At 41.5% G+C, this 227,373-nt stretch overlaps 6 protein-coding genes and 4 non-coding genes across 13 annotated transcripts; 7 read left to right on the forward strand and 3 right to left on the reverse strand.

Moving 5' to 3' along the window:
- The first annotated feature begins 45,767 nt into the window (after window positions 1-45,767).
- Window positions 45,768-75,400, forward strand: KCNK12 (potassium two pore domain channel subfamily K member 12). 3 transcript variants are annotated; one of them, XR_006165063.1, is made up of 4 exons: window positions 45,768-46,126; window positions 63,868-64,759; window positions 68,294-68,411; window positions 74,794-75,400. XR_006165063.1 is itself a non-coding variant. In XM_042789833.1 (3 exons), the coding sequence occupies exons 1-3, from the start codon at window positions 45,775-45,777 to the stop codon at window positions 68,328-68,330; spliced, it is 1,281 nt and encodes a 426-aa protein (XP_042645767.1). In that variant the 5' UTR covers window positions 45,768-45,774; the 3' UTR covers window positions 68,331-73,997. The 3 variants fall into 3 exon arrangements, 2 of the variants coding, with proteins under 2 accessions (XP_042645767.1, XP_042645768.1); XM_042789833.1 differs by lacking the exon at window positions 74,794-75,400 and having other exon boundaries at window positions 68,294-73,997; XM_042789834.1 differs by lacking the exon at window positions 74,794-75,400 and having other exon boundaries at window positions 63,868-73,997.
- Window positions 75,401-94,622: 19,222 nt separating this feature from the next.
- On the reverse strand, window positions 94,623-149,696 carry MSH2 (mutS homolog 2). Of its 2 annotated transcripts, none has more exons than XM_032989318.2 (16): window positions 149,416-149,695; window positions 146,707-146,861; window positions 146,027-146,305; window positions 145,545-145,691; window positions 144,273-144,422; window positions 141,700-141,833; window positions 122,100-122,299; window positions 116,823-116,932; window positions 111,119-111,242; window positions 109,910-110,060; window positions 106,858-106,955; window positions 105,613-105,858; window positions 103,885-104,089; window positions 103,272-103,519; window positions 99,047-99,219; window positions 94,623-95,024 (listed from the first exon to the last, which is right to left on the reverse strand). In XM_032989318.2, exons 1-16 carry the CDS (start codon window positions 149,633-149,635, stop codon window positions 94,845-94,847), a joined length of 2,820 nt encoding a protein of 939 aa, XP_032845209.2. In that variant the 5' UTR covers window positions 149,636-149,695; the 3' UTR covers window positions 94,623-94,844. The 2 variants fall into 2 exon arrangements, 1 of the variants encoding a protein (XP_032845209.2); XR_006165023.1 differs by lacking the exon at window positions 94,623-95,024 and adding an exon at window positions 103,018-103,130 and having other exon boundaries at window positions 99,146-99,219; window positions 149,416-149,696.
- Window positions 149,697-156,285: 6,589 nt separating this feature from the next.
- Window positions 156,286-162,240, reverse strand: EPCAM (epithelial cell adhesion molecule). The gene is made up of 9 exons (XM_042789915.1): window positions 161,920-162,240; window positions 161,340-161,444; window positions 160,469-160,709; window positions 160,113-160,178; window positions 158,799-158,862; window positions 158,312-158,413; window positions 157,949-158,143; window positions 157,486-157,527; window positions 156,286-156,802 (listed from the first exon to the last, which is right to left on the reverse strand). The coding sequence occupies exons 1-9, from the start codon at window positions 161,987-161,989 to the stop codon at window positions 156,761-156,763; spliced, it is 927 nt and encodes a 308-aa protein (XP_042645849.1). The 5' UTR covers window positions 161,990-162,240; the 3' UTR covers window positions 156,286-156,760.
- Window positions 162,241-173,157: 10,917 nt separating this feature from the next.
- Window positions 173,158-180,971, forward strand: SPDYA (speedy/RINGO cell cycle regulator family member A). Its single transcript, XM_032989452.2, has 8 exons — window positions 173,158-173,327; window positions 174,027-174,273; window positions 175,448-175,525; window positions 175,859-175,917; window positions 176,164-176,249; window positions 177,790-177,961; window positions 179,096-179,393; window positions 180,816-180,971. Exons 2-8 carry the CDS (start codon window positions 174,045-174,047, stop codon window positions 180,902-180,904), a joined length of 1,011 nt encoding a protein of 336 aa, XP_032845343.1. The 5' UTR covers window positions 173,158-173,327; window positions 174,027-174,044; the 3' UTR covers window positions 180,905-180,971.
- Window positions 180,972-181,092: 121 nt separating this feature from the next.
- Window positions 181,093-188,581, reverse strand: TRMT61B (tRNA methyltransferase 61B). Its single transcript, XM_032989196.2, has 7 exons — window positions 188,025-188,581; window positions 187,827-187,929; window positions 184,009-184,199; window positions 182,706-182,797; window positions 182,061-182,296; window positions 181,363-181,443; window positions 181,093-181,201 (listed from the first exon to the last, which is right to left on the reverse strand). Exons 1-7 carry the CDS (start codon window positions 188,547-188,549, stop codon window positions 181,158-181,160), a joined length of 1,272 nt encoding a protein of 423 aa, XP_032845087.2. The 5' UTR covers window positions 188,550-188,581; the 3' UTR covers window positions 181,093-181,157.
- A 28-nt stretch (window positions 188,582-188,609) lies between these two features.
- On the forward strand, window positions 188,610-215,269 carry WDR43 (WD repeat domain 43). The gene is made up of 18 exons (XM_042789256.1): window positions 188,610-188,908; window positions 193,519-193,653; window positions 196,064-196,185; window positions 201,720-201,840; window positions 202,985-203,124; window positions 203,633-203,735; window positions 204,835-204,899; window positions 205,284-205,455; window positions 205,944-206,030; window positions 207,784-207,915; window positions 208,376-208,513; window positions 209,354-209,440; window positions 210,860-210,891; window positions 211,702-211,765; window positions 212,658-212,771; window positions 213,237-213,306; window positions 213,947-214,002; window positions 214,098-215,269. Exons 1-18 carry the CDS (start codon window positions 188,645-188,647, stop codon window positions 214,215-214,217), a joined length of 2,022 nt encoding a protein of 673 aa, XP_042645190.1. The 5' UTR covers window positions 188,610-188,644; the 3' UTR covers window positions 214,218-215,269.
- On the forward strand, window positions 196,618-196,695 carry LOC116960842. Its single transcript, XR_004406625.2, has one exon. It is a non-coding gene; the product is annotated as a small nucleolar RNA SNORD53/SNORD92 (small nucleolar RNA).
- On the forward strand, window positions 201,982-202,065 carry LOC116960843. Its single transcript, XR_004406626.1, has one exon. It is a non-coding gene; the product is annotated as a small nucleolar RNA SNORD53/SNORD92 (small nucleolar RNA).
- Window positions 203,246-203,327, forward strand: LOC116960844. Its single transcript, XR_004406627.2, has one exon. It is a non-coding gene; the product is annotated as a small nucleolar RNA SNORD53/SNORD92 (small nucleolar RNA).
- On the forward strand, window positions 206,799-206,877 carry LOC116960841. Its single transcript, XR_004406624.1, has one exon. It is a non-coding gene; the product is annotated as a small nucleolar RNA SNORD53/SNORD92 (small nucleolar RNA).
- Window positions 215,270-227,373: the final 12,104 nt, after the last annotated feature.

Here is a 227,373-nt window from a genome sequence, read left to right on the forward strand (position 1 = left end):
GCACTGGCTTGAAATGCATCCCTTGTAAAGTTATATAAGAAGAGAGATCATGTAGGAGGAATAAAAATAATAAGCTGTTAGGATGATTTGCTGAAACTAGTCTTCACCTCAGCTCCCACAGAAACACAGAAATAAAAGTCCAATTTCCTTCATAGATAGAGATCATTGAGCGCAGAAAAATTACAGAATAAAGAGAAACATTTCCATTGGGTGTCTGTTGTCAGCAAAAGTGATGCTAAAAAAAGATACGGAGTTATAGCCAAAAGGGTGTAAGGTCAAAATTGGGTGAAAACTTCAGTCATCAAAGAGACAATGTAGCAAAAAAGGAATGATCTGTTTGCAGACTGTGACGGTGGGAAGAGCATGCCTGGCTTGTATGAATAGGTGAAAAGGAAAAAGCTGAAGAGCTTCCTTCTCTTTAGACAGCAGTTAAGTCCAAGAGCTATAAATTCAATAGCTTAGAAATAATTTTAAAAGGTTATGTAAAGCTAATATTTCCAGAATATCCATATCTGTTCAGAACTTCTAAACAGTCAATACCCACCAACTGTCATCATCTTAGGACAAGCTTAATATTCACATTCACATGCTCATGTGAGCTAATTTTTTTTAGAAAGACGCATTGATCAATACAATTTCTATATAAAGAATAAAGGGCAACAGATAATGTCACACCACGTTTGCTGACACATTTCATTCTTGGGGTCATATAGCAGAGATAGTTACATCCTAAATTTTATTAACTGTATAAGGTGATTTATTCATTAGCATACTACAATTGTCAGTGATAACAACGTCCTAGAGAAACAACCACATTGTATTTCCTGCTGCCATTTGCTTGGTGCAGACAAGTATACGTGTGTAAGACCTCACAGAACTGGAATTTCTTCTGCCCTTACTCTGAATTAAGAGTTAATTTGGGTAATACTCCAGAATGCATTTATTGCTGTATACCTTGGGGAGAGAAAACAAAGTGGATTGAATAGGTGTGCTGTGGCTATTGAAAAGTTAGTGGGCTAAGTCTGCCCAGGAACTGAGCTAGGAAATGTCCACCTTCTAGACTTGACTCTTGCCTGAAACACAGCTACAGTACCTCAGCAATCTTCCTGTTTCTTATCGAGTTGTGTTTTAACTTCCCATATTTTACCCTTACATACTTCATCCCTTAGACTGTTTGAGAAGAATGACACCCTAAAAAGTTGCCAAACTTGATTTTGCAGCAATTTAGTTCAAAATCAGCTTGAACCATCTTAACACGAGGTCAGTATTCTTCCCACACCCCCAGCTACGTGCAAGGTTTCCTCCATGCCATGTGACCTAGCAGGTCCAGCACTGTATCTCATACAACTACAGACTCACTCCAAGAACCACTTCTAGGTGTAGCACTACCATTTTATAGTAGATTAGCTGCTGAATGGCAGGGCAGCAGTGCTGCTCACCTCAGCAGCTTCAGAAAATGAAGCACGGGACCAAAATGCTTCATCATCTTCCTGGCAAACAACACAAGTCCCAGAGCGAATTTGAAACCTACAAACCTTCCAGCCAAACAGCATTGCCACCAGACCATTTTATCAGGACTAGGAATCACACATTAATTTCTCCTCCAGAACTTGGTTAATTTGTCTTGAGACATAAGTTTTTGCCAGTCATCCTTAGCTGATTAACAGTTGGGCAAAACGTCCCTATCAACCTGACACAAAATAGCCTGCATTAATACCGCATTGTTATTATTATTGTGATACTACTGTCAGAGATCATTTAATATTTATATTATGACATCAGCTGCTTTTGGCTGGGAGGTGGCTCCAGGAGAAAAGAGGGGGTGATTTTAAAGATTCCTATACTGAATGAGCCAGAATATGGTTACAACACTACTGTACTTAATTCAAGAATATCCCTGATACCTTGTATGTGCTAGGCAGCACTATCTTATTCAACAGACCTGCTTTGGTTCATACATTCAGTTCAGAAATCACTTCAGATGTCTCTCACGGGCACCTTTATTGCCATAGAAGCAATTTTAAAACACACAAATATATCATTTAAAATCCTTCTGAGCAAAGCTTATCTGTGGAATTCTTATGAAAAGGCTTTATTTCAGTGAATATTTCAGGTTTTTGAATGGTAGTGAAAGCTAAAGTATTCAATTCTTCTTCCATCATATTTCACACTTATTGTCACCTGGAAATCACCTCATGTTTCTGCAGTAGGAATTCAGTAGTCTGCATGTGGCACATGGCATTGCAGGGTTCATCCTTACTGAGCTGGCGGAAAAAGCCCTTGGATACATCTGTCAGTGTAGGGTGCTGCACCCTGTCAGGCTACAAACACAGTAGTTTTAGTGGGGAATGTTATTTTCCCTTCATAGAAACATTTCAAAATAAGCAACACAGCATATCACTAGTTGCAGTTTCAACAGACATTTCAGTAGTGCCAGATCGTGGTCCATTCCCTATTCCACCCACAGAGCAGTTTTCCCGGTAATAACCCTTCCCACACCTGCCTAACTTTACCTAATTGCACATATTTAAGACAAGCACACAAGAATCAAGAAGTTCCTGGTCTCTCTCATGGGCATCTAGAAGCTGCTGTCTGCTTCGGAAAGATCCAGAGTAGTGCAGTGCCTGCGGTTCCAACTTCCCTCCCAGAAGGGTTTGAGACTTGGCTTTGCACCAGAGGTGGTGGGACTCAGTGTGACAAATGCTTCCCAGCAGAAACGTGTCAGGAATGCAGAAAAACCAACTGCAGTCCTGAGGACTGAAAGAGCTCCAGGACTTGTCCCTGTAAAAGGAAATGGTGTGTGTTGAGTTAGCTGCTGCATTTAAAGTCTTAGTGGCATCAAACCTCTAGTGATAAAATGCACCAAGAGATAAAATCTGCAGCCAAGAGCAATGAAGTTCTGGGGCTTGTCCAACCAATTGGCAAACCTTTTGTCCCCCATCTGCTCTTCAGTGAGTGGAAAAAAAAAATACACTTACTGGAAGGGGTTTGTGCCCTCTCAACTTTCTCCATCTCTACTGGCTGATGATGTCTCTGCAACACACTCGTGGAATTACTTTCTTCTGAATGATGATGTGATTTAAAAATAACACCCTTTCATTTCACAGAGATGCAAATATGTTTGAGGTGAAGAATGACTGCATATAATACAAATATCCAGAAAAATATCACAGAGCTTTGTTTCGATTCTGCATTAAACTTGCACTTCACGTTTTCTGTAAGCAACCTGCTATTGTCTTGGCTTAGCTGGAAAAACAGTGACTGGAGATTGTGTGCCAGGGAAGGGTGGGTTGTGTGACACATGAGGGCTGAAACACAGCTGGAGACACAAGTTCTGCTCTCAACTCTGACTGGACTTGCTTTAAACTGAAGAGCTCTGCCCTCTCTGATGTTTGTTTACCTGGTTGGTTTATAGACAGCAATCACATCTTCCGCTCATCCCTGTTCTGCTAGACTAAGCAAACCACACTTTTTATCTTTTCTTGTGTGATACATTTTCACTTCCCTTCATCATCTTAGCAGCTGACCCTGCTCTCATGTATGTCATTAGTCTTGCAAGCAGATAAAGAGGATGCCCAAAGTAGTCCAAGGGAGGACATTGCAAATAGGTTTGCAAAAGTGCTAAAACGGGCATGAGACTATCCATCCTATTATGCAGAGGGATCAAGGGAGGGCTGACCTGCCCAGCTGTGTGCACCCAAGGGTGAGTGCATTTTTCCTGCTCTCTGAATGGATCAGAAACCATGCAGCTGTATTAAGTGCAACGCCAAGCCTACACTGGTATCCCGTACTTCTCAGCACAGATTCCGGGAAGACACTGAGTTTTAGCTGAATCTCCTGTGGGTGAGGAGCACTCACTTCTGTCCACCTGCAGAAGGCTATATAGACTCACAGTCTCAATGGAGAAACTCTCTATAAATATAGAAGCATATCAGCACTTCACAAAAGCTCTAGCTCTTTGGCATATAAATATCACAAGACAGATTTGAATATCACAGAAGTGTCACTTTTGCAAACAGGTCTTGGCTAATCCATCAGCAGTAGCTAGCACACCGAGAATACGAATGGCTAAACCCTCTCAGGTTACCATTATCCATTAAGATTGCACTGGAATGGGAGAATAAGTAATTGCACTGACTAGGTTCTAAAAATACTTGTCCATCACACATCCAGACTCTTAGTTGCTGGGTTTCCTTAGCACAGAAAAACTTCATGGAAGTTGGATCTGCTTCCCAACAGTGCTGCTTTACTCTTTACTCAAGTAATTAATGTATCAGCTATGGTTGAGCCCCCCTTTTATTTTCCAGGATCTTATATATCCATGATCCAGAAGTAGCAGTGTAACTGAATAATAGCCCTAAGCTGTTGGACATTAGATTTTTCACATCAGTTTACTACTAAACATTATTAGAGGCAGCCAAATAAATGATGGAAAAGAACAGATTTTGTTGGGATATTTTTTCCATGTTTTTGTTAGCGTCATGCCACTGTTCAGATGTCAGCCTTCCTGAACTGCTCTGTTGGATACATTGGTTTGTGCATGTTTTCTGTTAGTGACAGAGCTACTCTGTGAACTTAATCAGTGTTCAAAATTTGAGCTGTGTTGCCTCATTTCGCTTTATCACAAAAGTCACACCGTATTTTTTCAGATGAGTGTAACCTTCACAAACAAAGGACATGAACCAAATTCGAGCTGTTAGAAATTCTCATGAATAGATAGAGAACAAAATAAATAAAAAGATGAAAATATTTTTTGAAGTATGAGACTACTCCTTTCAGAGCACCATTTTTTACACAATATACGGAAAGTCTGTTGCAACCTCAAACCGACAGACTTAAAATTTGTGAAAGGAAAATCTCCTAGGCCCTCCATGGGAGCGGACGGGAGAGTCAACAGGGTGTGCTCCTACCTGCTACTGTATTAACATCCATGTGCTGTTTTGTCATGGTTTCCTCCCAAAACTTCAGAGGCTGGATTCGTGTGCAACAGGGCTTCAGACCCAAGTCATACTTTTTTAGAAACTACTTGCTTATCCCTGTTTTCTTTCCTCAGTTGACACGGAAAGATACCAGCAGACACCTGCACAAGACGGACACTGTTAAATACTAAATTTTGTCAGGCATCAAGGTGATAGAACTTAAGCCAAATTTTTAATTCTGAAGGAATCCTGAGCCATTCCAACTTTGGCTTCTGGCACTACTTTCAACACCCGGTTGAGAGACCCGGTTACAGTTTACTGCCTGGGTGAGGACGAGTTGCCTCACGCCTTCAGGCCGCAAAGGCCTTGCGTGTGCCTGCCGAGCCGCCGGCGCACGGCGAGCCGCCCCGGCTCTGAGGGAAAGCGAATCCCGGGCCGACACCCTGCCCCGCCGGCAGCGCCCAAGCTGGACACGGGGCTCTGCACCCAGCAGTGCAGCTGTGCGGCACAACCGCAGCCAAAACCAGACACAGGTGTGGTAATATTTGGTGTCATTGAGCGTTACTGCGGTGTCAGAACTGGAAATAGGCGCGAAGTGGCCCTCCAAGCTGTTTCACTGTTCTTTTTACTAGGACAGATATCCTGCTCTTCTTTGAATTGCAGCTGAGGTGCTTGTCAGCATTTTTGCACTCATGACATATTAGTAAATAACATACAAAATGTTCTTCTCTCCTTATACAAGCTATGTAGCATACATCATGTTTAATTATACATATGAAAGATCTTTTCATTAAGAACACATTTAGAACACCCTTGTCTCCTTCTTCCAGTAAGGGACCATCTCTCTCCCCTCTATAAAAAACCCATGGGCTCTTTTCTTTAAGCACGCATCATTGGTGTAACTGAAAAGACAATTCAACCCAACAGGCTGATGCTGAAGTTACTGCAAGGTAAGCTGGCTCCCTGGTCACCAATGTCGCTTCTACGTCAGCACTGCTGCAGGTCCCACGGCGCAGGGTCTGCTGAAGCCTGACAGATGCGGGTGAGAACAAAGTGACCGCCACCCTGCAGAGTTCCAAATCCCAGGCAAGGGATGGGGTCAGCAGAGGAGGTGGCTTGAGGAAACGCTCACACAAGATGGGTCACCACCACAAGCAAGCTGCAGTCCTGGCTCCCTCCAACTCCCACCCCAGCAACCCGAGAAGAGTGAATACCTTCCTCTGGGATAATCTTATTAACTTTGCACTGATATGGAAATGGAATTACTGCCATTTCAGAAGCCAGTAAACACAACCTTTTCACAGCAGCAATATTTGGGTTTTTTTCCCAGCGGTTTCCCAAGGGGAGATTCGTGAATCTCCTGTTTTCATCTCTGACACAAACAGAGGAGAGGATAATCAAATACCAATTTAAACCTGATTTTTTCAAAGCTAGCTGCTAAAAAGTTAACTGACTAGGTGGCAAACCACCAACAGAAGTAATGTGAAGAAAGAAATGGGAAAAAGGAAGTCATGACTTACTGTCTGAGTTCTGAAAATAATTAAGGTAATTATGCTTCATCAAAAATACATGCAATTTCTTCATGAGCTATCAGACATTATGGAAAACTGTGCTGTCCTATAGGTGTCAACATGCATCTTATCCTGACAATGAATTCACTAAATTGATAGCATCATATTGACCCAGGAAATAAAATTCTGTCTTTTCTGTGCTGCTGGCCCCAGTTTTGCCAGAGCCATTTGGACTCTGCTCTCAGTAACACTGTACAAGGCCTGGTGGAGAGCAGCCAGACTTGGTCTGAATTTCTGTTAGGTACAGAAACTGGCATCCCAATGATTGCCAGCTGCAACTAGAAGGAATAAAAAAAAAAAAAAATAGGCACAGTTTTACACTGGAGGGCAAATGATCCTGTAGAATGAAAAGAGATCATGTTCAAGGTTTTTCAGAGATCTTCCTCCCTTCCATCAAGCAATGCATAAGAAAACCTGTATGTAGTGTTAGTAAGAAGAGCTGGCTAACACAGGCACACACACACACACACAAAAAATGGAGTAAGAAATCACTTTTCAGCAGAAGAAAACAATTAATATACAATAACCACAAAAAAAAAAAAAAAAAAACAAACCTACAACACAAAAAAAATCAAAAAACCCCTATATACAATGTCAAAGTCAATCACTTCATTACTGCTGCTTGCTTCACCATCCCAAACTCAGTAGTTCACACAACCACACTCTGAACTTAGCACTTAAAAAGGATAAAATAAAGAGATATATCACAGGGTCTTTTTAAGAAACAATGTCAATCCATGGCAGATTGGCTGACAGGACAGATGAAGGTGTAATTTCTCAGGGGATATTTGCCATTGCCAGAATGATGCTACTACCTTACACCTAGCCCTTGTGAAACGTATGAAGCGATCCGAGTTCATTCCCTCTGGTAAAACCCTGGCACGGCTGACACCGACTGCAGAAGCACAGCTGGGAGCATGAGAAGCAGCACAGCAGGGACAGCTGAGTTTTCTGCCACCACATCTGTCCACATGCCAGGGCAGAGCTCAGTCTGTTGCCCTTCTCGGGCTATGCCTGCTCCAGACATCAGCATAAGAGCAGACCTTCTCAGCCCACGAGCCTGCTGTGGCACTCAAGCGCTGAAAATTAAACGTATTAAAATTTAGAAGCGAAAAGAAATCCTACACGTGTGCCTTGGGTATATTCGGGAGTATTAATATTTTATCTACCGAACTGATTACAATATGCAAAGAACATGTTTGTGTGAACTGATCGTTTGTGCTTGCAGCACTGGGAAATATAGCCAAACGCGCAAAGTCAGATTAATCATTTACCAACTTTGGCCATCTTCAGTCAGCTGAGGAACTAGGAAATAAAAGGAGCAGAGACATAAACACACTCAATCTTCTTGTAGAAACTCAAGCTCATTTCCTCTGGATTTCACAGCATATTTCCTCTCTCTTGATGCCAAACAGACATCCTTCATCAAACTCACTCATTTAAGGTACACTGTACATATTATTGCCTGCTCTATAACCCTGCCACCACACTGAACCTGGTGCTGGAGTGGCAAACAGGAATTTAGATACAGGTATATGAAAATAAGAACAAATAGCAAATATTAAAGCCATTAAGCTGTCGGTGTATCCTGTTGGTTTTATAGGATAGCACATTTCTCTGAGCTTCCTTTTAGGTTCCTGTGATTCACCACAAACAATGTTGATAAATGTGTCCTTGTTACCTGTATGCATTATACATTGCTAAAATTTATGGCCTCTTGCTATCTGTTTTAATTAAGAAACTCATACATAGATTTGGCCATCTTGCCCAGTAAAATACTTCTGGAAAGAGAATTTTACAGTCTGCTAATGGGCCAGATCTCCAGCTGGCATTAATTCATATAATTCCAGTAGTGTCACTGGTGGTGTGTTCATTTACAGCAGCCAAGGAGTCAGGCAGGTAATATCACAATGGTAAATTCAAAATGTTATTCATGTAAGCAAACCTTTTTTAATTTCAGTACTACTGACTGATGCTCACAGCAGTTTACAAAATAATCTTCAACTCTTGTTCATGTTGAAACTCATGATTTTAGTGAGGCTTTTGTGCGGCTCAAGCAAGTAGTTTGGCTCTACTCGACACTAAATGTGCAGATGACATCTCACATACATCAAATATGCATTTTGCATGGATGTAATAGACGTGTCAATCACATCTTCCTGGTATCTTAGGAAAGGGATTTTTGAGGGCATTCTCATAGCAGTAGACTATTAATTAAGTTAAAACAAATAAAACTAGAACAACTTAATAATTGACAGCCCTACAGATAATTGCACACTCTCCTACCTCAATCAAAAAGCTATGGCTTCAGCCAAGAGGGGATAAATGCAGCTGAATTCAATGTCAGCCACATCACTAGTGCCACCTACAGCAGCCACTTCAGGGAAACCACCCAGATTATCAACTGGCTCAGGTGAGCATACATTCCTAGACCACTTTTACTTAGCATCCAACCAGTCAACAAGACATTTTAACAGAGAAAATGTGTATATGTGCAACACAAGGACTAAACTATCCTTTTGGAGCATGCAATTTAGGCACATGGCTCAAAAAAAATAGATGCTTCTGGCAATTGCTAATGGCACAGTAGGAAATCAGACAACATGTATGTTCAGTCCTGACAGATGAATAGCTTTTGTTTGTTGTACCTATTTTGTTTTGGAGAACTTAACGCTGAGAGCTGGAGTTCACCACTGGACAAGTGTTTTAAATGGTGCAGTTTTTCCTTCTCCTGCTTCTTGAGTGCTTCAGGCGAAGTGGAAGGGCTGAGCTGGCTCACAGGTATGATCCACAGCTAACCATCATGGATCAGCTCCTCCATCAGACATCTACAGCTGTTGGCTCCTTCAGCTTTAGCACGGCTCCGGTCACCGTACACCTTCAATTCAGAAGTGCCACACTGATGGTCTAGCCTTTGGCATGTGAGCACATGGAAAACACATCTATTACAGACTGGCTAATAATGTACCACTGGGACTGGTTCCCACATCTCTGTAAGCATTAACCTTCAATGAAGGTTTGTCATTTCCAGTATTATTTATTGTTTTGGCTGCTACATTTTCTGCAGTGTTCCCAAATACAATCTGCAAACGTTTCTGTCTTTTCTGTGTCATTTTCAGAAGGATCCCAGGGGAAACATCATGTCACCTCTTCTCTGTGGATTTGGTGTAGTATCATTTCCTGGTCACTGCACACCTGCTGAAGGCTTTGATGGCTATTCCCCTGAAAGACTGACTGCAGCTATTAATCCTGGTGAGGTGAAGAGAAATGCATTTGTCTGCAGCTCTAAATCTTGGCAAATAAAGATTATATAAAATAGGGACTTTTCTCGTCTTAAAACACACAATGAACAAGAGCTTGTAGACAGGTTCATGTTGATTACTAGGTGATCAAGGACTAACTTATTTCTTTTAATAAAAAATACTCTGTTCCTCACATTTAGCCACTTTCTTAAAAAAGGACCTTGTCTTATTTATCTTGCCCTGAGTGTTTCTCTCTTTTTTGGCAAATCAAAGGAACCGCCTCAAATTATGTTAGAAAAATGCTCCCTTCCACCATTACTTTTTTTAAATACATAATACTGCTGAATTAGCTCAGGCTCTTGCAGTGAAACCAATGGTTTAGTCCTCATATGATTTGAAGCAGAGAAGCAATGGGAATCCTTGCTAGGACTGTGTCCCCAGGACCTGTGTCCATGGTTTTCCACCCTTGCTGGAGCAGCAGCCCAGCCCTAAAAGGGTCTGACTGTGGCAAGGGCCAACCTCCCAGACTGGCTCCTCCTGAGTAAGGATTATTAATGCTGATAAAGACTGCAGGACTGGGTCTCCTGCACCAAAGTAACAGAGGTGATTGGCAATTCATTTGAAGAATAGTCTGCTGGAGGGTGTTGTCACAGTACAGGTGGCCGAGCATAAAATGTTCATCACCCTGACAAATATTTTCTCTTGCCTGGCTTGGGATCTGACTGCAGCATCACAGGGAAAGTGAATTCACTGTGGATTACAAGCAAAGGGCTTTTCTACCTCTTTCTACATAACCCCGATGTTACTGGAAAGCGGCTCTGTGCCACGCCACCACCCGAGCGAGCCCTCCGAGGAGCAGCAGGCTTTCCACTGCCACTGAGCTCAGCATGTTCTGCAACCTGACTTCAGCAGCAAGGTACTTCAGCAGCTCTAGTCAACTTTGTTCGCTCTCTGCATGAGCTAGTTCCAGTACCAACACAACACCCTGCTCTCTCTTTTTAAACAGGGTGTGGAACCAATGACCTTCTATGTTGTTACTTTCTATGCTCATTCACTTTTTTGCCTTCCCTTTGTGGTTTCCCCATTTCAGGCAGATACGCTTTCTGAGTTAGTATCATGGCTGGTCAACTTCAAATCAGGAACTGCTTCAGCTGAAAGAAACAGATTACTAATTTTCTCCTTGGGCTCCCACAAGCCACAGTGATACACAAGCACATGGCTCAGCCCCACTCCTGGGAAAGCCCATTACTAGTGATACATGAGGATGGCTTTGAGGTCCTTCTCTGGATTACTTTAAAATTAGGGAAAATTTCACACCATCTCTCTTTTTTTCTCCCTCCACTTTCTTCCTAAGTGGTAGAGACAGAACTTCCCCCTGCCTTTGTAAGAAGAATCACTTGTTATTAATGATTCTTGTCAGCCTACTTGCCTATTTCTTGGTGCTCTGCTGTCAGCTCAAGGCTGTCTGCTCCTCCCTCCACAGACAGCTCTCAGAACACTGCCTCCCTGGGTTTTCATCTGAATTTTATCACCCAAAGTGGAATTTGAGCCTGACACTCATTTGCCCTAGTTCAAGCAAGCTGTCCTTACCCCTTGTCAGCCACTACCGACCCATGGGACAGTTGCCCCAGCTGTGCCCCAGGTTTCAGAACAGCATCGCGTAGACGTGGTGCCAAAGAGGTAGGAAGCAGCTGGATCACTCCAAGGCATGCCATCCCTGCTGGGACACTGTGAGGCTGAAGCTAGGAAGCAGCAAAACACAGATGACTTCCAAACAGCTGGAGACACCAGCAGTCTCCACTGCGGGGAGGATGAGAAGTTTCCAGCATGCAAAGGTCAGAGGTCCCCTCAAAGCTATCTCTGTCAGTAGAGACATGGGATAAGGTTTCATAGTCCATCCTTTTCCCATTCTCCTAGCATTCACAGCACTGTTTACTGGCTGGAACCTGCATGGGTAATGCAGATCCATCACGTACCTGTATGGTTTTGTCCCAGCTTAGTGTGGGACTTTATGACATTCATTTATTATCAGTTCTCTGACTGATCTACATAGAAGGAGAAATGTTTTCCAAAAGGCTCTTAAAAGATACTCTCTTCAGTGTGTTTATGTTTTCCATGCACAGCCATACATTTTATAGGGTCCTTAGGAGAAGTGGCATGAAAGCTGGCAAGATCTACATATTGAGAGAGCATGCTAGGTGATTTTTCCTTGGTGAGGCTATCCTCAACACCATGCTGAAATCCAAACTCAGTTTTAAGCGGACCAGTGGTGGGCAAGACTTTGACCTCCTGGACTCTTTACTATCTGTCTGATTCCCTTTTGTACAGCAACCCATATATGTCCAAGCCTCACCTTGAAGCGTGTCAAAACCTTTCAAACCATCTTGAGTAAAAACACTAAAAATGCCTGTGATGGTGAACTCTGTTGGATAGTGGTATCCAGTAAACAGCAATGGAGTTATTACGTTGTCAAGCTGAAAAACAATGTCAAAATCACCAGTATATCTAACTGTAAAACTGGTTCGTGTGATTAGCACTGAGCATTTGGTTAGCTGAGCCCATTACGCGCCATAATGAGACTATTTTCTTTCCAATAAATACTGCATCACTACCCTAAGAACATGTCTAGGAACATCTGTGCCTCATAGGTAGCTGTCCAAGCTATAATTCCTTGAAAGAACTCAGTTTTGCTCTGGGGTGAAGAACAAATGACAGAAAGCTACTTGTAATTTCTAATTTTAGCACAAAGACTTCTACTGTAGCCAATTGTACCAGCTTCCAAGACAAGTAAGCGCTTCACTACTTCCAAGCATGTACTGCTCAGCAAAACACAACCTCGTGACCCACTTATTCTCACTGGGTTTACATTCTCCACACTTCTCTTCAACATAGCTTTGGTGGTTTCCTGCATAAGTGTTCTAAATAAGAAAAAAATTGCAAAATACTGTATGTAGGCTGCACTCATTATTTTGTATTTTTTTCTCATTTCAGCAGGTCCCCAAAACAAGTATCAAGTGGCACTGCAATCTGTTCCCAATACAAGATCAGACTGGCTTAACCCAAAACTCAGGGATATAGTTCCCAGTTCTTCACATAGAATCCTAGAAATAGGATTAAAAAAAAAAAAAAAAAAAAAAAAAGGCAAAATTCAGACTTGGCCACAATTGGATACTGGTTTGGGATTCAAAATCCAATGAATGCAAACTTGAGAGAGCTGGATAACTGGTGTGTTCTTGAGACCTGGGCTTGGGATTTGGCAAGGGATCTGCTTGCAGTTGCACCAGCTCCAGAAGCTCCTCCAACAGCCCTGAGCTCGGGCAGGCTGGCTGCCTGAGAAGCTCTGCCATAGCCTCCTGCCTCAAGGGTTGACTCTCCAACCTGAAAGAGTATGAACAGAATAATATGAGGCACATGGACAGCTGAAACAGGGCTCCTGGCTGTTGATAAAATACCAGATAAACATAACATTGCAGAGTGCAGTTGATCCAGGGTCACTCTAAATCATCAGTGGACCCTCTAAATCATGTGGGTGTTCAAAGCATAACTAACTCAGTGTGAGGCAGCACTTGGAGAGGGGAATGGAAAGGGGTAAATCTGACATGCTCTGACTTTGCACCAGGGAGCAGCCTTCCCCATTATTCTAGGCCCTTAGCAATTAAAGCAATTCTGGGTGCTGGGCTGATGCTTGGCTAACTGTCTTCCCTTACACCTTCATCTGCCTCTCCTGTTTGTTGAGAAGGTACAAAGCACCTCAGGCTGCTCCTTCGTTAATCACAAACCAAAATATTCCTTTCTTACTGATCAGGGTGTGAGCTAGACTGGTTGCCCCTCTTGCAAACTGCCTTCCTTCCCCACCGCCAGCAAGTTTGCTAGAAAAACTCTTGTTGTCCCCTGAGTATGCAATCACCACTTAGCTGCTCCTAAAAGTTTTTGTGCTCAGAATGATACTGTAAATTGTAACAATTAGTTCAAATCCCATCATGGGTCTGTTAATGGTGAGTCTAATGGCTGTTGGCAGATTCAGTGAGAAAAACAAATATATTCAAATTTAGAGCAGAAGGCTCTCAGGCTTGATGAGAAATGTTTGTTCCCTTGCAGTTTCATGAGATTTGTGTGGTGAAGAGGAGCGAGTTCATGGCAGAGCAGAGGTAATGCAGTCCATAACTGACAGTTCACAACATTGATTTTAATATGATAATCACTGTGACTATTTGCAATAACAAGAAAAGTTTTGTTCAGCTGCCTTGGGTCTTATTTAAATCTGTAAAAGCTTGCAGAACATTCTGACTTGCTGCTGCTGAGCATTTACCACGAGTTAACTACACCTGGGGACACAAGACTCCAGAGGATCAGACAGGGTGTATGTCTCTGTTCAGTTGGGCTCTCAAGACACTGTGCAGTCATTGTAGCTCAGGGTGGAAATCCATAAAAAACAAGAGAGCCCATATACATCAGTGCAGAAAACAAGTAGTGCAAAAGCAAATATTTGGAGCTGACGGGAGGATCAGCAGAGGAGTGGGTATGCCCTCTGCTTGGGGGTTAATCAGCCTGAGGGGTACACAGCGGGCCAGTGGCAATGGTTAGGACCACGGAGCCACATCTGGCAGACTTCTCCCTTTCACTGTTAGCCCCAGCTCTGGCCATTTGACTTATACCGCTCTTCATTTTAGTGACCTTATATTAATGTGAAAAGATGTTTAAGGAAATTAACAGAGATAATGAAAATGGCAAGAGTAACCATTTAAAGATGAGCAATGATACCCGATTTAAAATACTTTTGCATTTCAGTTGGCTAGAATGAAGAATATTTATTTCCACTGGAACTGCATGTAATAGAAATACCGAGAATAGGTGTACTATATGAACAAATAGATTTAGAAATTCTGACCAGAAGAGAACTTTCACATCCCCCACAAAGCCATCAAAACAACTACATCAATAAACCATATACGAAGCACCTACCCAGGTATGTTAAACTAAAAAAAAAATGTAAAAAGCTATTGAAAAGTGTATTCTGATAATTATTTTTTAACACTCTAAAACTACACATGACCGTGAGATACTGTACTTTATCAACCGCAGATTGAAAGAACCCTTAAACAAACACACAAAAAATTATAGCCCTTCTCCCTCTTTCCTCATCTCAGATGTCTAGTTAAAAGGTGTGGTAACACAACCAATTATCATGTCCCCCAAAGAGCTAGTATACATTGCAAATTTTCATGGCAATGATTCTTAGGTGTTGGTCTCTTCGTAGAATGTGCAGGAGCATAAAGCCAAGAAATTAAGTTATTTTCACAGAGCATTTATTGCACACTGTTCTGTTAAGGACTGACTCCATGGGGCCATGCTATCTCTAAATCAAGATAAGACTGTTCCAGTCTAAAAAACTTAAAATAGATAAATCTTAACTGAAATGGCATAATCACGCAGTGTGAATCCTATGCTGTTCCTATGAACTTAGACTCTTTTTTATATTGCTAGAACTTTTTTCCTGCTGAAGTGAGGAATATTTATGATTCTTCCTTCAAGTGCAAATCAAAAGCTATAAATAGCTGCTTGTTAGTCCTGAATTTCAGCTGTCCTCAAATGCATGGAAGGAGAGTTCCACATGATTTTTAAACTCACAAACTTGGAAAGCAGTAAATCTACATTAAAAATATTAATATGGAAAAATAAAAGTGTTTTCCTGACACAAGCAGAAATCTTTCGCCAGCTTCTGTTTCAGATTCATAGATTTTCAAGGCCAGGAAGGAGGATGAGGCCAACTGTTTGCAAAAATGATGTCATTTAGTCTGAAAAAAATGTGTAAAATTCAGGTGCTGAGTCATCAAGACTTGGACATCATTAGAAAACTTCTTCTGCAGAGGTAAAGCAAGAGCAGCTGCAGGTTCCCCTGGCTGTGTCTAGTGCTGGCCTAGTTACCAGCTATATCCAGGACATGGAGAAGATTCACAGTAGCTCAGTCTATGTCTGCCCCTATCCCAGGATTTGCAGATCATATGTAAATCACATAGTCCAGGGGTCTGCCACCTCAAAAAATGCAGTGAGGCCACCAATTACTTTTTAAGCCCAAAGACTGCAGTATTCTCAGGGTGACCCGAACACAAACCTCAAAACCACAAGGCTACAGAGACTCTCCAGATGGTATTTTCCAAACTACAGCATAATAAATGGGGATTGCTTTCCCTGCATGCAAAAGAGGCTTCAAGAAAAGGAGATAACTGTACCTCAGAGACAAGCTGAGGAGCCAGCTGAACCCTGTTCTCCCAGCTCTTGGGCTGGAGCCCTCACGATTACTCTGATACCCTGGGGCAGACACTGATGCCACCAAACATACACCTGGGTAAGACTGAAGAGATATTGCCTTCTGATGTGATTGCTACCACTTAAAATACTGTTGAAAACCTAAATAGTTTGGAAACAAATGGACTGTGCAAAACTGAAAAAAGGGGCAGAATTCACTGTCCTGAATTATGGATGGATAATCAGCCACAAAATAACATTGTCTGCAGCTGCACTGGATGCATGTCAGATCACTCCCTCTCTTCCAAAATATAAAACTCAGGTCCTGTTCAGATTAGGGGAATTATTATAAACACCGAATATATTTCTATCATTCTGCATTAAAATGATTTTTTTTCTCCCTGTGATTTGTAATTATTATAAAATTGATTTTCCTGTTCTAGCATCATACAGGTACTTTGCACCAACTCTCTGAGTGACAACACCGTATAATGTGTAAAACTAGAAAAATCAGGATCCTAATCTGCTACCTTGCAATCCACACATATACTCAGCAGAAGAAAATCCACATTTCTTCCTTTTATATGGAGAAGTCCTTTTATATGGAGAAGTGTTCTTTCAGTGGTGCTCAGGAGAACCATAATAATATTATTTGCATAATAGTGATGCAATTTCTCTTGCAGGGAGGAAAGGTGCTACAGGCTTTACTCAGGAAATTCCCACCAAGCTGTCACACCTTTCTGAAATTCGGATGTTGGACTTGAAAACACAGGGGAGTTGCTAAGGGTCTGGAAACTCTCTAGCAACCTTGTTCTTCTGCATTTACTTTCAACAGCTGTGGTTGTGTTGTGTCCTAAAAAACTGTTGTTCATTACAAAAGAAAGAGCCTCATGTCACCTCTAAAAGTCATCTGCCTTCTCATCTGGAATCAGCTGGTCATCCATCACCAGGGGTGGTGATACATGCTGTTTAAAGGATATGGTTGGAAAGTCAGAGGGAAGGACAGCATTGTCCCCAAGATGCTTACCTAAGGCATCTACATCTTATCTTGAAAATACCAGACTTCTGGTCTATTTAGTTTACCTCTCTGACTAAAGGCTACAGCCTCCATCGTTATTGTAAAAGTTGTTTGCCATCATCTGAACCACAAAGACTGAGACCAGGGAAGCCCTCTTTTGCTGATAGGTGGTTTTGGACAAGTTCCTTAAGTGCTTTATCTCGATTTCCATATTCCTGCAACACCCAGCCTTATTTTGCACATGTAACATAGACTGATTATTTTTACAGGGACATGTAGTGCTTAATGTCACCTTCCTGACTTCAGCTGAGGACTTCTTACATCGTAATAGCTGCACTGGATGGGACCAAAGATCCCTCTGGTAGCGGTTAGTGGCAAGTGCTTTAGGGGATGGAATAAGAACCAGGAGCACGTACAGCAATACTTCCACCAAAACACCAGCTCTGTGGCTCCTGAACATGTCTGTGTGTGAACACCTCTGGGCCTTAACAGGCCCTGGAAAACTTCTCTGCTCTGAATGAGCCAATTTCCTCTTGAAGCCATTTGAATGATGGGTCTCCAGTGGCCAGCGGCAATGAGTTCTGCAACTGAATTACAAACCGCATGAAGTAATACTTCATTATTTTCATTTTAAACCTGCCACCCTGCAATTTCATGGGGTCCCTCATAACACTGATGTACAAAGATCAGCAAATAAACTTTCCCCGTCTTACTGACCTTACTGATGCTGAGGAGCCATAGCCTGTTTAATCGCTCCTGGCTGGGACACCATTACATATCTTTAATCATTCAGCTGCCCTTCTCTGGACCTTTTCTAGCTTTATTATTATGTTACTGACAATATTTTAAGTTGTAGTGGAACCGGGAAAACCATGCATCGGGAAACAGCCTTTTCCTTTGAAAGGACATTTAAAACTGAGTAACACCATCTGGACTTAATCACCTTCTGCTTCTAATAAACTATGCTAAAGAAAAAAATGCTTGAAAATGAATGGGTTGTGACAACCAAGGCACAGCATCAGCTGCACCTGATGTTTTGTGCTTGAATTCCCACATTGCCTTCACACCAGCAGAGGACGGAGCTCTGAGCTACCATTCCTACAGGCTCCCTTTCCACCCAAAATCACGCTTAAGCATGTGGTTCACCAAATCACTCTCAGTTTAGTGGCAGGGCAGCTGGGAGTCCGGCAGTGACTTCAGTTCCTCTCTGCATACAGATGAGGTTTATTAGAGTCTGGAAAACAAATGCACTAACTGGGACTGCAACTAGCAGTTGGGCAGACTTCTACCCAAAGTGGGATCGGTTTCTTCTCCCTTCCCCTTCCTTCAGTGACACTGGTCCACCCAGCTTGGTTGCACAAATCTCCAGAGGTCCCACACCTCACTCTTGCTTTTTTTTGCTTTGCAGGGATGATGTGGGGCTGTCAAACTAGACTCAGCTGCAGATGCTGAAACATGACTCTTGTCTGATCCCCCTGAAGATGTAGTAAACAGGATTTAGTTGCAATAGCCATGGGGAAGACTGGCATCGGATAAAACTCTTGCCTTCACTCTTCTTCTCGTAGTCTTCATTAAAAACGCAACACTTTTGAGTCTTTCAGGATGTTCAGTGCTTGAAGAACAAAGAGGCTGTGGTTCCCACAATGGCACTAGGGCAGTGCCAGCGCCGAGGCTGCTCCTGGCATGATAGCAGGACAAGACCACGATGCGCAGGGGCTTCCAGCACGCCCCAGTGCTGACCCACTGGAAAAGAGGCAGCAGGAACTGCCAAACCCCATCAGGTTCTGGAGATCGTCCTTCTCTCAGCTCTTTGAGACACAGTGTTGTCCTAAATCTGGGTTCTTCTCCCAGTGTGCAAGATGCCAATCAACACATTGAGTCGAGATATTTGTCTTTTATTGCTATTCTGCAGAAGAGGGTGCCAGGCATCTAACGCAGCCAGCAGATCTTCTGGGGTGCAAATGACATCTTTTATATAAAATGGCAACCATGGAAAAATTACAGGGAAACACATGATTGGTTATTGGTGCTTATTTCTTCAACGCATGCTCAAACTTTCATTCATCTCTTTATACTAAGGTGGTCTTATATTTACATGTAAGGTCCCTTCCTAGAGGTGTGTTTTTTAGTATAATTATCTAAGGTAACTAGAGATTATACCTTTATCCTATCAGCTACCACTAAGTTACTGTTTAATCTTGCATCCTGTTGCAGTCCCTGCTTGAACAATAGCTATCTTTAAGGACTCTACTTGCAGAAATTAATTTTAAGAACTATCTATTCTCATTGTCACGATCTCAGAAAAACTAGCTACTCTTGTTGTCATGATCTTAGAACAGACCCATCATGCAAATTTTTAACTTCTTGACATCAACATAAATTGCACCTCGCAACACTGAACTCTGTGGAGAAACTGATATGAAGCCTGCAGGGTGAAGAGGGATGGGTCATGATCTGTCCCACCATGTTTCATAGTCAGTTTGCACAGATGTAAATGGCTAATCAGCACCAAATCATTTTTCTCTCTAATGCTAGGGCTGTTTTTATTTCTGTCATGACATGCTGTTTATGAAATGTACTGCACTACAACTGTAAGTGTAGCAGATTGCCAGAGCTTTGAATAGCATGACATTTATAAAAGACAGGCCAATAACATAAAAATGACAGAGCAATTTTCTTCTTGCTAGAAAGAAGGGTCGATTTTACTTTTCAGTGCAAAGAAAACTGATGTTGTCACTTACAAATATGTCCCTCTGTTCATTTCAAATCTCTGGAAACACCAAAGAGAGAAAAACTGGAGGTGCAACATAGACCCCAGTGATCAAAGTAGAAAAATACAGTCCTTCTTGATGAATAAAAGCATGATGAGAATAGTCTGGGTGCTACAAAGTATTTTGAAGGCTTGGTGCTTTATCCATTATAAAGAAGGACTGGCCACTGTTTTTCATGTTAAACAGCTGCTGTGCTGTACACTGAGTGTAAGAGATGGAGACAGAAACTAAAACTGAGACTCCCTCTGCTTTTAGCTATGCATGCCAGGTTCCACTGTAGGCAAAGATAATGTGGTTTTTTTTTTAATTATTAGTATTCACTATTAGTAACTGGAACTGTATATAACTCTTCTGTAGGAAAATCTCATGGTCACCGCTGCAGAGACTCACTTAACAAACTAGTGAAGTCTGCGCTACTCTAGTCCTCTAGACTCCACTATGGATACGCAGTATGGGAAGCCCCCAAGGAGATTTTATAAAAAAACAAAAAACAAAAAAACAAAAAAACAAAAAACAAAAAACAAAAAAAAAAACAAAAACAAAAACAAAAACAAAAACAAAAACAAAAAAAAAAAAAAAAAAAAACATAAGCAAAACACGGAATATTATCACCTTCAACCTACAACCTACGCAGCTTCACCAGCCGGGAAGGTGTGAACTGCCCTGGTCTGGCAGCTTACTGCCAGCTCGGCTCCTGCCTTCTCCTCCCCAACCCTTCCACCCAAGGACTATGAGTGAATACAACGTTTTATTCATACTTATGCCCAGTTAGACAATAATAAATGCATCTTCCTTAAGAAGTGTTGACGGCTGTTTGATAAATCGGCATACTTTAGCATACACTAAGACAAGTCACTAGACTAACCCAGGCTGTTTCTCCACCAGAACAAGCTTTATTACTTCGCTTCTAAACACAGAGCCTTAAGGATGGTTAGTCTTTGGCTGGCTGTCACAGAAGCAGCAAATCTTAAAAATGGGGTGTGAAATACACTGTATTTTGGTTAATTAGTTAATGTTTGTAAAACATTTTCTGGAGGAAAAAAATGCCAAGTAGGATCATTATTATCACCAGTCTTTTCTTTCTTCAAGTCCTTGCCAATAATGTTTTTCATTTTGTTTTCAGGGATAAATTAAGCACTTTTGTAGTTCTACACAGCCAAACAACCTTTCTTTTCAGCTCAATCCTTACAGGTTTGGTTTGATTCTTTTCTTTTTTACAGCTGCCTCCATTCATTTTAAAAGAGCAGTTGAAGCCCTCTAACAGAGGAAAGAAGTGACCAATTAAGACATTTAATTAATTGGACTTTAACAATATGCAAGTGTGAGAACAAAGCTGGAATGCAAGAATAAGCACAATCCTAGACACAAAGGAAAGAGGGATGAAGTACAGAATAAAATTATTAAAGATAAACGTGGTCTCTTTCCTAGAGAAGAGATTAGGGTTTTTTCTGAACCATGATGCGCAACACCTCATCTTTCTGCGTTTGATGAAAAAATATTAGCTAAGGTAGAGAAGAGGAGGCTCAACACAAGACTCCTATTAGGGAGGGGACCTACTTAAAGAGTAAATGTTAAAAGACTGGGCTAAAGAGGAACTTTCAGGATGGAGGAAGGATCTGCTAGATTTTCTTATGGCTCAGTCTTAGAAATATTTATTTTATTTTTTGTTTTCATGCAATACTGTGGCTCAAAAAAAAAAAAAAAAAGAATACTGGTGAGGAAGAACTTGTTTCAGCGCCTAAAAAAAGTCAGATTACGCTACAGGAAGAAACAGATAATTTTGAGAAATACAGTTTAAGAAATTAGTTTAATTGTACAGTGACAACCCAAAGAGAAAGGTAATATGCTTAGGAACTGCTAACAAAATTTTCTGCCTTAATTAAGGTGATCATCTGCTGGAACTCATGAGAAAATAAAGCCATGAACATTACAAAAGCATCAGTGAGCAAACATAAGCTACCTTTGTGAAGTTTCTTTTAAGTACATTTCTAGCCTTCAAATTGCTTAGAATGTATGAAAATGTGACTCTCCAAGTCTTATAAATCAGAATAACTTTTTTTTTATGTATATAACTCATTATCTTTTTGGTGCTTCATTCATGTCACAACATTTATACATTGGTTGGGCACTTAATACATCCTTCTCTTTGTGAACTTCAATTTGGAAATTGAGATAAATATACTGTTAAGCAACTGAAGGGAGAGAATTAAGAAAAATGGGAAAAAGCAGAAGAGAAAAAAAAAAGAAAGTAGTTAGTAAATCACGTCTGCATTTTCACTCAGCCTATGTGAATTACATAGGAGTGATTCAAAAGAGTGAATGTCTCAAAAAAGTGAAGGCCACCACATTCAGAGCTTTCTGTAAGTTTCTTCTAGTTGCTGAGAGCTCAGAGGGTTCAGAGCACTCCTCTGAGTTTTGAATTTTGCTTACAGAAGGGATTTGAGTGTATTACATTCCTCACCAGCTACCTTGTTCTAAGTGTTGTAAAAAAGCAGTACTTGCTCTTCTAGTAAATAAAATGCACTGAAATTTTTTTTTTCCATTGCTTCCACCGCCAGTCAAGGGGCTGTTCAAGTCATAATAAATATGAAGTAATCGAAATGAAGTGCCTGGTATTCCTCGGTCAGATCGATTCTCCAGTTCGATATGGGTCCTATCTGTTTTTACTGGGCTTGGCAGTTTGTGTGAAAGGCAAGCTGGAAGTTTTTGGCTGGATGGGGCCAGTGATGCCAGACTAGCAGCAGCCACAGGAGGTGGCAGCAGCACGTTCCCCCAGAGCGGTGATTTTGTACACGTGTGACTCAGAGAGTAGGGGTGAGAGGCAGATGAGACTCTTTTCGGAGTGGCATTTCATGACTCCGGGCTGAAGGATGCAGACCCAGTTGAGACACAGCAAATGTAGCCCTCCTCCCATAAGAAGCTATGGTCAGACTGCTATTTCTTGCAAGTCACTGGGTATTCATCCTACGCTAACGGAGGATGCTGTGATAACAAATAAAAACAGCCAGAAAGCTTATCAATAAGAAGAAATTTTATCTGCACTTATTTTGAGGATTGTTTGGGCTCCCATAAAGCACAGGGTTTCTCTACATTGCTGGCAGATAGTTATCAAACTGTCTTATGCACAGTCAACACCATTACAGAAGCAAACACACACGATTTGAGCCCTTTATATTTGGCTCATAACTTTATTTTTGGAACAAAATTAGAACTTTGTCAGCCTGAAGACAGCACAATAAAAACAAGATCATTACTCTTTCCCTGTTTGGTGAAGGCTTTATGGCTCAAACAGCATTTCTAATCCTTTATGTCCTGTCTCTATGATGCATCTAATGAATAATCTCCCTTTCTCCTCTATAATTCACTTGACAACAAAATAATGTCTTTTTAAAATCACCCAATTTTTTAAGCAGTATCTTATCTCCCTCATTCCCATCCTAACTTTGCAGTTAATGCCTCTTCTCCGTTTCCTTACCTTCTTTCCCCACCAAATACCCTCCTGCCCCCCAGCACTGCCAATCAGCCATCCGTCTGCCTCCACAAAGCACTTCTGCTGGCAGCCTTGCTCCTTGCTCCAGCTTTTGCTCCTGAAGCAGGACACACCTTCTCCAGAAACGCTGTCTGTGGACAGAGACCTGCAGTAGTTGCACTGAGAAAAAATCATATTAATACTTGGTCTTCTTCTTCAGCCCAGGTGTTCAGCAGAACTGAATACCCACAAAGTATAGTGGCCCAGGGTGAAAAGTAGTGCTAGAAGTTTGAAAACAGGATATTCAAGTCTTCTCAGAGAACTGGCAGTTTTCTTCTACTAAGGGTACCAGAGTAACTAAGAAAAGGGGAATGTGCTGGTGTTATTATGGGCCAGTTGAAAAGGAATGATTTCCACGAAGGTCACTTTTAATCACTGACTTAGCAAAGTGTCCCAAGGACAAACAAGGTTTATTATGATCGCCTTGAGACTGACACATAGCTAGTATTAGTTACCTGCAGCATGCAGATCTGTAACAGTGGCATTAAAAGCTTTATATGACCCACTTCCTATCATCTCCACTAATGAGCTAAAGATCAGCAAGAAATTTAAAAAAAAATCTTAAAGTAAAAATAGTAATAGTAAAAATATACTGGGGATGTGAGGGTGTCCTAAATGAATTGAAATATAGAGAGAAATTATAGAAACCTGTATCAAAAGCAGTTTCAAGTATAAGGGAGAAGCAATCCTCACCACAAATTATCCACACAAGACTGTACACACATCAGCTTAGCAAGTTAATAGCAGTATAAGAGGGAATATTATAGCTATTTACAAATAACTCTAAATTGCCTAAGATGTAAATTTTTAAAATGCAGAATTATTCAGGGTAGTTTTGGGTGAGAAAGGAGAGAAGGTAAAAAATAGAGGCAAATGCATCAAATTTAGGAAGGAAATCTTTGGCTATTGGGAAGTTTTTCTGACATTGAAATACCCAGGTCTGAGGCCTTAATCAGTTTTGAATATCTTGAAATGAGCAGATGAGCAGCAATTTCAAGCCCTAGTATCCAGTACCATTTGCAGATGGAGTAAGGTATCCACTGAGAGCAGAGCACAGGGTCACAGCCCTGGGGTTGCAGATGGAGGGTTACAGCTGACCCCTACTCTCTGTGCAAGCATAGCTTTAGTTGCACTAAACAGTACATTTTTAATGTCATAAATTAATTTTTTTTTTTTTTTCCTCTCCAACTGAAGAGGCAGACTCTCACTACTACAAATGCAGATAATAGCACCAACACAGACTCCTGAAGCACTGAGCCTTTTCTCAAGTGCGTGCGACTTACAGGATGAGCGTGGGTTCAGCTCTCCGCAGGTCCTTGGCCAGAGCTCGGTGGCCCATCATACCCATCATGGCTGCAGGAGACAGCACTGCCCTGAAGGGAAACATACCTGAGGGACCAAACAGTCCTTCATCCCCTCTAGACGTGATTCAGCAGCACCACCTCAAAAATATATTATCCTGGAGCTGAGGGGAAAGAAGAGAATGAAGGGAAAATGTATTAGAAATTTACTGTAACACATCAACATTAATATTATTTGTAATATACAAATATATAGCATCCACTTTCACAATCAAGTCCATTTAACAAAGCTGTAGAAATTGTTTTTTCAGCTGATGCTCAGAGGGAGGAAGAAATTCATACCCAGCCATCTACAATCCTGGCATGGCAATATGAGCCTGGGAAGCTTTTCCCCTGTCAGCACAACTGCTGACATGCAATTCCCATGTCTTGGGCTCCAAAACACACTTGACTCTCCCAGCACGTTTTAATACTAGCTCTCCATATTTTAACCCTAGGCTTGTTGAGCAGAAACAAGATTTTTCATCCTTATTTGTGCTGGAGTAAGTTTTCACCGTCAACTAATGGCAGCCAAGATGCTTTTTCCTATGTTTTCCCGCTTTCTGTCCATCTGTCATTCATCAAGTGAGGTTGGGAGAGATGTGCAGTCAGTAACTTGGAGTGAAGTGTAAAGACTACTTCAAGAAATCCTGGAGTTACACGAGTGCCACTGCAATGCTATGAGACCCTATGTCCTGCTATGTCAATTAGACGCAGGTGTGTGCTGGCAGGCCAAGAAAGCAACTTTTGTGAGCATGTTCATCGTAAGTGATACCAACAGCTCCTTGTTCCTGAAGGACACATCCATTAAATGAAGATACATCTGCTTCCTTTTTCTTACACTATACCTGGAAGCTAGATCATACGTTTTTATCACAAGTGTAATGAAAGCTGATATTCCTCTTAAGGCCCTATTTTGCTTTCTAACTGTTTCAATTTGTTTATGTCACAGAGAAACATCGATAAAATGCAATCTCACAATGCTCAGAAAAAGAAGGCAGAGAAAGGAAACCTTTTTATTCCCCTTAATGAATCGGGGGTGGGGTGGAGGGTGGGGGGGAGCTGAATTACATTTCTTGAATGTCTGAAGACAGCAAACATTAATAAGGAAGGGAAGAAATATCAATCATAAATCTAGTATTTTATAAATAAATGGCAAAGTTTTGAAGAACTTTTCCATTCTTCATTTCGGCAACAAGATTAATTCCCAGCCTCTTCTGCAGGACTGTCCCCCTTGAGTCATGTGGTGATTTTTTTTCTGCAATAAAGATGGGAGAGAAGGAAGAAGGGGAGGAGAGGAGAAAGGAGGAGGGGTTGAAATAAATTGATTCCAAGTTTCATTTCTAAACGATTTTTTAACCTTGACAAAAAAGCTGCAGGACTGAGAAGGCACTAGCAGCGAACTTCTGTGCTGTCCCACTGCTTGAGATGTTTCCCTGAAGCACAAAAAGCCAGTCCCTGCTCTGTGAACACATCATGTCCAACAAGGAGGTGGAAGCAGCTCCTACTGATAGCTCCTCAGAGTTGTGGATAAGGGTCTTGCCTCCCCACCATGGATCGCACTGCAGAGGTGCCACCCAAGCCCCAACCCAACCTACTACATCTGTACCTCCAGGTGGTACGGGCCGAGGCCTGGGGGACACGTAGACACCTTGAACGAAAACAGTGTCCCCAGGAGGGAGCAGCTACATGGAGCAGAGTGCCAGGACACCTGAGAGCTGCCTCCGCGCTGCTGCACCGAGCACACCACCACCTCGGGTCTGCATTGTAAGCAGAGAGCCGGGTCTGAGGGGGGGTCCACAGAGTCTGTCACACCGAGCACCTAAGGAAACCAGCACAAACAGCCTTACGACCCCTCCATTTCACATCGCTTCAGGTATTTCCAAGAATGAGAGACTGGGAAAACTGCTTTGTTTCCATTTTTATATTTCAGAGGCTTTTCCTGTGAACAGCTCTCCTTTCCCCTACCCCAATGCTCTGCAAGAGAAATATGGAACAGGGCACAGGAGGGTGAGAAAAGGCACCTGCTGAGAATCTTGTGAAAATCAGACATGTTCAGTTAGGTAATTAGCATCCAAAATCCCACAGGCAACATGCATTCAGTCTGAAGGCCTCTTCAAGGTTCACGCAACCCCCCTAGGAGATGCAGTCAAGCACACCGCTGAAACAGAGCCACACAGATCTACCCCTCTCAGCAAAACTTGACAGAGAGACAGAGTTTCCAAGCATACAAAGTTCCTGCAGGTGTGTGGCCATCATCGCATGTGCAGCAGGAAGGCCACCCACCATCCCCTCTGGGAAACCCCTGCAAGGGGAGCTCCGCAACCACCTTTGCTGCTGCACCTCCTGACAGAAGCGTCAACCACAATTTCCCTTTTCACTTCTGAATGCCTACAGGTCACCATTAAGCTGAGACCATTTTGCTACTCTGTGTCCTTAGGTTGTCTCTTGGCTCTCTCCCTCATTTTTCAGCATCTTTTATTCCTTCTTGCTGTTTAAGTATCTTACAGGTAGCAACTTATATATACTGAACAGCGAGGCACAGAACAGTTTCCTTTCTCTACTGTTCCCTTATTTATAAAACAGGCTTTTCTGTGTTTGCAATGTGATGTATATCTCTTTTTTTGTACTTCCAGTATTTGACAGAGCCAGAACGTATTATTGTACCTGCTGCCGGTTTTTAACCAGGATGCAAATCACTGACAAAACAGATGCTGTAATTCTGAAATTCATCTTACGCTCCCTGTCTTGAAGAGGAGGCAGGGGAAAAAACACAGGAATGATTTAACACTTGTAAAACAGGATCGCCCAGAGGGTTTTCTAAAGATTTTCCATGCCTCCCTCGTAATCCCTGGTGGTCCCTCTGCTTCCTTCTAAAAACTCTGCTCCGTTTTGAGGTGTGAAGCCATGTCTGTGCTCCAGCCCTACTGTGGGCAGCCTGGCAAGTGCTCAGCACAGGGCATAAGCCAGCGCCAAGGACTTTGTTCCTCTGACATCTCTCCCTCTGCATCCCATTTCCTCTCTTTATTTCTTATACACAGGTCTAGACTGAACTTGGGAAGAACTCCACTCTACAAATCTAAAGTCACAGTATGGAGGACTCCAGCATGAGATTTAGCTCAAGCAGGCTGAGGACTACTCTAAATACCAGGGTAGATATGCTGACACATTTAAAAGGAAAAAACAATAAGCGTTTGGATGATAAACACTTTCACAAAGAGCAAACAGTAAATATTAAACAAGAGGTCCAATAGTAAGTATGGAACAAGAACTAATGTCTGGGAACTAGAGCCAGACAAATCCAAATTAGAAACTAAAAGCACATTTTTAAACTTCAACCATGATCAACCACTGCCACTTATTGAAGTATTGAAACCAAGACTAGATGTCTTTCCAAAAGATGTGCTTCAGTTAGACACAATGTTTTGGGCTCCCCAGAAAAATAATGGGATGAAATTCGACTTTGACCTGATGGTCAGACTGTCCACTCTGGTCCTAAGAGACAATGTCTCCATTAATTAAAAGGGTCAGATAGAGCAGAGTTTTCATCAAGACAACTTTAACATTTCACTGTTATATTAAACTGTCAGGAGTTTTGCTTGCCTTTTCTGCCAGCTTCATGTTGACATTTATAGGACCAGGGTTCCTATAGCAGGCAGTATATCTTCTTTCACAAAGTTGTCCAAATTGTGTTTGAATATCAGTCTTCCTCAGGGCCATGAGTACTGCTCTAAATCAAAAAAAAAAAAAAAAAAAAAAATTAGACTGAGACTTTGAACTTCCAGTCCTTTGGGGTAAAAGAAAATTATGTGAATTTTATGTTGTGTATTGGTCATTAGGAAAAGTGTTTCCAGTTCATTCTGCAAGCATTCTGTAGCAAAATTCTGTAGTTGCTCAAAACATTTTTGCAGAATCACTGACACGGGCTTTTTCTATGTATTTCATGACATTTTAATTGTCTTGTTACACTGGGGCTTACAACTCTTTACAGTGGACAAAAAGGCAGTTTTCACTCAGTAATGGCTATTTTCTTGGTCCCCTCTACAACTAAGTTGAATGAAATTCCCATAGTTTTGTTTCCCATGTTCTGCACAAGCAGGTCAGTTTTCAACTCAACTGAAGCCAATCTAGTTGCTTAGTTCCATTATCAATGTTCATCAAAAAATTCTTTCCTCTAAAGCAGGCATTATTGATTAGGAACATGTTTATTCTGCATCTGAAAGGTCAACACAGGTCTTTTGTCCTTAAAATATTCCCCAAACTAGGGGGAATTCTTAGATGACCAGATATCTTCCAAGCAGATAAGAACTTCTGTTCTCATTTCCAAAAAAGTAATAGCAATAGAAGACACCATGTTGTGTTCTCAGGTACTGAGAAACCTTGGGTTTTCCTGTTAAGCATAAAAACCTGACCGTATTTTAAGACTTGGCGTAACAGGTAGACACTCAGGAGCCATTAGTCTTCTGTTAACTACGAGATTGTCCAGGAAGTCAGATGTGCTCAGTAAAGGTGGAGGAGAAACCTCTGACCTTGCGTACAGTCACATCATTTCACTGATTTTGGTGGAGTTGCTTTTAGTTAATTAAGTGGCAGTAGGCCCTTTAAGGTTCCCACCATAAAACCTCACTTGATTTCTCATGAATAGTGGCTCTAGACCTCATTCACAGTAATAAAAATATATAGTGCTAAGTATTTATTAAATATATAGTGCAAAATATATATTAAAACTGCTGTAATTTATATGCATTAAAACCTCAATTTAAAGATGTATTTAACCATGATACTCTAGTTTACATCTCATTACAAACTAAAAATTCAGGAACTGGGATTGCCATGTAGTGGCAAAGAAAGCTAGAATTCAATGAAAAGATTTCCCTATTTTTCTCTGTTGGGAGCAATCTTTTCCCTGAACAAATGGCAGTAATAATATTTTCCAAAGATTTGGAAAGAAGTTGTCACGGTAAGGTTCAGGAGAGCAAATAATCAGCCCCAGTGTCCCTGACGATGATTCAGATGGTCACCACAGTTATTTTTAAAATAAAGGGTCACTTTTCTGGTTCACGTCAGAATGTGGCAGGGGAAGGAAATTGTACATTCCACAACCGGTCCCATGCCCAATCATACATCCCATCAAGCTCCTCCTGTCCTATTAAAGATAATGAGCACACAAGGATGCTCAACACCTTATGAGAGGCTACCCGATGTCTTAGAAGAAGAAGTCTTTTGCAGTGTATCTTTCAAAATGATCACTATGAATTCATTTGAAAGAGCATTTCACAGGTTTTTTGCCTGGTCTGACAGTTCACAAGTACCTCACTGCATGCAGAAGCAAAAATCCTGCATTAAAAATATGTGAGCCAAAGGTGGTATTTCAGATGTCAAGGGCTGAAGTGGACAACTTTCTGAACTGCAAAAGCAGCACAAAATTCTGGGTAAGTCTTTGTGGCTAATAGTCCCCTAGCATTATTTAGTATATTATCCTAATTTATTTAACTGACAGACCTTGACCTGTGGCTTTCATGATTTTCTTGCACACAGGTTAAGGATAGCTTTTCAATCTGAATAACTCTTGGTTGGATCAAGCAATGCTGAGAAAGAACAGAAATAAGATTTCAAGGCCAGAGTTTGGACAAATATAGGACTCCTGCGTTACTGCCTGTAGCTTGGAGCAAAATGACTGTTGTTTCTGTATACAAGAAGAATCATTGAAGGCATAAAGGTGCTGTATACAGAATCCAGTTCTAATGTGTTCAGTAGCTGTAAACAGCATTATCTGCTAGGTTTAATCATTAACTATTTCCTTCCCATTTGCTTAAACCAAGACAAATGCAGAAACTGGAACTGCAGAAAGTTTGTTTCATCAGAGAACACTTCATACTGCCAGCACTTGTAAATGCACTCCACGTTAGCTGAAAGTTCACCTCTGGAAGGCCACTAAAAGCAGCAGTCAGCTCTCATAAAACAAAACAAAGCAAAATACCCCACCATATTTTAGGTTATTACAGACCATTCCTGGTGAGCCACATTCTGACCTCCTGAACATTAAGGCTTTCAGCTGCACAAGCTGATTTCCACCCTACAGCACCTTATTGTATTCCCACAACCAAGGGACATCCTGTGCATGCCACTAAATTCACTGGCCTGAAATAAGCTATCCACCTACTTATGCACTGTCAGTCACCACTTTGTGTGCTGTGAACATGATGCTTTCAGCTTGACCTGCCTTCAGTTCATCTGAGTCAGAGTCCTCTTCGTATTAATAAGGATCAGATGAGTGTGTTTGGTATGTATTTCACTATCCACAAAGCTATTGGTTTCATGTTTTATAGTGATATTGAAATGAAACTTTTTCCATGCCGGTAACAGTTCCTGCCAACATAAGGACATACTATCCATTTATCTCCTGTGTACCTGCTTTCATAAACTCTCCCTTTCTACAGAAGAATCGATGCCTATGGGCGATGATCTACCAGTCTTTCTTCCCAAACAGGCAGAGAAATTAAAGAAAACATTGCATGGCAAAAGCAGTAGAGAGAGGAAGTTACTAAAATACAGATTAAAAGCATTCAGTGCAACAGAGTGATGTCTGGGCCAGGTTTTATTCTGTAGCAGAGGATCCTTCTTCACCAGCACCCATTTACACCTCTGAGGGATGAGCAATGCTGTGCCATTCCATTGCCCTCAGCATTTCACTCACCAGGCGGAGGTCTGTAGTGGACCCACCTCTCCCCCAAAGCCAAGGAGAAACCACCAAAGCCTGTGGGAGCCTGATGTGTTTGATTGGAATCCACTCCCAGACCCAGGTAAACTTCCTGCTAAGGAAACCAAATCTTTAGGATGAAGCAGAATAGAAATTTTAAGGCATGAAGACGAGCCTGTTGTCTCTCAAATGTCATTGCCTGCTAGGGGTGGCCCCTCCTCTCTGCCCTGCTCACCTCCATGGACCATCACAGTCAACAACTCCTCAGATACCCTCTGTTGATGAACATTCTTCTAAAGCATTGTGCTCTGAACAACATACAAACAAATCAGTCTGGTCCAGGAGGACATGTGTGCTTACCCAAAGCTGTTGAAGATGACTTACTCTGCAGATGTCACTAGGAACTGTTCATGTGTTTCAAAATTAAGCCCGTGATAAAGGGCTTTGCTGGATAAGGGACTGAGTTTTCTGTATTTTCAGGACAAAGCCTGGAATTTGTCAGAATTTATTGTTGCAAATAAACAATGCTGATTGCAAGAGTAGATTTTCAAAGTCTTTTACTGGGAATTAACTTAAAATAGATCTATTCCTACATTCAGGAGGACTGAGAAAGCACTGCATCTTTAGCCATTTGGAGCAATATTGCTTCATAAACACACATAGGATGATATTGAAGTTCTAATTACTCAACCCTGAAATTCTAGTCCAAAAATTCAGTAGCATTTTTGGTTGTTAGAATTTTTTACTTTTTTTTTTTTTTTAATTCAAAAACTGTCATAAACTGTCATAAAACAGAAACAAGAATTTGCTTTAGAATTCCCTCAGGATCCTTTCCTTTAACCAGCTGTGCTCAAAAAAGGAGAAGAGGGTGAAGGAGTTTTCATTGCCTGTGTGGAAACAGGCAGAAATGCATTAGGAAGCAGAAATACAACTCACAGCTGGAGAATCCTTAGCCTCCGGTCCCCCAAAAGCTGCATCAAAAAGTGCTGTGAAAGCAAACCACTTGCCTTTGAGAAACAGCTGAGCTGCTAGTGTGTTATGCAGATGCAAGCAGACAGAATTTCTTATGAAGGACCTATGGCACCATATATATCCCTTTTTCTTCCACCAGTCTTTATTTTCTTTTCTAATTATCTGATTTCCTTTGAGGGTGAATGGAAAACAATCATTACTTGGTGTCTTTTATGTCTGAGATGTTTTCATGGACCCAGGAAATTTTTTTTCCTTTTGGGCTGCCAAGGGAAAAACCCTTTAACAATTAATGTAATAGGTGAGGGTTGATTGAGTTTTCTATGTAACAGTATATAATATTGATGATGCTGAACGCCATAATCCATTAGTACCAGGGAATTTAATATCAGAGACAAGCAGATAGCTTATAGTTATCACACCCTCTGTTGGGAAATGATTGTGAAAGGTGCTTTATTGCAGAGGATTTGAGACTTACAGAAGTGATGGAACAGACTGAATGCAGCATGGTACTGCAAGTGCTGGAGGAAGGACTGAGACACCACAGGGTTGTTCAGTCTCTTTGCTTTTCTAGTAAAGCTTTGGTGCTACATAGAAGACAGGTTTGTGCATAGGTACTACCTAGGAACCCAGGAGGTGTGAACGTAGTTGCATGTTACCAGATAGGAAGCATAGCAGTAAACTTTATATCTGTTTTCTGTGTCTGTATCTCCTCGCAGCAGTAATTCAAAGGATAACTGATAAAGACTCAAACTTCTTCCCAGCAGAAATTAATCTTTTATTTACTAGTCATCTTCTCATCAAGCAGATACTGATTGAAGAGGCTGGGAAAAGAGCACAAAAGAGATTAATCTGCAGCAATGAGAAACAAAAGGTCAATATGTAGAAGTGCATCTCCTAAAAATGGAAAAATGGTTGTACAGCAAACAGCTATAGCATTTGACCATCATTCCCCCATTTCTGGACTTTCCCACTGCGTGTCACTGAACTAGGTGCAGCCCCATGGACTGAATTCGACAGCTTCCCTACTCAAGAATGTTTGCACTTACCTTCCAGACCTCCAAGCGCAGAGGTGACAGATGTGGCCAATTTTTTTTTTTTTGCCTTTCTTGTTCAGGAAGGAACTGGAGTGTTGCATTTAATAAAAACCTATCTGATACCAGTTTTTTCTCCTTTGTGTTATTTCTTATGCTTCTTAATCAGGCAGAAAAAAAAAAAAAAACAAACAAAACAAACAAACAAAAAAACCCAAAACAAACAAACAAACAAACAAACAAAAAAAAAACTAAAAAAACCCACAACAAACAAAAACATAAAAAAAAAAACAAAAACAAACAAACAAACAAACAAACAAAAAAACACAAAAACAAAAAACAAAGCCCAGTGGGTCTGAAAGACAAATCATTGCTTTAAATGTACAGAGCAGTGTCTGCCTTGGAATGAACATTCAAGATAATTGCTGTGTTTTAAAAGATCCCCAGGTTGCAGGCTTAATATGAAGCAGTTCTCAGCAGAATGTATTTTAGCGGCTTTCCAAATAACAGTTTAACCGTGAGTATAGATCTCCTGAATATTCCCAGTGTAAAAGATCAATTAAAGAAGAGGCAGCTTGATGTTTGCAATCTGTCTTTTAGTAAACATTTCTCTTTCTCCTGCTCAGTTGGAAAATTCCTGCTGGGTTCTGAATGGCAGACCTTGAGGAGCCTTCATGTTGGTAAAATATAACAGATGTATTTCTTTTTTCTTTTTTTTCCACTGATAAGGATCTTCTAGCAAATTCGTGCTAAGCCTTTCTTCCTAAATGTATTCCCCAGCCAGCCTACAATAGTTATTTGACTTCCAATAGTCAGCATTTATTGCAGTGAAAAAAGCCTAGAAATGAGACACCATTTTAGCAATGATCAGGAAGAAAGACAATATATGACTGAGGTCTGTATGCTACCCACCTTAAAATATCTGACCGTGTTTATGAGCATGTTAGCCATTAAATTCAGTCTTCTGTTATTGCAGACATCACTTTATATAACACACTTCAGGATCCACCCTACAGGCAGCCCAGCTTTTTGCTCTAATTCTTCCTCCTGGAAGACTGTATAGAAACTTGATTACTTTAATAGCTGGGAAAATATTCATTCTCAGTGTATTCATAGGCAATATACACTCATGTGCTCTTGAGCCAATGATATTCTTTAGTTTAAACACACCTTTTCTTTCCCTGATCTTCAACCCTCTGATTCACGTATAGACACCTGTCCTAAGGGATCCAGTCTCACCTACTTAAATATGATGTAGCCTAGAAGTAGCATTCTAAGGTCAGGCAGTCCCTGGGATTCACAACTCCCACAGCTGTCAGATAATGAACATCTCTATCAGCTATACACATCCAGTGTGTGTGTGTGAGACCTGGGCATCCACACCAACAGCTCGGAGTTATTTAATACTCAACTGATAAAACCCAGACAATCATCTCCTTGGTCATTTCCAGCTGATTACCTCTCTACCTACAGATTTGTTTTGTTGTCAGGCTGAAGCACATTACACAAGTTTCCACCTACTGCAGTTAGGGTGACGATTTCTGTTGTATTGCGCTGGCCCCTTTAAACTTCAGCACCAGATCACAGATGGGAAAATCTGCCTCACAGGATTAATACACACAATATCAATGACTGCTGTAGTGCACCATCTTCTTCATGACCAAAAAAGCACAGGTCCGGGGAGACACTCAATACTGGCCAAATGGGAAGTACTCACTCATTTCAATTCATAGCAAAAGGAATGTTTTGTAATCCCAAACCAGTGAAAACTGTGACTAGGCCACCACGAGTCCAACCCTTGTGAAATGCCATCAGAATAACCCCAATTTTGTTTATCTGAATCATGCAGTGAATCAGGAAAGCCAAAATTTTAGGAAGACTAATCTTTGACAAAAGTAATGTTTCCTCACTTGAGGGTAAGCACAATACAGGTGTGATCCCACAGATACGTCCCCCCAAAATGCAGAGCATGCTGCCACTGGTTCACCCTGCGGCACAGATGCTGTTTGGGCGGGAGTTGTCACCAGGGTGAGCTTGAATAGCACATCTCCTCATGTCTAAGACCCACCAGCAGTCCTCAGGTGATATTGTTAGGTCTTTCCTTCTGCTGGAAAATACTCAATATCACCCAGGACCATCCCCAGATTGTTCCATTCTCCTGGCTAGTGATAAAATAAATGAGTACTTAAGACATGAATCTTGTCTTTTAGTAGCAGGAGGCACAGAGAGACAAATTTAATGGTTGAGATGGAAGTTGAGATACATGGTTTGTAAGGACAATGAAAGAATAAAATCACATCTTTTGACTGGAAAACATGTCTTTTTTCCCCCTATTCTCATTGACAACAGTAGCTGGATCACTTTTATTCATATGTGAGAAAGGAAGCAAACCCATAAAATTTCATTTTTAAAAGTGAACATTCCTTTTCTAATAATATTTCACGTAGGAGAAGTATCTCCTTAACAGTGCACACCAATTCTCTAAAGCAAAAAACTCTAAAGGCAGTATACTGAAATCACATAAAATAAAAAATAATCTGTGATTTCTTGCCTGTGATTGTTTTGCTACTTTCCCCAACCCAGCCCACAAAAAAAGCAGCTATTTGATTTCTATATAATACACTGCCTGTTGTTTGTCAGCAGGAAAAATTCAGTGTACTAAAAATGCTTATTGCTTTGAGAGCAATAATAAAAAGTGCGCTTGCCTTCAGATTAGCTATCACTGCTTTTTTCCTGCAGAGACTGAGAGAAAGAGGTGAAATTCCATGTTGTTATGTATAAAATAGTCTTTAAAGAAGTGCATGAGGACTTAGCTGTATTGATATTAATGGTTCTCATGCAGCTAAATCCCTGCTCACTACTTATAAAACATATGAAATTTAGACTCTTGATCACAAAACACAAATTAAATCAACACTGTCTACTTCAGAGGGCACGAATATATTTAATTTCATTAGAAAATAATAAGCCATGCTGGCATTTGGACAGACATGAAGCCTGCTTGCTAGAACACACATCTTTTTCATAGCAGAGTTTTTTACACTTATTATCAGCATGACAAGGTCTCCCCAGTACAATGGTTCTCACACCAGCAGGATGCTCTTTATTTCTTTCATGGATGGTGGGAAGCTTGCCATAATCCCAGCCATGATTTCATTGCATCTCCAATGGAGCTGTCATAATGCATTAAAATAAAAGGAACTCTATTCTGGAATATTTCTCAACTTAAGGAGAGAAACAGGACCAACATCAGAAGGCTAAGTAAGGCAAATGGAATAGAAATTATTGGGTCAAGGTGATGTAATATATCAGCACAGAACTGGTGAGACAACTCATGTTTTCTCAGCCTGAATCAGATGACCTGGCTGTTAGACCAGCAGTCAGTAGCTGACAGCAGGGTGGCAGCGGATGGCGCACGGGCTGAGCCTGACACGGAGGCACTGTAAAACAGGAACGGTTGTTCCTGAGATGCAGGTGAGATTCCAAGGGAAGCCCTCCCTGCCGGGGGGGCACGATGCTCAGCTGCCCAGCAGCAGCTCGCTTTCACGAGGGACAAGTCTTGTATCTCCAAAATGTTGTCTATTAGCCCACTGAATCTCTGATTTAGGAAAAAAAAAACACCACAGTTCAGCAAGCGATGTGTGAAAACTTTCCAACCTCTACTCTAGACCAGGCGGACTATCCCGTTTAACTGGAAGTTCACCAACCCGAAGGGCTAGCATGGAGACTGCGCAGCTGGGAGGAAATCTTTTGAAGGTACTGCAAGACTGATGGAGCTTTCAGAAACCTTTTAAAGAGAGTCTGTGCTCCTTTCTATTCTCCATCCCTGCCCCCTGTGCTTCTCACAGACCCAGAGCTGGAGAGGTGATCTCTCAGGCGCAGCGTGCCCTGAGTTACCATTATTTCCTCCACTTCTGAACTGCCCACTTCTAGGCATCTTTTGTCCCACTATTCTTTTACATTTACCTCATTCCTTACCTAAGGTCTTTCTTACCTGAAGCACACCATGTAGCTAGGTTTCAATATTCTATGTTCTTCATTGTGCGTTTTTATTTTTTATGTTGCCACTGATGCATTTTCACCAGATAAGTGCTTGTTAAAGGCTAAATCATACCCCAGTGCTCTAAAACCAAAGTGACAGCATTGGTCACAGTACACCTACAATGGATTAAATCCGCTGTAAGAAGTTTAATCGCTTCCCCTTTCCACCACTTTGACTGCTCATTTGTAAAATGACTGCAAAATGCTGCCAAACAGCTTCATTCAATTTTTCCCTAGTGCCCAGGTGAATATGGGCAGTGGCTGACTCTAAAAATAGGAAAACTGGGGAGGCTGAAGTTCATGTCCGGGCTAAGACCAGAGATGAAAATGAATCTGGGCCTGACTGCAGCTTTTTCTATTTTCCCCAACACATTTTTGCATGCTCAGTGGTGCAGCAGTTGTCATTCTTTCATTATGTGTACGAAGAATGTCTTGGTATTACACACAAAACATCTTTTATGTGGCTATAAATAATGGAAAATCTTAATCTGGAAAGAAAGGTCCTTTAAAATCCTCTGCATAGCAAACAAATTTTTTTTTTTTTGAAAGCTTGATACATTCCCCCATTTGCTCACCATGTTTGAAGCACTAATGGACACCTGTAGAAAGGAGACCTCCTCACCATCACATTCTTTCTTCACTTTCTGCTTCCTAGCAGAAGCTTAGCATTTGTTCAAAAGATGATATGTTGCTTTCCTTGTATGTTCCTCATCCCCCCAGATACAGAATATACTATAATGTCTCTTCACACACGAATATTCCCCCAAAAAGAAATAACTAAACAGCACAATGATATGCCCCCTTTTACCATCACTTCTTCCCCTCTAACCCAGTGGAACAGTTGACACTCTTCTAGATGCCAGTGAGGGGCTGGCCCCTGTTTGCTGTCTCAGGGGGCTGTCTGCTAGATCTCAGAGCCTTCCCCCACAGCCTGACACTGGGCTACTCATCTGCTGCATGTCAGGTGAACAGGAGCAGGGAAGCAACTCGGAAAACGTTTCACACTTCCTCTTCTTAGCAATGTTTGACAAAAACGAGCGGCAGGGATGAAAATGAGCCCTTGTGTAAAGCTGGTCACTTAACACTGCCGTACGTTGGATGGATACATTGACGATCAACCAACCATAGGCTCAGCTTTTTTCTTTCATTCAAGGGAAATTATTACTTTGTTTTGTACCTAAGTGCACAAACACACGTCTCAGCTGGGCTTGGTCCTCTGCCTGAGAAACCCACCAGCCAGTCACTCCCAGCAGCCTTGGGTCAAACACTGTTGTGATAAACGCTAATGCTTCCAAAAACCATCACCAGCGAGCAGTCCTGATACCTGCATGGGAACCGGGGTGTAGTCTTCGGCCATACGCTTCAACCGCACATGTCCTCGAGAACAAACCAAATTGTATGAAGTTGCTTAGTCAGAAATGGAACCTGTTTGTGAAAAGCTTAGCAGGGTAAATGGACTCGCAGGACCATCACCCAGCACCTACCTGAATGAAACAAGAGGGACAAATCCAGAGTGGAAGGGATGTTTTAACCTGTTTGTTGATAACTGACAGGTGTAATCGGCACAGGATCGCTCTCTGCAGCTTCTCAACCTAGAAAGCAAATCTGGCAGGCCAAAGGGCTTGCCAACATTTCCTTCAGTGCTGTGACCAAATGCTGTCTGTCCTGCACTTCTGTAAAGGCTCAGCCTGATGGAGTGAGTGTCAGCTTAGCAGGTTTCATTTCAATGCCACCGGCTGGAGAGATTTGTGAGAGATGCAGCCCCAGGGTCTGTAAAATACATACAGTACATCTTCAGATGGCATGAAAAAGGTGTTTGTTTGCCATTTCATAACTTTGATAAATTCCTCAAGCTGTCCTTGGCTTTTATGTCAACAGGATAAAGTAGACTTTCCTGTTTCGGAACTCTGTCTGCCCAGCAGCCCCATTTCCAGACACACGTGCCCGCTCCTTCCCTTGAGGACAGTGAACCCCTAGGGAGGGTGGGCAGAGTTACCTTTGCTGTGTCCATCAAGCTAGCTAGGTTAAAGAACTCACCTGCCAAACACAGGATGGAACAAAAAATGGGAGAAGGACCCACTCCCAATAATTGTTGCATGGTGGCAGTGCGAGGTTCAGGGCTCCTGGCTCCCAGAGAGAGATTTCTCCTCTCCCCCTCCACCACGCTCTGCTGCAGCAAGGCGAGTGCTTCTGGGAACATGCTGGGGACTGGATCCCAGCTGAAAGTAGCCCTTCAAAAATAGCAATTTTTAAACTGAATAATTTTCCAAATCGCACTCTAAAATTACTTCCCTTCCTGGCAAGCTCCCTTCAGCTCTTCAGTACTCAGGCAAGCATGGATTTGGAGGATGCAGGCTTCTCAGGAGATGCATCAATCCTATTCTGCAGGTTCCTGCATCCATCCATACATGCATCTGCCAATCCATCCCTCCCCTCTGCAGCACAGTGAACCTCAACTCCTCTTTTAATACAGGGGCCACCTCTCTCACTTTAAAAGAGAGATTTACAAAGAGCTTTTCCTCTTTCCTCCAAATTATTGTCAAGAGAAATGGCAGGCTACGGAACACTTTTGCTGCCTCACTGGCCATTCAGGTCTTTCAAAAATTCAGCTGTTCACTTGGAGAGCTGAAGGATGCTGATCACTTCTGAACGGCCTAGCCCTGGTTGTGCTGAAAAAGGTGAGATCAAAAAAAAAACCAAGAAGGCAACTGGTTTGTTGCCTAGTAGTCTACATGAACTCAACAGTGGGTCGTGTATTCAGAAATTATCCTTTGTAGGGTCTCAGAAATATTACAGAGCTGCTTCTCCCTTATTTGAAGAATACTGTCTTTCCATTATTAAAACATTAAAAATCCTTTGCATGCCAAGACACTGACTGAGATTTCCCTGTGCAAAGCAATAATAGAAAACAAATTAGCAAAACTAGCCCAGGAAGAACATAACCCACCAGAATGGAAGGTTTGCCCATAAAATGTGAAGTTTCCTACTGCCAAAGACCGAGATGAAAACAAGTCATCAGAATATAGAACAAACTGCACAAGATGCTGGGTGCCTTCAGCTTCCATTGAAGTTACCGGCAAGTGAGAACACATTACAGTGCTCAGGATGCTCAGAGCGCTACACAGGATCAGACCTTTTGAAACGGGCTATTCATCACATTTAAATGGCATGTAATTGTCAGGGCTGAATAGCTAATTAGATTATTCTCTCTCTCAGTGAGAACAGTGAAAGTGAGAAAGCGTAGTTAGATTATCATCGGGCCTCACAAAAAATAAAGAAAAAAAAAGACTGTTGCATAACTATTCATAAATTAGCAGGAAGAATGCAGGAATCTCTTGATTTAAACAGCAATTGTTTTCTGTTTCTCTTAAACCTAGGGAAATACTATCCTAATAAGACCACCTCTTCAGTTAACAGTGCTCCTGTTTCAGTACAGTTTAGCATCCCCTTGCCATTAGACCTAACAAGTCAAAACTTGCACATGGCTGACTCCAACCTCTCACCCTGACTTGATTTTGAGTTTGGGAGTACAGGAAAGGGTTCCCAAAGGACTCCCAAGTTTATCTCCTCAGCTTTTTGGCTCTGCTCTCATGAAAGCCAGAGTGCTACTGGCAGAGTAACTAGGCCTTACACAGCCCAGCTGCCTGATAACAGTTTCAGCCCAAGACAGAATACGGATCACCTGCTAGCCAACCCATAAAACAACCTGGTTTTCAACCCAGCTGGCTGCAGTAGGCAACTCGTGGCTTCAAGACCAGATACAAGCCTGCCTATTTTCTCTCTCCCATCCCCAGGAGGTCACCCTGATACAGACAGGAGGCAAGAGAGTACAAACGGCCATTTCAGTCACCGGGCTGGTCTTTTGCTTCAAAATTCACAAAAGTACTCTGAGATGATGAGACGACATTAGTAACAACTAAGGCTCCATTGCAACACTTACTTTTCTCTCAATACTTTATAGTTAGTATACTTTTCACTGTATCAGTCTGTCATCGTGCTAATTTAGGTACCAGGAGGAACTCGCCCTCTATCCCACAGTATGGAGACTCAGAAAATTGCCATATTCACTTACGTTATGCGTTATGACTGAAGCCCTTGCTTACAACGCTACCAAGGCTCTGGTTGCATAGACTACCAATTACCTCATCCATTTCTTTTAATTATAAAGTAATACCAAAGCAGAGACTGTCCCCTTAAATCCAGCAGGAGGTACAAGTGAAGAAGAGGACCATCTCATTGCCTGAGCAGCTTGCTGAGCATCCAGACTAACCATAAGGCCACCCACTGAAAAGTAATTTCTTTGGCACGCATTACAGACCAAAAACTAAACCGTATTGGGCTGTATAAAGAGCACCACAGAAACATCTGCACATTAATCACAGCTGCAGCAACAGTTACAAATCTGTTTGTCTTTGGTCACTGTCTAGATAGAAAATATGTCCAGCTACTCCAAAACAGCTGTACATTTCAGGTCAGGGACTGTATGGCATGTTTACATTCAAATTGCATAAGACACTTCCAGGTAATTACTTGAGATATTGCCAGGTCAATATAGTGGTAAAAATCTCCAAAATTAGGTACTTAGTATTTTTTTTTCAGCAGATATTCACTGCAAAGTCAGTGGGGACATGTATGAGTGCATACCTTATTTTGAAACCAAGAATCCAGCTGTGGAGGTCTTACTATCCCTGAAGTCAAAAGAAGTGGTCTTCCTAAGTTGCTTGTAAGTCCCACGGTCAAATCATGGTTGAGAATTTAAGGATTTTACCCACAAAAAAAAAAAAAAAAAGAACTGTTCCCTTGAAAGGAATAACAGTAACTGGGCTGTTTAAGTTTTAAAATACCATATTAAGCTTTATTCTTTAATAATGAGACGTGATGTGCAGTGTTATGACCTATTTTCAGACAATGGTTTAATTAAACATTTAATGAATGCATCTCATTTCTTTGCACGAGCTTCACTCTAAACAACCAAGCTAATAATGTAAACATCACTGTTTGATTATTAAAATAATTGCTTTCACAAACACCAGCCTCCTGGTAAATAAAATGCTTGGCACCATGCATACAATGTGCCCACAGCACAGGGACCAGTTTTAGCATAAACCCTGATTTACAGTTGACCATCAGCTTTTAGAAAAAAAATCCTAGGCAAATGGCTTTAAAGATGTGATATTTTCACCAAATGCTTGGACATTTGATTCAATTAATCAAGCTAATTTATAAAAACATCATTCATTTAACTAAACGACTGCCTTTAGTTTTTCCCAAGCAGAGACGCAGCAGCAGCAGCAGCTTCAGGACATTTCTTCAAACTCGGGTATCTGGATCAGACTAACCAAAACTGTGACCTTCCTTTAAGCTAAAGTCCTGTAGCTGTGGAGGATTTGTATCCAGCTAATGGAGTTTTTCCAGGAGTTAGTTACTTTAGAAATGACCATACATTTTCAGCAAGACTTTAATGAAGGAGAAAAAAAAAAAAAAAAAAAAAAAACAGATGGACATTTCTTTTTTTCCCCTCTTAGCTTTATAACCAAAAAAATTGAGCATTTTTGCAAAATGGTGACAAATCTTCAAGATTCTAAGTAAAAAAAAACTTAGTGAAATGAGTTGTCAAAACATTTTGAAAATCTGTCAACAGCTCTAATTCTTAGAAACCATGATTCGGTGATGCTTGAAATATTATCTTGTCCATGCTGAAGCAGCTAAACCACGTTCCTTGCTGCTTCAGCTTAGCTTTTTTTCTTTGTGGAAAGTTACCAGTATGCTTGTATATCTATTATGTGATTTTTCAAGCTGATCAGCATCCCACCAGTGTCATCCTTTCATAGGCAGGACATCTCCTGAAAGGTCACCACAGTCTCCAGAGTCAGTCAGCTTCTACTGCTTGGAAAAGATTCAGTCCTGTCACCCAAGGAAATAGCCAATTTTTCAGTCTCCATCTACGGCCCAACCATCATCCAAAGGGGGACAATGCATGGCGTGGTGAGAATATGAATTACACAAACTTTTCCAACTGTCTTCCCACTAAAAACATCATTGGCCTTTCACAGTAGGTGAAATTGCTGAGCACTCCATAGAATTGGACCCTTGTTTTTTAATGTTTTCAATAGAAAAAAAAAAAAAAGTATATATATAAAAAAATAAAGTCTTATTTCTCCTGCAAATGCAAAGATACCAGGAATCCAAACCCTAATATCCAGCTGCAGTAACTTAAGTCCTGTGTGTTCAGGTAAATTGGCTTAGATTTACAGCATCTGACAGAGTGGCTTGCATGTAATCATTCCTGTGTTATCGGAATGGAAATTATTTCTAACTATAGCCATTGTCACTAAATGGTCCATATCTGACCCATTACATTAAGCCCCTGACTATCCATGAGAGACTTCCCACCCGTTTTGATAGGCTTTTGATTAGGTCTGATATACATTCCTTTTTTTTTTTTTCCCTCTTCTTCCTTTGTCCTTGAGATCTGCGCCTACTTCCCACAGCTCTCTGGTTTGTGATTTACTGGTTTAATTATTTTATTTTTATTTAGTTTTAGTATTTATAATGGGGCACAATTGTCACTTTGAAATAGAAGCCACTTTCGTTCTTAAGGGTTGCATGTGGTATCGGTCGCCTTGAGCACAACAGGAGATTGGAAATCTTTGATATTTCTGGGCAATTTTCTTCCACCTCTACTGAACAATGCTTTAGCACAAAAGCAATAATGGCAAAAAGCAAAGTTTAAATGTGTTGGTGGCTATCAAAACATGATATTTGAGTACTTTGTAAACTAAGTTGTTGCATTTTATCTGTGGTCTTTTCCTAGGAAGCATAGATGCAAACCCAAGACATTTTCTTCCACTGGCGAAGATGAACAGTCCATTAGGAAGGGAGGAAATTCTCCTGTTACTGATGTGGCCAGAAGATAACGGCCAGTAACATGATATCTCAGGGCAGAGCAAAATCTCTAAGATCCAAAATAAGAAATGAATGTGTGAAGAACAGCCATGGAGAAGTCCTAGAGATGATCCATTTGCTAAAAGGCTGCAAGTAGCTACCTAGAGGTAGCAAGGATTTTACTGTACAAATAATATAAAACCTAGGTTAAAAAAACCCCAAAACATAAACCAGGGAACAAACTCCCATCCAGATGAGACTGACATTGGCAGTTGGAAATTGTGGGGGCTATTTGCTCTTCCAAGCCCAGATCTTTCCCACATGTATTATTGTCCCCTGCACACGTTTGCATGACTGTCATCACTCCCATCCTATTTGCTATACTTTATCAGTGTGAATTTTATTTAAAAAACAAAAACAAACAAACAAAAAAAAAACCCAGAAGAATGTTATTATTTACTACAAGACTCTCGGGAAAGGACTGCAGTTCTTATTGCAGCCTAATGAATAAGAACGGCCATAGCGTTTGTCCCAAGCCAAACAGCAAAGAAAAAATCCACCAGCTTTGGGGAAAACAAAAAAAAAAAAAATCACCTTTCAGACGCTAGCTCAGATTGAATGGGCATTTGGCACGGAACCCAAAATTTATCGTTTTCTTGGATGTAACTTTGTGTAGCCCGGACACTGGAGTCAGATCAAACCCCTAGAAACGGCTGAAATGAATTAGTGCTCCACTGACCACCACCAGCTCCCTCAAAGCCACCTCTCTTGGCACCGGGCATAAAGATACGGCTTCAAAGCTTAAAAAAAAAAAAAAAAACCAAACCAAACCAAACCAAACCCCTCCGCCACGGCACGGCGCGTCGCACACATGACGGCGGGGCAGCCGCCTTTGCCGGGTCCCCCCTCCCCGGGCGAGCCCGGGGGGCCGGCGGCCGGCCAGTGCCGCGGTGGGGGGCGGCGAGCCGGGCAGGACCGGGCTGGGCCGGGCCGGGCCGGGCAGGGCAGGGCAGGACCGCCCCGCCCCGTCCCTCCCCCGGGCCGGGCGCGGCGGCACCCCCGGGGGCGCGGCACCGGCGGCGGCGGCCCGGCCCGGGCGGGCGGCGGGGCCGGGGGAGCCTTCCCGCCGGGGATGCGGCTCCCCGGGGGCCGCGCCGCACGCTCCCGCCTTCCGCCCGCCGTCGACCGGGCGCCGAGCGGAGCCTCCGCCTCCGCCTCCCCGCGGCTGTCTTCCCCCGCGGCGGGGCCGCCGCCGTCGCCGCCCCGCATGGCCAGAGCGAGCCGGCCGGGCCGCGCCGCAGCAGCCCCCGGGGCCGCGGGGCGTGGGGCTGAGGGCGGGCGGGCGAGGCCGGCGGCCCCGGGGCGCTGCCGCCTTCGCCAGCCGGGCGGGCAGCCCCGCCGGGGGATGACTCAGAGCCGCGGCCCCTGCAGCGAAGCCGCCGCCGCCGCCGCGCCGGGCTCCGCACCCCGCGCCGGGGGCCGCCCGCCGCCCGCCGCGCCCCGCACCGGATGATGCCCCCGCGGGGGGCGGCGGGCTCCTGCCGCCGGCGGCGCCTGGCGCCCCTCAACGAGGACAACGGGCGGTTCCTGCTGCTGGCCGCCCTCATCGCGGCGTACCTCAGCGCCGGCGCCACCGTCTTCTCGGCCCTCGAGAGCCCGTCGGAGGCGGCGGCGCAGCTCCGCTGGAACCGGACCCTCCACAACTTCAGCCGCATCTTCAACATCAGCCTGCCGGAGCTGCGCGCCTTCCTGCGGAGCTACGAGGCGGCCATGGCCGCGGGCATCCGCGTCGACGCCCTGCGGCCCCGCTGGGACTTCCCCGGCGCCTTCTACTTCGTGGGCACCGTCGTCTCCACCATAGGTGAGCGCCGCCCCGACGGCCCCGCGGCGGAGGCGCCGGCCCGGGGGATGCCGCGGCCGCGGCCCCGGGCCGGTCGTTATAGCGACCAAACTTTGGGGGAGAGGCGCCGCCGCGTTGCTGTGGCAACCGGGCGCTTTGCAGCCGCGGGGAGTGGGGGGGACACACACCACACAGCCCGGGTTCGTGTCCGTGTCTGTGTGTGTGTGTGTGTCCCCTCCCCTCCCGCCCCGGGGGGTCGCGGTCCCGGCGCCCGGAGCCGGGCACCATCGCGGCAGCCGCTGCGCCGGGGCCGGTGACGGGACCCCCTCCCCCCGTCCCTCCCCAGCGAACTCCCGGTGCCGGCGGTGCGGCTGCCCGGCGGGGCTCCCGAGGGAGCGACCCGAGCAGCCCTGCCCGGTCCCGGGACGCGCCGGGTGGTCATTCGGCTCGTTAGCGGCGGCGGGGCTACTGCAGGTGCTGGGCGGTAGCCAGGCTTTCGCGGCGCCTCACCGCGGAACTTGGTACCGGTATTAACTGGTGGCAAAGTTGAGATGCGTTTGTGAATCAAGACGTAAGCTCACGCGAAGCCGTGTGTCTGCCGGCTGTACCGGGACGTACGCGCTGGGTACAGCGCTGGCTGCAGCTACTCCCACCGGGTCGGTGTTTCGGAAGAGCAGCACTTGATGAGCAAATGCTGAGTTTAGGGGGGAGGAATTTGTTTTACTCTGAAACTACCGGCTTTTACTTTTTTTTTTTTTTTTTTTTTTTTTTGTACTCTGAAAGCACCATTGAGAACTGTCGTGTGGGAGATTTACTTGAAGTAAAGCTGTGCCTGTTTGCTGCTCTGGGAGTATTGCTCGAGAAATCCTGTCCCTGCGGACACAAGATCTTACCGATTTTCTCTCCTTGCCAGTTCTTAAGTTTTGTAACAAGCCAGTTCTCTTGGGGCTTCTGAGCACAGATGTCGTGCTTTCCCTTTATTAGAGAGGAGGTAAGGCACAGCTCATTGTTGCATTTAGATTCATTAGGTTCGAAAAATGTTTTATCAATAGTGACTAATTGTGTAATGGAGTCGAGATGGTGACTACAGCGATGTTGTCAAGTATTGTTACTTTGTGCGTTGAATAACTCGGTTAACTTCTCCTGTTCAAGTACATTCAATACTCCAGTCATTAAAGCACCATTTTAATTAAGCGTTAGGCCTTCTTCATCACAAGAGCATATATTTTTAAGGAATCATTATGACTCACCTGAATGAATGGACAAAAAAAAAGTCAGTATCTTAACAAATGCACTCTTTCCTTACACCTGCTGTAGCAAACAGAGAAATTTTCAGGTGATGTGTAAACTCAGATCCATTCACTTCTCCACCCAACCCTGGCTTCTCCACTCTGTGGTTATTGAAATGTAAAATGTTTCCTCTTCATTTGCAAGCATTTCTTTACATCTCCACTGCATTGGTTCCTGGGCAGAGGGAATGAGTTTTTTGGCAATCTTGACAGGTGTAAATGGCTGAACCAAGAACTGTTTCTCATATTCCTGTAGTGCAACCCAGGGCACCAGTCTATAGCCAATAATGTCTACATCTCTCATATGCGAGATGGAGGCTGAAGATTGTTTTTCCTGAGCTACAACAGAGGCTTCTACTAAGCATTCCCCCGAGTAGTACCTTCTCTCGGCATACTACCTGCTAGCTCACACTCCTGGCTTACTCACAGTACTTTGCGTGCGTGCAGCGAGCCTGCTGTAGGGCAAGGTTTTGCTCTGAGTGAGGAGAGGCAGCAGAAGGTGGCTCGAAGTGAAGCAGAGTTGTGTGTTTGGGCACAGCTGAGCTGCACAGCCCTGACAGGAGTAGCAGCGTCTCCTGGAGCACCCCAAGGCTGTTGCACCCCATCCTGGCATAGCTACGTGCACGGCTCCTGGAGGTGAAGAGGAACTGCTGCCCCCACCTCAGTGCTTCTCCTCACTCCCCTCTTCAGGCTGCTGCAGCTCGTAGGGAGGCAAAGCCCATGGTGAGCTCAGCTGCTTCTCCATGGGCAAGGCTTCTTCCACCACACGGTTCTATTCGGTTATTACTGGCAGCTGTGTTTGCCCAGTAAAAGGAAAAAAAAAAAAAAAAAATTCAGTGAATTAACTAGTTGTCCCCCTAGAACCCAAAAGCTCTACTCTTAATGAAGCATGCAGAAGTCGGTCTTCCTCAGTCCCAGCATGGGAGAAACCAAATGGTAGACATCAAAAATGTCACCTGGGGGAGCAGTTCCAGAGCCATTCTTTCATGGTCCCTTTGTTCCCTCCCAGCCAGCTCATTTATGTACCTACCTACCTGGAGTACCTTCGATTCCACCGTCAGCTCACATACCACATTATCCTGGTTCAGAGCAATTTCACTTGCCTTCGTGTCACACTTAATTGGCAAGGGGAATGTGTCTTTACTCAACCTTGCCAAGAGCTACCAGACATCTAGAGTCAAAACAGCTTGCCTTCCTCAACAACTTCTGCAGTTACATGTGTCAAAGCAGCTTTATTACCCCAGCTAAACACACTCCTATCCTAGCGACGCATCGGAAAGCTTTCTTACTCACTGCTTGACAAATAGAGAATAGACATCGTGTCTGTTAAGGGTAAATCACCCATAGGTTATTCAGCCTCTTATCTGTAGAGGATTTCAACTTAGAGAAAACTCTCTGGGTCTTTTCAAGGTCTCACTGGTTTTAATAAAACAACTAAATCCATCATATGTAGGCATCAAAATACAGTCACCCAGGGACAGGGCTGCAAGTTTTTCTGGGGTTTGCGTAAGCCAAGGGGAGGGAGGGCGACTCCAGTTCTTCATCCTTCTTGTGAACACAAGAGTTGGGCTTGGAGAAAACTGTTCTGTCCACCCTCCTTGAGCAGGGCCTTTGCAGAGCCGAGCAGCTCCTCTTTGTTAGGTGCTTTATCTCCTGTACTTTCCCAGCTGCAGTTCTGCATCTTCCCTAGTTGCACAGGGACTCAATCAAACCCTCTGGGTGAGAAATGTTGGTGGGGTCTTTAAGAAATGGGAGAGAGTTAAAATGACATGTTAAGTCTAATCTCAAGTGTTTTCCTGAACAACCCACAGAGACAGTGGCTTAGAGTCCACAAAACTCTCTTCATAGCACCCTGGGCATTAATTTTTTTATTATTGCACTGTTTGTGGTTGAATAATGAAATGTTGAGATTTTTTCATCACATCCTTATTTTCAGAGCTGTGTAAGGAAATTCTTCAGCCTAATTTCTGATTGCTTTCTGTCAGTCTACACCATTTATTTAGTCACTATTTTGTACCCCAAAAGGTACCTTTTTTGTAGGCAATTATTGTTCAGATTTCTTTAAGGATCAGCTAGGTGAATTTGATTCTGGATTCATTGGTTTAACTGGCAGTAGACTTTGTTTTTCAGTTGAGTTCCTTCCATCCTTCCATCCTTCCCCAAATGCAAATCACAAATAGTTTCCAGCACTTTGTTAAAGACTGAAAGCAAAGCATAACTCAGACCAATTTTCTTCCTGGTAAAATGTTGCCGAGTACAGCATAATCAATCATAGCTTTCCCCATATTCTAGTAGCACAGATAATTTCTGCCTAGCACATAAGGCAACTTCGGGATGCCTGAAACTGGATTTCTGAGTTGGACCATGAGTCTAGACTCTGTACCCAGATGTTTTTCCTCTCTTAAATGTTAGAGTAAACATTAGGTGCCTATCTAGTAAAACATATTGAGACATCGACATACTACATTTGGATTTTAAGCTTCTTACATATAAGTACAAATGTTTCAAATATCAAGTGATACAATTGCTTTATAGAAATCCATACCAGGCATTTAAAAGTGAGGTCAAAATAAGTATTCTGATACGCAAACATGATTTTTCAGCATAAAAATTTTAAAAAGCATCCTTACTGCAGCTTGATTGCTTTTGGATGGAACATGCCTGAGTTACAGGTGCTTGAGAAGGGCCCCTGGGAAGAAAAGGTGCAAAGATCTTCCCTTTGTGCGAGGGTTCCAAGTGGTTAGGGCACAGTGTATTGGTGTGGGCAGGACTGTTCATCCTTTTGTCATCCCTGACTATCCTGTTAAATAACTCCATATTCGTGTGGACTGACAGCTCTACCCAAAAGGATGGGTCATGCTCTGCTCTTATCTCCGAGAGATAAGGCACAGCCCTGCAGTGAGATGAGAGATGGGGCTTTGAAACCACATGGAGAAAGGCGACATAATGAGAGACGTAATGTTAGGTTTGGTATTTTCTACCAGCTAACCAGTTCCCAGCAGCTGCTGTCTCCTTGCATAGGATGTTGGCTGAGTTAGACACCCTCTCTGGGTCCTCTGTGGCGTCCCTGCATACCTAGTACATTGTTTTTGCTCTTGCTCCACAACCTAGGCACCATAACCACTCGTTTCTAAAATATCATCTGGCTCGGTGTTGTAGTCTTTTGAGAAAATCTGGAGGTCCAGATGTGCTGAAGGCGATAATTCAATGGAAGTCACGTGCAAAAGACCGTTGGACAGCTCAGCAAGTGCATGGACAGATGTCAGACTGCACTGCTAGAAGCCAGGGAGAGACGCTGCCGAGAGCAGGCACTTCACATGGTAATTTGGCAAAAAATTCCACAGATAACCAAGATGGTCTGAAGGCTCTAAGGGGAAAATATATTTGTTCTGTCTTCCTCATTGTTGTATTTCAGGATATGAATTTGAGCTGCAGCTGGAGGGGGTTCTGGCTCTCTGTTCTCTGTGAATGCAATTTCACTGTCTATATGGCCAACGCAAACCAAAAGGCAACAGTCAAACCCGAGTGTGCACCTGATCAGCATCAGTGTTATGCTTTCTCAGGGCTCTGCAATTCTCTGAGGCTTGTACAGGCAGCTTTTGCAGAGGATTCAAATTAGGGGGCAGTTGCCTCCAGAGTTGTCTTTCTTGAAGTTAAAAAATAACCAAACAAAAACCAAATGAGGAAGCAGTTGGAAGAGCAAGCAGTATTACTAAGCTGCTGTGTCAGGTTATTTGCCTTTGCTGTCCTATATGCAGTCTGCAGCCAGCATGAGAGTGTGTTTCAGCTTGGTCTGCTGCAGCCAGATCTGATTCCTTAGGTGCATGGTGTTTTGATCGATGTGCCAGAGGATTCCCAAAAGGTATTTTCTCACTTGAGTAGTCTTGATAAAGAATGGAGAGGAAAAGTCTCAGAGGTCAGGAGGTCAATGGTCAGCATATTTCTGTGGAGAGAAGGGATCATACAGTGATTTTCCTGAGATGAAGACCTGGCACCATAGCAGTGTTTTCTACTTGCCATGGCTACATGGGAGTATTAACTTCTTTGGGTACCACTGGTAGGAACTTCCTAAATGTGTGGGCATAGGTTGGGTGCTGTGAGCGGAAAAGTAACCTAAATCACAGCTTGCCTCCTTGTAGTTGAGAGCAACAACGGGAAGCTTTACTTGGAGTACATCCATGTGATTACGCAGGTGACTTGAGGTGTCCCTGCTGAAGAGTTGCAATGAAATAATTTTGATCTTAAATTTGTTGGGTTTTTATTTTAGAAGGCAGGAGGGAGGAACCCCCATAATTTAAATAAAGCCCATTTGAAAAGAAAACAATTTATCTGAAAATATTACTTCCATCAGTCTCAGTACTGTTTAGAGTTTGCCTGCCCCTATAGGGGTTATGCCAGACCCAGAAAATGAAGCTATTACTGTGCTTTGGTCATCTAAACTGAGTGATTTCTACAGAGCACATCAGTTCAAATTACTTAATCTAAGAGTTTCAGAAGTTTCTTAAATATTAAACCCTAGCTATGAAGCCAAGTATTTAAAAACACTAACATCAGTACAATGGAGATCTAATTGTTTTACGGCTGGAGAATTTAAGTCAAGGACAATGAAATTGCACTTGTTTTTGCTGTGGCTGTGGAGTTTGGAGTACTCAGCTGGAGCATTGAAACCTGGCTCTCCAGACTGAATGTCAAGCACCACAGCACCTCAGAGCAGTCACCCAAAGAACAAAGCCCATATATAACATCAGGAAATAAAGAATTTGCCCAGCATCACATGAGATATGGTCCCACATCTCAGAAGTCAGGGGAAATTTTATATTGACTTACTGTGTGCTGGTCCAGGTTCAAAACAAAGACAAACTGGAGTTGGTAATTAAGGATTCTCCATTTTTGCAGCCTTCAGGGTCCCTCTAGCTCAGGTAATTGAAGGAGCAGTGTCTACTTAGTGGGTACGTACCTCTCATTTTGCATGACATTCAGTTTGGTCTTCAGTGATAGTTCTGCTGGGCAGCAAACACCCATCTTTCAGTTCCCTATGCATTTACAAGAGTTTGGAGATGTGTTTGCAAATCAAACATTGGTGGGCCAAAATACCACTGAGACAGCTCTGCATCCATGGAGGTGACACGTGTGGCTCCAGCCAGTGAGTCTGTATTAATAAGCAACCTCCCTGTAAACCAGTTATCGCGCCTGTAGTAGCAGTGAGGGATCATAATTACTGGCCTTATCAGCTGCCCTGTTTGCTGTGGGCTCATAAATCCAAATCCTGCCTGAAACCCTGGGGACTGTGTTTGCATGGAGCCTGGCCAGTCCTAGCCTCTGCCCTCCCCCTTTGCTCTCCTGGGGATATTCCCCCTTTCCTGCTCTTATCTAACATTTGCCTGTCACCTGCCTTTCCCAGACAATCTTAATTTCCCCAGCTTCTGCTGCCTACCTCCCAATTAGCATGCCCTCCTCTACTGATGATTTGTTTGCTTGATTAAATTTTTAATATTAGTTTGATGTCTTCACAGTCTTTCAAGTTAATAACTACCAAAGAAGTCAAATGTAAAGCTTTACAGTTTCTGTTCATCATCACACTTGTCCCTCTTCTCTAGTGTTAATCTTGCTATTGACCCTCATTTCTTTTTTTCCATCTATTTCTTCCTTCTCCAGTTGTCTTCAATTTGACACAGATCATACGCTTCATCATTTTTTCTCACTTTTACTGACGAGTCATCTTTGGAAGCACAGCATCTTGCTTCTGTGTGAACTTTAATTGCTCTTCATGGTGGAGAGAAGAGGAAAACAATTATAGGATAGGTCTGTTGGCAATTAACTTCATGTAACAATATCCACTCCTGGTGCTGTGCTGGAAAATACAATGTAATTTCTTTTATTTTAATGAATGCGGTATTACCTTACCTTCAACTTTGTTGATGGCAATGAGAATTCTACTTGTTGCCGTAGTAGCATCAGGGTTAGAGCAACAGAAAACCAAGTTGGAACATTTCATCAGCAGTCTTTTGTATGAAGACAGTTTGCTATTACTGGAATCATAGCTTGTACCTGTGATCCATATGAGCCTTGCTTACCTTTATGAAAAGAGACAGGTTTCATGATGTGTCAGCACCAAGTGCATATCTGAGTGCATTTTGGGAGAAGATGGGTAAGGACAAAAATTAGGGTACATACTGGTGAACATTTGAAATGTCAAAGTCCTCCTGAGCACAATAAATCCCAGAACTGATAATAAAACCTTTTGTGAATAGAAACACTTAAGTAATAAACAGAATTATAATGTAAAGGGCAACTGCATAGCAATCCAGAGGAATCAAATATGTTTAATTTTATATCTCTTCAATAGCCTACTTCTACTGAAGTCAATAGTAGACCAGTCTACAGAGCTTTAGGAAATCCCATGTTACTCATTTTATTGGCACACCAGGTTTATAAAACAAATGTAGGTCTGATGTTGCCAGCACTTGTCATTACTTAAGTAATACATCTCCCTGAGCTTAGTGGGGCTGTTGATTGCAGTGGGCGGTACACCTAGCTATAGACATCAGAAGGTTGCAGTGCAATCTCTCTTGAATCAAATGAGAAGTAGAATGAAACTTAAATCTAATTGCATTAGATGAGGCAAAGCATTAGCAGCCTTTTCAAGTAATTAAAACTCTGGAGTGGAATAAGATAAGCAATTGAATAGTTTGATGTTAATGTATGGGTTTACTTATATGGGTGAAGCACTGCTGTTGCTTGTGTTTACAAATCCATAGTATGTGCTCCTTACTAATTGATGAAAAAAGCAGTAATACCTTGATAACAACTGTAGCTCCGCAGTGATTCCTCAATGAATTTTAACCTTTCTGAGCTTGCAGCTTCTTCCCCTTTAGAAATGGTGGGCCAAATGTTCACACTCATTCTCGAGTCTTATGTGAACAAGTCTAATCACAGCGGAAACAGCAACTAGGGGAAATGTGCCCACGTGAGAACTGGGTGAGAAACTAACTCAGTAAATTTCAATTAAAAAGAAAACCAGATAAAATCCTTTTGGTTATTCATTATTGAATATTCCGTCAGCTCTTTGCTCAGAATGAGTATTGTGCAAGCAGTATATTTATCTCCTGAGGATAAACAAAAAATACAGTCTCATTCGTGCTCAATGTGTTTGGAGTCAAGTCTACTTTAAACCCTTTGGGGGTGGAAATTACTGTGGTGTAGAGATTGTAAATCCAAATCATGATTTTACTGAGGGGGCAGAAAAAGCTGTTTGTTAAAATTGTTTGTCCATTTACAAAAACTGCTACTGGCACAACTGTGAGGACCAGGAAAATCTCAGATAAAATCAAAAGCTCAAAATGACCTTGATAAAGTGGTGAAGTTTTTCAGTATCATTAAATTTAAAAGTAGTCAAGGGAAATGCATACCAAGGAAGGGTTAATTGCAGAAGTAGAAAATGAGAAATAACTGGTTAGTCAGCAGTCCTGTCATCCTCTATTTCTATTACAGTTACTTAAAATTAGGTCTTTGTGCCTTTGTGAATGAATTAGAAGAGCTGCCCAAGCAAAAAGATACTTGAGAATTTGCTGCTTTGCTTTCAGCTGAAACTTTTTGACGTAAGGGACTCATGAAGGCATATTTAAACCATTAAGAAGTCGAGGCAGATTTACCAGAGTCTTTTCATTAAATTGTAACTGTAGACATTTGTACAGAGATTTAGAAAAAAACCTGGCCAAACAGTGTAAAAGATATTTGTTTATTTAGGGTCTTTTTATGCTACAGGTCCATCTTTGTAGGTTAACTCATTGTAAAACAGAAGAACTGAGACAGCTATCAAGAAATAGATGTTCTCTGAATACCTACTTACACAAACACCAGGGGCAGTAGAAAAATATGCTGCAAGTCAGTTGTTTCATACAACGAAAAGATAAGCCAGTGATTTAACTATTTGACAGCCTTTTCCATCTGTAAGGCTTAGAAAGCCCAGGAGTGACATCCTGTTTTATCAGACGTCTCATGTGGGGAAATATGACACACACCCAAGATCACTTGCGAAATTCAGATAACACTATTTCTTAGCCTGAAAGAAGAAGTACTGTGAGATGCACTGGCACTGGAGTGGCAGTCTATGTGCAAGTATTCTTTCAAAGCCCATAATGTCTCAAGAATATAAAAATTCGGATGCCATTACTCTTCTTTTTCTCGCAGTTCAGAAAAAAAATTTTGCACAACCTTCGGTCTACTGAGGCATCTGAAATGCAACTGCAAGTTTCAGTACACAGCGAAATCAGGTGTGAATGCTAATATTTGAAACACTTCATTTGAAATTACAGGGCATAAGCTTTTCCTGTTAGGGTGTTGCTTAGATACACAGTTGTCCACACCAAAAATACCATAGGAAAATAAGAATGGAAGCAGCTTTAAATGATGAAAAATTAAGATTGCAAGAGAAATCAACTTTTGAAACAATGTTCACCTGGAACTGTATCATCAGCTACATGAAGACTGTAGGAAGGGCAGCAGGGGGTGGCAGTGTATGTCTTCAGATAGTGGACATATCTCAAGAGAGAGAAGGAATTGGCCACTCATGGGGTCCATGAGCTATACCTTCATATATATCTGTGGTTACTGAGACAGACTTGGTGTATTTCTTGGTTATCATGCTTGTGTTTTCTGCAGATTTTTGAAAATAGTTACTCTAAATTCAGGGATGTTTCCTCTGTGTGATAGTGTCTCAGAAGCCTCTGTGTTTTAGCTGAGGTTTGGTACTACGGTAAGCCAAGGGAGATGTTTCTGCACACAACCTGGAATGTGAGTGGGGGTTTGATATGGCCCCAGCAGCTGTTAATGCAAGATTTTTAAGGCCCTTAGCCTCTAGTGTAAGGAGGAGTTTTTCCACAGTAATATAACTTACTCAAACAACTGAGGAGCGTATGGGCTCTATTATTCCGTTATTAACACCACTACCATTTCAGAAAAGATTATAGCAAAATGTTTTTTCACAGCTGTTAGGATAAGGAAAGAAAACAAACCAGAGGTAGGACCCTGCAATCGTCAGGTGTGGAGGCAGCTCCAAGAAGCAGCTCTGGAATAGCTTAGGTCAATTCATACAGGGACATGCTGCAGCCAAAAGAAGGAGCATCCTGTGTTCATCCCCTTTTTCTGGAAGTCTTCCTTTGTGAGATAGTTTAGCACTAAATTAACCAACACTAACCCGTATTATTTCTGTTTTAACAAGAGGTTAGAGCACCCCAGCTGTGCTAAGGGGCAGAGTAACTGACAAAGCAAGAGAGTGTTTAGTCATCTTGCTTAAGATTTGCCCAAGAAAGGTAGCATAAAATGAAGAAAATAGTTTCAGTCTTAATTTTTATGACTGTAAACCAGAGCCTGGCCCCAAGAGTTTAGCAGAGAATAAAATTATATTATTTATAAGAGCAATAAAACCTGAAGCATTGGAAGGAAGTTTATTTATGAACAATATGTTAATAGGGAAGGAAGGCTGTTGCGCCACAGGACACGTTCATCCCTTTACAGTCAAGAGTCAGGAAGAATAATACCAGCTTGTAGGTCCTGTTTTTCTTTTTCTCTATACAGTTTGCATTCTTACTCTTCTGATTTTCATCCTTCTCTGAGATTCATTCTCCATCATGTCCTTTTAGGAGAGGGCCCCTGCCCCTCATTAGAAGCTGTGTCCTGTGTTCTAGATTAACCAGAAAACCCAAACATAAGCTTGCCAAAGATAGCAAGTGTCAAGCCCGTGACCCTCCCCACATGTTCCATCTTCAAGGAGGCTGCTTTGCAAGACCTCAGACCAGAGCTGCTGATCAGCTGGTGATGGTGCTTGACACAACTCCATCCCCATTTGCTTGTACAGGGTGCATAGGGGAACAGCCAACCCCAGCCAGGGAACCATAAAACTGATTTAGAGACACTTTTGCTTCTTCCTTGGCTTGATTCTGTGCCAAAGCAACTTGGCCAGACCAGATGATCGCCCTGCTTTATTTATTGGGTTATGTCTATGTGAAAATGGCATTTAATAGTGAGCAAAGGTGGGCTTGTTTGGTTAGTCTTTGGTGTGCACTTTCTTTTCACGCTGTACACAGAAAGGGCAATATCCAGTATAACTCAGAAAAAAAGCTTGCCTACTTCTGGTAAACGAATAGAGCAAGAGTACTGCTGCTGCTGGTGAAGCCCCAGCACTTTTTAAGAGTCATTTATTAAAAAGTTAGGCTACTTGAGCTGATAAATGTCACTGCTAAGAACTCACTAGAAATTGAAGATCTAGGAAATATCAAGTAGAAGGTGTCAGCATAAAAGAACACACTTGGCAAACCTGCTGCAAGGAGGTAAACATACATGAGCGGCAAGGTTTTGAGGAAGTTATTCCTCTCCCTTTTCCTGGGGGACCTTAGGGGGCACCCCCAATGCCTTAAATCCTTGTCAAGGCGATAACTCTTGAGGTTTCTGGGAAGAAACCCCGCCCTTAATCCTTTCAGTTTCAGCATATCCTTCACCCCAAATACGTTGTTTCATCTCTGTGATGGGGGACGCCTTCTCCGTAGGGCATGGGGTCCCCTCCTCACCTGCTTGCTGACATGGCCAGGTATCAGCTGCACCCGGCAGCGCCTGCAAGTGCAAATACTCTGCATCTGGGGTCAGGCTTCATACTCCCATCTTTAGGGGATTTCACAAGACAGAGGTTTCCTTGCAGCTTCTAAGCCCTAGACCATCTGACCTGTCCCCTTCCTAGCAGAGGAGATCCTTCACCACCTTCTGCTCTCCAAAATTTCCTCTTCAGAGCACCCAAGTCCCCTCCTCAATCACAGCCACCGGTGGTCTGGTTACCTCCACAGCCCTCTCCATCACACCACTCCCTGCTGCAGGTGCCTCTTGCCCCATTCCCATGGGGCAGCCCCTCACATCATCCTACTGGTCTCCGAGGATGACCGTGGGACTGCACACCCGTTGCCCATGAACAGAAATCACAGGCCGCCAGAGGAGCTGGGGAGTCCCAGTGTCCCTGCCCTGCTGCCTCCCAGCCCTGGGCACAAGGCACCACTGCCCACCCCATCCTCACCCAAGTCACTCTTGGCATAATTTTAGGTTCGTCTTTGTCCTTCAGCTCTACAGAAAAATATTGTTACCTCTCAGTCTCTTTTTATACCTTTCACATAGACCTGGTAACTAACAACTATTTATTAGCTTTACCTTTTAGTTATTTAATGTAATGGTTGCCAATTTAATCACTTTTTTTTTTTTTTTTCCCCCCCAAGGAAACTTACATTATTTTAGGCTGACAATTCTGTTAACTCTTTTAAAAAGCAATGTACTTTAAAGAGGAATTAAAATGTGGCCATGACCTTTTGGGCTGTGGTTTAAATCACAGCCAGCAGAGAAATGCTGGGGGTGATTGATTCTGGTGTTCACTGATGTTATGCGTAGCAGCACTTTGGATAACCAATAACCCGATCTCAGTAGTGTGTAAACAGGATAAAATTGGTACTGTGGAAAGCCTTTAATAATTGCCTGCAGCTCCTTGAAACTCCTTAATGGGCAATTAATTGTCTCCTGGCTCTGTTCTGCCAGTGTGTCTCCTTCTGAGTAGCAGTTGACTAACATTTTAAGGTAGATATGTAACAAGGAGCAACAGTGGTGACCTGGATGATTTTTAACTACATTTGTTGAACTTATCATGGTGCTCTTTCAGGTCACAGAATAGACTGGGCATCTGTTCCCACAGTCTCTGGTGGATTGGGTACACATGTGCACATTTTTATGTATTGAACAGTTATAGGAGGTAGGGGAAAAAAAAGACCTGGTTCAGCCCACCCTGGTTCACAAAACAAATTTACAGAACCTCTGGCATCTATTTACTGTAGGCTTTGGGGAGAAGAAGCCCATGTTAAAAGAATGTTATTAAAATAACAAAAAAGTTAGGAAATGGCAGAAACAGCCTGCTTATTCAACTTAAAGTGGTATATATATTACCAAGAAGGGAGAGAGAGGGAGAGAAGACAGATAGATAAGATAGGTTGTGGGAGTCAGTCCTTAGTTGCGTAGTGCCTCATTTGCTTGATGGGCTATCTGCTCCAGTGCACAGCTCGCCAAGGACTGCAAGCTTGTCTGTGATACAGGTTAGGCCAGCCCTAAAAACTGCAGTGGTATCTCATGTCTTCAGATGTAGCATAGGTCTAACTTAAAGTGTCTTAATGCACACGGTGCTGGACAGACCGCTGCTGCTCAGGAGCTCTGTTTCCAGACAGTAATCTAAATAAGATCAAATGTGATTGTACAGCAACTTTGTTATTAAAGGCTCTGGCAATGGAAAAGCTCTAAAAAAATTTACTGTTTGAGCCCAAAGGGAGGTATTTTTATAAAGCGAGCTGACAAAGGTGTTAAAGGGAAAGTAAGTTTATCATTTGTAGTCTGAAAATTCAAAGCCAGGTGGAAGAACTGCCTCATAGTGTTCTCACTCCTTGGGTGAAAACACTGGATGCAGCAGAAGGTTTCAATCCGTGGCAGTTCTGTCGGCTCTGAGCTGTGACCCTGTATCCAAGGCAACTGTATCTGATGGTGAGGTGGTAAGGAACTATAGAATAAATGAGAGGTAGTTGTGAAATATACAGGTATGACTCTATCAGGGGCAATAATGATGAAATTCTCACAGGTGGAAAAGGGGTTGAAGGGAGCGCCAGAACCCAAATATGAGATTCAGAATATGATACTTTTTTCCTTTATATGGTATATGTGTTAGTCGGTAAAGACCAGCCAAGGCTGTTGGAAAGCCATGAAGTAAAGCAAGTGTGGAACAGACACGAAAGAAAATTGGTTGCTCTTAGTTTATCTGTCTGTGTTCTGTAACCCCCTGTCTCTTGGGGACCAGCCCTATAAGATCTTAGTCTTTATGTTGCACTAACTTCTTTCCCTCTGGAAGGACCATTTTGGTTATAGGTTGGGTTTTTTGTTTATTTCTGAGAAATCATTTGTTTAAAAAGTTATATTCGACAATTTTAGTTTCTTTTGATCCCTTTAAATATAACTGCATTATAGTTATATAATGGTGCAGCGATGATGCTGCTCTCATGATCTAAGTGGTGTTACACTCTGGGATTTAAAATGATTCCTCAGTTATGCTGATTTGCTATTTGAGCCAAGTCCCATGGCAGGACACCTGCATAAGAAGAGCTGAGGGGCTGAATGAGAGAGGCAGGGACACACGATGCCATGGTAAGGACTGGAAGACTGACTTGTGTTCAGTTTTCAAGGTGACTGAAACTTTCCTCCATCTCTGGATAAATATATCTTTAGTGGAAAACTGTCACCCCCTTTAATCTCACAATATAGTAAGACAAGGTAATTGCCAAATCAATTGGCCTGAGAGAAGAGCTCACAGGTATTAATGCTGCTATTCCTTTTCGTCTTCTGGCATCAACCATCTCTTTTACACGTAAGAAAATGGATAAAAGAAAAGAAAGCAAGAGCAACAGGAAGCGTATCACAAGTCTGTCCAGTTCCACTACCTCTTGAATCCATCACCAGCTTAAGTAAATTAAAAATCCAGGTGAGCAGAATAGTAACCACAAAACCTATTATGCAAGTCAGAATGAGGGACTCATTAATTGCCAGCATTTACCCATGAGAGGCTGCTGAAGGGTAAGTGTTATCTGGGAGTTTTTATTAACTCATCTCTACTAATTCTATTTGTTTGGGGAGAAGACGTATCAAACAGCTGAAATTAAAGCTGCCATAGAGCTTCTATCTGAAGTAATGGGTCAAAATGGAGCAGAATTAGCATGAAGGAGGTTGGCATATTGTGTCTGAACCACACAGAATCAACCCCAAGGTACCTGTACAATATGTGTCGTGGCCATGAAAAATGCAAAGCACTGTTGTGCTTCTTGTACTGTCTTAGAAGAGCACAGGCAGTCCCAGATGAATTTGTTTCATCCAGGCATCATGATGTACTTAGCCTTGAGCAGAGGCTGAGCTCAGAGGTACAGAACATACCAGGACTGACTCCTCATGGTTCAGGTGGTGCCGAAGGGACAAACACGACTAACAAAGGAAGACCCTATATGAAGGGTACATTAGTGCACTTCTATCTGCTAGCTGTTCGCTTGAAGTTACTGTGTTTGCCTGGCCTTTTTGCCTGTTTTATGTGTTTCTTAGTGCTCTTGTTGCTGTGGTGGGTCCTTTCACCTTGCATAGCTACATACTGAATTTTGGTAACATTATGCTTCAGAAAATCTTGCTTAAACAAACCACATCAAAAATGTAAAACTTCACCACCTCTCATGAATGATCACCAGAAAATAGTAAAAAGCTTCAGCACATTTACAAGTTGATCCAAACTGTCACTGCCTCTTCCCTTTTTTTTTTTTTTTTTTTTTTTTTTTAAATTAATAAATGTGTCTAGCCATATGTGTGACAATAAACCCATTTATTTTGATGGTGATGCTCACATGCTTGCTGTGAAGCACATGTTTAAATGCTTTGCTGACAAGGCATGGGCGAACAGATGCCTTCTCTGTAATGAGCTGGCCATGTAGCCCTAACTGGCAACCACAACAGGCTCCCCAGCTTCTTCTGGGGACCAGGCACTAGTTGATATTCATCATCAAATGGGAAGGCTCCCACAAGCAGCCAGCCCAAGCCAGGTAACAGCTTCACCCCTCAGAGGAAGAGGAACTGAGTAGAGCTTCCCAGTCCCCTGTGTTAAGCCCAGGGCAGTTCTTGTGAGATCCGCTCAAGGGTGGCCTTTTAGAATTACAAAATGGAGAGACTGTGGGTCCAGGAAATAAAATCTAATGACCCCTTTGGTAGTTTTTTATTTTCTGATAACACTCTGCAAGTTCTTCACTGTCTTTTACAGAAAAGACTGTTTCTACTGTGAAGATACTGATGATGCAGTATAGTCCGAATGGCTGGCAAACAGATGTTTCCAAGCATGCCAAATCTGTTGTGAAAATAGTCCACTTCTTTCCTCAGGCACCTTCATGTCATTGAAAAAATAATTCCAAGTTTGCTTGTCAGAACCATTTACATTCTTTTATCAACAGATGCAAAATTCTGTATCATTGAAGTATGAAGGTAGCACAAATAAGTTACTGAGAAAAATATAGCCATTACAGAAATAAATCGATAGATTTCAAGCATCAATCTCAACTCATTATACATAGGAAATATTTTCCTGTTGCTGTTTAAAGGTTTGTCATGATAATAAAGTGGTTTTAATGATTTTATTATGCTCTGTGATAAAAGTAGCTCCTTTTTCTTCACAACCTTTCATTGATGTGGTCTGATGTTGATATTTACCTCCCAGAATATGGTACTTGTTCAGCATTTTCGTGGAACAATAAGGTAAAGAAATTTTAGCATGTGGATTTTTGACAAACCGTTCGTTTAAATTGTTTGTGGTGGTTTATTCATGGGACAAGAGCAGTCACCTCAATCCCATCGGTATGCTTTTTGACTGAACCACCAAGCATTTTTACAGGGAAGAATGGCAGAACAAGGGCAATACCTACAGAACTGAGCTTCAGAAGAATCTTCCTGAGATTATATGTGAAATATATGTAGTTCTTTTTCATAAAACAACTGGTATCAGCAAATAACATGGAGCAAACGTACTGTATTTATTTACATGAAAATTTAAGATTGCTTTTGCTGTTATTTAAGCATATATAGCTACAAGGCATTACTGCTTCCATATAAAATTATGTGTATGAATAATGTCAAAAGACAATTCTTGAAAAGAAGAGGTGGATTAATATTGCTGCTGGATCCTTCCAGAGTTTGTATACTCCAGTTTTTCTATTTAACTGCATGCCAGTGTTTTTCCCTACTGTAATTATTAGTCTGCCAGGTGGCTTAAACGGGGCCATGGCTTTTCCTTCCTTCTGTGATTGTATCAGGTGGGCTAGCTGCATCTGAGATTTGGTTAAGACTTTAAAGTGCTGTTATTTTTAAAACAATATTCAATCTTTGGGAGGTGGGTTTTTTTTTACCCCCTGTTATACAACCTGAAACCTTCTACCTTCTCAGCGGGAGTGGTATTACCAGCCCTCGATAACAATAGTATTATGCTGGGTTACAGCTTGTCAATAGAGAGCTTAAACTTTCCATCAGGCCACGCTGGCTCAGACGCGTGGGAGCAGGGAAATGGCCTCTTCATCTCGTCTCATCTCAAGGTGGTTTGGGCTCAGAAATGCTTCCACCTGTGTCTACAGAGTGTCATTTCTCTGTTAATATAATCTTTTGTCTCTGCAAGGATATTTTGCTCTCTCTTGAGTTGTGCTCATCTCGTTGAACTTTCTGGCACCTTCTTCCTTCATTCTTTCCAAAACTCAGTTTCATGTTGGCCTAAGCTGACTTAGAGGTAACTCCTTCTTTTGTTCAGTGAGATGGGACCTTTGTTAAGTTACATATGCCCTGAGCTTACACATGAAAAAGACATGTCATTAACGTTACTCATTTGTTTCCACACCTTAGGTTTCGGGATGACCACACCAGCAACCGTGGCTGGAAAAGTATTCCTCATCATTTATGGCCTTTTTGGGTGTGCCGGGACTATCCTTTTTTTCAACCTCTTCTTGGAGCGCATTATCTCTCTCCTGGCATTTATCATGAAGGCATGCCATGAGAGACAGCTGCGAAGAAGTGGTCTCCTACCTCCCAACTTCCGAAGGGGGCCAGCTGTGCCAGGGGTGGGCAGCCTCGTGGGGTGGAAGCCATCTGTTTACCATGTGATGCTGATTCTGGGAATTTTTGCTATTACCCTTTCCTGCTGCGCCTCCGCAATGTACACAGCAGTGGAAGGATGGAACTACGTTGACTCCTTGTACTATTGCTTTGTCACCTTCAGCACCATCGGCTTTGGAGATTTGGTAAGCAGCCAAAACGCTGCATACCAAAACCAGGGATTATACAGATTCGGCAACTTCATATTTATATTAATGGGGGTATGTTGCATATACTCTCTTTTTAATGTCATCTCAATCGTAATCAAGCAAGTTTTGAACTGGGTGTTGAAAAAATTTGAATGCAGATGTTGCCCAAAGTGCCATAAATCAAGTGCCCGCCTTGGACGTCGCAATGCCATCACCCCAGGAGCCCGCTTACGTCGACATAATATCTCAATGGACGCTGATGGACAGTACGACAGTGACACCGAGGGGAGGAGGCTCTCTGGAGAGATGATCTCCATGAGGGAACTCACAGCATCAAATAAAGTCTCCCTGGCCATTTTGCAAAAGCAGTTGTCTGAGACAGCCAATGGCTACCCGAGGAACGTTTGTATCAATACAAGACAAAACGGTTTCTCTGCAGGGGTGGGTGCTTTAGCCATCATGAACAACCGCTTGGCAGAAACAAGTGATTCTAGGTAGAGTTTTTGAAATTCCTATTGTTTCTTTAATAAAAATAAAATGGTGATTGAGGTGGAATTGTTACTGTAAACGACTGGAAAATTTTCAATTCAGAGACAGCCTTGGTATTCATTGGGCATTCAGCATTTTAGTTTCTGGGGATTTTATAAGTCTTGTCTAATATGCAGTAACATCTTTACCATAATGTTATAATTTTTCCAAGAGGAGATTTTTTGGAGGAGGCTTGAATGTCTTTGATGCAGAATCTGCTGCAATTGTAGAAGAGTGGTGTGCATGGTTACAATGGTGTCAAAACCAACATGTTCTTCTTCAGAACATATCCTGAACCCAAACTCTGGGTTAAAATGCATAAAATGGGCAAGTTCGGCTCCAGGTTCAAACTTGGGGTTGATATGGTTTGGCTAAACCAGTATCTCACCGTTTGTTGAAGTCTGGATCTGGCCCTGAACTTTGTACTCTGTGCTCTTCGGCAATTCCTCATAGCAGGCCTGTATATAACATACACGTAGGAGACTGCAGTTACACCAGCTTTAGGGTGACTGTACTTCACTTGAGTAAACCTACTGACTTCAGTGGTAGAGGATCAAATGGACTGAATTCCCCTGACTATAAATGTTTTTTAGTCAGTCTTGTCTGAAACACTACCTGCTAGCTAATTCTTAAAAGTCAGAGGATTACCAAGAACCATGTTAAAATGTGCAAAACTATTCCTACCTGCTGAATTACTGAAAACAGGCAATTGTCAACTTCAGTACTAACTTCTTTCAGTGCAAGAGAAGTCAGTATGCACTTCTGGTGTCAAACGTTTGCATCACCACTGAAATGCTTATTGCATTACCTTTACAGGAAAATAAGTAGCTAAAATGAATGTAGGCACTCTGTTGTCCTAAATTTGCATGTTTACTTCTGCAATATTGTTGCAGAGATTCATGCAAACTAATTCCTTGCAGTTTTCTGGGGGCCCCAATCCTGTACTTGTTTCCCACAAATCTGATAGTGACGGTTATACAGAATAGCATTACTTTGGAGCTCTCCCAGAATCTGACTTCCCTCAAAACATTGCTCCTAAGTCATAAATTGAACTAAGGCTGTTGCTACTGACTTAAGGCATATTTAACCTGTGCTAGCCCAAGCCACTGAAGAACCAGAAGCATCTTCAAGCAAATGTAACCTAAGTGTCTAGTTTAGCATGACAAATGGGTGCATAGGATTTACTGCAGATCTCTTTCAGAAATATCTGCAAAGCTCTGGATCGTTTCTCCAAATTCTCTATACTATGCCACTCCTTTGAGGCTGTGAAACTTAATGAAAAAGGCTTCTGCTGATTCCAGCAAGAAATACAACTTAAGCTTGAAATCTGAGAAGCCACGATGGTCAGCTGTTGAAAACAACTTGGGTAATTATAGGCAAGATCATGGATACTAGGTTGATTGCTGAAGAAATTGAAAAAGCTGATAAAAAACAAACTAGGAATATTAGAAGTTTTTGAAAATATTTACATGAAGTTTCATATAGATATTTTACTCTGTTATCTACTTTGTTTTGTATGGGTTTGGGGTATCCGTCAGTTTGCTTTCCTTTAAATTTGTAGTAGTGCAAAACGTTTTGGAAGTTAACCTCAGAAAACTAACTTTTAATTTGTGATTTTTCACACTTGAGCCTGCCAGCTGGAGTATGGCAATGATTGTATCTTTTGCCTGAAGGAGAAGGAACCAGAGCAGCAGAAAAACCATCACTCATGGATCTGTATCGTACTATAAATGTAGTCACAGCTTTTGTCAAGATACGTTTGGCCAGAAACACTCAATGATATTTGTGTTCTGTATCTACCCGATACAGACTCATACTTAGAGAGTACGTGGTATGGCAGAGATTGCATTCAAGAGACATTCATCTGGCAGGACCTTCCCTGGTGGCAGAGAGACCCCCTAAGGTCCATGTCTGAGTGCCTGTCTGTCCGTGTACTCCATCTCAGATGCTATGTTTCAATGGCCCTTTGAAGAAGCAGGCAGAGGTCAGAGTGTAATCCGAATCTAAAGTCCGCTGAAGGATAAATTTAAGCAGGATGTGCAGGGGCAGGTCATGGTCTGGGAAAGGCTCAAAGATTGACTGCAAAGACCCAGTTCAGGGAGGCACCTTTCAGAGACGCAGGGGACCTCTTTGGAAACATCAGAGGCAGGGAACAGAAAGAATTAAAATTTGTTCTTTTCCCTTGGGATTACCCCCAGGGGTAGATCCCTTTAACTATGATGATTTATGTGTTTGTTAATCAAGAGTGTGAATAGAGTGCTCATCTCTCTCTGCAGCTAGACCTCTCTTAGGGTTGTATCTTGGTTGGTACATTTGCCATCACGGGGACTATTACTCATTAGAACAGACCCCGCTGTGTCAAGTGCTGCATAAATTGAGGCATATGGGCTCTGTCCCAAAGGACTTAGGAGTTTGAATAGATAGAACCCCAAACCACAATAGAATTACTTACGTTTGTTATCTTACTCATAAAAACATGTTCAAATGCATTAACATTCTGTAAGTGCAAGAACTATAATTTTATGACAACAGATTTGCAAATTAAGGGGGTTTATTTTTTCAGTAAGTTGTTTTTAAAGGATAAATATTGCAACTGTGATTAGGGACCTGTTTAAATGTTTGTAAATTGTTTTCAAACTACCTGTTCCTGCCTGGGAAATACAATGAAGTAATATGAAATTACGCATACCTCCTCTGCTATTTCCGAACTTGCCCTGAGTCCAGTCAAAGGCAGACACACAGTCTGTTGTAATATGATTTAAACGTTTCCAAGTCTTTTTGGTACCATTGGTCACAGTGGTGCCATTGCAGGACCCTTGGCAGTTCATCTTGACTCCAGGGGGAGTTGGATTAGTTCCTAGAGCTGGGTTACCTAAGGTATTTGGGCCTCTGCTACCCTATGCACTTAGGTCTAGTGTTTCTTTACTCCCAAGATCCTTGATAAACTCCATTCTTCTCCTTAGCTTAAGTGGCCCTTTTCCTTGCAGCGCACATATCTGCAGAAGCTGACACAACTCAGCCTGGGACCTCCAAGTCATATCTAAGCCCCATAAAAATCCCCAAACCCATCTGGCTCAGCAAGGCCAGTTTGTGAGAGGGTTCAAGGCATGGTTACTGAGCTGGGTCTCACTGGAGAGCACCTGACAGGGGGTGGCCTTATGGTTCCCCCACATTCAGTAGCCGAAGTATCTTTCAAGGATGCATGAAAACGATGCTCCAAATCTCTACTCTTCTGCTTTCTAGAACTACATGAGCCAAGAGGACATAGGAGATTTGAGATCAGCCTTTCCTAGTCCTTCCTGCTCTTTCTTTAGCTTTTTTTTTTTTAAAAATGACAGCTTATCTTTAAACTTGCCAGACTTGGGCACCTACCTCCTCTCTTCTGTTGTGCATGGTCTGACTCAAGATTCTGCAGGTCAGCCTGCTCCTTTTGTGAATGAAACCCTAAACATGCACCAGTTGCACCAAGTGCAATTCCTCCTGGTATTTCATTTTCACAGACAAAGCAGATACCTGCAATACCCGGACACAGACTGAAGCACAAGAAATCAGAAGGAAACTGAAGGAACAGAGTGGGATATTGAAAGCACACTGCACTAGATTGCACTTTCTTTTCAGGTAACTTGGGAGTTGTATTACATTCTTGAAATGGTTTGGGGTTTTGGTTTGGTTTGGTTTTGTTTTGTTTTTTTTTTTCCCCTGGGTGTTATTTTTGAACAGCCTTGAAAGAATGCAGTTAACTGAGGATTTAAAAGTTGATCTTCCCTGATACAACCCAGTCTGCACCACCCTGCAAACCAGTAGCAGTGACTCCTAGCTGACCCAGGCCCAGACATCCCAGTAGCCTGTGGAGCAGCTGTACAGCCAGCACAGACAGGAGCTCAGACCCGCTGCCCTGAATTGGTCTTTTTTGATGTGTGAGCCTGAGAGGAGCTTTCAGGAGCAGCAGCAGGACTTAGAACTTCCCTGTGAGCCAGCCCCTAGTGAGAGCAATGATTGCACAGGCATGAGCTGTTTGGACCACCAGCGAGAAGGGAGGAAATACCGTCTTCTCCTGGCCCATGCGCTAATATCTTGCAGATGAGAATTAAAATTTAAGTGAAAATTAATAAGGCGCCATGGTCAAATTCAAGCGATGTCTTCTCTTTCCCCTGGAGCTCAGGGCAGAATGGTTACAAGGAACAGTTTCTTTTGAAACCTCTAGTGTTTGGCAAGTTGCTGCATTTACTTCTTGGGGTTTGTCTTCCCTGTGTGTGTCTTGGACAAAGTTTGGAGTCACATTGAGATGTCATCCAATTCTCTTTGGTTTCTTCCTATCTGAAAACACACTTCTCATCTTGTGCAAAAAATTCAGGTTGCTTTTTATTTCCTTGCAATGTGAAGGATGTCCTTCAGACAATATAGATGTTCAGAGAAGTAATCTCATTGACCTCAGTTGCAGATGGAAGTTTCTTGAAGGACAAGGCTGTAGTTTACCTGTCTCCCTATGGAAGAAGTGTTGCACAAGTAACTCCCATTACTGCTAGCAAGGCACACAGAGGTACTTTAGGCAGTGGCTGGGGCCATGCAGCAGTAGGCACAACCAAAATCAGAAAGAAGAAGGTCTGTTAAAAAGGATAGATGGGCCTCTTTGACATCTACATGCTAATTGCTAACCCAATTGCCAGCTCGAATTGCAGCAAAAATTATTGGTGGAAGAGAGGAGAGGTGTAAGGATCACACTAAAGCTCCTGGTGACCGCCCCGCGCCACGCTCGGGTTACCTGGGGACGTGCCGCGATGCTGCCGGTCGGTGTAGTGCCGGTGTCCCAGCACGGCTCCAGCCCTGCCCCTTAGTCTCTTCTCCTCCCCAGCTTTCTGCAGGTGAAAATCTGGGTATACTATGACCATTCACCTGTATTTCAGTCATGTCTTGGCTTGCTACTGAAAGGAGGACTTTAGCAGCAGCAGAGGCCATATAGCCAGGCATGCGGGCTTGGTATAAACCTGATTGCCTATGTGAGATTAATTTATAATTATATGGAAATTAGCTGTAGCAATGAGACCAATCTCACTTTCTTGTGTTTTTCTAACCTTTACCTTGAAAAATATTCAATGACTAATTATTACTATGAATGTTCAGAGCTTATCTAAATAAAATCATACTTTGCTGATTGCTAGCAAATCTATGGATATGGCTTCTGCTCTAATTGGATTACTAATGTGCCTTTCCAAACCAACACACATTTTCAATGTTACATTTAAATAAAACAATAAATGTTATGTTACGTAATAAATTTGATTAGGGCATATTAGTACTTGACTTGCACAAAATAACTAATGAAGTGTGCATTGCACATTGTACAACCAATATGCAATTTCTTTTTTGTGAGTATGTCCATGTTTGAGCTCATATTCTGCTTTTATTAATGCTCGTGCTAGGAAAGCAGGAGCATGACATCACGGAAAATTCAGGAAGGTATCGCCAATTCCACTGAGATTTGATGCATATTATATGCATATTAGTGTATGCCAGTAAGTGGTTCATTATGCACTGTAAATATATTGTGTAGCAATGGCACAGAGGAAGGACTACTTCAGCTTACATGGCCACAGACCAAATGCAGCTACCAATAAAGACACATGCCTTTTTTCTTACTCTTTGTTTATTAAATGGGTAACGTCCACGCTTTAATTAGAATATACATTTACACCACCAAAAAAAAAAAAAAAAAAAAGCAATTGCCCTAAATATTGCATAGCCAAAAAGAGATCTAGGATCGTATCCAGACTTTCAACTCTCAGGAACAAAAATGGTGCAGTTCTGCTTTGAGGTGGGGCTGCAAATCTGCAGCCTTCCTATCTGTTGTGTTCAGTCCTTCCTTGGGAAAGTGAAGAGACAGTAAATATTGATACAATTTATAGCAGAATGCCCAATAGTCTGACAATTTAGCATGGGGGGAAGAAAAAAGCTTTGATCAAGGTACAGCCAGCGTACTGTTACCAAGGAATGAAAAGTGTGGGGAAAGGGAGAGGCTCAGGAGTGTTTTCCAGCAAATCCAGCAGAAAACCAAAGACCTGCTTTGCTCTCCATGCACACGTGGTTATGCCCCGTCACAAAATGTCAAGACACCGTCCCAGGCCCAAGTAGCTCTTGTTGCATCACAGGCTCAGCTACCTCATCTGGACCATGGAGACAAGTATTTTGTGAGACACAGAGGGGAGAGAGAGGGACCCCACGCTTGCACTCACCGTCGGCACTTCATTCAGGAGGTGAACACTGCCAAGGGCTGATTTTGGGGAAGATGATCCCCCAGCCTACTACTGGAAAAGCAGATCCCTTGAAGTGACGACCCATGTTTTGGGTATATGACAGGTGCAGATTCCCATGCCTCCAGTCCCCCCAGTGCCAGTGCCGTGTCATGCCTGGGTGTGTCCCAGCCAGCTCCCAAGCCTGGACACATGTAGGTGGATTTGAAATTGTGTAACATCATTGTCCGAAGTGTTTTCAGGATTAGGTCCCCGGCAGGTGGTGCTTTACCAGACCATCTCAGAAATACAGAGATGTTCCCCCAATCCCTTTGTATTTTGCAGACTGTAAGAGTACTTTTTAAAGCCAGTGAATCAGTGCAAAATTAATGCTTTTATAATAATATACAATAAACATAGTGAAAAAGATTACTGATATTTCTGACAATGTGCAATTCAAACACCGAGTATTTTCTCAATAGCTATAATTTCTGAATTATTGTATTAGTGAATTGGTTTTATTTCCTGCAAGTAAAATTATGTCAAGAAAATTTTTGCTTATAGTAACAGCTATGGGTTGTACAGGCAATGCAAGAATTCAGTTCCACTTTTATTGTAAAGCTTAAGTATCCGAAAGCACAACGTGTGAAAAATGGGTTTGGGTTTCGTGTGTGTGTGTGTGTATGTGTGCGTGTGTAGACATTGTTTATTTACAAAAATTTAAAAAGCTGTCATTCTCCATATACAGACACCCATTCTTAGCTCACTAGAATACTACCTTGTTATATACTTTCTGCAAAAATATTAGTTCCAAATTTCAAGCCAATTTAAAATACTTGAATTACAATATATCTGCTCAGAAGTGTTCCTGTTTATTTTATTTCATTTTAAAAGGGCACAGCTTTGTAGATATCTTTAACTGAGCTGGCATTATTATCTCCTATTAAAAACATCAAGAATTTTACTTCTGTGGTTAATTCCACTGATTTTGGTATTTGCTTACTTCTGTGTTTCACTAAGTGTGAATTATAAAAGGAATGACCAGTTTTATGCTGGTTTCTGGTTGGTATTACTTTCCCATTTGCATTGATAGCAAACAGCTGAAATATTAACACCAGCAAATTATCCAGCAAATGTTCCCAGACACACCAAAATTAGACACTTTTCTGAATATATTTATTTTAAAAATTGTTTTGTAAAATTAAATTATGAGTATAAATTATGTGTTAGAATTACCAGACTGAATATTTTTCCTACCAACAGAAATCCCTGACATGAACTCAATGAAAGATGCTAAAGACCCAGTTTTCTGTAAGACCTTCCTATTTTATTTGTCCTTTTTATCTAATTCGTTTAAAATTTTTAAAAGAATGTCAGAAGGATGTATATCCCATTTGGAAAATGCCCTACGCTGTACATTCGCTCCTACGAATTGAGCTTCTAAAGAGATTAAAACCAAGACTACCCAATCACTGCAAACATACTTGTACATAAAGCTTCAAAACTTTAATATTTTTACCTGTTTGGGAATTGCAGACTAAGAGCATGCTAATGTAATTCTAATTCAGGCAAAGCTCAGGCAGGCTCCACTCGCTACTTACCACTTTTATCAAAAAGACCACCAGTACGCACCTACAGCATCAAGGATAATTTACCAACTCATGATGCACGAAGATGTTATTTTGTAGGTTGGTTTGGCAGCCAGGATTTACACCGGGTGGTTAAAGCAGCTCGGCTGGGTGATGCTGGGCAAGTCCCTTTGCTGTGCGTCAGGACACGGTTTGCCACCGCCCCAGCCCGCCTCAGCTCCTAAGGACAGTCCTTGTCTTTAGGCATTGTACACACCTGCCCCTGCCCCTGAATCAGGGTGAGCAACTGTGCTATTCGAATTATCAACATATTAAAAAAAAAAAAAAAAAAAAAAAAAGAGAGGAAAAAGCCAAAAAAGATGACTGATATTATATTGAGCCACTCTTGAGAAGCAAAGTGAAGTGCTGTAGCCTGCACTAGACCGTTTCTGGCCACCTCTGAACTCCAGGTTGTTCCCAAAAGTGGAGTGTTTGGGACCCAGGTGCAGTTATCAGCTCATTTTACATTCAGGCCCTGCACCAGCAGAGCAGTAACGCTGTGATCCTACTTTCCTGATCAAATGGATAGAGAGATTTGTTTAGGCTTTATGATGACAGCATATATAAATATTAGAAGATGAATCAATTACCAGGTCTGGTTATATTTACCAGGAGATCTTTATCAGTAAAAAAGGGAGAGATTGTTTTACCATCTTACAAGTACAGTGAAGCAACAAAAGAAGTGGTGCTCTGAACAGAAGGTGCCAAAATATACAGTTGGGTCCCAAAGCTCAGGCATGCAACACGAAATTACCGTAGCGTTCATTTCTAGTGCTCAATGCACCTGCACCTTGAGGGAAAGCCTCGGTTTCTGAAAGCACTGGGGTAGGCAAGACTTATATTTTCTTCATCTGTATGAAAAGAAAATGTATTTGAGGACATGCCTTGGTCTGAATAGCACTCAGGGATGGAGCTGCCTCCATCCCCCAAATTTAAGCATGCCCATGGTCTAGAGACCATGAATAATGGTCCAGACCCCAGCAGCAAATGGACCTGGCTTGGGATGGCTGGTTCATGGAGAGGAGCTGTATGTCATGGCAGCCTGCAGCTGCCTTCTCCCGCCAAGCTGCCTACCCCAGCGTGGGATCCATCCCACCACCAGCCCCCTGGTCTGCAGCCAGCGAATGTACTGCCAGGAAAGCAATGCAAACCAACGTGGTCATATCCCTGCAATCTTAATAGGCTAAAAACATCAGAAAATATAGAGCTCATTTTCTACTTTAATGATCAAAAGGGTGTTGCCCATTATTCACAGCCTACACACAAGACATCATGATATTCAATTTTCCTGCACTGATTGTTCAACGCATTTGACACCTGACCTTCAAGTGGTCATGGGTTTTCAAAAAGAAAAAAAGAGAGAAAAATAATCCCCCCTAACAAAAAAACCCAAACACTGAACATCAGCATATCAGAAACAAAATAGTCCTAAATGAGACAGTAATGACCTCACATGCCAAAGCTGTGAGCGGAGCTGCCTCTGGCCATTACAGCCAGCTGCTTCCCCAGCAGTGGGTAAAGTCTGGGTTCAGGAGAGTATCAGCTGGAGGTTTGGGGTGCTGGACATTGCCCTGCAAACAGCTGCAGCAACAGCAGTGGCACTTTCCGAACAAGTTTCTGCAGCTGTTTCTACACTACTAGGGACATTTCTCATCACCAGTACTGAAATCAGAGCACAGCAGCAAGTCTTACACAAGCTTTTTATTGTCACCAGTGAATATGGGTATTAGCCAGGGACTATTATTACAACTTGAGAGGACTTTCAGCTGGGAGTTGGTCAGAAAAAAATTACCTTTCTCTGACCAGAAACAGCTGTGGCAGGTCTTAGTGCCTGGCATCACTCAACATACTCCCAAACCGTTGAACAATGCAGAAATTACCTAAATAAGCCAAAAGAGCCGGTAGGTTATACAAAGCAAATGCTGCTCTTGCCTAAATCTGGAGTAACTTAGTTGAATTGCAGGTAGTAAAGAACCTAATTAAATAGGCGTAATGACTTTTGAATGCCTGCTAGAAGTCAAAAGGAGCTGTATGTACTTTTCCAGCACAATTTTCGTTGTGTTTACTGAGTCAAGAGGTGAAATGATGAAGCATAAATTCCTGTAAAATGTTGATTAGAAAACATAGATTTTTATTCTCTTTCAGATGATGCTTCCTAGAAAAACATTACAGTGGAATAAATTTCAAGATTGAAATCTACTTAAGTGGCATTTTTTAAAATGCTTTAATTCTGGGTTGACAGGAACTTTGCCTCCAACACATACCATAATGGTGAGCGCTTGTAACGAACCAGTCCTGGTTTTCATGTCAGCTCAGGATTTTTCCACTATAAGATCTTTGAATGAAGAGGACGAAAAGCCATATACAAAGCCAATTAAATACAGGTCATATTTCTACTGGTACGTTATATACAGTTTGCAAACAAAAATGAGTATTTTGGGCTTGGCACCCCTTCATTCACAGAAGCATGGTTATGGACCTAGGAGGCAGAGATGGCTGATGCGCAGCCACGTTGCAAAGTGGAGCAGAGACGTTGGCGGAGGATGTGTAGAGCTGGGAGCTAATGAGGCCATGGAAGAACTCGCTGATGGTGTTTGGGGAACATTCCTGTGTGTTTTTAATGCTGTGGTACATGACTGAGTATGAACTCTGTACATCTCGGAGGATGTCAAATTCCAGGTGATGTTTGGATTGTTGCAATTAAGCTATTACAAAGACTTTTGAAATAAACAGGAGAAAAAAAGTTGCCTGGGATGTGTATGCAAGTACTCTTCTTTTCTGAGCATGGGGTGCAGGTGGAAGGCAGAAGCACCTCCTGGCTGAGAGATCCTCTCTGAAACTTATGGCTTGGAGACCACAGAGCCATAAGGGGAGACCCCTCAGTCCCCTAGATGCTGACTAAACTGTGTATAGTCAATCAGAGCCAGGGAGGATAGTAACTAGTGTGACGTGTTTCTAATGTACATGACGGTCATCTATTAAAGTTTGCAGCTGACTGGTCCTTTGCTGTACAATAAAGTAGAGAGCAGATGGAAACTGTTTGCTCTGTAACCATTTATGAGGAGCTCCCTATATAGCCCATCTCCTCAACTTCCATTCAAATAAATAGAATCCATCTGTCTAAGGTATTAAGATAAATCCTGGAAATTTTGGTATTGACTAGAAAGGCACTTTAAAAATCAATCACACTGCAAACAGAGAAATGTCACTGCACCAAAAGTGAGGGCTTGCTAATCTTGCTAGATAACATGGACCCAAAGTGCAAACCTTTTATGGTTTATAAACCCAGCCAAAACCCTTCTTGTTGTCCCCATCTCCTTAGCTAATTAAAACAAGCCCTAGTGAGAGCTGGTGCTGGGCGCAAGCTCTGGATGGCACCCGCTGCTGTGGTGTTCCAGCCAGACACACACCCTGCAAGGGCTGGTTTGGCAACCCCTGCTTGCCAAAAATGCATGCAAATTATTTTCCCGACAGAAAGGATAAGGGCTGCAGCGTTACAGCCACCAAAATTTATGCTGGGTCACGCAGCGAAGGGGAGAGGGAAGCTGTTGGCTGCTTAGCACTGGTTCCACTGATGCTAGGTGTCCTCAGAGATGCTGACATTGGGCATACCAATTCCCCTGGGATTTATTTGGGGTCTCCCATGCTTCAAGGAAGTTCAGATTTTCAGAATATTTCAATTTCTTCAGAATTCCAACCATTAAGTTTTCCATCACAGAGTATGACAGGAAAATCCTACTAATCTGTTAGATATTCATATTTACAGAAAACTCCTTTTAATTTTTAAATATCAATTACACTTTCCACACCACTCTCTTTTGATGTTATTGTTCTGGTTCCTTCCTGGTTTGCAAATATATCCCTTCCTGGGTAACCAGCAGCTACCTCAGTTCTCTTAATGGGAAAAAAAAAAAAAAAAAGGTACTGAGCTCTGGTCTCCAAGAAGGCAGCAAAACAAATGAGAGGAAGAGAAAACTCACCCAGATGAGCATCACCAGCAACTCCCACAACCGCTTCCAAGGTCTCTGAAGTGGCTCATCCTGGCGTAGGCAAAAGGCCACTGTGAGAGCATCCATCCTTGGTGCCAGAGAGGAGGTGGGAAAAGACAATGGCTCACTGGGAGCTGACTTCCCTTGTTTCTGCTGCTGGTGGAAAGCTCATCCCTGCTGCCCTCTGGTAAGCCCAGGCCCGGCTTGCTCTGACCCTTGCTGATGCCTCTAGGAGCAGACACGGGGCTGCCGGTACCCAGCCAGGGGATGCATCAGCCACCAGCCCCCTAAAGTTCCTTCCCAGAGGCAGGAGTGTAAAAATAGCCTTTAATGCATTTTCTTGCAGCAGGATCCAGCCCTCACATAAAGGCTGCATTTATATTTACATCTCCATTATGCTACACTACAAGGCATTTATGTTACAGAGATGATGGAGCTGCCTCAAGCTCCCAAATGTGTCGCTGGAATCTTATTGCATACGCGTACCGGTACCAGCTCGGTGTTCAGGCTGTCTGCTGGCACATCAACGCCGTGCCACGCTGACTCCCCTCCTTTCAGCATCCTCCGCAGTGGGCACACATGCATTTTTGACACCCTCATCCTCCTCCCAGCTCACTGAGATATGGAAGAAGATGTGGCCTTAATTTTGAGAGAAACAAGCACACTGGATAAAACCCTGCACAAGGGCTGATATGTACATGATGAGGCAGTTACAGATGATTTATTAGACCCTGTGCAGTGTGATTTGAGGTTTAACGAAGTATTGGGTTTTTCAGCAGTCCCAGCCACTGAGCTGCAAACTTCATTGGAATGACTGCTCCCGCATTTTTCTGGGTCTGAGTTTCATTCTCCTTCCACGTCCCGTAGGCATCTGATCACACACTGAGAAACACACCGTCACCTCCTTCGCAAGTCTATATCCTATCCGGAAAGTGCATTTGTGCAACTATTACATTTACATGGGAAGATTACATAAAGGTTAAAATCCGGCTCACCCTAGTCATGTAACCAGTTATTTTGGTAGAAATGAGGCTATTTAAATGAGTAAGCCAAAAAAGGTTTCACCCGAAACACCCTTGAAATGTGCTGTAGAAGTCATTAAAGCCCTCACCATGGCCCCTGTTTGTCTCTTTGCTTTTATTCGGTTTAATTGGTCTCTTACCCTGTTTATTCCTCTGCCTGCTTCCAGGTCCCCTGTTTCCTTCCCAAAGCTTTATTCTCCCAAACTAATTCAAAAGCCGTGTGTGAACTTGTGACCTGCCGAAATCGGTGACAAAACCTCCGCGGCTGAGCTGATCACCACAGTGCCTCTAAGAATAAATCACGCCCTTGAGTTTGCACTAAGCCTCCCTGTTCCCCTCTGCTCTCCGAGCAATTCCTTCAGAGGATGAAATACCATCGCCAGGTGTAATTAAAAACAGTTCGTATCCTGTTAGGATTACAGGTTTAAAAATCTGAGTGCCAGGGAAACAAGGCGTTTACAGTTTTTGTAGGAAACGAACTCCCACAGGAAACATATAACTTAATTTTGCTGTCAGATGTTCCCACAGACTCCTCTTGAAAGTCAGCCGAAGCTGTACATATGTGCCTGAAATCAGTTTTTTAAAAAAAGTTAGATTTATATTTAGATTGTCACCCTCCAGTCATTCAAAACAGTTCATGTGGGAAGTTTTTAATGCTGTGATGAAACCCTTTATTTTGGAATTTATTGACATTTCAATGTCTATAATCAGAGCTATACCGCTGCATTGACTCGGAGACTGCTGGTCCTCCTGCAACCCATGAGCTCCTGCACAGACATAAGGTCCCTTTCCAGAAGAGCCATCATCTGCTGCATCCCCAAGTGACCAGTGAACTTGTGAGAGAGACCCTATAAAAAAGATGCTAGGTGCCATCAAAATTGAGAAGGGTTGGCCACAAGTCTCACCTCACCAGAGTTACAAGCTTCCTTCATAGTGCTACTCTGTTTTAATTGTAGACTAAGTGAGCAGAACCTGAACCAACACATTTGCGTGCCTTGGGAGAGATGTCCTCACAGGGGAATCTTATTTCCTATGCAAACTTCCGCGTGAAAACTTCTGGTTGCCTCTAACACAAGACACCATGTTGACACCAAGAGAGATGGCTTTCTGAGTGATTCAGCCCTGGAGCAATGGCAAAAGATTTGGGATACTTTCTCTTCAGGCACATTTGCAGAAATAGGAGAGGCAGCCCCCTTCACTCACCCTGATAGCTGCAGGTACTGCAGGTAGATGCATGTTGTGCAAAGTTTTATGTCCATAAGTCCATCACCACCTAAATGCCAATCGGGTGGCAAAATCCCGCATGTATGGCCAAGGAAATTACTCTGACCTTCATATGTTCCCAGTAAACTAGAGAAAGGAATAACAAAATACCTGGTGAAGTGGATCTAATGCATCTGTAACTGATGTGCCTGGGTTTGCTTTGATAAGAGTAGCCATCTAATTGCATCTCTTTGCTTTCAGTATGGTTTGATCTTCCATCACGTATTACACTGAAAGCAAGCACTAGGATACTGATAGACCAGTAAAAGCATGCCAGTCCCTCTGGCACATGATTTCTGTGCTGTTCCTCAGACCTTCTGTCTGCTACCAGACATAAACCCTCTACCTTGCTGAGCCCTGGCCCAGTGGCCACCCCTACCCCTTCCTGGAGAAACTGTATGGGACAAGTGACCCCAAGTCTTGTCTCTGCTCTTTCAGTAGGAAATATGTAGGAATTTGATGGTGTCTTTCAAATGAGGGATTTCTGCTAAACTGTGATGTCCAGGAGAGGAAGACTGTTTAGCCTAACACACTAGAGCAGCTTAATGACATAAGAAAATAAGTGATGACACTAATGGGGACACCAAACCCAGGAGGACTTCTCTGGGTTAAGGTGGAGGGCTCACTTTGCTCTATCCACATGCTTTGGGCTCTCCCCAGCTCAGTCCCACCCTGGCCAGGCAGGGTTTGAAGTCTTCTTCTGCACTCCCAGCCACGGACATGGCTGTGACAGGAGCCGCAGCAATTCATGTCTCATTATATCAACTGGATTGGCAGTGTAAAATCAAACCAATTCATCTGAACTATACAGGGAGAGAAACACTCACTCCTGAAATCTCTGGAAATCAGGTAAAACCTATCTGCAATTAGAAAGAAGCAAGCCAGTATTGGAAAGATTGTTCATACCCATATAATGATGATGAATCTTTCTTTGTGCTCAGCTCTTCATGACTGCAAGTAAAATCTTGATTTGTACCAATATTTATTTTTATCGTCCATCTTCCAAAATGTAGGTATAATTAAGCAACCTCTCATGAGCATCAGCTGTTCTATTACAGAAGAAATTAAATTTTCCTATGTAGATCTAATAGATGATGGTAAATGTTAGCATATCCTTGAGATCTGCAAGATCATTTAAGCAGAAATTGCCTTATATTAAAAATGGGTTATAGACAGTTACAGGCTCTATCCACAGCCCTTTAGAGAAAAAAAATGAACCATCAAGAATAATCCTTTAGTCACTGTTTCCTTCTGAAGTGCAATCACCTTTTTTCTAACTCATCAGAGGATTATCAATAACAAGGTGTGCCTGGATGAATTAGATACTCCCTCTTTGCTCCCTTCTGTTGCTGGTACTTCTACTACCCGTGATTTCCAAGTGTCTCATGACCAGCTGTAAGCCTATCCTCAAGCCTCTGAACGAGAAGCTTTTGACATCCTCATTTCATATACATTATGATCTTAAGGGTCTTTTCCAACCTAAATGACTCTGTGATTCTACATGCAGGAACTCAGACACTAGAGAGTCAAGGACTTGTCTATCATAACAGAGGGTATCTGCACAGGAATTAACAGCAGACCTTTGAGCCCCAGACCAATGTTGTAGGCAGCACATTTTTCTGTGTGGTTTCTCCTGAAGATGATGAGGATGAGAGTCCCAACCCTACAAATCTTGAGCACCTTGGCTCCAACAGAAACAGAGAAAATTTGGTGTTTTCTGAATTTTTCACCAAAGTGGCTCCCCTGCGCATGCAAAGCTGGTAAAAGTGGACATCAGGCCACAGCGCTGAAAACTTGGGAGTATTATTAAAGGCAAATTAAAATGCTGAAAGCAGATATTGCCATGTATAAAGCTGATGCAGACGAATATTCCCATCATGAAGGTATCAGAATTAGGAAGTGGGAGTCAGAAAGCAGCTCACCTCAGTGGAATTTTAACAAAACATTGGTTTATCAAAGTAGCCTAAAAAAAGCATAGCTCTAGGTTTTGAAACTGCCAGTGAAAAGGTAGCTGCACCTCTCAGAAATTTTAAAAGCTATCCTAAGAATAACTTTATTTTTGCTTTGTGCCTAAGTATTGAAAAGTTGATGAGCTAACGTTTTAAAAGATTTTTTTTTATGGCATCACCTCCCAACCTAAATGCATTTTGTTCTACACTGTTTTGCTGTAAAAAATATTACTTCAAAAGGGCACATGAAAACAACTGCGAGGGATTGTTCACTCCTTTTTGGCTGGTTTCACCTACCAAAGAGCAGAGACAACAGAGAAATCTGGGGCCACGGACAGACACTGCTGGTAGTCCCCAGAAATATCATAACCACATTCCTGCTAGAGCACATCAGTTTATTTTACGAAGCAAGTGGTAAAAAACAGTGCAAAATTCTGCCTCATGTCATGGGTGCTTTTGCTTGCTTTTCCGCGGAGATGCAGAAGACTGATGCAGCCAGCAAATACAGCCAGAGGGCTCATACACACTCTGTGCACCTCCACAGCAGAAAATACAGTTGAACCCAGGCAGAGGCAACAGGTAACGCAGCGGTGGGCTGAGACCCTCTCCCTGTGCATTGCAACGCGCGGGGGGCCAGGTGCCCAGAGCATCCCTGGGCATCACACACACGCCGGTGCAGCTCCTGATATTCAGGCACCCTTAAACCAAATGTGGGGAGACCCAGGTGCCTCTGGGTGGGATTTGGGTTGGATCTGGGGACTCTCTGGGGTCCCTTTGGGCAGCCCCTCCTCCCAGTGCTGCTCCCACACTGAGTCAGCAGAGAGGGACAGACAGGAGTGCCGCGGGGGTCTCAGCGCATTGGCCGGGGTGTTTTAGCCATTTCTCCCCTTCCTGCCCCTCATTTTGATGAGAGCTGAGCAGGAGAACAAGTGCCACCACGGTGCTCAGGTCTCCCCTGCAAGCCAGCTCCTGAGCACTTGCATCACCTGCATCATCACCTGCAGCATCCTGAGCGTGGCCTTTGGGGCTGAGAAGCCCGAGCACTTTGCAGACCAGCCGCAGCACTGCTCAGCTCCATCGCCAGCCCTGGGGCAGCATCCAGAGCACCACCAGCATCCAGCCCATTTGCAAGCAGAAGATGGTTTGGCACTGGTGCCCGAAGAAGTGCTCCTGGATGCCCTTCAAGCAAACAAATACGTAACAACTCCAGCAGAGGAGACTCGGGAGCCATTTTTTAAAGAACATAATTTGATTAAAGGGTTTTAAAGAAATTGTCTTTGCCCGACAAGAGGCAAGGAGGGCTGATGCGTTGGCAGGAGCCTGGTGTTCAGGGTGACACTGCTGCTCGCAGCGGCTCTTTGCCCGTCAGCTCAGCAGCAGGCACCATCCCCACACCTCTCGCTGTGGATGAAAATCTGGTGCCATGACACAGAGGGTCTTCACGACCCACCAGGAGGGAAACAACCTCCACAAAGCAAATCATTCCAAGCTACTGCTGGTACCCACAGATGCCCAGGGTCGGGGGGAAGGTTGCCCAGAGCCAGAGCCGATTTTGATACGCCCAAGGCAGCACCAGTAGCACCCCACATAGTCAGGAGAGGATGTGTCCACTGCATCATTCAGCGTTGTCAGTCATCTTTGCTCTAAAGTCTTTTAAAACTCCAGAAACTGCAGCTGGACATTACTAACATCAGCCCTGTACCCTCCGGTATCTTTCTAGTACCCTATTAATGTTTAATATGCCACGTCTGCAGCTCTGGGAGTCTGGGAGCTACCAGTCAGCATCATCCTTCAGTCTGGTTCAAGTGCTTTCTCGTGTGGGCAGGAAATTTGTTGTGAACGTTATTAAAGTGCCTGCAAGGCAGATGCTGAGGATGTGAGGAGAGACTCCGAGTACACAATATTCACCTTTTGAGTGGTGAGGTGTTTAATTTGAACCCCAAAGGTTTCCTTCGCTGCAGTTAAACAGCACGGTCTGTGGAGTTGCCCCAGGGAGACTGAAATGACAGGTCTCCATGTGGATTTTCTTCCCCTGCTGCTCAACAAATTCAGACATTCACATCCCATTCACATGGGAACTTTTATCTGGAGAGCGCATAGAGCTGCAAGCTATTGAAAATACAGGGTAGAATAACTGCTGCTCTCCCCAGAGAAAGGGCTGGGTATGGGGGTGAGTGTGACACCCACGTGGTTTTATTTAAAGGTGCTGTCACCCACAGCAGTGACTGGCTCTGCTTTGAGGGGAAGCAAAGAACCCGTCTCTTTTTGGGACATCAACAAGGATGCCTGTTCACATTCATACACTTTTCCGCTGTGAACTGGATAAAGACCATCATCCTCCTAAGCAGTTTTTCCAGTAACCATTTTTGGCCACTCAGTCCATTTTAAAATGGGAACTGCTGACTTTTGGGGTATATCAAAGCTGAGAACTGGTATTTCTGTTAGTCTGGTTTCTGGCTGGTCTCTCTGAAACTGCTAGAAGCAGAGCTGGGTTTACCCCAGCCAAGCTCATGCTCTGCCACAGAGGCTCACCCTTATTCATCACAGCTCATCCACTCTCGTGTGTGTTTTTAACATGATCTGACAGGAGGGTGCAGAACAGTGGGAAAAAAAAATATTTTCAGAAAGCTGTCCCTAGAAACTTTCATTTAATATTTTTTTATCTAGATATTAATTTTTATGTATGTAACATACATATTAATTTTCCTAAGTGTTTCCTAACTCTTGGTTAAGATTGTCAATATAAGCTAAATATGAGGAGGCATTTATATTAAGCTTACGTAAGCACCCAACATACTGCCACGGTCATATTACTATTACATCTTAACAAGTGATTATAAGTGATTTTAACAAGCCACACAAGAGTCCTAAAATACCAAAGGTTTCCTGCTGGCTTTCCTTTGTAATCCACCCACCAAGGGAATGTGAAGGCATCCGAGGAACAGGCTGACCTCTGTGTATAAATACAGCCTTCAGGTCATCTATTCCAAATTCTATCTCAAGCCTAAATTTTCCCTGACTGCATTTCCAGAAAGGTGAATTTTTCAGCGGGCACAGCACAACCTGATTATATCAAGCTTTCTGCCACCCAAGCCCTGAAGGTGTTCTGCCTGCACACTTTCAAGAGCATCAATCTTTGCAGCCAGCTTTCCTCGTTAGCTGGAATTGAAAGACTTTGCTAGCGTAGACATTTTTTTAAAAGCAGAAATTGGACTATTTCTGTGTGAAAACAGACTCTTTTCTTTTTTTTTTTTTTTTTTTGCTGGTTGGCCTTTTTAGAGCATGTGAAGGGCATCCAAAAGTCACAGCCTGTCCCTCTCCCACCTCCCCACAGAGGATTTGCCCCCTGCTCAGCCGCAGCATGCGCTTCCCTCATCACCAGCCTCCATTCCCAACCAACATCGACGCTACCGCCGTGCAGGGGAAGGGACGATAACGAGGGACAGGTAACGATGAGATGGAGAAGAAAGGCTGCAGCCACAAAGTCAGGGGGAAACAGGGAGGTGACAGCACAGTGGATATAAAGGGGTCTGGTATACGGCAGCTCTCCTGGTGCCTAATTAAAGACTGACGTGTAATTGAGATTCTTTCAGTGGTGGTCTCTGTGCCAACCCCCTGCCAGTCCCCTGCAGTAAGATCCTGGGTAACGGTGCTGCAGTCTTCCCTCAGTCTTCAGGTTTAGGACTCCAATCAGCCTCAAAGGCTTCAGGGCTTGTGTTTTCAGTACACAGAGAAGTGAGAATTAAAACATCACACAAGCAGGCAGTGACCTCATCCTGCTCTAGTCAAATCGATGCAAGTTTTGTCACTAACTCCCAGAGCAGCTAAATCAAGCAGGCTGTAGCATATGAAGTGAAAACCCTGTGGTTCTCCATTTGTACCATCACAGTTTAAGCACATGGTCCTCTTGGATGAGCTCATCCTCTCCTCCCTCTTTCTCTATTTGATTCCATGGTGCTAAAACCAGAGGAATTTTGGTTGTCCATTTGCACACATACTTGATACAGTGGAAAGCAGCACACTGCATTTGGGAATACACTTAACTGCAGAAGAAGCAGAGAAGAACATCCCTTCCTTCAGCAACCAAACGTATCAGGTACCATCTCAAAGCTAAGCAAGGCACTCAACCCCTACAGCCATGGGAAGGTTTCCCAAACCACCCTGACTGATGGTTATGGAGGTTTCTTTTATCTCCCTGTCAAATGCATTAATGGTCACCTGTTCCCTGTAGACCAGATGTGTTGCAATCCATTTTCCAGACTAAATTTCCCCATTTGGATCAAGATCATACTTAGGCAGACTTCATAATGGGAGATTGCTGTCTTTTAGGGGAGGTGGGGGATAATGAACCGCAGATAGAGACAATCCAACTGACAAACTGAACATCAAGCAGAAACACACAAGCCCTAATGACCAGTAAATTTTTACAACTTTTTTTAAAGATTAGCAGCCATCTCCTGCACTAGCAAGTGTGTTTCACTCTGCAATTAAAGCCACAAGCAGCTGATTTCTATTTATACTGTCTCAGCAGGGTGAGCCCCAGTTGTTTGCTGTTGGCCTCCCAAAGTCATTTAGGTTAACAGCTGTGCTAGAGCTGAGCTCCCCTTTTCAGAGGACAAAAGTTATTTTTAGCATTATTTCTCTCTATTTTTGCACTGCTCGTTGCTCTAGGACCTGATCAGCAGCTGAGCGATTGGAAACGGGGATCACTGTTAGCTCTGGTTTTGTGGCAGGGAAATAGATGTTCAGAGGTAAGAAAATACACCTTTCTGAGAGCATCCAGGGCTGGTTTGAAGGGGTGTGAGGAGGTGCTTTCCCCAGCTTAGGCCCCGGCTGCACAGACCCTCAGGACCCAAGCTGGTCTGGCAGCTAAAACCTCACTTTCCTCCAGGCAGCTGAGCCCCAGCACAGCAACTCTACGCCAGCAGATGAATCCAAGCTGGAAAACAGTGGCCCTGGTCAGCAGAAAACACGGCCAGCGTTGGCGAACCCCTTGGCTGGTGAGCTGTGCTGCAGCGGGGTCTCCTGGGCGCGGAGGGAGGAGCAGAGCCCAGGCAGGAGAAAACCATGCCCATCGTCCCCCGCCAGCAGCACAGCCCATCACAGGCGGTAGATGGGTGAAAACCAGCCCCCACAGGCCTGGCAAAATAAATGTAAAAGAGGGGCTTTCTTTGCATCATGCAGCGTGCGTAGCTCGTCTGTTCCGCTTGCATTACACATCTAGATGAAGCACTACAGCCCTAGGACACAAGGGGTTATTAATTTCCACATAACCAGGTATTTGGTTATGTGACTGCTACAACATGCCACCTCCTCTAACTCTGGGAAGAGCAGCAAGGGATAGGCAACGAATTACCCATACGTTTGTCAGAGCCACTGATGTGGTTCGCTTCTGGCTTACAGCTCTGAAGCAGTGGAATTTGTTACATTCCAACAGGAGATCAATATGTAATTTAATTAAGATAGATGGTTTCAGGTTCTCTGTGCCGGTATTGCCTCTGTCGGGAGCTGCTGAGAGACCTGCTCTCCACGCACATCTGCTTTTGGGTGCCATACCAGGAGGTCCCTCCTGCTCTCCACCCCATTTGGGCAAATTGCTGCATTTACAGTATATTACAATGAGGATTTTTTCAAGAAGTCAAGAGGCCCGTGGCTGTGCATGCTTGATATGTTCATTTAATTACCACTTTCCTTCTTTCTTCTTCTCAATTAACCAAGAAGATCTTGTCTAGTGGACTGAGCCAGAACGAGTCAAGAACAAATAGCAGTTCCCATTAAGGGTTCTCCAAACCACAGCCTGGAGCTAGGAGTAACCCCTGTGTGTTCACAGCAGTTTAATGTTGTGGGGTGATGAATATGGAGGCTGAAATTAGCCTACTTCCACACACCCCCCAGAGCACCCCACTTTGTTTGCACACGTGGTACAGGCTGAAACTTCAGAGCCACCCTGATGCAGACACATTGTGTTCTCCCGTACCTACAGCCCCCCCCATCACACCTGAACCAAAAGACGTGCCCAAATCTCTCTTGGGTTGAAGATCAGCTCTGTACCAAGTCGATAGCAGGCTGGCTCCCAGGACAGTACTACACACTGCTTTTAAGCTCTGAATTGAAAAGAACAGAAGCAAGAGACCCTACCGTTCCCTAGAGCAGCAGTTGTACCAGGTTCCCTTCGGTTTAGAGGGTGGCTGGGTCACGGCCAGCTGCGGGCAGCCCAGTGGCCACTACACCATGTATTGGTGGCCAAAATTCTCCCTGGAGGGAAACTGGCCGGGTGCCGTGCCCACAGCTCCTGGGGCAGGCGCGGCAGCTCTGGGGCTCGTACCAGGCATTCCTCACATGCCACCTTGTCCCCCTGGAAGTGCCAAAGAGGAAGTTTTTAGGCATTATCTGCAAATGTCAGATCACTGCACTGGTTAACGTACCCCCCAAAAGCCCCTCATGTTCACATGAAACATCTTCAAGCAGCCTGATGCCTTACCTGATTTCCTTTGGCAGGGGAAACAGGAAAAGGGAGATCCTAAGAAGTGCATTCTTCAGGATGTGCAGGACGTGCAGCGAAGACTTGGATGGTTTTATTTTCTCCCATGTGCACAGAATAAATGTGAACATCTAGTCATGATGGGGGGCCAGTTCTCACTGCATGGCTGGAATCCCTTAAAAAAAATCAGTGAAGCTGAACTTTGCAATACTAATGAGCAAGATGTTCATCAGCTTCCCAAGTTTTCCTGCAAGAAAATCACACTTTTATCTACAGAAAAAATACACGAGAGAGAGAGAGAGAGAGAGAGATTAAACCATTGAGAACTACTAAGAGCACAACAGCATTAGCATGGATCCATGGGCCAAATCAACAGCCAGTCTAATCTCAGGAGAAAACCTATTTACTTCATGCAGTGCCCCCGATTCACACCAGATGAACACATCTCTTTCACAATAGAGATTATGGAGAGCTAATCCTGCGCCTCTCTACAGCAGAAAGATAAACATCTCTGCAGTTTTCTCATAACCAGTGTTGCACCATAACATATTGTGCTTGAAATCCAGCCCCTGCAGCACAGAAAGAGGGGCTTCTGCAAGATTTCCCTTTTGCAAATTGATTTCCTCCCTGGAAAAAAAAAAAAAAAAAGGCCATTAAAATGCTACTATAAGTGAAAATGTGTATCAGATGACTAGGAGCAAGACATGGATGGTCTAGAAGCAGTTTAGCTCTGCTCTAGCTGCTGTTTTGCTGAACTGTGAGTCAGCTTTGCTGTTCCAGGGTGGGCAGGTCCAAGCTGGAGTCCTATGGGAGCCGCAGAGCACGTCTGCCCAGTGCCTCCTGCATCAGCAGCATTTTGGAGAGGCCACACTTCCCCCTGAGAGGACCAAATATTTTAAGGAAGCTACCCAGTCTTTTAAGTGTTTTATAGTGCTGGCAGTCCACCACCTGCTTAATAAGAGCTACTCATTTTCTGGGGAAATCTCAAACAGGTGTTTTTGGTCTCTTTGTTTAAACTAATGTAATAACTAGAACAAAATATCAGTGGGCCACTGAAATAGCATCTTCAAGAGCCCTTGCAGAGAAAGAACACGTGCTGGGGACCAGGGCTCCTACCCTGACTAGGGTGCCCCAAATTGGACCGAAGGAGTCGACGCCACGGAGTCAGCGCTACCGGAGCTGCCCCGGGTAGCTGGTCCCAGCTTCTGCAGCCACTACTGCAGGCTCGGGCTTTTGTGCCAGCCCGGAGAAGCGCAGAGCTGCCTGACAGCCAAGCCCTGCTGTGAGGTTTGTTCCAGTTGTTTGGCTTTGCAGTGCTCAGGATACTGTCACAGCAACCAACATAAAATTAAGTAACCACGCTGGCAGCTCCTGTGCTTTCTGCATGGAAGGAGGTGGATCCAGGTGCTCTGTTTCCTGGTTGGAGGTGGAGTAACAAGATACCTACTGCAACCCCCCTCCCCAAACCCTCTCTCACCCTTGCTGATGCGTGCAACATCTGGCACCCTGGGAGACCAGCATCCCTCATGGCAAAGCTGCCAAGACACCAAGGTTGGGACTTGTGTGAAGATGGTACCTTCAGCAGGCTCGTGCACAGCTGGTGGGCTAGGAAGCTTGTTTGGTTTTGTTTTTAAACTCAGGGTGCTTCTTGAGTTTCAGTGTGGACGGATATCCACAGAAAGAGGGAGCATCTCACAGAGCTCATGTGCCCCTCCCACACCCAGATCACTGGGCTTTTGCACTTCAATACACATCCTTTTATAAAGAACAGAGGCACAAAGCAAGCAGGCTTTTTTTTTTTTTTTCCCTTTTAATGTCATTGATCTCTATTAATACGCGAATGAATTGTTACACTGCATCCCAGTGTCTCTGAATCGAATGATAAATGCTACAGCAGAATGAAGATAGGAGAGATGACCTACTGCAAGCTGAAAGAGAGCATGAGCTTGAAAATGTTTTACTGCCCAAGGTGAAAAGAGGAACAATTGGTGCGTATAGAAACCAAAATTCCTATGCTGGCTTCCCAGGTCACAGCAAAAAAGAAAAGACTTTGTACAGCCACAGCATCCACACTAAAATCAGCATCAGAAAAATCTGGCTGGTAATTTGGAGGTTGAACGTTGTTATGAAGCTTGATTTTTACTTTTACCTTCTTCACTAGCACATCAAAGCGTAACAAAACTACTCACCACTACATTGGGACCCTGAAAACCAAGGAAGGAACATTTAAGTCATCAACAACCTACAGCAGAAAGACATGAGGAAGAGTTACTGAAAATAGTCAGGGAGAAAAGAATTGCTTCTAAAGGGCATTTCCAATGATCACCTAAAACCTGCAAGGCTTGCACTATGGTGACACACCTCGTCATTCCTTGCAAGGCTTGTGACGACAGCTACGTGTTTGATCCTTTGGAGAGTGTTTTGTTGTCGGAACCACAGACCCTGGGGAGGAGGTACAGCACACAGCCAGGTTTGCTGGGCTCTCTCTAGCTCCCTACCAGCGCCAGCCCTGCTGCCCCTGTGGAGCAACAGCAGGTCCCTGGGCAGCTCTGGATGGGGTCGGGTGGGTGCACAGAGGTTTACAAGCTTGGACTCTGCTGTCAGAGGCAGCACAGTGGTGTGGAATCAGCCACACAAGGGGAACCAGAGGGCATGCTGAAAAGACACTCAAGCTCTGGTCTAAAGCCCATGGTTGGGAATATTTCCCCGAAGTTCTATACTATTTCTATGCACAAATAGAAAGATACAGGACAGGAGAAGACAAGATACTATTTCAGAATTTCAATATGAAAAAAATCTGCATCCCTCAGGGTATAAACCAGCAAATTCAGGCAGGCGCAGACACTCTTTAGGCATCCTGCCTCCCCCACTGCATGGTCCAGCAGCAGACTGGAGATGGGACCAGTTTGCCAGAGTGATCTGCAAGAGCCCTCCCTGCTCAGGCTAAAGGTCTCATGTTTGCCATGGCAGTTGGGCCCATTGCCAGAGCACAGAGTGACCCACACAGGAACAGTTGTCTCCTTTTTGTAAAAAAAAAAAAAATATATATATATAGAGAGAGAGAGAGAGACAGCAAATGGAAGCTGCCCCTAGTATGAGCGCCTTGCCCTGACAAGAAATGACTTTGCAGAATGCAGCAGGACCAGGTGGATCAGCAGGAGAAATGTTCTCATAAGCACAGGCTATCTACTCACATTGTTTAGCACAGCTGTTTTCAGCTTTCCAACTGTCCCTACAAGGACAGAACAATTACATCCTTACGGAAACTGCCACAAGCATCCAGCAGCTCAACCCAGGTGCCAAAGCACCTTTTTCCATGATAGCGAAAAAGCAAATACATTTTCTCACCTCTAGAAAAGTGCTACTCACTCCAGCTGCTGGAGCAAACACAGTCTGCCATCTGCTTTATGGTATTCTTTCCTTTAAGCTACAGCCACCACTGCTGGCCCAGGCAGCAGGGGATCCCGTGTCAGGAGGGTAAGTCCTGGCTGCCGCTGAGATCGATTAGAAGTTGTCACTTCCCTTTCCAACAGCCAAGGTTGCCCCCTTTCAACTTGTCTGGCAAAGCAGCACATGCAGGGATGTATGGACCCCTGTCCCAGCCCACGCAAAGGATAACAAGCATTGCTGGTAGCTGAGAGACACACCTACATAAAACGCAGCAACACAAGGTGCTCCCCTGGGTATAGGAACAGCGCAGACACCTGGCAGGAGTGAGGGAAGGCAACAGGCTGGGAGAGGTGGCTGCAAGGCTGGGAGAGGAACAAGAATGTCTGAGACACAACTGTGAACAAGGCTTTTTCAGCAAACAGCATCAAGAGGCAGGTTCTACCTGCGAGGGTCGCAGCCATCTCACAGGGGTGACAGCACCTTTCCAACTGTCTTTTAAGGCTTCGGGCTCCTATGGCCACCTGTTTTCCTTGTTCTCAGGTCAGGGAGATGCAAAGCATTCAATGCATGGCCTCACACTACTTCAAATGCAGAGAAACCACTGTTCTCCCTTGATTTTTCAAATAAATCTGTCACACTGCAGAGTAGTAACGTTAATTGTCACTGTTTTGTAGCCATAGAAATCTCTCGGCCTATGTACTGGCCATATATTTTAAAACTCATTAAATGCCACAAAAATCAGTTTAAACTGTCATCCTAATCTTGTTCCGAATCAGATCAAACTGCTCACACAACCTCAGACCTCAGCTGAGCTGCAAAGGCAGCATCTCCTCCAGCAGAGCCATGAGCTCTTGCACAGCCTTCCCTAAATCTGGAAAAATTAGGTCACAAGCACTCCCAGCAGCTTAACAGAGTGTTTATCAAGCTAGAACAGCTACATTCACTAAGAGCTAGCACAGAGTCGTTATGTTCAATAAAGCCCAGGCCAGTAACAGGCCTCATTCTCAGGAGCTGGTATCTGAAGTTCTCTCAGAGGCTTCAGTCTCCTCAAGCCAGCTTTGGTGCACCTGCCAGTGGGCAAAGACTCATCTCAGTCATGTTCCTGCAATTTCTCATTCCAAAACTACCTCTTCTCCAGCGGAGGAGACACAGAGCCACCTACCAACTGCGTTATTATTTGAGATGAACTTGCACAGCTACAAGTAGGAACCGGCAGAGCCGAGTCCCAGCGCTGGAAGGCTGCCTTCCCTGGATTTGTGAGCTTGACCCCCGAGTCCTCCAACCCTATCAGGAGCCTGCTGACCACCAAGCTCTTCACTTGTTTTTGACCACAACCCAAGAGGTAAACGCAGCGTTTCCTCATCAGGCTGGCTACCAGGCGTTCCTGCATACAAATAGGTTGAACTCCTGATCACTAAGAGGTGAACAGTAAAGTGATCAAAGGAAAAGAATTTCTTCAGTGTTTGGTCATGTCCGCTCTTTCCTTTTACCCTATCTAATACAGTTATGTTTATGAAGAGCCTTCTAGATGAACAGTAACAGCATAGACTAAAAAGACCACACCTGCAGTAAGCGTTCAGTGCCAAGCTTTCTCAAGCAAGTGAATGAGCAAAAAGAAACTTGTGTCTTTATTCAAGGCTGACAGTAAGTGGCCTCACCGCTCCTCAATAGCTACATTATTTTGTTCTGAAGCTTTGATAATCTCTGCATCCTTGGCACAGCTCTGTAATAATAATAAAAGTTCTGGAATTGCTCCTGTCTCATAGGTACGTTTCTGAACAAAAACCTAAATTGGAACTAGCAAAAATAGCCATCCTCCTGCTCACATGAAATCACACTACCTGTAACCCAGTTTACAGGCAGCATTGACATATGGAGACTAAACTCTGCCTGATCCCCTCTTGCCTATATCCGGCAGCAGCGGTACACTTGGAGGGGAGGGAAGCGTAGTGTAGAAGAGAGTTGAAAAGATGAGTCTTCAAATCCCATTAACTCGCACCTTTCTTCCTTTTGAGTGTTGAAAGGCATGAGAAAAACTGAATCCTTTTTGGTGCAGATAACTCCCTTTTTGAAACCCAGAGGAGAAGGTGCTGCCTGGAGCTGGTCCAGTCAGGGTGCCCATCGCTCCCGAGTAACACATACAAAGTACGGCTTTCACCCTCAGAGATGGGCAAATCTGGTAACACGGGAGCAGCTCTATCAGCCTCCAACTGCAACACAAAAATAAAAGCAGCTGTTCCTTAGCATACTGCAGACATGCTGTACTGATGCACCATACCCAGAGTGGAAAGAGTGGACACTTAATAAAAACAAGAGGCACCGGATGAAACTAGGACTCGGGTTCAAAGTAAAGTAGTCCCTCTTGCAGGTGACAGCTTAGTGAGGAACTCCTTGGCTAAGAGTGCTATGGACACTGAAAGCCCACACAGGGTCCTGGGGAAAATGGACAAGTTCCCGTAAAAGAAAACCACTGATGATTTTATGCCTGTTCCCATGGTTTGGGACAGGAGAGCGAGCAAAGGGCATCTTTGATCAGAGCACAGATATCTCAGCGTATGTAGGAAGAGGCTGTAAGTACCAGCCATTACAGTGCCTTACAAGAACTGCCTGTTTCTAGCACCAGTTAAAGCAATTTGATCCAGTACAAATTGTGTGTCATTGCAGTATTTGATCCTCTAAATTGATGCTCGTTGTCTATTTTATGTATAATTCTGTATTTTTGGATAGCTTGTACTTGAACCAACTGAATTTGCAAAAACAGCTATATTTTTCATTACTTTATGTAACAGATTTTTCCATTCACACACTTCTCCAAACACAGCTACTGAATACATGTATCAACTGTGCTGTTTGCAAATGCAAGTCTATTTTTGTCTTTAAAAGTAGAATGCATTCTAATTTAAAGACCAAAAAGGTGTTATGCAGAACCCAAACCTCCCAGACAAGCCTTTATCTTCCTCTGTTGAGAAGCAGATCTAGTAGGTCCAAGTTCTAGTCTAACTACAAACGAACATTACCCAACAGCAAGCTGAGCAACACACGTTTTATGACTATTGTTGGAACTCTTAAATGCAGACCACTGCAACACAATAATCCCTGACGCAGAGCTATAGCACAACATTAACAGCAGCACTGCTGTCCCCGGCACACACCCACTGATGCAATCTCTGAACACAGCAAGAGTTTGCACGGCATCTTCAGCATGATTTTATTCCTATAATCTCATGCAAAAAACACCTCTTCCCATTAATCTTTCAACACTGACAGTTTTAAATATAGGTAAAGGATTCTTGAGCTACAATTTAAAATGCCAAATTTCAAAGAGAATATAAACTTTTATCTGGATGCTTTCAAACTGTCTCAGTGCTAGAGTACATTAGATAAAAATCAATGCGTTCTTTCTTTGTAGACAGACCTCACAAATCATGACCATATCAGAAGTTCCAGTCAAACTGTAACCTCACCCCTGCGTCTGCTTACATTACAAAACCAGCCAAACATGCAGGAGTTATCACCACTCAGGCACAAAGAGCAGGCATGTAGTGTATTTGACTTGAGCATTACCATCCACACACCAAACAAAAAAAATCCTGCTGTCCCGGCCCACTGGTACGCATGCAAAAATTTTATGACAAATTGCTTGGATTAGATGTTTTTTTTTCTAATGGAGCACTAATACAGTGTTACTAAAACTTTGCTGAATTAATTAATGTAATTGCATCATACAAAAAAAATCATGGTATAGGTCAAAGATTTTGTGTATGTGCTGCTGCTTTTCAAGGCTGTGGTAGTCGCATGCCATCACAATTGTTATACTTTCTAGCATACTTTTCTGGTAAAATATTATGCATTTTGTTTGTACAGTCAATAATTCTCTCAATACTGAAAAAGCATTTTATTGAAAACTTCTAGAAGGACACAATAATCGCAACTAAGTCAGGAATGTGGCACAGAATGTGCTCAGAATTTTTTACAAAATAATTACAAACCAATAAAAAAATGCCTACATAAATCAGTACAAGTATCAAAGTATAAAAGCTACAAGACAGGAAAGCGATAGTTTCTGCAATGTAAAACATGCTCCAGGAGCTGTATCCTGATCTCACACCTTTCGTGACATAACTTGCGTTCGGGAAATTATTTCATTCACAAAACTGTTGTTCTTTGCCAACACATCATTTCTCAGCTGTTTCAGCTTCATTTTGATGTCATCTTCTGACATATCTGTCAGGGGCAACGCTTTCACTTGACAAAGAAAATCCTGAATTATCTTTTCACCTTCCTGAAATAGAGAGAGAAGAAAAATAAAACATGAAGGATATTTAGATTGCAAGCAGGATTTTTCCAAATTCTCCAAAGATACCAAGTATTATTCATCACCCAAAACTTTCTGCAGGCAAAAACCATGGTTATTTTTGCACTTGCTATCATGTTCCCAACACCAGAACATTCCAGTAATACTGGTATCAGGAGTTCTTTCCTCTTTCAATCCATGAGCAAAAAGCATCAGCTGATCAGCTAATTTAACATTGAGAGCTCCTATATGTGCTCCACATCTAATTTCAGTGCACAACCACATTAGGTGAAGATTGCTAGCAGTAATAGCATTAAAGTGGTCACATTACCCGAACTAGTTACTTTTTGGAGGAATTGTAAATCAAAACCAGTGCTTCAATATGCAAAAAGAAAGAAGAAATTGTAACCAAGCAACTGGAGAGTGGCCGTCACCAAGGAGAACAGATGATAATTAAGCTTTACGCATATGCTTTTACACAAACAGGCAAAGTGGAACTTCTAAACAATCTGAATTGAATAGCAAGAACAAACATTTCAATGAACAGTATTCAGGATCCCTGTATTATAAACAATTTGCCCAGAATACAGAATTTTTTCTCATCCTCTGCATTGTGCATTTTAGAACTCTACTACGAAGTTTTCTTAGTTTTATCATTTAAGACTAATGCAGTATGCTTTTTGTGCAGAAGTCTCCAAAGGACTTGAAAACGCAATACCACAGTTTTCCCTCTAAACACGTTAACAAAGGCAGACAAATTGCCTGGGCAGGACAGCTAAAGCTATGCCATCCTATTGCCCTGAGAGTTTATGAAATACGTATTACTGAAATATCCAAGAATAAAGCATGATGCTGTATTTGTCAGAAGTGTTTGCTACATCATTTTAATTTATACTAAAACAAGACAACACAGCCAGATCCAACTAGTCTGAAAAATACTTCACCATGATACCTAGCAAGCTGGCAAAGGAAAGGTAACAGTGGAGCAACTGAGGTAGCTGAAGCGGGAACTTCCCAGCACTAAAAGGTAGGACAAACCAGAGATTGTTCATTCACAACATCGGATCCACTTACTGAGCCAGGAACAAATGCAGTAGACCTCTGAAACTGAAAATAAAGTAACAGGTAGTAGTCTCTGTCTAGAGCAAAGACTTTTTAAATGTAGAAAGTGCTTTGGATATGGAGTAACATTTCAAGGCTTCCATATACTCCAAATATATATATACACACATATCATCTAAGGAACTTGAAAGAGCACAAGCCCATGGGACCTGGTGAGATGCATCCACGGGTCCTGAGAGAACTGGCAGATGAAGTGGCTAAGCCACAATCCATCGTATTTGGGAAGTCATGGCAGTTCAGTGAAGCTCCCACTGAGTGGAAAAGGGGAAACATAACCCCCATTTTTAAGAAGGGAAAAAAGATAGACCTGGAGAACTACAGGCCAGTTAGTCTCACCTCTGTGCCCAGCAAGATCATGAAGCGGATCCTCCTGGAAAGTATTCTGGGGCACATGGCAAATAAGGAGGTGACTGGTGACAGCCAACATGGTTTCACTAAGAGCAAATTGTGCCTGATGAATTTGGTGGCCTTTTATGATGGGGTTACAGCGCTGGTGGATAAGGGAAGAGCAACTGACATCATCTACTTGGACTCCTGCAAAGCTTTTGACAGTGCTGCACAACATCCTTGTCTCTAAGTTGGAGAGACATGGATTTGATGGAGGGACCACTCATTGGATAAGGAATTGGCTAGATGGTCGCACTCAAAGAGTTGCGGTCAACAGCTCGATGTCCAAGTGGAGAGCAGTGACAAGTGGCATTCCTCAGGAGTCAGTGTTGGGAGCAGTGCTGTTTAACATCTTTGCTGGCAACATGGACAGCAGGACTGAGCACACCCTCAGCAAGTTTGCCAATGACACCCAGCTGTGTGGTGGGTGACACGCTGGAGGGCAGGGATGCATCCAGAGGGACCTGGACAGGCTGGAGAGGTGGGGCCTGTGCAAACCTCATGAAGTTCAACAAGGCCAAGTGCAAGGTCCTGCACGTGGGTTGGGGCAATCCCAAGCACAAATCCAGGCTGGGGGATGAAGGGATTGAGAGCAGCCCTGTGGAGGAGGACTTGGGGATTCTGGTGGATGCAAAACTGACTATGAGCCAGCAATGTGCACTCAAAGCCCAGGAAAGCCAACCGTGTCCTGGGCTCCATCAAGAGAAGAGTGGCCAGCAGGTCGAGGGAGGGGATTCTCCCCCTCTGCTCTTGTGAGATCCCCACCTGCAGTGCTGTGCCCAGCTCTGGGGCCCTCCATATATAAACAACCTGCTCGAGCAGGTTCAGAGGAGGCCATGAAGATGGTCGGGGGGCTACAGCACCTCCAGTATGAGGGCGAGCTGAGAGAGTTGGGGTTGATCAACCTGGAGACGAGAAGGCTCTGGGGAGACCTCACTGCAGCCTTTCAGTACTTAAATGGGGTCTACAGGAAAGATGGGGAAAGGCTCTTTATCAGGGGGTGTAGTGACAGGACGACGGGTAACGGTTTTAAACTGAAAGAGGGTAGATTTAGATTAGACCTAAGGAAGAAATTCTTTACTGTGAGGGTGGTGAGACACTGGCACAGGGTGCCCAGAGCAGCTGTGGCTGCCCCCTCCCTGGAAGGGTTCAAGGCCAGGTTGGACGGGGCTTTGAGCAGCCTGGTCTGGTGGAAGGTGTCCCTGCCCGTGGCAGGGGGGCTGGAACTAGATGGTCTTTAAGGTCCCTTCCAACCCAAACCATTCTATGATTCCATGATACACTAGAGTATTGCCAAGATTGCAACTGATGTATAGGAGAAGATAAATGAGTTACAAGGCTGTGACAATTCAGGCCATCTGCTGGAACACAGAAGTAAGATCTGTAAGCAGATTTACATGCATGCAGCAAGGACGATCTGACTATTGGCAGAAAACAGTGCAAGTCATAAGGCAGCACATGAATTACCTAGGAGGCTGCAACAGATGTCACCGTAAGGAGTCTTAATCCAGCAACAAGACAACACTGGCTATTCTGAAAAAGCTTCCTTCAAGCTATTGTTTTCCTTTATACTACCTGCTAATGAAGCTTCTTTTCAGAGAAAGTGAAGGGAGAGGAGAAAAAACAGTTTACTCAAATGGCTTCACACAACTGTATTATGCAAAGTAGACATGATCAGATCTATGCTGAGATGTGGGTTTCCTCAACTTATGCCTGAAGTCTGTGCAAAGCCAAGAGCATTTTACTTCTCAGTGGAGTAGAGAACCAAGCTAAAATTTTCACATGTGAAATGGGAAGAACTTTGGCATCTGTAAATCGCGCATTCCAGGTCCAAACTGCCACGTTCTTTGATATGATCAGCTTGTGACACTGTTAGTACTGATGGGACATGAAAGGGCACAAAGGAGAAAGCTGTGTACTCAGCTTTTCTCTGATGTGAACGGATCTGAACATGTTCATGTTGAGCTTCAAGAAATCAGCACTAATGAGCCCTCCAATAAAGTAGAGCAAAACCAGGTGCAACCCACCTGAAGAGCCAAGAATAAACTAAACAATTAAAACAAAAGTTATAAATTAAGTCCCAAGAAACACTGCATACAAGCTAAGTAGCCAACAAAAGGGGTGAACACAAAATTCTAGCTCTGTTTACAGCATAAAGAAAACCTCACAGGACTGGTAGAGATATGGTCTTTTTTTATGACTCCAGTTGTATGCCAACCATATCAACTGTTGATCATTATTCTTTAAGAAAAAAATTAGTTTCATTCTCATTACTATGTTTTCAGATAAAATTCTTGCCTATGTTAACTTAAACGGAAACCACCCCCACTATCCTTGAACATCTCCAACTCCTAATGAACTCCATAGCTAAATCATTTAGTTATGGAAAATTGAGATTATAGTTAATATTCCTCAAGCTTTGGGTGAATCTAAATCCTTGAACTATTTTGCTTAAGCTATTCCAGCTAAACAAATTTTAAAAAGCATTTCTGATAGCAAACCTCTCTTTCTCTGTAGAATTTCTTGGCTGGTGGTTCTCCTTCAGATTCCTTGGACTTGCCAATGTTTTGAAACTCCTCCAGCTCCAATGCTTTCTCTCTTGCACTTTCTATCACATGTTTTGGGAAAGCTGCCAACTCTGCTACGTGTATGCCAAAACTCTGGTCGCAAACACCTGAATGCAGGGGAAAAAAAACAGTAAAGAATTCTCAAGAGATAATATGGCTACACAGAAATTATACAAACCAACTTGTAATAGTTCTCTGTTCTGAAGAATTAAGTGCATGACACCTTTTGGTTCTCCCAACATTTTCTGATTTACCTTTTGAACTATACATGGTAACACAGACTGAAGAACCATGCTCTTATTTAATTAAAGCGCTCTGAGCAGTAATTGCAGAGCTCCAAAAGTGTTTCACGAAGAAAGGGAAAACTCTTCAGGCAGAAAGAATTTGCGTCTAGTACTTGAATGAAATAGAATAATAGTTTTATTAAAGTACTTCAGTAGAGTAGAATATAGGAATTCACGTAATTTATTTTTTAAATATATATGTTTCACATTTGTATATTTACATGAATACATATATATGTGTATGTGTATATATATAAAATATAGATAAAAATATTGCATTCTCAATCATCCTCCTCCTCCTTTGCCATGTAACTCCTCAGTCTCCAGGAGTCTTCTTTAATTATATCAAACCTTTCAACTTTAACTTTACACTTGCTTCAATTAATACACTGTTCATAACATTTGGTTGAGAAAGAGAAGTTCTCATAATCGCTCAAAATATGTCAATTATACACAGTTACATAAAATAATTTCCACTTAAATATCAAAAGCCGTCTGATACAATCTGTCAACTCCATTCGTTTACATTACCATAATTCCGACTGGCCACCCACAAGTATTACTACATCCTTTTAATTCTGGTCTCCAGCAGTGAGTTATGAATAAATGAAATACACACACAAAATGATACTTAACTAATCATCTATTAAATACTGGATAACTGAAGAATAGGTAAAGGAAAACTTAGCATTTAGATTGTTTTTCTGGTTTATTAACCTTGTAATCTCGGGTTTCTTAAAGGAAACTAACATTTTAAAGCAGAAATTAGCCTTCTTGATTTTATATTAAAAACACACACCTCCCCAGACACAAAGTTAACTCAGGTCTCTGCTCAGAGAATCATGAGCCAAGGCCTGTAGAACAGTACTTTCTGTGCCTCCTCTTCCAGCAATTCTGTCACACTTTTGAAGCATGAAGACAGGGATGAGAATACTGTATAAAAGTTCCTTGTCATGCATTTCAGATTTAGTTATATATTTCAAATGACATGAAACCCATTACTTGTTTCAAAAACACAGCTATATCTAAGCTGCCTAGACTCACATCCTTGCCTGAACAACATAGCTCTTCCAAAAAGGAAAAAGCAAAACACCAAATGCAAACACTTACATGAAAGATATCCTATTTGAGACCAGGTATTTTAAGATGAAGATTTCATAATGTTGTATCTCAACTGACAGAGGTTTAAGTAGATAGATACAAGCTATTGTGCCTCTAAACTCAATAGCACTTCCTAGAAAATGGATTGAATGAAAAGACACTGCATGTACATATAAAATATGTGTATGACTAAAAATAGAAAAACTGATTAAAAACAATATGAAACTGGGCTTCTAGTGTTTTCAGCAGGACCTGAACAGGTGAGCTCATACATGTGAAAAAAAAAAAAAAAAGAAAAAAAAAAGGTGGAGCGGAAGGGGAGGAGGGTGTTGAAGATAGAGAATTCACCCAACTATGTGGGAAATATTAGGGGTTTTTATCATAAGAGTTGCTATTCCAAAGGATTTAGAAAGTAGGTTTAGTGCATATTACTTCCCTCCCCAACCTAAGTACTCAAAATTAAGGCATCTAAAAAAAGATGGCTTGTTTGAAGATACCGTACACCGCCAGCTCTTGCTGCATTGAAAACACTCAGTTTTAATGTACGCTTACAGCAATTTATGACTGTACTTGTCTTTAGTTCCCATGCCACACTAAGTCATATTTTAAGCGTTGAATTGAGCAAGGCATTCAGAGGGCTCTGAACCTCCAAGTTGGTGGAAGGAGCTCAACACAGGCTGGAGAAGATAGGAAACAGCAAACTATGAAAGAGCCATAGACACTGCCTCTGCACTGGAACTGGCTGGGTCCCAGGGCTGCACCACTTCAGACTAATGCTCAAAAGCAAAGCCTGGCCATTGCCTAGGAAAAGTGCATGAACAGAGAGAACAGAGGCCAATTCTAAGGAATAAAGATCTCAAAAGACAAGGATGCAGAGTTAAAAGAAACAAGACTGTGGCAGCTGGAGATATTCTAACCAGCTTTAAACTCAGTAGAGCCAGAGAGCAGTACTTGTGGTCATGCTTTGATTCCCTTCATTCGGAGAAGTCTCCTACCTTTACAGAAAAGTACTTGCCAGACTATAGCCATAAGGGACTACAAAATTTGAAGTGCTTATACAAGTAATCAAAGAGCAAGAAATTAAGTAATTTCATGGATTTAAAACCAGAAGAAATGAGCAAAAAATAGTGAATTAGAAATGTCATAGGAGTAAAACTAGCATGGTACCACTTGAGTGAGGCTCAGAGCAGTATATAATAAAAACACATTTACCAATTATCTAAAGATGCTTAATAGTGCAGTGGCAGTCTATGAAGATCATAAAAATAATCTTTAAAAGCATAACAGTAAAATTTAATAATTGGACAGCATATTAGATTCATTTCAGAAGAATATATGCCAGAAGGAATTAACTGAAAAGTCCTAAATTGGCTGAAGAAATAAGGAAATATTGTAGAGAGTTCCATGACAACACATACTGACTATGCACTGATCATGAAAAGCATAGTTATTAGGATGAACTAGGCAAGCAAAAGCAAGTATTTGGTATTGTGTCAACATGACAAAACAGCTTTTAAAATGAGGAATGAAGTTCAGCAGTTGTACCTGTAAGATTAAATCCTAAACTAAAAAGATGTAAGTAAACATCAGTCTCCAGGACTTCAGATATGAGGCAAGGACTAGCTCCTTAGCCTTAACAAGCATGGATGATACTTAGTAAATGTTTCAGTAAAGATAATAGCCTAACTCCTCATAGTTATTATTCCTGGAGACAAAAAAAATCACTCCACAGGTAAGCTGCTGATCTGATCTAGTATAGCCAGTGTCCTACAGTAACCATGTTCTAGCCATCTGAGTGTCATCTAACTTATTCCTTCACTGTGGAACTCAGAAAATGGAAAATTGAGAGGTATTTTTAAGTGAAAACATGGAGTAACAGTACTCTGCCTATATTTTAAACCAAAATCTCAGCCCAGAGGTTGGCAACTTGACCAAAATGTTCTTATGTGAACAACAAAATAACTGTAGAGTTTATAACTAAATTAGAATTACATAAACGACCATACTTTGCAAGCCACAGTTAGAGCCCTGCTTTATACAGACTCCTGCTGAATGGAGCAAGAACAAATGATTGGAGATATAGAGAGGCAGGAGGAACTGCTTATTGTGGTTAACAGATGAAATTTATGCCCAATTAAAATTTAACTAATTTAATATCAAAAAGAATAACTGGATCCACTAAAAGATTTTCATTAAATATATATGACTTACCTTAAAAAACAGGCTACTTATTGATTTACTATGATACCATTTGCTAAAAACTAAACATATGATTTTTCCTATATCAAACTACTGCATAAATTGGGCAACAACTTCCCTCAATTACTAAGTCTTACTACATTGAAATAGACATTATTAAAAACTGTGAGTACATACAAGTTGCACTCATTTATTTTAAAAGAACAGTTTAAGGAACATAAGTCTTTTCAATGAGCAGGTTAGAAGGGCTGATTTAGGAAAACAGAAAATAACCTTTTGGAACCCTTCTCTCTGCTCTTTAAAAAATAAAAATGGACCAACCTCAAAAGCATCAACTTGAGTAGCAGAAATAACCCAGAAGTCTTAACAAATAATCATCAACAACATCACCAATTCTGTTCACATATGGACATTGCTCCTGCCATACACACTCTCTATGGACAGAGAAGAACATGTCTATTATAAACCCTAAGCCTGGAATACAACATGATTTTTTTTTTTTTAATTTTTTTTCAATTAAGATTTCTTCCTCTCTCATGGCAAAATAAAGTTTACCCTGTTCACCAGTGTCTTACCTTCCTTGACACGATAAAGCATTGTCAGTGTGTCATCACTGGTCAGAGCAGTAACATGTAGGTTATTTACTGTTGGCACTTGGTCAGCAAGAGCTGTCAGTTCATGAAAATGTGTAGCAAACATACAGAAAGCACGGATTTTGGTAGCAACGTATTCTGAAATAGCCCATGCTAAGCCAAAGCCATCATAGGTAGAAGTTCCTCTTCCCAGCTCATCAATGATTATCAGGGAGTTTTCAGATGCTGTCCTAAAAACACAAGAGCATTTTACAACATTTGAGAACAGCATGAACTCTGGATATTGGAGTACCACAAGTTATCTTGTAGAGGCATAAGACCTTCCCTATCTACATAAAAACATACAAACAATGTGCACACCGTGTCACACATCATTCCAGATTAGTTTCTTTGTCCCATTTAGACTTTGGCCTCCTGGTACCAGCTCTATATCACCATTGAAATAAACAGAAGTTCAAGAACTTCGGAGCCTGCTAAAAAGGACTTGAGATCCTCCACTGAAATCCTACATAAAAGGAAATCTTAAATGCACCTCTCAGAGCACCTGCTTTCCCATCAACCCCAACCTACAAAACTGAGTAAACACAGCCCTTACCTAAGGATTGACGCAGTTTCTAACATTTCAGCCATGAAAGTAGACACGCCTTTCAGCTGACTGTCTCCAGCTCCCACCCGAGCCAGGATACAATCCACAATGGTTATTTCTGCAGAGTCACACGGTACAAAACACCCAATTTGGGCCATAAGAACAATCACCCCTGTCTGTCGAATGTAGGTTGATTTTCCCCCCATGTTGGGGCCTAAAGAAGAAATTTTGCAAATGAATTAAAAATCCACAATCTTACAGTTCAACAAATCTTTTAAGAGAGAACAGGCTCTAAATTAAAAGAAAGAACATTTAAACTTATTACTCTCTTGCCAGGAAAGAGTAGCAGACTTGTCTAACAGGTGCAACAAGTAGCTCCACTACTAATAAGGCTTGATTACATGTCTTACTGAATGCTACTTTTTCAAAAGAAAGGTGATTGGAGAGCATTAGGGGCCTTCCTAAGTTTTGGGACTTTTCAGAAGTATAAGCAGTCATCTAAAACATGTCATCCATACCTAAAACTAATAAGCTTGAAAGTAAAAGTCATCAGTATTGCTGCTTCAGATTGAAAATAATTGGCTCTCACCTCAACCAACAATTATAATTTGTCTATAAAAATTCAATAGCTTAGTTACAGACTGGGCACAAGCTAAAAGGTGATTTAAATTACCATCTAAAGGGATTTTGAATCGGCAAAATCAGATAATAAAAACTTAACTTTAACTGAAGTACAAATGAAATAAAAAATATTTTCCAGAAAACTGATCATTAAAACCAATTTTATGCTTTTGCTAACCAGAAAAAACAAGCATGTTGCCATGCATTTATTCAGATTATTAGTTTTTCTTTTTGATTGTGTTAAAAGTGTTCGCTAAAAATTCTCTAATTTCAGATCTCTGCTACTCAGAATGTATGTCAAGAACATCTGAATGGAAATTAAAATTCAATTAAATCTATAAACACTAAAAATGTTTTCCTGTGTAGTAAAATTATCTTAATTACACCAGAGAATAGGGGGGAAAAAAGGGTACAGTCACTGAAACATGTTTTGCATTTAAAATTGACTTTAATACTAAACAAAGAAAGCATTATAGAGTCTGCTTAAAATCTTGCCTACATGGCTACAGTATAATTGATGCCTAGTGGAATTTTCCAAATCACCTAAGCAGGTTCAGGTTCTCCAGCTCCTGAAGTTGCCTGGCTCATGAAGTTATACTGACTAAGGCAAAGAGTAAATATACAAAGGAAGAACTAATTTCTTATTTCCTACTGACCTAGCAGCCTCTCTCTTCTTCACAAATGATTATTTCTAAACTAGTGATCACCTTCTCCAAACACTACACTAACTACAATCATAACAAACAATTTCATGGCTATTAAGTTTGGAAGATGATAAATATGCCTGTATGTGCACAAACATGGAGAATATCCAAAATCAAAAGAAATATTTCACAAGAACATTGTTGACACTTTCTATTTTTAATATAATAGGCAAAAATAGCTTACAAATACCCTCTCTTCTTTTCCAGAGCTAAATCTTATCCCCCTTACAGAAAGATGAATAACTTGCTAGCTGCTCACCCTTTGCTGATTAGAGAAATTGTTTAGACAGAGTTTTAATGGGTTATTGGTTTATTTTCCTGTTGCTGGTTTGTTTTTTTAAAGACATCATTATTGGAAACACTCAAAACATCTTAAATGTAAATAAATGAAAAAGAGAACAGAAACATTTACCAGTAATAATGTGGAACATCTCCTTGCCCTTCTCAAATGTAATGTCATTGGGAATGAAGGCCACCTCATCTTGCACTTCAATGCAAGGATGCCTGGCACCTTTCAGCACAATCCTTCCTTGTCCCTTTTCCAGAATGACAGGACGGACATACGGCACTGGTGCCCCGTTTGACACATGAGCAAAACTGACAATTCCATCTAATTGAGCTATCACATCATTCATTGTCTGTATTGGTTCTGCATAACCTGTTTTTGATTAGAGAGATACACAAATTCAAGTGTTAGAAATTTTTTTGTTCTTGCTGAAAAGGAATCTTAAAGACTATAGTGAGTCCCTAAAATCAATTAATCTGCATTAAAAGCTAATTTTATTCAAGATAACAGTCAGCTTCTGTGAGAGTCTAAAGATGTAATCCTAAAGTTTTCATGCTTTGACTACAAAGGGGACTTCTTCAGACTACGGAAGAGGTGAGGCCACATTGATTGTTTCACCTTAACACTAGATGAGAAATAGCTTACCCTCATACAGGAAGGCAAATGTTCACAATGGCAAGATGCCTGGAAATCTAGCAAGTTTTCTTCCTCAATAATTCACTGCATTTTGATGCTCATACAAGCAAAGACAACAGAGACACAGCACTGACAATTCAGACACAGCAACCATTTATGTGAATGATGGTATGGAGAGGTCTGTAAGATACACTGCCTGTGATACCAGACAACTAGACTAGATGGCCCAGCATCCCCAGTACCAGTTTAAGTTTCAGTGTTTGGGTTTTTTTTTCAGTGAAAGGGATGAGGAACACAAGTCTACAGAGGTAAACCATCTAACACTTGCAAATGGGATGCACGTGTCAGGAGAGATGAGCAGCGACCTGTAGAAAGAGTCCTACCTGTACAAAGTACATTTACTGTTCTAACGTCGTCTCTTGAACTGGCTAGGTATAGATCATTAAGAGGACTTTAAATCAGGATTACACACATAATCCAGTCTTCTTCCTTAAACTGCCACCACTCACGGAAGAAAAGTTATTTTTAAATACCCATAATACACAGGTAAGTCTATGACTTGCAGCAGCAAGACTTTATTAAACATACCAGGTATTTATAGATCACATATTGAAACTAATCCTGCTATATAAACACCCAATTAGCTTTCCACATAAACATACAAACCTTAGTATGCTACACACAAGTCCTCCCAGTGTTCCAGACTGTGATACACAACAACATTGATATATTCACCTGAAGCAATGTTAATGATTTCCTTAACAATTGCATCCTGAGCCTCTTCATACTCTTCTCTGTTCTTTATATATTCATCATTGACGGAGCTGAGTTTGCTGTGAACAAAACCACAATATTTAGAAACTGTGATGCTCTGTCCTCACTGCTACAGTGCCAAACTTCTGGCCTCCTTATCTGTGAGTCAGTACAAGCTGTCCCCATCCCTTTTAACATTAAGGTTCAGCACAAGGACCACAAAGCAACTAACCTATGATTCATCCACACCAGGATATTAGTAAGATTGATTCCAAGTTGAAGATCACCCACAGGGGCCAAACCAGCAATTCTAGCATCTCTGAACACATCATTCTTAAAAATTTTACAGTAGTTGCTTGTTATAGATATGCTATGTGACAAGGACTTGCTCTTAAAGCTATTTTTCTGGCCATTTTACAACTAGATGTGGCACATTATAGAACTGACAAAGGAGAATTGCTGCTAAGCAACCATGTAATTAGCCCAGAGTCCTAAAACAGGCTTATCAGAGCTGAAGGCATGACTTCTTTAATTTAGTAAAAACCTCAGTGAACTACTGTCACTAAGAACAGGTTCTAGTCTTCAAAATAAGGTAAGCTGAAATCAAGAGAGAGTTTAAACATGGGTTTATTCTTCTCAAGCTTGTCTCCGAACACAGAGCAGACTCTGCAGGACTGAATATGAAATACACTCAAGTAGTGCACCCACACTATAAGCAGAAGTCAGCCTTGTGCTTCTAGTACCATCTACAGAAGCAACTATTACTTCACTAAGTACAGAGAAGTCTGTTTTACTAGTGATCCAAAGGCTTCTTCCCTAAGGGAAAATAACAAATTACACTTCCAGTAGGGATTCTAAATACCATCCTCTCAGTTACAGAAAAGTCTAACTTCATCATTATGTTTAGATACATAACATATCTAGAATGAAAAAAAGCTGTTTTAAATTTCAGGGATGTTTTGAAAAAAATATCCTCTGAGTAAATGTTAGAACAAAATGCAATTAAGGTTTACAATTTGTTCATTTAAGTAAATTGGTGTGAAATACACCAACATATTGGTTGGCATGAATCAATATGTTTGCCCTCCTTTTCAAAGCAAAGGATTTATTACTATGAGTGAGTGATTATTAGAAACAGTCACTATTAGTAATAGCACTGGCTTGAAACCAACCTTGCCCTGTAGGCAGTGCTCACCATACATGTCTGTCAATCAGGATCTCTCAATAAACTCACTTCTCTGATGCTAACTTCAGCAGGAACTGTTACATGTACAGTGATAGCAGTGTGGTTTGTCTGAACAGACTGTATGATTTATTAGTCTCTGCTATTCTCTCCCTTCCGTATATACTACACGCAGTAGACTTAAACACTAGTTTTCTTCTGGACCTGCCACCGATAGACAAGGATGAACTTGTCAAGAGACTGAAGTCCAATTACTGACTGTTAATTAGCAGCATTTCTCAGGGAGGATATGGGGGCTGATACTACTTATGCCTTTATTAACAACCTGAATGATAAGATGGAATGCAATCTCAGCAAGGTTGTGAACAATACTACATTAAGAGGAGCTGTTAGTACACTAGAGGACAGGGTTGCCATCCATTGGGATACCTACAGACTAGAGAAATAAAATAGGTGGACAAGAATTTCAACACAGGCAAATGCAAAATCCTGCACCTGGAATGAAATAACTCCATGCAATAGTGCAGACTGGTGTCCAAGTGGCTATAAAACAGCTATTCGTAAAAAGAGTTGAGGTATCCAGTGTGCCCCTGAGGCAGAGAAGGCCAAGACCACACTAGCAAGAGCGTAGCCAGCACGTCAAAGTGATTTTTCCCCTCTATTCAGCCCTCATGAGACCACATCTGCAGTGCTGTCTCCAGTTTTATCTTCCTAGTCTGACAGAGACATCAAACCTGGAGCAGATGGCCACCACAAAGATCTGGAGCTGGAGCATGTGGCGTCCAAAGACAGGTTGAGAGAGATGCCTACCCAGGCTGAGAGAGTTTGAAGTCAGCCCGGTGAGGAGAGGCACCAGACTCTCCTCGGAGGTGCACAGCAAAAGAACGAGATACTAAAAACCCAAGCTTCTTCAAGGAAAATTCTCATTAGATCTGATTAGGAAAGTTTTCACGAAGAATGGTTCAGCACTGGAACTTGTGCCCCACCAAGTTGTGAAGGATGCTTGAAGGACAGGCACCTGAATAAGGCCTTGAGCTACCTCATCTAACTCTGAGATAGGATCTAATTTCCAAGCTGGCTCTGCTTTGATTGAGGGGTTAGACCAGCTAACCTCAAGAGATTACCTTCAATCTAAGTTATTGCCTGATTCTGCATACATTACTTTCTGTTTTGTTTGCTCTGTATAAAAATAATGAATTACAGAAAGACAGACATCTGATGACCAAGGTAGCCCTTGCTCCCTCTATAATGTTCTAGAAGAGCTGAAAATTCAACAAAAAGTATAGATTTTTTGCTTGGCTGACCTGTGCCAGAACTGCTATACAGACAAGGAAACACTGAAACAGCATCAATGCAATTAGCCTGAAGACCGAAATTTTTAAAAACCTCAATCTGTAGAGCCACAGAATCAAAGTCCAATACATAAGACCAAAAGAAATTACAATGTGATTTGGAACAAACAAAAAGGTAATAACCAAACTGCTACATGTCATATTTGGTGATAAACATAAATAGCTCTTTTCCTACTGTAGCTTGTGAAAGTGTCTGTATAAATACTCACAGTGAATGCAATTACGCTACTAACTGCAGCTAAACCAGAGACATTAGTCCAAGGACCAAAAATAGCTAACAATTGGCAAAGTAAATGAGGAATGCAGTTTTTAACAGAAACTGTATGACTACTCCTCCCTCATACCAGTCTTGCTCAATGTCTCAATCTGTGAGCCAATTAATAAGGTGAAAATTCAGCCATTCAAGAGGTTGGGAAACCAGTTTATCAGCATAATTATAAAGAAAGGAACAATTTTGTTTGTTTCACAATAGGCTTAAACTACCAAGATGATCTCATACCTGTTAGTAAATTTCACACCATTCTTCTGCGTATCAACTATTCCATATTTTGAATTGTTACGGAGAACTTTTTCCTCCTTGCAAGTTATTCGAAAGTGATATCCAAACTGTGAATTTGTCTCCAGTTTGATACTTTTGCCAGCTTCCAAACCTTTTAGATGAAAAAACAACTGTATTATCAAAAATCCTGCAGCCTGCGCTACTTCTGCTCACTAATCTGCAGTTGGTAGGATGTAGCCTCTCTTATATATGCAGTTCCGTATACTTGCTTTGGTTCTGTACAGCTGTGAGAAATACCCAGACCTAACAGAAGTTTACCGATTCATTCTCTGCTCTTACTTTGATATGCTCTCAAACTGACTATTCAAATCAGGTTCATGATTATTTTTTTGCTACATATTCTCCAGAAATATGAAAAATGTTCATAACACACTGCAGGGACATTCTATATTGCTGCTGTAAGCACAGGACGTATCGTCTTGTGATCCTTTTGCTAACACATTCTTCTGCTGGTGAGATTTCTCATTCTATCCCTATACAATACTGTATTTTCTTCTTTTCATGCAGGTATCTTGTTTACACTAAAAAAAAACAAATCAACACTAAAAGAATATGCAAGCCCTTAAGGGTGTAACCTAAAATAACTATGATGTTGCCAGTTTTCCTTGCCATATTTGCATTATAACTTTTTTTTAAAGTTGCTCTTTGAATGCTTGATTCATCAGCTGCACATGGAATTTTTTGCATAGGACAATCAATTCTTTAAATGTCTCATTTGCTTACACATTACATTTTGCAAAGAACTTCAAAAGAAAACTAGCATGCCCTGAATGGAGATTCAGGAGAATGCACAGGGGAGAAAAGAAAGTTTAGAAAGTTTCAATGCATGTTGTCAAAGGATGTAAAATAGAATTAGGCTTAGCCAAAAGTTAGATGGGTTGTAGTTCTATAAAATTAATTTTCCAGTATCTTGCAACATACATGATAATTTCTGAAATATTCTGGAATGCCATCCTTTAAAGAAAAAAAAGGCCAAGTTATAAACCAAAAATCACCAAGTTTTCAACAGACTGTACTGTGACAACTAAAGTCACCCCAAACTAATAATAAAATATTACAAATATCCCTTAACTCTATACCAGTTTTCATCACGTGATCTCAAAACATTTCAGAAAGGAGGCAAGAATCAAAGGCAGTTTCATACCCTACCTAGTTCTTTGGCTGCACTCTTTAAAAAGGACTGCATTTTTTCTTCCAGTTCATTCATCTTCTCTCTTAATTCTGTCAAATTAGGATCAAAAGAAGCCTTGACAAGAAATTCATGATTCTCCACCTAGGGAAAAACAAGAAAAAATTTGTATGAACATAGGCAACAAAAAAAACAAATCACCTCCCTGATCATAGGTGGTAAAATGAATTTACTTAACCATTTATTCAATTTATTTTTTATCTATATAATTTTGTAATGCAATGCTGTTTGTGATAATTGATCCGATTCAACTACAAAACAAATACATCTCAAACACTTATTTTCTCAAATTATGTACTTTATACAAGCGAAATACGCCAATTTAACAGACTCTTTTACTTTGAAATGGAGTCTGCACATTTATTTGCATACAAATAACTGTGCAGTAGGCAGGAAAAAAAGGGAAGTCAGAGGAAATGAAATTGTTATATACATAATCTGTATGCTAGCCTGGATTTATGCAGCTAATCAAGACAGAGTGTAAACGGATGGGGTGTTTTAAAACAAAACGTCTTTGAAAATGTAAATTTCTGAAACAGTAATTCCTGCACAAAACACACTCAAGAGGCTATGGAAGGAGCCTACATAATATCACCAAAAATCCTACCCAAATTCAACCCAGTTATTTTTGAGTTGAAAAGCACACACGTTTCCTTCCAAGCTAAACTTTTTCAGGGGCACAGATGAAGCAAGTTATATTGCATCTTTTTCCTCTCTCTTCCCCATGCTTCCACTGCCAGGTGTGCATTTCTGATAACCTTACAAGCTGGAATTTTAATCCACAAGCACAACTTGTGGCTGCTAAAATTAAAGAAACTTAATTTTTAATATACAAACTTTCACAATCAACAAAATATTAACACTGTTGTCCAACATGGAAACTAAGCACTGGCTTTTATATTAGTAATAGCAAGTTTTTTTTTTTTAAAAAAAAAACTACAACAAAACAACTTTCATGAATCTTCCCCTAGCTGGGAATTATCTGCAAAGTTGTACACAAAGCAGCTGCGAATACTTTGCAGAACACACTGAAACAAGATGGTGGTTTACATACAATTTCTCTTTTACCCACAAGTATATGTCAGCAAGAGGAGAAAGACGAAATGGAGGTTCACAGTTCCTTTACTCCTTCCCAGACAACAGAAGTGTCACTCCAGAAAGCACTAAGCAACAGGAACTATAACTTCAAGAACCACCACATACATATTGTTGTACTAAGTGCAAGAAGCACTTCGCATCTGCAGTGCATCAAAACAATTGTAAAAGCATTAGACTGAAGACCCCCAGGTTTTGCAGCAACTTGGAACAAAGATGTGGGAGTGCAATTTGGAGATGAAAGCCACAGGGTTTATATGTTTTGAATTTGGAATGGAGTGACAAGTGAATTATCATATGAAAGCTGCACAGCATACTATATATTCAAAGGATTGCTATTTTATTCTGAGAATGATCTTCTCCCAACAGAAAATTTGATCTTCCACATAAGTTGCATTATAGAAAACGGAACCATTGGTGCTTATTTTCTCTGTATGATTACCAGCACTGCAAGGCATTACACTCAGCCTGCCATTTTGGTTCCAAGCTGTGCTGTGTGCAAACACACCGCAGTGGCAAAGTTTTCCAGTTGCTTAACCGGAGATGTGGACTCGACAAAATAATGGATTACAAGATTTTAAAGGACTGTCTTGAAACTTGGAGGCGGTAAGAAAGGGGTATGAACAAATTCCTTCCCTGTTACATCCCTGTTGATAGGCCTGCTCCTCCCATTCCCTTAATTCTGCTAAAAGAACAGCAATGAACATTTATGACAGAGCATAACGCAAAAAAGACGATTCCTGGTTTTGTAGGGCAGATCCTGCATCTGGAACAAACTGGAAAGGCTGGGAAGCAAACACCACTCCTGTCAGCCCTCGGCATGACTGGCTTCCTGAGACAACCAAGGTTGACATTGAAGTGAAAAGTAACTTTGTTTCACAGCTTCAAAGAACTATTTGAAGCCTGGAATAAACTGCAGAAATTCCATAACCACAGAAGGAAGGTAACATTCCCAAAGACCCCTAACACTCCAGCAGCCCTAGCAGGACACCCAGTCTGGCTGTCTGTTCCAGCCTTCACCCAGGCTGCCACATCAAAGAGACTGACCAGAACCTAAGCCGCATCCTGCACTCCCACCCCTCAGGCCCCCCTCACTGCAGGCAAGCTTCCATTTCACTGCAAGCAAAAATCCCTATGTGGCTAGAGTGTGTAATATGCAAAAAAAGCTATGTTACTGCCTCACCCACCACTCAGTCCATCAGTCGTGGGGATGTAGTTCTTCTGCTCTTATTGCGAACTCCATTACAACTCCAACAGATCTGCGGTAACAAATGAATCCAGAGGCTGCTAGTGGGCAAGAAATAAATCCTCAACTGCTGTGAAGTTTTGGAACAGGAGCATTAAAGTAAAATTACTTCAGCTTCCATTTACATTAATATTCTGAGTTAGGGACTGTAGCAGTTCAAGAACCAGTTTGCCACAGACCAGGCATTCCAGCCCCAGGATAAGTGCCTGGTGGCTTTTTCAGATGTAGATACCGAGTCTTTAGGACATCCAGCAGCCTATATCCCATTACATCAGCCTGAAAATCTGAATTTAAAAATATGTAAGATCCAGGTTTGAAGACAGCTTCTAATATACTGCATTACCCACCCCAACTATTATAGGGCAACTCCTTCCTCCAGGCCTCATGAAGTAACCCTTAGCAGGTGACAACAGAACTGCTCCATCTAACCACACTCTCCAAGTGAAAGCCAAGTATGATCAAGTGAATAGAAAACATTTTAAAATTAAATTAAAAGTTCGGCTAAACTGCTAAGGAAGTAAAATGATTATGGTTTACTAAAAATATTAAAAACTTGTGCTACTAATTAATATATAAAAACCATCAGGCACCCACAATGATATTACCCTCAAATGTTCTTCTCAAGCTGTGCTCCTCCTACAGCAGTATCTCAGATATAATTAGGTAAATCACTAAGTAAACTTTTGCTTTTCTCTTTCACAGCCCTCAGTGTGAACATGGCCAAAAATCTGGCAGGACGAGCATTAACAGCAATATAGTATTATTTGAGTTCTTGGTGCTTTGTACCTAATGAATCTATCATCAGTTATGGTCCAGTAAGGCTACACATCACCAGAAAAATTGAAGGAAATACCAGCGAACCCAGCTCACTCCCCTCTCATCTCCACAAAAGAAGAATAAAACCACTCATCATCAGTGTGATATTTCACTGATATATTAATCACTGAAACGCATTTATGTCTAAATTACACAGTACTACACTAAATACAAATGTTAAATTTGCTTCAGAAATTAAGGAATGCAACAGACGTGCAACAGATTGGTCTGAACACTCTTGCTACCACCTTCACTCTATCTGTAACCTTTTACTGGCAAGAGTCATGTAGAGGCTTATAACAAAAGCAAATCCCTCAACTCAATATGGATTAGAAGCAGATAGACATTCCCTTTCCTTCTACTAAACACACAGTATTTTTTTTTAGTGTGAGCTTTTACTCAGAGCTACTCTGAAGTGAATGTTTAAAGTATAAAATATTTAATGTGGTAAGTAGCAGACTAACATCACATCACTGACAACAGTTGCATACCTGCATGTGTTTACTTACATGAAACAAGACCCAAGTGAGTCACATTTCCAAGGAGTGATCAAATGAATGAGGTGACAGCAAATAATTTGCAGGCTCTGGGACTATGTTGAGCTAGCTAGCTAATCTGAAAAACAAGTCCTTCTGTAAAGGGCTGCGCTCTTAATACTCAAACCAAAATACTATGTACCAAAAGCGCTAACAAACTTTGAAGCTGCCCTGACTCGAGGAGGAGGTTGGAGTAGACTGTTTTTCGAAGGCCCTTATGATTCCATGAAAGACAGAAATGGAAGTGACAGTTTCTCAACTTTGATTACAGCTAGGTAAATGAATAACCACATCCCACACTTTCTGAACCTAGACATTTCTTTTTATATTAGAATGGATTATTGACATAATTTAGTTGCTATGACAACCTGTCCTTCAACCACACTCAGAACAGAGCTGGATATTTTCTTTGAATGCCCTAAAAATTTAAGAGGAATTTCAAGTCAAAGATCAAGTTTTAACATTCATACAGACAAGCTTATTCTTCTGGTAAAACCAGTGTTGGCTTATCTAGAGCCGTTTTCCAATATCTTGAAGATGAAAAAACAAACCAAATCCAACACACTGGATTCTATGGGACTTGATCAAAAATAACTTGTTATTGTGTTTAGCAGGACAACAAAACATTTTTAAGTAGAAGCTGAAAAGAAATTTGGAGTTGGACTATGAAGGGTGAAGGCTTAGAACAGCTGTTAGTTTTAAAGAAAACAGAGTCCCCAGGGCATACAAACTGCATCAACAGATGGTCTATAACCAGTATAAAGCTATAAATTTCTTCATTAGCATATATCACAAATCACAGCAATATGTCAATCAAACAGTCTTTCCTTAAACAGTAAAACACAGTTGATGAATGTATACACAATACAAAGAGATAAAACGTGGTGCTCCTGCTTTGGAGAAAAATACACGCATTCAAAATTTTAAAGCCACTGCAGTTTTCAAAAGTTCCTTTTCCCCTTGCTACCATGCCTGGCATATGGTTAGGTAGGTCTCATATTCCTACAGTTAGCTGAAATTGACACAACAATCCTAAAAGCCTCCCAAGTTTTCCAAAAGGACTAAAACATTTTATTGAGAAAGAAACATTAAACATGTTCCTAAGCAAGCATGTACATTTCAAAATGCATCTCAAATTCTCTAACAAATATAATGGAAAAAATGATGTACAAAGCTCACTAACAACCTTGGCATTGTTTCACCCAGTTAAGCAACTGTTCATGTTTTTGCCTGTGTCCTAAGTGTTCAATGTTAAAAACCAAATCGCTCATAATCATCCCTTCTCCCTTCTGCTACAGATTTAAGGAATAGGAATATGCCTTCCAGCTTTCTTTGGTCAGTTTTTTCCCCTGGAAAAAAATGCCAGTTTTCCTTTGCAAGCATAGTCCTACCGTCAGTAATATTTTATAAGTGTAGATGCAAGGCTAAGATCATTGTAGCAGCTGTCTCTCTAGTGAGAAATGTCTTTACACTGCAAAGTAAAGTCAGTCTTTACATCTAGGTCAATCATTTTTCAAAGAGGCAAACTGCCAGTTATGAAGATTTAAACCCACCAAATAGAACCAAGCCTAATGAACTTTATAAAAGCACAGAAATATGTAATAAACATATTCTAGTTACATTCTAGATTTGAGACATATCACAGTAACTTTGAAAATATGAAGAAGCAGAAAAGTGACAAACCTCCCCGCTTTTAATACTGATGAGGTTTTTTTTAAATATTTTCAGGTTCACAGTATCACTGCGTCCAAAGCATTTTTTCATTGGCTAGACAATTTCAGGCAGTGGGTAAATATCCTCTTGATATTCAGCTGCTATACTAATAACAGTCTTCATATACTCCACAGCTAAACTATCGTTAACTACTTAATATAGATGATCAATTAAATTTAGTGAGTGTGGAACAGATTGCAAAGTTCAATAAGAAACTTTAATTGCTAAGTAAACCCCCACCCACACACCAGCTCATACCTTATCCATGTCCAATGTTGTTTCTATCATCTCCAGAAACTTTGAGAAGTCAGAGTAGATATCATTAAGAGGTGTTATAAACACTGCCAACAACAACATCTGGTGAGCTCCTGTTAAGAACAAACAAGAAGAATTATAATTTGCAAAACCCCATAACTTTACTTATCCAAGATAAACAGCACAGCTATATCGCTGGTTAATTTTTATTAAGATTGGTTATGATTATGTCAGACACATGCATATCTTTTTTCTAAAACTGGCATCAATTTCTATTCTGAATAAGCTTGTACCTATTCTGTCATCTTTATTCTTATCTGGTGGTATTAATTCCCTTCTACTATGAGTAAAACTACAGACAAACAACAGTTTGAAAGCAAACCTGCTGTTTGAACATCACCTATTCTTGCACATAACATGTTGAAATGGCTTTAGTAAAAAGTGTATTCTACAGCAACCAGATACAAAGATACAAAGTAGAAGTCTCATCATCCACACTCAATTTTTAATTTTTCTTAATTCAAAAATACAAAAAATTGAGAATATTTGGTAGGCTACAATATGGACATAAATAGAAACTGAGGTGTATGGGGTTTGGGTTTCCTTAAAAAAAAAAAAAAAAAAAAAAAACCAACAAAAAACAAACATTACTCTAACCAGATCTTCATAGTCACTGATCTTTCCACTAAGCAGGAAGACATCAAAACTAGTCTTTTCCAACATAATTTGTTAGCACAGATACTCTGTAGCACCAAGTATAACTGCATAGCATGCATATTGGTTGGAAGTCCACGGAATACTGTAAGCATCAAATGTGAAATGTAGTTCACAGCTAACTTAGCATGCACAGATATTGCCAATTTTATAAAAGTAGTGTTTTTTCAGGCATACAAAGAAGCACCTACCCGGCAGCATGCTGTGAAAATGCTCTGACAGTAAATGAACGTTTACATCTTTGCAGCCACTTTAAATTATTATTTAATCACAGAAAGATTAGTGTTATTGACTACATGATTTACACAAAATGCCTCAAAAAGAATCCAAAGGTATGATCTTATTGTTGGATTATGTACAGAATTATGATATTTGCCTCCCATGTTTACAGGCAAGGCTTTGCACATTAACAGAGAAACACAAAATTAAACTCTGGCTATTCCAGAGCCTCATAATTTCTCACCAGACTAGGGAAAAAGTCCTAATCTTTCGTTAAGAAAAACTTCTGTACAGATTTATAAGTCACTCAGTGAGGACATGATTATCCCAGGGAATCTCCTTTCTCAGCACTGTAACTCAAGTAGAAAGAAAAAGCTTGGTTTGTTTCCTTTTCCTCCTGTGCCCTTGTGCTTTCCCACTCTCCCAAGCTTTTAAAGTTAACTGATACTAATCTTAACTGATTAGTATCTATTAACAGAAAAACTTTACATGTTGTTGAGAGATTACTGAACTTGTAAAAATGGAGTCTTCTGCTGACTAAAAATCTTCAAAATTAAGATAGATCCGTAACACAATACAGCTTGCTTTTTATTCCAAATCTCTTCCTTGCTCTGTCACATATTTTTTTTTCCCCTCCTTTAAGAAGATACATCTAAAACAATCTAGAAAATAAAAGGAGATAGTAAAGAAGGAAGAGACTGAAGAGCAGAAAAGAAGTTTCATGTCCATTCTTCAGGGTGGACTTAGTGATTCCCAGTGCACCAGCTGAGAGAGTGCATGGCAGACAATGAAAAAATCTTCAGTACTCTTGAATTAATGAAAAATGATTGTGCTTGAACTTAAAGAAGTGATTACAATTTCTTTTCTTGAAGGAGCAAGTAGCAAAGTTTCATGATACTATTTCATTATTTAAGTTCAAACAGTACATCTTCAGACACCATAGGAAGAAGTCACATTCAAAAATTATAAAATATTTATTTATTAAGTAAATACTAATGTATTTGCATATACTTGTGATAGGGTACGAACTGATACGTTACAAAATTGATTTATCACTTCAAGCCAACTTCATACTCAGTATCTAACACTTGAAAGAGGTAAAATAGTCATAATAAAAGTCATTAAATAGTCATTAAAATAGTCGTAATAAAAGAGTCATTAAATACTGAGGATTTATAAAAGTTGTATGTGTATGCTTTTCTTAAAAGCATAAGACTTGGGATTAAGACAACTTGAGCAAGAAACGCTATTGGAAAACTCTAAACTCCAACTTGTCTTGCATCCACATTCATAAACTCATAGAAGATGCATGGTAAAAAAACCCCACACTTTTGCACCTACTCAACATGTAACCCAATCATCGAGAGAAAGAATAATAGACCTCTGTAGCATCAAAAGCACAGATGCATATTCATCACAAAGTCTATCTGCTCCCAGGTACAGTTTTTAATTTAAATCATCCTAAAGCACAGGTGTTTATTGCATGCATTAAAGACTTTACTATTAATATGGTTTAAAGCATATAATAATTAAAATCAAGCACCAATCTTCAGTCTTTAAACATTTATACAGTTTGGCAGCAAACAGAAGTATGAGAACTGACACTATTCTATCAAGGGAAAACAGACAAAGCTCAACAACTAAATGCACTTTAACCAGCCACTTTAATGGTACAAAAGCTCTTGGAAAAAATGATGAGGAAAGAACAAGGAGCAAAATGGAAATTGGGATAAAATATAGTACAGGTTTACTAGAGGCGGATCGTGCCTGTATAGCGCAACATCTGTCTGAGATAACTGACTGCCTAAAACAAAGAGAAATCTGTAGACCTAAGCGGGGCTCTTGTAAAGCATTCAATACATTGTCATATGGGATGCTAAGATCCAAGATTCATGATAAATACAATGATCAGAAGGCACCAACTTGTAAAAGATGAATGAGCTGGAAGGACATCAGCAATATGGCTCCTCCAAGGCTCATGTAAGCGTTTTTCTTTAAGAGGTGTCAATTAGTAATATTAATGCATAAAAGAAGGCTGCTTATAAAATTCACTAATATATACAATGTGGAAGATACCAGCATATGAAACTGGAACATAACTAACTGCCCTTGAAAACTGGGCTAATAGAAATTAAGTAAAATTTAACAGTGAGATGACGCATTGATAAACAAATTTCCACCACGAGTAGAGGAATAATCAGCTGGAAATGACACAGGATGGGAAAAAGCCACATTTGATCAAAACATGGTTATAACACACCAGTGCAACAGTCATGGAAAGAACAATACTGGAACATGCAATAAGAGGTATTTCCAAAAGCAGTAAGGGGGTATTCAAGCCACTGTATACAATATGGTAAAAATACACCCAGAACCAAGCACACAGTTCCTATATCCTACATATTTACAGGCTTAAAATAAAGGGTGTCAATCTGAGATGGGAAGGAAGATGCTTCAGCAGTTTCTTGAAAATAGGCATCCTGTAAGTACCTAGATTTTATGCTCAGCAATTTGAGTAGCTAACAACTACTCCCTCTTGCCAACAACAGCAAAATTATTTGATGATTCTGAGTCCTTTCCTGCTTTATGCAGGTTTCTTATGTCTAAAAAATAAAAAGTCATCTTCCCTCATCAGCCCCCCCTCTCCTCAGTTTTCACCATCAATAAGAACAAGCATCTCAAAGCAGCAATGCTTCATACTGAGGGAAAGGCAATCACTGCTGATCACTTCATGGTGTAGTTGCTCTATCTCCCCATAGCCATTCATGAGTAAAGAAAGTTCTGAAACTAGAAGATACTAAGAACTGTCAAAAATCTTTCTGACTTTCCATCTCTTGCTCACTTAAAAGACTTTCTACAGTCTTAAACAGCAAAATTATCAAATCCAGTCTGAATCAGTCACGTACATTCAAAATTACCAGACCATTCCTGTACTTTAAACAAGGGCATACAAGTACAAAGAAAAATAAAAACAACACATTTCATCTATTTTAAATTATTTTAGATACAGTGCTGATGAATGCTCTACTAAGGCCAACTGTTTCACGTGTAAAACATCAACAACCTTTTGCAGTCTATTTTTCCATATGGTGAGCTTAGCAGTTTGCCTTACACAGCTTGCTCCTCAAAACTTCTAAAAATTGTTTTCCTACCCCAATGTTATGACAGAGAAACTCTTTTGATCCAAATGACAACTAATAGAAAAAGTAGTAAGACAGGAAGCAAGTATTCTGAACTAATACCTCAGTTTAAGATGGAAATCTAAGATCTCTACGTCAAGGCAAAAACAAGTAAGTGTCTGTGTGGAAAAGCCAGAAGGACATAACTGAGGCAGCTAAAATATGGCATAGCTCTTTACAAAAAATTTAAAACAAATAAAACAAAGTTGTATCTGCCAGTTCCTTCCCAGTCTTAGAGCTTAACTGCTTTTGGAAATAACACAGCCAGCAACCAAAAATTAATTGAAGATTAATATTTTAGAAGATAAGTTTCATTACTTGAAGTCATAAAACTATAGTACAGAAAAGTATAAGATACAGAGTAATATTACTGTCTACTCAAATCCAGGAAGGAAATTTTTGTAACCATACCATTTAAAAAAATATTTCTCTTCAAGGCTTTAGTGCTTGCTTTATGCAAAGAGATTTTCAAACAAATTAATGGGCTTCTATAAAAACATGCTTTCTGACAGGCTATTGCTGTATTGAATCACCCTGTTATGCTGACACCATCTTATTCTGCATTTTCGCAGTAACACACAGAAAATGAAAAGAAATAGCAACCTTTTATTTTCTAGACTTGCTTGTCGTAGCACTGAGCTTCCTACTAATGAAGATCAGAAGAAACTCTGCCATGGTACTCTGTACTCTTATCAAATACAGGAGCATTATGTTTCTTTTTTTTTTTTAAAAAAAAGACATTCAAATTATGCCAATAATGCCTAAACTGGTTCTTGTGTTTAATTACAACCCAAAGTGAAAAGCATCTTCAAAAGGAACACAGCAGTACTGTATGAATGGTATCTTGTTTGTAAGATCATAATACATACACAATTGACGAAGAAATCTTAGAGACTAGTTGACATCAAAGATTATCAGACCATCACCCAACAGTTCAAGTATTTCAGCTACACACTAATTGGAACAGTTTTTCATTTAAACATTTGGTTATGTTTATGTATCTGATTGGCATTTTAGAATTTCAGCTCATTTCAAATTCAAATATCTTTAAGCCTTGTTCCTGCAGCAAAAGTACACAGGAAAAAAGGCATCTTTGGAAATACACATGCTATTTCTTTACATCATCAGTGTACTATAAAACATTGAAAATAGACAAGGGTAGCATTACCTTCATATTTTTCCAGTGCTTGTACAACATTAGGCAGTTGATTAATAGCCTGATACATTCGGTAACAGTCCTGTAAGTTTGCTGCTTGCCTCTGAAACTTCTTTGCCAGCCGGTTAAGATCTGGGAAGCGACGCAAGAGATCTTCTTGAAGGCACTGACGTAGTTCTGGATCCACCACAAAAGCTTCAACCAAATTCAACCTAAATAAGGAGTTCATAACAAATGATTAGCATGGCATGGTCTATAATTCTTTTATGTCACTTTGAAGGAAATCATTTATCTGGCAGATTCTATCTATCCTTTCTGTATGAATGTATACATTGGCCAACTTTCCTGATAAAAGAACAAATTAAAACTAGGACAATGCATAAGCTAAGAAAGCAAGGATAGTTAGCCTATGTCATGCTTCTAATGAGGTTGCGTCTTCTTTGCTCCAGACTTTGCCACTGGTTTCAGGTGCTTGGGATTCCTGAAGGTAAATCTTACTAGTATAGACCATTGTGAAGAGTTGTGTAAGAAAAGAGGCGTGAAAAGCCTTGTCTGGGGCCTCCTCACCTTCACTCAAGAGCAGCATTCAAGCTAAGGCACTTGTCCTTGGTTCTCCCTTGAGCTATGCTGCAGCCATACACCCCAGTGATCCAGACTGTGACCCACTGATTTCCTTGCTTCACCTCAGATCATCACTATAGACTTGCCTGGAGACCCAGACTGTTGGTCAAACCTGGTTACTATCACCAGATATACCCTGTTTGCCTCATGCAGGTATTGGGGGACTGTGTCCTTATCAATGAGGGTAACTATCTCTACCTGCCTTGCTGTCATCACTGACTCCCAGCTTGCCTTCCCTTCAGCCTGCCCTTGTTGCTGCTCTCTAACATTTGTTGTTTGGTTTTGCTTTGGTTTTTTTTTTTTTTGTTTTTGTTTTTTTGTTTTTTTTTAAATAGTGAAATAAATACTCCTTAAGTGCTGAACGCAAGCATCAATCTCAATGAGAAGTGACAGAGCATTAAATCATATTTTCCCCACTAGAATGTAGGCAAACTTTCATACACGTCTTGCTTTTTTCTGCATCAGTTAGCATTGCCATCTTTACATATTTTGCATTACTTTGCACTCGCAGTTAAACAAAGAAGTCAGATATTGTTCATTTTGGAATGATGGAGAGGTCAGTGTTCTTTGGTCACACTTCAAGAATACAAAGGAAGAACTCTGCCCCCTTCAGGGACCTCCACACACGATATACTGTGCTGATTTTTGGTTAATCACATTAACATGCTATCTATCAATATCTTGGCTTCAGCAGGGAAGTTAGTTTCATTTAGAGACATGCAAGCAGAGAAGGGACAGCTTTCATCACATTGTTTCTACTGTTTCACTTGCTGGCAGAAAAACGCATCAATTTCAGTAACAGGAACATTTGCATTTGCAAACTGTGTTGGAAATGACAATTTTTTTTTTGACATTTTGAAAGCAGTAATCTCTACATTATACCACACACTGTTCTGCAGAAAGTGGTAGACACTGGAAACAGTACACATAGGTTAACATGGTACACTGCTTCAGCTAATTAGTAAAGACAGTCCCTCAAGAAACAAGAGACAGCCACCCCTGGACAGGTAGCACAACATTTCTGTATACAAAAAAATCAAAAGGAATGTCCTTCTGTTGCAGGAAGTGTTCTATCCACACCACTGCAGTAAACCTTAAGTATTATACCTAACAAAATCAATGAAAAGAAAAGAGAAGAATCCTTCTTCTACATTTATCCATTCAACTATTGCCTTAATAAATAAGTTTAAAGATTGACATTACTGATAATACCATAATGGTATTTTATTTCCAAAAAGGATAGGAAACATGAAGAATCTTTAAAAGATACATTAAAGTTTCAGCATGTATACAGAGCTTGTGAGAACTAGACAGGAATATACTTAAGATACCTACTGCAAGAATGCAGAACAAGATTTGTATAAGAAATGTCATAATAGCCAAGTAATTTCCAATTCTGATCCCTGTTGGTGTTTCTGAGAACAATTTCTAGCTTTCAGGCTTCTGTCAAATGGTTTGGAGGAATAACAAGAATTACACCATCTTGTCACAGCAAATACATTGACATATTTATTAAAAATCCCTACAATTTACCCAGCAAACCTGACTTATGACTCACATCACAAACTGTTTTCTCAGAAGCACCAGCAGCAACTGGTGACCAAACACACTTTGTAAAGACCAGATTTTATTTAGTATTAAAAAAAGAACAAAAAACCCCAAAGAAACACCAGACACCTGATACAACTGCTTAACAGCCTAAATACAAGCCCACTAACCAGATGTCTGACTACCTTCCCCAGGGGATTACAGAAGGAGGAAATCCCATCTGCAGGTCTTCCCCTCCAAGTATCTTCTCCCTCTGTCAGAGCTTACAAAACTAGGGGCAGTATCTGCCAACTTCTTCCTCTTCAGAGGCACAAAGTAACTTGGTCACTTTTAGTCCTGTAATCTGGAGATCGTTCCTTTGGCAAAAACAAGACAGGATTAACTGAAAACTTGTCCATAAAGCATACCCATGTGCTCTTACTGTTAACTTGCTTGGTCCTTGGCAATTATTATGGTCAAGGCAAACACACAAGAGGTTGTACTATTCTGATGTTATGTCCTCCCACTTCCCGAGCGATATGCAAGATTTGTAAACGTATTACTTCTCAATTATGAAAACACCACCACACATCAATCCATAAAGACATAGTCGTCATAAATACCTTCAAGTTTCACTACCTGCAATATTGCATGGAAGTTCTGGTTTAAAATACCCTTTCTTCACTTAAGAAAAGTACTAGGAAGAAAGCAAGACATAGTTGGAGCATTTATCCAATTACAGAAGTGAATTTTAATCTAGAAAAATACTACTCTTGCCTAGAGTAGGAAACGATGGTTTGGTGGTTTTGTCCAATCTGCTTAAGCTACAGACTACTCCATGATTTTCACATTAAAATTTCCAGTATAAAAACTATTTTCTTTAATTGTGATGACCAATCTCAGACATTCAAGAAAGCACAAAATTATAGTTTGTCCTCTGTGTTAGATCCCACCTTGCCTTCTGATAGCTTATGTTTAAAGCCAGAGCATTTATTTTCTCTTCCAACTGATCCTTACCCAAACAATAATCCTGACAAATGGCTATATACACATGGAATCACTTCTTGAAACTTACCAAATTTTACACCTGGAAAAGACCAGCAGCAACCATTTCTATAATGTCGCCACACCTTATCTTTAAAACCCAACAGCACAGAGGCTTGCCTTCAACCTGATACACAGATACCCAACACCCTTTCTGAACCCATGTAAAGCTCTGTAAAACACAGACAGATTACATTCTTTCTAAACATATTGCTTTATACTTATTAAAATCCAAACCATCCCTGTTCTGTCCAATCAGTTATGTGTTTTGGTTTTTGTTAAAAGTTTGGTCCTTACTTGTGTCCCCTATAAAAGTGTCAGTACCTTACCAGCCAGATGCTATCCTGATCATTACAGAATATCCCAAGTGCAGCTTCTGGACTCCTGAGCTCATTATTTGGCAAGATTAAAACCCGTTTTTCCCCTGCTTGTGCCTTTTACACACACAAACCCTTCAGTTTCATCCCACAACTTTGTCAGTTTGTTCAACAGCCTCTTGGATAAGAATTTGTCAAAGGTGTTTTGAAAGCTTTAATTTGTTCTTTTTTTTCTTCTCCTTTGTCCACAACAGTGACAAACTCAGATCAGCATGATACAATATTCCTCTGCCAAAACAATAACTAGACTAACATCTCATGACCTTCCTAGTGCTGTTCTACCTCCCCCCTCGCCCCCCATATTTTCCAACCATGAATATAAGGCTGACAGGTTTGTGTTCATGCCACGCTTTGCATAACAATTTCCTATATGGCAAGAATACATACAAGGTTGCTGAGCAGAAAGGGCTACATTAAAATAATGCAACTATAAACCGTGCCCAATGCTCAAAAGTAATAATGAAATCAAATGACAGATTGTTTTCAATACAAAGCTCAACTGAGAAAAACAGTTAAAATACAAAAAGAAACAAATAAAAAAATCCAAGGAAGTGCAATCAAACAACAGCTGACAACATTGGATAACTTGTTTCTGCCACATAGCCAAAGGGAAAAGAAAGTAAGACAAAACTTTCCACCACAGATCTAAGGCAGCAGAGTCAAGATTACAGAAACAATTATAACTAGTGAAACCACAGTAGAGCATAAATGAAATTTTTGTTTCAGGACAGTTACTTAAATTTTCAAATTAAACCACAAAAGCAGCAAACAAAATTTCAGCTAATATAACTGAAAACCAACAAAAGTACTTTTCTCGAACTTAGAAATTATAACCCCATTTTTTTTCCTGCTATTCAAAACTATGGCTACTTGTCAGCTTTCAATTCTGTGCAATAACAAGTAACATGAGGCTTACAGTGCTCTTGGAGAGAGAAAAAAAAAAAAAAAAACAAACACCTATCTTCAAGTTTCTGTTGGGTATTCTGGAATGCAACTGAAAGCATTTCATCCTTTCCCCTATTTTATTGTTGGTATGAGGCATCAATCAGACCTACTATTAACAGACAAAAGGCTAACACACCACACTAAAAAAAGGCAATAAAAAACTGGGTTTGATCTAATAAATGGCACACACATACAAAAGTCTCATCACAATGCTTCTATTCCACTGAGGTTTAAACCTCATTTGACATCAGAAAAGATTGCTTCGTCCTTTGCTACATCTATGCAGCATTTTTCATCACAATTTTAAGGTTACTGCACTCAATACTGCCACAACACAGGTTGGTAGGAGGGTTTAATTATATATCTAGGCTTTTACAGAGCTATATATTGAAGTTTAAGTTAACAGGAAAACATTGATCAAGCCTGATTTGTATACAGATTTCATACAAGTATGAAAATAATTGTGTGTAGAAATAATAACTGACAAATTAAAATAAAATACCAGAGTTAGAATGAATATTTTTAATGCCTGATGAGGACTGGCCAGCACAAAAAAAAAAACACTAACAAACCAGTGAGCTGTACAAGCTGAGTTACAAAGCACCCTAGTTTTAATCTCTCCTCCACAGACATCCTGCAAAACCCTGGGCAGTTCTGCACCTCTCAATGTATGCAGGAAGAACACTTCCTCCAAGCACCTCTGCTCAGAAAAAGTACTCTGTTTTTTATTGTATTGTGAAACTTAGATCCATATATAATCAGTTATATATGTATTTATTAGTAATATATTTAATTACTACTACAGAGTAGTAACATCAAATCCCAAATTCTGGTAGACATTTTCATGGGAAAAAACTGTACTAGGAATTCCACATGATGCAATGAAAAAAGTATTAGCGATGAAATCAAATTAAGAATGCAATCTTTTACAGGAGAAACTGACTTACTTTTAAGAAGATCTTAAAGGTTGTAACTCCCATGGTTATACAAAACCGAGTCTTCTAAAGAGCATACATTTGTATTCTCTGCCTGCTAAAGGTTTTCCATAACTGCAGAATAAGATCAACTTTTCTGTCCAACTGTTCAACTTGATTATAGAGAATTTTATCAGAGAAACATCACTTACAAAAGCAGCATATTAAGGACTGCTTTAAGATACACCAAGACTTTCATCTCACCACAAAAGTTTCAGAACATGCACAGTTATACCAGTTTAACTTCATATTTCCTTTATATAAAGTGGAAAACATTTCATGTACTGTTATTTTGGTTTCCCTCAAGTTTCTTTCCAACTCAGATCTCTTCTTAATCCAATGTAGCTGAGGTAAACCCTCCCTGGACACGCTTAACTCAGACATGTAAAACTGATAAAATCCTCTTTTCTAATGCTATAAAAATTACCAGAATAACATAATAAACTACAGCCTCAGGTACTGCCTCTTCAATAGGAGGGCAGGGCAAAGTCAAGCCACCACCTTACCTGCTCTAATTGTGTTTTCCACACAAAGCACTTGGGAATTTAACACCCTGGAGGAAGCCCACACTCCACCAAGCTGCTGTAGTTGATTAATACCAGCATGTGTATTTTTCAGCCAGAAATAAGCAAGGCACTGTCCTAGACTCCCTATATAGACTTCTCCCTGGTAACCCAATCGTTCCGTTAGACAAACATCATCTCTCTCACAAATACCTGCCAAAGTCCAGTTGTCACCACCTAAGGTATGCAGTAAATAGCACTTTAAATTTGCAAAGCACTTTCTGTGACAAAGAACCTCAGTATGCTTTACAGCCTTTGAAGTGTTTGGACACCTAAGATGAGCACACAGGAGCCTAAATCAGTATCTGAAGCCTGATATTGAGAAAGATGTTACTCCAGCACACATCTTAGCAACAGAAAAATCACACTCAACAATCCCAGGTAATTTTGCCCAATACAATCAGAGTTATTAGATGCATTTAGAAAAATAACATTCAAAACTTCTCAGACGAGCACAGAGAAAGAGCAGTGCAAAAGATCTAGACAACCCACATATGCTTTTGGAAGCGCTTAGTTATGCACAAAAGTCTTCGGTATGAAACTGAAACAACCTTTGTAAACAATTTGAAAGAAAAATAACACAAAACCTGAGGAATAAGGAACATGAGGCTTAAAAGAGATCAATACCGTGAAAAGCCATTTTATTTTACTTACACACCATAGGCTTAGTATCACTGATCTTAATTCCCCACTGATTTCTGGCAGCGAGCCTCCAGCCAGTGGTAGTATTTCACTGAGCAGTAGGAGCAGCCTTGCAGGGGACTCACCATAAGCACCAGTTCTTCCAGTACTTTGAAGACACAAGATTTGAATCCAGGTTTGTTTCATCAACAACTCAGAACATTGCTCTCTGGGTGAATTGTACACACACCTCCCTAGCACATCTTACACATGTTAGAGAATATCCCAAGCAAGGAGTCAAAATCTTTCTGTTATTTTAATGAAATTGGTACAATTTGGCCCTACAATATCATTAGGGTCCAAAATCTTATGTCTGAGTGAATGTCACAAGTTGTTCATTTGATTAAGCTCTCTTTCAGCGCTCCCAAATACGCGTGCATGCACAAGGGCCTGTAGTTCAGAAGCAGACAACCCAGCCAATTCCAACAGGCCTGTGCAAGAGGCTTGTGCTCAGGTAAGCAAGGCTTCTTCCTACTCTATCTGCCAGAAAAGCAGCCTGCCCATTCACACGTATTCCCCTCCACGCTGAACCGCTCAAGTTCTGCTTCCCACCTACTCTTGCCCAAAACATGCAACTTGTTATTGTTTCTTCTTAGCATGCTAGCACAAAGTTGGTTTAGTTTCCTCTGTTAAGAACATGCTATAAATGCTTCTGCAATATCAAATGACTTTACAGCTTCCCTTTCTGAAAACCAATGTTACAATCTTCAAAAAAAAGGTAAACTAAAAGATATAGCTTGCTTAAATAACAAAACTTTCAAGACGACAGTGAAGTACAACAGTATATATACATCATCAATTCAGAATTTAAAATGCATTACTGTTTTACGTGGGGGATGCGAAGTTACAGGCTTCTAGCAATTAAAAGATACTGTATAACAGATTAACAGAAATAGCAAACTACAACAAACAGCCCCACAGCGATGCAACTTAGTTTACCTGTAATGTCTCCATTCTTACAAAGACAATGCTGTCATCCCGGTAAGATTACAGCAAGCCTTGTACTCTGATATTCCTAGCTTCTTAACAGATTTTGCAATGATTCACAGCTCTAGACCCAGAGTTTCAAAACTTCTCCTCTGTAGAAACAAAGAAGCTGGAGACCGAGCATGACCTGGGTCAGTGGTATGGCTTGAAAGAGCTCCTGCTCTTTTCACAGGCAAGCCACACAGCACGGAGAAAGAAAAACTGGTAGCCTGGTAAAGGCAGCCGCAGACACCTCAGGTTGACACTACACGTGATGCTCCCAGTTGCAGCCTCCTCCTTAAACAGACTTCTCCATTTTCTATGGCTGTGTTAGCTTTCCACCAGCAAGGCTCCCCTGAACTACCTCACTCCGGGGTGGCCCTGCCAGCTGCAGACAAGCCCCACTGTATTGTTGGCTTAAACTGGCTAGGATATTACGCCCTCAAACCACAGTCCCACAAACACTTCTAAATGAGCAGAAACCAGCACTGACACCACAAAAAGTGTGAAGTAGTATTGCTACCTGCTGCTCCTCTCCACCCTGCCATACCTTCTCCCTCAAGTCAGAAGTAAACCAAATCAAGGGGTCTCCAGGCAAGTATCTGATGCCCTCCAGATGTATTTAGTATTAGAAATTGGCCTTCATTCCACTACTACAGGGCAGGTCTCTGGATTGAACTTGCTACTAGTGTCTTTAAATTTCAGATGTATAACTTGAAGCAACCATGAATATGCTGACTACTTTTTACAGCTCTCTTGAAGCAGTCCCTTGTAATACCAATAAAACCCAAGGTTTGAAGTGTAGCTTTAGACCCTAGGTGAGTCACAGAAATCACATTGCACACACTTCCAGAGCACTGGGTACACACTGTGCTGCTAGGCAGATGGACAAAAGTGCTCCACACCAGGCTCCTTGCTGTTTAACCTGAAAAAGCAAGCAACATAAGAGAAAACCACATCCAAACAGTCTCCTATCTTTTCTGATTTTCCGAATTAGTCCCCAAACCATCCTACCAGGAAAACAATACGGGACATTTGTAACCCTGAAACAGTCCAACTGCAGATAAATTTTTAAATTCAATAAATGCACTCTTCCAAATAATCAGAGTTCAGCCCTCTACATTAGTTTCATTTATATAACATAAAATTAATACATAGTAGGGAAGTGACAGACTCTTTCCCACCTTACATGAATTCCTGCATCTACCATTTGAGTATTATGTCAAAGCCTAGATAGTAAATTAAAGTCTTGAGATTATATCAGAGGTATCAGGCACAAAATAACTACTTTCTAAAACAATCAAGCAAAGCTTTGGGAGATATATGTACTGACTGTGAGGCTGCAAGCTAATGAGCTCCAAATAAATAACAAAAACAGTATTATCAGAAAAAGCACCATTAACTCCAATACAATGTCTGTTGGTTTTTTTCTCCCCAAAGATACTTACTGCAGTCTTATGTATTCTGAAATAGGTTACCAATAATTAATTATTTTTGCCCAAGTGTTTAACATTTTCCAACCACAGCAGATTAGGCAAGGTAAAGAAGAAAACAATTCTTCAGCAGAAAAATAAAATCTTGAGTCTTATCCTCAACAGCAAGGTACCACTTGATGCAATTAAGATCTTGGTTCCTGAAGCAGACTGCTGTAACAGCAATATTTTTAGACCTGGAGGGAAGGGAGTGCCTAGCAGCGTTCTGAAGCATATGCAAATAAAGCAGCAGCACACAAGCAGAGCTCTGCTTTGTCTCCTCTAGCCAGAAAGTATGTCAAAGCGAAGAACTGCAGGGCTGAGACACGCACACAAATTCCCTACAACAAAAAGTAAGGCAAGCAGAAAGGAAACATTTTTAATTCATTTATATGGCAAGGTGGGCAGCGCTCCTGGTAGTACCATCACACACCTATCTCTTCACACAGCCAAGAGCTGCAAACTGTGTTTCAGAGAAATAAAGAAATGGATCTTCAGGAGCATTTCCACAGGCAGTCGATGACCAGAGCTTGCCAAGGGTCCCACTGTTTTTCTCCAGAGAGGACAGAATGTCACCTATCTGTCCCACAGCAGGGACCCAAAGAGGCATCTCCCTCTCACCAACTCCTGATGACAGTTCACTTTTCAGATGGGACTACTCCATGCTCCCATGGCAGACCAGCCCTGCTCTACAAGATATGGGTCCTGAAAATATTAAAACATTTAAAGGAGAAAGTATTGTTCCTGTCTATATTCTAAAGAAACTTTCATAACCTTGTGCATTCAAACTACACATACATGATCACCCTGGACACAGTAAAAAAAAAAAAAAAAAAAAAAAAAAAAAAAGTCTTATTTCCCATTCCACAGCCTGGGTATATTACTTACATCAGCTATCCAAGTTATAGAAAAGGAAAATAAACCTTCACTTCTGTTTCTCAAAAGTTATGTTTCCCAAGTAAGAGTAAAGTTTATTTTTAATTATTACTGAGAACTGCCATTCAGACGAGAGTTTTATGTAACAGCACTATTTACATTTGATTTACCATTCTCAGTTAAGAAATAACTAAATTATTACCCTTTAATTAAACAGCTCCACAGAAGAGAAGCTGGGATAAAAAGGGAAAATTCTCACCTTACAGCAACCTGCTACTTCACAGAATGATAAACACTGTTCCCAACTTTCAAACATGCATGCTTATAAAAGACAAAAAACACATAGAAGATCCATCAGCAAAGTTGAATTTCAAATAGAAGATGTTTTACACAGCAAATCCTCTCCCATCTCAAAAACCCAGCACAATCTTTCTGGACTAAACAGTCTTTTATCCTCAAGTAACTGCAGATACAAAAGAGATGAGAGGACATTTCATAATACAAGATTTGCTAAGTATCTCCCAAATACTTCAGAGACATATCTTCTCTCTTCCCAATGTTACTAAAGATTTATTAATTTATTTCCATGCATATGTTATTTTTCATAAAATTTCCATAGTCTGTCTTCTGTAGGAGCTAAAAATATTCAAGTAGCATCTCCATATTGATTTTGTCAGAAAGGCAGCAGGTTGTTTGAGCAAAGGTAGTGAAGAACTCTGTTTCACAGATTTAGACACCTTTCCAATTCAGGGATAGGCAGACATTCCATTTATCCTCTTGCAGCAAGTTTGGTAATCCAACTCAATATAAATTACATAGCATAAGCTCTAAAAAAGTGAAGATAACAAGAGAAAGCACATACAAGTCCAATTACTAAATGTGAAGAACAGGTTTTTGGTATTGTTCGATCTGCATTTAAGATGATGCTAATCTTCTCACGTTTATGATGATAGCAAGTCATGGACCAGCTGCAGAGAGCAAAAGGATTAATTTTAGATTACAACTTTCCTCATTTTTTCAGGGATTACTTTTCATCAGGTAAACAAGCCAAACCAAATTACTCTGTAGCTATGAGACCAAAAAAAGGGAGCAGCAGGAGCTGAATGCCAGAAAGGGGAACGGCGACTGCCCCTTCTGGCAACTGCCTAGTTTTACTGGATTAGATGCTTTATGACATTCCACCCTTGATTATTTTAGCATGCTAAATTCCCCATCAAAAGATGAACCAAGCAACTATACACTAGTGCCAGTAACAAGGGAACTGGTAACAGTCTACCATCAGGGAAGCATCACTACACCTTTTGATTTAAGGTGGTTACAGTGTCAGCCAACTGGGAAACAACCCAGTGTCTCAGGCTGCTGCAAGATACATAAGAGACAGAAACAAACAGAAAACTGAATTCTGACCACTGAAGACCAAGGAAATTCTACATACAGAACAGCTAGCATGAGTAGGTGTCAAGGACATGAAGGCAAAACTATCCTAATTTAAATAAAGTCAAGAACAACCAGTTTCACAGTACTTTTTTGGAACATTGCCATTCCATCAGCATAGTATTTAGGCTTCAGAAAACAAATGCCCATCTTTGAAGAATTACTAATAAACCTTCGTTTCTTATTTGATAACAAAGAACAATGAAGATGACAGAACAAGAACTCATCAAGTGCCATAAACTCATGGGCAAGTTTGTAAATTCTATATAGTGAAACTGCCCCACCCAAAACCTTCCAGAGAAAGTGAAGATGGGAAGCAGCTAAGGCTGCTTCTCAGCATAATGCCTGACACTGTGGAGGTTTTGTGCCAGACTTCCTTTTTAATTAAATACAGCATTTTGGGATCCAGTGATAAAACAATACTACTGCATGGTCTTCAAAGACTAGAGACAACTGAGGAAAGGCATTGCCATTATTATTTTTTCGTAAGCATTTTATTCCTCACAAGTTTCCATACATTATTATAATTAAGAAATTAAGTTTATTACACTACTCCATCAGCACTCTTTCAAATTGCTAAACTGTGCATTCCCTTAAACTGGCACAGGCTAAGAGCATACAGAACAAGTCCTATTTCTTTGCTGTAAAAGACAAATATTTCTTAATTTGCATTCATTCTGTATAGAGAAACTCAAATCTGTATGTAAACAAAATATTAAAGACTTTTACAATCCTTACATATGATAAATGAAATTAAAACACAAGTCAAGACAAAATTATCTTGTCAAGAGCTCCCATTGCAGTTTCCGAACATGCCACCTTTCTAATGTTTGTGGGTATAAATTAAACAGAGCAGAAACAATATGTTCACTGTTCTTTCGTGGAGAATATACCATATTCCTGTATACAGTGTTCAAAATAGCGATCACCAAGGATACTGTGACAAACCAGAGAGCTTTGTACACACACATAATAAAAGTTTTCACATGGTAACACTGTTTAACTGGAAGCCTCATTAACTTATGGCTGTGATTTCAAAGAAAAAAAAAAAAAATCCTGAATAATGAAACACAAATTCTAAGTAAACTTTAACTACTGCAGTAACTATCATCTATCTCCTTTTGGGAGGTTGAGAGCAAAAGAACAGTACGGCAGCTACAGATTCACATTTCCCTAAATAAATAGCAATTTGACTGTTTCTTAAAAATCTGAAAACCAACTTGATGTTTCAACCAAATTCTACTTTAATTTTCATTTCCCTTGAGCCTCATAATTCAGACACAAAAGAAACTGATTAAAATGTTAATCATTCTATTTATTTAGCACCAATTGAGGACTTGTCAGGATGAAGTGGGTGAGCTGGAAGTATCAACTAGGAGATACTATGACTACCTGCTCCAGTGCTGCACCACTGAATGCCACCTATAATTTACAGATTTGCAATGCTGATTGCAGATCCTTGACCTAGAAGACAAATGATTTGGATAACATGCAGAATACAAACAGATTTAGGCACTTCTCCAGCTCAAACAGCAACATTATCTTTCACACACCTGAAGGTGTCATGAAAGGAATCTTTTTTCAGCTCTTATTTACATCCCTGTTCACTCCTCAAAAAAGAAAACTGAAAATTTCTCAATGGAAGGATCTAAGCTTTTTAATAGGTTTCAAGCACCTCAGATTTTGATGGAAATACCTTCCTAGAGCCATGGCTTGTCTGATGGCTTGACTAGTAGAGCTTTTGTTTAATGTTTCTAGATAGCACTCACTCTCAACCTCAGTTTTACAAGCAAACCCAGATGAAAATACAGGTGGTCTAGTAGTTTTGAAAATAGTAAACACAGGTGAAAGGAGGGGAGAGGGTTAAATAATAAGCGTTGAGAGCCTCCAACTCTAATCATTTCTCTAGGCGACTTAGAGATGATAACTTTTTGAATGAAAAAGGTGACATTTTCCTAACATTTCTAGAGTTTTACCAGGAAACCAACACCATTTTCATGTCACTGGAATGACAACATTTTATGTGAAATATTTATTGCATCATGAACTGCATGACAATAACAAATCATATTTATGTCTTCCAACCAGTTCAGATTCAACCTGTATTTCAGAAGCTTCTTTACAGGCATTAGGGGCACTCCCAGCATTTAAAGTGCATTTTAATTAAGCCATTTAGACAAACCTCCAAGTTGGTCAAATACTCCCCTGCCTTACTGAGGACACAGGCCACCACCTACTAATTTAACTTCCTGAAATCAGTCTGTTGCTGTGAAGGAGTACTGACCATTACTCAGAAAAGTATTGAAGGTCTTTCCAGAGCTGCTAACCACAACTGACAGAAGCAACAAAGACTACCTGCAATGCTTTGCAGGGACAGCTGCAGGTTAGAAAAGAACACAGAAGTAGTAAAAACGTAGCACAGAACAATTTACATTGGAACTCAAGGCACCTAGTCCCAGCCCTTGCTCAAAACAAGGCTAACTTCAGTTGAACACTGAACAAGAACAGAGATCCCTCCATCTCTCTGAGCACACATTCCAGAGTCTGACCATTCTCATGGTGAAGACTTTCTTTTCTTTATATCCAGCTGCAGGGTCCTTTGGTGAAGCTGGTGTCTGTTTTGTCTTGTGCTTTTGCTGTGCTCTTGCAAGAAGCACCTGGCTTCACCTTCTCTACGACTCCCACCCACTAGGCAGCTGAAAGCAGCAGTTAGGTATGTCCCTTAGTCTTCTCTTCTCCAGGCTACAAATCCAGCTCCCTCATCCCCTCCTCACAGACCCCAATCCCACTCAGTGGGTCTCCGCTGGACCGGCTCCTGTTTGTCCATCTACCTGTACTGCAAAGCCCCTCACTGGACACAGTACTCTGGATGCAGCCTCACGGCCACCAAGTCGATGTGAACAGTCATGTTTCTCAACCTGCTCTTACTAGTGGAGCGCAGTGCACAGGCTCCCTTCACTGCTGACGCCCTTTCAGCTGACTCGCAGCTTTGCAGATGCTGGCAGACAAGTATCATGCTTCAGCTCCAGCAGGTGCGGGGGTGGATCACGTCCCCCAAGAGAGCCAGGGCCTATGATCATGCTGCTTCTTCTTATCTCAAGGTAGCTTTGTCCACTTCAACTTGATGGGGCAGGTGTGCTGCAGATGCTCACTGTAATGCCCCTTGTCTTGCTGTCCCCTCTTTTAATCCTAACCCATAAGCTTGCGACAGGCCTGCTGACCCCTCAGCAGCAGAGCTCTAAGTGTTCCAGTCATACCTTTTGTCGTGGTTTAGGCCTGATTGGCAGCCAACCACAATGCAGCAGCTCTCTCTCCCTTCCCCTCCGGCAATGAGAAGGGACAGAGAGCCAGGCTTTTTGTTCAAGATAGGACTGGGATGGGGGAAAATCCCCCTTTTATGATCACGAGCAAAAGGCAGACTCATTAGGGGAAGAAAAAAAGAACATACATTTATTACAGACACTAACAACATATAACAGAGTAAGACAGTGAGAAGCATTGCCACATCTTGAGAACACCTTCCCCACACCCCTCCCTTCTTCCCGGGCTCAGGTCTGCTCCCAATATCTCTACCTCCTCCCCTCAGTGGCGCAGGGGCAGGGAATGGGGGGTGCAGTCAGCGCTGCCACTTTCTTCATCTTCGGTGGGGGGAGTGTCCGAAACTTCTTCCCCCTGCTCCATCGTGGTCCCCCTCTCACAAGAGACAGTCCTCCACAAACTTTCTCCGACTTTAATTCCTCCCATGGGCCGCAGCGTTCCCCACACTGCTCCATCATGGGTCACTAACTTCCTCCGACTGGATTCCCTCCCACGGCTGCAGCCCTTCCCGAGCTGCTCCGGCGTGGGACTCCCCCGCATGCTGCAATCCTCCCAGCACTGAATTACAGCAGCGGGGCTACCTTTTCCCATGAGACCCCAGCCTTCTTCGGGCACAGCACCTTGATCATCTGAGCAGGAGCAACAGGCCATAAATCAATGTCTGCTCCACCGTAGATCTTCACGGGTGGCAGGGGGGGCCGCCCTGCCGTCTCACCACCGGATGCAGGGGTGTCTCTGCTCTGGCACACCTCCCCCCTCCTTTCTTCCTCCACTCCTCCACTGACCTTGGTGTTCACGCAGCTGCAGCAACTCCTCCTCACAAGTCCCACTGCCCGTCACCACATCCCTTCTTAAATACGTTATCGCAGAGGCGCAGCCGATTGGCTCAATTTCCCAAACAGAAGTGGAGCTGACGTGGAGCTGGGGGAGCCTCGAGAAGCTTCTCACAGGGGGCCGCCCCGATAGACCCCTCCCCTGCCACCAAAAAACTCCACCACTCACTCAACCCAGGACACCTTTGCAGAAACACAAGCCCTCCATCTTCTCTGCCTGGCCTTCATAAAGAGCGTGCACTACAGAACTCCAGTTGTATCATCACATTTCTGCAATCCAGGGGAGATCACAGGCCTGCAAGGCACTGACTTCTCATTTCACCTGGCTGTTTCTCAGCCACGTTGTGTATTTGTACACACCTGAGATGAGCCCCCAGTCACACGGCTCCCGAGCGATCCCATACGCATGACCCTACCCTGTCCCTTCTTTCATCTGCTAGAGAAAGCATATGTCAGTTAACTTCTGGCTAAATAAAGCACTGTAAAGGCATTCAAGCCTGCCTACACTAGCTAGCAACAAGTTGGTTTTTTTTTCATTTTTAAACAAGCTGCTACTTTAATTGTCATTCAAGACTTATTCATGGGAATGTTCTACAAATTTATTCACCTCAAGTTTCCTGAATCTTACATTCTGACTCTGCTAGAGATAGGACTCGTTTCTACAATGTGGCCCCCATGGAGCATGGTATTTTGAGCTTTTCTCCTGTGTTCCTAAACAGGCTTGAATCAGAACAAGTGATGTTTGAGTACAGCCATTAACTCCTCTGAGACCCCTGCATCTCTTCTATCATGGGACACAGACGTATAAGAGGTTCAGCCACAGTATGTATAGAGGACTAAAAAGGTGATCTGCAATCTTATATTTGTGCTGTGTCTAAATGTCAGATAGAGTTTGCCTCCAAAAATAGAAAAAAATATATATACATTCAGCACGAGCTCTCTTCTCAAAGCATAACAGAACAAGTACTATTTTACATTGTGCCACATTTCTCAGACTTTCCAGTATCTGAAGAATAACCATTATATATTGAAGTTGCTTGCTGTATTAGTCAATGGTATTATGCAATTAATATATGTATTTGCATTTCCTGTCTCTGCAACTACATTTTAATTTCAGAAATATGCTGACTATAAGGCAAGGAGCAAGAACTTCATGTACTTGCCTTCTGAACATGCCACGTGGGAGAAGTAGGGCTGTACCTTGTATACTTATGACTGATAATTATTTTTTTAATCATGGAAAACCAGCCAGACATGTAGAACCCCAAGCCTTTCAAGACAGGCAAGTACCAGGTATCCCTGTTTTCTTAGTTCTCATTAGGAGTTGGTTCAGTAGATAAACATGATTTTACCTGAAGCATGTGCACTATGTACATTCATTTGTGTTATTACTGTATCAATGGTTAATATGAACTAGTGATGTAACATCATGCTCTATTTATCCATAGATGTTAACACCACATTGCAGGTTACAAACTACTGAAGGAAGTTAATCCATTCAGCTCCAAAAGATGACTTGCACCACCTACGGGTCTTATCAGAGCATTACAAGAGTCTAACTTTTTAAAATAAACTTTCAGACATCCAATTCTACACCACTGGAATACAAGTCAAAATACCTGTTGTGTAAGCAAAACAACAGGCTTACTTCAAAACACTGCCACCTAACATCAGTCCAACTTGGATAGGTCAGATTAGTTTAATGAGAGCTTTTCACTGGTTAGTGTTAAATGAGGTCTTTTAATGTGGCACACTTCAAGCTAAAAAATAATCAGTAACACCCCTTGAAGACTAAGGAAGTATAAAAGAACACCAGTCCAGGTATTTTCTTCTCAAACCACTGTGTTCTAAATTAGATCTTGTAATTCTTAAAAAAGCTACAATATACTGTAAAGCATATAGAAAACAATTTGATCACTGCCTATCTTCCAAAACATACTCGAATCTGTCAGTACACCTCACCAGTCCTGCTAACAGCTTCTCTTATGATGCTTGTTCCTTCAGATTAAAAAAAGAACAGTCCTACACACTCTGAAAAACATTAAGATTGGGAGGATGGTATATCAACAGTTTACAAATAAAATAAATTGCTTTTGTTGCAAAGAATTAAATTCATCAAGGTAGTACTGGAAAGCAAGATACATTCAGACAGGCTCAGTTATGCTGCAGAATAAACTGAAAAAGTACGACTATAGTATTTCAATGTCTGTAAGTACGGATTAAAGCAAACTACTTTTAATAAATTGCAGCCCTGATGATTCTGTGGCTGGGCAAAACACAGGAGGTTATCAACGGTCTTCTTTCAACCCCCTAACACTTGGATACACCAACCTTCACAAGCTTTACTAAGAGCTTAACTCTACTTAATTACTCTCCTCCTCCTTTAAATATAGCTTTTCCTAAATGCAGTCAACATTAGCTATACAGAATCGCAACACAAAATGCGGAGATTATCATAACTCTACACAACAGGTCAAGTTACATTTTCTGCCTATAATTTAACCCCACTTTTATAAAGAAAACACCATCTGTTTCCAAACTTGCAGGACTTCTGATGCACAGTAATAAGCAAACAAGTCTGACACAAAAGTTAAAATCTTCAGTGTTTACTTTGACATAAAAAAAACTACAAATGGGAGTAATAACTTTCAAAATCTTAAAACCAACATAATCGTAAAATTGCAGTTGGCTCAGATCTTAGGACCCAAAACTGGCAGAAGTAGAAGAACCTGGGTATGTAATCAGGAACTAAGTATGAAAGCTCTTGTAAAACACACAGGAGTAAGACACAGCATTCAGTAAACCTGAGAACAAATATTTCAGTGTCACACTAACAACATTTTTAAGTGGACTCTGATCAAGTTACTAGGCACCATTCTGCAAATGATTAGAAAAAGCAGAAAAAGTTCTTGAAGAAAAGCAGAATAATTCAGTCTCCAGGTATCTAGAGAGAAAACTACTCTTTGCATAACTTCTTGAAATATCAGCATGCCCAAGCCAAAATTTCTTTTTTGGCAGTAGTGATCTGCGCTAAAGCCAAACAGCATATACAGACATACCTGTAATGCCACATCTGAAATATGAGCCTTACAGAATGTATTAAATTCAGTTTACTGGCCTCTTCTACTTTGTCAAGATACATATTAACATACATTTTGCAATGCAATAACCTACTGATCACTTGAGTTGAATGGAGTTTGGTTTTAGATTATAAGAATATAGCTATATTTAGCATGAGTTTAAAAAACTTTTAACTTTTGTTTGCATGGTGAACATAATCAAGAGATAAATACACACAGCAGGAACATGGCCTTTGCAGTCTTCCCTTCTGAAGGACTTAGAATTAACTCTACATCCTCAGCAGAGATTTGCCAGATTCTCTAAGGCTTCATATCAACTGATACTGCTTATCTACTGCTAGGGCACGTGCATGGTGAAAGGCAGCAGTATGAAAGATCAAAGAGGAAAAAACCCACTCATATTTGGGCCACAACATCTAGGTAAGATATGATAAGAGTGACTCACTGCAACCAAAGGTAGGTTTTTTCTGGAAATAGGAAGAGGTCACTACTGCTTAATTATTTGGGTATTTTGTTAATGATTTTTTTTTTTTTAATTGGTAAACTGGAAGTGACATCAAAATATAGCAGACTGAGCATTTGCAGTATGGGTAATAGTTAGGAAGTGGCTGCTACACCACCTTAGCCTGTAGCATGAATCATCTGACCATCTAAACATATGATACCTCCTCTTCAAAGTGTCATAATTGTAAAAAGCATTTAATCTAACAGTAACCTGTAAATTTGCATCTCAAGGAAAAGTATTTTCCGCTGTGTTTAACTACAGTGTGTTACAGGATAGCACACAAAAACCTCCAAACAACATTTTTTCTTGCTGTAGTATCTTGTGCTTAAAAAGAAAGAGCCTTCTGTAAAATAATTACTAACTTGTATAAGTCTATCAAACATATAATACTGTTACCTTTCTTCAATTCTATTCTTGTCCATAAGTGGTTGTTTGATCCACTGATTAACTAATCTTTGTCCTTGAGGGGTTCTGCATTTATTTAGTAAACCGGCTAGAGACTGTGCAGTATTAGCATTTTCCACAGAACTCTGGGGAAAAAAAAAATAAAAAAGTTAGTGAAGTTTATTGACACCCACTGAATGGCACCTAACTTTGCTATCTAGGAACAGATCAGTGTTTTTTCTGTATTCAACTTGGCACCCATCAGAAAAGACAAATGGAACAGCATGGTATTAAAGCACTTACGGTGTGGTCCCTGGCACATGGCAAGCAAGAACAGGTTTGCCTATTTTGAAACTAATCCTGACTGAACAGGAAAGTTAGAAACATATCTAGTCACCGGGCAGTTTGCCCTTTGAATAGGAGAAGTGGAAATATACCTAGATATTCGCTAGTTTGCCCTTTGTAAGGTCAAAAAATAGGGGTCCTGTCCATCAAAAAAACACGGCAAGAAACAGGACTTCTGTTCAAGGGTTTTGGTTGGAGATCTTTGCAGGGTACTCCTTTGCCAGAAACACAACAGAATGAAGCAATGGGAAAAAACACAGTTATCCAAATTCTTTCAAGCTTCTCCAGATCATCTGTGGAGTACTTATAAACATCTCTAAACATACCGTGTTCAGATTATAGTTTACTATTTATGATTTAGGTTTAATATTAACTGGACTCAAGACAGCCCTTTGGGCATATTTCTTGAGGTTGTGTTTGGGTTTTTTGCACCAATAGCTACGAAGCAAAAATTCTGTTTAACATGGAAAAACAGCAAACAAGCTTGTTTCAACTCTTAACTTTGAAATTAAAATCTCAACCTTTTCTACCCAAGAACATCTGCAATTAAAACAGCAGGCAAACATTCAACCAGGAGCAGGTCTAAATGCCTATAAACAACTGGGATGTAGAACTAACATCACCACAACAGGAAATTAATACAGTAGAGAAGGTAGACTGACACATTTAACCCCAGCAAAAACAATCTCTAAAGTCGATGTGCCTATTTATATTGTTCTGGACAGTATCACATATGAAAACCTTCTGAATCCAAGCAAATGTCACAGAGTACATTTGTTAAACAACCTACTTCAGCACATCTAAGCTGGAAGGCTACAGTTTCATATAATCAACTGCATCTGCTGCACCATAAGAACCTCACCTACATACTTTATAGAGCAACACAAATCACATAATATTTTGCCTTTGCTTTAGTGCCTGCCCAAAAACCTTCCCACAGCCAGCCTGTCACAGAAGCAACAACACAACTCCCTGCAACATAACAAACCCCTTGTTCCAAAGCTCACAACAGCCCCTAAAGACAGACAGAACAGTGCATTTCCTGTCACAAAACGTCCAACACCTGCAAGAACTTATAAAGGGATGTAGTTAAGACAGCATTGAACTTCCTAGAACAACTCCATAAAGCTTGAGATATAATTTTTGCTTTATTCCCTAGACAGTGGCACAGAATCAGGAAATAAAGGGGGGAAAAAAAAACAAACAAACAAACAAACCAAAAAAAAAAAAAAAACACAAACCAAACACCAGAACATCTCTCTCCAGGGTTAACCAGCTCAGATGTTGAATATATGTTCTTTTTTTCCTCCAGAAATCCCTCTAAGGTAAACAGGGGACCTTATCTGTGATTTCTTTATATAAATCTAAAACTCATGTGCAATAACTCTAAGCAAACATCACTAAGCAGGGTTTACTAACATGAAAACAAAAAAAAGAAAAGCTGATATAACACATCGAGTCCACATTTTCCTACAACTATAAAAATGGGAAAAGCAAAAAGCAGACATGGTGGGATGTGTGGAGGAGGCTGGTAACCTGCCTGGATTTGTAGAAAAATGCGCGTGAAGTAAAACTGACACTGGCCAGTCAGCATGCCACGGTGCTTTCAGAATATTCTTAAGTACTGCCCTGTCCATTGCCCTGCCTGCAGCCAGCCCTCCCTTTCCACCAGCAGTGCTCCTGTCATTTGCTTCCTGTTCCCCTAATGTTATCTAATTCAGGTTTCTATTCTCTTTCCCAAAACCAGCACTACTGTACAAAACAACTGTGCTTTGGAGTTCCCTCTCGTATCACAAAACTGTAGAACTCTCCTCCCCCTCCCACACCCCAAGTCTGCTCCTGCCACTGGAGATGTGAACTTTTCTGACTAAAACCAAGGGAAGACAAAGCATTCCCCCCAGTGCTTCGCCAGATTCCTCAGCAGCTACAACCATGAGGTTTTTCCATGGCTCTTCCTTCATTAGCACAGGCACTTGTTTGTGGCCACTTCCTACCTCCTTGATGACCTTCTCTTCTACAGTCTCAAAGCAAACTAACAAAAAAACAAGATTAAAAAGGTGGTAACAGTGGCTAACTGTTTAAAACACATACTGTACAGGACCAGCGGAAAACAAAGCTAAAATGCAGAAGTTGCCATTAATCAGTATCTGCGGAGCTATAATTAGGCAGTCGGGCTACTTATCAAACAGCTGACAAAGCATAATGCAAAACACTTACCAATCCAAGTGTGCATTTCTTACCTGAAAAAGGTTGAGGGCTTGAACAGCTGCATTATCTAGAACCATATATTGACTAAGATCAAAAGTAGTCAGTTCAAATTGTCCAAAATTAGACTCATCTGACAGTAACTCTAAAAACTTGATAATGGCTGACAAAGACGAAACAGCAACCTGAAGTTTAAAAACAACAACAAAAAAAGAAACAAAACACAGCACATTCTAGTTAGAAACGGTCCTAAATAGTGGTGTATTTGATAAATGCCCCTAGAAAAATCACAACTGGGGAAGACTTTGAGCCACGTCACTTCCAGAAGGGCTATGAGAGACATGCTTTTTGACAAGATTTCAATTTCATAGGGACATTCTAAGGCACTGCAGCACCTTTCTAGGTAGGTGCAAGAACAAAGTAGATATTAGCATAATCTGATAATCAAAATGTGAAGTGCATGCCTTGCCAGGTTTCCAAAGCTGTTATCAGGATGTTTCTGGCTCAGGAACACAAACAAGTTCATGCAGATAAATGAGATACCATGGATCATCTCAGGACATGGTTTCAGGGTTAGTTTTCAGCCAGAACAAGGATCTGATCTGATTCACTGTATGGCATTACAAACACTAGAGCCAGCACAAAAGAGAGGCAACAGCATGACTGACTTGTTCAGCTGCAACACACTTCAAACAATTTTAACCTGTTATGAAATCACACATTAAGGGAGAATAACTCTGTACCTTACACCTGCAGCTAGTATCAGCAGTGAAGGGCATTTGAAAAGATGTTTACCTCAAGCAAATTACCTCTTGTTTGCAGCTAAGAACAAACACGTTCAGTTCACATGCAGGCACTAAGTCATATGCTTGAGCCACAAGATGACACAAAACACAAAAATATTATCATAAACATTACTTTGTTCTCAAATACCAATTTTCCTGTTATGCAAAATAATCAGAGTATTGTCCTAAGGCTAGAAAGACTATGAATAGGAAGGACCTCTTGTTCACAGTCTATTTGCTTACCAGAGTTTACTACCTTAAAGAGGTAAGTGAAGGATTTTGTCATTTTTTTCCACAATCCCTGGAATCCAGCTCTGACACAGATTCAACCTGAGCAGAACTGCTAAACACTTCAAGTATGTAGCTTAATATACCATGGGTTGTACAATATACTTTCCCAGAAGTATGGGAATCCAGCATAAAACAGGACCAGTGAGGACTGAGGAGATCAGCTCACGACAGCTGCACACATCAGTCTGCTTCTGAAAATCAGAAGGACATTAAACATCGCTCTGTGCTCACCTGCTTTTCCATCTCTGGCAATGCTGCACTATTCATTTGTTCTTCTTTCTTCGATTTTAACAAGCGATTGAGATCCTGAACAATATCTTTTGTTGTGAAATCCGCCTTCTTCCTGTCTGTAATCAGAATGCCTCCCCTCTGAATGACCTGTTGTCCGTAAACACACACAGTTATCAATTAATTTCAATATTCAGGGGACAGACGTTTATCACAGACACAAACCCTGAATAGGTATTTGTTTACCGCTAGGTTGCAGAGAAAAGAAAGACAGACAAGATTTTACGCTTAGAACAACTTTTGCTGATTAAAATGCAAGTGAATCAGCAGAAAATTGTACATTTTGGATGCGTAAATCAAAACTTCTTGAAATTAACACATGGATCCCTCATTTTTCCATAAATCATGGAACCTAGCTAATAAGCTAGAATACAGCTTTTTAGACAAACGTTTTGTCTAACTGTAAACCACAATGGTTCCCTTACTTGTCGTAGTTTTCCCATCTCTCCTGCAGTCTCTCCTCCTGGTAGCACACACTCCTTTGGTCCTAGTTGAACCAGTAGAGCTTCAAGGTTTGAGAACTGATCATTATCTGGAAACTCACAGACACTCAATTTTCTCAGCGTAGTGTCGACATACCCCACTCCTACTAGTCTTTGTCCATCAGCAGTAGACAGCTTAACCCCCACAACCCCAATGGCTGTTGACATATCATTGTTGGCAAAGAGAACTTCCTCAAACTGGGCAAGATTTCCTGGAGAACCCTATTTAGAAAAGAAATATACTTTTAAATAGTGTGTACATACATACATGCTGATTCTCCTTTAAAAAGGACAACTGATAAAGCTAAGTCCTGAGCAGTCCATTAATATAAAACATATAGCCGTTCTATTTTTTTTAACCATTAGCTTTTCACATATCACCTACACAAAGTGAATTACTTCAGGTTTCCTTTATTTCCCAACCTATGGCAAAGATACAGAACAAGCCCTTTCAGCCTCAGAGCAGCAGAAAATACAGGTGTATGTAACAGATGGCACGATTTACCATCACACCACCCACGTTAGTCCCTGAAGATCCCAAAAGGCCAAGCTCAGGGAAGAGTTACGTTTTGGATTTTTTTTTTTTTCATCTCACAGGCATAAAGAAAGGTTGAAAATTGTACCTTGTATGCTAAATACCAGTCATTTTCTTTGATGGATTTACTCCCTGCTTTGTTCTTGTAAACTTCAACTCTGTAATGACGAACCAGAAGCAAATCTCTCACAAAAGATTCAAAGTTCATTTTACTAAGCACAACACTCTCAAGCTTCTGAGTTCCTACAAAAAAAAAAAAAAAAAAAAAAAAAAAAGAAGAAAATTATGAGATACCTGGATTTGTTCATAAAATTTATTTTCTGAATCAAAATCCCCCAAAACAGCCTTCAGGAAGGACACTATTCTAATGTCAAAGAAGAAAATATGTAAAATCCATGAAACGACAGAAAACCACACCATTCAACTGGTTAATATGAAGAATGAAAAAGGCATACCCCATATCCAAAGAGCAGTGTTAATTTCCAAATTCCACTAAATTTATACATACATATACACAAAGAGATCTGTTCTTCTCAGCCTTCCTCTCTCCTTACAATATTCTTGATTTGGTTTTCTAATTAATGTTTCACACATTTTAATCTAATGAGTGGTGGAAGCCTGCTACAGGTTTTCCTTCTGGATAACATCTTTTCTTTCCTGGATAAGCCACTTCTGTGGACAGAGCAGACTGTCACCCTATTCACATTCAGAAGATGGCAAGACACATGTGCCAAGAAATTTCCCTTTTATCACAATATATACTGTGAAAACAACATATTCTCAAAAAAAAAAAAAAAAAACAACACATTATATTAAAACCTAACTTCAAAAAGCACCTGACAAACTTCTTGCTTCTGTTCCTACAAGGGTGAAAGCAAGTGATACAGTTGAACAAATTTATGTACAGCTGCTAAGAAGAGCAATACCACTTCTACCTCCCTTGCCACCCTCAGGCACCAGCCTACTCACAGACTAAGATAATTCCACTACTAAACAAAGTGGGGTTTCAGGTGGGTGTATTTTACCAGATCTGCAAGCGGAATTAGCTCAGACTGGTATCAGATATATAAGAACTAGATGACCTATAAAGTAAGCACTAGCAATAGATAGGGATTATCACATCTCTTTTCAGTAGCATGCCTTTGTCATATTTGAGGCTCTTCCTCCCTCTATATGAAAGATGTTAAATCAGTGAATTTTCACACCTGTAAGAACTTATAGGTTTATTTTAAATAGGATTTTCTCATCTTCTTTCCTCTTCCCTCAAATCTCTAGTAAGACTTTTTTTTGGGAAGCAGGCAAAAACCCTATTCCACATAACTAGGTTTTCTTTCCCAGTGCAGAACCGTCCAACAAAACACAATTACTTTTTCAGCTGAGACTACATAATACACTAGCAGAGGTAGGAGGCAGCTGAAGCTGATGTGTGCTTTGAAATCACACTGAAATCAAAAAAATGAGTTTTATGCTGACTTTTAGTTGGATATGTTAGATAAGGCTTTAAAAGTTTTAAAATTGGAGCTGATAGTCACAGGCTTACATCTGTGAGATGATCACTTCTAAATGGAATACAAAAATAATAATGATGCATGTGTTTCTAGTCTGGAAGACATATCAAATTCTACACTTTAAACTATCAAGCTCTACAACTTCCCCAGAAGTTGTTTTTTTGGTGAGGGGTTCAGGTTTTGGTTTTGTTGTTTTTTTTTTTACATATTAGCTCATCACTTGCAATAGAAAATGAAAAGCACATGAGAATATCATTCTCTTTTTTAATGCCATTGCACATACACAAAAAAAATAATTCATAACAACAGGTTTATTTTGCAAAGTAAGAGCCAGTAACTTTGCAATGTATTGTTCCTTGAGATTAAGGATCATAGTAAGGTTTGCCTTTTCTGACAAAATAATTTATCCCGATGCTCTCACATTGGACATCTGCAAGCTCCATTGTCTTACACCAAGAGATAAATAAAAACCAACAGGGGGATGGATGGAAGAGAAAAATCTCATGCAAGACATAATTAAATGTTATTTACTTCTGCAGGCCATCGTTAGTCAAGCGTGATGTTGGCTTTACCTATCACCCGCAATATAGAACTGTATGAGCCCCATCCTCAGATATCACAGAAAACATCCTGCCATCATTTTCAGAAATGGAAATCTACCAATGTGCTGGAAAAACATTATTAACTGTCGTCAGCCTATGCAACACGTTGTGCTCAACCAACTAGCCACATCTGACATCCCTGTAGTATGAGCTTACGTGACAAAAAGTATATATACTCCGAACCGTGCTTTCTGCTGCAGATACCTTCCTACGTTTGTACACCTACATCTGTCACACGCACCCTACTCAGAATAGCTACTGATTATCATCTCAAAGCTGCGGGAGGCTGAAGAAGAAAGGTTTGCGTTCAGTTATGCTCGCTTCCAAGCCGCAATGGAGCGGAACGGACATTAAAACCTCTTTAACTTCTCCCTTCCCACAGGCACCAACACCGAGCCCGGCAGCACGCACCCCGCGGGCTCGGGCAGCCCGGGGCCGGCCAGCGGACGTGCCGGGACCCCGAGCGGGAGCGCGGCGGCAGCTCCTCCTGCCCTCTCGCCCCGACAAGGCCCCCCGTCTTTGCAAAAACGACGCCGCGGAGCCCCGAGGCCCAAGGCAGCCGCCGAACACCCCCCGCCGCCCGCGGGAACGCGCGGCGTCCCGTCCCGAGCGACATCCCCGGCGGCCCCGCCCCTGAGACCCCGCCGCTCCCCCCGCTCCCCCCTCGGGCCCGGCCGCCGCCCGCACCCGGTGCCCCCGCCAGCTGCCGGATGACGGCGCGGGTGCGGAAGAGCTCGCGGGCGGCCAGCCGCGCGTCCGCGCCGTGCGCCGTGTAGTAGTCGCCGCGCTCGAAGAAGCGCACGGTGGTGTCGGGCTTCTCCGGCAGCGAGAGCACGGCGCGCACGAAGCCCGCCTCGGCCCCCGCGCCCTCCGGCCACACCGCCTCCCGCGCCGGCTCCACCGCCATGCTGCTGCTGCTGCTGCCGCCGTCACCCTCCCGCCAGCCGCCGCCGATGAGCACCCGGCCCACCCAATCGCTGCGGGGCCTGCGCAAAGCGTCACGCCCGCCCCGCCCCTAACGCGGCGCGCGGTCGCCTGCGCCTTCCCGCCCTCTGTCATGGCGGCGCTGGAGGAGCCTCAGGCCCGCGGTCCACACCAGGTGGTGTGTCCTTGCACCGCCTCGCGTGGGCAGCCCTCGTCCCCACAGGCACGCCGCCATCGTGAGGAGGGAGGGAGCCTCGGCGGCCATGCTGGGGTGGGCGCGCCGCTTGCTCTCTGCCTGAGGAGGAGAGCCAGCAGCGTGTGCCCGGGAGCTGCGCGGGCTGCCAGGAGGCAAATGCTGTGACCCAGCCGGAGCACAGGGCTGTCCCCTTGATCGGACTGCCAGGAGGCACAAGACTGGGGAGGGGTGGGGGGTAATGAGCCCTCATCTGCACCCCGTGTGCCCCCTTGGGCGAAGAGAAAGCAGCTCGCCCTCCTCATGAGGAGCTGTCGCTCCTCCCAGGCAGCACAAGGAACAACATGGCAAATGGAAAAAAAAAACAAAACAAAACAAAAAAAAACAACCAAACAAAACACTAACAAAAAAACCCACAAGACTTGACCCCCATTTACACACAGGGGGTCACCCAGCTCTGAGACAGAAAGAACACCAACTGTCCTGCAGAGCTCAGGAATACTGAGCCTGGGCTACGTGGTGGTGCCTGTGCCCAGAGTGCTTCTGTTCTCTCATTTTTTGTGATTTTTCCCTTGTGATGTCCTAAGCATTTTTGAGTTTTCGCTTTTCCTGAGCATTTTTTGTTTTTCCTTCTGCTGTAAATACACAATGGAATGAAAGCAGCATAGCTGACAATCCTTCATTTAGTGATTATTGTTTATGAATAATGGGAAATCCCAGATTTCATCAGCTATATCAAGTCTCATTCGAAACTTCTCTTTTCTCACTCTACTTTTTTTCCAGTCAGTTCTAAATCATGATTCCTGTACCCCAATTCAGCTGTCTGCACCCTACCACCTACAGACAAAACACATCTTAGATTTTACATGCCTTAACGTTTCTTGCATAAATGTTTATGCCTTCTGGTTTGTGTACCTTGCTGCTTCAGAATGTCCTCTTGTCTGTGTCCCGTTGCTTTCCCTCTCTAGACTACTGTATGTTACCTCAGCTTCTCCAACCCCATCTTCCACCCTTCCTTTCTTCATCCAGGCCCACCATTGGTCCCATCTGTGGCATGCTTTTGGGACCTCTTTCTTTCCCCAGATTTCTCACTGGACTTCTCTGTTTTGTCTACTTGGTGAATCAATGTGCTCATCTTTAATATTTCTTGGTGTCTATAGGTGCTTCCCAAAATGCCCTCAGAAGCCTACATAAGGAATACTTCAGGTTTTCACACTAAATTATCCTTCTACCACTGGGGCTACCCTGATACCTCCATCTGAAGGTGTTGCCATGTGCTGGCTGCCCTTCCACATGGAATACTTTGGTGTCCCCACCTCTGCCACGTTCCTGCCCAGTGTCACCCTGAGCTGCCTGTTTCCCCCTCAGCCTTCATCACCCAAAACGCAGCCTGGTACCCCTGAGGTAACACAGCCTTTCCAGAAAAGACCTTCAGGGCCCTTTTACAAACACACTCACTGAAGGACTGCGGGCAGTTCTTCTGGAGAAGAGAAAGTCCAATCTGCCTTCATTTGACTTAGGAAGGAAGAAGCAAAGCATAAGGTCACTAGAGCTTTGTCAGCTTTGTAGTTGCCTAAAATCCTCCTATCTCTGTAACAGTCATAAAAATGACATTTCTCTGTCAGGTCAGTTGGACTTACTTTCAGTATGAAAAAGTGTACTTTTCCTAACATTTTCATAAGTGGCTAAACTATCTGTTCTGATACTTCCCTCCACCAAGTGTTTGCTTGTGGCAGTACTCAACATAGGAAAATCCAGCCTAAATAATTGTCCTTTAGAAAATACATAACCTTCTGAAGGCACTCAATGTCAGGCAACCTTGCTACAAGGTGATAATACCAGGTCAGCCCAAACTATACATTATGAATAGCTGGGAGTGCTTGTCTTTGTACATACCAATGACTACAGATAAGGCAGAAGATAGGAAAGGAGAAAAGTGTCCTGTGCAAACAGCTGGAGAAGAGGTGGGCTCCAGGGACCACATTACCACCTTCAAAAGAGATAAAATAACATATGCTAAACTGTAATTGCTGCATATTGCAGTGCTCCCTTCTCCTTCCTCTGGTCTGGTTACACCTCTTAATTCAGCAGTTTGCTCAAGGCAGCTCTGCTGAGCTGCAGGCTCCCATTTACAGAAAGCCACCACGTAAAACAGCCACTAAAGCTCTTAGTGTGGTGACCACCGTCAGTGAAAAATGTTTATGTTGTGACATCTCTCGCACAAAATACCCTGTGATTGATCATCCTTCCTCTGAGCTTTTGCCATTCTCTTTGCCACATCTGTTGCTCCAGGGCGGCTCGGTGCACCGGCTGATCCACACAGGTCTCATTCTGCACGGGGGCCAGCTCCCCGTTGCCAGGCTTGGTTGCTCCACCGTGCAGTTGCTAACAGAGCACTTCCTGCTGTCTCCCTCGCCTACTGGGAGTCACTGGAGTGAGAAGATGGCCGTAAGTGCTGTCCACATGGCAGATGGGAAATGGACACTAATCTAGATCTCAATTAATTTTCTTGCCTTCTTATGCATAACTAGCATACACAGAAAAGATGCAATGGCTTTTCAGTTAAGAAAATGGTGTCCTTTAACCATACTACAGGAAAAAAAAAAATAAAGAAAAAAAATTTTTTTTCACCTAAGTCTAATTAGTATTCAAGTATGATCAGTGGCAGCTCTAATGCTTTTGGGGGATGCCACCTGAAAATTTTGCCAGTGTGTGTGTATATAATGCAGCAGAGACTTAAGATAATATTAACAATGTAAGAATATTTAGTTAATGTAAGTTTGAAGGAAAACCTGGCTGTTGGCTTGTAAAGGACCTTTTACCTTTCTTGTATGCACCTTTTTCACTCAGATCAATGCTCACAGCCATGCTCTACTTTGCAGGCACCTGAATGCAGAAGGATTCTGCAGTACATTTAGGGGTTAGTAGAGAAGAAACCCACTTCTTACATATGCCAAGTTTTTACATGCTATAACCTGGTGAAGTGTTGCCTCTAACATTAGACACCACCTCCTCTTTATCTACCACCCTCCCCTTTATGTATGTCTGTCATTGCATGTCACTGCTCTGACAAGGACGGCAAAGATTTTAGCAAAGTTTGTAAATTTCCTTGGGGATGAGCCCAAGTATCCCCAACATACGAGCCACCCCTACAGTGTGCCTGACCGCCCCTATGCCCAGCAACAGACATTTGTAATTAATAAGAGACCGCAGCCTCTCCTGGGAGGTGCTAGAATTCAGTAACTAGCATTTGTAAAGTTGGGACAGCAGAGCTGCAAGTATTTTTAGTTTCCTAGAATATTTTTCAGGCTATTTCAAGCAGTCTGTAATCCAAAGTCACTGTATATTATGGCAAAGTCCAGCAGGTGAGGATATAAATAAACATGGTTCATAAATAATGTTCTCTTACTAAACTTACTATGATTGTTCAGGAGTGTAATGAGCATGCCAGTGTCAACAGACCCTATGTACACACAACCCTCCAACCTTTCATTTTGTAGTGGTGGAAACTATGCTTAGGGATTACTTAGGTCTTTGGAAGAAAGTTCTATAGACTTTTTTGGTCATTCTTTCTCAGATATCATATTTGTATATCCTCTTCTAAAAAGTCTCTCATTGCATTCGCATAAACATTTATTATTACTGCAAAGCAAAATTAAGTAACTAATACATATATCTGCCAGTGTAATAACTCATAAGGAAGTAATAGATTTGCACTTGCCTATCCAAATACTGTTTTCTCATGTTGTACATAGGCACTAAGATAAATATTATTGCCAGGGTTTCTTGTACAGTTCATGTCCATTCCTTCTCTGTAAAAAAGATCTGATTTATTCAGTCTCAAATTGGTTTATAAATCTTCAGTGCACCTTTCTAATCCTTTGTCACAATTGACATTGAAAGAATATGGTATCAAAACTTTGCGTAGAACTTTAAAGAATGTGCTCCTTCACAAAAAGGAAGGTAATGAATTAGGCAAATGGAAGCATTAAAATATTTGCCTTGTTAAAAATTAATGCAGTGACTAATACTCTTTTATTAAGGTCTACTGGTTTGTTTCTTTTACAGGAGACTTGCTTTTTAACTTTGCTGAATACTTGCAAAGTATTAGAACAGACAACGCTTAATATTTAGCTACTTAATACCATATTATTTTTCAATTTTGATCATTTTTGCCAGCAGTTCAAAACTGCTCTGAGAAGAAACATCACATGCATACATGGAGAGTTGACATTGATTGTGGCTATTTTTTTTTTTTTTAATTGCACATTAGCCTTCTCTAGCTATATAAAACTGTAAAACAGAATAAAGCTGCGGGATGCCGATACACTGGTTTCTCAACTCTCGTTCCCTTCATTTTTTTCCTTTTCCCCATAAATACTTTTATGCAGCTGGACCATTGCACAAATGCAGTGTTTGGTAAACAAAACAAAACCCAATATAAAAGTCAATAAAACTATTTAAAAGAGGAAACTAGGAAAAAAACTGTTATTGACCACCATTTTGAGAGCTGAGCAGCATGATGTTTGTACTGTAGCAACTGAATTTAGAAAAAGATACAGTATAATCCCTTCAGTTGTGGATTTAGTTAAACTGTCTTCTATTTTTAATTAATTTTGTAAACTTTGTAGCTGCCTAACCCCTTGGCTAGTTTCAGTCAAATTTGACAAGACAGTATTAGACACTAAGCTTGTACAAGTATCTAACATGAAAAGCTCCATTAGGTAAAAAAAAATTGAAAAGTATCTAAATGCCTTCCTCTACTGTGGGAGTAGGGAGAAAACAATGTTCAAACAAACCGACTGGGACAAGGTCCGGGCCACACAGCAGGTATGTACCAGCCAGTCGAGTCAGCACATGTGCAGCTCCAGCCCAGCCACCGCACACAACACCTCTTTCATAATGTATGAAACAGGGATGAGGAAGGTAGGAAGAGAAGAAACAGTAGCATTATGTTCTTGGGGAGAAGAAAGGAATGGCAAGGATACCACCTTGCAGACATTTAAGAAAGTATAGGATCTGGAGAGTGAAGTATTGGGGAAGACAGTAATACACGACAAAAGAGCTTAAAACTAGACTATATTTGTTTTAACAGCTTTCAGAACTGCATGAAATTCAGTATACCTCAGCAGCCTGCCTGCCTAAGAAGGGAGAAAGGGAGTGGCATGTATTGGCAGAGGGAGAGACTGCCCTACACTTGTCACTGACAAATCTACCTGAAAACACAGGCTGCAAAACACTCCAGTCAATTCCCTACTTCATGATTTTTTTTTTTTTTGTGCTTAGCAGGCACAGCAACTTGACAGATCAAATCAGTGTGCGCGTCTCCACTTCCCAAAACATACTGTAGGCTCAAAGAGAAATTCAGTAAAACCTGGGGGCTGGAGCAGCTCAGCACACACACCTAAGTTTGTAGCATCAGATGTTGGAAGACCCAAGGGAACAGTCACTGCCTCCATTCCAACATCCAAGACAGTAACACGGGCATGTCAGCTACCACCTTGCTCAAAGGCAGAAGGGATACTGGTGACCTGTGACATCAGAGGTACGTTGAAGACAGTCCAGTAACTTACCTGATCTATTTAGCAGATGCATACAAGCTCTACTAATGGGCTACGTTTCACATTTAATTTTATGAACACCATGTGCAGAACATCCTCTCAGTTAACTCTTTATACTACTTTTCCTGTTTCAGGCAGGGGGAGTCAAAACAAGCACATTAGTAATAAGATGTCATTCAGTTCCTTATCTTGTATCTCATTACTCCTTTGGCAACAGGAGTTACAGCATTATCCTCTATAAATCAGATATGATGGACTATACATGCTTACTTGCTAACCAATATACATTACATAGGTTAGCGACTGCCAAAGCAAGCTCTTTTATCCAAAGCTCGGGGAGGTAGATAGGCTGTGTAAGTTTGATCAGCCTACATGACAGTAAACAGTAAAACCAGCAGAAACAGATTCTCCCAGTGCAACAACTTTGGAATGGATAGTTATGCAAATCATGGTGATGGTGCAATAGCTCTTCCTAAGCTCCACTGTCAGATGCCAAGGCTAGTCACCCCCAACCCTGCACCAGAGATGTTCTAGATGACAGGCTTGTTTTATTAGAAATACATATATAGCATTCGAAAGAGCAGTCTGTGCATTCCTGAAACCGCTACATTTACAGCACATTTATTTTTTATACAACTCATATGATTCTATTCCTGTTGCGCATTAGGAGTGGAAAGTAGGATAAAGCTTTTCACAGCTTTAAGAAAACATAAATATGCTGCTATTGAGATAGTAATGGCCAATACAAGCTTTGTTAATTAGAGTTCCAGAATATTTTCACCTGTCCTGAGGTTGCTTGCTCTAAGGAAATATTGCACTGCTGAATTTTTAAGCATGGTAGCTTACTTAACAGATCATCATAATTTCAACATGGAAAAATTAGAAGCCTCTTTCAAAGTTTTATTAATTCAAGTCATAAAAAAGTTACAGCAACTTCAAGTATGTACAAACAGCCATAAAAACATCACGTTCAGTTACACAGGAGACAGTCGTTACAACATGGCTACAAAAATCATTACTTTCAATAAACCTCCCACAAGGGTAAAATAACCATTTAAGCATGTATGCTCCAAAACACTAGTAACAGCAGTTGTCAACTCATCATCATAAAAAAAAATAAAATCAGGGAGCAATAGTTAAGTTTGACTTGAGTAAGACGGGACGTTTTAAAGATTTAACTCTCAATAGTAAAAGTAGTAGCATGTTTCCCAGCCTTGGCTGTCAGAGTTTCAACAATCATTAAGTGAGCGCAATTGCTTCCCTTTCAGAAGTAATCTTAAAGAGTTAAGATCCATGTCTCCAATGTTTCAGTTATATTCGTGTTTGAATCTTACTCTGTCTTCAGCTGATTTAGTTACGCGTTCAGTCCTCTATGCATTTCATTCATTTCCTTTACCTGGACGGGAGGAGGCAGAGGGAGATCAACATTCGTGCTACTTCTCAACATGAAACCCAAGTAATCAGTAGGTCTTAATAATCCTGATTTTCATTAGCAAAGGGATTTGATGTAACACTAACAGAATCAAACATGACAAGACCACTGTAACACTACAGCTTGCTTTTTTCTTTTTAAAACAACAACACTCTTTGGGGTGTGCTCAGGGAGCAGACTTCAGTATTTAGCTACAACACTCTGGTTTCTTTTACAAAAGGCTCCACACTAGGGGTGAAGCACCTCGAAATAGTACCATTTGTTACTATTCCATTGAAAAGCAGCTCTTCAATAGAAACTGCAAGCAAATACTTCAAGTAAAGGTCTTCATGACATAACAAGGCTATCAGTATTTCCTGTGGATTGTATAGCCATTGCTATAGATATGTAAAAATAGTACTTGGTGTTAGCAACACCTCCCACCCCTGGGAAATGCAGGAGATCACCAGTTGCCTTTGAAACTACTGCAGAACAAACATGGTGAACTATATAGAGATGAAAACTAGTTACAGAATTTGAATACTTTCAGGCTCTTTGAACACATCTGAAGCACCCAAAGCAAGCTTTTAACCTACAGCAAACTAAGGAGTTTCTGCATTCTGGCCAACCTCCTCCCACACATACACCATGAACAGAAATTAAATTACCTCTGCTTTCACATACTTCCCTTTTCTCCTCCTTGTCAAGACCTATAAGAGAAGGACAGAGCAATTGAGAATTTTTATTTAAGTCTTGACTTACATCTAACTGTAGCCGGTTGTGACTTTAAACCTCCAAATTTGAAGCTGTCCCTTCTCCATCCTTACAAAGTGAGATTCACGAGAGGCTGCCCATCACTCTCAACAACTTTAAAACAGGAGGCAAAACAGGTACATTCTTCACCTCAATGAGTTTTTCCCAATACTTTAATTTTCAACACAACACCCTTCATTGGTAACCTGAAACAGTGATGGTAGGTCCATCACCTTTTTCCCACCTCCTAAGATCCAAAAAAGAAGCCAGTTTTACACAGGAAGACTGTTTCTATTGGAGTCCATTTAACCCCCATATGTTGTTATTTCCCAAATTACACTGTTACCCATTCTGCCTGGCAGCTTTTTTAGAACTTACCAGAACAACAATGGCAGCAACTATTGCTACTATTACTACTACGATGACAGCAATGAGGCCAGGAGTCAGAGACTTCATGGAAAACTCCGGCGCTATTTCATCAACATAGTAGACCACTGTCTTCTCAAACTCTAGCACTTCATCATCAATGCTGATGTTTAGTCTGTTACTATGAAAGATGGAGTCACCTTTTACCTAAGAACAGACAGGAAAAAAAAGAGACTTGCTATTTCACATTGTAACAGGCACTCATCTAGGCACTGCAGTAATTCATCTTGCTTTAGCCAGAACACAGTAAGACTACTAAATGCAATGCAACATACACATCTAGCCTTTGGCAGACTTCACCCATGACACACTTACATCTTTTTCAAAGTAGTAGGCCACATCAGCTATATCCACATCTCCAGAAGATTTGTCTGAGGAATTTTGCTTCAAATCAATAGTAATGTAAGGTTTTTCATACTGCAATAAATAAAATATACTATGAAGAAGGGGCCAGTTTAAATCCAACTATCAAATACACAGCAAAATACTATGATCCAACTTGTGAACTCACATCTCAAATCAAGTTTATGGTACTTGTTCTCAAGCCAACTGTTTACAGTACTATTTAAATTCCATTTTTAGTTAAGTAAAGCAAGAATTCATCTACAGACTACAGAGAGCAATATGCAATTTCTCAGTATTTCAGTTCAAATACAGCTATTTACTAGCTGCTCTATGTGTCACTATTTTGAGAGCTTCTAACAAGACTCATGCTGTGCTGCATTTGTCAAACAAGAATTTTCAAAGTTATTTACAACAAAATAAAATTCTGATACTTTACTAAAAATGATGTGCCTCTTACCAGAACATTAGTTATATAGCGTCCATCCAGCATATAACGATTGGTAATTGTGTCCTTGAAGAACCTATAAGGATATTAAAGCCAGAATATTTAAAAACAGTACTATTTTACACATCTATTTTCAGAAGTAGGGAATAATTTTTTTTTTTTTCTTGCAGTCTCTCTGTGGTGGGTTGACCCCAGCTGGCAGCTAAACCCTCACCCACTCTCACTCACTTCCCCCTAGCAAGATTGGAAAGACAATCAGAAGGGCAAAAGCAAGAAAGAAAAAAAAAACCCAAACCAAACCAAACCACAAAACCCTCATGGCTTCAAGATAAAGACAGTCTATTAAATTAAAGAGTTGGATGGGGGAAATAACCCCAAACAATGCAAGAGCAATATCTCACCACTAGGAGACCGATGCCCAGCCAATCTCCAAGCAGTGGCTACTTGGGAAAAACTTTCCCTGAGATTTATTGCTGAGCATAACATTACACAATATGGGCTATCTCTCTGGTCAGTTCATGCCAGCCATCTCTGCTGTGTCCCCCTTCCAACCTCTTCCCACCCCCAACCCGCTCACTGGGGCAGAGTGAGAGTCTGAGAAAGCTTCCACACTATGCAACTGTGCAATGTTCTACTAACAGCTAAGACATTGGTGACTTATCAACACTGTTTTGGTCGCCAGTCTAAAGCCCAGCACCATGTCAACTGCTACCATCCCAACCACACACAGTACACTCTCATGAAATTATACCAGAGCTCTGGTAATTCTCAACAGTGAAAATGCATTTACTGAAAAATAAAACACATACATTACTTCAATGTTTAGAAAAAAACTGTTTGAACAGTTTTGAGAGTTCAGAAGACCTAGAGTAGCAGCTTTTGTTCCAGTGTGTGAGGGAGGAAATCTAATAGCTATAAGCACACTTTTCTTGTTATATGAACTCTGACAGCTAGAATTAGGATTCTGTTCTACTCCCAAAATAACTAAACTGTTGTTTTTAAACTGCTGCTTCTACTATGCAGTCCCTCCACCATCTTCACCAGTTTACTTTTTGGGCAGTTTCACCTTTTCACCTTCCATTTTCTTCAGTATATTGACTTGATAAAAAAAAGTAGTGATCAACTTTAAATGGAAGTGAATCTCATTACCAGTTAATTTATTTCCAACAAAAATTAAAGCAATTCTATGAAAGATCTGTCACTTCTGATGTCTTACAAATCAGTTCACAGATTCGACAGTGCTTTTAAACATTTGTTTAAAAATACATTAGACATATCTAGTAGTGCACACAGACATTGTTGTGATACCTTACTATCATCACTTACTTCTTTAAGGATTCAGTGTTTAGAGGAGCATTTCTCTCAGTGTGTTTCATTTCAATGATGATCCACCTAAAGTAATAAGGCAAGCACAATGAATATTCTTAAAGCGCATAATAATGCATACTAAGAATCTATACCCAGGGGAAAAAAAACAGAGCAGCAAGAGAAAAACAAAGAACCCCCCCTTCCAAAACCCTTCATCATCTCGTTTCTGAAGGAAAAAAAAAGCAGTAATCAAGTGTTTATTGCTCCATCTTCATTCATCTTCAGTGCATCATTCATACAGATAAATCTTCTATCATGCAGAACCTAATACAGGAATGTTTTTATGTCACAGCACACTCTGTTGAAAGACTTACATTGTTCTGACTAATTGATTGCACTTCAAGTCTGCATCATGCTTGTCAGTTCTTCTAACACCAGCCGTATTCACACACCAACAGGTAGTTCCGTTGCACTGCTTCGCCTTGAAAACACCATTATTTTCACATTCGGGATCATAAAGGCCATCGGTATCTTCAAATGCATCTTTTGGTTTCTCACGACGACCTGATTTTGAACTTGAAACTTCTGCTTTCATCAACAGGCATTTTGAAGTCACTAAAAACAACCAGGACATCATGTTATGCAGTATCAGACTGTGTATGTTCGAAACAGAGCTCCTAGTTTGTAAAAACACAAGGTTACATCAGAAGCAACTAAATTTAAAGTCATCACAAGGAAGAGCAGGGGCCTAACACATCGGTGGTGCAGAGTCAACACAACTGGGGTACTCAAGGCAAATGCAAAGTTCAGCCACCTTCCACTTCTTAGAGCGAGATCATTTAAAGCTTAGCTGCTCTTGAACCAAGAATAAGGTCCCTGAGATAAGGCTCTTTCACCTCTGCATTTGTAGGAAAAGTCATAGTATGCACATAAAAGCAAGCTAAAAATTAATCTCTGAGAAATCCTTGCCATTAGAGACCGAATACTAAGGAGGAATGAGGCAGCCTGCATCAACATAAGCCTACGCACACCCACACCAGTTACACGGGAGAAATCCTAAGTGCTTATATTCCACCACCAGTTGACCTGGAGGACCAGAAAGCTTTCCTTCCATACTACCATTATTTGCTAGGCACTCGCTGGCCTTTTTCACCTATTCCCTCGAGTTTAGCTAGCATTCTTCCTCGCTGCCCCATAGAGAGCACACCCAGGCCAAGCCGCAGCCGACACGCGTACTTTACTCACGAGTGTCGCAGTTCACAGAAACGCCGGAGCCGATCGAGTCGCACCAGCAGACGCCTTTTTCCGCCCTGCAGTTGACGACACGCTTATTCTTCTCGCAGATGCAGGCTGGAAAAAAAACAAAAAGCGCGGGCGTGAGCTCGGGCGCCGCCGGGGGAGGTAGCCGGGCACCCCCCGGGGGCACCGCCACCCCGCTGCTCCAGGAGCGGGGAGGAGAGACAAAGCCGCCCCAGACCGGATGGAGCCGGCTTCCCACCTGGCCACCCGCCCTTCCCTAAAGGTGGGCGAGAACTTCTCGAAAGCTCGATCCCCCCGCCCTGCCCCGCAGCCGGGGACTGAGAGGCGCGGAGGCCGGGAGCCCCGGCCCCCTCCTCACCTCCCCGCCCGCCAGCGGCCCCGCGCCCCCGGCGGAGAGGGGGCGCCATTTTGTGGCGCGGAGCGGGGGCGCCCAGCGGGGCGGCTCCGCGGGTGGCGGCAGGGCGAGAGGGGCGGCGGGGTCACAGAGTGGGGGGGACCGGTTAGCAAAGCGGGGGGGCCGGGGGGGGGGGGTGTGCTGGGCGGGCAAAGGGGCGCAAGCACTCACGGCTCTGCTGAGCGCAGGCGGCGGCACAGAGCAGCAGCAGGAGGAGCGCAGTCCCGCTGAGCGGCTTCATGGCTGGGGGCCGGCGGCGGGGCGCGGGGAGGCCGGGGGAAAAATCTTTCGGGGCGCGGAGAAGCCGGAGCGGTGCGCGCGCGGCAGCGGCGGCGGCGCGATGTGAGCCGCCCGACAGGTTCCGCAGGTGGTGGCGGCTGCGCCGCGCCCTCCCGGCTCCGGTTACACCTGGGACGCGCAGGGGGCGGCGGCGACGACTCCTCCTCCTCGCGGGCCAGCCGGGAGCGCTGTTAAACCGCCACCTCCTCCCCCCGCACTTGGGCGAAACTGGATGGGACAGGGTGGGTCCCCGCTCCCCTCCCGGCCCAAATAAAGCTTCTTCCGTAGGGCCGGGGAGGGGGCAGCAGCGGCCCGGAGAGGCAGGCGGGCAGGGGCGCCTGGAGGTGCGGTGGGTCCCGGTAAAAGGGGCTGTGAAACCGCCGCGCCCGCGCCAGGAGCGGGCGTCAGTGGGGAGCCGGGGAGGGGGGGCGGCCGCCCCCGCGGTCGAGGAGAAACTGTTAGTCATCGGGGGAAGCTCCCGGGCGTGTTTGCACGGTGACACACGGACCGGGGGAGCAAAGTCGGCTCCTCTCCCGGCTCGGGGCCTCCCGCTCCCGCCGGTGACCTTCAGAGGGCCGGGACGGCGGGAAGGCCTCCCCCCGGCCCGGCGTCTCCTTTCCCCTCAGGAGCGAAGCGTGTGTGGGGGTGTTTTTCTCTCCCCTCTGCGGTGAAGCAGCCGCGGATCGCTCCCGCAGTCCGTTTTGGGCAAGCTGAGCGCCACTAATAAATACACTTTATAGTTAGTTTCGTTCACTTCACGTGATGCCCTTTGAACTGCACCGTGAGGTCTTGGTGTTTAAATCCTGATAATCCCTCAGTTAAGAAAAACCTGAACATTTATATGTATAGAAAAAATATTTCTTAACAATCTTATTGCTGGCTGTGTATTTGGTTTTTTTTTTTTTTTTTTTTTTTTTTTTTTATAAAATACACACTAGATAGCTCTACCTTAGGACTTGCTCTGAAAGGAGTCGCTTCTGGTGCTGCAGTAGCTGCACTTCCTTGTTCAGAAAAAGGTAGTCCTCGGTGCTTTGTCTTGGAGCAGCAGAGCTTTGTGGGGACCTCTAAAATGGTAGGTAGTGTCAGAACTCTCTAAAGTTGCTGAGGAGGAAACTTAGGGAAGTCTAATGCAGGTTTTAAAATGGCTTTCCGAAGTGTAAAAGTAATGCCAAAATGGAAGACAAAAGATAGGTATGGTACACTGAAAATACTTTCTGAAGCTTTTTGTCAGTTTATTAATTCAGTTAAAAAAATATGCATAGATCTTTCTGAAAGATATATTAGTATCCTAGAAAAACAAGTTATTTTAGTAGAGAAAACCAGAATGACATCCCTCTGAGTCTGTTCCTGCATTTACGAGAAATCAACAGTGCTTCCAAAGACTTCAAACTTCGTCTTGCCAGTGTTCATGTTCACTGTACAATAAAAACATGTTGCTGCTTTTGTACATGCAGACCTCAGTTAATTAAACTGTTTGAAACGTTTGCATGTTCTGAAAGGTAAGCACAGGTTAACTATCTTTGTGGGTTTTGTCTCTGTGCACAGCTGTGTTTGTATCTTTGGGTTTGTATTTACTGTTTTCTACAGTGCCCTACTGAAATCAGGCAGGTGCTGTCTCAGATGGGCCCAAGTTAAATGACTGGGGTTTGGGTCTGCTCACAGTACAGCCCAAATTAGAGTTTTGCAGCATTTATCTTGATTGTTCTTGCAGTTTTCTGTGTCTTCTTAATACTTTTCTGATACACTTGTCAAAGACTCAAGAGCATGATCTTAGCAATGTGAAAACTTGGGAAGACTTTAAAGTCTCAGATATAGACTTCTCACATTGCTGCTGTCAAATTATGGCATTCTTCAGAAAGATGAGCAGGATCAATAGGCTCAGAAATGCCTCCATCACCATAAAGCTCATTTTCTATGTAAATGCACTAGTTTGCTCAAGATGAGAAGAGTTACCCTGTTGTTATCAAATTGCCAAGCTGAACTGTGTAAATCTTGTTAAGGATCAGTAAATTTTATGATTGGCTTTTGTCTTTTTTTTTTTTTTTTTTTTTAATATGTAAATGTAGAAGAACAGAGCAGTCTGGGTAAATGCTAATACTTCTTGTTCTCCTGGCCCTTGTCCTGTGTAGGTAAACCTGTGTGCCTAATTTAAAAAAAGCAAGCCTTAGTCTGCAGTCTTGAAACCTCACAGTGGCTACTTGTGAAAGTAGCACTGCTTCTTCAACCACCTCCAAATACCAGACAGGTCTTTGGTGTCTGTGTACAAAAAACAGCCATAACCTTTAGTGTCTAAGGGTTGAATGGTCTTAGGGTGTTTGCGTGGACTGAAGATGCCTCTTACAGTGTGTTTTGGCTTTTTAGCATGGCACATTATGTTTTTCCTGAACTGTTAGTTACTGCTGATGGAAAGACATACCGTAAGTGTGGTGCAAAGATACGTGCATTGTGTTGCTTTGTGCAGTATAGCATTTAATTTGGCTCTGATTTGCAAGAGCTAATAAAAAGCTCATTATCTGTGATTTCCCCAGGTTTCCAAATCTGAAGAAATTGTTTAAACATTGCTGAGTATTTTAGAAGCAGAGAGAGTTGCTCTACAAAATATCATTCCCCAGCAAAGCAATGGAATTGAGGGACCATTCACAATAGTGTTGATCTTACCCCTTTTCCAGGTTATTTTGAGGGAAGCTGCTTTGCAGAATGAAATCCAGTGGAGCAAGCATGTGATTAAAAAGATAAAATGGCCCAAGTATCGAAGTAACTTCGTTACACAGATACCTCTGTGTCTAGGGTGTTGGAAGGCAGTGTCTTTTGAGCTTTTTGTGGCAATACACAACTCTTTGTGCTGGAATACATGACTTTATTCAATGGCTATTCCACATTAACTCTCCTCAGCGTACAGCTCTGAAGGTAAGGCCTTGCTTACTGGTTATAAACAGGATAATTTTATCAACTGTTGGAGATACTCCCCTTATCAAATAGCTGAATGCTGATTAGGCAGTGCAGTGTAGGCTAGTTGTGGTTTACACATATTAAAGCATAATTACAGCTCAGACAAATTATAATTTAAATGCTACGAGCACATTACTGGCTCTGTCATATAGCAAAAAGAAAAAAAATGTTTTGATCACCAGGCCCTAGAGAACATATAAACTTACATTAGGAAAACTCATGTGATCTATGTTTTTCAACTTTTACTTTGTAATTTACATCTGCCTCAGATCTGTTTGGAGAATAAAGTTCAGTTCACTAAAGTACTCAAGAGCCGCTGACGCCAATGAGAGATTTTCTGTTGACTTCAGTGAACTGTGAATCAGATCCGAGGAGATAAATCCAGCTCTTTCTGATGTCAGTGAGAATTAGCGCGATACTAGGATCTGGCCTAGGTCTTTACGAGGTCATTTCCAGGTCTTCCCTAGAAATTGGGTAAGTGGGCTTTGTCATACTCCCCAGACACAGAAGAGGGAGAAAATCTGCTTTGTGGGAAAGTTGCAAGGATGTGTGAGTCACCCCTGAAGTATCAGGAAATGCTGTAAAGTGGGGCTGTGGCATGCACCCTGGTCAGCAGATCAGAGAGATGAGTGAGAGAGCGTGATCAGTGCCATTGGAGTATTTGGCAATCTCGCTCTAACTGAGATTCTTCAGAGGCTACAAACCTGATCGGTTTTGGGTGTACCCTTCTGATGATAACCAAAGTCTCGTCCCTAGAAAATAGGCCATGTATTATACCAAATTGCAAAACGTAGTCTTACTAGTGTTTTCTCAACAAAATTAATGACTTTTGGAAATTCATGATGACTTTTAACTGGTTAAGGCTGACAAAGTTAGAAATAACCAGAAACAGTCTTATGGTCAAAAGTGCCAACAGGCTTTTTGGACGATAGACATTGCTCTATACATTATCCATATTATAGACTTGCTCAGGAAGTTTCTATTAGGACAGTTTTAGAATGTTTGTGTTCAACTTTTTGTGTGGACTGCACCATCTGCTTAGCATGAAGACTTGAAAGGACTGTAAGAGGAGGACAATATTGAGAAATTACGTACAGTATCTTGTCCATGATGTGTTTCTGAAGACTCCATGCCTTCACGAATTGATATATGCTGCCTCTCAAAGAAGTGTAATGAAACTGGTGCTTCTTGCATATTTTATTTTTCCTGCAGGTTTGAAAACCACCATGTAACAGATAACTATTGTTATATTAATTTGAATAATGACAACATTTGGAGTCATGGAGAACTTAAATGTTTCATCCATATGGAGCTGGTCAAATATAGAGCCAATAAGAAAATAAATGAGCAGTCCTGTGTTTTTCTGCTAGATGGTCCAACTACTTCTGAACACTGTAAAAAAGCTAGTCTACATGTTTTGTTTACTTTTGGCCTGTTTCTAGATCATTACTTTTCTTTGAATAATAGCAGAGTTTATAAACATAAATATTTTTGTGTATTTTGCCAAAGTTGTCATGCACACTGGAGGTGGAAATTAGTTCAGAGGCAGTGGCAACACTCACAAAGCTGTCCTTCAGTGCCAGAAGCCAACAGCTTGGTTCTGTATCAGGCTGGAGACCTTTGTCTGAAAGTAAGAGTATCTACTAAGAGGTAAAGGGCTGATGGTTCAGAGGTTCATAAAAGTAGACAGGGTGTAGCCACAGGAGAGAAATGCTCATGCAATTAATGTATGTTCTATTTGCGTCTTTGAGAATTATAGAAACCAACCTGTCTGATACGTTGTGGCATCCTCACCTCTCTGCCAGGGCTGTCTTCACTCCAGTGGGTGGGGTCAGTAACAGGCCTGTCATCCTCCTCTTTTACTTAGCTGAAAATGTATCTCCATGGCTCCTATACCAACAGCATTTTTTAGAAGATGTATTGTCAGCATTCAAAGTGGCTTAAAATGCGCAGCATTAGATGCAAATAACTTTAAAACTTTTCACCCAGCCTACTTTGTAGCAGAGAAGCAAGCCTCTTCATACAGCGCCCAAACCCTCAGAACACTCACTGGTTTAGCAGGGTTTGGAAAGGGCTGAGGGGAAAACACCAGATCGCAAGTTGTAGTAAGAGAAGCTCCGTTTACATTAAAATTTTTAAAATTCTGGCATCTAATATACTTTTCTTTTTGCCCTTTTAGCCATTCTCTGTGAAAGAAGATACAGATGGAACTTTGTCAAAACACTTGTTAAAAACTGTTTGAGGGAGTCCTAAATAGTTTTTAACATGTTTTATCGCATGACAACATCTCTGTGCTGTAGGCAGAGCCAAAGCAGATGGTTATACAGACAGATAGTTGTCCTGTCTCTCAGTGTGGTGTTATCAGAAGGCACATTAAGTACTTTTCTTACAACCTGAAGGTGTCTGCTGTTAAATTTGCTTGTGTCCGACTTGTCTATATGTACAGGTCACTACAAGGCTAGCTAGGGTGTGGATTTACAATCTGTCAGGTAACCCAGAGTAACAACCTCTGCACACAGCTGTACCCAGCAGTAAGCAGGAGACATTTATTCTTCAACGTAAACAGGGTCACAGCATGCACGCAGGCAGTTTCCAGGGAGCAGCCAACATGCTGGAAATCCCCACCCACTCTTGCCTCACTAACTCGTGTGTGTAGTCATACCCCAAGCAAAGGTGAATAAATACACCCATGAGCCCAGCAGAAAAAACTCATCCCACAAACACCACTTATCATAACACAACGGACAGCAGAGAGTGGGTTTCCATAGCTCGCAGAATGCTTTTTTTTTGACTCTCGCTGAAATATATTGCTTTTGTGTTGTGACTACTTTCCTAGTTCATGATTTTCCCTTATTTTTTCAGTTAGCTATCGCTGTTACCAAAGTTCATCTGTTTCTCTTTGCACTTTAATTTACAGCCCTTATACTAGTCATTTTATTGCTTCAACCTCTCAGTGAGAGAACTTTTACAACTTGTGATTACTGAATTCAGAGAAAGAAAGCTTTTTGACCTGCTGTGGAGTAATTATAGAGCCCACTACTTCTTGGGAGGGGTGTCCAATGTTTAACAAGCTGTGGCAACTCTAATTTAACCGTGTGGAGCCTGGACTATTGGATGGGAATGAAAAAAAAAAAAAATTCCAGGCTCTTTCCAGCTCATGTTTTAACTTGTCTGGTTTTAGTCTCCAAAGGGCTGTCCTTTTAGTGCCTTCCCACTACTGAGCTTGATGCTGTTCCTTTCTTAGCAGTATGACGGGACTGGAGCCAAACTATTTGCATATGAAAATAATTTTCCCTTACTTCAGAAATTATAGCTACATTACTCTTGATTAAGCCTTTCATGGGGCGAGTCTTCTGAATGCCATGCCATGAAAATAAGGCTCCTGACAATAGCGAAATTGTCCTATCTTAATTACTACTATTGTTTCATATTATAGGGGCTGTGGTCATGGACAAAGATTTGGTTGCGTTCAACAGTGTAAAAACAGAGAATAAATAGATACTCTGTGTTTGAAAGTTTGCGATCTGAATTATGTGACCAATAAACTGAGAGGTAAATGTAAACTTTGGAATTGGAAAATGGGATGAGAAAGATTTTATGTGTTTTACACATTTTCCCCTATTATAGAATCATAAGCCGGCTAGCGAAGAGTTTGAAGGCTGTCACCTATTCTTCATTCACTCACATGGCTGTTGTTTTAAAAAATGCTGAACTCACCTTCAGGAAAAATATTAGGACATAATTTTGAAAGCAGCAAAGTTATTTTACTTTTGATCTCACTAGATAAAAGGATATATTTCCTGCATAGTAAATTGCTTAGATCTTTCATGGCATATATGTTACATCAGTGAGACTACACATTTGTGGTACGTACTAGTTGCGAATGGAATATTTTCAGATAATGTGATTTTATAAAAATGTTTTTTTAAGTAAAATTCTTGGGAGTTTTATTGGTTCAGCTACATTGTCTTCAGCTACATTGTCATCGTGAAGATTTTCGAGGTCTAGGGTTTGCTAGTTGTTTCTGAGAGACAAGAGGAGAAGAACACGGGCTGAAGGGTTGGCATTTTCCAGTGTGAATGTAGGCAGGCGGGCAGCGCCCCAGGCACGGCTGACACGCACCGGCTCCTTGCTCCGGCCCCGCTGTCTCGGGCAGCCTGGTGCTCCCAGCAGCGGGAACAAATGGCTCCGGGGCCACGGCGCTGGAGAGGAGTCCTGCTTATTAGTCCTCTTTGCACAATGCTGTGTGAAGAAACAGCATGGGCACAACTGGGTAACAAATACCCATGGTTATTAAATATTCGCCAATGCAAAAGACAATCTCTAGTGGCTTGAAAAAGTTAGTATATGGTGCATGACATCAGAAGGTACAAAAAAACACTCAGAGGGGTACCCTTTAGCATAAAGTATGCAGTCAGTTTTGAGTTACTGATGTTGAGAGCTACATCATTCGTCACTTGCCATTTTGTGACACGATGGTGAAGACCTAAAGTACTCTATCTCATCTATTTATTTTGACAAAGTAATTGGAACGCTTCAGATAAGACTACTTAATTTCATTTACATCCAGCACAGAACTGCCAATCCTTAAAAATAAATCTTAAAGGCTTCCATTGTCTGCTTTGAATTAGTTAAGTTCATACAGGATCTATCAGTCTATTTAGAGTAGAAATGAACAGCAAGTTCAAACTTATGTCTGCAGTACTTTATGTAAGTTTGCAGCTGTAGAGTTCTTGTCTGTTTTGAAGTATGCAGAAGCAGCATGTTTAAACATGCACAGTGTTTGCTGGCAGCCCTGACATTCTTTTACCATTTTGTGTATTAGTCTACTCAGTACACTTCTTGTTAGCTACGTAATATCCAAATTATTTTTTTCTTCTAGTTCCTGAATTTCTCAGTAACTGAGAATAACTACAGCTGTTCTTGGACTTAAGTACTAGAAAAGCCTGCTGTATGCTTAAAAGTTCTCTTCAAGTAGACAAAGCTGAAAACAGTTTTATTGTCCATCCATCAATGACATAGACTTAAGTGGCACTGGATCATTTGTTGTTCTAATCATGCTGTAACATTTTTCAAAGCAAGGATTTAGGTATAAGGCATCTTTCCACTATCCTTACTTGCTACCTCAAGTAGCAAACAGGCAAGGCATATTCAGTCTGTTATGCTTAGTCCTAGCCCAGGCACCATGATGCCATCATGTTTTGTTTCACACAACTCATCTAAATCCTTACTCTCTCTTCCCACATAAAAAAACAGGTTTCTGATGATAGATGTGGGTTCCGGTGGTTTATCTGTTCCTTTTTAATTTACTGAAACTTGTGTGACTTGCTACACCCTTTATTCTGAAAGAGTAACCGCATGTCCGAAGTTTGCTTTTTAGATGAATGCTTCAGTTTCGTTATAGTCTTCAACAGCTGAGCTCTCGGCCTGTGTGCATTTCATCTAGAACATGTTTGAGAGGCTGGGTTCCCCCTGACAAGGTTAGGAGTTGTTTCTACAGGGATAAGAGACTTTTATTTTTTCCTACTTCATATTCTACAATTAGGAAAAGTCTATAATTGAAAAATACGTATTTTATTATGAACAATGATCTGGATTTGAAAGAACCAATGTTGTTTCTTCATGACTTTGTTTAAAAAGAAATACCAGGTATTTTTCCTGTGGCACTTTATCTTTCTTAACAAAAAAAAAGTTCACTGGAAAGGGCATCAGAGGCCAAAGGCATTTATTTTCCTACCTCACAAATATTAAAAGATTTAAAAAGTATGTATATCCTAAATATAATTTATGAAAATACTAGCCCTGTGTTTTTCTTCATTGATGCTTCTTAATCTATCTGTAAACAACTGAATAATTTTAGGTTCTTTTTTCATTTAAAGGGAGCAAACTGCTTTGCAGCTGCCACTGAATCTATGGAAATTTTTTTTTTTTCCTCAAAAATAAGATTTTGTAAGAATCCCAGGTCTTTGAAGCCCGCGTCTTATTCACTACATATATAAAATCAGCTCAAACTGTGATAACATAGAAAGATGAAGAGTAGGTAAATTGAGTTAATGTCCACCCAGAGGAAGGATTAGGAATTACGTACAACAAGAAATCCAGTGTATCGTACTAGACAAATGCTGCATTGTCTCAGTTTAAGTTGCTGGTAGTGAAACAGTGCCCCCTGATGCCCAGCAACGTACCTGGAAAGCTACATACTTCCCGATATTCTGAGATGAATTGTTCAACAATCTTCTAGAAACTGTAGTTAATACTAAGCAAAATTGAGAACCAGTTAAATCCACTATATCATGCAGAAGATTAAGAGTTAGGTAAAGCTCTGTCTCCTTATTGTGACTGTTTTCAGGCATCAACCTTTCCATGTTGATGTTCTTCCGTGATGTTTCCAAGCTGAATCCTTGAGTCACTCCCATCTCAACAATCCTACCTCAGGCTGGAGTGCTACAAGGAAAGAAAGGTAAAGTTGCAGACTTTCTCACAGCTTTTTCTCACAACTTCAATTTCCTCAGTCTAAGCCAAGCTTACGCAAGTAGTCTCTATCAGAGCACAGCCCTGGGTCCTGGGAGGTAGGGGGACAGTACAGTGGGGGTTAGAGAGTCACAATGCCTGTTGAATAGCTGGATTGTAGCAGATTTTGGAGAATGAAAGGAAAAAAAATAATCTTCCAATATTTTGTTGCAGAACCACCAGCTCAAAAAATACTTTAGAAAGGGGAGAGCTACAGGAAACAAACATACAAACCCTGGAAAGCTCTGTATGAATGAAGACCTACATTGTAAGCCACTTTTTTACTGGTAAGCCAAGGAATACAAATGTGAAGGTGTAGAGAGAAAGCAAGCATACACTTCACAATTATCACTGCAGTTTTATGTTTTGCAGCAGGGCAAAGAAATGGGAGAAGCTTGTTTCCTAGTCTGAATGCTTTAGGTGGTTATGTGGAAGTTTCTGTAACCTATCCTTTGTTTTCCACAGTTATCAAATGAATGGTAATTAAATGAAGAGTGCTGTGAGCTCCTTAGATGAAAGGTATTATGCAAAAATAAAGAACAACTTAATGAAGGGTAACTCAACCTGAACACATAGGTGTATGAAGAGAGAACCTCAGAGAAACACTTTTGCCCTACTCATGTATTTGGTATTATCGCTGCCCTGCTGCCAAGTTTCCTGATTTCAGTCTATTCCATACAGAGATGTTAGTTCACACACTTGCTTCTTGTTTCTTCTCTCTCTGGGGCGCACTATCAGAAACTTGATGTGACCTTTCCCTGAATATGCTCCATAACTCAGGGTGAATTATTAATGAAAGATGAGGAAAGAGTAAAAAAGCCTCTCTTTTCATTACCATGAGACCATTTACAATTTAATTTGCCTGTACAGGGGGAAGCAATGACATCAGATGTATTTCTTGCCATCTTCCTGGAATAAATCTTTAGCTCTTTTAAGACAACAATAAGATTTCACGCTGAATCTTACTAGTGAAGGCAGTTTTTAATCCTTGTTACTATGTTTCAACGGACTGCCTTACACTAACTGCATAGTACTACACTTGTTAATTGCTTCAGTGGAAAAGTAACAGCAAGGTATGTTGCACCTGTATGTTTAATGATCTTTAAAGTTAGGTTTGCCTTCTCCCTCACGTCCCGTGTCTCCTGAGGGGGGGGACGTTTATCATCCTGGGGAGATGTTTTAAGGAAGCTTGTACGATGTTGACGGGCTGCTGAGAGGTTGAAGTCCCTTTTGGGGACAGCTTAGGGCAGAGGAGAGAGCAGCGCGGCCGCGGGGGTGCTGCCCGCGCAAAACAGACGTGTCCCGGCGCCCACACAGCCGGAGCGACCGGCCGCGCCTGTTCCGGGGCTCACCTCGTCTGGCGGGGGAGAGTGATGACGTGAGGCGGCCCAGCCGCCTGCGGGCACCTGACAAGAACGGCGTCATCGCGCGAAGCTGCGACGCTAGCTTCGAGCTTTCGGGACGCGTGAAGTCAGCGCGCCGCGCTTTGCTGGGTCAGGGTGAGGGACGCCAGCGGCAGCGGCGGTGCCCGCCCGCCCGCCCAGCAACAGCCGTGCCCTCCGCCGATTGGCTGAGGCGGCTGCCTTGCGCGCTCCGACTGGCTGCGAGAGGTGCCACCTCCGAGCCGCGCGGGGCGGGGCTATGGCGCGAGAGGCGGCTGAGAGGAGCGGGGCGGGCTGAGGCTGAGGCGGGAGCGCTGTCTCGGCTGAGGGGCCGTCCCGGTCCCGGTCCCGGTCCCGGTCCCGGTCCCGGTCCCGGCCCCGGAACAGGAGCGGCGTGATCACACCCACACGCGAGGGGCTTCCTGTGGCTTACGCGGCAGCTAAGATCTGGAGAGTCAGGTGGGCTACTGTGAGCCGGCCTCAGACAGCTATGCTCTGTGCGGGGACCTACTGAAGAAGTAAATGGATTTACTCCTGTCTGAAAATACTTTTCCTCATGCTCCCTTTGGTATCTTCTGGTCTTTGGTATTTTTACTGTTACAAACACCTCAGGTTTGTTTCCTTGGTTATGCCTTCAGGGTATGTCCTACCTGAGAGATAAGTTTTATTCTCAATGGCTATAACCAAATGTTATAAAAATTAAGAGCTCAAGACTGTAATTTCAATGTTACATGGCTTAATTGTGGTTCTGTTGCATTAATTCTATTAACATTCTTTTAAAAACACACAATCACAAATTGGAGGAAAGGAATGGAGATTTTCTGCTAGATCTAAGTAAGTATGTAGAGCTATGAGGATCTGACAAATAGCAACTTTTTCTGGAAAGGATTTTTTTTCCATTTTTCAAAATTTTGAATGGAAAAAGAAAGATTGAAGGCTCCTTCCACTGAAAAAGAGCTTTATCAAATCAGCACTAAATTAATCTATGTAGTTAGCTTAGGGCACAAGACTTAGATAATTAGTACTGATATAATTAATTTTTGTATCCCCTGACATACAAGCTCTACTGAAATATTTCATTTGAAGAAAAGACATATAGAGAACTACTGCTCAAACTGATTATTTTTTTGTAGTTAATTTCTTTTTCTTTTTTAACAGGAACCTTTACTTACCAAAATGAGACACAATCTGGTGTGTCAGACACCTCCCACTGTCACTGTTCATGTAAAATCGAGTTCATCCAGATCACATCAGCAAAAAAAACTTATTAGACTAAAGCGGCCTACTTTTAAAGACCATGAAGAAAATTGTGAAAAAAAGGTTCCCAGTCATAAATATGAATGTCCAAAGGGACCATGTCTAGTTATTCAGCGTCAGGAAATGACAGCTTTCTTTAAATTATTTGGTAGGTTAATAATGACAGATATCAATGTATTGACTGAACAGTAGAAAACTATTAAGCAAGTACGTTTTTTAAACTCAGTAATTTTGGGAGTGCTTTTTATAAATGGCCATGTCTTTGTCTAAATGTATTTTGTTGATATTATTTTAGTGTATAAATATTTAATGCTTGTTAAAAATACAAGAAGGGCTACCAAAATGATGACAAGTATCTTTTTAAATTACAAATGAAACCAAGGTGGTATGATACTTTAATTTATGATCTTTTCCCTTTCCTATTTTCTCTTATATTTCAACAAATACATGTAAAACAATGTACATCTTGTTTTATACATGGCTTAAAAAAGACTGGACTTTCAGTCTTATATACACGTTACTTACTGTGGAAATAAACATTTAGGGGGAGAAGTGGAATGGGAAGAAAAGCTGAGGAGGTGTAGCATCTCTTTTGCATTTGTGTCTCTTTCATGTAAATTTTTGTATTAATTTGGTGAAGAGATTAATAGTGAAAGATTACACTTGATTTTTATTTGGCTGGAATACAGAAGTGAATTGGAGAGTTTGCGATAATCCTATTATAGTACATGTTCACAGACTGTGATGCACTGACCACAAATAATCATGTAGGTATTGCCTTATAAAAGCTGTCAGGTAGTCAAGGTGCAGAGATCTTGCCAGCCTGTGGTTCATTGTCGGAGAATGGCTGAGAGACAAGGGTCATGAGCCCACCGAGCGATTGTACGATCAGAGCCTGTTCTAGGGGCTGATGCTGCCTCGCTGATGCTGGGCCTCACTAGGGTTTGCCTGCAGCTGCTCACAGCTGCTGATACATGAGGAATGTCAAGGACGCTTCGGCCTTGTGTACCGTGGTGTGTTGAAAACAGGTTGAGAGGAATTGGGAATAGTGGTCTGAGAAACCTAGTGTTATGGTAAAGGTGGTCTGAGAAACATTGTGTTATGGTACCGTTGTGTATCGAAAACAAGTCAAGAGGAATTAGAAATAGTGGCATGAGAAACTTAGTGTTGTGAGAAGCTTGTGCTGTTAGCTAACTGCAAGTAGGTGGACCGTGCGAATACGACCTTTAGAGCTTAAGCCAATCAGCTAGTGACTAGTAGGCATAATAATTATCATTGTCTGTATAAATATATGTACCCTGGACCAATAAACACACATGTAGATCGATGCTCTATCACCCACATTGAACCCGTCTCGGCGTGTCGTTTTTCCGCGGCTCTGCAGTTCATCAGAAATAAAGGTATGCTATCAGATGGAACCACTTAACAGAGGAAGAAGTTACATAAATAGAAAAAATATCGGTGATTTCTTCACCTTCACTTGCTATTACTGAGAATGAATGAAATGCTGTCACTAGATTTTCCACCTTGCCTTTCTGGTAGTTTGTCGTCTTTTGTCGCTTATGTTTTTTCATACCTAATCTTTTTCCTCAGTTTCTCCGTTCTCTACTGCTGGGTCTAGCTTCTTTCTTTTTTATTTGGTTTAATAAAAGGACCATCTGTTATTTATTTACAAATACTTTCTAACAAAAACAATTTTGGTGTTTAAATGCTACAGTTTCCTTTTGTTGCAGATGATGATCTAATTCAAGACTTCCTTTGGATGGACTGTTGCTGTAAAATTGCAGACAAGGTAAGTGTATTTCCTTCTTAGTTAATAGAACATATGTTGAGTGAAAAATCTGCTCTTAATTACTTGATACTATAATGCAAATACAGGCCATAATTTTTTTCTAATGTGTTCACATGGAAGCTTCAAGAAATTCAATTTATGCTTTCCTCATTTATAAAAATGATCAAAACATCTTGGTGCAAGATAAATATGTGAAGCATTTTAGGAAATGATATACTAATATATTGATTTTACATTTTAAAACAGTATCTCTTGGCAATGACTTTCGTTTATTTCAAGAGGGCTAACTTCACAATAAATGAGCACACCAGAATCAACTTCTTTGTCGCTCTGTAAGTACTTTTAAAGTACCTGGTTTTATTAGCATAAACTTTGCATTATTTTATTCCTTTGTTTATGCCACTGATAACTATGATATACAATGAGACTTCTTTAATTAATATGTAGCTGTTGAGTTCTATATGAAGTATAGAAACATAATCTACATACGATATATAAATAGTGCAAATTCAACATTCTTCCTTGGATGACTGCCTGTGTAGAACAGGCTTGAGCAGCAGTGAGGGGACATTTGCATTAGCGAAGTGATACATAGCTGGTATTCTGCCTCTCCCAAATTAAATCTGTGAACTTCTTTAAGTGTTACAAGAAATATATGCAGGACAATACATGCCAACGTATAAGTGGCTCACACTCCCTAAGACCCTATTTTATATCTTTGCCAGCCTGTAAGTCATTCATACCGAAATGTTTCATCATGACTCACACCTCAGGAGTAACTTTTTATTAAAGTTTCTGTCAACATGATTTAAGTCAACTGTAAAAATGTTGCTAGAGAATTTCTGCAAAATTTTTTAAACATTTCTAAAATTTCTATATTTTGAAATAGTGGTGCAATCAGTAATCTGTCTTTACCAAGCCTATATATATGGCTATACCCATATATTTGGCTATACCTAGAGTGATTTAGCATTTTTTTTTCCACAGTGTTAAGGTGCTCAGGTCATCTTTTTCCGTAACAGCACTTCTCAGATGCTCCAATTTGCACACTAGTGTGGGGAGAAAGATGGCTCTTTCTTCTCATGTAAATGGTATTTTGGGTAGCATCTGCAGAGCATGGACGAGGAAGCTGTCTGACTCCACTGAGGGGAGACAAGCCAGACCAGAAGAAAGGGACAAAGGGTCTGGTGAGACTGGGACTACAGGGACTACTGGGGTTAGGAGCAAGTGACAAAATTGGGGAGGAGACTAAAAGTCATAATGTTTTGAGGTATGATTTACAGGAGTTTAGTATCAAGTAGATCCAAAGGAAGTAAGTATCTTCCTGTTGTCTGAGGAGGCAATCCAGAGCCAAAAGTAGCACGTAGTGAAGGAAGGGAGAAATATGGACATTAAAAAGGTCATTCGTTTGCTGTTAATTTAATGTGAGCACCATAATTTTCCAAGAATAGCTAAAATCCATAAAGTAGACAATGTAAAGGTTAAGATTTCATAAGATAGCTTAAGCTTTATTTAGAGATCAGTCAGAAACTGTTAATTTTAGTGCAAGGATATCTTGCCAGCTTGGAGAAAGCTGTCAGGATATGTTCATTCTTGCATATCTACTAATTTAGGACACTCTAGGGTAAATTAATTTTATAAGAGCTTAGGTTAAGTTTTTATTTACCCAAAGGATGCATATGGACCTTTCTGATTAAGTAAATAACTGTACTCTAGAGAGAAGTCTGTATTTTGTTAGTGTTTTTTCTCACAATACTAGGAAAAATAACTACTTCAGTATTATGTATTTTAATGTTAGAAATCATACTGATATCGTGATTTAAAATTTAAATTGCATAATATTTACAAACACAAACATATATATGTTTGAAGGTATCTCGCAAATACAGTTGAAGAAGATGATGAGGAATCAAAGTATGACATTTTCCCATGGGCTTTGGGAAAAGCCTGGAAAAAGCTCTTCCCCGATTTCTTAAAGTTAAGAGATCAACTATGGAGTAGAATTGACTACAGGGCTATTGTAAGCAGACGCTGCTGTGAAGAGGTAGGGAGGGTTTTAATACTGTAGATGCTGAAACTACAATACCCGTTCACAATCGAGCTCTACACAAATAATTTCTTCCCTAAACTGTGTAGACAAGCCAGGGGAAAGAAAAGATGTAGCTAAAACAAAATGGTCCATTTATCCTCCATGAATTTTTTTCTTCTGCATTTGAAATACATTCTTTGAAACTGCTTTTAAGGTGAACTAGAATATTTTACATTGTACTACGGTTAACGGTGAAGGTTTTATTGAGTAGTATCTTCCCGCTTTATGCAAATATTCTTCTTTAAAATTTAACAATGGTGTTTCACTTCATTCACTTTAGAAATAATTCTCTGTGTGTGTTTGCTTTACAAATTTTAAGTTTGTCCACAAGTAAAACCTTCAAATAAAAATCCAGCACCTCAGGTGAAATTTTAATCCCTTTGAAATTAGTAATATAACTCCAATTGACTTTTTAAGGTAAGGGTTTTTCATTGCATTTTAAAAAAACTCAGATACACTTTTAACATTCTCTACTATTAACGCAGTGTTACAACCTACCTTTTTCAAACATAGTGGAAGGGGAAAAAAAACATTCCTCACTCTCCAGGTGGAATGTATGTCTGGAAAAGCCCTGTCATGTTCTAAGAACATAATGTTTACTACAGCTGGTGCAAAATAAAACCTTATTTACTCTAGAATCCCATCTCTGGGGATGGGATTGGGTGCTTATGGGCAAAGTACAAGGAACAAGGCAAGTGTAGAATGCTTTTCCCAGCATACCCTGCCAGCTTTCAGCTGTCATCAATTCAGTGACGTGAACCAGAAGATCCACCTAGTTGATGTTTAGTAGTTAGTAAAAGACACCATCTTTAGTCCAACATACAAAGCATAAGCTGGTATTTGTGATGATTCACATGAACGTACAAGGCTGTAAACTCCTGCATTTCCACATCTGATTCATAACTGGTTCACTTACTTGTACCTAAGGTAGCAAACCTTCTAGTGAGACAGAAGCAGATAGATACTAGATGATACCCATTTCAGCTACGTAGTATTAGTTCTCTGCCATACATGAATTGGATCCCTTGTTTTCAGCTGTGTGTTTTCCCATTACTCTTACGGCTTCTGATCTAAGGGCTGTTCTGACAGGTGATGGCCATTGCTCCAACACATTACGTATGGCAGCGAGAACGTTCTGTGCACCACAGCGGAGCTGTGAGAAACTATAAAGATGATGAAGTGCAGCTGCCCCGAGAACCTAGTGCTACTCCCACAGACTGCTTGCTTTGTGGTAAGAAAGGAAGATTTGTACGACTAGGATTGTCATCATCTTCCTCCTCATCTACTGGCACTTTGGAGATGGTGGAATTACATTCATCCCAGAATATGAAAGACACCTTTCCAACAGAAAAAATGCTCATTGACTCTCCTTCTTATTATGCTCAAGGTATTGTTTAACAGTGCAAGTGATTTTCAATTAGATTTGGCAACCGAGGCCATATTTGCCCTTCAGACTACTGTAGGGAGTACTGTCCCCTCCTTGATATGACAGGATGCCCTCTCTCTGTGTGAGCAGGCACCCCTGTTACAAATGCATTTACCTTGGCAGGACTGTGCTTATTCTGAGTCTCTTCAAATTACCTTCATCTACTATGTTAGATTTTGGGTTGCCGTCCAATCTAGGCATTTATTACTGTTCTTGCATTATAAACTAAATTGAGAAACCCATTTTAAACACCTAGGATTGGCTAGAAGAAACAGTAAAAATACTGGTGTACGTCACGTGAGTTAAGAGTGTGTGTTATGTGAGCTAAAGTGCTCTTGTTGAGAGCACTGGTTTTAGAAAGGGTAGGCTGCTCAGGTGCTGTCATCAGTTTGGATAGACATTAAATCACAATTCACATTTTAAGTGTATCTCAGCTGTTGACAGTTTATACAAGATTTCCTTTTAAGATTGAGGTATGAGTAGAAAACCATACAAGAGTTTATTGTGAAAAGTGGTTTATATAATTGAGTCTTTGCACATTAATCTACTCAAAATAGCATCCTGAGCCTTTGTACGAGAAGCCTCCATTACATACTGCAGTTATGGGGCAAACATAACTGAGTGGAACACACCTGAGATGTAAACTTCCCAGGGGGAGCTGTATTAAGACCTCAGTTCCACAAAGATACTTTCATGTGCTTAACCACTGCAGAGTTCTTAGTATACTTATTTAATACAGAGTTACAGTTATTTATAACTCTATTTTTTTATTTGCATATGTTCTCACAAATATCTAAGTTTTCACTGTTATAGTAGGATTGTGTTACTGCTTTTTGACAGCTTCCGTACAACTGTTATTCTCAGGGGATGCATAAACTATTGAAAAATTTGACATTTGAATCTTCCTTGAGATACAGAACAAGTCAGGTGCCTAAAACACATCATTTAATGTGTTAAACATCACGACATGCTTATGTGGAGACTTATGTGAAACCCTAAAGACTTAATTTGAAATCTATTTTTACTTGAGAGATCTTGCTTTTCATATTTGACAAAGGTCAGAAAAAAATACTTATTTTGACCATTTGAAAATGCTTTATGTAATGGTCACAAATAACCAGGCTAATTTCATCATGGGTGCTGGAATTGAACCAAAGCTATACATGTCAACAACCGGTCTTTTTCTTGAAATAAGCACAGCTTTATCAAGAGAACAAATTCAGTGACTTTCAGTTTCTCTTACAGTTGTGCATTAAAAACATTGCTCTTAAAGAAACTGATAGCCACCAGCTGGTAGCCAATGAAGTCAGTAGCTGCTTCACTTGCATTTTAAAGGGCAGAATTTGATCCTTTAATTTCTTTTTTTTCTCCTATTTCTGGTAGACTGTCAGAGCCTGTCCAGCAAGAGGAGACCAGGTAGCACCTTGAACCAAGACAAATCCATGGCTTGGTTTACAAGCAATGAAGAATGAAATACACCTGATGAGACAGAAATGGATACTGTGCTCTGTGGAACAATCTGTGTTGCATCACACCACCATACCTGATGACTTTGTTAAAACCTTTCCCTTTAAATACGAGGTGGGATTTCAAACTTTATATGGGTAGAAATCAAAACAGTCATTATTTAAAAGTTACACAACTTGAAAAATATAGCAGCTACTTTGTAACACTTTATTTAATTCTGATACAATATTCAAATTAGCAGCTAACATCTCAGCAGCATCAGGAAAGCAGTGGTCCAAACTTCCTCAGCTTGGTAAGGAATGCTAATTAAAAAACAAGTTACTACTTCAGTATTTAAATATACAATGATTATTTTATTATTTAAGTTTAATGATTTCAGGATATAGTACAAAAAAATTAGCATTTTTGAAAATGAAATACCACTAAATATTTAAGACAACAAAAACTATTTTCTAAGTCTTACCTGAATGAGCATCCTGTGAATAAGATGGTCTAGCAACGTAAGGCACCGAGCAGTATATTTCATCATCCTCAGAAACTGATTCTGTGAGAAGTAAATTTTTAATTCTTTTCAACAAGTTTAAAACATACATGCACATTAGAGTTGCCAATGCCCATGGATTACTTTTCCCTGACATATTTTCTTTTTGCTTCTGCTGAAGTGCTTTGTCACTTATCAGGACACTCAGACCTCTTTGATCGACTACAAACTTTGCAAATCTATACTAGTATGAGGCATTTTTTGGGGGGTTGCCAGCACAGCATGATTACAAAACAGAGCACACTAGTAACACTTTTTCTATGGAATCCTTAAACCCATCAGAGTCCTCTAAGGCAGATACAGGATGAATATAAAGGAGTGAATTTTATTAAAGAAATAAAAACTTGAAAACAGTAGTGGCAGGGCAGTTCTTTATTTGTAGACTGCAATTTATTTTCTATGAAGTCTAAATTTTTAATAAGATATTTAAGCTTAAATAACTATTAATACATGCTTTTTCAAATCTGACACTGTTTAAGCTGTCCAAAAGCTTGTCTATTCTTCACAACAATCTCAGATGACCTAAGAAAAAAATACTGCCTCTCCCTACAAACTTTGCCTTTATCATATCCTTGGATTATCAAATCATAGTAACAGGATATCAGCAATACTGTTCTTACCGTTGTATTCACTTTCTTTAAGAACTACTTGATCCTGAATGTGGATTTCTTCGTATTCCTTATGAACGGGTTCTTCAATATTGTCTTGAGTTTCCACCATTTGGCTCGATTTGCAATTCTTGATTTTAGCAGGTATTACCAACCAATTTCTATGAGCTACTTCTATGATCTTTTCACACAAAAAAGGGAGCTTGCAGGTCCGTATTCTGTCTAAGAGGTCAATAACCTGTGTGATGCTTTTTGAAGAAATGTAAAGGATAAAGTAGTATTTGGGAAACTCAAATCATACACTGCTAGTCTCAATTCTACTGTCACATTCTTTAACTTTGAGGTTACACAAATCCTTCAATTTTAGGGTAAAGAAACTAGCAACCTGACTACTGAATTGGAAAACAGTACAGTTATTTTGAGGATGTCATTAAGTGAAAACTTCCACTGACCATAATGAAAACATTCCCAAAGTAAAGGCTAGAGGATCTGGCCAAGTGTAATTTATACCGAGTGCTACTCCCTAAAAAAAAAAAATTACATGGGGAAATAAATAATTCCATGAAGCATTTAATTAATGCCAGATGTATATTTTAAAAGATGTTTGGTTTTGTAACAATGTTAGGTGATGCCTAAGTGCCAGAAGTAAATACTTACTTCGCTAAGTACACAGCGCACACGCCACCCTGTTTCAGACTCGGGTGTACAACAGGCAGAGCACACTGAGGGTTAAGCATGTCCAGAACTATCTGCAAGAGAAAGACACGCATGTTTTCCCAGTAAATACTAGTATGTATCTCTCAGTTTTTTCCCATAATAACAATGCTTGAAAAAACAATGTTAATTAACAACAAGTTAATATATACAACAGTATATATCACAAACCAATTTTATTACTGCCTCTGAAAACCTTAGAGAAACCTGAGGTCTACACATTTACAAAACAAAGTCCTTGCTACTTCCAAATGAATCTCTGGTAAAACAGCAAGTAGTATTTCACCAATGCAGTAGTCCTGTGTTAACGTTAAATCCCCTACTAATTAAATTCCTTAATGCTGACATGAATAAAGACTTTTAGAAGACTACATTTACTAACACCTTTGGATAGCTATTTTTCAAATCTAAAAAAAAAGTTCAGGTGCATCTTTATCATTAAAAGATCACACTACAGTCTCAATGTCTAACTTGCTGTTTGTTTCAAGATTTAGAAAACTTCTGTCTTTGGCAATTTATCCATCTTCTGCTAGAAAACTATTCAAACTGTAAAACAAGGGGATATGCAATATCTGATCCTTCCTGTGGACTATTACGTTTCAAGTTTTTAAAATAATATTTTTAAGCTATATATTTTGTTTATTTGCTCAAACTGTTTAACACAATTATCGTTTGTTTAAAGCGTTAATGTAAGCAGTCTATCTGCTTTACATGGAAGAGTGGTTAACATCTAGCTGTTTTCCCCAGCACGTCTCCCTTTACAGACTCTGCATATAAAAAGCAGGACAGGAGAGCAAGCAATAGCATTCCTTACTCTAACTTAGGCCTTAGTTACATTGGGTGTTCTATATAGCTGATAGCAAGCATTTACATATTTATATTTTCAATAAACTATGTATTTTTATTAAATTTGTTTGAAATATATGCCTTAGATAAAAAAATATCTATTTCTCCAAAATACAAGAAAGTAAGTTTGTCTTTGCTTACAATACAGCAGCGATTAAATGTAGTATTTCTGTTCTACTGCCACATCGCCCTTTCATTTGGGAAACTGTAACAGAAACCTTGGAAAAACTTGTAATCTGACAAAAAAAAAAAGAAATCACAATGTTTCTTTCATTGATGAAGATCTGATTGTTTTTGCTCATGTTAAACTACATATGGGAGTCCCATTGTGAGTGAGTACTAGAGGTTTTAAAGTATGCAGGAAAGATAAATGTCACATGGGGGGATTTTTTGGACTTACTGCATCAAGTGTTATAGATTTCATATCTGCAGCAGCTGTTTTAATGTCTTTAAGAATGAAATCCACATTATCTGGCCACTCTTCCATATGTCCTGTTTTCCATGCAGCACGCCAGTGCCTGTAATTCTTCTTAGCTAAATTATGATGATCATCCCTGATCTCATAACTTATAACACGTCCCTTGGGCCCAACTGAAAACAAACAAAAGATACTAGACTTACTACTTTTCTGCCTCCCATAAAAAAATGTAGCATAGCAAATGACAGAAGTACATCTTTGGATCTCAACTTCACTTTAAATAATAATCATATATGAAATAATCAGAGTTTATTTTTTCTTCACATTTAAAACAAATATATGCAGATAAAGTGCTGGGTTAGTTCTTTTACAGAATGAAATGCATCAATCCGCAGATGAAATCAAGCATAGTTGTAGCAGTACAAACTGTTCCTAAGATGTCCTCCCAAAGCAACTCCTGCAGCAAGAGACTGGAGCATCTGTGGCCCTGTCGATCTACAATTCTCCTGCTAGAGCCACCGGAGGCAGCAGCTGAGAAAGCAGCAATGTTGGTCACTACTCACAGATGCTGTAAAGCTGTCAGGCAGTCACTGCTTCCGTTAACATCATTTGAGACTGCTGGTTTTAAATTTGTTTGACAACCCTAATTTTTACAAAGGTTTGCTGTTTTCCATGCATAGTTCTTTCTCCACCTGTCCCTTCATAGGGTTGGGGAAAGGCTAAGAAAACCCCCACCCCTGCTTACCAATCTCAGCCCCTTAGACAAGTTTTCAAGTGTACTCTGAGTTACACAGGCTTGTGTTATTTCCTGTTACTGCCTGTAATTGTAATAAGGGGGTTTATTACTTGTTTCAAGTATAAATTTATTGTTCTGAAATTTATCATATGAGTCCAATACAAAATGTTCTTCATAAAAGAAGTGTTATGAGGAAATCCATGTGCATCACTGTATTACTCTGTCCTTGTATTACTCTTAATTTCTCAAGCCTATCACACCATTAGCTTCTCTTTCTGCTTGCTACTTTTTAGTGGCCAAAGACAGCTTTCAGCAATCAGCAGCTCAGTGGGTGAGGTTCTGTGACTTTTTAAGCCATTTTAGGTTGGAGTCCTCAGGTTCCTTCCCTCACCTGTGTGATACCACCGTGAAACCATTCAGAAAACTAAATAAAAGAAGGGATGGGTTTCCTAGCTGTCTCTCCCCAGATCAGACAGAGGCCAGAGCCAACACGTACAGCAAGGAGGGAGGGCTTCAGCAGTGTCACCTTTGATCATCCTAAGCAGCTGTAGAATCACAGCACTCAAGATTATCAGTTTGGAACTATTGGAAGAATAAAATTGTTCACATTGGGGTCAGTCTTATTCCTTCCTCTGCTCATTCAAAAAATTTCCTACATTTTGAAACTGACTTATGCAAAAACAAGGACAACTAGTTAAAATAACTAGGCAAAACTTCATTACTGTGAAGCTGCAGCATGTCAAGTTTGCACACATCATATTTTCCAGTTCTCAAAGATCTTCAAGTCATGGCAAATGCCACATTCTTAACACAATCTTAACTTTGTCCTGTTGCATGTCAGTAGTTTCTGGAAAAGATTAAAAGAGGAATTGAAATAGAAAATATAGAATGAGAGTAACACAAAAAGATTAATGAAATCTGTTAAATTGATGAGAATTTGGGAAATTAAATACTTCCAAGGACCTTGGTAATGTGTCCACTAGATTTAAATTCCTCCATTTACCTGTGTAGCAGCTATTTTTCTTGTTGGGTAGCACTGTATTAAATGCTGGCAAAATTAGCCACCATTAGGAAAGAGCAAATTAAACCTATTTATTTCTGGGTCAGCACCAAATTGCACTAAGCTGTGACTAACACTGTCCATATTTGATGCTGATTTAAGTTCAATAAAATTGAAAATAGCAATACAATCTCATAGCTTTTTCCCCTCTCCTCAAGACAGAGCTGAACTGGCACATAAGAACTGCTTTCTTCCCATGGATAGGGTTAACAGTCTGGTGATGCCAAGGATTTTGCTGACTTGGCACAGGTACAGCTAAATTAAAGTGATCAGAAGGAGCCTAGCGGACAAGGCTGAAAAAGGAGAGGAATAATCAGTAATCCAGGTGTGTTTGTATGAAGCGGCCACAGTGGACTGAGTACCCAAGGCAGAAAATAATTTGTTGCATTCATCAACAGCTAATTTTTGCCTTAGCCAACATGAGGTATTCAATCTCTTTGTTTGGATTTAGGGTCTGCATGTCGGTGAAGATGGGAAAAGCTAACGACTCTTACTTTCTCCAAATGCATCTCTGGAAATAGAAGTGCTGATTTTCATCTTCTGCTTTGTCGGCTTTTAGCTCTCAAGGCAGCAACGGTTGCTTTAAGGATAATCCCCTACTATCTTCAAAATCCCATCATGGAACTACAAGAAAGCCTAGTTTATGGCAGAAAGATGACTGGAAGGAACTAGGGAATAGCAGTAGGAAGCAGAAAGAGGGAGAGAGAGCAGGGGTACAACTGTTGACCTCAAAACCCGGGCCCAATGTATATCAATACCACCTGCAGCTGAGCCATCTTGGGACAGCAAAGAATGGATGCTCATTAAAATAACCATCCTCAACTGAATTCATATGCCAGGTGGACATTACTGCAGCTAAAACAAAGGACTAAGAACAACAAACTGCTCATTTCAGTAGGGGACCCTCCCGATTCCCTTTGCTGCTGCTGACATACCCTCGTCAATTTTAAGCTCCCGGTGGATCTCAGCACTCTAGTTTGTGCCATTCCCTGAGTCTCACCATTCCTAGTTCCTGATGTTATGCTCAGTAGGGTGACCTGGCATCCCAGAGCTGGGTGGGATCGATGACACTGGTAACATACCTGCTGAATACTAAATTTCCTCAGAAAAACTCATGCTTCTAAAAAGCCTTGTATCATTATCCTGGTGCTTCTTCAGTTCAGTGACTGCTGCTGGCTCCTTCGGGTGTTCAGTTACTGATGAGGGGGTGTCCCCTAACCCTGCCTGTGCACATAAGCCTTCAGGATATGCAACTCATGCTTTTCTGCTGTCAGTTCAAGATGACCCATGATGAGCTTCCTGTCTTTACCCTCGAAAGTCCTTCAATATTGCAGAGAAGGACAGTATTCTGCAATAGCAGAAATACATTTAGAAAACCTCCAACAATTTGAAAACCAAATCCAAATGGTGCTTTATTTTGCAGGTGTGTGCAAAAGCAAACAACTGTGGGGTTGGTTTTTGTTTTGTTTTTTGTTTTTCTTTCCTTAAGGAAATTGTTCTGTCAGGAGCCCAAAAATCAAATTACTCTGAGCGCAAAAGCTCTCTACCTTTTAGAGCACTAAGACCTAGATCAAACCAAGCCAGCCATAACATGAAAAAATAACAGCGAGCCTCCAAATAAGCATTTTTGGTAGTACCCATCAAGCTGATTGTTCACATGGTCCATTAAGATGAAGAAAAGGAAACGGAGAAAGGCAAGAGATTGGAGAAAGAGTACAGTATGGTTAAGCCAAAGCCAACAATAATGATGTCTGAAGCTCGGCTTTCTGCAGGGCCTTTGGTAACCCTTTGTACTACAGCTTCCAAAACACAGTAAAAAGAGCTTGCAGCTCCTACGTGGGCTCTGGCACAGATGTAATCTTCCTTTAAGTCAACAAACCATATATGAATGCGTAAACTGCAGCAAAACATTTAGGAATTGACCATAAATATTCGGTCAAAAGAAAGACAACACGTGATATGGGAACTGCCCTACTTCCGTATTTTTGAAAACCAGGCTCTCACCTGCCCTTGACAGAAACAAGCTCATAGCACCAGACCCGCTGCCAGTTTCCAAAACGGTGTCTCCCGGGTGGATATCCAGCATCATTAAAATCGCGCTTATGTCCTGCGGAGGAGAAAAACCATGGCACGTTACTAGTCCGGGGTGAGATTCAGCCGGCGACCTCCCAGCCACTGGCCAGCCCGGTAAGCAAGCGTTACCTTGGGGTAGGCGATGGTGGGTCCCCGGGGCATCAGCAGCACGTACTCCTCCAGCGAGGGCCGCCTCAGCAGCACCCGCGTCCCGCCCGACGTGCGCAGCACCTGTCCGGGCAGCCGCCCGATGATGTCGCGGTGGGGCACGGGGCCGCCGGGGCTGGCCAGCGCCGAATCCGCCGCCAGCCGGCACAGCAGCTTCAACGTCCTGTTGTGCTTCCTCCGCAACTCCGCCAGCGCCAGCTCCCCGGCGCGGAAAGGGCCGGGGCGCGCTCCCGCCGCCTCGAGAGGCGCCTGAGGGGCGGCGGCGGCTGCCTCCTCCTGCTCCTGCTCCTCCGGGGGAGCCTGAGGGGCCGCCGCGCACCGCCCCAGCGCCGCCGCTTCCTCCGGCGGCAGCAGCCGCCTCACCCGCTCCAGCGGCGACAGCGACGTCTCCCACGCCCGCCTCCGAGGCCTCCCGCCGCCGGCCGCGCCGTGCCCGGAGCAGAAGCCGGCGGCGGCGGCCCTCCGCAGCCCTCGCCAGGCCCTCATCCGCGGGCAGGAAGGGCAGCGGGAGAGCGCCTGCGCCGGCGCGACCCGCTGACGCGACCCGCGCAGGCGCGCGGGGCGAGCACGCGGCGCGGTGCATGCGCCGGCGCGGAGGGGCCGGGTCGAGCCTGAGCGCCATGGCGGCGGCAGCGTGCGGCGGGGAGGCGGCAGCGGCGGCCCTCTGCGCCTTCTCCCCCCGCGACCGCCGGTTCTTCGCCATCTCCGGTCCGGATGGGCGCCTGCGGGTGTGGGAGACGGCGAGCAGCCGCTTGCAGCACGAGTACGTGCCCTCCGCCCACCTCAGCGCTGCCTGTACTTGCCTGGCCTGGGCCCCGCCGGGGGGACGCCCGCCCCCCAGCAAGGTACGGGCGGTGTGTGAGGGAAAAGGGAGTTGGGGGGGGGGGGAGCGCTGGCGAAAAGGAAGGGGGGGAGTGGTGGACGGCGGCGCCTCGAGCAGCCTCGACGCGTGGCCGCGGCCCGCTCGGCTTCACTCCGCCCTCCCGGCGCCATGTGGCGGGGGTCGGCGTGGCCGAGCAGGCCGGGGAGCGGAGATGCGGGAGGCCTGGCGCCGGGAGCGGGGTAAGGGGCCCGTGGGGAGGAGCGGAGTTCCGCGGGGTTCAGTCACGGACCTTCCCCCCCCCCCCCTCCCATACTGCCTCAGTGCTTGGGGCATGGCCACGCGTGACAGCCCCCGGGGTGGCAGGGCGTGAGGGGAATCCGCTCCACTTAGAGGAGCGTCGCAGGATTGCTCTTAACGAGGCAAATTTCACGTGTTGGTGGGGGAAGCAGCACTGGAAGTTTTATTATTTCTTTTTAAACAAGAAAACGGGTCTATCAGCAAAAGCACTGACTGTGTAAAATCATTTGTCTTCCGTATAACCTGCGTGGAAGAAGCCTTCCTTGAAGGAGCAAGGTATGTTACTTCACGGTACAGCTCACCTTAATCAAAAAGGTGGTGTGACAGAGCAGGTCGTCTGCTGTGTGTCCACATAGCTTACGTACAGTTCACATTCCACTAAAGGCAGTATCTCTCCACACTTCCTTACCCTTGGCAGTATTTCCATCCAACCTACTGTGCTGTCCGAGACGTGTCTTCCCAAGCTCAGGAATCCTGCGAGAACGTATTCAGTAGCTTTATTCAGAGCACGCATCAGAGGGCTGGGATATTCTCCACCTTGAATTTGTTTTACTTAACTGTTCACATCATGTGAACACCCAACCTGAAAATATCTGGAGTATTTACAGTAAGATACTTTTTCATCCTCTTTATGTTGAAGTAATCCTATTTTCTTTAGCTAGAACATACCCTTTCCTGAGAAAAATTGTATCCCTTGGATGAAGTATGTGAAACTCATCTCCTTTTTCATAAGAAGTAGGGAGGGCTTTTTAAAACCTGCTTTAGTATATCAACAATTTAGTGTATTTGAAATACTCTTAAGAGGTATTTCCGAATGCTTAACATACAGATTGCAAATTTAAACTGTCTCATTTTTCTCATTTGAGCAGCTTAGTCTTTAAACTTTGAAAACTCCTAGAATATTTGAAGAATGTGACAGGAACTGTTAGTTTTAGATTGGCCTTAACCTGTTGATTTGTCACATAACTTTAAAAAAAAAAAAAAAGGACACATGCATTAATTGCAGGGCAGTGTAGGTGGTTCTTCATTCTTAAATAAACTGAAACTGGCGTGTGAAAATGAGGTTCATCTATCCTATGTGAAATAAAACTTAAGATAACGGTGCACTGCTGTAGTGCAGCAAGTCAAGCACAGGTGATTTCTGAGTGGCTTTTAAAAACTAACCCTCTACTAGAGACCCACCCCTACAGCCCACATATGCTCCAATTTAACCTGGTTTAGCGTTGTATGAAAGTGGACTTAATCAGACAGCATTTGTCTACTTCTCGGTGCTTTCAAATTATTCCAGTAGTTTGAATGCTGCCTGCTGCTTGAGAGTTGGTACGTTTTCAAGTGGAGCCGGAAAACATACCATTTCTTGGAATAATTATGCCATAAACTTTTATAATTCATTGGTTTGTCCTTAGACTGAAGAACTAAAGCTGTGATGGTTCTGCCAAATATATTTTATTGAATGTGGTTTTTCTGATATTATTTAGTCTCTTTTTTTTTTTTTTTTCCTGGAGGGTTGACATCTCTCAGTAGTACTAGTATCTGGGAGTAAAACTGCCAGTAGATATCTATAAATGGTGTTTGGCCGAGTTACGCCTAAACTAAGTATGTTTTGGATTGTTGCCTTGTTGATGAAGGCCACGTGTTACGGGGAATATTGGAAATTAAATTTTGAACTGCAGGCCCTGGAATTGCTAATGCAGTGGTGGCTTACTGGGATGTTCCCTGCACACGTGCTTTTGTAGTGTCAGGTCTTCACATTCCTGCTTGCGGTGTTCACCATCTCCTGCTCCACGAAGTGGTGCCTTGTGCAAGAGTATGTGGACCACCAACTTTAAAAATACCTTCTTTCACTTTCTTCGTAATAAGCTGCAACTACTTTGCCATCTTTAACTCTCGAGACTCTTTAGGCTGCCCCCCACTTCGGTGTTTTAAGTGCTTTACTTCACATGTGAGCAGCAGAGATAGGGTTTCTGTTTTTTTTTTTTTTTTTTTTTTTTTTAAATCCCAGTGGCTGACCTGCTCAATTAAGAACATCACGGAAAAATATGTGCACAGTCCTTTTTCAAATAACTTCTTTAACCATCTCTACTAATTAAAACACTGTGCTTTTTCAGGCAAAGTTGAAGGATTTCTAAATAAGCTTGAATCCCCATAAATCTGAAAAAAATAAAATCAAAAGCAAAGTGATACTTGGTATAGTTCAGGTCTCCCATCCTATTGATGAAGGCAGGGTGCTCTTATATTTAAGACCCTGATCCACAAGTGAATCCCATGTGGATTTCTACTGCAGTTGGCAGTTCGTCTGTGTACTCATCTAATGCAGGGTAGAGAGGTTTGATTTTTTTTTTTTTTTTTAGTTCTCTTGAGTGTGTTTTCAAATCATCCCCAACATTAAAAGGTGTCTGAATTTTCCACTGGCATTTATTTCATGCAGAAGTTTCTGACAAAATGCCCTGCTAATAATGCTGATAAAGGGATGGTCAGTAAAGAAATAAATGTGAAAAAATACTTGTAAAAACCTTCACTGCCTCTAGCTTTCTTCTTGACACTGGAAATAACTGTGGACTTTAGTGGGAATTTTGTTGTACCTTTGGGTTGTTCCAAGGGAAATTGGCCATAACAAACAGAACTGAAGGGTAAACAAATTTTAGGTAACAGGTTTTTGCAAGGGAAGAGTATAAAATCTGTTCTTAATTGTGGTTTTGCTTTGCAGTGGGGGTATGTGGGATAATTAGTAAAACTACATAAAGAGATTGAAAAGCACCAGAAAATACATAAACTGTATTTGCAAAGACACATAGCCAGTGGAGATCCATGTCAGACAACAGTTTCAAGATGGTGTAGTTGGCATTGCAGCCAGAAATTTAACTAGAGTCTTTTTTCATGTATTGTCTTAAAACCTGGTTGATTTACTTCGTTGTGCTTTGCGACTGTGATGGTTTCTCAGTATGTATGTTTTCATAATATTTTATGAACACTTCTTTCCCAGGAAAGGTGAAGCCTAAACAAATGCCTGCAAAAAACCCAATGTAATCTCTTTTCTCAAGAGCCTGCTTCCGATGTAAAAGTATCTATATAGCATTTTGATATTTATTGGCCTAAACCAAAACACTTTTCCTTGCAGAAGGTGTCTGTATTTAATACAGAGGAAAAGAAAGTTCCGCTTCAAAGAACGAGAGTATTTATTCTGCGCTGTTAAACTGCTGAATCTTAGTTATGGTAAAAACTCCCTGATCTGGATTGTCATCGTATCTCTGGACCTGAGTAAAAATTATTTATGTTCATTGTGTGATGTCTGTTGTATGACAGATTAGCTACACCACATGGAGCTTGCACAGAGCTGGTTGCTTACATTTTATCGGAGTCTCCTTTGGCTTCTGGTTCCTCATCAGTGCAAATGTATCTGTTGTGTAGAGGAAGCATTATTTTGTGTTTTTTTTTTTTTTTTTTTAATTAGAATGCTTTGCTGTGAAGTAACAAATGTAAGGAGACATACCAAAGTCCAGTTAAAAAATAATCAGTAGCATTAGGGATAATTTTTTTCCTCTGAAGTCCTTGAACAATTTTTTCTTTTGTGTGTGTGTGATGAGTTATGTGGGATTAACCCAGTGAGACTAAGTGTAATGGCTTCTTATGCCCATGTTATTTTAGTTTCACATTCTCAGGAGCCAGTTTTATTCCTTCTCCACTTCCCAGTGATGTGCTGCATTTGCTTGTTTTTGTTTGAGAGATGAAGTGAAATTCTTCCTTGGAGTGGTTGGTAGCACTTGCAAAGCAGGAGAGTGAAGATGTAAGAATTACCTGATCATAGGAGGACATCTGGTACTGACGACAGGACTTGGGCATAGCACTTAGCTTCAAGTCCTGATTGCTTCTCTCTGCAGAGTTGGGTAGCACTTTCCTTTTAAGAGGCATTGTGAATACTTAATATTTGCAAGACTCTTCTGAATAGCTTTTGGGAAAAAATAAACTGATCATTCTTGATCAAGCATTTGCATTTTGTGGATGAAGTACTCTGTTAATCTTTACCTCTGCCTCTGGGACACAAACTCTGAAAAACTCAAATGTGTCTTTTTTTTCTCTCATGTCACTAGGCTAGCAAAACGGCCTCCACCAAATGTTTCCAGGTGACTCACAGCAACTTCATTACCTTGTACGTGGAGGTACAAGATGAGTCTCTAGGTTTCTGTGCACTTCAGTGTCTTTATTTTCTGTCTTAGCAGAGTTTGTGCTGGCTGACAGGGTCTCAAACTTAGTGAAGTTTTATTCCTCTCTGCTTTAACACTGAGATTAGTTGGTCAGACTAAGCTATTTCATTTTTTCTCTTTTTTGATTTTCCAGGATGGGCCCCAGAGGAAAAAACGGAAGTCTGAAGTTGCAGAAGTGGACAAGCAGTTAGATATCTTGGCTATTGGTACAGCAGTTGGTAGCATTTTGTTGTACAGCACAGTAAAAGGAGAATTACAGAGCAAGCTAGTAAGTAATACACATTTCTTCACATGCCACCAGATATACTGACGGTTTCAGTCAACTTATGTTGTTCTTTCTGCTGCTCAAAAACGGAATAAACTAACCCAATTATTTAGATTTTTTTTTTTTTTTCCCTGAGAGTTGTGTATATGGATAGAGGTGCAGTAATTCAGGTGCTTGGGAATCTTCATGTGGTGTTTTTTTCTATTGTTAGCAGTATGTACACATTGAGAAATTTTGGTTTTGAAGTTATGGTGCACAGATTGGTTATTTTTCATTAAAAATAACAGTAATGATGAAATGCCTAACTGGACAGTTAGCACGTATGGCACCGTGGGAGTGCCATACCCTCAGTTCCTGCACACTATGGTGCGAGAGGAGGGCGGGACTGAAGTACCAATCTATTTTTGGGAAGATGTATTAATGGACTCTTCTGTAAACGTAATTCCCTTGTGGAAGCTTTTGAGCGCTCAGCACGTGATCATTCTTGGAGATAATCTGATTTTTGTTTGTCTTTCTCACTGATAACTTCCCTGTTACTCCTAACTACCTTGGTTTTAGTCTTGGGTTGCATAACAGCCAAAACAAATCTGTATGAATGAGTCTGTGCAATACTTTGAGATACTTGGGCAGATTTTTGCTTCTAAACTATTAGTTGTATGTAAGGTGATAAATGTACATGAATTTAGAGAAAGCAGTGACTTCTTAAAATCATGATACGTGCAAGTGACTCTAGCTAACAGATACCAGCTCTGATCTATGGAAAAGCTGTGTTTATACCTGAAAACTACGAACAACATAAAGGAGTTTTGGGTTAAAATTTACAGTTTCAGTCAGTTTGGAAACACTGTTTGCTGTTCTGTAAGAGCAGGATACCAGATGTTATTTGGTAATTACTTTATTACAGATAGGTTGAATTAAAAGATTAATTCTAGAATAAGAGCTGTCACTTTTAGCTGTTCTTATCAAACAGAATGTCTTCCTGTGATGTATTTTGTCTTGCTCAGAGCTGTTTTGAAGTGACACTTTTAGGAGTAATCTGAGCTGACTGATGGTGGTTCAAATAGTGAATTTTACAAACTCTGGGAAATATTTTCATAAATGATTAAAGGGTATATTTGTGCTGCAGAGATTTTGGTTGTTGAGAGGTGAATGATACCCCTTTGTAGTGTCTTCTGATCTGATGATCACAGAATCATAAAATACCAGTTTGGAAGGGACCTCAAGGATCATCGGGTCCAAACTTGATGTCAGAAGCACGGTCTAGACAAGATGGCCCAGCACCCTGTCCAGCTGAGTCTAAAAAGTGTCTAGTGTTGGAGAATCGACTACTTCCCTGGGGAGATTATCCCAATGGCTGATTGTTCTCATTGTGAAAAATTTTCCTTTTGTGTCCAGTTGGAATCTCCCCAGGAGTAACTTGTACCCATTACCCCTCATCTTTTCCATGTGACTCCTGGTAAAAGGGAGTCTCCATCTTCTTTGTAGCCACCCTTTAAATACAGGAACATGGTGATAAGGTCTCCCCCAAGCCTTCTCTTCTCCAGGCTGAACAAACCCAATTCTCAGCCTTTCCTCACATGGCAGGTTCGCAGTGTCTTGATAATCTTTGTGGCCTTCCTCTGAACCCTCTTCAGCTTGTCCACATCTTTTTTGTATAGCGGGGACCAAAACTGAACACAGTATTCCAGGTGTGTCAAGCACTGAGCGAAGTGGGATATCTCTGCTGGTGATGCCCTTGTTGGTGCAACCCAGCAGCATGTTGGCTTTCTTTGCTGCTGCAGCACACAGTTCACTCACGTTGAGCTGCTTGTCCCCCAGGACTCCCAGGTCCCTTTTCACAGAGCTGCTCTTCAGACAGGTAGATCCCAGTCTGTGCTGCACTCGTGTATTAGGTTTTCCCGGGTGCAAGACCTGACACTTGTTCTTGTTGAACTTCATAAGGTTCTTGTTAGGCCACTCTTCCAGACTGTTCTGGTCTTCCTGCAGCTTGCTCTTGAATGCTGAGTACAAAGGGGAGGCTACTCATCTCTGAATGTACTTGAGCAAGCAGACACCTAGATGACTGGCATCAAGACCACTTTGCTTGCCTTTCCTTTGAGCAAATTTCATACTGTTAGACAGACTTGTCTGTCTGTGTGTATAAAAATAGTGGGCAGGACAATTTTTTTTAACTCTGAAGTGCTTAGAACAAGAATTAATTCAAATACTTATGTGTACGTATCAAAATATGAAATACCTTTAATTTATATAACTGTATACGTATATTGGCCTTTAAAACCACACTCATCAAGTTGCCAATGATTTCAATTTAGTTCTTGAAAGAGCAGCTTGTTCACATTGTTGGTGTGGGGAGGACTCAATAGTCAAGAATTCTTAATTTATTAATGAGTTTGACCCTCTTTTCCTTTTGTAGGATGGTGGTCATGACAATAGAGTAAACTGTGTGAGATGGCATCAGGACAATTGCTGCTTGTATAGCTGTTCAGAGGACAAACACATTGTGGAATGGAACACACAGACCTGCAAAGTAAAGTGGTAAGTGATAATGGTTTTTGGTCAAATTGGTTCACGTTTGCTGTTGTGTATTTCCCTCACAGGTTTTAGTGAGGCCCTGCTGGAAATGCTGCACTCTGCTATCCAGGCTTCATGTCCACTATACAAAATTGACGGTTGGCTACTATATTTCTGAGATTGGAAGTGGTTTTATTAAGGGACAAAAGAGTGATTCTCATAGTTGGGTTCCTTGCTCTGTGTATTGGAAAGACTAGATGAAACAAGTAACTGCACAGAGAGGGGTTTGGGTCCCTTCATGCTGACTTTTAGTGGGACATGGGCTTCCAGTCACTTTTGTGACGCTGAAAAATCTAAATTCTAGAAAATATCCTTGGAAATATGGGGGAGCAGGTACTGGAACACCTCGTCCCAATTAAATAGGTTACATGCACACCTAGTTTTGCTCAAAGGGCCTTGCTGTGATGATAACCCACTTGGTTTCGCTCACTACTGATATGCAGTGTGGACAGTTCCACTTGGCTGTCTGAGCAGGCTGCTACTAAAGTACTCTTGAGCAAAATAGAGCTTAATGCAGAGTAACAAGATGTCTGGTGTAGGCATTTACTTTCTTTTGTAATAAAGTCAAACTGCTTTTAAACTTTACAGAAGAAACCAAGATTTCTATTAATGATCCTGGTTATCTTACTTCAGTAAAAGCCTAGTGTGCAATGGCACCTTGACCTTTCTGTTACACTGCTGATTCTTTTTTGTAACGTTTCCTACTGTTGTGTTGTTACTACTGCAGTTCTTACTGGTTTTGTTGAAGATGGTGTGGGCACTGCAGACAGCTCATTGTCAATAGCCTCTTTGATTTTCCTGGAAAAGACATGCATCCTTAGGTTGTATTAAGTCGATACCCTAATGTAAAGTAGCAGTTGACCATAAAAACTCCCTCTTCTTAGGATTGAACACACCTAGTTCCTTCACCCTTTCCTGTTACATTGTGTGCTCTAGTCCCTAAGCAGCTTTTGTGGCCCTTCACTGGATTTACTCCACTATGTCAGTGACTTTCTTGTACTGTCCCAAACTGCACATTGTGCTCAGATGCAGTTTCAAAAGTGTTGCACAGAGGAGAGGAATCACTTTCCTTGACCTGCTGACTACACTAGATAATGCCAATTAGTATGCAGCTGACCTCATTGCTACAAGGACTCCCTGTTTACTCATATTCAACTTGACTATGAGGACTGCAAGCTTCTTTTCTGCAAAGCTACTTTAGTCATTTGTCCTCAGCCTGGGCTTTTCTGTCACATGTGCAGGACTTTACATTTTCCTTTGAGGTTTGAGATTCTGAGAGCCTATTTCTCAAGCCTGCTGAGATGCCCCAGAATAGCAGCCCTGCCCCCCAGCATGTCAACTGCTCTCCCTAATTTGGTATTGAATGTGAACTTGTTACGTGTGCATTCTGTTCTGTTTTGAGGGCATTCATGAAGACCTGGGCAGCTACTGATGGTATTAAACAGTATTGGAATGTCCTTAGGGAGTGACACCAGTAGCTGGCCACCAGATGGACTTCATACCAGTGATCACAACTGTTTGAACTCAGTGATGCAGCCAGATCTTATCCCTCGTTAGACTCCATCCACTCAGTCTGTATCTCTCCAATTTGGCTGTGAGGATGATATGTGAGACATTGTCAAAAGTGTTGCTAAAGTCAAATTAAATGGCATACGTGGCTCTCCTCTCATCCACCAAGACAGTTGTCTCATTAAGAAGGCAATCAGGTTGTTTAGGCACAATTTGCCATTTGTAAACCTATGATGGCTGTTCTAAGTCAATTTTTGACCGTTGTGTGCCTGGAAGTGGCTTCCAGGTGGATTTGTTGTAAAACCTACCCTGTTGTTTCCTGGATTCTCTTTCTTATGGATATATTTTGTCTTTTTTTTTTTTTTTTTTTTTCCCCCAAGTCATCAGAAATTTCTCCTGAGCTACTGTTGTGGTTTAACTCCAGCCAGCGAATTAGCACCATGCAGCTGTTCACTTCTGCCCCCTACTCCTTCCCGGTGGGGTGGGGAGGAGAATTGGAAAAAAAAGTAAAACTTGTGCATTTAATAACTAAATAAAATAAATAGCATAATAAAAATAATAAAATGTAATGGAAGGGAATATAATAAAAGGGAGAGAGAGAGAAATAAAACCCAAGAAAAGGGAAGTGACGCACAATGCAGTTGCTCACCACCTGCTGACCAATGCCTGAGCAGTGATCTGCCCCAGCCAACTCCCCCCAGTTTATATACTGAGCATGACATTTTGTGGTATGGAATATCCCTTTGGCTAGTTCGGGTCAGCTGTCCTGGCCATGCCCTCCCCCATCTTCTTCTGTACGTCCTCACTGGCAGAGCATGGGAAACTGAAAAATCCTTAACTTAGTTGTTGCTAAGTAGCACTTACTCTAAAACATCAGTGTATCATCAATGTTATTATCATACTAAATCCAAAACACAGCACTGTACCAGCTGCTAGCAAGAAAACTATCTCAGCTGAAACCAAGACAGCTACATGGCCCCTCAAAATGATAGTGTGGTCTTGTAATAACACTGGCCTTAACAGTTCTGGCTGCATTCCATTCAGTGTTAAGGAGTTCAGTGTGTTGTATTTGCTGTTTGTGATCCATAATTTGATCTCCCTTTACTATGGTGAGTACTTTGCTCCCGCTGACTGTGATGCTAGGTTTGGGAACTTGGGAGGCCTGAAAGACTTTGTGCTCCAGTGCCTTGGCCTTTTCTGCGTACTGAATGGGTCCCTACACCGTTCAGCAGCAGGTCCACACTTTCCTCAATCATCATCTTACTGTTGCTGATATGCTGCTGTATGTAGATGTCCTTTTGGTGGCCTTCATATTGCCTGCTGGTTTGAATACCATCTAAGCTTTGGCTAATTCTGTCCCTGCATGCCTGGACAATATTTTTATATTCCTCTGTGTAACTTGTCTCCACTTTCACCTTCTCTGTACTTCTTTTTTTGTGTTTTTGAGTTGTCAGGAGTTACTCACTTGTCCAAGCCAGCCTTCTGTAACAGCTAGTGATTTTCTGCTCTTCAGAATGGACCATTCTTTTGCTTTGAGGAGGTTATTCTAGAAGAGCAGCCAGCTTTCCTGGGCCCTTTTGCCCTTTAGGGCAGCCTCCAGTGGGATCCTGACAGTTTTCTGATTAAGTTGCAGTCTGCTCTTTTGAAGTCCAGGGTTGTAATTCTGCTGTTTATATTGCTCGTTTTTCTTAGAGTCTTAAATTTCATTGTCTTGTGGTTGCTATAGCTGGAGGTTGTCATCAACCATCACATCCCTGATACCTTCTTCCTTTTTTTTCTTTTTCTTTTTTCTTTCTTTGAGTAGCTGATCCAGTAAATCACCTTTCATAGTATGGTTGTAAATCACTTGCATCAAGAAAAAGTATTCAGCACTTGCCAGCAATCTCTGGGACCGCTTGTGCCCTCCTATGCTGCCCTTCCAGCAGTTGCTGGGATGGTTAAAGCCCCTTGGAAGAAGCAGGGCATGGGATTATGAAGATTTATCTGTTTCTTTTTGAATCGGACAATCTGTAGCAGATGCCCATCACATCACCTTTGTTGGTCTCTCCTCATAAATACCTGTAAGTTGTCCACTGGCCCTTTGCCTGTTTCAGAGGAAAGCTCCATGCATTCATGCTACCCTTTTGTGTGGAGAAACCTCTCTCCTTTTTGCCTTTCTGGCACGTCCTTGCTGAAGTGCCTTCCTAAAGGTCCATTTATTGCAGCACTCCTGTCTTGCAAGCTATCCCACTGTTTTTCTGTGATGCCAGTGAGATCAAAGCTCTGAGGCTGCCTGTGGACATCTGATTCACCCTGTTTGTATCCCATAGTGCATGTGTTCCTGTACAGGTATTTGAGATGGGTTCCAGTCATGTTGCTTTCTCAGGAAATGTGAAAATTTTTCCTGTTATGCTTAATCTTGGGTGTTTCCCTCTGCCCGTGTTCCATACTGCCACTTTTTGGGGACTGTGGCTATAAAAGGTAATTAGAGACATTATATTCTTTAATTTTAAAGAATCTTTCCCAGAGTGTATACATTAAAAGTATACCAGCAGTATAATGTAATGCTTTTTACATGAAATTTTTCTCTGGTGTTATGACTCATATGGTCAATGATACTGGAAAGAGTAGAAGAAAACAATTCTCTGAAATTTTACCTAAATTGATGAGGCTAGAAGAAACAAATTAAATAAAATAATTACTCCAGCCCAATGAGAGTGCCTGCATTCTTTTAAGACTTGTCTGAACCTGAAAATAAATCCTTACATACCCTACAGAAAATTCAGGATGGTTGCTCCTGGGGTAGGGAAGTGGTGTTTTGATTTGCAGGCTTCTAGACATCTTCCTGTAGAGGTATGGACTGCTAGGTAGGGAATTGCAGCCATGTGGCTTTAGACTTGACTTCCTTAATTACTGTAGAAATAGTCCACAGAACCACTTCAGGAGGTCTGTGCAGCATGCATTGAAACCTCTGGCAGAGGGGCCAGCTGTTGGGGAAGAGAATTTCTGAAGAGACAAGACAAGGTGTTGGAGAGAGGTAGTCTAAAACTTTATGGATGATTTCTTGTTTCTCTGGTTGTAGCTTTTTCATGTCTTGAATACTCAGAGACATTCTGTACCTCTCCTTATGCAGCTTCTTGTTTCATGATATCCTATTTAAAACTCTTTCCTGTAAAATGATATGAAGAGTATCCAAAGTAAAAACTAATGGATTTTTGCTGTGTTTTCCATTCTACAATCTAGTTTAGACTAGCTTTTTTCATATATTTTAAAATACCTTCTTGGGTTTCCTTTATTAAATGATTTTAAATTCTTAGTCCTGACCTTTTTATTTGGAAGAGAATACAAAATCTTGTCATACACTCCATAAGGTGTAATGTTGTTTGCCAAGTTTGTAGGCAGTAAAACTTTCAGCTTCTATGAAATCTAATCAGAAGTGATACAGTAAGAGAGCTCTGTTTTGGAAGACAGGAGAGATGCTGCTTGGGCATGTGAAATCAGAATGTGATGGGTTGCAGGTTACTTCCTAACTGTGAAGGGTTTGTGTTAATACTTTCTTTGCAATTCTGTTCTGGCTTTGAAACTGAATTTTAGTGTTGAGAAGACCTTTCTGAATTGGTTCATGTAAGCTTTTTAGTTTATGGTGAGAAGCCTTGAGATGAAGAGGTATGGCTCCTCTTACTCTGTTTTGAGTAGTGGAGAAGTTTTAGAGAGGAATTTCAGAACATAATAGGTAAATATTTAAAAAAAAAAGTCAAAAGTTGTTCAGTATTAAATAGCTTTACATTTTTGAGTTGCTGTATTTTTATGTAAACTAAAATGAAGGAGAGGAACAGAAACAGAATAGCTTTCACCTCATCTTCAACTACTTTATTTTTTTTCTTAAATAATTTTTGCCTTACATTTTCCAGCATGGTTGATGTGCATTTTGAGATTATGATAATGAATATTGGTTTTTCTATTTCTCCATCTTTCTCCCTTTGTATAAAACCCCTCCTTCCAAATTCTAGCAAGTGGAAAGGCGACAATAGCAGTGTTACCACTCTGTGCATCAGTCCAGATGGCAAAATGCTGCTGTCAGCTGGTAGAACTATAAAACTGTGGGACCTGGAGACCAAAGAAGTCTACAGAGTAAGTAACTTTGTTAAACTAGATGCAAAAAAAATATCCTATTTGATTGGTGACATGACCTATCTAGTGATTCCTGATGGGACATTTGAAAATTTCACTGGGTGTGAGGAGACAGTGGGCAGTTTTGGGGTTGCTGGAAACTTGCTGTGATGATACCCTCAACTGTGGTTTCAACTTGCTGAGAGTTGAATGAGGACATTAAATTCCTTGGCTGTGTCTGAGCACACTACCAGCACCCTTTCTCAAGCCTGTAGCTGTTCTTTTTCACTGGGTCCCTTTCTGATACCCTTTTAGCAGGAGAACATGGTTCAGTACAGTATTAGTTACTGCTGGCATGGGTTTGTGCGTGGGCTCCCTGACTTCTAACATGAGTCGCTCCTTGAAGTCTTCAGGTTTCTCTGCTACACTTCATGCAACTGGTGGCATTATCAGTTTTGCTGTTGAAACAATTGGAAGTCAGAGGAGCAAACCCTTTGTTCCCTGAGCAGGGTTCAGATATGAGTGAATCACCATGCTTTAGCTGTTCTCTGAATGCAGCCATGTTCCTCTTACTTGCTAGCAGATAGGACGCAGCTAGTCTCTGAATCTCCTCCACTTGCTGTCGGGTAAGGGTGTACACACCTGCTGTTACTGTGGACTTGCTGGCACATGGCAACTACCATGCATGTCTGCCAAAACCAGTATTTACAAACCTGGATTGAGGAAATGATTTTGGGGTGGGGAGACAGAGTTGAACAGCTTTAGTGTGTCAGCAGACCTGTGCGTTCATCATACAGTTGAGGATGAAACTATGAATCTAGTTTCATTGTAAAAGTTGAAGTGTAAAATTGGAGAGGGTGATGGAAGTGCTTTCTGACAGTAACTGCAGTACAGATGGATAGGATTTCTTTTGCATGGAGCTGGTCTCAGTGCCTTTGATTCCTCATTTAACTTTTAAAATTCTGGTAAATATCTGGAGCGTCATAAAAAGTTTATTTGAAATACAGAAATGCTAGGAGGCTTATCACTAGTAAAATAAGCACTGAAATGTCTTAAACTTAGTAACACTTGGATCTTTCCTAATGTTCCTTGTTAACTAGTGTTTTAATTTTTGCCATATGACTGCTTATAGCAATCATTGAAAGATTCTTTTTTTTTCTCTTAGCATTTCACAGGCCATGCTACATCGGTGTCATCGTTAATGTTTACCACAGTGAAACCTATGAATGAAAATAAGCCCTTTGATGGAATTACAGGGCTTTATTTCTTGTCTGGAGCTATACATGACCGATTACTGAGTGTATGGTATGTAAGCTTTTCATAATTTGCAACTTTGATTAAGATCGGTGTTGAAGATAGACTCAACAAGTATGTTCTGAACTCTGTGATTAAACAGAAGGTTAAGCAGAAGGGGCACTCTGGAGAAATGCAGTGATGATCTCAAATGGTTCTTTCAACTTGCTGATTGTTGAATGAAGATGTGAATTTCCTTGGCTGTGTCTGAGCATGCTTCCAGTTGCCATTTGAATCACTAATATATGCCAGGAACATACTGTGTAACAGGCTTCCCTGTTCTTTGTACTTACTGTCAGGTTTTTGCTAAGTTTTCTTGCTAAATTTAATTTGGGAGTTACTTTACACTTGGAATGTAGAACACTTTCTAAGTTGAAGGCTGAAATTAGAGCATGACTATTTTGGGGTGGGGTAGATACTACTACAGTTGTTTGTGATTTATAGGCTTTATAACGCTTTTCAGGTGCAGAGGGTGCTGTTTGTGCTATGGTAAATAATGCGAAGTGTCTGTGTCTTCCAGGCAGATCAGATCAGATAGGAAAGAAAAGAATGCTGTGATGTCTTTCACAGTAACAGATGAACCAACTTTTATTGACCTGACTGTATCAGAAGTCAAAGAAGAGGTAGGAGCAATAGTTTGTAACCAAATATGTTGAACAATTTTCAGTTGTCACATCAGTTTCATTTTAATGTTGTAAAGAAGGAAGCTTTGTTTGTGTTTGGGTTCTGTTACACAGAGATGAGATCTGAATGCCAGTTCGTGGGTGAAAGGATATTTATTACAGGTGCATTTATAAAGCTGATAGTTTGAAGTACTAATTTTCAAAGCTAAGTGTAAATTCAGTGTTTTCTTCAGAAATTTTGCTTGTGGTGACAGAAATATCAATTGTTTCCTATTTAGAACAAGTTAGTAATCAAAATGGTTGTTAGAACTTGGCCGCAAGAAAATTTGTTCTAAAAATCCACTTTGGGTATGGTCCTGTTTTTTCTGATATCAGAGGGCTTTGGTAGTGTAACTGCATTTTGAATTAACTAGCCTTTAATGAGTTAAAGTAGCAGTGTGCGTTCCCCAAGTCTCTTAATTTCAGCAAATACAAGTCTTTCAAAGTAGTTGTCTTATGAAAAATGTCTGCATGTGAAACATGTTCACAACCTGTTTCAGGTATTGTTTAAAACATTTTTCTCCTGCTGCCTTTAGATGCCTTTTCTAAAAACAGTATTTCATGCTATAATTCCTAATGTTTCTTGTTGTGCCTTCTTACTGCATGTATTGGAGATAAGTGTATTCTGTAATGTACACCTGTCATTTAATTGCTCAGAGTACTCATCTCAGTTTCTTTCCTCTAAGTGTATTTACAATGTTAGTGCCTGCCACCTGTGCCTCTAGACATGCTTGGTACTATATTTTTTCAACTGTGCTGCTTATGGTGACATATATCTGCTACTGTGCAAACTGTTCCAATTTGGATATATCAGTAGTCATACAGTACAGTTATTAGTTATCTTTTTGTCTCCTAATAGTTGTACTAAATGTTCCTGAGATGTTACTTAGTGTCTTTGATTAGTGTCTTTGATCTTCCTTATGGATTTATTTATATCTTTAACGTGTTTAGTTACTGAAAAAAGTCAAGTTGTAGCCATGCAGCTGTCTCTTGATGTCCTGTACTTACGGGAGGTTTGTCCTTTGATCTAATTCAAATCTTTTACTGTGCCTTCTTTCAGCCTGTGAAGTTAGCAGTTGTGTGCAGAGATGGGCAGTTGCATTTATTTGAACATATCTTAAATGGGTAAGTTAGCATTCATCTTGAGGGTGTCTTTGGGAAAGGTCTGGGATTACTGTAAGGCAAAGATCAGTCTTGTCATGCTGCTGCCTTTAGGCTCTTTTATCTGTTCACAAACCAGGTTCCAGCTAGTTCTTTGTCTTGGATTACTGGACACATTTTTGGAGAACTTACTTGTTGGGGCTGTGCTGTACTTTGGTATTAAGTGTTATTTTGGCCAAGATTTTGTTTGTACCTAGTTGTAGCCATCTATAAAAGGTGTAAACTGGCTGTGTTTGCTGAGGACCTGCTAATGAAAGGTGCTTAGATATGCAAGATACTGAAGTGTTTAAGCTAAATCTCTTGGAATTTTTTCACTTTTTTTTTTTTTTTTTCTTTTCTTTTTTTCAGTTATTGCAAAAAACCCTTAACATCAAACTGTACTATCCAGATTGCAACTCCCGGAAATGATGGGGACTCCACGCCAAAACCAGTCCCTATTCTAGCAGCTGCGTTTTCTGCAGACAAACAGTCTCTGCTGCTTGTGTATGGAAACACCTTACAGCCCATCATAGAGAAAGTGGTATGTAAAATTTACTGGAGAGGTTTTGGATTTTGTAATGTAGGCTGCAAACTGCTCTCAGTTGGAGGGATATATATATATATATTTTTTTTTTTTTTTACTTTTTTGAAATTGTGTAACAAGACAAAGTTTACTCCTTCCCCCTTTTCTGGGAGTTATGCCTGTTTTGAAAGTCAATTTGTATTCTTACATTCTTTCAATTAAAATACAACTTGACATTATTGCTGGCTGTTTCTTGCCATTATGGCTGTTACTGAGTTAGGTCACTGAAACTATTTTTAATACTGCTTCAGTTTACTTGTGTGAGCTTCTTTGGAGAGCATAGAGATATGGTGACAAAAGGCAGAGTGCAAGGCAGCTGCTGTTCTAGAGTGAAAAAAGTTCATTCTACAATATATCTCTGGAATTTGTTCTTATCTTTCAGTAGCATAATTAGTCACAGGGGTGAATCTCAAATGTATTAACTGGTTTTGTTCTTGTCCTTCTAGTCTTTGAACACCACTGAATCACACATATGTTTGATAAGGGACATCCAGAAAGTGTTGTCACTCAAAACAGATGTTGCTCTAACTAAGGTGAGCCTTGCATGAAATGTGATTTTTGTTGCTCCTCTTGTTTTACTTTGGAAATGGTAGAATTCACTGCTCTCTCTTATAATGAGGTAGGATTTCTGGATGCACCTTCTCAGAACTGCAGTAGTAGCTACTCAGGCCCGTGTGGGTTAAGTGTGCTTCGTGGCTGCTGTGCATCTTAGTATCCTCTCGCACAGTTATCCTCCTGTAGCTCATAGCAAGTCCTATTCTCAGTAGGTTTGCTTGATGGACGGGCCTCCCTGATGGTTTCTTTTCTGCTCCAGATCAGTCCTTCCCCTAGAGTGTCAGTTCATACAGCCTCTTTGACACTGATAGTTTGGGATAAAGTTGGGATGGCTTTGTCTTAGAGTCTAAATAAAATGTAATGAAGCCTTAAAGGGCATGTCCTTTTGGCTCTTTCTCGAGGTTGCCTTCACGTGTTTCCTACTCACAGGGAATGTGAGCTTGACACTTAAATGGCAATGGTGTCCACTGAGTCCACTTGCCATGGTTTTCTCTCATGCAGGATCCCCCTGGGTGTTTAGAGACAGGCTGTGAACTTTTTAATCAGTGTGCATATTCAAGGCCTTGACGATTTGAAACGCTTGCAGTATCAGTGAAGTGAGCAGACAGTGCTGTTTTTCTAACCCTCAAGTTACCTACTGGATCTGGTGCTCCATCAGCCAGGTGAGGTTCTGTGCTGATTCCTCAGTCCTGGAGCTGGTGGGTAGCAGAGCTGAAGTGCAGCAAGAGGTGTAGGAACTCCCTGGCATGCAGTGATGATACCTATCTTGGTTTCGCTTTTTGCTGAATTCCAGTGAAGACACATTTCTCTTGGCTGTCTGAGCGTGCCTTGTGGGGAGAAGGTTTGTGATTAGTGTGGTGAGAAAAGGGGGTAGTATTTTAACACAATTGCTGTTCTACAGTAAAATTCTTGAATTACAAAATAAATTTTTTTGACTTTTGCACACAGCGTATGGAAGTTGCTCTGCTCACTGTAGTAGATTGTATTTGTACCATTTCAGTGGACACCCGGCAGGGCTCCCACAGGTACAGAATTTTGGGCAGGTACTTCAAAAAAAGGCCCTGCACAGGAATGCTGTTGTTAAAGAAATCTTCTGGAAGAAGCAGGTAGCATTCTTGATGTTCTGGAAGTGGCATACTCCCTTACATCCTCTGTGGGTCAGGGGAGCACTTGGTTATTAAATATATCATCTTTAAAATTCAGTCTCCTTTGTGTTTATTAACGATGGATGCTATAGCTTGTTTGGTATCGCCTAAGGTTGCTCTGTTTGTCATCATGGTCATAGTCTAACCCAGACTACGGAGTTCTGTGTTTGAGCAATGCCTAGAAGAAAATTGGTGGGATTGAAGTGAATAGTAACTACCTTTTACTGTCACATTGTGCTGCTGTTCATGATCAGCTCTTACTTTCCAGTGGAAGCTGAATTAATCTGCATGTGGTTTATGGGCCTGACTATTAGTACACATGGTATCTGTTGCTAGCAAACATCAAAATATTTCTTGTTGGATACAAACATGTTACAGAACAAGCTTGTAAGAAAAATGATCTACAGGTGATTCCAAAGAGGCCCTGGCTCTTAAAAATGTAGGATTTTCCTAATATCTATGTCAGGAAAATGGGTTGTGGCAGGCTGGTTTTACTGTGTATGTGAGAGTCTCGGAATAATATCAGTATTTTAAATTGGAAAAAAGTTACAAGCAATTAATGAAATGTGGTTATCTCTGTTACTAGGTAAAGACGCCTGTTGTGAACTCAGACACCAAAGTTCTAGTGCCTGGCATTCCAGGACATAGTACAGCTGTCAAAACTCCATCCTCAGGAAAGGAGAGAAAGAAAAACAAGAGGAAAACAGGAGAGACAAAGGTAAAGTTTTTCCTCTTTTACACACAGCAGTAATGGAGAAACTAGAATCATAAATCAACATTATGACTTCTTCAGGTGAATTTGAACTTGCTTTGTTTGGTGTGGAAGCAAGTTTAATGATGCCGTCTTTTTGTGTGGAAGACAATTCCCTCTGCTCAGAACCTTTCCTTCATTCAAGCCCTGTGTGCCTTGCCTGTAGTTTTGCCACGTTCTTGCAGAACTTTGTCATACACTTGTGTCTGTGTCTCTGTGCTAAGGTATATTACTGCTTTTCAGTCAAAACTTCATCCTCTCTTCTTTTCTCAGGCTATTTTCTGTCAATACATTTAAAAGAATATGAAAAATTTGTGTTATTTTCCAGCAGAATCAGAGGGAATACTGTAGGTTAGGTACTTTGCTTTCAGCTGATGTTTCTGAGAATCTGCACTGAAACAGCACTGCTCTTGTTTACCGTCTGCAGGAAAGCATTGAAGAGCGCCTAGAGGCATTGGATATTGATGTGAGCAAAGTAAAAACTCCAGGTGGCCTTCCACAAACAGATAGCTTTGCTGTACTTTTGGTTCAGGGCTTGGAAAGCAACGATGCAGAAATCTTAAATGTAAGTGTTACAAGATTGTTGTATGCTCTTTAGTCTACTCACTAAGACTTGTGGAGAGCCTTCCTGAAGGCTGGGGAGGCTGAACAGTCAAGAACCTGTTGTTTCTCCCAGCTGCTTTTTGCTGATTTGCTGCTCAAAGCAGCAGTATTATAAATTATGGTAGTGGTATTACTTTTTTGTTGTTATCTACCTTGCTTTCTGAGTCAGTCCATGAACATTGAGGTGCTTCTGTTTATGATAAATTCGTTATGTCATGTTTCAGATGTTTTACAAGTGATGTTACTAATGCAGCCATCTTCCCTAGCTTGAGGTGAAGCATAATCTCTGCTTAGTCTCCTGAGTGTATGGTTTCCAAGTAGATACTGTATGAAAAATGAATTGATGACAAAAGTTTCACTTGAAAAGCTTACTGTTGCACTTGGACTAGGAGGAAATAATAGTTCTGGGGCAGGGAAGTGAAATCTTAAGAATTTGGTGATGAATAGAAATTGTCAGATATTGGTGAAAGGCATTTATTTACAGAAGTCAAGCACAGAAAATAGCAAGGGAAATATTAAATGTGCCTGTGATGCTTCATTTCTAACATGGGGTGGGTGGGCTAGAGGCAGTGCTAGATTGTTTTAGGTGGGTTAATAAAGTGTCTTATTTTGTTAATTGTAGCTAACTTGAAAAGTGGAACTTCTTTTCATAGTAAATCTTTTACTTATTATCCTCATCTTAGCATACAAAGGTAGTGGAATAGAAAAAGTGGTTTAAAGCCATGCGTTTTTGATTGTGCTGATTGCTTTTACACTTGTTAAAACTGAATGATTCTCTGATCCTATTTTTCCATTTTAACAGAGAGTGCTTAACACAAGAAAAGAAAATGTAATAAAGAACACAGTAGCCAGAATGCCTATACATGCCGTCATTCCACTGCTGCATGAGGTAGGAGAAACTGCATTTCTTGTGCTGTCATACAAGCCACATTTGGTTTGCGTTCTAGATGGGGAAAATCCAGGATATGTCTATTTTTATCAATGAAATTGATTTGGTAGTTTTACAGGACAGAAATTGTTCTTAATTTCTCTCTGATACACTCTTATCTTCTCTGGCTGAATCTTAACCAAAGGACAGAGTGTCACTGTCAAAGCTTGGAAGAGATCATGTAATCATGTAGATCACATAATGTTATTTTAAATGATTATGTGGGAAAAAGAAAAGGAAGAGGTAAAGCTAAAGCTTGTTTAGTCCATGGCAAATAATTACCATTACATCTTCTTTTAAACTATTAAAATGGATGATAATTTGAAACAAGAAAATAGCAGTACTAGCCAGAGCAAGTTATATGAGCATAAATATGCTTAGATACTCACGAGAGAGAAAGAAAAATAGAATACATACTTACAGCAGTGTGTTTAGACAGCACTTGGAAAAAGAGGGGCAATTTCCTTCCTCTTTTGAAGATAGCTCAGAAGCTCAGTTGCTATATTTAAGCTTAGTGGCATAGTAATAATTTTAAACGGGATTTGGCTTCTGAACTGCCTATTCAGTGATATTAAATATAATCTATATTTGGACAAAAATATTTTAATTATTAGCCTTATCTAGTCATTTTTTTTAAACTGAACATCGATTAGTTGAATGACATTCTATAACGTAAGTTAATGGTTAGATTTCTCTTGTGTCTTAATGTGCTGGCCACAAGTAAGATTTAAGTTTTACTTGTGGTACTAATCTTGACTGAGTTATGCAGTTGGACTGATTTTTAAGGTTTAGACTTCCTTTAAGCAAGTGTTGTGACACCTCCTTAGACTTCTATTAGTGAGGCGCAGCATTTCTTCTCTAGGACCTTTGTCAGAGAATCTAGGTGCAAGTATTTGACTGCATAATCTCAGTGGATGGACAGATATTCATCTAACTGTCCTCTCCAGAGCTTGAGATTTGTTCTGTGAAATAACCTTTACCTGATACTACCTTCATTTTTTTCCCCAACCTGTACACCTTGTAACAGCTGCTTTACTAAGCAGATACAGAGAGACATGGAAACAAAGGGATTTCCATCTGCTATTCCTGCCAGCTTTAAGTTTCACTTGATATGTTATTACCTGTTAAAAGTCCCAGTTTTCTTGTAAGAATGAAACTCAGCTTCTGCAAGTTATCAGCCTGTGTCTAGGATGGTAGAGCCAGCAGTATAGTATTCTGGAGCCTGGCAATGGTTAATTCTGGCAAAGGTTAGTTCTAGCAAATTTCAAATGTCCAGAGATCTTTCTGCCCTAACATTGGGGCTGTCATGTGGATGTAAAATTGGGTTTTTAAACTCATCATGTGTTTCTTACTTATTGCTGGCTATCTTTGTCCTTCTAGCTTACGAAGAGATTGCAGGGCAACCCATACAGGTAAGAGATAACTGAACTACAGTTTAATTTGCTTGAAATTTCTCTAGAGTGTGCATTATGGTCCCTCCCTCCACCTATGTGATTTAATTACAGTTACTATGGAAATCAACTACAGCATCTTACGGTAAAAATTCTCACCTGATTGTGGGTACAAAGAACGACTTTTATTAAGGCAGTGCTTTGTCAGGATGGCTGAAGTGAAATTAAAAAGGGAAAAGGATATCTGAAATAAGCATATAATGAGAATGTATCTGAAGTCCCAGAATATTGACACCGCAAACCTGATCAATAGATAAAATAAAATACCTATCAGAGATACTGCTTGTTTGGTTTAATTATCAAATGTATTTAGACATCTCCTGGTGTTGTGCTTAATAACAACACCAGCTCTTCCTTCCCCCATTCCCCTGTCTTGTTACATTGCTATAAGGATAGCTTTGCTGAGACTAGCTATCCTTAATGATGGTGTGTGTTTGTTTGTTCCTTAAATAAAAATTCCCTCCTTGTAGGTGGAGAAAAAAGTAGCATGCTTTGATCTTTTATTCACTGAAAACTCCCATAAAAGATGTCAGAAACACAGACCCCTGAACATGTCCAGTTTAATCCCTCACTTAAATGTCCGTTCTTTTCATAACAAATAATTTACATAGGTACTTCATCTGGATAACCAGACTGTTATATTTCCATCTGCATTTGTCTTTTTATGTAATGAAAGAGGAGCACTTCCTATAGAACTGTTTAGCATCTAGAATGTGAAGTGGGTGTTTCTCAGCCAGTATCTCTTTGATATAATTTATTTTTCTTTTCCAGTGCCTCACTAATGGTTCGATGGTTGAAGTCTGTTTTTACTCTACATGCATCCTACCTTTCCACGGTAAGTATTTTCCATTGATGCTAATTCACATAACTAAAACTAGATTTAAATGATTAAATATATATATGTTCTTCCTTCAGGAATCTGTCTCCTCCTCTCCATGTATGGCAGTGCCCAAATCAATGTACAGCGCTATACTTCTGCCACTTTTGCTGAACTGCTGCACATTGGTTATAAATTGTTTGTCTTAGTCATTCATGACATAATTATAGTCAACCCAAAGTCAAATCAATATAAGTTATGTCATACCTGTGAGAGTTAGGGAACAAAATTACTGTCAAAGAGTAATCCAGCTTGTGTCACTAAATCTTACAGAACTAAATTTGCCTTGCTGTTGTAATGCTTATCTTGAGACTCTTGGGCATGGCTGGATTTATAGGGTAAACGTGTGCTAAAGTTGGCAGGGTAGTAAGTAATGTCGTAGCTTCTGGACTGAAGTCCAGCCTTGCCTCACAAGTGATGGATAAAGCACTCTCGCTCAGTTAAAAAAAAGGGATTTTTGCACTGTTAATCCTTTCTGCCTTTATAGGATTGCTGTGTGTTGGGACTCGTACACATTGCTGTTGCCATGTTCATACACTGGTGTATATTCAGTTCCTGTTTACACAGCTTTCCAAATAGTGCTTTGACACCTGCTTACAGCAGTGACTGTGGAAAGAAAAAGTAGTATAATAATTGCAATGTTTTGAATCTAGATGACGTTTCTAAACATGGCTGAATATTAACTGATCATGCTGCAGGTGGTTTCTGTGAACCCTCAGCTCTCCCTTCTGTCTAGAACAACATGAGCAAGTATTGCCTGCCCCACATGTGCAAAGGTGGTTTAAAAATACAAAGATACAACATTTGTGATATGTTGGTCAACAGCTTTGTTTTTCTTCATCCTCCCAAGTTGCCAGATCTTATTCCTCAGCTGGGAATGCTGTATCAGTTAATGGAGAGCAGAGTAAAAACTTTGCAAAAGCTTTCCCGTCTGCATGGAAGACTCTTCATTCTTGTCACCCAGGTGAGTTCCAACTAAATAACCTGGGATGTGCAGAAGAAGTATTGTTTACAGACTTAACCTCCTGTTGTGATCAAACCTGATGGGACCTGTCATTGGGAGCTTAATACACCTCCTGTACAGCTACGCCGGTAACGCTCAAAGCAGTGCACTTAATTGACTATCTAATTAGTCCATGCTCACTGGAAGTGTTACACACTTTTTCCTGCAAATGTGTCTACTAACCCATAGAGTTTTAAAGGGGAATTAATAGGAGTTACCTATTAATAGGGGGGCCACTTGAGAGCAGATGCCTCTGAAGTTTTATTTTGTCCTTTGTACGTGTTTGGGTGTTAATTCATTTATAGTAGTAGTTTAACATCTGTTAAACTTGATGTAGACTTCATGTACATTGTTATGAGTTTTTTGTTGACTTCTAAGGTTGGAATATATGATTGCATGTAATGCTAACCTGCAAATTCCATTCAGGTTGCAGCATCGGAAACAGTTCAGGATGTAACTGAGGTTAATCAGACTGCAAAGCTGGTATACGAGGATGGTAAGTGTTGTATGCTAGGTGTAGCTCAGTTCCTGCATTCATGTGACATCTGATACCTGATGGCTGTTCATCGTGCTCCTGTCCTTATCCATTAGTGTACAGTCCCCAAATAGAGAGTTTTTATGGGAAGTCTGTGTCAGGAAGGTCAGTAGTTAATGATGCGTGCATGTTGTAGTTGGCTGTTCATTTCTTCCTTCCCCTCCTTTTATTTCCTTCCATTCTGTCCCATCCATGCTTCACAAATGAAGGAATCAGTTAATTGGAAGTTCAGTATGCTGCTTTGCTTAATTGGCAACCTCAAATTTTTAGCGTTAGCTGCCCTTCTGCTGAGGTAGGTACAGTCAAGCCACTTTTACGTTTGAGTCAGCAGGATGTCAAGGTAGCAGATGTCAGCATGTGTGTGTGTACACTTCCAATGTGGCCTTTTTTTCCTACTACAACTTCATACTGTATAATCATTAACGGAAGTGACTTGTTCCTAATTCATGTTGATCAACCTAATCTTCAGGGTAGAATCAATTAGTTTTGGAATTAAAATAGCACGGTTTGGAGACTTAGCAGCATGTGGGGTTGGGCTTTGTTTGCACAATGGCATTTTAAAGTCTGTTCTCCAGACTGAGGGACTGTTTTCTCTCTGCAGAATCTTCTGAGGAGGAAGGTTCAGATGATGAGATGATTGCAGATAAAGACTCTGATGTAAGTGGAGTTGGATTAGATCTTCTCCCTTTCGCTTGTAACGTAGATTGTATGACTGTCAAAGGTTCAAATATTCCTGTTTATTTTTTCCCCAGGAAAACTGGGATGAAGATGAAGAAAAAGAGGAGCAATCTGATGAACAAGACATGACTGTTGAAAAGGAAATCAATGGCGATTCTGATTTGGAACCAGAAAATGAAAGTGAAGAAGAATAACAGCACGGAAGAGTAATTTTAACAGTTCAAACAAGTGGGCCACCAAACTCTAATTCTGGATCATCTTGCTGAAAGATGCCATATTTGCACATAGGGAGTGCAGCCTCATGCACAGCCTGTGTGCAGAGACACATCTGGGGCACTGTGCATTTCTGAATCCAGAATGTTTAACCATGCCAGCCTTCTCTCGCCCTATTTCCCTGCGCTTACTTATAGAAACATTTCTTCCACCTCATGGTCAGATTATGCCTGTCATGTGGACATGCATTTGTATCTCAAGTGAAATAAATCTGCCACCGCTGTTTGTGTGGTAAACTTGGTTCAGCTTTACATTGAATTTGTTTCAAATATTCAAGGATCAAAGACAACTGGTCTTATACCTTCTTTCCATGCTTCTGTTAGCAATAGCAAGTGGGCATCCTGCTGCATTTGTAAAAAAAAATCAAAACTAAAAAAAAGAAGAAAAAAAAAAGATATTTTTGTAATATTTAAATTCTCTACTGAAATTCTTTTCTTCCCCCTTCTCCCCACCATCCTCCATTGGTTTTAGCCATGCCTTGGCAATATCTAAATGCCAACCTGACTTAAAAATGGCTTTTTCTTTTTTTAACAAATTTGAACTCAAGACTTTTATATGTACAAATCAGTGACTTTTCTTGTGCTTCAGAAGGACATTAGAACTATCACTGGCTCCTAATTTTGTTTTAATGGAGGCTGTATATAAGTCTAATGCTAACCCAGAGGATAGACTGTTGAATTGGGTGGGGAGAGGGGAGTAACACAGGGAAATGAGAAGGTGAATGCTTGTGAATACATAGCACACAGCTATACCTTTATTATGGATTTTTAATCTCAGTGGCAGAACAAGGACAGCTATTTGCTCAGCTAATGGAAGCTGAAGTGGTGCAAAACATTTTTAAGAGCAAAACAAGGTAAAGGTTTGAGCCATTCACCACTATAATGTACAATAATATATTTGTCTATAAATGGAGCTGTTGCAACTAAATACCACCCTCTTTGTAAAGTGAATAAATATACATCTCCTTTACCAAGTACCTGTCCTGTGGTGTTTGTTGAGAGAGACCTTAGGTAGCTATAGGTGATGGTGACAGATTAAATGCTCTTTTTAGAAAGCAGCTTTCCAGTGGAGGAGGAAGCCAGCCTAAATGTTAGTGTTCCACAAAGCGTCTATTACTGATTTCTTAGGTCTCTACGTTTCAGTCCTGTCTGTTGGTTTGTCCACTGCTGGGGGATTGCAGTGTTGTCTGGAGGTGCAGGGGAGTGTGTCGCTGACAGGTGGAAGAGACATGTTCTGTCTTTGGAGAGGTGGAGGTAGAAGGGCAGCAGCAGGAGGCTTCAACTCCTCAGAGGGTTTAACGGATGGTAAATTAGCGCCTTAATATTTTGCTTAATAAAAGCTGGGCTTTCATTTCTGAGATGCTGTGAAACTGAATGCCAGTGCTTGTGAACTGTCTGTACTCACACAAGCCACTACATTAGGCTGAACTGCTGTGTAAGTTTTTAAACAGTCCTAATGTTGCTACATGCAGGCAGGTTTCAAATCCGGCAAAAGAGGGATGTGAATGAAGGTCTGTTGCATCTCGGGTGGGTGCTGGTCTGCTGAGCTTTTGGGGTGTGGAGTAACACAAGGAGCAGCTGTGTTTTGGTCATGCAAGGTCTTACCTGTACCTGTGTCTCAAGCCTTTCCAGGAGTTGAGGCGGGAACCCTGGGCTGGGTTCAAAGAGCAGGCTGAGTATCTTGTTGGCACTGTTTGGGTATGGGGAGTTGTGGCGTTGGAAACCATCGCACCTGCAAGGTAGGCATTACCCATGTCCATCCTTCCAGTGCGACCACAAACCTGTTGCAGGAGTGGAGCAGTGGGAGAACCTGGCAGCCGGAAGAGGAGGGGGATTTCGGGAAGGTTTTGTTCATTATTAGGTCTTGCTGACAGAGATTCTGTGAATCTGTTTCAATATCAGACAACAAACTGGTAGCAGGGGTATGAGTTCCGGTCTCCTGCTCTGGTGTTAGGACAGCAGGGTCGTGCTGTCCACTCAGCCTTCTGCCTGCACCATCTTCAAGCAGCTGTTCGGTGTGAAACTGGGTATGGCAGCTGCAAGCAGCTGGACTGGCTGTTCCAGAAATTTCCCCTCACCTTAGAGCTGATAACTGACAGTTCTGTGCACTTTCTAATCCTTACAACTGTTGATCCACAAAGCCAAGACTAAGCTGTTTGTGTCTTCGTCTTTCCAAGATGAAGCATTGCCTGGAGAAAGAGGCTGGAGATGGGGTAGGTCCTCCCTTGCAGCCCAAAACCTGGTAGCTTTGGAGCAATGAAGGGAGTAAAGAGGATGGCCTCATTCGGAGCAGCAGAGGTTGAATGAGGTTTTGTACAGAGTCCAAGGTGTGTCCAGAGCAAGCTTCCACGGTTGAGCGATTAACAAATCAGTGGGGTGGAAACTCTGAGGTGTACTTTTGTTTTTATTTGGCCAGCTAGTATTGTGTCCCGTTTATAGGTGTATGTTCAACGTTTGGCCACTCAGCACAGCCTAAGGGATTTTTGTTTGCTGTTTTTTGCATGGCGGTGGCTTTATGTCCAGGTTATAGAAGTAAATAAATCTTGAATGTGATGAGTAGCAATACCATAGATGGCCAGGGGGTGTCACACCAGCTTCACAAAATTTCCTCGGATTACAGGGCAGTAAGAGCAACCTGTGAGTTGTGCCTTTGAGGACGGCATAATCGCATTGTTGCTAAATGCATCCTGCTGTAAAATGCTGTGGCTCCCATCCTCTGCTCTTGTTATCTTCCTTCTTCCAATGGGATTTAGTACCACACTGGGACTTGGTGCCAGAGGTGCTTGTTGTCTCTTGCTAAATATTTCAGTGTTTCACCCGATTCTTGGGAATTTGGTAGGGTAATAAGAGCTGCCCATGTGGGCTGTGCACCTGTGCCTGTTAAAGGTCCTGCTGTGTAAGGACTTGGAGTATGGATGGCTTGCTTTTGGTCTTCCTGCATGCTATGGGAAGTCATTTGATTGTTTTTAAAAAAAACAAAATTTTTTTTAGTTCATCCTTTAAATTACTTTTGCTAATGGCTTCTATGTCCCAAAATAACTATCTTAATGACCTTGGTTAAGAAGAAGCAAACAAAAGCAAAACATGCTGTTTGAGACAGGGTGAAGGAGGACATGGAAAAGGGGAAAAAGAATTAAATATTTAGGATGCACAACTAGTTCTTGGAAAATTTGTGATTACTTGTAACATCAGCATGCAGATATTTGAAAACTGCATGTGAAAATTACAGAGGTGGAATGTAGCTTGATAGCCAAGTGATAGTTTAGGCTGTCTTGTGATGAAACAAGGGCTTGGTACCGTATTCATCCTTTGCGTGGGAGGGAACTGTTTGGTGACAAGGAAAACTCATCCTGTGGACAGTTTTGCCCTTTTCCCCTTTAACCTGTGCATACACTAAGATTAAGTATGTAAGAAACTCATCTGTGGCCTTTGGGATGTTGGTTCCCTGCGAGGAGAGGGCTGGAGAGAGATGATTGTGGCAGCCACTGTTTCCTTGCGGGTGTATCCGAACTCACAGCTGCGGAACCTTGATGAAGCATCCAGGAGACTCTCCATTTCCCTGGTTTGTAGGAAAGACAATGCATTTTGCAAGTTCATTTATGGTGGGTGGCCTAAAACTTTAGTTTTACTTTAGAGAGCAGTATGATTGACCCTGGAAGGAAAAATTATTCCTACATCTCCAGTCTGCTAAAAGTAGGTGACTGCTACTTTGGCTGGTTGCCAGGTGGCCGCACCCTTCCAGTTGGGGTTGGGTTTGGGACGATGTCTGGAGGCCTCAGACCTTATGCTGTGACAGCTGTGGTCTTTTTCAGTTCATTTAAACATCTATAAAGTCTTGTTCTGAACTGGGGAGAGATCCATTCCTGTTGGGGTTGCAGAAATAACGTGGGAAACCACTGCACTTGAGCAGAGGGAGTAACTCACCAAAATGTGTTTGGTTGTTGCCAGCATGGTTGTTTTTGACTCAACTGCTGCCTAAAACGTAGGGGGGCGGGGTTGTGTCTTTTCTCCAAAACTACCTTATACCCAGTACTTACAAAATCAAGAAGATCATAAGAAAATCCTGCTTTGGAAGAGAGCCTGGGCCTCTGCATGAGAAAAATTTTGTCCAGCTGCCTTCATCTCTGCTTCTGTTTTGGCAGCAAGATACAAAATTGCTCAGCAAGGAAGTATGAGAGATAAATAAGATTTGTGTGAGTGAATCTTGTGTTATCTAGGAGTAGAAGTGAAGTCATGGTCAAACCTGGAGCCTATCCAAAGCTCTTCTAATCACGGAGATGGAGTTAACTATGTTATTTCAAATACCTTGGCTCAGTAATGAGCACTATAAGTTATTGAGGAGTAACTTAAGGAATTAATGGTGCATTTTGTCCTTGAGAAGAAAATATTTCCCTTAAGCTCCATGGGGGCCTGGAGGGGAGGGGATTGTCTCTTTAGTTCCTCCCATTATGGTTGCTGCACACATCACCCCCTTGATCTCTGCCTCCAAGAATTGGCGGACTGTTTGCTTTCATCAACATTAGAGAGCACTTATCTGTTGGTTATTTCAGTGACTTCCCAAAGGCCCTGCAATAAAATAATCAACAATATTTCAGTGTCTGGTGGCATGTTTCAGAAGGAGCGGGCTTGTGCGTTTTGTCATGCTCTCTCACACATAGTAAACTCATTCTTTATATTCAGCTGTTGGCCGACAGGCAGCAATAAATGATTTATAACCATGGCAACAGTTGCTGTGGGAAACTGGCATCAACAAGAATCTTTTTCATGTCCACATCAATGAAAGTATTAAAAATCTTCCCACTCTGAATCGGGTGAGACCATTTGTGACACTTCCCAAAAGGGTGGTGTAGAGGTAAGTCAGATTGGAATGATATCACAGAGAATGTCTGGTAGAGGAACCAGTGACCCATTTCAGCTGCCTCAAGTTGGAAGTTCCTGTAATCAGATCAAAGAAATTTTTTTCTGTCCCCAGCTGAACCTGGGTTTTCTGGGAAGGGGGGTTGACAGCGAAACTTGGTAGAACCTGCTTTTGCTGGAGTTGCACTGTGCTGGTTCAGAGATTTCTGCAATGCAAAAAATCTCATGGTGTGAACTCGGGGAATGTAGGAACACAGGTATTTGTAGTTGCTGTTTCAGCTGACTGATTTCCAGGTCTTGTAGGTTGGAAGGAAATTGGGTTCTCTCCAATCCTGTGGTCCTCTGAAGCTTTTATCATGTGTTCGGGCTCCTCAAAGCAGGGTGTATAGCTGAAATAGAGTTTGTAGATACAATTAAATACTTGGGAAAAGGGTACATTTAGTAAAGGTAACTAACAGGATGGAGGGAAAGCTGTTCTGGAAAACATGAACTCTGGTGGATGCTTCAAACTAAATGACTTTAAATAAAGGGTTTTTCAAAGTGATGATTTCTTTTCTACAGTCTCCTCATTTCCAGTGAAATATTTTCATATTTATAGGAAGGGGTTTCCCTTCTATCTGTAAAGAAATTTAAGTAAGGTAATTCCACAGAAGAATTGCAACTGCCTGCTTGGCACCCAGTGTGCTTGTGAATGCGCAGGGGGCTTTGGCTGCACGTCCCTGGATCTTCCAAAGGATCTTCACTGGAGTGATGATAAGCCAACCTCATGCACAGCGTCCTGAACCTGTAAAAGATGGGAAACATGAGCGTTTGTGTTTCTATACAATTAAAGCCTGAGTGGAACAGCACTAGGTGGCATCCAAATACTTCTTGGTGCTTGCAAGATGTTGCAAGTGGGAAACCACGCTGCACATGCTGGTGGGCTGAGCAACATCCTCCTCCTGTGTCCAGGGCAAGGTCACCCTTGTCTCTGCACCATGGGTCAGAACTGCTGTCCTCACTGCACTTTGTGGATGATCTCCTTTTAGTCTGACTTGTCTTTTAGGAGAACTGCATCTTGTAATTGATGTAAGGTTGCTCTTGGCTCGGAAGTGGTGTCTGAATATTTTGCTTTGCTGTAAGCTTGAAGTCTGAAATGAGATTTCAACTTGGAAATGCTACAGTTGCAGAAGAAAAAATGAATTTTGAGCAGACTAATAGTTTTATGGACAAAAAAAGGGAGAAGGTGAAGTGAATGGTAAGAGAGGGAAAAAATGAAGAGAAATTTTGAAGTTTTTTGGCTGTTTTTATTGGCTTTTCTTTTAGTATTTAGCATTTTAGTATTCTAACAGAACTGCTGACTTTTTCTTTGGAATTGATTTTAAACTGACTTTAATGTTTTCATTTAATATCCTTTAGGTACCCCTAAAACAATCCCCAATTATGTTAGTTTTGGGGTTTTAGTGTTTTTTTTATTGTTGTTGTTGGGTTTTTTTTGTTTGTTTGTTTTAAAATTACAGCTTATTGAATTCATCCATCTTAAATTCAAATTTTAACCTGAAAATTTTGTTTCCCGCTCAGTCCTGGTGCCGAGAGCTGCTGATGGGTAGTACAGTGGGCTGCGGTGCAAGTGAAATCCTGCTCCAAAGCTGCTCACCAGATGCGAGATGCTCTCAGTTCTTCTTGTTGTTCAGAACTGCTCTGGGAAGCAGCAGTGCTCCTGGGACTACTCATAGTCTAGCATTTAAAAACAGATGTGTTGATAACAGTGCTGTAATCCAGACTATTTTGAAAAGACAACCAAATGTCAGAGTGTATCTCTTGCTGGGCCAGGCAGTGAAACACCTAAAATACCCTCAGAAGGAGAAATACAGTTTTTTGGGGATCGGAAGAGACAAGATAGTCATCAAGGCAGGTTTTTCTTCTTGTCTGACAGTCCGCAGCTCCAAGCTGTTGATTGCTTTGCAAAATGGTGGGGAAAATGCAGCTAACACAAGCCCACTGTAGTATTCCATCTCTCTCCGCGCTGCCTGGGATCTGTCCCCAGGACTTTGTGGTTCATCACGCAGGCAAGCCGCAGCATGTGCCCCTTTGAATGTGACTTTTGGCTCTTTGTCTCATGCCGCATCAGTCTGTTTTCTCTGTGGGGAAGGCTGTTGCAATGTTCTTAAAATGCTGGAGTGACAGAAAAAAAGAAAGAGCTTGACGATCACTTTCTAAGTAAAGCAGTGATAGCACTCTTGGAAATATGCAGAACTTCAGTGCACTTGGTGACCATAAGGGATGCCAATCCAGTCCTTGTGAAAAGATATCTGTAAAAATGGGAGTTGAATAAGCATGGTCTGTGTATCCAAATTAATTTGTACAGTGTGCTTCTCTGGTGCATGAAGCTTTTCTAGGGTGTGCAGAATCTCAGCTTTCAAAGATTTTTAAGTGTAATTTTAGTTCCTGTGGCTTCAAAAAGCACCTCCCAAGAGAACCAAGCCTAATTTATTGGTGAATAGGCTGAATACAGAGGTGGTCTGAAACAGCAAGTCCCTGTTCTTTGCTGGCTGGTGTACCAGTGCTAAACCCAGGTGATGTTGCTTCGTTGCCACACTTAGCCCTTTCCCTGCTGGCAGGGGCCAGTGTGAAATGGGGAAGGAGATCATAGTGAAATGCTGAGGTTAGGGCAGAAATAGCCATATTTCTGGGACATCTTTATGTTCCTCAGGGGGTGACTGCAAAAAACCTATTTGAAATAAATGCTCTGTTAGTTCCTCTGTAAAAGCCGTATTTCCCCCCTGATCTCTCCACAAATCTGTTGAAGGCAGTGATGGTTGCAGTGTGTCATTTGCCACAGTTGAAACTTCTGCTCTAGACTGAAGTATGTGGTTAACTACATTGCAGAGGCTGCCCTTTTGAGAGGGTCTGATACCAAGATGTCACTGACATGCCGGGAGAATAAACTTGTGGACAGAGTAGCTGATGTCCTGGAGGCCTGGGAGAGTTGTAGGTGCCTTCTGCTGAGGCTGCTGAGAGATAACAAACTGCCAGGGGGAGTTCAACATACAGCACTGGGGCCAGGTATGGGAGCCCATATCACTGCATCACTCAGGAGAAGAAATGACTGATTAGACAAGGCCTAATTTTGTGGCCAAAGATTTATTTTCTCCTGAGGATTTAAGATTAGAGCCTTAATTGCACCTGCTAAGAAATGCCCTGAACGTCAAAAACAGGGATTGCTGAGTGGGGCTCTAAGTGTCATTGCATTATGGCTGTTGAAGGATTAGATCAGAGTAGATTCTCCTGTACAAATCTTCCTTCCATTAACCTTCCCAGTCAGCTCAACGCTTTCAGTTGCTGGATTAGCGTCTCCTAATAACGCCTGCTCTTGTTCCTCTTGGAATCCCTCCATTTATCAGTCCTTCCTTTGGTTATGACCTCTCACTTGCCAGGGCCAAATGATCAGTGCTGTTTAAAAAACAGCATTTAACACTATTTTATATGATAGTGCTGTAATATCTCATAGAGAGGGGAGGCTTGGGGGGAAGGGGTGTCTCATCTGCTACAGTTATCTTAACTGCAGCATGGTGTGTTTCTGTACTCTAGAAGGGTTTAAAGTATGATTTCACAGGGAACAATTCTGGCTCAGTATGTGAAGAGAGGAAAGGCTGACGGAGCAGAAGGGAGGTGTACGTGTGTGCAAGAAATCCTTGTTCATTAGAGGTGGGGGGGAAACAAAAATGAGCGACTGTGCAAGTTCAACTCTGATGAGTGCCTCGAGGGAAGAACTTGAGTGCAGCCCTGTAATTTCCTTTTAGAAATATGAATACAGCTGCAAGCAATAAGAAGTCTTAAAGCAGCTGCAGATATCTTAGCTTGCTTTCCAGGCCCTGCCAAAGGGGGCCTCTAGGAGTTATCACCGTGTTTTAACACTGGTACCTCTTGTCTTTGCGTCTGAGCTATCTTGTAGCGATTAGAGTGGGTTTTGTGGAGTCTGGTCCCCCTGTGTTTCTCTTGGAGCTTACATGGAGACCCTATGTTTTTCATCTCCTCTTGTCAGTACAGTGCCAGTGTAGCGATGTCACCTGTGGTGGGTTGACCTTGACCAGCTGCCCACCCAGCCACTCTCAGTCCCCCTCTGCAATGGGACAGCAGGGGAGCAAATAAGACTGTAAAAAGCTCATGGGCTGAGATAAAGGCAGGGGGATCACATACCAATTACTATCATGGCAGGACAGACCCAACTTGGGGAAAATGAAATTAACTTATCGCCGATTAAAAGAGATTCGGATGGTGAGAAACGAAACAAAGGCAAAAGTAAACCAGCACCTTTCCCTTCCTCTTTGCCCCAGACTGAACTTCACCCCCTCATTTCTGACACCTTGACCTCCCCTGTTGCTCTCGATGGGGTGGCACAGGGGGATGGGGGCTGCAGTCAGCACCCAACAGCTCTGCTCTGTTGCTCCTTCCTCCTCACGCTTTCCCCTGCCCTAATGTGGGTACTCTCTGCGGGCTGCAGTCCTTCAACAGGTCCTCCGTGGGCCATGGCTTGCTTCAGGAAATACCTACCTGCTCTGGCACGGGGTCCTCCACGGGATGAGTGTGAGTACCTGCTCCACCGTGGCCTCCTCCCTGGGGCCTGCAGGGCAGTCCCTGCTCCGCCGCCGCCTCTGACCTCGGTGCTCACAGGGCTGTTTCTCTCTTCCTCACTCTTCTTCATCTTGGTGGTATTTCTCCCTTTCTTAAACATGTTTTTTTCCTCGGGGCAGCCCCAGCCTCTCCTCACTGAGACCACTCCACATGGGCACTGTGTGCTAAACAGGTACTATTAATTTGGGAATATTCAGGAACTGCTTCGGTTTTGCTTCCTCTCTCTCTTCAGAGAGTTTCCAGACCTGTTCAAGAGGGCTGGTTACCACAGCTGAGGGTCCATGTGACTGAAAATAAGAAATTGCCTCCTTGACCAGTGGTCCTCGCCCCTCAGCTGGCTCTGTGGTTTCCTGCTCACTCCTCCGTTCTCCATTAACCCTCAGATAGCCTCTGCAGGGTGCTTAGCACTTGCACCCAAACTCACAAACCTTTGCCGAACGCTCTGAAACACCCTGGCTATAGATTATTGAAATGGCTTTGCTAAAGATGGCTCAGACACAAAGGTGTATCCACTCAGCTCTGCATGTGGAGCGTGCACCTGGTTTTGGAGGTGTGACGACCACTTGCCAGCACTGTGTAGAGAAGTTGAGAAGAAGCTTGAGAAGGTGTTTATAAATAGGCTATTGATTACGTGGCTGCAAAGGGCTGTGAAATCAGCTAGTTGAAAATCAGGCAGAGGTTTGCAAGAGTAATAAAGCTACAGCTAACTTAACTGGCCTGTTTCACAAAGGTGAGAGATGAGGTGTGCTTACTCAGGACTGCGAATGGGCAGGTGATGGAGCTCAGCTCATCTGTCTTGTCCAGAGTCCCATCTCTGCCAGTTCTGGGCTTAGTATTTTCTGAGCAAGGCACTAGAGCTTGTTGTGGGCAAATACAATATTTCAACCTAATGGAGGGCATAAACCCAGCCCTTATCTCTGCTTCAGAGTGCTTCATGTGAGCTGTTGGGAAATTTATGAATTAGATGAGAACTGAAGGTCCCCAAGAGATCTGGTTTTCAGTCACACCTCAGTTCAGATTCTTTGCACTCTCCAAGACCCCTTCTTGAAACTTCAGATATTCAGGGAAACAAAGCAAATGAACCCAACCCCGACCTGTCAAGGCTCTTTTACCTCGCTCTCAGTGGAGTCATCCAGAGTGCAGACTCTCTTTAAATCAACTTTATATAAGCTCTTAATTACACAGCTTAAAAAAAAATAAAAATGAAGTGATGACCAGTTGTGAAACAGGGTAAGACATTGACTCCTACTTAGAGAAAGGAGATAGGGGATTTTGCATGGAAATATATTTAACTATTTAAGTGCTACACGGGAGTCTAGGGGCTTTGCAGTTGTTAGTCAAGAGACTGCTGGTATGTTAGATGTGTTGGAAAGGTTTGGTGATGAGCAGGAAAACCACACTGCAGCCTGGTGATTCTTGCTCTTCTCCCACTCCCTTCCCCAAAGTACAGTGGATCAGTCATATGGTGAGTCAGGATCTGGTTTATCTTCATGTAACATGTGTGATGCTTCAGTTGGGTGAAACAAGGACTTGGCTGCTAATGGGTAGGTGTTTATTTACTCCTTCAGCTCTATCGCAAAGACACTCAGCTGTCTGGGGTTTGTGTGCCCTGACATGGTCATGAGGAGAAGAATTTCCCTGTGGAGATAGCAGGGGGTGCACTGGGTGCCAGGGGAAGCTTGTGCGGGGCTTGGGGCTGTGGAACCGTGTGGTCTTGTGTCCTTCCAGACACTGGGGGCACAGGAAACAGAAGTGTGTTCTCCAGTGTTATCCAAGCAGTGGCAGAGCCCCTGAATGTCTGTCTAGTAGGACACACTCAGAAAAACTTATACTTTGTCACAGCTATACCTTCTTTTGCGGTAAACGGCTGCTTTGTCCAGAACTTCAGACTCACTAAGAGTCCTATGATGAAAAACTAACAGAGCAGGCTGAATGGGTCAAAGAAAGGTTGGTTTATGTTTTTGTGAACAAAACGCATGGTCATGTTGTGTTATCTTCTGGGAGAAGCTGCGTTGTGATTGCCATTGCAGGACTTTTTTGGCCTAGCTACTAGTTTGTTCAGTGAAATAGTCAGAAATCGCAAAGATTCAAGAATTTTAGTATGTATAGCTGCTTGCCTAAAATTCAAACTGAAAAGCAGCTGTAATTTAGGGTTCATTTTGTTTCTGTATTTTGCCCACTTCAATTACTTGGGAAGCAGAAACAATGCCATATGGCTTGGGCACCCACTTGCGCATGTGCCACGAGCGCAGAGGCAGCAGTGTGGCGAATTATTCCAAGAATAATTACTCAGCTGAATGTTGCTTCTGTGAGCTATTTGGAAAATATTTGCTGATAATCAATTTCTGCATAAAAGTCAGTATTAGTTTGTAGATAGCAAAATGAGCTATATTTATCAGCTAATCTATTCACAAACATTTCAACCAAAGCTTGTTTTTCTAAACAAATATCTGTGTCAATAGATACTGTTTTGCTTTAAAACTTGAGAGCTTTATCAGCTAATACCTGAGCCAGCAGCTATGTTAAAACTTCAGCAAAGCATCTCATCTCTTTAAATATTCATCAGTAGAATTAAATAGGTGTCGAAAGAAACAAAAGATTTTGGAAACAAAACGAGGAAGTTATCAGCAGGGGTTCTGAAGTCTATTTGCCTCACTTGCTTTGGTGGCAATCTAGGTAGCCTTTTCCTGGAGAAGTGGCACATGAGGACTTTCCATCTGTAACAGCAAAGCCTAGATGAGAACTGGGAATTACTCTATGACAGTGAGACGGTTGCAGTGACAGGCTCTGCAGACTCCTTGGATGTTGGAGGAAGGAATAAGCACTGAGCTGCATGTGTGTTATTTTGTTTTTGCTAGGTTCTCCAGAACCATGAGACCAGAGTTTGTGTTTATTATAGAAAAATAACCAAGAGCATTAGTTCTAGTAAATTAAAGTAACTTGAAGAGGAAGTTAAGTACCACCATGTGCCTGCCTGATCTTACTTTGCATCCAGCACCTACCGCAGACTGCTGCAGAGGACAGCTGTGGGCAAGGCAGGCGCCCACGCTGACCCAGCCCACGGCCACTTGTGCCACGTGGGGACCCGCTGCGTTATCCTCGGCCGTGTGGGAGCTTCACAGTCACCTTGCAGCGAAGAGTAGCAGTGCATGTGGTGGGTGCCTCAGGGGAAATTTACTTGAGCAGACTACAAATAGCTACATCCTATTTGATCAGATCACATAGATAATATTCCTACACTTAAGTGTAGGTATACTTAATGTATAGACCATACTGGTGTGGATTTTACTGATTTCTCCCACCACCAATGAAGGCGTACTTTACAGTCATGCACAAAATGTCTTACCAAACTCTTCACATAGTAGTATCTCCTAGAAGTGTGTTTCTTATGGAATTGCGTGTTCCTTACGGAATGGCATGTCCTGTGTCCAGCTGCACTTAAGGATTCTCCTCCAAGTATCTTTCCAGCCTGGTCCTGCTTAATTTGTGAGGTCTAATGAGATCATAGCCCAAGGTGAAAGTACTATGGGGAAGCTGCATGAACAAGTCAAATATATGCCTTTCATAATGTATTCAAGTGTCCTGCGAAACTGTAACTCTACCAAAT

Source organism: Tyto alba, unplaced genomic scaffold (genome assembly GCF_018691265.1).
Source record: "Tyto alba isolate M040663 unplaced genomic scaffold, T.alba_DEE_v4.0 Super-Scaffold_16, whole genome shotgun sequence".
NCBI lineage: Eukaryota > Metazoa > Chordata > Aves > Strigiformes > Tytonidae > Tyto > Tyto alba.

Excerpts from the sequence above, each read along its gene's own strand:
- KCNK12 (XM_042789833.1), top strand. The coding sequence starts at position 45,775 with ATGATGCCCCCGCGGGGGGCGGCGGGCTCCTGCCGCCGGCGGCGCCTG. Across the intron at positions 46,127-63,867 it reads CACCGTCGTCTCCACCATAG|GTTTCGGGATGACCACACCA; the intron begins GTGAGCGCCGCC and ends TCCACACCTTAG. Across the intron at positions 64,760-68,293 it reads GCAGAAACAAGTGATTCTAG|ACAAAGCAGATACCTGCAAT; the intron begins GTAGAGTTTTTG and ends TCATTTTCACAG.
- MSH2 (XM_032989318.2), bottom strand. The coding sequence starts at position 149,635 with ATGGCGGTGGAGCCGGCGCGGGAGGCGGTGTGGCCGGAGGGCGCGGGG. Across the intron at positions 146,306-146,706 it reads ACTGGTATTTAGCATACAAG|GGTTCTCCAGGAAATCTTGC; the intron begins GTACAATTTTCA and ends TTTTCTAAATAG. Across the intron at positions 103,520-103,884 it reads GAAACTGCGTCAATCCTTAG|GACAGCATCTGAAAACTCCC; the intron begins GTAAGGGCTGTG and ends TTGTGTTTTTAG.
- EPCAM (XM_042789915.1), bottom strand. The coding sequence starts at position 161,989 with ATGAAGCCGCTCAGCGGGACTGCGCTCCTCCTGCTGCTGCTCTGTGCC. Across the intron at positions 160,179-160,468 it reads AATCAATTAGTCAGAACAAT|GTGGATCATCATTGAAATGA; the intron begins GTAAGTCTTTCA and ends TTATTACTTTAG. Across the intron at positions 156,803-157,485 it reads GGAAGTATGTGAAAGCAGAG|GTAAAGGAAATGAATGAAAT; the intron begins GTAATTTAATTT and ends CCTCCCGTCCAG.
- SPDYA (XM_032989452.2), top strand. The coding sequence starts at position 174,045 with ATGAGACACAATCTGGTGTGTCAGACACCTCCCACTGTCACTGTTCAT. Across the intron at positions 175,526-175,858 it reads GCAGTTCATCAGAAATAAAG|ATGATGATCTAATTCAAGAC; the intron begins GTATGCTATCAG and ends CTTTTGTTGCAG. Across the intron at positions 179,394-180,815 it reads TCCTTCTTATTATGCTCAAG|ACTGTCAGAGCCTGTCCAGC; the intron begins GTATTGTTTAAC and ends TATTTCTGGTAG.
- TRMT61B (XM_032989196.2), bottom strand. The coding sequence starts at position 188,549 with ATGAGGGCCTGGCGAGGGCTGCGGAGGGCCGCCGCCGCCGGCTTCTGC. Across the intron at positions 187,930-188,024 it reads CCACCATCGCCTACCCCAAG|GACATAAGCGCGATTTTAAT; the intron begins GTAACGCTTGCT and ends TCTCCTCCGCAG. Across the intron at positions 182,798-184,008 it reads AATCTATAACACTTGATGCA|ATAGTTCTGGACATGCTTAA; the intron begins GTAAGTCCAAAA and ends TTTCTCTTGCAG.
- WDR43 (XM_042789256.1), top strand. The coding sequence starts at position 188,645 with ATGCGCCGGCGCGGAGGGGCCGGGTCGAGCCTGAGCGCCATGGCGGCG. Across the intron at positions 196,186-201,719 it reads CAGACCTGCAAAGTAAAGTG|CAAGTGGAAAGGCGACAATA; the intron begins GTAAGTGATAAT and ends TCCAAATTCTAG. Across the intron at positions 205,456-205,943 it reads AGCCCATCATAGAGAAAGTG|TCTTTGAACACCACTGAATC; the intron begins GTATGTAAAATT and ends TTGTCCTTCTAG.